This window comes from Alligator mississippiensis, chromosome 3 (genome assembly GCF_030867095.1).
Source record: "Alligator mississippiensis isolate rAllMis1 chromosome 3, rAllMis1, whole genome shotgun sequence".
Classification (NCBI taxonomy): domain Eukaryota; kingdom Metazoa; phylum Chordata; order Crocodylia; family Alligatoridae; genus Alligator; species Alligator mississippiensis.
The window spans coordinates 195934301-196209029 of NC_081826.1; the positions used below are offsets into that span (position 1 = coordinate 195934301).

At 42.8% G+C, this 274729-nt stretch overlaps 1 protein-coding gene across 1 annotated transcript; it reads left to right on the forward strand.

The window, feature by feature from the left end:
• The first annotated feature begins 57821 nt into the window (after window positions 1–57821).
• TMC1 (transmembrane channel like 1) lies at window positions 57822–217070 on the forward strand. The gene is made up of 21 exons (XM_059723545.1): window positions 57822–58002; window positions 92100–92275; window positions 111949–111999; window positions 112160–112460; window positions 134802–134942; window positions 153386–153476; window positions 154623–154704; window positions 171342–171448; window positions 172814–172912; window positions 180160–180302; window positions 184376–184520; window positions 187569–187763; window positions 197888–198067; window positions 199491–199643; window positions 201068–201196; window positions 205000–205067; window positions 208648–208887; window positions 211229–211354; window positions 213978–214056; window positions 214158–214287; window positions 215652–217070. The coding sequence occupies exons 2-21, from the start codon at window positions 92242–92244 to the stop codon at window positions 215864–215866; spliced, it is 2709 nt and encodes a 902-aa protein (XP_059579528.1). The 5' UTR covers window positions 57822–58002; window positions 92100–92241; the 3' UTR covers window positions 215867–217070.
• The last annotated feature ends 57659 nt before the right edge of the window (window positions 217071–274729 follow it).

Here is a 274729-nt window from a genome sequence, read left to right on the forward strand (position 1 = left end):
GGGGAGTCCCCCTGCAGATGATCCTGTGGACCGGGGCGTCCCCCCCACAGGTGATCCTGTGATGGCTGATCTGCAACCATCGATTGCTGTGATCACAGCAGCCACTCCTAGAAGCGGCTGCAGTGATTGCAGAGATCGGCGGGCACTTGTGGGGGGGGGGAGGGGGGCACTGGTGCTCCCACATGCCCCCCTGCCCATCACCTAAGTGGTGAGGGCAGTCAGTCAGGGGGTGCACCAGTGCTCTCAGGGGGCACATGTGCACCCCCATGCACCCCCTATGCGTCACCACTGATTTCACCCACAATTTCTTTTTGTCTTCTTTTTCTTCTTTTTCATTCTTTAAGCCCTCTACTTCTATAGTTTCTGAGTTTGATTTTTTAATTGGAAGACTCATAGCCTGACTTATATTTGAGAACAAATAGATTCATTTTAGAGTTGTTGTTTTTTACACTCTTGCTATAATTAAAAAAAAATTAACATACTAAGACTGTATTAGTTCAATATTTTGGAGGATCAAGTTAGCTGTCAGCAGAAGAGAGTTCAGGTTTTTTTTGTGGTTGAAAGACTTATTTTTATCTTGTTTTAAGCTATTCATATTGTAAAAAATCAGCCACATGAGATTAAAAGGTTATCTTTGAAGAAGTCTGATTGTGCGCCTGAAATCAACCAGCTGTTACAACAGGCACTCCCAATGCTGTGACAAATGATATAACACTGTAGTGACATTCATATACTTGGACCTTTTGACCTTTTCTGTTGAACTTGGTTCAAAAGCTTTCAAAATCTTTTAGAGGAAGAGCTTTATATTTTAGCCCCAGCAACAATGACAATGTCCCATTTGTGTATCTAAATTCTGTCAGTGGTTCTGTCTTGCCCTTGATCAGCATGAATAATCTGCTCAGGGCCTGCTTTTGATTTAGTAATGAGGAGGGCCTATAGCTGACAGTTAATTTTAATGAAATAGGCTACACTGGCAAACACATGATTTTGCTGATCTAAATGTCTTTGACAGCGTTTTTTTATATAAAAATGTCGTAAACAATCTGACCTTTAATGAGGAATATTAGCTGGGTGACTTAGCAAATGGTAAAGTAGCAAAGTTCTAATGGAGATGGTTTATAAAATAGAAAACTTAGAGCAGAAGTTATATTACATGAGACCTTGGCCTTAGGTAACCAACAATGTGATGATGTTTACTGTGTAAAAGTTGTGAAGAAGAATGGGTAGGGGGTTCTGAAATTATTTTAACAAATTAGAAAATGAATAATCAATTTGGCATATGCAATCGCCGTTATGTTAACATTTTGTCTCACTTTAGAAGTAGGTGATCCTTATGAGATTTTATAAACTGTTGTTACTATGGTGCATATCCATTTTTTGGAGGTGTGACTGATCACTTTTTTAAAATACATATTTTCACACTTGTGCTGCAGGTATGTTTTTCAAGGAGATGCCTGTCCTTTCCACTGTAATTCTGATATTTCGTAAGTGTTTTGTGCTTTACTTTGCAACATTTTAATTCTTTTAACATAGGGGTTTTTCTTTCTTGAGAAATTGGGTTAGGAAGATATAAGTTCCCAAGTGTTTAAAACAAGTGAACTAAACAAGCATTTCATCATGCTGATCCCTTCATAGTCTACAGACCATCAGATGGGTTAAGATTTTGAGAATAGTAGCTATAAGCTTTAGATGTGGTCAGTGACTGAAACACCACAATGACAAGGGCAGACTCTGGACCTAGTCTAAGCCTAAATTATGACAGTATGTACTTACACTAGCATTTTAGCCTTAAGCAGTAGCTTGGGAAATTAGAATAAAATCTGCTGGTCAAGCCCATTTGTATTAGGTCAGGTTGGGAAAACAGTTTTTGAAAAACATTAATAGCAGCTAGAGGTAGCAGCTGTAATACCTTGATGGTTTATGTTTTGATGAGAAAAACTGAATGATGTGGAGCTAGTTAGAAATAGTATACTTTTGTGAATATGCTAAGGTATAATCACTTCTTGACAGCGCTGGTCATTTTCAAGGGGACTGTGTCAAGCTACGAAGTACGGCAAGCTACAAAGTGTGGCTATGCAGAAGATCCAAAGTTTTTTTTCCAAGCTGATGGAGAAGCGCTACTGAAAGATCTCACAAAGCTAAGAGGGCAGAAAAGTGAGAGATCAACTTCAATGTTGACAAGTGCAAGTTAATGCACATGAGGGAAAATTCCCTCAATACACCATTTTGGGTTGTGAATTAGCTATTATGACTCAGGAAAGAGACCTTGGAGTCATGTAGATAATTCTCTAAAAACAGCAGCTGAGCGTATGGGGGTGACCAAAAACGCTAAAAAATACTGGGCATTATTAAGTAGGGAATTGGAAACAAAACAGAAAATATCATCATGCCACTATACAAATCCATGATGTGGCTACATCTTGAATACTGTGTGCAGTTCTGGTCTCTGCTTCTCAAAAAGTATGTAGTACAATTAGAAGAGGTACAGAGAAGGGCAACCAAGATGATCAAGAGTATGGAGGACTGCCATACCAAGAGAGATTAAAAAGGCCAGGGCTCTTCAGTTTGGGAAGGAAAAGGCTGAGGGAAAATATGATAGAGGGCTAAAAAAGAATGAATCATGTGGACAAAGTGAATACAGAACTGTTATTCACTAAGTCCAAGAATACTAAAACAAGAGGGGAACCCACTGAAATGAACAGGAGACGGATTCAAAACTAACAAGAGAAAGTGTAGGTAACTTGTGGAACTCACTATCACAGGAGTTTATAAAACAGATATATCCATGTTCAAAAAGGAACTAGACAAATTAATGGATGAGAGATCCATTAATAGGTATTAAACAGAACAATCAGGAATATATCTCTAAAGTAATGATGGTGGATGCCAAGGAAGGCACAACAGGGGATAGATTGCCCTGGATGGACTCTGTTCATATGTTTTCCCTCTAAAGCATCTCACTTTGGTGACACGATGCTGGGTTAGATGGACCACAGGTCTGACACAGTATGCAAAGACATGGCAAGCTTACTGAGCACTCAGGGCAGGGTTGGGGGGGCTGTGAGGGGATGACAACTACTGTACATGAGGGAGGGGGCATGGGTGGAGGGAAGGGAAGTCTTACCTGCCTGGGCTATTGCTGCTGCTGCTGTAGCAGCATCTGCTCCAATGGCAGTAGCTCCATGGCTGGACTCCCTGGGAGCCAATCCTGGCACTCTGTTCACTTCTCACCCCCCATCCCCTGACAGATGCATACATATTAGGTGCAGGGCTGTGCATCATTCTGTTTGCCCCACATGCTCCCACCACCTTCAGAGGCACTGCAGTGCTTCCCTAGCCATGACCAAGAGTCCTGGCAGTAGGGATTCTGGTACCCCATCATAGTTGGTCCCTGTAGTTGGTGCCTCATTTGCCCCACGCTAGTTACCCTATGGCCAATATGGCACTTCCTGTGTTTTATTCTTGTGTTCTGAATGGACCTGCGGACAAGCAGCTAAATTGGTCAGCAAAGGAAGGAAAGCAGTTAACATGTCCGGCTGAACCAGATCAGATTAAACAGAGCACAGGGTCTGAAAGAAGACCTTGTAAAAGAATACCTTAAATTAGGCAATCCAAACAGACTATATCATAGCTTTAGCTTTTAGTATTGATTAGTATTAACTAAATGCATTGAGTATCATTTTATGATAGATTTATGTTAAGTATCTTAGGTAAATTGTAAAAATAAAGCAGCCTTGTTAATGAAGACCATTTCACATAGGCAGACAAGGTTCTTTGTGTAAATCTGATATCTTTTATTAGACCAACTCAAATAGTTGGAAAAATTCTTCTTAGCAAATGTTCAGGTACACATACCCTTCATCAGGCTGAGGAAGCATCTGCAGATGGTCTGTGCTCTTCCTGGATGGAGAGGTAGAGCAAACCTTAGGCTTATGTGGAAGGTGGGGCCCCATCTGGAAGGGCTGGGGGAGCAGGAGCAGTGGGTGAGGGGCGAGGGGCACTGGCAAGCCTGTGCAGGCTGGGGGGGCAGGGAGTGAGAGGCACAAGCAGGGACAGGAAGGGTTGTGGGGGGGGCTTTAATTTTAATCATGGATTTTGGGGGGTTTTATTAGAGAATTTGTGATTTTTTAGCAGAGAATATGCAATTTTTTTTTTTTATCAGGGAAAACCAGGATCCCTGGACACGACTAACCACTTCTGTGTTTATAGAAAGCTTATACAGTGATTTTATTAAAAAGCTATGGGAGTTTTTAAAATGGAAATTATTTTTCACTGGTGATGGACTATTGTGAAAGAAAAAGAAAATCTTCTGTGTTAGAAGCTGCTGCATATAGGGAACTCCTCTTCCCACTTTGCTCTTAGTAATTAACAAAATAGGGTGCTAAGGGCATGAAGGTATGAAGCCCAAAAGACCCTAGGAAAATGGGGCTTAGCCTTAGTCTACACTTCAAAGTTTTGTCAACCTAGTTTTGTCTGCTAGGGATGTGATTTTTCTGTTGACTTAGGTATGAGATAGTTACACAGATATTACAGTACTATGGACTATAAACATGCCATCTTTATCTAGATAGGCTAGTGCTGCCATGAGCTGAGCCAGGCTTCAGGGCCCTGGCCAGCTCAGTAACCACACAGCATCAGCATGAGAATTTTGATCTCTGTACTTAATTCATTTCAAACAACAAAATCTATCCAACAAAAGTGCTATGTTGTTTTTTACATGTAGTGTATAAAGACCACTAGGTCTGCTTAACATCAGCTGTGAGCCCAATAAAGGTGCCTGGGGAACATTTGAATGACATGGTACTTGTAGCATAATCTTCATCTCCTTAGACCTTGATCCTGCTTGGACTTCTGTGTTCACTAAGTCCTGTACCCAGATGGAGCATCACTGATGCCAGTGAGGTTTGGGGTGGGTGCATCCGTTTACCCCTAGACAGGCAGCTGTAGCACTGTGATCTAATATTCTATAATAGTTCATGTTTTATCCTTAATATGTTCAAAAGGGTCAGAGACCCTTAGTAAATTGGTTTAGCTCCCTAGAGCCTGGTTAACAGCTGCCTAAGAACTAACCTTCTGAACGTCAGAATCTGATATACATTTTACATACCTGACATTTGCTGAGAAATACCTGACCTCTGACCACTATCATTTTCAAATTGTTTTTTATTTTTTCTCCTTTTCTTTTTAAAGTGTGCTGCTAGCCAACTCTCATTTTTGTAGGGAAAGAGACCCAGAAAAAAAGGCTTCCAGTGAAAGGGGTTTTATTTTCGCCTTGTTTTTTCTATGAAAGAGTGCATTGTTCCACCTCCACAGTTTATTGCTGGCTGTGGAGAAAGGAGCAAATGACTGAGTAGAAGCAAAGAGAGAATGGGTACTGAACGGGGGTTTTCATCAAAACAAGAACTGGCCAGATAAGAAATTAATTGATTTGTGTCAAAAAACTGAAGTTATATTTTAATATTCTAGTGGTTCCCACTTTATCTCTGGTGCCTTTCAGTACTGTTTGTTCTTGGATTTAATCTAGAGTTAGACCTTTCAAATGGACTTTGTAAATCCCACAGGGCAACACTTAGTTGTCAGCTGTGATTAGGTTTAATTGGTATAAATGAGAAATTAGCCAACATTTTTTTTCTTTATCTCAGCTCATCAAGTTCTTTTGATTTTTTGTGGGGAGTAAAGAGTAAAAATACAGCATCATCATTTGCATCTCTAGTTTCTGCATCACCATTATACTCTCATATTGCTTTTTATCACATTGTTAAACTTTCCCAATATAAAAGAAGATAATTGATAAAATATCAGGCAATAACACCCCCCACCAAATAACAAAAAAACAACCCCTCCTATCACATCCAGGATGTTACACAGTATTATTTCCTTAACATATAAACAATAAACTAATTTTCTTTCTTCATAAATCTAAATACAAATGCAGAAATAAAGATATGTGCCTAGACAAATCAAGGTGAATCTGTAGTATGTAGTAGTTTCAGTTTACTAAGGGCTATTGTGCTGGAATAAATTTACCAGCTGAACTACATGGGTATAATTATTTTTTCCAAGTATAATTTACACCAATATAAATCTAGTATGTGTATCAGTATAAATTCCAGAGCAAGAGTGTTCAGCTGGGAATTTATATTGGCATAATTATAGAGGTATAATTATACCAATATATGGGTACTAGTAAATTTCTCTGGGTAGACAAATACTTAATGAAAATATATCCAATTGATAGCTCAAAGGTCTGATGCAAAGCACACTGAAGTCTCATTGACTTCAAAGGGTTATGGAATGGGATCCAAGCATCAAGGCCTCTATTTAATTTCTGTGTCAGTTTTTGGTTCAGCTTTAACCATTAAACTTTTCAGAATAATTCCTCTTGATAGGTGGAAATCACTTAAACACCCTCTTGTTTTGCTGTCAAATGGATGGACCATACAGGCATACAGGTTTAATGAAGATAATATTGCTGTTTTCTTGCTGTCTAATTAAATTTAGTATTCTAGAAATGGTTCTGGAACTACTAACTGGAGCTGATACAATAGCTATAATTGTCAATCATTCAGAATCATATCACTTACTACAAGGAAAAGCAGCAATGTGCCAGACGAGCCTTTATGAAAGAAAGGACTAACAGCTTTCCTCAATAAATTTGTCTTGAATCTGCTCTCAGATTGGTGTAAATCAAGAGTAAACTCTTTTGGAATCAATAGAGTTACTGTGAGCGCCGGGTCTGACCCCAGGTCGCTTTCGTCGCTCTGCACGTGGGCTGTGGCCAGCAGCCCGGGCAGGCCGGATCGGAGAGGGCGGGTGCCGAGCTAGAATTAGGCACAGACACGTAACGGTTGATTTTAAGATTATTTTACTTACACCGAGATGGTCGTGTAGGCTGAGAACTTGCTTGAGTTGCGGTTACAACAGAAAACACGAACACACGTGGAGGTTGCAAGGCTCCACGTAGACAGAACACGAACAATCACATGGAGCTTGCTAGGCTCCACGCAGACAAACTCCAGATGTCCAGGACAAGCGCGCATAAAACTCGTCGTTACGTCTTATAGTAGGCTCCGTTCGAAGACGGGAAGAGGTGGGAGGTGGATCAGGCCACCAAACCCCTCTGAGCGACACACAGGGTTTCTATTACCCTGCCGCGCACACCCAGAGTCCCCACGAGATGGATGCGGAGTCCTCTTGGGCTTGGGCGGAAACTGCTCAAGCCTCTTATACGGCTAGCAGGCCAATCGCTAGCCACCACGTGTGAATAAGTTAGAACTAGCCAATTGCGGGGCACGAATTTGCATACGACGAGCGGGAAACCTTTGCACCGTGCATTTCTGTGTTGCAAAGGAAATGCACCCTGCAAAGATCGCTGCAAAGTGGCGGGAACACTCCTTTGCACGTGGGTTCTCTGCGCAGCAGAACTCCTCCGTGCAATGAAGCTGTATACCCACAGGGATAATTCTTAGTGCCGAAGCACACACAAAAAAATCAGACCTTTCGGTCATGACAGTTACCATGTGGTAAAAGAGGTGTAAGTGAGAGCAAATAAATCCTAGGTGATTTCATTTACAACTTTTTAATAAATAAACTTGAAAAAAATGCATTCCCCTCCATATTACTGTTAGATATCAAAGTTGCACACATGGAAAGTGCATGACACCAATTAAGGTTGAACAAAGAGGCTTGAATTTGGGTTTAGGATATGGCAAACCCACTCGTTTTCTATTTCCTTCCCATTTGTACACATCCCTTCTATCTCATTTGGCAGCTGTCATTACAATATCTTATTTCTGGCTCAGAGGTCAGAGGAGTGTCTCCATCTGGAAGGACAACTCTCATGGCTCCTTCATTCAAGGAACTGAATACGCTGCATGTCCATATGGAAAAAGGTAATTTCCACATACTTGGTATAACAGTTCATAAAATGAACCTCACAGCTGTAAAATATACAAGACAGAGTGCTGAATTCTCATCTCCCCTGGACTAGTGTTATCCTGGTGTAACTCCACTATTTTCAGAAAGGCCACAGTAGTTTAAAATTTATGCCACAGAATGGAGAAACAGGCCCAAAATCTAACATATGGTCTTGGTTCTCCATCACTCATCTTTACTGAAGTCAGGGCAGTTATTCCTGATCTACAACACTGTGGGTGCGTCTACATATTGCCTGGGTGATGTAGTGATGCACTATGTTGTGGTATGGCACAACATAGTGACGTAGTGGTCACGTGTGTCTACATGTAATTGCCAGCTATGAGGTTGTAGTGGCGTGCTCCCTGGGTGTAGCACGTCACTACAGTGACATAGCAGTGAAGTTTACCTGTGCACTGCATGCACAGTGCATTAACCACCTGTACTGCACCGTGCTTTAGTATTTCCAAAAGGAAATACTAACGTGTAGCAATGTCGCTGTACGGCAACATGTAGATGTGCCCTGTGAATAAGGTTCTTTATTTCTACAGGGGCAAATAGATAACTCGGCAGTATTTGTAATGAGCAAAGTAATAAAACATTAGAGACAGTTGTGGGAAAACATATATAATTTAATCATTTGAAAACAGCTAATTTTGTAATTTGAGATATAGTCGATGTATTCCAAGACCAAACATATTCATTAGTGTGGAGTTAAAGTCCTATATCTATACCAATGCCCTGAAAGGAAAAAGCCTTACTCCCTCCTTTAAAGAAAAAAAAACAAACTGAACACACACACACACACACACACACACACACACACAGAAAATCTCTGTGAGATGCTATGCTTTTCTGTTTTTTTCCTGCCCTAAGTGAGCCCCCCCCCTCCATCCCCCACAACATATTTTTATAAATCTTTTAAAACATATTGGACCAGAATCTGATCTCAGTTACCTCAAAATAAATCCATTGTTAAACTCACTGATTTAGCGGATTCACTCCAAATTTACACTCGGAAGAAGATGATCATGGTCTTCTGACTTCACAGAGTCAGTTGTTATACCCATTCAAAGAGCTTTACCTAATTTCAATGATACCACCTATAATAGACTAGAATTTGGCACCTATTATTTTTTCATTTCAGTAACTGGAGTCATTGTGGTTTCTGAGACATCACTATATTTCTCCATTCTTACCAGTAGGAAGGATTGTAGTAATTTATTTACTCCTGTGCTGACTGGGCCTAAGAGCTCATCTAAACAGGAGGTCTACTTCCTAATTAACCAGGGTGCATCAGTAGATGAAGATCTGTATCTGTATGGCACAGTTCCTGGTTATGATGCCACTGGTGAATTTTACTCATGTTGGAGCCAGCAGTATTTTCACTTTGCAGTAGCTTACACTACAGTCATGCTCATGTAACTGCGCTTGTGCTGTGATCTATGTTGACAGTCCTTGGGTTGCCTTTCGCTACTGTTTTACATTTTGTTCTGCCTGCCAGTCTGTTTATCTGTGTGCTCTCTACTGCTCTGAGGTCACAGTGACCAGATGTTAAATGCTGGTACAAGCCAGGTTTGGTCTGTTGTGCCTGCATGGTTCAGGCATTAGTGTAGCTTGCAGGCACTATTAGTACTTTTTCCCCTAACCTTGAGCCAGGAATCCATGTTATATTTTCAACTGGACCCAGACTGATGTCCTGGATCTTCTTGCCCTCAGAGAAAGGCAGTAGAAAAGGAAGCCCCAGTGCTCAGAAATCGCAACATATACTTCTGAGGGAATCACTAAAGGAATACCTAAGCAGGATTATGACTGGTATGGAATGAAATGCTGTACTAAAAAGCTTATGAGATGGCTTACAGGGAAGCAAATGGACAGAATCTGGACCTTTAGCAGAACTTGACCCACCTATCTATGTACATGATGAACAGGCTTCAGAGACCAATAGTGACCCACATTTCATCTTGGACCTTGAGAACTGGTCTTGATGGAACTGATGAAGAAATGACTTGTTGGAAAAGGGGCTTGCTTTGGTAGAGCAGAGTGTTGCTGTGACCTGGAAGACTATGGAAAAGGTAGGGGGATTCTGAGGTAGCTGGTGACTGTCATGATCTATTAACGTTGTCACTTGCTGTGCACTTTCAGGCTCCTTTTTCTTGGCACCCTACTGCCACATCAGCTTTATGCTGGTTCTATAAGCTCTGTAGTACTCCTTCTATTGGGAGCAGCAGTTCACCCCAAGAATCCCCAATTACAGTGATCCTTCTGCACAAGTAGCATCCTGTGACCAGTGTGCTAGCACTGATGTTTCTCTCGCCATGAATCCACATCTACCATTCTGTTTGAGATTAACAGAGGTATACAGAGCAAGCTAAACAAACATTGCACAGCAAAATACACCTGCATAACACTACCATACCATGATAAGCAACTCAAGATGTTAGACAGAGCTTATATCCAAAACCTCAAATGCACTTTCCTCCAAGTAAGTAACTCAGGCATCCCTTATAAAATAAGCCCTCTCCCTGAAGGACAGTAGCCATATTCCTTTGGCTACAGTCCTTCAAGAGAGGGCTTCTTAGGGGCTATTCAACATGTCCAGAAAGTCCCTGAATTTCTGTGTTCCAGCTGGAAGCTGTCTCCCTTACTTTCACAGAAGTTGTGCGGAGCACAGTACACAGTTTCAATCTGAGACAAATGTTTCGTGGTAGCCTCTAACCTTCTAGTTGGCCACTGCCATTTACTCTTCCATCTTTTAAGAGCAGCTCCATTTTTATTCTGCAGCAATTTAGGTGGTCATTAAACAGTTCCTTCCTATCAGTGCAACATTTCAAAGCAAAGAGTTGCTGAAAATTTTAGCATTATAAACTTTTTCTGACCATCCCCAATTAATGTAGTTAAATCTGTTAGCATTACTGAAAAATGGACTGTGGAGCACAATGGAAAATTACTCCTTTTAATTAGTGAACTCCAAAGTTTGATGTTGGGGACAAATAATAGGAATACATGCTCTAAAGTTGTTTTTACAACACCTCATGCATTTGAAATCATAATAATCTCTTGAGATTGGCAAGATTTATATGGTGCCAATACCTTTCCAATAGTGTTGCATACCTCCAACACCAGAGCCTCAACAGTTGATCTGCCCACACTAAATCAGTTAGCACCTGACAAATTGCAGTTGGGCATACCAAATCAGCAATGGCCACATGCTTTTGAATGGAAAAGGGGCGTCTCATGTGGATGTGTTGTTGCTAGTCACTATGGGGGAACTCCAGGAAGGTCTCCATTCTGCAGCCTCAAGACTGCAGTACAATCTTCTCTGATTGGTTAATACTAATTTTAGGAGATGGCAAACAGTATTGCAGAGTGAAGCCAAACAAAGGACAGTCCCTTCTGAAGCAGCTGCTCAGTTTTTTTTCTCCTTTTCTTCCTATTACCCTTAGCTTCCTTCTCATTCTTCTCTTGAAGCAGCTGTAGGTGAGAAGAGAGAAACTGTAGCTATAGCTGCTGATGCTAAAACTGCAGCGACAGGTTAAATGCATATGCACAAACTACAGTTGTCAACCACCAACACTACCTCAGACCATTGTTTTGACCATAATGGCCTATGTGGTGTTTGATGGGCTCTGCCCCTGGATACAGTCTGGATGCACCCTTTAGACACATTCCCAGGATGCTTCTACACCTTGAGGTGCCCTTCTGCCCTAAACTCCTCTCTGCTGTCTCCTGCTTGACCAGTGAGACCCAGCTAAGTTGTGCCAGAGGGCCTGAGGTGCCTCAGCCCTACCAACAGGGTTTGAATTAAAGGGGAGCTTGGGCGGGGGGGGCTGAGCCCCCCATAAGAGATTCATAGATTCATAGACTGTAAGGCTGGAAGGAACCTCAGAAGATCATCAGGTCTAGCCCCCTGCACCAGGCAGGAAAGACAACTGAGTTCAGGTGACCCCAGCAAGGTGACCATCCAGTCTCCTCTTGAAGATTTCCAGGGTAGGCCATTGCACCACCTCTGGAGGGAGCTTATTCCACAGTCTAAATACCCTAACTGTGAAGAAGTTTTTCTTAATGTTGAGTCTGAAATGGTCTTCCAGGAATTTGTGGCCATTATTCCTTGTTTTCCCAAAAAATGCTCTGGGGAACAGTTGTTCACTAAGTTCTAGATGTACTTCCCTAATGTAGCGGGAAGACTAAAGACAAAACCATGCCCTTGAGGCAGACTTAAGTACAGTTGCTTCTCTGGCCATTAACTTGCATCACTCTTTCATTTCTAGGGAAGCTCATGCTACAGCAGCAACTTCTTGCCCTCCAAAGATGAATGTTTATTAGAAATCTTTCATGATTCAGTTAAGACCAGGAGCATCTGTATATATTTTCAGACATGGAGATTTGCTAATCAAATATTTCTTTCTCTTCTACCATATCCTGCATGAGTTGACCAAGAAGTTGGCTTCCAGTGCAACTCAGCTGGTCCTCAGTGGTCAAGCAGTAGACAGCAGAGAGGGTTCAGGGCAGAAAGGCACCTCAGGGTGTGGGACCAAATCATCCTCAACTATACCCAAATCCCCAGTGCTTACAAACTGCAGCAGCAGTATAAAGGATTGGGATACCCACCAACAGTGCTGTGTGCATAGGCAAAAGGAAATCTCCCCAAATGGAAACAATTATTCATGATGAAGTAAAGAGCCAGTTGTTCATTTGATTGAGGCTACTGTGTGCTGGTCAGTAGGAAGCAGTTACAATTAAGGACCTCACTTCAAAGGAGGTAAACTGTACCCAACTCTCCTCTTACACTGAAGTAACTGGAATTACACAGATGAGAAAAGGAATTCAGATATTTTAATATCAGCTACTCTAGACTGCTTTTCTACAGAGCTATTGAATTGTCTGCTGTAGTCCTGAGGTCATAAACCAGAATAATTTGGATGAAAGCATTAAAACTTAATTTCTATCCAGTAGATAAGTAAAAATGTATTTGACAGGCTGGATTGCTCTTGTCTGTTAACAAATAAACTCTAACTGTAACCTGCTAGGTAAATCTGACAGCCTTATTTCATTTACCTTATTACACATGGAAAAAGCTGGCTTTTTGCTGATAATGTGACAATTAGAATTTGCCACTAATGACAAAATTAGTACTTTGGATTAAATTGTATTCCCCTCCCACACCATCTCCATTTCAATGACAGTCTAATTACAAATGGTCACAGTTTGTATTTTCCACAAAATGCTATAAGCCTGACCATATCCTGCTTCAAGGCCATGGTGTTGATCCTACCGAAAACCTTGGCAATACTTAGACATTGACATCAGTCAAGGAACTCCCAACTCTCTTGGCACTAATTTAGAAACACTGGGCATGTCTACGTGAGATGCTTTACTGCACAGTAGGGCACATTACTGTGCAGTAAGCATCATTGTCTACATATGCAGACCCTTACTGTGCAGCAATTTGCTTTCCTTGGCAGTTAATTTGCTATCTGCAAATGCAAATGGTAGGTACTGCATGATAAGGCACATGTAGATGGCTTACCGGGAGCAAATTTGCTCCTGGTCAGCCGGGCAGCAGGGTTGGGAGATAACTCCCTGCCCTTGGGAGATGCCTGCTGCTGGGGTGGGCTCTGGTGCTGGAGCCTGGGCAGGGACAATGTCCCCATGCCCTGGCAGCAGGGAGCTCCCAGCCTTGGCTCCACGATCAGGGGCATGTGGCCTGGAAAGAGCTATGGGGGAGGGGCAGGTTCCAGCCTCCTGCCCCCATCCACCAGTGGGGCAGCTGGCAGTGAGCCCCCCAGAGCTCACTGCTAGCTGGTGGCTGCAAGGGGACAGAGCATGGAGGGAGCAGACCTCTCTGGGCTGCTCCCAAATGCCTGCTTGTGTAGACAACTGCCCAGGGTGGGTTTACTCCACAGTAAGTTACTGTGGAGTAAACCCATCTGGCAACATTTGCACATGTAGATGCAACCACTGCCAACAAATGAACATTCATCTCACTGCTTCACTGTTGTGCAAAGATCAGAATTCTTTTCTCACAGCAGCTCTCTGAGGCAATTAAAATTTAGGTGCATGGAAATGAATTTAGACTTCAGTGAATCTTTCAATGGATACTTCAGCTTCAAATGAATCCTCTCTGTAGTGGGGGGCCCAAAACTGGACGCAGTACTCCGGATGTAGCTTCACCTACTAATGCAGTCCAGTATGCTGCTAGACTTCTTTGCAACAAGGGCACGCTGTTGGCTCATATTCAGCTTACTGTCCACTGTAACCCCCAGGTCCTATTCTGCAGAGATGCTGCCTAGCCAGTCAGCTCCCAGCCTGTAGCAGTGCATGGGATTCTTCTGTGTTAAGTGCAGGACTTTGCACTTGTCCTTATTGAACCTTATGAGATTTCTTTTGGTACATTCTCCAATTTGTCTAGGTCTTTCTGAATCCTAGTGCTACCCTCCAGCATATCTACTACTCCCCACAGCTTGGTGTCATCTGCAAACTTGCTGAGGGTGCACTTTTTGCCATCTTCCAGGTTATTGAGGAAGATATTGAATGAAACTGGCCCCAGGACCAACCGCTGGGGTACTCCACTTGATACTGACTGTGAACAAGATATTAAGCCATTGATTCCTACTCTCTGAGCCCAATACTCCAGTCAGGTTTCTATCCACTTTACAGTCCATTCATCCAGCCCATACTTCCTTAGAGGTGCAGGCAGAGGATGGGCTGGTAGTAGCAGTGGCTCTGGCATTACAGCATCCTCCAGACATTTCTTCTATCCAGAAGTCCCATGATTTAAGACATTTAAAATCTAGATGTAAGAAGCAGTAGATAGTCTGTAGGAAACAATTCTGCACAAGACTAGATAAGTTAATATGACCCCACAATCTCTTACTTTTCTGATTCTACGACACTACATTGCACGCTGATAAAGCCACCGAAATGCTGTTTTGATTAGAGTCAGTAACGATAAAATGAGGTTTATTATGCTTAGATGCTTGACTGGTCCTGCTGGGTGGAGTATGAACTGAGACTTAGGGAATAAAATGCTATTATATGAGCCTTTCTTTGAGGCCACTGTGTAATTTAGAAACTAACTACTACAGTAGGAAGGATTATTTTTATTGCCTTACTGGGTGCATCTATATGAGACTCTTACTGCCCCATAGCTTGTTACTACTGCGCAGTAGTTTTGCTGGGCATGAACTGTGATGTGACACCCTAATGAGCTACTGCACAGTAGTAGCGAGCTACTGAGCAGTAAACCTCACTAGGCAACTGTGCCAGGATGCTACTGTGCAGTAACGCTGGTTACTGTGCAGTCATTAGTACTTGGTTATGCAAGTACCAAATGACTGCACAGTAACAAGTGTGCAGTGGGTGGCTCGTGTAGACATGGCCATTGTGTGCCAGGTAAGATGATATCTTTCATTAAGAAGAGACTAATGGCATTTGAAGATTTAATTTTAATTTAATGTTAAAATCACTACAGGGCAAATAACACGTGCACAAACAGCTTCATATTTCATTTCTGTACCACCATCACCTCTGTAGCGGGAGAAGGGGAAGAGAAGAAAAAGGTGAAGGCGGGTGAGTGATGAAAAGGAGAAAGTACTGTACATTATACTACTCTCTCTATGAGACCTGCTCTTTTATGTTATTTGGCATATATAGTGATCAGCATGCTATAAAAACTGGATACAACTTCCATCTGTAAGACTAGAATTTCAGCCTGTAGTTTTGTGTTTATATGTACATTAGTTTAACACTTCAAGAACAAACCTTAGCAGGAGGAATACATTCTGGAATACATCCAGTGTTGTGTCTTACTAAAAGTTCAGTTGTACTCATAGCTGTCTGAATAGCTGGTGGCACTGTGCAAACTAAAAAAATGGGGAAAAATTGGTTTGGTCTGTCTGTCAAAGATTTTTTTTTCCCTGTGAAACCAAAAGAGAGGAAGAGTGAGAGAGAGAAAGAGAGAGAGAATGTGTCTTGAGTACACCAGTAATATTTTGTTCAATTTCAAATACAACATTTCATTTTTTGATTAATAGGTTTTTACCCTCCCCTCCTCTTAAAAAAAAACACCAAAAAGATGAATTATTGTTATTTCTGCACAAATGTATGAACTCAATATAAATAATAACTGTGGAGCTATATATATGTATATTTTTGCCATATTAGAACAAAAATGTCCATTTTTTTTCTTATTTAGAGGCCTGTCATATTGTGAGGCCCTAAACTGTAGTTTAAGTAGCTTAACCCTAAATCCAGCACTGGTGGTATAATATTAGCTTGACTAGGGGCCTTGTTACATGTTACACTTAGCACATAAGCTAACTGCACTTAACAACATTAAGTGTCAAGAGGTAAAGTATGTGCTAAGTACCATCAAGTTAGGCCTTTTCTAAAAAGGAGTATTTCCAGAACATATTACCTAATGTGTTGAAATAATGTTAGACTGCTCCAAGGAGGTAATACAATCAGGAGACTTGGGTGCAGCTGGGGGTGGAGGAAGGAGCCCCACAAAAGGTGTCTGTCAAGCTCCTAACCTCCTTATCACACCGGAGCCTTGAACCAGTTGCTGTGCTGTGCAGGTGCTGGGACCAGTTTCTGTGCCATTCTGGTGTCTCTCCCAGTCCCATTACTGCACTGGAGCCTGTTCAAGGCTCTAGTGTGATCCCAGGGCCAAGACTGAAAATCAAGTGATATGGACTCAGCCCTGAGATTACACCAGAGCCAGTTCAAGACTCTAGTGTGGTACCATGATCTATATTCAGATTGTAGTAAGCATTAACATGCAACTGCTCAGAAAACTTTCATTGTCATATTAAATTTTACTACAATCTAAATATTACACTTGTTAACCATGATGTAACAAGGCTCTAAGGTGATGTCATATGTTCAAAATTAATACTTACTAAGTGCAGTTAAAACACAGGTGAACACATGTTCAAGCAGTTTCACAAGTGTTAAGTGCCTTTGTGGTGTTACAAAGTTATTCTCTTTCAAGTGAGGATTATCTCTAGAGATCTTCCTAAATCACACTGGAAGTGTGCTGTGCAGCGACTCCTTTAATTTTGCTTTTTTTGCTGGGTGCTGCTTCCTGCTGCTGATTGGCTGAGGGGCCTCAGTGACCCGGCTGCTTGCTGCTGAACAGCCAGAAGGCAAAAACTGCAGCATATTTAAAAATGGTGTTTTTGCCTCCTGGCCCATCAGGAGCAAGGTAAACAGTGGGGCCACCAATCAGCGGTGGGTGGAGAGGTGGGGAGCACAGCAAAAAGACCAAGATTAAAGGAGTCACTGTGCAGTGCACTTCCAGTGAGATTTAGGTGGGACCCGGCCCTGGGGCACCTGGGGGGTAGGGGGCTGTGGCTTGGCAGTGAAGGGCACTGGCAGGGCCAAGGGGCTGTGGGTGGGGAGTGAGGGGTATCTGAAGGGGTGAGGGTCTGCAGGTTGGGAGTGAGGGGCCATTCTGGAGAAATGGGTTAAAAAATGGGTTCATGCTAAGAAAAAGTTTGGGAAGCACTGTCCTAAGTGGGGTTCTGTTGGTTGTTGTGGAGATAGGATTTAAGACATAGTCCTACTTCCTCCTGGCCATCCTCATCCTTTTACAGATGTTTAACAACATTAACCATAAGAAGCAATTTTCTCATGTGAGCAGTGCAGATCATGGGGAAGGAAAAGGCAAGAATCTGTTTAGTCTCCTTATGTATCTTTGGTCTAAATCTTAGCAGTTAACAGTATCTTGCTACTGTCCCAGAGAAGTGAGCTTGAGCTTTCACCAGGCTTATGCCAAAGGCAATCCCAAATCAATCCAGATTTAAATGGGTACCTGGTAATTCAGGTAGGGGAGTCAAAGGTGTCTGGATGTGATATTGGCCACATCATTTGCTGTTGGCTATGAAATGGTCATGTTTAACCATGCTATCCTATTGGGCTGCAAGGTTTAACTTTCACCTTGTACCAATGGGAGCCAACCTTTTTGACAGGTGTGCCTCAAGGGAAGCCCCACACTCTCCTTGCCCAATCTCCTGCTCTGTTTTTTGGCTCTCTTCTGTTCTCCCTACTTGATTAGGCGCTTTCTGCTTCTTGCCCTATCTGCCACTGTGTTCCCTACTTCCTTCCCAGTATCCTGTCTGTCACATGCAGGTTTCCCATGCCACTTGTGACATGCATGCTACAGGTTGGCCACCATTGGCTAACACCATGGTATTGATGTGCCATGCCAAATTACAAGATTGAACAAAAGACAAGACCACCCCCCTTACACCTACTGCCTCTGTTAGCCTCTTGGGCCCTATTGGTACAATCTCTTGCTTTTTTCTCTCTTACCTCCTTTCTCCATCCATTACCCTCTCTATCATAGACACTCTTCATTTAAAAGCCATTTGGAAACTTGTAAAAATGGCATTGATGTCACCACCTTTCTCTTTTGTGTATATGGTTCTTTGCTGACTCATTGGACAATGGAAGATGTAGCAAGAGTGAAGGATTAGCTTTTAGGCTGAGTGGAAATTGACCTAAAACTACACAGTTTATAAACCTTTTAATACAGAGTGCATCTTGGGTATACAACATGAGTAAGGAAATTAAGTAAAACCTTTGCATTAGGAAAGGCTTCCTAATTGTGAGCTCTATTTGACTGTGGAATGGATTGCCAAGGACATAGTGGAAGCTCCACTATTTGAGTTTCCAAAAAAGGACTTGACAAGCACTAGAGACTCTATTGCAGAGAACAATCCTGCTCTGGCAGGGGATGAACGGATGAGCTAATAGATCTTTTTCTATCTTTAATTTCTGTGATTCATATTCCATCAGTCAGCACATGGTACCAGGAGAGGAAGTTTGGTGCCAGCCAAATTGGTGCAGTTTTACAGATGGGATTGTTTTCAGCAATTACTTCATGTCTGCCAAGGAGCACTTGCATAAAGTTCTTAACCCATGGGACACTGGAAATTTCCAGACTGCAAAACTAAATTGATACTGGGGAAAAAAATGTCTCATATTTTAGCATTTTATGGTGCTTTTTTTTAGACGGTAAACTTGAGGTCATTTTCAGAAGACAGGGGCTCAGGTTTGTAGGCAGTAATAGGTATACTAATCTGATATTGTCAGTTACATGTATTTAAATATAATGAGGGTGAAAGGTTCAACTGCTAGATCTAAAATAATTCATATTCAATATATTAAGCCTTTAGAATTCACATTTAATTTTATTTTCTAAAATCATGAAGGTTAAAAAAAATTTTAAAATAGTGAAGCTGTTTAAGTTGGACCTGTGGTTTTCTGAAGAATCATTAAGTATCTTGAGACAACCTGGCAAGGACGTCCATGATTATGGGCCTGCAACTCAGGTACTTAAGAGACCAAATACACGCGCATATATGTACAATATTTTCATATGTGGTGGATTGCTTGCGTCCATTGTGCTTCCTGCTTCTTAAGCTATGATGTTGAAAACAAAAAGCCAGAGTCATGCTGGGAGTTAGAAGCAGAGCTGTGGAGGCTGAGGGGACCTGGAATTAACTGGTAACTCATATAAGTGGCATTATTATTTTGAGGTACAACAAAGGAGGAAGATCTGAAAGCCCTAGCCTAGCCTTACATGATAGAAATGTATGATGACTTAGAATCTCTCTCTCTCTGTATGCGTGTATGCACATGTATGTGTGTGTTTTATTTTGGCAGACTGATACTTTGAGGACTGGATTTGGATTCAAATTCTGATCCAAATTTTGCAAGTTGAATCATCTCTAATTTCTTTTTCCCTTTCTCAATGTTTGTTAACCCTCTGTATGATACTTCCTGGACTGAAAATCTGACAACAATAATATTACTTAACAGACAATTATGAATAGAGTCCCATTTATAGTAGGTCCTGTACCAATACTAAGTATAGATGATCCCTGTCCTGCAACTGTCGAGGGTTTTTATCCAGGTGACAACCTATTGAGCCAACATCAACAATATGGTGTCCATTTGCTGACATGAAATGCCAGGCTGACAGGTAGTATTACATAGTATACAAGAACTTAGGTATGATTATAAGTTGTAATCTCCAACATGAAGCTCCTTATTTTTTTCTGGAAATTATGCACTGTCAAATATTCAAAGAATAAGCATATTAAACAGCATTTACTTTACTTAGAAAGAATATACTTTCTAGCCCAGCATTTCTCTGATAGAAATATAATTCTGCAGTGAAACATGCTAAAGCAGACAAAATAGCCTTGAAAGAAAGCCAAGAGTTCTCCTTTGGTAAGGTGGAGATAACTCCTGTCCTGGCCTTCTGTAAAACTGCATTTCTGTGCAGCTTTTCTGGCTTGAAAGAGATTTATTTTATACATCTTGTGTAAACTACCTTTCCCAAGCACTTATTATTTTATTAATCTCAAAGCAACATGCCGCACATTTGCCAGTCTAACCTGTTTACCTTTTTCAGATTGACTCCATTTTCCTGAACTGGCTTGGACAAGAAGATAATCTTTACACTTAGCTTTTCTGATGGAACATGGGACCCTTACTGAGTGTAACTGCACCATTTTTGATTTAGCTACTTTGAATCTTGAAAAATGCTTACATAACTTTAAGTAGGAGATTCCCATTGACTTCATTTTGGGATAACTAATTTCAGTTTGTTACAGTTAAAAGTGCTAAGCATGTCATTTAGATCTGGATCTGAATTGCTCCAAAGCAGCACATAACTTTGTGGGTGTTTAGATGTGCGGTACTGATGTAGCTCATTATTCAGGTAAGGTAGTGGTCACTGAAGTCTGGAACTACAATCAAGGGTGTCTAAAATTTGGAGGCTTGATTAGGCCCATATTTCCTTGTTACTGTCACAACCCAAGGGTGTGATTTTTGTTTGTGTGCGCTTCGGCACTGCTAAATTGTTTCCCGCCACTCGTAGCTTTCTTTGCAGGGTGCATTTCTTAGTTGCAAAAAGAGAAATGCACGGTGCAAGGAGTTCTCACCATTCATATGCGGATTTGTGTCCCACTATTGGCCAGTTCTAAATTATTCCCAAGTGGCGGCTAGCGATTGGCTTGCTAGCTGTATAAGAGGCTTGAGCGGTTTCCACCCAAGTTGGAGGACTCCACGACTATCAGGAGGAAGAGAACTTCACATCTCGTGAAGATCTCTAAGCGCTGCGGAGCCTATCGGACCCAGCATGTATCTCAAGAAGGCTATAGGGGTCTGATCAGTCTCTCGCCTCTCCCCGTCGCTGAACGATCCCTCGACGAACCCCTTCCCTGCGCGCAAGTTCCACAGAGCCTAGCAAACTTTGTGTGAGTGTATTCAGAGCTTTTTGCTTCGAGTTACTTTCTTCAGTTGACACGACGGGCTCGCGGTTTAGAGCCTTCAACCGGATGGGCTAGAAGGTTCACGGGAAGGAACTCTAGTCCGCCTCTCTTCTTTTCTGTCTGTAACTGCAACTCAAGCAAGTTTTCCTGCCTGCACTGCGAACATCTTCGGTGTAAGTAAAATAATCTTAAATCAACCACTAAGCGTCCGTGCCTAATTCTAGCGTGCCACCTGCCTTCCCCAACCTGGCGTGTCCGGGCTGCTGGCCACAGCCCGCCGCGCAAAAAAAGGGCCTCGGACCGCTCCCGGCCCGCACAGTTACCTGTTACTAGAACTGGTAAAATGCTTGCATATCGAATTATGTTTTATGAACCTGGTACAAATAAGCAATTTGGCATTTTGGTTTCCTGTCACTTTGGGAGATCTGATTACTTCTGGAAAGCCCAGTTAATTGTGCAAGCAATTTGCTAGGATCACACTTTAATTTCCTGGGGTGATGAAGCTAACAGTGAGATACATGCTACCTTATTTTCTCATTAGTGACAATTTTATTTTTCTGTTAAACTGCTTGAAGATTAATTTTCTTCTTAAAAATCATAATTAATGCCTTGGAGTTGTGTATTTAAAAAAAACCAACACTGCCCAATATAACAATATCCCCTGATTCATCCATTAGGTGGTGTTGGCTAAGTTAGCACGTGCATTTGACAGCACCAAGGCAAGTGCTTTCTGGCTATCTGCCAGTAGAGATGAATAATAAGCATTTCAGTATGACACATCTTTGTAATACTGGCACTCCATGAACTGACACCTTCATCCTGTATACAATAACTCCCATGTCATGCTGGCCTAGTTCATAATTGTCAAAACTTGTTTACTCCTTATGTTCTTCCCAGGTCAGCTCATCAGATTACCTTGTATCATACAAGTTAACCTTATTTATTTGCTACTCATACCGTCCTTTGAAACAGCTGTCAAAAACAAGCTCCAGTCCTGTGACAAACATTATTTTGTAATGTTTTTAATGTTGTTCAATTTCTAATGTTGATGAGTCAAGTTCACTCCTTAAGGACAGCTTCATTCTTCATGGCTGACTTAAGTTTTGTTTGCTGCACTGACAGTACTGTCGAATACAGAGATGGACACTCTGATTACCTCACCTCTTAGCAGGCTCCTACTAGGAGGTTATTTCTTAGCCACCATTAAATTATTTAAACCGAAACTTCTAGCTAAGCCAAACTAAATACAGCTCTTTCAGACTCAGACAGTATAAGATTCCTTTGCTCATTTATATTGCTACAGGATCACACACATGTAACAGTCACAGCATAATAGCTTCTGTGTGCCTGGGCAGCAACTCCCCCTCCCCTATTGAAGCCACTCCAAAAGTATGCCCATGTCCCTACACCTAGTGTCTGGCTAGTAACACCTTCAGCAATGTTATTTTGTCAATCAAGCTTTTGCTGATGCTTCTCTCATTCATTCCATAAATGAGGCATAATCCAATTGAAATCAGTGGAGGTCTGTAGAGCAGAATTAAGGCCACAGACTACAGTTTGGGCCTGCTTAATCTAAACATGTAATTACATCTGAGGTGTGAGAGCTACAAGTTCATCTAGTAAACCAGGATCTCCCAGAAACCTCCAAGATTTCTCCAATAATGCTTCATCATTACATACAGTTGTAATACGAACCCTTGCTCAAATCACTTGAAATAGATACTGAACACTCTGATCTGACCATGCCTCTTCATATCAGACTGGGATAAATGTTGAAATCTCTAAATTTTTTGTGGAATTAAATACAGCTCCCACCCCATTTCAATTCAGAAACATCTAAATGAGACATTTCATTTGAAAATGTTAGTCCAAGAATAAACTTTGTATTTTGAATGTTCCTTTTGAAAAAATCCAAATACTTCTTTGAAATTGACATTTTCCACCACAAACGTCAGCTTTAATAAAAGCTACCTATTTTGTCTGGAAAAAAAATCAGTAGAAAATTTGGCCTACTCTAAAATAACAAACATTTTAGCTTTCTGTCCTTCCTTGAAGGCAACAAGAAATGGAGCTTAGGGGTTGGGTTGTTTTTCTCTGTGACATAAACATAGATGTGTATGAAATGCAGGACAGAGGGCTTTAATGCAGGAAAACCCATCTGAGAAGGTGTGCTTTGCATTTAGTATGCAGTGCAATGAACTTGATCGTTAATCTTATTTCATCTGGCAATTATTTAGTCTTAGTCTAGATCACAGTAAAATTGAATTGTCTGGGGTCATGACCTTTCCCTTATGAATCAACATTTCCATTGTTCCAGTGGAACAACACTCCAACCCTACTCCAATGGAATAGGATAGTCCTAGTTGCAAAGAGGGGGTAGGGAGCTCTCAGGTAGTTAAAACCAACTTGATGTGGTGTTTTTATGAATCAGGATGGTGACCTTAGATCAGGGGCGGGCAAAATGTGGCCCATGGGCCAGATGTGACCTGCCAGGCCATTCTATCTGGCCCACAGGATCCCTAAATTTTAGAAAATGAATAGTTATCTGCCCCTGTCTGCCTGTCATGCAGCCCTTGATGACTTGCCAAAACTCAGTAAGTGGCCCTCCACCCAAAATAATTGCCCACCCCTGCCTTAGATGGGACTCTCAGTTCCATGGTTAGGCAGGGCAAAGAGCAGCAAATTGATTCTGGGTAAACTGCATTGACAAACAAGTGGATTCCTTTGGATCAATAAGGGAGTTCTGAATATTTCCCATCATCGGGATAGTTTCACCCTTTGGGTCCAGGATATGAAAATTTTACTTATTTACTGAATTAATTCTCTGTCTGTGCCTACGTCTAGGATTTTGCCCCTTTAAGTTTACAATGGAAACAAGTTAAATATGATATTGATAGAGAAATAGGCCTGATAAATGGAAAGACATGAGAATTCCCGTATTCTTACAGCTAAACTGTAATAATGATCAAATGCCATAAACCAATTAATCCTACTACATCTAGAACTATTCAAACTATTAACATTCTGAAGATAGGATTTAATCAATGATTCCCATGGGTCAATTTCTTACAGCATGGCGCCGTTCTAAAGCATTTTCTTGCAGTCTTTTTTGCTCACTTAGTTATTTCCAGTCATGAAATGTGTGTGTCAGTGAACAGAAATGAGGAAGTGATGGGGAAAAAAAGGAAAGGAGGGAGGAAGAAAAGAGTTTCTCCCTCTGGAACTGTTTCTTTCCTTTTTAGTCACTGTATAATAAATAAGTAAATAAATAAGAGGCCCTAGAGCAATTTGTTCCACCCACCTCTCTTTCACTCAGGTGGACATGTGAAGTCTCACCAAATGTCTGCCACATAAGTATGACCCTGAGCAGGAAGTGCCTGGGTGTTCTCCAGGCCTCATGTATGAAGGGAGGTGGGTGTTGCTCCACATACAAATACCAAGCTGACCCGCCCTTTGTATTTACCATGGTTTCAGAGATGGGTCACCTCATGTCATTTCATTCATCTCTCTTTGTTTTCCCGTTGATGTGGAAAAAAGCAAGAGGCTGCATTGTTTTCCATTCTTGCTGAAATAGCTCAAGGGCAGCCTTTGCCACCAACTTTTGCTTACAGCTCAAAACCACTTGACTAGTAGGAACCTGTACTGGTTCACAGGGTTCACACAAACAAAGAGGTTTCAGTCCTTGACCTATGTATCAGTCAGCTGCAAAGGAGGAAGTTATTTAAAGCAAGTTCTCCCGCCTTTCCCCATCCCTTTCTATCTCCAACACACTTGTTTGATTTCCAGGGTATGACTAATGCCTTTCTATAAATGCTGCACACACCCTGATTCTTTCACTTTGACCAGTTGTTTCATCATATTCCTGTTTACTAATGTTTTTCAGTAAATTAGACTTGTTTGGTGCCTGAGGGTAGTGCTGGAATAACAAGTGGTTAAAGGTATTCATAACCAAGATGCAGTTCCTTCCTTCAGTGAAAGATGAGAGACTTATTATTGCTGTCATTTAAACTGGTGCAAGGCATCAGAGGCTCTGGCAATGGTCATCAATATGAGATCTGAAATACATAAACATAGAGAATGGAGGAGAGGTCTCAGTTCCTTAGCTTTTTTCAGTAGAGGTTAATACAAAGTCCCAACAGTTACTAACATTTTGTGTCATTTTGTGTCTACATGTTTACACCAGAAATGATTGGGAATTTCCCTGTTGTTACAAGGCCATTGAAAGCACACGTGAGTGAAGATAAAAGGATAGCATTTTTTATCATCTACCTACAGAACAAATCTAGCTTATGCAACAGTAAAAAGGCTCTGATTCCCTCTCTGCATTAGTTTCCCCCATCTTGGCACCATAAAACAGTGGAAAACTACCTTTAAGGGACACAAAAGGGAATCTTCCCACTTGTCTTTTATGTAGATGAAATGTTGAGGACTGAGACGAGCAAGTAAAGAATACGCCAAGTGGTGAGAGTGTGAAAGGAGTACTACACGTACGTCTTCTTCACTGGAGCAGTATTTATAAGACTAAAGTACACGGCATAACTTAGAGCAGCCTTTACTTTGCTCTAGTCATGTTGGGCAACAACTTTGGCTCCCAGCTAGTACAGGATTAGGGGCTGAATAGGCAACTTATTAGAGCCAGTTCCTCCACCTCCCTTGCTCTCACACAAGTGAGAATCTGTTTTTCTCTATCCAGCACTTGTCTCTTTTAATCTTTGGGGGATATTTTGTCCAAGAAGAGCACAGCTGAGTAGCTGAGTCTTCAATGGCAATGCAATGACATACATAGCTAGTAGGGCTGTGCGAAATTTTGATGGGTGTTTCATTTTGGAGCTGTTTCAACATGTTTCGAGCTTGAAACTGTGAAATAAAAATGAAACAAAAGGCTTCAGAACACCTTTGAAATGAAATAAGGGCACTTGAAATGTTTTGAAAGTTTCGAGTTTTGAAACAGCCCAGTGGCAGAAGGCAAGGGAGAGTCAGGGCTGCGCTCCGAGTGGCTCCACCAGCCCCACGGAGTTGAGCCTGGCAGTGGGAGACAGCGGAGAGCCAGTGGCAGAGCCACTCTGAGTGCAGCCCTGGCCAGTGGCTCACTGCCATCTCTGGATGCCAGGCTCAGCTCTGTAGAGCTGTGGAGCCTCCCATTGCTGGGCTGAGCTCACCAGGGCTGTGCTCTGAGCAGCTCTGCCACTGGCTCTCCGGCCACCTCTTGTCACCAGGTTGAGTTCCATGGTACTCGCAGAGCCACTTGGAGTGCAGCCCTGGCTCCGAGTGCAGCCCTGGCCAATGGCTCTCCCCACCTCCTGCTGCCAGGTTCAGCTCCAGGGGCCTGCAGAACCTCCTGCTGCTGGACTGTGCTCACTAGGGCTGCGCTCTGACCAGCTCTGCCACTGGCTTTCCCACCACCTCGTGTTGCCAGGCTGAGCTCCATGGGGCTGGTGGAGCTGCTTGAAGTACAGCCCGGTGCTGGGAGGTGAGGAGAGCCAGGGCTGTCCTCTGAGCAGCTCTGCCAGCCCCACAGAGCTCAACCTGACCTCCTAGCACTGCCACCGAGTGCACCTGCTGCAGCCCCAGGAGCATTGGACGCTGCCTGCCTGCAGCCACTGGGCTGCATTGTGCCTCGAACCCCCTGGCGCGTTGCAGCCCAGACGCTGCAGGCAGGTGGCATCCACTGCTCTCAGGGCTGCAGCAGGGGTGGCACCAAGCTCTCCCCCGCACTTGGGGCAGGGTGCAGCGATGGAAGGGGTCTGATGCCACCCCAAAATTCACTGTAGCCCCCCCACCTGCCTTCCCAGCACTGCCACTGAGTTGTGGGCCTCCCAGGGGGTGCGGGCCCCCAGATCTGTGTGCGGAATGACAGGAGGCTGCTGCTGCTGCCTGGGGCTTAAATTCACCATTTTTAAAGCTTATTAAGGGAACACGTGTAGACATGCACCCTAATGCACCTTAAACTTCTACTAATATGCCCTAAAGTGTCTCATGTAGCTGTGCCCACTACTGAATACTGATAATAGCTAAAGAAGCATTTATTTCTTTTAAAAACAAGTTGGAAGACAAGAATTGTTTGAGTGGGGTGGGACTATTCAAACTGTATTAAAGTTAATTTAATTTTAAAGAACTTTCTCTCATAACTTATTGTCCTTGTACTTGAGCTGCAACTAGGATCTACACACAGACATGTTTTATGATATTAGGAGTTTTATACCAAATGTGATACTTTGCTTAATATTAATGGGGTATATCCTTTTGGTCTGGCAAGATCTAACAATTGATAGCCATTTCCAAGGCATTTTCCCTAAGCATCTTTTGATACCCCATTGCTTTAGATTTATTGGAAGTAGTTGTTATAGCAGTTCCCCTGTACGATTAAAGATTTTGCTCTGTGTGTGTTTCAAAAAAGACATTTAAAATCTCATCCATATTTTTAAAAAAATCTTCTTTATTTAAATTGTTCCTGTTTTAGCAGCAGTGGGATTATTCAAGCCATTCATCACAAAGGCAAATTTGCTCCCTTGAGCTGTACTGAAACCAGTATGTGGCACTCATGAGAGGCTTCATGATTTTCAGACACAGAACAAACTGTTCAGAGGGCTTTTCTTCCTTATTCTAAGGCATCATTAAAAAAAGAACTTTAGACTTGTGACAAGGAGAGGACCTAATTACAGCTTGGTCACTTGAATGTACTTGTTTGTGAGAGCCTGGATCTCTGGCCAGTATGTTACTCCTCCAGCTGGCACATGCTTGCTTAGAGAAAGATGAAGTTTTCTTCCTCTAGACAGATACCAAATTATATCATTATATTTGATTAGAAAAACGAATCAGCTGCATCTTTTCACAAGTGACCCTCTGATGAACTCTTTATTCCATCTTCTTCAACAGTCAGTGTTAAAGTGAAGAGAAGGATCTAGGAGGGAACAAGCATTGATGTCTCACTGAGTCTGTGTGGACACACATGCTGGGATCCTGATAAAAAAGAGAACATTTCACAAAGGCAGCAGCTGGTACGTTCTAATTGTTATGTGTGAACACATGTTAATGAGCTGAGAACGATTCAAATGTACTGCTCTAACTTTAACTCTGGTGGACGAAGAAGAGTTAGCTTTGTAGGATGTTGCTACACTTGGACATTTGAATCGTTCCCAGCTAGTTCATACACAACAATTAGAATTTACCAGCCACTACCTTTTGAAAGGCCTTCAAGCCTTGACCCTCTCTGAGAAGCTCATGAATTTCTCAATACTCCTCAGCCAATCTGGGGGTGGTATCACATGTTCAACTTAACAGTTGCAAAGCAAGCAAAAACACATTTAAGCAGTTTAAGCCATGTTATGTAATTAAAAAGTTGCTCCCTTTTAGTTGAGGATTATCTCCCAACACTACTAACTTTAAATCATAGCATTCCAATGATTTGCAACTGTTGCAAGTGAATGTGAGACAAGGATGAGCTGTTCAGGTAGGATCATCACAGATGACAAATAACAAGCATTGGCTGGATATTCTACCCCACGGGTTGGTAATGCTTTTGGGCAGAGTCTCAAAAACATTTGCAATCTCTACTGGGAAGATATTGTTGTGCCAAGGGCTGATGATGGGGGAGTTGCAAGGGGCCTGATCCTTTTTCTGGCAGCACAGCCTAGGCCCATTCCCTGCCATCCACCCTGATGCATGCATGCACCCTCTACCAGCAACAAGCAGGGCTGGGGCCCTGCTAGACCCTGGTGCATCTACTTGCAGCCTCCCCACCACCTCCTGTGAGCAGCTTGGGCTCTGTGGTAGGTGGCAGGAGACTGTCAGAGCCTAGGCCAGCTGTGGCAGGTGGTTGGGAGGTGCAAGTGGCTGCACCAGGGTCTGCAGAGCCCTGGCCTGACTCATTGCTGGCAGTGGGTACATGTGTGCCTTGGGGAAGATGACAGGAAAGGGGCCTAGTCTGTGCTACCACAACAAGGATTGGGCCCCTTGCCGCTTTCCCACTGTCCGCCCCAGATACAGGTGCACCTACTGCTAGCTAAAAGGTGGGCAGGGCTCCTCAGACCCCAGTGCAGCTGCTTGCAGCTTCCCAGCTGCCTACCACAGGTGACCTGGGCTCTGGGCAGGCCCCGCTGCCTGCCACAGATAGCAGGCTGCTCACAGCAGGCAGCAGAGAGGCTGCAAGCAGCTGCACCAGGGCTTGCAGAGTCCCAGCCTCTCTCGCTGCTGGTGGCTGGTACGTGCACACCTTGGGACATATGGTGGGGAAGCTGTGAGGGGCCCAATCCTTGTTGTGGTTGCACAGCCCCCTCCCCTTCCCCACTGTGCACCACAAGATACACGTGCCAAGTTTGTATGCAACATTCTGGCATGCATGACAGGGATTGCCAACCTCTCTTCTACCCCAACACTAACTCCAGGAGAGTTTGAGAACACTTAGTGCAAACAACCTAACCAGAAGAGCAGATAGAAATTACACCCGAACTGTTCCAAGAATGTCAGACTGATTGAGAATCAGTTCACAATTGTCCCTCTACAGAAGTGTCTGCACACATGCATTGCTACAGGTTCTAAATAGAAGCCTCACCTTTTAGGGATTATGTTGCTACTAAAACACCACTAGGGCATGGTAGAATACCCAGACCATCATGCCTTTCAGGGAGGAATGGAAGGATTGCCAGGGATTGCCTGCTCCCCAGAGATCTCTGAGGCTTTTCAACCCCTGCCTTGAAAACTGTGCTGTCAATTTAACTTTCCTGTGCTGCCATTGTCCTCGCTGATGAGGGTGGGGGAGGGCTCCAGAGGCACTGCAGCTGAGCTCAGCCAGGGACAGTAGCAGTAGCAGCAGGCAAGTTTCCCTTCCTTGTGCTTGTTCCTGGACTGGCAGGGAACACCTTGCGATAAAGGGCAGAGAAGAAGAACCTGCTTGCTGCTGCCACTGTTTCTTACTGGAGCGGGGAAGGAGCAGTTCTAGAGACCCTCTGCTCCAAGGTCAGCCAGGGATAGTGTGGTCAGCTGCAGCAGCTGGTGGAAGAGAGGTGGCATGGGAGGAGGGGATATGTTGTTGAATATGGAGAGGAAGGAGTGCTGAGACCCAGGGGGTGGGGGGAGTGGGTGGGATTCTTACCTGATTTGGGCACTTAAAAGAGTCCCTGCTTCTGTAGCACAGTCTGTCTTCCCTAGTACGGGGTGTGGGAAAGGGGGCTGGCAAACTGGGAGCAGGGTTTAGAGTGTAGAGTTTTGGCTGCATACCAGAGTAGCCCCCTATCCCTTATGTGCTCAGTTGGGGGGTGGGGGGGAAGAGGGAGGAGCAGTGTAGTTAGGTATGCCTGGAGTACTGACCAAAAACTAAGCATAGACTGCTCTGTGTCCCCATGTAACATTAAGCCAGTTCATGGAAGACCCATCCAAAATAATATGCCTAGACTTTTAGAATTTAAATTGTATTCAAAATGTTCTAAGTGTTACATCTGTCCACACCTTAGTAGTTTCCAAAGAACACCAATTTGCAACTCGTTGGCCTGTGGTAGTACGGGAACTGCTTTGTATTAATTTATGATGATTGCTTGTTGCCTTGGTTATTGGAATGATTACACTGTGTTGTGTTAAATCAACAGGGCTATTGGTAAAACTAGCAGGAAGGGGAAACAATATGTTGAGCTAAGCCCTAATAAACACTTGTGGGTAGTTAAGGGATAATGGCAGAGCCACTGGTTGTGAGGAGTCTGGAATGACCTCTTGAGCTTACTGTAATAGTTTGCTCTAGATGGACACATCTACGTGAGACAATTACTGTGCAGTTGACTAATTAGCAAGTACTACCCTGCTTCAGAGTACAAAATTCTGCAGCAGGACGTGTGTAGGCACTGGAGGGGCTGGCAGAGGCATGAAGGTGCTTCAGTGAAGAGGATGCTTGCCAGGTAGCCCCATGATGAAGCTCGCTCATGCCCCAGGCGGCCCCTCTACAGCATGTTGACCCAGGGGAAGCAGCCCTTGTCCTGGCAAACTTACCCCCGAGCCTCCTGCCAGCTGGGGCTGCTCTGCCCTGGCTCCATATGCTGTGCATGAATAAACTGTGGAGCTTATTGCTCCAGAGTTAATTGCTCCCAGGCATATGTTCAAATAGTGTGCCCAGAAGCCATGAACTCCACGGTTTATTCATGAGCCATAACTGCATGTGTAGACACTTCCATGGAAAACAACTTGGGAACTGATAAGAATGAAGAGACTCTGACTGGGATGAAAGGACTTTATGTCTCTGAAGGGAAGGTAGAGGAGAGAAGGTAGTTTGGGGAGACATTTACACCGAGACTTACACTTTTTAGGATATCTGAAGATGTTTGGGCTACCTAGGCCAGCTATGTAAAACAGAAAGGCCTTAGGTAAGAAAGAAATGAACGTAGACTGCTTATCATTTTAAAATCCTTTGAATTGATTGGTTAAATAAACTGATAAAATTGTCGTAAATATTTAGTAAATAAACTGGTCAATGTTTTAAGGCTGAGCTCACCACTGGACACAGACTCCCACAGGAAAGAAGAACTAGTTCTGAAATCCACTGGATTTTTGTATGAGCATGGTTTATTCACAAGACACTGTAACCCAGGCCTGGTTAAATGTGAAAAACGTGTATGAGTTCACCTCAGGTGGGTGAAGGCATGGATCTAGACACCTCTGTTGGTGCCCTAAGAGAGCCCAGAAAGGGGACAGCAGTGATGCTAGTTCCACAACCATAATTGGAATAGTAGGATAGGGGAGTAGCAGGTTCATTATTGACAGGGCTGTATAAGGAAGCTTATGCATAGTGTCTGGCAAGCTTTCCACACAAATTAAAAACAAGCAAACACATAAATAAAAGAAAGCGTAACAGTTACTATGAGTGGCTCCTAAAGCAATGGAACGTACCTTATCTTCAACCTTAACAAAGCCATATCAATATTCCAATGTCCTGGCAGGCCAAATTTTCAGCTGCTAGACTGAAGAAAATAGGATATCTCATTCATAGAAGGAAGGAAAGAAGGAATCCAGATATTTTTGGTGTATGAGAACCTTGCCCCAAGCAAATTAGTACTGTGATGCCATTGTTATCTAGTGACTGGCCTACAGAAGAAATATGGACTTGCTACTATAACAGCTAAAGAGATTTCCTTTGACTTAAATAGTAGTTAAAGGATTGTGTTCTTGGAACTGAAGGTCCAAGAGTGGAGTCCCAACTCCTCAGGTGTGCAACTTATTTAATCATTTATCATTTTCTAAGTGCCATCCCTAACTCTGTTACCTTATAACATTCCTTATAAAAATGATGATATTTCTCAGTGGCCTAAATGTTTGAGCCTCACAAGTATAAGGAAGAAAATACTCCTTGCTTTCAGGTACACAAGGAGAAGATGAATAAGATTTTATTTGATTATAGAGGTTGGACTAGATAGTATGCTACTGTATATCACCCTTGCATCCTAAGATGTTATAGAGTTAAACAGGACAAATCCAATGACAGTATATTCTATGAATTACAGGAAATAATTTTTAGAAGAATGCTGTGTGGTGAATCAATTATTAGTTTTTTCAGCAGTGCCCATGATGTGCCATCTTCATGTATGTTCCAAACATACGAGAAAGGATAGTTTTCATTCTGAGGAGATCATAGTGTAAGGCTGGACAGACATATTTTCAAACAGAAGAAAAAGAAGGAAAACAAGAGGGATATTGGATTCAAGTGAACAAGGTTCTTTATAGCAAAAGTAGGTTTCTAACAGGGAGTTAAAAATGGAGACAATGTCCTGATGGATGAGTTCAGAGAGATCACAGCGTGTAGGGTCTTTATGGAAGGAAGCACAAAGTTGGTTGTTCTGCAGACTGACAATCATGCAAACAAGGGTGGCATCACTGGAGTGGCAGTAGGATGTGATGTGAAGGAGAATGAATGGGGGAGAGAAAGATTCATACAGAGTTTTTAGAAGTAGGACAGTCATTTAATTTCTGCCAATAGACAGCAGAGAGAGAGAAATTAAAAAATAAAAGCAAGGAGAAAAAACCCAGGATTTCAAAATGAATTTTAATATGGAGAGTTGATGAAGTGGAGAGGAACAAGAAGGCTTTGCCAGATGTTTGAAGCAGTAGAGGAGAGGACTCTTATACTGGCACTGGAAGAATGATTGGAAATGATGGAAAGTCCTGTCAACACTGATTTTTTTGTAATATCTTCAACACTTCTTATCAATAGTAGAGCTCCAACCATGGTAGAAGCCGTGTGTCAGCAGCCACCAGAGTTTTTTACTTTCATGGTATTTGGAACAGGGCAAGGTGGCATGAGGATAAAAATACCAGCAGCCAGCCTATGCTAGAAATCCCACCATTTGTAAGAGGCATGTATCAGTGGGAGCAACAGTGGGAAATTTTAGACACAAAGCTTAATGTAGAGGTGGACAAACAGAAATGCTAGGAGAGCAGAGGGAGTATGGAGCACAGTTCCATGAGAAGAGACCTGTGGGGAAAATGGAGTAAATACCATGGGTTTTAAGAAGATGGAACACAATTTTGAACTGCTCTAACCCATGAGCAGCGGATTTCAGACAGCTGTACTGAGGGAATAGGGAGAGGGAATCACTCACTGGAGAGGACAAGATGTGAAAACACTTTTCCCCTGTGGCTCTGCTGAGGAAAGGCAGTTTTAGGCCTTACTGAACATGAGAGAATTGTATCAGTTTAACACATAACATTGCAGTAAATACTTGTGATTTTGCACAAACCAGGTTCTCCCTGTCTTTAAGCTAGGTGTATCTCACTTTGCTTGAACTCCAAAACAAGAATGTCTGTACAACACTGTATACAAGTTTAAAGCAGTTTTAAATCATGACATCTCTACATAGGAAGTTTGCCTCAAGAATCAGAAGATGAACATTTGAAACAATATAGTTGAGGCAGTGAAATATAGTTAAGGCATGCAGGGACATTTATCTTAATTTAAAAGTGACCCCTTTCAATTTAGCTTAATTGATTAAGAAAAAAGTTAAAATTAAACTGAAAAGGCTGCTTGTAAACTAAAATATAGCTGTCCACAAAGAGGTTTACCCTGTTACATTATTTGTTTATAAACTGTTTGTTTGCCACATAAAGCCAAGTTTTATATATTGGCTTTTTGGCATGTAAAGCAAAGTTTTACATTAACTTAAAGGCATTTTGCCTTCTCTCTGCCAGTCAGTGAGGCTGCCTATAGATATGCTTGTTTGCCTTCTAATTCGAACACTCCAGTGTCACTACAGCATCATGCATATTAAGTCCCCGTGCATTTAAAAATGGCTACAGGTGCATTTTAATTAAAGCTTATTGAATGAGCTTTAGTTAAAATGTCTTGCGGCCCTTTTTTAAAAGCTTGGGGCTTAATATATGTGATGGTGAGATGTTTTAATTAGAATGGCTCTCCAGGAATAGCTCTAATTAAAATGCCCCTCCACTTCCCCACAAGCGTGTGTATAGGCAGCCTGAGACATCGCTTTTGAATCCTGTGCCTGATCAATACCAGGGAAGATTTTAGGTGCCCTATAGAACAAGCAGAATTCTACATTGCTTATGGAAATGGGGTTGGGGACAATGAGACACCTTGACCTCCAGGCATATGGTGGAGGAATACCTCCAATATCTGATGTGTGTGTGTGTGCATGCGTGTATGTTGGGGGGGAGGGGGAGAGAGAATGAGGGAACGTGATATAAGGAGAAAGGAGAAGTTTAGATACTGGCCTCTTGCCACAAAGAGAGGGAATAAGAAATGGGGTGCCCATCATGAACAAAAGGAATAGGGGTTGCAGAGAACCCTTGAAATAGAGATGGAAAGGTGGCAAGCAGGGAACTTGTGTTGGGATAAGAAGGAATACACACAGCATAGGCAGTGAACTTGGCCTTTAGAGGCAATGGTGAGAGCAGGCCCTCTGGTGCAATTTCCTGTGAAGACAACCTCCATTGGGCTAGTGTGATTCTCTCATGCACACAAGCCCCAAGTAATAAAGAATAAATTTGCGCATCCCCAGTTACCTTGGCTAGACTCTCCCTGGGTAGTTTCACATTCTTATAGGGTGCACGACTTGTCTGTGTGTGTACCTGATCAAATCTTATTTATTTATTTTGCAGGCTATTCTGTCACTTGCAGTCATGTTACCTCACTCCAAACATAGTTGCATTGGCTCCACTAGGAGTGGGAAAAGACACTATTCAGTATAAGCAGTGGTTACAGAATTTGTCCTGTAGCTTTCTATGGCTGTCTGAGTCCTTTAATAAATGGAGTGCTTGTGACCTTGTCCTGTTATTTTTTTTCCAGTGGTACTGTTACTTACCCTTTATACTAAATAAACTTGGATTGCTAAAGTGATGCAAGAACAAGCCAACACACAGAAGCAAAGAAGTTCAGGCTGGACTGCCTTTTTTATATAATTGTGAAGGAAGCCCTCAGAAGAATGCCTAAACAAAAGGACAGAGGGAGACCAATTACTCAGCACACATATTGCAGTCTGGTTGAGTTTAATTAACAGTGAACTCCTCAACACCCAGACATTTGTTTTTAAACACTGTTGTCATTTATGGTTTGAAAGGGCAGAGAAGGCAGAGGCAACAGTTTTGAGACTATTGCTACTCTGTCACTAGCAGCACAGCAGAAACCCCATAATGAAGCCTCAGCAGCCATTAAACTTTTTAAGTGGCATGGGATGGAGGGAGACCCCAAGTGTCTTATCTCCTTAATGTGGGGTTGGCCTTTTCCTAAGAAGGGGTTGGCCTTTTCCTTCCTTCCTCCCTCTCTCTTCTCTATCTTTATCATTTATCAATAAGGCTATTTTGCTGTGCATTAAAGTGCCACATAAAAAAACTATGCTATTATGCTACTGTGCAGTAAAATAGGCTACTGCACATTAAACACCACTAAAAAAGTGTGCGCTTGTGCTACTGTGTGTTAGGGCAGTTGAATGTGCGTTAATTTAGTACCTCACATTAGAGGGTACTTTTACACATGGTCTGGGGGTAGAAGGGTTTTTTTAACTAGAGCGGCTCTGAGAGCCACTCATATCAAAGCACTGCTGCATCTCTTGTTTCAGTTTCCTCGTGTTAAATATGGTGGCAGGGGTGCTTGAACTAAAGCTTGTTTAATGAGCTTTAGTTCAAGTGCCCCTGCCATCATTTTTAAGCGCGGGGACACTGATACATGAGATGCAGGAGGCTTCTGGAGTGTGGCAATTGCCATGTTCCAAGAGACTCAATTAATTGAGTCTGCACTGACATGCTGGAATTTAAGCAACCTCCATGCTCATTTATAAGCATCTGGAGGGTGTTTTTACACATGTAAGTGCCGTAGCTCTGGGTACTTTGAAAAGTGCCTGGTGCTGTGATGCTTGCATTTGTATAAGCGGCAAAATGCATGTCAGCTCTGAGAAAATGGCGGTGGTGTGCTTTTTTGAATTGAAATATATTGGAGGTGCTTTAGTTCAAAAGTGCACAGCCACCATTTTCTGTGCGCTGATGCACATTTCACTGCTTATGTAACTGCATGTGGTGCAGTGCAGTTTGCCTCAGTGTACGCGTGGAGCAGACTCGATTAATTGAATCTGGTCCGAAGCGGTGGATCTCTGGCACAGCACGGGACAAAAAAGTATGTGTATAAATACCCAGAGGTACTAAATTTAATGCTCACTAGGAAAAGAGCATTAATGCACATGTAGATGCACCCTGTGGGTATTAGAGATGCTGGAACAAGGTGGTAAGAGATAATGGGGGCCTACATGAGAGTTTTCACTCCTGGCACAAAAAGAATATGGATATTATAGAGTAGTGTGTACTAACCTTTTTGGCAGACATACCACAAATTAGCCTCATACCCTCCCAGAGGGCCACTTTAATCCCCTTCCCCTGCCCCATTGGTTGCTCAGCTTTCTTTTTCCTGCACTGTGCTCCCAGCCCAATCCCCTGCTCTGTTTTCTGCCCCTGTGCTGCCTGTCCCATCCCTGGATTGCTGTGTGCCACTTGTGGCATGCGTGCCATAGGTTGACCGCCCCTTTTATAAAGATAGCAGAAGCAAGATTTGCTCACTGGATAATGAGCAGTACAAAGAAAAGACTAGGTAAAGCTGAAGAAGTCCCCAGTTTATGAGCCTTAAATGGCAATAAGAACAGCGAGGAACAGAAAACTGGTGAGATGCAAGAAGGAAGCTTGGCATTCACAACTGGTCATGTTAGATTCAATGAGGTGGTGAGAGATACAAAAGATGATGTCAGACAAATCAAAATGTGGAGAGCCTGATTAGGAATGAAAAAGTGTATTTCTGAGACATCACTAAACATATGGCAAGGGAAATTATGTGAGTGGGTGAGATGACACTGAGCAAAGAATAAGGGGAGCCTATGGAGGGCCTTGTGGTAGGTCACAGAGACTAGGAGAGGGGAGGAAGACCCACTGAAAATTATAGAACTGATTTTATCACATCTCATTGTGGTGGAATTAGCTTCAGTTATTCCACAGGTTTTGCAGGGAAAGGTACCTAAATTAATTGCTTACATTATGACTCACCTGTTGTTTTTAAATTTTTATCCAAGCTCCTGTTGGAAACTTTATTTTTTTTAAATATCTCTGAACTGACTCATTCTTCTTGGGGAAATAATCATCAAGTTTTTACTGTGTCAGAAAAGGGAGAGAAAAACTATCACTTGCTAATTAAAACCCTAACAAATGTCTTGCATTGAAAATATTTAGTGTCATTATTAAGCTGCACATTATATTACTAAGTTATCTGCTGTAATGACCAAATGTATTGTTTTCTGGATCAGAAACAATTGTTAAATGAGCCCTTTATTGGTTATGGTTAGTAGGATACAGAACTTTTAAAGATTCATAAAATATGTTCAGTGTGCCACAACTATTCAATTAATATAAACTGTAGGCTCCTCAGGGCAGCTTTTTGATTGTTTACATTATATTTTTCTAAATAACTGTTGTAAAGTCACATGATCTTTTATGACACCATAGAAATATTTACAAATAATTCCACTGAGGCTTTAGCAAAGCAAATATCTCTGGTTGTTAAAAGATCAGACAGTCTTGATAAATAAGGCCTACTCTAGAGATAATTTAATATGAATACACTCCTTTTTGTAAATCTAGTGCTTATGAAATGCTGGATTCATAGCTCTGAAGAAAGAAATGCTCTAAGTTTCCAGTGAGCAACTTGTTATAACAAAAAGGTAACTTTTCCCCCTTGTTGGGCCTTACTTGGATAGAAGGTATACAGTATCCAGGGCCTATTTCCTTCTTGGATTTTGTAATAGGAATTCCAGCTAGAATATGGAAGCACAGCCACAACTTGAACAGAGACCTCAAATTAAATTAATATAAACTACTGTACAGTAAAAATGTTACTCTCTACTAAGTATAACATTTTATGCTAAAGGTCCAACATTCATTAGCTGCATGACATGAAGCTACGTACGTGAATTATTCAGAAGCAAATAACAGCCATAATAAGATTCCAGTTATGGGACTACAGAGATCAAGAATGAAAGAAAAATAAACGGTATATTAAAAAGGTAGGCCTGGAACGGACCTCTTAGATGATCAAATCCAGTACTCTTCTACCAAAGGCAACCATGTTATATAATCTCATTTATGAAGTTGCCAAATTCCACTTTAAAGCCAGTCAGGCTTGCTATAAAGATTCAATAGCATTTTACTGAAATGTCACAAGAAAGGCATTACTGTTATGAATAACATCTTAAGGCTCCTACATGCATGTGGGGAGCCTGCTTTGATGCACTGGAAATCCAGTGCATTGGATCAGACTCAATTAATTGAGTCTACTGGAGCACGGATATTGACATGCTACAGCAGCCTCGTGCATCAGTGTTGCTGCACATCTCTGTCCTGACAAAATGGTGGTGGGGCACATTGAAATAAAACACATCAAATGAGCTTTATTTCAAAGTGCCCCGCTGCCATTTTTCAGTGCGGGGATGTGTTGCAATACTGATACATGTCATGCGTGGGTGCTTTTAATTAGCACAACCAGCTAATTAAAGTGCCCAGTGCCGTGTCTGGCTACATGTGTAAAAAGGCCCTTAATTTCTGATAAGAAATGGAACAAAGAACTGACAACAAGTGATAAAAATGTTAAATTAACATAATCCAGGCGATGATGCATTTAACAATTGGGTTAATGGAAATGGGTCACTGGAAATGATCTAGAAATTTAGGTTAGTGTGAAAATCTTGGCATTATGAGCTTCAGGAAATATAATGTGAGCCAGACCCTAATCCTTGATAGATTCATTATATACTGCTAGATCATATGTGTTGGGGCCAGATCAGAGGGCTAGATCATATGTGTTGGGGCAAGTGTGTGCAAAGCACTGCATTACCCACTTTCCAACTTGCAGCCTCTGGTATATTAACATGCTGGAGGTGGGAAGGAGAGCGATAGGATCAAGATGGGGAGATGCCATTTTTGTTCAGACTTTGGTTATTCTGGGCTAGTTAACCTGTCAGCCATTATAATACTGCTGTTCAACTCATACCAAGTGCTGCCTCAGCCCCAGAGGCAGAACAAAATCCAGGAGATTCAGAGGTAGTTTAGGAGTAAAACTGCTTGATACTGCCATTTTGTGATGGCTTTAGAGGTTTCAAAAGCTGTTTTTATTCCACTTTGCAATGAAACTGAAACTTTTGGACATTTTCATGAAATGGACTTGCATCAAAACACTTGTTTTCAGATAAGAAAAGCTCAGGTTTTCTGTTCAGTCATCAGCCTCTCTCTTCTGGCAGATATTCACTATGAGCCATGGACATCAAAGGCATTCCTGACAAAATGTCGTCAAAACTGATACCTCCTAACAAAATGGCATATTGTGACAATGTTTTATTTCATCCAATTGTTGTGATGAGCTCTACTAGAAAACAGGGAGATATACCACTGGATCTAACTGCAGGGCTCTGAATTACTACACTAATTTTCTTTATTATTCAAAATGCAGTTCAAGTTATGTGTTGACCTATAAAGGCCTAAGTGGATTGTATTTTCATTAGCTAAGACACTGTCTCCTTCCCACATGTAACCATAGCAGCTGTGGTCAACTTTGGCTGATAGTCTCTGGGTTTGATCATCCAGTGAAAGGACTTCAGTTCATTTGGACACAAAATGGATCAAAACCAGAAATGTTTGCTGCTTGAAAAATTGTTCCCAAGGCCCACTTCCTTCCTTTGGCTTTTCTTTGAGGTAGCTGTGTGCTTGTGAAGCAGCATCTTCCTTGGCTGACAATGATTATAATGTTATATGTTATCAATATAATATATCTCACCTCTGCAATCAAATACTTTGATCCCAAAACTGCTTCTGAAACAAATTGCCACAACATCAATACAAAAGGAATTTGCATCTGTATGATGGACATTTTTAAAGAATATATGTTTAAAAGGTACTGATACATTTTTAATATGAATAGTCTATTCATCCTTAATAATTATAGTAGATTACTATGAACTCCTGCTTTGTTAATATGCATATAAAATTATTAATCCAGCCAGAATTTGATTACATTTTAACAGAAATTGTTTGGTAAAGTCTCCAAAAAGTTATTCTTACATGATATACATTTCTTTCAATTTTCAAGGAAGGACATCACGTTTACCATTCCCAGGCAAGCTGAAAATAGAACCTGAGGTAAAATCTCCTAATAAATTTTAATGAATTTGTTTGCCAGCACTATAACTGCATAAATTAGATGTTGTCACTTAGTAATTTTACTCTTGAAACTCTCAGAAAAATGATAGGAGTGATATGATGGTTTGAATTCTCATGGACAGAGATAAAATGTTTTAACCTGATCCTGAAATGCTTTGTTATCAGACTTTAACTGCAAGACCAGCAAATACCTTAGATCCTGATCCTGACATGAGCTTCAAACAGATCAAGCCTAACTAAGCTGACCTAAAATTCTAACACAATGAGCAACAGATGCACCCAAGCTAGTCATGCTGAGCCTGCCCTGAGGGTTTCTTCCATTACTATCACTTCTCTGATCCGTGTCTATTAGAGGTAATGTTGCCAGACTGGCCTGGTAACTTGGGACTGCAAACCATAAACAGGATCAGCCTCAGGTAGGAAAGGTATATGTAAATAAGTTGATGATAGTGAGGAGATGACTCATTCATTTAATAGATGGAATCAGGATATATCTCATGACTGTTACGATCACTCCATCCTTACATAGCGCTTCTTGTAGTGAATACCCTTATATTATTCTTGGGTTTTTTTCTGCTCGATTTATTTCTTTGCCTCACTACATATTTTTGTTATGACTTACAAGTATTTCTTCATACAACAACATCAAGGGCACCAACAATCATAACTGGCACTAGGGCTACTTGGTCAGGCAATGTTGAGACTATTGGGTATTAAACACCTTGGTGCAGAATAGGAGGAATGGAAGAAGAGAAACTTATTGTTACATTTTCCTTTTTATAGTAATGGACCTGCCATTTGTTCTATTCAAGCCCCATCTGGAGATTTAATCTCTCAAATAAATATTGCCACTTACTCAAATTGGGGGGTGGTTTGTGGAAAAATTGAACCTCTGTCTCTGTTTGACTGCACCTTGTATACTTATTCATATATGGGAAAAATAAGTATAAAACACTATGAAGTTAGGAGGGTGGTATTTTACACATTACACTTTATGCAGGTCAGGGGAGATAGGGAATAAATCCTTTGCTTTGAGTTGTAAATATTCTGGGTCATCGGATATGACAAAGGACTCCCCCTCCCCACAGAGGGAGATGATCCCGATGCGGGGAAAAAGGGGGAAAGGGGCCAAGAGGCTTCCTTGGCTGACCAGAGAAATCCAGAGTAGCCTACAGGCAAAAAGGGGGGGCATATAAAAAGTGGAAACGAGGAGAGATTACTAAAGAGGAGAATACCTCCTCTGCTCGTGCTTGTAAGGAGGCAGTTAGACTGTCCAAAGCTACCATGGAGCTGAGGATGACATCCCAAGTTAGGGATAACAAAAACTTGTCTTTTAGATATATAGGGAGTAAAAGGAAGGCCCAGGGTAGAATAGGACCTCTACTAAATGGGCATAAGCAATTGGTGACGGACAGGGGGGTCAAGGCTGAACTCCTCAATGAGTTCTTTGCCTCAGTGTTCCTAAGCGAGGGGCAAGACAAGGCTCTCACTGGGACTGTAGAGAGGCAGCAGCAGGGCTCCAGACTACCAAGGGTAGACCCTGAGATGGTGCAGAGGCACTTGGAGGAACTGGATGCATTTAAGTCGGCAGGCCCGGATGAGCTCCATCCGAGGGTACTGAAGGCACTGGCTGACGTCATTGCACAGCCACTGGTGGGAATATTTGAATGCTCATGGCGCACGGGCCAGGTCCCGGAGGACTGGAAAAGGGCCAACGTGGTCCCCATTTTCAAGAAGGGGAGGAAGGAGGACCCAGGCAACTGTAGGCCAGTCAGTCTCACCTCCATCCTTGGCAAAATCTTTGAAAAAATTATCAAGGCTCACATTTGCGAGAGCCCGGCAAGAATAATTATGCTGAGGGGAAACCAGCATGGGTTCATAGCAGGTAGATCATGCCTGACTAATCTAGTCTCTTTTTATGACCAGGTTACAAATCACCTGGACGCAGGAGTAGGGGTTGACGTCGTTTACTTAGACTTCACAAAGGCCTTCAATATGGTATCCCACACCATACTGGTGAACGAGTTAAGAGGCTGTGACTTGGATGACTACACAGTCCGGTGGGTGGCGAATTGGCTAGAGGGTCGCATCCAGAGAGTCGTAGTGGATGGGTCGGTATCGACCTGGAAGGGTGTGGGCAGTGGGGTCCCGCAGGGCTCGGTCCTAGGACTGATACTCTTCAATGTCTTCATCAATGACTTGGACGAGGGAGTGAAGTGTACTCTGTCCAAGTTTGCGGATGACACGAAACTGTGGGGAGAAGTGGACACACTGGAGAGCAGGGAACAGCTACAAGCAGACCTGGACAGGTTGGACATATGGGCAGAAAACAACAGAATGCAGTTCAACAAGGAGAAATGCAAAGTGCTGAACCTAGGGAGGAAAAATGTCCAGCATACCTACTGCCTAGGAAATGACCTGCTTGGAGGCACAGAAGTGGAAAGGGATCTTGGAGTCCTAGTGGACTCCAAGATGAACATGCAGGGGGTCAGACTCGATCTATTGAGGTCCCTTCTGACCCTAATATCTATGAATCTATGAATCTATGAATAATCAAATTATATTTCAAGGATTATTATTCCTAATAATCATAGGTGACGCATAAGGGGTGCACAGGGGTTCACATGCACCCCCTGAGTGTGCTGGTGTCCCCCCTGAGAGTGAGCGCTCTCAGCTTAGGCAACGGGCAGCAGGGGGGTGGGGTGGGCAGGCAGAGTGCTGGTGCCCCCCCAAGATGTGCCACCGGCACTTCTGGGCTTGGCATCCGGCTGTGGGGGACCCCTGGAAGGTCCTCCCACCCCGCTGCCAACACCACCATGGCTGCCTGCGATGGTACCTGCTTGGCCTGTCATCACCGCCGATGTCAGTGCAGCTGCTTGAAAGCGGTCCCTGCTTGCTGCCGCCACAACCCCACTACTGCCACTGCTGCCTTTGGGCAGTCGCCGTGCCCCATCAGCCTTGGGAGGCACACGTTGCCTATGCTAATAATTGATTCTACACATTGTATATATAGCATCTCTTAGAAGTTCCAAAAGATTTCTTAGAATTTCAAAGAATAGAATAAAGTATGTAGTTCTTAATCTAACAAAAGCAAAACACCCTGAGTTTTGCCCAGCATTGGAATTCAGACACTTTAACATTACTTCAATTATATAAATACTGCTAACAACATCACACAACAGTTCTGGGACAGGAATTGAAGATAGATATCTTTTCTAATTAGATGAACAAGGCCATTTAGATGGAGACTGTTATTATTTCACTTGGAATGCATTAACACCCTCACTACTATGAGAAATCCCATGGGATTGGTCAGAACCTTTACTTTATGTTCCATCACCAAAGGGGGTTTCTTCAGTGACAGTGCTCCCCCTATAACTCTGGTGAGGCAACAGGCAGGTACTGATTCAGAATTGTGCCTTCAAATAACCAAGATGATGGTACGCTGTATGAAGGGTTTTACTTCCAAATAACAGACAAGCCCAGCTCTATTCACCTTTTAAGATCTGAGATGAGAGAATAGCCTTAGGGTAGAATGGATCTGAGCCAGCTGATGACAGTTAACCATTTACAATCCTGGGTAGTAACTCGATTACAGTGTACTCTGGAAAAAAATGTGGCATTCTCTGCTTCTTTGGACAACCTGGTCATTCTAAGACAGGGTGGAAGTGTCATGTCACGTGTCATGGACTTTACCTTACAGGACCAATACATATGATACAAAAGAAATTATCAACATGCAATTGATCCAGTTGAGGATCTGTATTCTGTTACATTTTACTGAATTATCCTATGAAATATAGTTAAGGCACAATATGGATATTTAGGGGATTGGGGCTCTTTGAATGGGAGGTGATGTTTTTAATATGTCTGTACACTGCCCAGTGCAACAGGCCCTCATAAAAATTAGGGTCCTTCAATAGTATTATAATAATAAGACTATGATATAGTTGCTGAGAAATCAGTTATTTTCCTTTGGACATTATTTGGCTGCCTGCCTTCTTACATATGGTAGATGATCAGCAGCTCATGGGGCCATGTCAAGTTTGGGGAGATATTACACAGCTTGGTGGATGTCAGAGATACTGTCACTGAATGATCCAAGTGGCATATGACATGGTCCATAGCTTGTGATTCGTGATCATGGATGTATTTGGGGCTATTTTTAATACTTAGTAGATGAAGGAGATGGTTGTATCTGATCTGCAATGTTCTGATGTGATGGAGATTTTGCAGGATAGAGCAAAACCAGGGTTTTCTGAAGGATTGGTGATGAAGTGCTTGTTAGGGACCTCCTGTAAATTGGGGTAATAAATAACACCTGTTTTACAGGGAACTAGGCTGTTACAGAGCTCCAAGGTAATGCAGGGATGAATAGTACATGAGAAACCTTCTTCAGACCTTATCTCTCAGTGCTGTAAAACCCAAGAGCAATTGGTATGTATGGGGGAACGCCAAAACTCTTCCTTTGGGGAACACATAGGAAAGAAAGAAGCAGGGAGAAGGCAGAACTTCTTTACAGACCGTATGCACTTACCTGCCTCTCCTCAAACACTGGCTATCATATATGATGCAGCTTTGGTAGAAACCTGATTCTAAGGCAAGTTTCCTTCAAAACTCCCTTCCCTTGGTGGTATTGTAATAGCCATGGGCAAAAGCAGGAGCTGTGCCTAACTGGCATAGTAGAGCTCCAGGCTGTTATGCTAACTGATTGAAGTTTGCCAAGTGCTTTGTAATCTTTGGATGAAAAAATGTTCTAGAAGTGCAAAGGATACATAATTATTCTAGGTCAATTATTAAAAATGCAAACTATCATTACAGGGAGACTTTCACTATCCCTAATGCTTCCCCATAACTCATTTTTCTTTGTGGTAGCTATCTGGAGAATTACTTTGCAATCATGACATTAAATGTATATGCTCAGGAAGCTACAAAGCAGAGTCAGTTTTTTAGAGGTCATGTAACACATTCAATTTAGTAGCTCCCTCTTTTCCAGTTTGATCAGCACTATATGTTACCAAATGAATGATAACAATATCTGAATAGTGCTTTTGTTGTCTATGATTTAATTTTTTTTTACTACTTCTTAATGCCTAGTTGCAATAACCTTTGAAACAGCTTTGAAACTCTGCCAGGAATTCTTCCATTACACAATTAATAATTATATTCTGGCAGACCTGTAATATCACATAGCATTTCACCTACAGTAGGTTTATTCAAATTTGATTGTATGATCATTACACATCAGAGAACTTTTGGAGAGGCTTCTTCAGTCTTTTGAGTTATTTTGTCACCTGTTTGTTCCATGTTGAGGGAAAGACAGCACTTTTTATCGGTATTTTTCATAACCTGCTGTATTACTAACAGGATCAAGATGAGGGCTGTTAAACAGTCTCAGGCTCAGATAACCTACTGCCATAGGTAAATATATTGGACACTCCTAAAAATATATTAGGAAAACTGTGTCAGGTGAACTTCTTCAAAGTTACCATCAGAGCATTCCTTCCTGGGAGTGGGCATTTGGTACAGATGGTATTTGTAGATGGAAGCCACCCAACACTGCAGAAGCTAGGGATTTACAGTGAAGGAACCCATACATCAACAGAGAAAAGAGCCACCCACAAGAAATGCTTCCATCTCAATGATGTTTATCTGCCTGTATTCTTTCCTGTGGCATCCTGTTCTGGCATCAGCTGGTTTTTACAGGTGTTCAGCAGCAGATATACATGTAATTAATAAAGCTTTGATCTATAGTCACGCTTAGATTTCCCTATGAAAATCCAGTGTGGTGGCTGCTGAGGACCATGTGATGTAATGTTGCCAATTCACTGCTATATGTTTGATGTTCAAAGCATTTGTTGGGTTCATGAAGTTTGGGGGACATTAGTACAGAGAGAGCATTCCTTCCCTCCTAAGTAGAACTTACCTATTGACCCCACTTCTCTGAGGATATAAGCACTGAAGAGCATGAAGTTGTGTATTCCACATAAGGGATAGGTGATAATGTGTATTGTAGAAGAGCAAGAATCTTCCTTTATGTCCTTGATCTGACAATCCAGATGTTGGGCAAATAAACACCTGGACACCTATTAATTAGTGTGTGGGAAATGGATGCATTGTTGGTCCTGGCTGCACTGTCCTGGCCAGAAAGCATAGCCAACAGAGGAAGGGAAGACATTCATCTGCTCCTGATATGACTCCCAATTCCTTAAATGCTCTGGGGGTAGCATAGGAATATCCGATTCTTTACTCTGGGCTATGCCCTCGTGGTACAACATAGTACTAGTACCAAATAAGAAAACTAGTAAGACAATGATAAAATATATTTCCAAATGTTTCCTTTTCTGTTAAAATGATGAAATATTTGGGAGTTCAAAATAACAAGCAAAATTATTAAAACATCTACTACCATAGCTTCCACTCCCTGTTGGTTTTCTATTCACTTATTAGTTAGTTCTAGTATTACAATGTAATCAGAATCACTCCTCAAAATGGAAATTCCTGAGTACAGCATAATAAAATATGAAATGAAAACAATTTCAGACACATGAATCTTTCTTTCCATTTGTGACTTGTTTGTCAATCATGATTTTACAATTTAATTTGTTATTAAACATTAGGGCTGTGTGAAATGGCACTGTTGTGTTCCAACTTCAGTTTCGAGGTCTGGATGGAACAGTGTTTTGTATCGAATATAATTTCAAGTTGAAACAGCCTCGTTGTTTCGCTTCGTCGAAACAGTGAGGCTGTTTTGACCCTGTTTTGACTGTTTCATCAGACCATGGGGCTGGGAATAGGAACTCAGCTCAGCCGGGCTGAGTTCCCAACCCCAGCCAGGGGCAGGAAGGCAGCCCAGCTGGGCTGACTTCCCAGATCATGCCGGGGGGCGGGTAGGCAGCCTAGCTGGGCTGCCTCTCCATCCCCTGTGCTAGATTGTGCTGGGGGTGGGGAAGCAGCTCAGCTGGGCTGCCTCCCCACCCTCTGCTGGATCTTGTGCTGGGGATGGGAAGTCAGCCCAGCTGGACTGACTTCCCATCCTCAGCACCATGGTCGAAACGTTTTGACTTGTGAAACAGTTCAACTAGCCTCCTTTTTTTCGAGGCTATTTCGATGGCCTTTGTTTCATTTTAATTTTGCTGTTTTGACTTCGAAATGAGTCAAAACAGCATCGAAACAAAACAGCCATCAAAACTTTGCACAGTCCTATTAAACATTACCTATTGACACACGCATAAAACATTTGAGCTTGTAGCATTTTCCACAATTTTTTGCAACAACTATCTAATCATTGAATTACTATGCAAAGCTATTTACACCCTGAAACAGGTCTATTTAGTCACATGGTATTGTTTCTGTGCCCTGGTTGGATGACATAACCTTTTGTCAACTATTTTTCTCTCTATCTAATGTCGATTCCTCTTATTTTCTTTTAGCCAACAGGGCCCCAAATCTGAATTCTTCCAATCAATTTTTAAAACAAATCTTTTGTTACAGTCATAGGCCATGTCCACACATGCAGGGGGCATGTGCTTCTAGTGGCACAAATAGTAGGGGCACAAATTTGTGCCAGTAATTTGTGCCTCAGTGCATGCACCTGAACTTTGTCACAGGACAAATTGTGCTGCTTTGGACAAACTGCCCTTGCCCAGCTGCTGTGTTGGCCCCAGCAGTATAAACTGGTAGCCTGGTGAGCAGCTCAGGGCTTCTTGCCTTCAGGAGCTTCTCAGGCCTGGCCAATTCGTGTCTGGGGATACTAGCTTCCTGCACCAGCTGGATTGCTGCAACAGCCCTGACCTAGAGTGGCTCCTGCACCCTGGGGATTGCTGCCTTGCAGAGACCTGCTGCTACCTGCTACAGCATCTGCACCCATGGACCTGCAGCCCCATGGCTGCATCTAGCCATGTGTGTATCACAGCATGTCCAGTGAGAGCAGCAGCAGAGCCAGCCAGCCAGGAACATTGTCTCAGGTGAGGACCAGCCCCTCTGATGGTGGCAGGTGGGAGCCAGAGAGTGTGAGGCCATCACTGCCCATCTACAGGCTCACCTTCCTGAGTAGGACCCCGATATTCTCACCATCTGCACCAAGTCACCTGCTCAGGGGCCTCCATCCCTGCCCACTGCCAGAACTGCGACAACATAGGCAGCATGGCTGTTGTGAAAACAAAAACAATTTTATCCCCTCTCCCTCTCCCTAAAATTTCCCCAAAACCAACAGTTCAGCATTCCTACAGTATCCCACACAGTCCCCTCCACAACTCCACCACCATTCACCCAGCCCTCCCTGTGTACAAACCCATTCAAAACCAGAAATAAATGGCAACTATTTACCCAAGCACCAGGGGAAAGAGAGAGGGTCCTTAGTGTCAGGGGAAACACAAGAGGAGGAGCAAATCAGGGGCTGGTGGCCCCTTGGCCCTTAGCCTGGCCTCAGTCCTGCATACCACCACTCAGCGTGCGGGGACACCGTATGCTTCTCCAGGTTGGCAGGGTCAATGGAGGCCCACAGTTGCTTTAGCTCCTTGTAGCTGTCCGGGGCCAGCTGCTGCTGCTCTGCCCTCATTTCCACCACCAGCTGCTGACCCACACCTCCTCCAGGACAAGGGCTTGGTCACAGTGGGAGCAGTGGAACTTGGCCAGAACTTGCTGACAGTATTCCCAGGCCTCCTGGAGGTACAGCTGATGTGTCCAGAGCAGCTCCTCCCAGGCACTGTCCCACTGTGGTCCTGGCACAGGTGGTGCATCTGGATGGCCCCTGCTATGCCTGACAGTGGGCATGCCTACTCCCAGGCACTGGACATGGCCTTTCCTCTGGCGAATAAATTGTCTGAAGAGAGAGCGAATGAGAGCCATCTTCAGGTACAGCAACATGGCATGGGGTGAGAACAGGCCTTGGTGAGGATCCCCAGGGAGTAGACAACCTCTTGGGCAAGGGGCCAGGCAGATGGCCCCCAAGCCAGAGCTATGTGGAACTGGCACCCTGGCAAGGACCGCAGCCATCCTGGGGTTTGCCTATTCTTTGCCACTGTGTGTCCAGGAGGCCTGCTGCCCAAAGAGAGTGGCCAGGCTGGGTCTCTGGAGCAGTGGCATGGCTGCCTCACATGCCTAGCTCTAAGGCAGCACAGGTGGCCCTGGGTGCCTCTGTGGGGCTAGGACAGGCTTTGGATGCCCAGCAGGCTCAGCAGCAGGCAGCTGTGAGCCCTGCCACACTTCTGGTTGTTCCCAGAATGCCACGCTATGTGTTGCAGCAGCAGGGGCACAAACACAGCACTAGAGGTGCCTGGCTAGCAGACAGAGTATCACACTGGATGGTCAGGCCTCCATTTGTCCCAGCACATGCTTTTTCCACATGCTCTACATTGCCTTTTCCTGGCACTTTCATTTTGCAAGGGGGGTCCTGGTAGCAAATTTTGATACGACACTGCAAATTAGCAGTGTTGCACATGTTTTAATGTTCAATGTGTGTGGTTTGTGGAGCCACAAACCACATGTGCCTTCATGTGTGGATGTGGCCATAGTGTCATAGACAAGTAGTGATGAAAGGGACCTCCAGAGGTCATATAGTCCAACCACCCTTCCTGAGGCAGGATCATTCCTATCCAAACCATCCCATATAAACTATAATCTAAACTCTACATAAGACTACCACCAAACCACACACAACAAAGACCAACACCCTAACCTGCCACAGAATAGCATGGGAACCCTGGCGGCCAACGTCCTACTTCTTTCGTATGTTGTACATATATGCTCAAGAGGCCCCAGGTGAGGGCCACTCTCCCCCCCAACCTTGAGAGAGGAAGAGAAACCCCTCTATAGCTCATACCAATCTGACCGTAGGGTAAAATGCCTTCCTGACCCTGGCTATGCTGATCAATTGTATGAATGTTTGCAAACAGCATATAATTGAAAGGCTATGGACAGGCTGAATTACAGCCTGGTTTCTAATTCAGCAACTGTTATCAGTATTTATATACTGGAAATTATGTTGCAATGCCTAATGCCTAGATGTTATTGGAAAACTGGCTGGTTTATAGCTTTGACCTCACTCTTGACAGTTCTGTTGTCTAGAGGTGTTAGTTTTGACAGTCATATTTACAGGGTGGAATTTAATATTTCTCATGGCATAGGAAGCTGGGAATTTTTACTGTAATTTCTAATGCATAAAAAGTAATTTTGATTCTAGCTTTTCTCTACTGATGACCACAACTACTACTTTGTACAGAACTCCATCCAGTGTTTCTCTTTGATAAATAATGATTACCTCTTAATTTGTATTAGTGACACTGCCAGAAGGCTGATATTTTAATTTAATCTTTTATATGCAGTTAATGAAGCATATGGCTTTGTGGAGCCATTTGATTTTACTACTGTTTTGTGCTTGAACAATGAGAGTGCAATAGCAAACAGACTGGATATTTTCTTATTACATAAGCAGCACTTACTTAAGGTGCTAAAGCCCTGCTCTTTTATGTTCTGTACTTGTGATAGCACTATGTATATGTGTGCTGTTAGAACTCATAGGTCAGTAATAGCTCCAGTATAAGCCTTATGTTTGAAGTCATAGTGATGTAGGGCCTGGTGGGACCTCAAGAGGTCATCTACTCCAACCCCCTACCCAAAGTAGGAAAGGTCTTGTATCTGGTAGTGACATCAAACCTGGAACATTGGTGTTATTAGTAGGACCTACCAAATTCCTTATTTTGTGATTTTCACAGAAATCCTGAATTTGGAAGGTTCCCTCTGAAAAAGCCCAGTCCCCATGAAAAAGCACAGGGACCATGAAAAAGCACTAAATTGGTAGCGAGAGGGAGGGGAAAAAAGCTTCAAAAACAAAAAGGCAGAAAGCCCTGGCATCCTGAGACATGGGGAGGGAGAAGCAGGTGGAAGAGGAGGGAGATTTTCATGGAAAAGTGCAGCAGGTTCCTTCATACCTCTGATTTGCCAAGTGGCCCTGGATGTCTCGCCCATCCCTGGAGATTGTCAGATAGTCATTCAGGGAGGCCTGGAGATTGACAGTCACCTGCCAATCTCCAGGGAGGGGCAGGGCTGCCAGGGCCCCTTGGCCAATCACAGGTGTGAGGGAGCCCAACACACTCTGCTGCAAAAATGGCAACTGACTGTGCTCAGACCACAAAAATAGAGGACATCCACTGTGTATTAGGTAGGTCCCTAGTTTTTAGCAATGTATTCTAACCAACTGAGCTAATCAAGCTTCTCAAAGTATTTACACCATGTAAATACTGAAATACCACATTTACTTGCATGCAGCTTGCTCCCCAAAAATTAGCTTCTGGAAATTGGGGTGCATATCTTAAATGAATACTGTCTGTACTTAGTAATTAAAAGTGCCTTGACACAGCAGAATTCTTAGCACGATGCGAGTACTCGGTGCAAGGGATTCCTCGCTACGGTGGGAAAAAGCTTTGGTGCAATGATCAGCTCCCGCCAGAACTAGCAGTTGCAAAGTTTGGATGCATGCTACCGATTGGCTCATTGTAAATTATTCATACCCGGCGGCTAGCAATTGGCTCACTAGCCGTATAAAAACTTGGGTAGTTTCCGCCCAAGCCGGAGAACTCCGCGTGTACATTGGGAACGAGTTCCTCGTGTACCTTGGAGCAAAACTGGAGGCCTGATCAACCACCAACCACTCCCCATCGACGACCGTCCCGACGTACCCCACACCCTGCATGCTTGGAAACATTGGTGTGCCACCCAGTTTCTTTTCTGTTGTTTTGTAACCTGTATGGAGAGTGCCTACACTGTGTGCATCGACGCAAGTCCCTGTACGTCAGTTTGTAAGTAAAGTTCTTTTCAATTCAACCAGTACGCGTTTGTGCCTAATTCCACTCCATCGGCGTAGCCCCATTCCGGCCATACTCGGCACCCACAAATACATGTGGAGAACAGAGGACCCTCTTTGAGCTTGGTAGACAGCCAATGGCACCTGCCAATCAGCTGAGTGCATACCCAGTTTGAAAAGCAGGGCCGGGCAGTTCAGCTCAGGTAGCAGTGTCAGCTGAGGGGCCAATCCTGTTGGAACCAAATAGCTTGGGCCTACTTCTTGTGCTGGGTAGATGGTTAATGTGATTTCCTTGCAGCTGAAGATGGAGCTGGAGAACTGAGATTTTGGTGAGAAATGCAAGTGGATTTGCAACTATGTAGGCCTGCTGGACACATTCTTTCCCTCATTGCCCCTCTGTCCACACACGTGATGCTTTCTTTCTTCCCACACCTACCTATTCTTACCTTGCTTATCAAAGTAGCATTTCTGCACTTTGCAGCTGCAGTAATAGCAACTGCCTTCTGTCAGCCTGCATAGTGGGCTGTGGAACAATTTAGTGCACAGCCCGGGCATTCAGCCGTCACCTAGGGGTGAGGAATTGGCTCTACCTGGAATTCAGAGAATTATAAATACCACATGAAGCAGTCAATTCCTATGGGATTTTTCAGCTGGAGCTTTTGTATCACAATTATCTGGATATTTTCCACAACATTGGCACATCCTTATCTGAAGTGCACATGGCCTTTAGAGATAATAATGTTTCAATAACACCTGTTGATCTTAGCATACAGCATACTTTATGTTTTTAGAAATCTACTGCTTAAAACAAAAGAAAGCTGCTTCTTTATCTATAGTACATATATGTACACTCCCAGCTCTCCAAAATCAGAATGACACAGGCCCTTAGCGTAAAATGTTATACAAGACAAGCAAATCAAAGCATATATAAATCATATATGTTCCTTCTTAGCATCTGATGAAGTAAGCTGCTGCTTGTGAAAGCTTATGCACCTCTGATATAGTTAGTCTGATGTAGTAAGGTACATATCTACCTTGCCTTCTTCAGACTAGCACAGCTAACTCCCTCTCTCTACATAAAGGATAATCACTGTGAATTCTTAAAACATGAATAATCTGAAAATGAGTATAGTCCAAGTCTTCAGTTTTTTCTTGCCCAGATCTTCCACTGAAATCAGTATAAGTTTTGCGTACCGAAGGTCCACCTATAGCTTCAGGCTTATTGTAATGTGTTACATTAAATTGCATGGAACAAGTCCTCAGCTGTTTTAAAAGGACATAATTCCATTAAGCTAGTCTATTGAGCCAGATTCTCAGCTGATATAAATCAGCATAACTTTGTTAACCACAATAGAGCAATGCCTATATCCATCAGCTCCACTGTACAGTGTCCCAGCCTCTCTAACAGCTTAAACTGCTTTTTAGAAAGATTTTACATTTTGTAGGGGCGCGTCTACATGGGACACAATGCACAGTAGATTAATTCTACTGTGCATTAGTGTGCCATGGCAAAACCCATGCTTATGTGCTTATGTGCTAATGCACAGTTATAATAGCCTACTGTTAATTAAGCATCACAAAAAGGACTGTGCACCTTTGCTACTGCACAGTGGTGTTGTCTCAGGAGCCATGCAATGCCATGTTCTTCCTGCCACTGGGTGGGGAGGGGAAGTGGCACAGCCAGCACATGGTTCCCGGGGCAAAGGCAGCAAGGCGATGAGCCCCAGCCTGCAGCAGCAGCCTGCCTCCACCCCGTGCACAAATTCAGGGGTAACATGCCCCCTATTCCTTCCTTGGGGTGTGTGCAGTAGCAGTAGCCCCCCTGTGCCTCTGGACAAAGTGATCACAGCTCCAATCATCCCAGGACCCACCCTGGGGCCCCATTCACCCCAGCCTCTGCCCCTCTCCCTCCCTCACTGTGGGGGTCTCATTTGCTGCCCTCCTCCTATGGCCCTTCCCCCCCCAACACTTACCTGCTGGGCAGTGTGTGTGTGTGTGTCTGCCCCTCGCTCCCAAGCCACAGCCCCCCTGGCCCTTCTGCTGCCTCTCACTCCTGAACCACAGTACCCCACATCCTGCCAAGGTATGCGCGAACCCCCCCTCGGGGTCCAACCCCCCCACAGCCCCTTATATCTTCACAACTCCCCCACACAACTCCCCCACACATACCCCCATGCCCCCACAACCATGCAAAGTACCTGCATAATTTTACATAACTTTGAGTTTTTTGTGTATAATTTTGAGATTTTTAGCTGTGCGATTAAAATCAAAATTAATTGTGACTACTTTTTTAATCACTCAATTAACCATGATCAATTTTTTTCATTGTTTGATGGCCCTAATTTATAACATTGCAAATTAAGAATCGGTCCTTTCAATGAAATGAACTACGTGGCCATACAACTAGTGAAATGGATAAGTTACTTCTATGATAACTGGCAGAGAACTTCTGCAAATCATTCATGAATGTAGATGCTTTGAATCTCATCTAATGATAAAATGCAAATGTCTTGGGTGAGGAATGTATTTTTTCTTTAAATGCATTATCCTTTGTAAGTCAATAAGCTATATTTTATGCAATACACATGCACAGGTGCATGTGTCTGAATGCATACCCAAGCGCACACTCTCCCTTCAGGCTACTTAGCCATATTTGGGTACCTTTGGCCTAGTTAGTTATATATGTACATAATAGTTCTCTGAGCCTATCTGCCAGCACATAGTCAGGCTTTTTCATGGCTCTGGAGTACATGTTGGTAAGGAATAAACATTGGTAGGCTGGGAGAAGACACAGGGAGGATAAACCTTGTCCCCCTCAACCAAGTCCAGCCCCATAGACTTTAGCCCAAAGGAACAGCCTTGGCTTTGCAAACGGAGAGGTGCCTGCTTATCTCCAGGGATCAACAGAGAGCTGCTGTGAGGACAGGATCTCCATGTCAATGGATCTAGCCTCTAAAGATCCCATGAAATCTATTGAGATACTTGGTGATCTGTTTTTCATAATTTGGGAAAGGAATGATGCACATAGAGTATGGATAGGGTTTTAGGTAAGGATTCTGTACAGAGATTTCTTTCTTCTCCTTACTCCTGTGGGCTTATACATGAAGGGGAACCAATATTAATTGTTGAAGCATAAGAAAACTTCTGAAAACAGGTATAACGAGTAGATTTTGAAGTTAGTGTGCAGTAATTGCAAACATATTCTAAGTGCCCTTACCTTTTCTTCATTACCTTCATGTTATCTGGGATTATTATCTGAGGGGTGTTCTAAAGAAGGACATTTATTTTGTCTTACCGTTCAGTGAATTGTTTGTAAAGCTATTTTCACATATTAGAGGTTTCTCTGCTGTGTGGCTTCAGCCAGGAGGAGGAGACCTAGGATTCCCGACTATCCAATTACCATGTTTGCTTCTCCTCGTAGCCTTACTTAATTCATTCTTTGGAAGGAGAAATAAAAACTAAGGTAAACCTGCTCTGAGTACTGACTCCACTAATGCCATTGATTGGATCTAATTTTTCATGAAAAAAAATGTTTAGTTTTGTAACCCTCATGTTGTAAATATCTGACTACTTTTCCCATTGTCTGTAGTACTTTTTACCAGAAGGAGGAAGTGGTTTCAAATGTGCTGTTCTCTACTGACTGTTAAGATATGGTAGGTGTGTCAAACATGATGAAACTCTTAGGATGATTCAGCAGGAAGATACACTTATCATAGATTTAAAAAAAAATCATTGAAGAACTGTTCATCTCTTTCTCTGCTTTCTTTTTGTTCAGATTTAGGGTAGTAGCAGGAAACACAGATCTTTTCTGTAAATGAGTCACTGCCATGCTACTTGCTGCCAGTTCTGAGCTTCCAAGTCATGTTTAAATGACCAATCCCCTCCTTTTAAGTCATCTATTGGGGTTTCTCTCAGTCTATATCCATTCTACAATAACATAGAACTGTTGAACACTTGGCCCATATATTTATACCAATTCAGCCACATGACTTTATAGGAAATGTGTACGTGTGTGACTAGAATGAAGCTCAATTTCAGTTTAATGAATTTTTTGTAACGTATTACCTGACAGAGCGGGTTCAGACACTTGAATTCTAAGATCTGCATGCATTTGTGCACACAGAAGGAAATCTAACATTTTAGTATGTAAGCCAGCTCTGTTTTGTAATGAAGATATATTACTTTGCCTGTGCAGTACCTGCAAGTTTGCTCACCAAACATGCGTGCACCCTCGGTTCTCAACACTCTGAAAATCACCTTTCTATGATTTTCCTCTCTACTTTTTCAACTGAAGCAGATTGGTGCAAATGAGGTAATAAAAAATACACCATTATGTCATCTTAAGAGGTATTTTTAGAGTCTATTAAATCTGGGTTCACTTTATTTCTCCTCTTCCCAAGTTTCGCAGTGCCCATTAATTCATCACAACACTAACTTTTTTCACTGTCCCTCACATTGGAATTTTAAGCAAAGGGTTGGATGTGTGTTTCAAAGTTGGTTTTGTAAATCATGCAAGAGCCAGCAGCTGACTGTTCTAGCTCAAGACATCCCAACAGTTGTTCTGCTTCTGGGCTGTTTTCTGGAAGTGTCTCAATCACTGTGCAGTTCAGAGAAGAGAGGAAAGGACCCAGCTGCCTCTTTTTTTTTGTTTTTGTTTAAGCACTTTGTTAAATGCCCCAGCAGTCAAAGGGAGGGGGACTGAAAAAAAGGCAGGTGTTTGAGCTCACGAAAAAGAAAGCTAACTTTGCCCCACTGTAGATTTGCTGGTCTCCCATTTCTTCCTGTTTTAGAAGCCAGGGCTATTCTGGCCAGTGATTTGGTTTCCAAAGGTTACACCCTCACCCAGAGAAGTTAAATCTTCTGTGGTCACACATTATATACTATACCTGATCCTGCAAGGCAATAAATTGTTAATTACTAGCCCTGTTTCACTTACATTTGTCCTCTGGTGAACTGATATTTCCTAATTTTTCCCATCATTAGGCAAACCCAGCTGATTCATGTTTCTGTTAGATTGGAGAGCTAGTCTGGGGTATACTGCAATGTCATGAATCATGTGCTTTCTGCTTCCAACTGTATTTATCATGCACGGGTGAATGTGTTTAAAGGGAATTGTGAACCAGTCTGTTTAAACTTCATGGCTTTGATTCTGCTTGCTGGATTGCTTCTTGAAGGGTTTCATGTTCTGCAAATGCAGAGCCAGTGAATTTTCTGATACTGCTGTGACTCAGCTCTCTCAATATTGCTGGCTAAAACAAATGAACACGGACATTTGCTGAGCGCATATTGAAGTCCCTGTTTCATCCACTTCTTCCCTTAACATGCCCTGTAAGTACTGTTTAACAATATAGCTCACACAAGCATAAAGTAATTAGTAAAGTGAAAGGATAAGGGAATTGTCTGTGTGGGAGGTGGGGGCGGGGCAAGTTTCTTGACTGGGGAATCATCTATTGTGATGTAGTAACAGAAAAAATGGAACAAGAGGAAAAAGAATGTATATAAGCTTTAAGTATATACATAATATATTAAGTCTTGGTGGAATGAGGAAGGATACCTGGAAAATGGGGAGAGGGACCCACTGGGGAGATAGGGAATAAAAAAAAGGAAGCATTTAAACATCTGCTCAAGCTGATCCATTTCAATGAATCTTAACTTGAGGCATGTGTATAAGTCCCATTAAAAGCAATGAGGCTGAAGAACATGCTTAATTTTGATTATAAGCACATATTTAAGTCTGTCCCTGAATCACAGCCAGAGAAAGCACCTGGGGTCTGGAAGGAAGGACAAGAGAATGAGAGCATGTGGGCTTCAGAACAAAGGCCCAGGAAACAGGCAGCCTTTCCATGACAAATCCCTACTGCCAGCACTCTAGAAATGAGTTTTTAAAAATCATTTGGCCAGCACACACATGCATCACAGTTTGAAGCAGATTGGTTTAGTCATTTTTTTGGCACTAGAAAGAGCAGCACTCCCCCTCGCCCCTTACAAAAGAAAAGAACATTGTTAATGATTTCAGTTGAAGCATTCCCCCCCTTCTTTTAGCAAAGAGCCAAAGAGGGCAGGAGGGGAGGTTGGTTGTAAATTTAAAAAGACAGGCTTTTAATTCCTAATATTGCCTAGTGGCTTTTTCTTTTGAAATTGGGCTTATTTCTTTATAGAATTATTTATAGAATTTGAATTTGTAAGGGCCTGCTTCTACAAAGATCAACTCTCCAGCAAACAGGATTGATTTTATTGAGATGACTACATTAGTATATGTCCACAGAATCAGGCTCCCAGCATGTAGAAGCTGCCAGTGTTATGTGGCATAACTACTGTTCCTGATACTATATCATGTTGTCATGGGTGTTTGGCTCTTTGAAGACTGAGGGGTCAAACATCCATTGATTTGAAATAACTGCATTAACTCCAGGAGCCATTATAGTGTTATCTTCCAGAAACCATGCTGGGTGCATCTACACATGTGTTTTACTGTGGAACAGACTAATTAACTCCACAGTAAAGCATCACCATCTACTTGTGCAGCAGTATTAGGTGCAATAAGTTAATTAACTCCACTGTAAGGTAGTACTATCAGGGACAGTACTATCTTACAGGGGAGTGTGGTAATTAACTGAGATGAAACATACATGAAGATGGTGATCATGGGTGTAAAGTATGTCTGGTCAGCCCGGGCAGCAGTGGGTCAAACTTCTCCTTGCTGCCTAGCCACACACCTCCACACTTTCAATACCCTTGTGCCCTGGTCAGACCCTCCTCCACCCAAAACCACCACCTGGTGCCGGGGGCTGACCCCCTGCTGCTAGCCAGGCAATGCTCCACCCTGGCTCAAAGTACTGCTGTCCTGGATGCATGCTCCTGGGCATTGCACCCAGGAGAAGTATACTCCAGCTTAAAGTGCTCCAGAGTTTATTGTGTTGCATTAATTGCATATATAGATGCACCCAGTTTTTTTAAAAATCTCACTTTTTCCCTGATAGCTTTTGACCTCTACATGTATATTAAATGGTTAAAAGAGAAAGCAATCATTTTAGATCCCCAACATATGAACTGTGGCAAGAAAATTGGTGTTTTTTGCTTTCATGTCTACTTGGCAGATTTTGACTCCATATTTCACTGTCCAGGCAATGTGGCACTGCTATCAGTGCCAACAAAACAACAGATGATCAGAACTGGCTGAATGAGTTGAGAGCAGAATTATAACCTATGGTTGAATCAAAATGCTATGATCAGCCTTTCTGGATCAATGTAGGCCTTATAAGCTTATAGGCTGGATTCAGCACATCCAATTGTCTAATATTCTTTTGGTCAAAATTGTTTTTCTTTTCTTTTTTATTATTATTATTTATTACTTGTGCCTCTAGATCCCAACCCACCTTAAGGCTCCATTGTGTTAGGAACACATAGTGGGAGCTAGGCTTGAAATGGACTTGAAGATCAAACAGAGGCAGGAAAGTTACCAAAAGTCATTCAGCAGCATTTTAAGGAACATAAAATGATATAGAATCCAAGTCACCTGGCTCCCAATTTAATACTTTTCCTATGAGACTATCCCTCCTCCTATCTTTCTACTTTTGAGTGAATGTGAAATGGAACAAAGTATTGTCTGAAAAACTGGCACTCAGCTTGAAGAGCTGCAGGGCTCTCAAGCACGGCCTATTTTAGGGAGTTATATTTCAGGCAATGATGAGTGAACATTTCAGTGTTTCACCTCTGTAACTCACTCAACAAAGTTCTCTAGAAAAAGACTGTGATACTTCGAGAAATGCCTTAGAATTAATCAAAAAAAAAAAATGAGTCTTGTCAAGTTTAGAACTGAGGAGGAAAAAATCCTAGAAATGAGAAAAGTGCAGGGGATTTTGAATTTCCACTGATATACCAACTTTCCTGGGCAAATGGGTTTTATTTTTTCATTAACTTATTCTGTTCACTTGCCATTTGCCTTTCTGAATATTTGCAGATTGAAAACTAATCACAGCACATAGCTCTGTTTGACATGGCTAAGAATTAGAAATATACTTTTATCATTCTTATTTTAGACTTACTTTTTGTTGATTTGTAACCACTTGGACAAATTCAGATTGCCATAAAATGAATGAGTAACAATGGAGTAACAGCTGTGCCTATTGTCTGGCATATTCATATCTACACAATGAGTAAGACTAGTGCTGGCCTGGTCCAGCAAGGATGAGAATCAACCTTAGTCATAATCCAGATTTGTAACCCACAGTGTTAATATATGGCCTTAGGCAAAAGTCCCTAGAGAATCATGAGTTCTGTGGCTCCCATAGAAAGAAATCACAAGGAACAACTCTTCCAACTACTAAATATAATTACCCCCTCTCTCCCAAAGAGCAACTATATTTAGTTCCTTCCTAGTCCAACACATTTTTCTAAACCCCAAGGTAACAAATATTGTTGGTAGAACATTTTCAACAAAACAAACTGTTGAAAATGTTTTGCGAAGATATATACATTTCAACAAAACTGTTAATAGGAAAATTCCTGGTCTCCAGTAAATCTCCCTGTTCTGCATTAAAAGAAAATGGCTCTCCTCATGATTCTTTATGACCATGACACAACAGTGAGAATACCTGAAAATGTTCATGTATTCTAAAAAGAAAAGTTGATGTAATGACATTTCTCCAGTAATTAAACAGATTTTAAGGAAAGTTTGGTAGAACTTTTGAAGAGAAACATCTTTTTTATTTGCTTCTTGATTTGAGAGGGTTTCTTTAAAAAAAATCTGTATCCGTGGTTAGCTGAAGCCAAAGGAAGTACTGAATAACATGGAGTGTTACATTGCTTGCTTTCATGAAACAGTGCTGGCTGGTATGGCCTTGAGTAAGCTGCACACACTTACTCCCTCAGGCATGCCTCCAAATTGTAAATATGCTGATGAGGACATTTTCAGGTGCTCCTTTGAGGCATGCTTGAGAGTGGTCTCTGGGGATGATCCCAGAGAGCAGACTTACTGGCATTTTTGGGGTTTGGAGCATGTCATTGGGAACAGGTTGGTAGGGCATATTTGGAGGCATCATGACCGGAACCATATCATTCTTAAAAAAACTTACAGAGATGGAGGGAAATCACAATACAAAGAGCAGACTTTATGGTTTCGAGCAGCAGTCTTTGTTTATTCAGGCATGGTTTTGCATACAGGTTTGAATACTTACACTTGATTGTAGGGGCAGCTATTACTACCCAATTATAAGCTGTCCACACATTTTCAGATTCAATTTTAGGAAAAATGACTTATTTCATGAATAAAAGTTAATAGAGAAGATCATTGAAATGCTATTGTTTGCATCATATCCCATGGACAAATCTGTGAAGAGGAAGGGATTTGGGGGGGGTGGAGATCGAGGCCCCCCCACATTGAGGGATGGAGTGGGGCAGAAGCAGTGGTAGGGGCTGAGGTGAATGGGCCCCTGGCCAGGCCAGGTTGTGGGCTGCTCAGAGCCCAGGTGGCTTGTTCAGGGGCACAGGGGGCTCCCACCACTGTGAACATCCAGGGGCAGGCCTGGGGGCATGTGCCCTCTACTGATTTGTGCACAGGGTGGAGGCAGGCTACCACTGTATGCTGGGATCTGCATCCTGCTGCCAATGCCTCTGGAGCCATACAAAGCAATATGACTGCTGCCACTGGGCTGCACTGTGCCCCCTGCCCGCCCAGCTGCAGGACACATATGGTGTTGCACAGCTCCAGAGGCAGCAGCAGAGGAGCACAGAGCTCAGCATGCAGTGGCAGCCCACCTCCGCTCCAAACACAGATCGGGGTGGGGGAAGGCAAGTACCCCCTGGGCCTCCCCCCGAGGTACATCCAGCAGCGGGAGCCTCCCGCACTCCTGGACGAGCCATCCAGGGTCCAACCCTCCCATGACCCTCATGGCCCTGGTGCCCCATTCACCCCAGCCCCTGCCTCTGCCCCACTTCCTCTCTCACCATGGGGGCCTCGATCTTCCCCCCCACAGCCCTTCCCCTACAGACTTACCTGCTGGGGGGGAGGGGTGCGCAAGCATACATGTGCGCTCAGCCCCCCAAAATAATTTTTCTCCCTTCATCTATGGTTAAAGGGCTGATGGTCAATGATCATCTATTGACCCTTAATTCAAATTGAAATTTGATTTGAACTGTGTTATGTGAATCAGTCAACACAGTTTAGAAAATGGTGAACACTTCTACAAATGGCCTAAGTAACTGAAACCCATCAGAAACTCTTCTGCCTCATAAAGTATTAAACAGAGGCTTAAATATAGCTGTTTTGTATAGTTGGCCTAGAATCAGGAGCCCATAGCATCAGGTTCTGTTCCAGCTATTGGGTGTCTAAGTGGGCCCAGTTGCCTAAGTGTGAATCTATTCTACCCCCATTCAGGTCCCTGAAAATCCATATTACATTTACTTTTGTAACATACCATTATCTGAACCTTCAGACTGAGTCAAAAAAGCAGTGAGGAACAGGAGAGGCCACCCACGTTTTTGATTAACCCTTTTTTCTTGAGCATTATGAAATAAAATTGAAGATAGTACCCCAAGTTCACTTACGCATCTAATAGGTGGAATAGAATCTGGCCTTTAGAGGTGATTTAAAGCAACTTTGATAAGAAACCTACCCCCCACAACTACACTGTGTGCTTTTCAGTTGTGAAAGACCTGGAAACTTTGCCCACCAAAAAATCCTTTAGCTTGGGTTTCATGCGCAATTCAGTGTATTCTTATTAACCCCTGAAACAATCAAGATGCCAGTATACTAGTCATGGTCTGGAACAATAGCATATCTCACATGCGGGGAATATGTGTAGTTAAAAACAGGAAAAGCAATTTCCATTTTAAATCACTGGCTTTTGTTGCAGTATAGGCAATTGCACACGTGAACTTTTATAGGTAATACTTAAATGGAACATTTAATTAATGTAATGGACACCATGTCACAGGATGGTTGTTGGCCTGAGGTATGTTGTAAACTGGTTGTGCTATTAAAGCAGCACATGGTACATTGGCATAAAGATTGGGAGAGCCACCCTAGTGCATGCCTAATGTTGCTTTGAATAACAATCCACCTATGCACTTATCTTTTTTTCCTTGAATCATGGCGGATTTGAGGCAGATCACTGCAAAATACTGACCAAAAAAAAAGTCACAGAATGGGAGGGATCTCAGTCACTATACCCTTCTCTAAAAGGCTTGGGTGTGGAGAACTGGAAGGGTTAGGGGATACAGGCTCTAGTGTAGAATCTCTTCATTGGGTTCAAGTTCATTCTAAGCCAGTAAGGACTATAATTTTTCAGTCCATTGTAGATATTCAGTACCCTACATGAACTGATATTTTGATTCCTAGATAAAATCCTATGAATAAACAGTATCTCATTATTAAAGTGGCAGATTTCTTAGTAATCTTTCAGGAAGGGTGTTAGGGGAGCTCAATTTAAATTTCTAGCTATGAAGATCATGATATACTTCACTGTTTATTTGGCTGTTCATGTCCATTGCCCTGCCTGAGCAAATACACAAAGCCTAATACATAAAACATAGTACTAGAAATGTGCCAAATCCCTCTGTCTGCTCTTCCAGTGGTGCTATTCAGATATTTTAGATGCTACACCTGCTCCTATTTCCTATAAGTGGAAATCAATCCAAGTTTGGGGCTGAAAATGGGGATAATTTTTTTTCCCCTAGAGCAGATCCTTTTTCTTGGAGGAAGATGGAAGGAGAATCTCAGACAAATCCATAAGGAATTTTACAGGGCAGAAAAGTAAAGTCCAAAATTGATGTAGGGTCTGTTATGCTGCTGTATTACCTGCAAACAATTTATGTTCAGTGAAGTTATGTGGGCATACATATGAATGATGCAGTGATGAATCTGGCTGTCAGGCATGCTGTATAGATCCAAAGTCCACTGGAGCCAGTGGAAGGACTTCCATCAACTTCAGATGGGTTTGGATCAGACCCTGACTCAGCAAACCACTTATGCATATGCTTAGATCCCTCTCTGCTTGTAGTCACTGAAGTGAGCAGGAATTTTGTCATTGGCTCCTTAGAGAGCAGACAAGACACATACAGTGTTTATAGATGTGCTCCAGGAGTGGGGGAGGAGGGGGATACTTTAATTAGATTGGCTCCAAGAGCTGCTCTAATTAAAGCTCCTAGAGCATTACATGTATCAGCATACCCGCACTCAAAAATGGTGGTGGGGACACTTTAACTAAAGCTCGTCAAACAAGCTTTAGTTAAAGCGTCCCCACTGCCATTTTTCAGTGTGGGTATGCTAATACATGTGATGCTGGAGTCTGCGGTAATTACCACGCTCTAGCAGACTTGATTAATTGAGTTTACTCTGATGCACTGTAATTAGTGTGTCAGAGCAGCCTCTCTGCATGTGTATAGGAGCCCATAAGGCTCAGACAGAAGTGAAAATTTTCTTCTGATCTGGCCGCTGAAAGTGCTCTACAGCTGTGACCAAACACAAGTGCATGGATTCAGAGCACTTTAAAAGTGATTATGTGAGGGTTCAGGTGAAGATGCTCCAAAGCACAGTGCCTACATTAACTGGGATGGAAGAAGTGATATGAGTAAAAGAAAGAGATGAGCTGATTCACTTACCTCATAGTGAATCTTTTTTTTTTCTTCGAGTTTTGCAGAATTACTGTTTTGAAATTAAGTTTTATTTGCATATACTTCTAAACTTCCTGGTTCTGGTTGGGATAGGAAGCGGAAATGCTGAAATTCTACGAGAAAGACTGATGTATTTCTGACTTGGCATGAAGAACTGAACATCTTATGAATGAGTCTGTTCGTAAGAGATTTCTAAATCAGTTTGCTAACTAACACAAGGGTCAGGTACAGACATTGTACTTTTACCGGTATAAGTGATTGGATACTGGTTTATATATACCTGTAACAAAATAGAATTTGACACATAAAACTGGTCTATATCTGTAACAGAACGGAAGTTTGGTGCACACAAAGGGCAAATATGTGTTCTGTTCACTATAGATCCAAACTACACCACTTACAGAAAACTGCGTGACCCAGATTGATTCCATCTTGGGCTTTTTGAACATCTGTTCCTAGCAAAGAAGTTTAGATAATTCAATCAAACAAGTAAACTTTCCTGTGCTATTCACAACAACAATAAAATGTTTGCCTACTATTATTGTTAAGGTGGAAAAGTGAACCAATGTGAAATAAAAATATCTGTCCTGTGTATGAGAACTCAGTATATATAATATGAAAGTATAGTGTAGACATTCCCTACAGCTGTAAGTATACATAAGAAAATGTCACCTTTTCAAATAGTATAGTCTAGATACATGCAATACAAATAGTATATTATGTCTGTATAAGAAATGCATACAGTTGTAAATCTTTGTGTTCTTATTTTAGAATATGATATATCCTCAGGTTTATATTTAGACCAGGATCTAAACATATAGATGCAGGCTTTACTTCATTAGAACATTTTGAGAGGCATACTTAAAGCATAGTTTAAACAAGATATAACTGAGGACAAGACATGGCTATTTTAAAATTTATTCTAGTATAGGACAACCGTGGTTATACCAACCATGGGAGAAATGCTTTCCCAGGGCTTGTTCTTGAAAGTGTTTCTACCAGCATAGTGTAATTTCTAGTTACAGATGAAACTATTTTAGTTTAGTTTGCACTTACATCCTAGAAAAAGATCAAGTGTAACCTGGAGTACCATATTTGAAATCTTCAAGAAGCCTTGTTTTGGAAATTTTATTAAGATCTGTTATAAGTATAGGCCCTGATTTTAAATCATTTGTAATTTATGAGAAGCACATTTCTAAAGTATAATGACAAGTGCTTTTAAGGAGTTTTTAGCAAGTACTTACCTAATGAACACTATACCTCTGGGATTACTGACAGTGATTGCTGACTCAGCTCTTGACAAGGTTGATAGATTGAATCCAAACTTTTGTTCTTTTATGTTTATGGCTACCACCTGAAGACTATGCATAATGACTACCACATGAAGACTATGCACAAATGAAAGGAACTGGGAGTGTGTATTATGGGCCAAATCTATTTTCAGATACATTATTATCTGAAATAGTATATCTACTCAGATAACAGGTCCAATCTCTCCATTGACTATTGTGGATTTCAGTGGTATGCCTGAAAGCAGAATTTGGCTATCTGTGATTAGTATGAACTTAAATAAAAATCTTGAGTCTGAACATCATCAAATTTGGGGGAGAGATGGCTCAGCTTCTGAACTTCGTCTCTCCTTCATCCTTCTGATGGGATCCTGGTCTAATTTACACCCAGTTTTATCAGGGTTTAGCTCCACTGAGCACATGCAACCTACATTGGTGAAATGAAAAATGTTTAAGTTCTCTGTATCTAAAAATCCTAAATCTCTGAGATTGGTTCAGATCTGGATCTAAAGTTTATATTTCTAATGTATCTGTATTTTGTATATACATTTATGTAAGTGTATCATAGGAAAGGGTCAACTTTAGGCATTAGCTGAGCTGGCAGGGAGCCACGCTCCTAAGCCACGTGCGAGCAGAGCACACAAACAGGCACTCTCTGTAACATCATGCCGGCATTTGCACTAGGCAGGCACGGAGGAGTAAGCCAGGAGGGAGTTTCCAGAAGGGAAGAGAGGAAGACTCGGAGCTCCACAGACATGGCAAAGGTGTGGCGAGCTGCTGCTAGGGACCCTGACCTGGTGGCGTCACCTGCCCTGGGCTCCTCTGAGGCCTCCACCCAGACGGAGCCCATGGCAGGGTCGGCAGCACCCAGCCCCCCCTGTCTGTGGGGGCTGCCTGGCAGGGGCCCTGTGGTTGGGGGTGGAACAGAGGTCTGGGGGCACCCTTGCCTGTCCCTCTTGTGCCTGACTTCAGGCCCTGCAGGAGCAGGTGAGGTAGCTCCAGGCTGAGGTGAGCAGGCTGCAGGGGATCAGGGCTGTAGAGGATGAGATTGACACGTATTTCCATTCTCTGAAGGATCAGTTTTCCAGCAAAAAGACCTCCTGGGAGAGACACACAGCAGAGGAATGGCAGAAGGTGCCCACCAGAACCAGGGCTGCTCGGGTTAGTGTAGTGGTGGCTCCCCAGGTACAACTGGGGAACAGATATGAGGCCTTGGCAACCTTAGAGGAGAAGGTCAAAGCAGATGCCTCCAGGGGGGGACAGTGCCACTCTTCGCACAGCACGGTGTGAGCAAGGACGGAACACCAAGAGGAAGAAACACCGAGTCCTCATCATCTGACATTCCACCCTGAGGGGAATGGAGGGTCCCATCTGCCGACTCAACCCCATGGCACATGAGGTCTGCTGCCTGCCTGGGGCTCGGATTCAGAATGTTACAGAGATGATCCTGGACCTCATTCAACCCTCAGACTCCATGGTCCTAATCAACGTGGGAACGAATGACGCGGTCGGGAGCAGTCCAGACTGCATCATGAAGGACTGTGCCTCTACACTAATGCTCGTAGTATGGGGAACAAGCAGGAGGAACTTGCCCTCCTGCTAGCTAGCACATACCTGGACATAGCAGGGCTCACTGAAACCTGGTGAAATTCAACCCATGATTGACCAGTAAACACTAAGGGCTACAGTCTGTACAGGTGGGATAGAATGGGATAGAAAGGGGAGGAAAGGTGGGGGTGTGGCACTCTATGTCAAGGAGCAATACACATCCTCAACAAACAGGACAGGGTCAGAGGAGGGGCAGACTGAATGGCTCTGGGTAAGAATGCAAAGGGGTCATGGGGAAAGGGACTTAATGGTGGGGGTCTACTACAGACCACCCAACCAGGGGGAAGAGCTGGACTGGGAATTCTCGGGTCAGCTCTCAGAGGCAGCTAAGTCAAGAGATGTGGTCATCATGGGTGACTTAAACTACCCAGACATCTGCTGGGAGGAGCAGTCAGCCAGGTCTGACCACTCATGTAGGTTCCTAGCCAAGATACAGGATCTCCACCTAACCCAGGAGGTGCACAGTGCCACCAGGGGAAATGCTTTGTTGGACCTGATCCTGGCCACAGGCGATGACCTGGTGAGGGGACTGCGGGTTCTTGACCACCTGGGCAATAGCGATCAGCACCTACTGGAATTCACTCTCCAGCACAGGGTGTCAAAGGCCTGCAGCAAGGCAGCAGCCTTTGACTTCAGGAGGGCTGATTTCAATGAGCTAAGGAGATTAGTAGGAGAGGCACTGAGGTCCCGGAGAGTAGGGGAGTTGGGAATCCAAGATGAGTGGTCGTTCCTTAAGGAGACGATCCTCTGAGCCCAAAAGGTGACAGTCCCAACACGAATCAAAGGGGGCAAGAGTGCTCCAAAGCCCCCATGGCTCACCAAAGGCATTCAGGAACATCTGAAAGCTAAACAGGAGGCGTAAATCCGGTGGAAGGGAGGGGCTATCATCAAGGAGGATTATACCTCCGTTGCTCAAGACTGTAGGGGGGCTGTTAGGAAGGGTAAGGAGGAGATGGAACTAGGGCTAGTGACCAGGATCAAAGATAACAAGAAGTCCTTTTTTAAATAGCTAGGGAGTAAAAAGAAGGCACCAGGTAATGTGGGGCCTCTGCAGGACACACTTGGCAATATGGTGGTTGAACCAGATGAAAAAGCCAACCTCTTTAACACATTCTTTGCCTCCATTTTTGCGAGCAGGGTCAGGAACATCTTCCCCACTGGGATTCTGGATGGACTCAGGAGAGGCACCACCAGGCCTAGGGTCAGGGAGGACCTAGTTAGGGAACTTCTGGTGAGGCTGGATGTGTTTAAATCAGCAGATCCAGATGATCTCCATCCCAAGGTGCTGAGGGAATTGGCAGGGGTCATTGTGGGTCCCCTGGCATGGCTTTATGAGCACTCATGGTGCTCTGGCCAGGTGTTAGAGGACTGGAAAAAGGCCAATGTGGTTTGCATTTTCAAAAAAGGGAGGAAGGAGGACCCAGGTAACTATAGGCCCATTAGTCTTACCTCGGTCCTGGGGAAGCTTTTTGAGAAAATTATCTAGGAGCACGTCTGTGAGGGACCAGCAGGGGAGATTATGCTCAGGGGCAACCAACACGGGTTCATTAGGGGCAGGTCCTGTCAAACCAACCTGGTTGCCTTTTAAGATCAGGTCACAAAATCCTTGGATGCAGGTGTCGCAGTGGATGCCTTGTTCAAATTCATGGACGACACTTAGATGTGGGGAGAGGTGGGCACGCTAGAAGAGGGGGATAGGCTACAACTAGATATGGACAGGGTACAGAGGTGGGCGGATGAGAGTAAGATGGGATTCAATACTGACAAGTGCAGAGTACTGCACCTAGGGAGAAAGAACCAGCAGCATACCTATAGGCTGGGGAATTCCTTTCTTGTCAACACAGAGGCAGAAAGGAATCTTGGAGTCATTATTGATTCCAAGATGAACATGGGCCGCCAATGTGAGGATGTGGTCAGGAAGGCTAACCGCACCTTGTCATGTATCCACAGATGCATCATGAGCAGGTCCAAGGAGGTGATCCTCCCTCTCTATGTGACACTGGTCAGGCTGCAGTTGGATTACTGCGTCCAGTTCTGGGAGCTGCACTTCAGGAGGGATGTGGACAGCATCAAGAGGGTCCAGAGGAGGGCCACTCGCATGGTCAGGGGGCAGCAGGGCAGGCCCTATGAGGAGAGGCTACGGGACCTGAACCTGTTCAGCCTCCACAAGAGAAGGCTGAGAGGGGAATCTGGTGGCCATTTATAAACTGGCCAAGGGAGACCAGCAGGCAATGGGAGAGGCCCTGTTCGCCTGAGCACTACCAGGAGTAACTAGGAATAACGGCCACAAGTTTATCAAGAGTAGGTTTAGGCTAGATATCAGGAAGCGCTACTTCACAGTCAGGGCGGCTAGGATCTGGAACCAACTTCCAAGGGAAGTGGTGCTCACTCCTACCTTGGGGTTCTTCAAAAGAAGGCTAGACAATCATTTAGCTGGGGTCATTTGATCCCAGCATTCATTCCTGTCCATGGTAAGGGTCAGACTTGATGATCTGCTCAGGTCTCTTCTGACCCTATCAACTATGAAACTATGAAACGGTGCAGTAATAACTGTGCAGTCCACCACTTGTGCAGACACAACCACAGAAACATAGAAAAGCTTTTTGAGAACACTGTTCAGATTCTTCCACTTAAATTCAGTTACTATTTATATGTATATGTAGAAAACACCACAATATTCTTCAAAACGAGAACAAGATGAAAAGTCTAATGATATTTTAAACCAACCATCAAATATGATTTCAAGAAATAACTGGGGAAGACAAAGTATCAAACAGACTTACAAGAGACTTATAGCAGAAGCCTGTTACTTGATAGGAAAATTAATTCCTCCTCTGGTTTCATTTATAGCTACTACATGCAGCACAAGAGGAAGAAAGCCTCTGGATTCCAGCTGCACATTAGAGTTTGTTTCTTTGGCAAAGGAAACAGAGTGGCAGGCTGTCATGAAGCCCAAGGCTGTCCAAAGCCGTACAAGTCTGTCTCTCTCCAGTTCTGTATGCTTACTGGGAGCAGCAGAATTCTGAGGACCTGTACTTCCCATGTTTCACAGCTCCTTTGCCAATAGATCATTTACTAGCCATGCAGTTTACTTGGCTTTTTCCTGTGGAACTGGATCAACAGAGTGAAAGGAGCAAATGCAACATGAGGCAACATGAGGCAACCTTGAATACATGTTGTCATGACTGATCCACTAAAATGTTTAAAAACATTTTTATAAAAAGCTTCATTCATACTGAAACCAAGCTGAACTGTGCCTTTAAGGCATGACTGAATGCTTTAGTGTTATGTTTTCAGTGGCTTGCAGCTGCTACGTCAGCCCTTACACCACTGCTCTACTTTGCATCAGTGTAAATTGACTTTCCAGGCTTGCCTAATAGAGCAATGAAAAAACAGAGTGACTACTAGGATGAATCAGCAGAGAGGCTGAGGCAGGAAGACTCACTGAAACTACAGGATAATTATGCAAACATTAGGTGGATGTCTAAAGGTTTAGAACCAGACGTTTGGCTAACAGACATTCAAATTTGTGGATGCTGATGTGAAGGCACCAGTTTCTATACATGCTAAGTGTTTTCTCATTTACAACCCATCTGGGAGAGTCAGATTCTTCTTTTCTGTTAAGAACTGCCTATGAACAGCTGCATAGAAGTAGCCATTAGCTATGCATGACAACAAGTTTTATTGGTCCTAGAAAACGCAGGAACAATGCTGCATGTTCTTAAGCGCCATCTACTGGCACTTTAGCTATTAACTATTTACATACTGGTTTTATAGGCATTTTTCCTTTCACAGATCACATGCATTAACAACTACTTCACCAGCCTCACAATTGCTTCGCTGGCTGCAGCCCCATTATTATACTGCACCTCATTGATCTCTAAGCTCCTCAGGTGACCTCTTACCTGCCCAGGGCTTCTGTGCTTCCTTCACCACAACCTTCTTAGCTCTGTTTAATTCTTCTGCACACTCCACAGCTTTGTCTCCCACACGTTACCTTATATGCCCACCTCTAGTCCATATGGTCCTTGCTCATTTGGGCTCCCAGAGCTTCCCTTTTACATTTCTCAGCCCTGTGAGGAGTCTAGTGGGCCAGCTGTGATAGGATCAAATTTATATTTTTTTGCGCCTCCCCCTATGAGACACAAAGAGCCTGCATTTCCATGTCACTCACAATGAAAATTCAAAAGGCATACCAGCAACTGAAGCATGGGCTAGAGAAGATTTATGATCTTGTTAGTCAGGCTAGCACATCATTGAGACATAGGAAGTATGGATTCCAGTACCATACTCCATGTGTGACCTTGGGTAAACTACTCAGTGCATCCACGTGTGCCATTAAGGCTATGTGATAAACTCTGGTGCAGTTTGTGTCAGAGTCAGCTACTTCCAGGTACAGTGTCTACACATGTGCCTGGGACCACAGCAATTTGAGCCAGAGCAGATCAGCCCCAGGCTGTCAGGGAGTCCAGGGGTCAGCCTCAGGTTCTGCGTAGTGGTGTTGGAGGGGCTGGCTGAGGTACAAGGGTACTAACGTGTGGGGCTAGGTGGCAGGAGGCCCATTACTTTAGCACCATCATGCCCTAGCTAGCCCCTGTCTACATGTGCATTTCATTGCATGTAATTACTCTGCCGTAGAATAGTACTGTCCTTGACGGTACTATCCTAAGGCAGAGTTAATTAATTTACTGTGCCCTAATACCAGTGCATGTATAGACAGTGATGCCTTACTGCAGAGCTAATTAGTCTACTACACATTAGGGCTGTGCAAAGCTTCAGTCCCCAATTTGATTCAGCCTGATTCAGAGGCTGAATCTCCAAATCTGAATCAAATCTTGAGACCCTTTAATCTCTCCGAATTGAATTGGAACCCTCCAAATCTATTCAGAGAGATTCAGAAAGATTTGATGATTCAGACATAGACAAAGTTTTAAATGTTTTTTCTGCATACCTCTTGGTAGCAGGTGGCTTGTGAACACTGCGATGCCAGGGCACATGGAGTGTCCCACGCGAGTGCTGGGGGCTCCCCAGCATGCTTGGCAACAGATCTGGAAGTGGACCAGAAGCACTTCCAATCCACTTCTGGGTCCACTGGGGAGCGCACATGGGGGCCTCCCTCATGCACTGCACCCTCTGGCTCAGTAACTGGTGCTTCCTGGGTCTGAGGGGGCACCCAGGGTCCCCCTGGGGCCACTCACTGAGCTGGTGGGGTGCAGGGGGGCCCCTGCGCACTCAGCAGCAGACCCGGATATGGACCGGAAGTGCTTCTGGTCCACTTCCGGGTCTGCCACTGAGCATGGGGGGGGGGGGGGAGGTGTCTGCACTTCTGTGGGACGCTCCATCTGCCCCACCATTGCGGTGTTCACAAGCTGCGCCTGGTACCTCGAGGTATGTAGAATTAACATTTAAAGCTGTGTCTATGGCTGAATCTCTGGTTCTCTCAATCAGCATTGAATCTTCAGATTTGGATTCAGCCAAATCGAATTGAGGACAGTGATCTGAATGAATGAATCAAATCACTGCTCCCAATTCAGGCTGAATCCAAATCGAATACGTTCCATTTTGCTCACCCCTACTGCACATGTAGATGCACGCACTGGGTGTGTCTACATGTTCATTAATGTGGTTTAGGTAATGCACATTAAATTTAGTACCTTTAGGCATCTATACATGTTCTCCGGGAGGGGGGAGAAGGGAGCACTTTAATTAGAGAGGCTGTCAGAGCCTTTCTAAGAAAGGCACCTGCAGCGTCACGTGTTCAGTGTCCCACACTTCAAAATGACAGCGGGGGCACTTGACCTAAAGCTTGTTCCCCATTGCTATTATGAAGTGTGAGGACGCTGAATAGATGTGACACAGAGGCTGCTGGAACATGTTAATTAAGCTGCTGGAGCTGCTAGAGCAGACGTCTGGCACATGTATAAGTATTCTCGATTGTGAGTTACTAGAAAAAAAGCGCATTAGCCTATTTTAACATGCATTAGCTAAAAAGCATGTTTTTTAATGATGCTTTAATGCACATTAAAATAGGTTAATGCACATTAAAATGCACATGTAGACAAACCCACTGTGTTTCAATTCCTCTATTTTAACATGTAGATAATGATCCCTCCTTTCTTCCTATTCTTTGTGCTGTCTTTCAGATTGTAAGCTCATTAGGGCAGGAGCTCCCTCATATTATGTGCTCAAAAGTGCCTGACAGAATGGGGTTCCTATCACCATTGGAGTTCTAAGGCACTACCACAATACAAGTAATTAACAATGAAAATGAACAGGGACTGGAGGAAAAGCTGGTGTCTTGGCTTCCCTCTTTTCCCTCTTCAAAGGTGACAGTGTGAATCATAGACACAGAGGGATTTTCAGAGTTATGGTTTGCCCACTGTAATTTAGGGCCCAGGAAAAAAAAGTTACCCAGATGAATATTAGGGAAAAAATTGGGATTGGTTTAAAAATATAGAATGTATGAATGTTTCAGTCAGTTTGATTTAAACAGGTTTATTGATCCCTGCATAAATAGGTCTGTACATAGTTATCTGTTCATATGTATTTAAGTATATATATGACCCCAACCACCATAGTATGCAAGTACCAGAGCAATAAAGGGTATGAACAAACATTCAGGATCTTTCTCAGGTTAGGCAACTTATTTTGAGCTGACTAAAACTGAGTCGAGCTCTGCTGTGTGTAGGTATTTGTGAGGACAGCTGGAGGTAAATCGGTGGAAGGGGGCAGGGTCTGACAAAAATGAGTGGGGGCTGATGGGATGGATGGTGCTGCAGGATGGTGTGGTGGTTGTCCAGTCTGGAGGGATTGGTCAAGGGGGTTAAAACAGCACAAGCATGGGGCTGTGGCAAGTGACTCGGCTTTTTTGCATGAAGGCTGTGCTGTGAAGACACGCAGGCCTTCATCACATCAGGTGGACCCCATTTTGGATTGGGTCAACCCAGGCCATCTAAAGTTAGTTCACTTTGATGTGAACTAATTTTAGATTGGGAACACCATTTTTAGGGCAATTTAAGCCCTGTGAATGCTTTGCATGCTCAGCCATTTAAGCTGCCTTAAGCTTGGTTAGGAAGACTTAAATGTAATTTTTATACATCTGCAAAAGGTACTTAGGTGCCCACATCCTAATTTGGTCCCAAAGTCTGATCAGTACTTTTTAGGATCTGAGCCCAAGTGCCTTCCAAGTATTTAGAGAACAGAAATAAAAAAACTCTGTTTTTTCATCCAAATTGCAGGAGAAATAGGTTGATTATGTTTTGTGTGCTTTTGGCTTGCCTTTTTAGTTTGTGTTATCTGAGTAACCACTGTATTTTATATGGATTTTGAGGAAGTTATTGATGAAAAGGTAAATTAGAGAAATGAATTTGCACTTAGTTCTGAACATGGTGTGACCTCAGATTGTTTTTCTCTCTTGTGGGAATTAATTAAGTAGTCAGGTCCCACGATAGTTCTTTTGCTTAAGGCAGAGGAAGACAGTGAAAGAAAAGTGTATTTTCCATGCCAAACTGACCAAAAGCTACATTTAATCTATGTCTGTCTGCTATTAGCAGAAGATCTAAGTAATTGTGATAAATCATGGAAAGCAGGCAATATTCCTGTCCACATAAGAGATGGTTAACATGAGACTAAATGATTAAACTTCCTGCTGTTTCCTTTGCTGCTTCTAAGAAAAGTCAGCTCTCTTTGTTGGATTTTTTTCCTCTTCTTGTCTTTTGATTAAGAAATGAGACATTTATATTTCATTGCCTGCAGGGTTTTTTTTTTCTCCTGAGTTGAAACATTGCATTCATGAGAGACTTTTCTTGATACATTGCCATCTGTTGGTAGTAGCTATAAACTGCTATTCTTCAAACAATGCATCTTGTGCTGGAGTTTAACAAAATCTGCATTTATTCAAAGTATAACAAAGTTAAAGGATGAAATGGTATGCTATAATAACCAGTGCAGCACATCCCATTTTAAATGTGTGTGTGTGTGTGTGTGTGTGTGTGTGTGTGGCCTTGATTGCTGTCTTTTTCAGTTACCATCCTTTATAACAGCTTAATAAATAAGTGCAAATATTATGTATGTGCATCTGTGGATGAGTTACTATAATAACCTAAATTCTACTGCATAACTCTGAAGATGCCTCTGGAGTTGAGAGGTTGTTTGCATCAAGGCCTAAATAGAGGTATGTGAGCAAAGAGAAAGGCAAAACGGTACTCTAAGCTCTCAAATTTACCTCTCCCAATTGTTCCTTCCCTCCCTCCCCCATAATTTACAACCCTTGGTACTGTGGATGCAGTCTGTAGTAGACCTTAGCCATTTTAAAGCTTTGGATGTCTCCCTGGATTATTGCAGGTGGAACCTTATCACCTACAAGGTTTGTCACATCTGTTTATGATGGTGGGATGTTTCTCATTACAAACACTTGGTATCTGAAAAGGGGACAATGCCAGCTTTGGTATTACTGACTGTTTATAAAATCACGGAATGAGAAAATTTTTTGTAGGTTTCTGTACTTTATTGAATACTTGACAACCTAGGTTTTTCCCAGATCATAGTAATTTTAAGAAAAGGCTTTACTACAGCCTATGCTACGTATATTGGTTTTACCCAAAGATCTTTGATGTTGTTAATCATTTTATCGGCACTAAACTTCACAGTTTCTGTATTAATAAGGAAGACATGTTAAATTTTTAAGCATCAGAACAGCTGTCTTCCAGGCCTGTAATGGCATATCTGGGACTGAAGTGGAATAATTGCAGGTGTCCACAGGTCTGTATTATTCTTCAGGCATTATTGGGTCTGTTGCTTGGTTTTCAAAGTAGTTTAATAGTTTCATAGTAGTTAGGGGTTAGAAGGGACCTGAATAGATCATCTAGTCTAACCCCCCACCACTGGCTGGAGCACACGCTGGGATCACATGACCCCAGACAGGTGTTCATCCAACCTCTTTTTGAATTTACCCAACTTAGGAGCGAGGGCCACTTCCCTAGGAAGTTGGTTCCAGATCCTAGCCACCCTGACAGTGAAATAGTGCCTCCTAATCTCTAACCTGAACCTATTCTCTAGCAGCTTCTGGCCATTGTTCCTCATCACCCCAGGTGCTGCTGGGGAGAATAGGGCTCTTCCTATTTGCTACTGATCTCCCCTAACGAGTTTGTAGGCAGCCACCAAATCCCCCCTCAGCCTCCGCTTGCTGAGGCTGAACAGGTTCAGGTCCCTCAGCCTCTCTTCATAGGTCCTGCCCTGTTGCCCTCCAACCAAGCAGGTGGCCCTCCTCTGAACCCTCTCAAGGCAGGCCACATCCTTCTTAAAGTGCAGTGCCCAGAACTGGATGCAGTACTCCAATTGAGGCCGGACCAATGTCGTGTAGAGGGGGAGTATCACCTCTCTGGACCAGCTTGAGACGCATCTTTGGATGCACGACAAGGTGTGGTTGGCTTTGCTGGCTGCGGTCTGGCACTGGCGGCTCATGTTCATCTTGGAGTCAATAATGACTCCAAGATCCCTTTCTGCCTCTGTGCTCACAAGGGGGGAGCTCCCCAGCTTGTATGTATGCTGTGGATTCCTTCTCCCCAGGTGCAGCACCCTGAATTTATCTATATTCAATCCCATCCTATTACCATCTGCCCACCTCTGTAGTCTGTCTAAGTCTAACTGCAGCTTCTCTCTCCCTTTGAGCATGCCTACCTCTCCCCACATCTTAGTGTCATCGGCAAACTTGGACAACGTGTTTTCCACCCCCTCGTCCAAGTCGCTGATGAAGATGTTGAACAGTGTAGGCCCCAGGACCGAGCCCTGGGGGACCCCACTGTTCACATCCCGCCAGGTTGAGTACAACCCATCCACCACCACTTTCTGGGTGTGCCCCATCAGCCAATTTTTGACCCATCCAACTGTATAGGCACCAATGCCACAGTCGCTCAGTTTGTTAATGAGAATGGGGTGAGAGACAGTGTCAAAGGCCTTCTTAAGGTCCAGAAAGACTACATCCACGGTGACACCATCATCCAGGGATTTAGTTACCTGGTCATAAAAGGCCATCAGGTTGGTCTGGCAGGACCTGCCTTTGATGAACCCATGTTGATTTCCCCTGGGCATGATCTCCCCTGCTGGCCCCTCACAGATGTGCTCCTTAATGATTTTTTCAAGGATTTTCCCCAAGACCAATGTGAGGCTTACAGGCCTATAATTTCCCGGGTCCTCTTTCCTCCCTTTCTTATAGATGGGGACCACATTATCTCATTTCCAATCTCCAGGCACCTGGTCCGTGGACCACGATCACTTGTACAGCCAGGCCAGGGGCACAGCAATGACCCCCGCCAGCTCCCTCAACATCTGTGGGTGGAAGGCATCAGGGCCTGCAGATTTGAAAACATCCAGCCCTTCCAGAAGATCCCTAACTACTTCTGCGCAGACCCGAGGCCTGGCAGGGCTATCCTTAAGATTGCCCCTACCTGTGGTGGGAGAGCTGTTCTGTTCCCTGTCCAAGAAAACAGAGGCAAAGAGCTTGTTAAAGATTTGGCTTTCTCATCTGGAGTAGCCACAAGATTATCATTTGAGTCTAACAGGGACCCTACATTACCCGGTGCCCGGTTCTTACTCCCAATGTATTTGAAGAAAGACTTTTTGTTGTCCTTAATCCTGGTCACTAGCCTGAACTCCACCCCGCCTTGGCCTTCCTAATGGGTATCCTACACTCACAGGCCAAGGAGGAATATTCCTCCTTGGTGATAGCCCCTCTCTTCCGCCGGGTGAAAGCCTCCCTTTTTTAATTTTTTTATTTTTCACTGAGTGCATCTACACATGCAATTCATGTGCTTGAATTTCTTCATAGAACGTGCAGGCTCATTGAAGTGCTTCCTGGCATACATCTACATGTGCACCTCTGTTGGGAACAAATTGCTGCTGTTTGGAGCAGGCAAATCCAAGGCTGTTCCCGCCCTGCTCTGCCCCTTTGCAGCAGCCAGGGGATCTCCCAGGGATTGGGACCAGCCCAGGGGTACAGGGGCTGGTCCCAGTCCCTGCATGGCCAGGAGAGCCATTCCTGCTCAGCAGGGATGCTGCCTGCCAGCCAAGTGTCTGGGAGAACTGTCCCGGCAGCTGGGACTGCTGTGGCCCAGCCATGTGGAGATCGGGTCAGGACCTGATTCCCATGTAATTGGAAGATCCATCCCCACTCAGCAGGGATGCTGCCTGCCAACCACGTGGGGATTGGGACCCTCCTGATCCTCATGTGGCTGGCAGGCAGCATCACTGCTAAGCTGGGATGGCTCTCCTGGCCATATGGAAATCAGGTTGGGACCTGATCCCCATGTGGCTGAGACACAGCAGTCCTGGCTGCTGGGGCAGCTCTACCAGCCATGTGGAGATCAGGTCCTGACCCAATCTCCACAGTGCTGGGATGGGTCCTGATCCCCATGTGGTAGGAAGATAGCTGCCTCTGCAGTCAGCACAGCACCACCCTGCATCAGGGCTTAGCCAGGTAACAACATTGCCTGGGCTGACTGGGAACAAATTAGCACAGTAGCTAATGCATCATTAGTCTAGTACCTATATTTCCTGGTACTAGTAAATGGCGTATTAGCTTAATTTACTATGCAGTAAGTTCCATGCCCATGTAGACAGTGACGCTTTACTGTGCATTAGTCTAATGTGCAGTAAAGCGTCTCATGTAGATGTGCCCACTTCTGTCTTCTGTCTGCAGCTATAATGCAGGGATCTCTCTTGATAGAGGCTCATTTCATTCTCTAATCAATTGAATGTTGAACTTGTGTCTCAAGAGATCATGAATAATATAGAAACCTTTAACCTGTAGTTAACCTGTTAACCATTTGTAGCATGAGTTTGCTCCAGTTCATGGAACAACAAAAGTCATTACTGCCTAACAGTTGTTCAGAGGTCTGTGTGAAATGAATTAATGGTTTCAGTGCCTTACCTAATGGAGACATGCCTACATCTCAAAGACTAACATTATTGTTGGCACTAATTGGCACCCATTCTAGAATCTCAGTTGAGAGAACAAACAACGAATGGGTATGGAGATTAAAATAGTTTCTCTCTCATATATATCTTATCTTCACAGCAGAATTCAGAAAAATGGGCAATGTGATGAAATCTGCCATATCACTGCCTAAGTAGTACTTATGCAGTAGCTAGTAATATTTTAATTAACTTCCTTTTTGCCACTGAAGTTTTGAAGCTTGAATGATGAGCTAATTTAAAGTCATGGAGATCTGGTCTACACTATAATGTTCTATTAGTATGACTGTCAGAGACGGGCGTGAGAAGACCATACTCCTTTGCTGGCATAGTTGTGTGGGCAAAATTCCTCATCTGGATGCAGTTATGCTTACTGAAGAAGCTTCTGCCATCTTGGCTTCTGCCAAATGAGGAGGTGGTATATTTATATAAGTGGAACCCCCGTTATGCCAGAATATGCTATATAAGCACTAGGGTGCTCTGCCCTTAGAGGTAAACTGACATAGTCATAGAGGCAGAAACTCCATAATCCAGACAAGTGCTTACTACTGAGAAAAAAAAAAATCAAGATTTGAAATTTCTGGTAACTTGTTATATTTGCTTCCTAGCCAGTTGTGCTTCTTTCTACTAATGTTATCTAAACTAGTGTCACTCTATGGGCTATAGGTATTCTTAGCTCATTTGGCCTTAATTCATTTCTACTAATGTGAACAGAATGCAAACTGATGCAGTGATTCTCACAGGACTGTGCAGACAGCCTAAAATAATGTTCAGAGAGCTGTCCTATGAGAGGCCCATCCAGTTTGCTTAGGGTGTTGTTAGATGTTAACTTAAATATGTGTTAATGACCCTTAAAACAGGTGGGCTCACACATTAGGGCAGGCAACCCCAGGCTAAGGACCTTCTGAGTGGCTTAAAGATAATTCTCTTCTATTGCCTCTCTCTGGTTTTGGGCAGCTTGTGTTGCACTCAGGTGTGACTGCTGCACAGCCCAGAACTAGTTGGGAGTGGCCCTCCAGCATCCTAGGAAGCACTGCTCCCAGCTGCTTTATCTTCCCCCACAGTGACAGCACTTAAAGGTTACAATCTCCCCTCCCCTCCCATTCTGGGCTCTTTCTGGCCTGTGGGGCTCCTCCTGTCCTCCTCCCACCCCAGGGGCTACCTTTCTTGCCCATTGGGGGAGAAGAGTAATGAGCTCTATCTGGGCAGTGGGTGGGGGGTGGGGTGGGGCAGGAGTCAATGGGAACCCAGACTGCAGGCAGGCACAATCTGGCAGGCCTGATGGGACCCTGCCAGCCCCCAGCTGACCACAGTCTGGGCTATCTACTCTGCCCCTGAGAGCAGGCAAGCTGGGCAGGCACAGAGCCAGCTTGGCTCCTAGCCATGCCCCTGCTCTCCAGCCCTCAAAGGCAGGTCAGAACAGTGCACATTACAGGGGGTATTAACCCTTAACGTCCAACTACTCAAAGCATGATCTAATTTTAACACCAGTTAAAATTAGCACATGTTAAGTGAAATGTGTAGGTTACACTCTTAGGTTACAATACTCCCACAGCCAGCAGAATTGGCATTTTTCCAATGTGCCATGAAATTTAATGATGTTATTTCAACATTCACTATTTTGCTGCAGCTGCACGCTCCATATTTTGTTTTGTGTCTATCCTCCGCTGGGCCATGTTTGTAGTTGCTTTTTGCTGTGCTTGCCCTTTGAGGGGAGTTTATAGGTGATGATAGGTATTTGCTACTTACCCTCTTCTATGGTTAAGGAACCAAACTGGAGCACATATTTAAGCCAGGAAGTTGGGAAAGCAAGAAATATAGATTACCCAGATGAGCTGCTTAAGAAACACACAGCTGCAAAGGTCCAGATGAGCCCCTACAGCTGACAAAACCTGATTCTTTGTCTACCATACACACAGAGAAGAGGATTCTGAGCTGAGTAGACTGAACAAAACTGTCTAGACTATGGACATAGGCTGCGTGGAGAAAGCAATGAAAACCAATACATAAATATAATTATTGATTGATTTTATGCTTTATGATCTGTAAAGTCCACGTGCTTTCTGTAGGATCAATAGACAAGGGGTATTTCCTGGAGACAGAATAAATTAAGGTTGCAGTGGCAGCTAGGTGTCTTGAATACATAGGAACCTGACCAGAGTTGAGCTCTGAGGATCTCATTAATTGCAGCTCTCCTTTGAGGCAACCTGCTTGTATTTGCCCATGCTTCCACTTACCTTTATTCAGTTGCTAGAGCCACCTGATATCTTAGTATTTTTTTTCAAGTTTACCATTCATCCTAGAAGGGATTAGCAAGGAGGGGTCCCAAAGAAACAACAATATGTTTCATCTGTTGACTTAGTTAATTGGCAAATCCTGTTATCAGAATAGTGCTGTCATTGTCGGTGTTGTAGGTGCCATCAACAGCCAGCTGTAGCATGACAATGTTTATTATAAGATGACAGTATTAAATAACAATAGCCATATTCATTTTAGTTTTATTTGCCTACAGAAAAAGACATCAGTAGAGGGCACGTTTTTCAAATAATCCTTCTTCCCCAAAACATTTTGCACTAAATTTTGACTGGCTGTAAAGCTTGTCTGAAAATGGGGGAGGGTGTGCATCATGTGAAAAGTCTCTGCAGAATATTTTGTTCATCAAAATAATTGTTTCAAAAGAATTTTTCCCCTGGCATTGCCTGTTGTCAGGTTTCTAAAAGAGTATGTCAAGCAATGATGGAGAAGCCCAAAAGTTTCAGAGGTTAAGATCAACATGGATATATTTACCCAAACTATGCACACTCATCCAAACATCTGAAATAGTCATAATTTGACTGGAAGAGTTACTAAAACTGGCTCCCTCATGAGACTTCTGATACTTCCTGCTTTAGCTTCAACCAGAAGTATTGCACATGCATATTATATGCTATTTAAGTGCTTCAAATTGTGGTTCTAATCCGAACACCACAAAGTTCAAAGGGAGGCAACAATGAAAAAAAAATATTGAAAAGACAGTATTTTATGAATATCAAGAAGGCTTAGTTCTAGCTAGGACTGCTCAAATAACTGAAGGAACAGTGCCTCCAAACATTTGTTTGAATTTCAAATAGCTGTTTGGTTCAGCTGTATTAATTCCCCTTTTCATTCATGATCCAGAAACATTTACACAAATGGGGTATTGTTTGCCTGTAGGTTCAGGGCATAGACATTTTCTGTACGAATAGTGAAAGTGGCATTTGAACATGGCTAGTTACACATAAACAAGAGTCTTTATTACTTGTCATTCAATAATCATCATTCATGATTTTCCCCTTTTAAGAGTTTCACTCATCAAATTGAGTTCAATTCAATTTAGTCATACATCCAACTGTGAAGGAGAACTGATACCATGTGATTCCATTCACCAATTTCACACCAAAAATAGCTAATAGCAAAGAGCCAAAATGAACAATGCTGAAGCTGGCAGTAAACTGAAAAGCATCCAAACTATTTGTCAAACATTTATCAATAAAAATGCATGAGCATAAATTAGGATTGCCTTGCAAATGATTCACAAACAGGAAACAAAGCACAAGTAATTCACTCATCCCTAATTCGGATATTGCAACCATAGGTCCAAATATAGATTTCCTTGCCTGTTTAAGGATTTGGGGGTTGTGATTTTAGAATTTAATAGAATAGCCAAAAGGGCAAGCTACACCCTGAATCACATCCAATATAAATGAGGTTGCATACATATGAGTCACAGAGAATCTCTTTTATGTTTAAATGCTTGTTTATGTCTGTTGGGCCCTAGCGCCAAGCTGAGTCAAACAGTTGAACCATTTACAGGGCTGATGCCTTAAACTGGAGAAGCTCACATAAGAATTCAAGTGGGATATTTAGAATCCGTTGTCACAGGCACATGCGAGAGAAGATCTTGCTTCTTTTTTACTTCAGTTTGTATTTTTGCAGATATTTGCTAATGATCAAGACAGGAATTCCTTACCCTCTACCAAGAATGTGAATGGGATGGGCTGAGGCTGCAAGTTGCTGAATTTGTACTAATTTACTGAAGTGCTGAATTTGCTACTGCAGGTCCACAAGATCTGTTTATCCTGCTTGTGATTAAGCTGCCCCACATATACCATTCACGTGAATCTGCATTTAGCAAATTATTTTTATATCAACATGACCAACAACAAATGCTCAAAATCATTAGTCCAGTTTATAAAGTCATGAGATTAATTGAAAGATAATTAAAAAAACAGGTCTTTCAACATTTGCCTTCTGATTTTTGATCCATCAGTACAGGCAACTCCTGCTTAATGCTGTTTTGCTTAGTGCTATTTTGCTATAACACTCATTTTAAATTAATACCTGATTTCACTTAGCGCTCAGCGAGTTTCATTATAACACTCGCAGTCAGTATCTTGGGTCTTTAAAAATATTTGCAGTCACCATCTTGGGTTGTGAAATACTTTTGCTTTCGCTTAACCGACGTTTCGCTTAACGCTTGGTTTTCTAGGAACCAAATAAGAGTGCTAAGTGGGGGTTGCCTGTATACACTTGGATCGCTTTTTCAAACTTTTCTCAACAACCACAAGTGCTAGAAGCATAGGTTTTAAAAAAACCAAAACAAAACCAAACCAAACCCAGATGCTCACTTGGTTTTAGAAGCTGGGTTTTTGCAAATGAGACAGAAAAATGACAGAACTCACGATAAAATTATGGCAACTGGCAACATGTCTGATTGACTATTTGTATTGTTTACCCAAGGCTAGGCTCTGGTATCTCTTACTTGTAAGAGAGAGCAAACAGTTGGCTGTATTAGTTGTTTGCTTAGCCCTGCTTAGATTGCAATTCTGGCTATGAGGATAGGAGAATATGGGTTGTCTGCCCAGTAATTCCTTCAGTGAACAGATGACCAGGGAGAAGGTGGAGCTGGGGAAGAACCTGGCTCCATCCCTGTAACTCCTCAACTAGCGCAGCTTGCTGGGCATGCAGTGTAAAATAAGGTTCCTCACAAAATGTATAAAGTAATTGGCTCAGCTTGTTCTCTGGGACTGTGCAGCGGGTGCAGTCCTTTGCTATAAAAGTTGCAATCTAGCCAATTCTGTGGATTGAAAATGAAAATGTTATTTTAACAATCTGTCCCAGAGGATTCAATAGTGTTGTTAACAAGAAGTTTGGTGTGCAAATGTTAAGGTGTCAATTGTTCCTATGCTATGTACTGTGCTTAGAGCCTGTTGGATAAACACATCTTATATTATATTTATTATTTATATAGTTATTATTTATACAATTAATGTAATTAAGTCCATTCTATATTTTTTATTTATCTATTCATTATTTATTTGACACTGGATTTCCCCCTGTCTCCCTAGTGTGGTGACCACAATAACAATGTGCATAACCACAATGCACCCCTCTAACGTCCCTAAGCGCCTCACTGTGGTTAACTGCAATGCCACCCTCTGGGCTCTCTGGCTGTTTGTCCCCTAAGTTTTGGGCCCCCTACTACAGAAATGATGTGGAAAAATTGGAGAGGGTCCAGCAGAGGGCAACAAAAATGGTTCGGGGGCACTTGGCTTCTGAGGAAATGCTGAGGGAACTAGGCTTCTTTAGTCTGCAGAAGAGAAGACTGAGGGGAGATTTTGATAGCACCCTTCAACTACCTGAAGGGTGGTTACAAAGAAGATGGAGCTAGACTGTTCTCAGTGGTGGCAGATGACAGAAGAAGGAGCAGTGGTCTCAAAGTGCAGCAAGAGAAATTTAGGTTAGATATTAGGAAGAATTTTCTCACTAGGAGAATAGTAAAACACTGGAACAGGTTACCCAGAGAGGTGGTGGAATCTCCATCTTCATAGGTTTTTAAGACCTGGCTAGACAAAGCTTTGGCTGAGATGATCTAGTTGAGGATGGATCTGCTTGAGCAGAGGGTTGGATTAGATGACCTCCTGAGATCCCTTGCAACCCTCCTTTTCTACGATTCCCAAGCAAGTTTCGCTTTAAGCTGTGTGTGTGTGCAACCCTGCAGAATAAAAAATCTTGCTGCGCAGTAACTTTTTAATGCCATGCACTGCGGCCAGTGTGGGACACTTACCACTCGGCTGCACAGGGGCCACTCCGCTCCACTCCTTACCATGCTGGCATCCCCACAGGGAGGGAGAGTGCAGCCCCAGCCGGAGCAGCCCATGAGGGGCTGGGCTGCTGATCAGGGGCAATCATCGCCGCTGCTCCATCCTCCTCCATGCTCACGGTGTGGGGCAAGCGGTGGCTTCTCTCCAAGGTGAGGCAGGGGCAGGGCTGGGGGCTGGGGCTGGGGCAGAGCTGGGCACCGCATGGGTTCCACTGGCCCCAGGGAACTGCTCCGTTCCCCAGCCCCTTCAGGCAAGCTTTGCCCGAAGCCCTGCCAGCTTCACCCTAATTTTAGCTTTTATCCCCATGCTGCAACCCACACAGCTCCCATGTTAAAGCCCATTGGCCCCATGGGTCTTCTGTGCTCTGCCTGTTCCCTGCCTCCACACCTCACTGCAGCCTTTGCAAGTGACACCATACACCTCGCTGCCTGGTCTACCCAGCGGTGGGATGCACATGGTGCCACACTGCTTTCAAAGGCTGCAGTGAGGCATAGAGGTGGGGAGCAGGCAGAGTGCAGCCTGCACGTGGGTCCAAGAGACATGACAGGGAGGTACACACATTTCATGTAACAAAGATACTGGAGACAAAGTCAGCTCTTTGTTAACTGAAGACAGAGAACTCAAATACTTGCCCAATTTTAAATATTAATTAAGCCTTAATCCTGACATCAGAGACATGATTAAAAGGCAGCATGTGGGTATTACAGCTAGTTTCTTCTGTTATTTACAACAATGCAAATTAAAAGCAGAATTGGGGCTTTAAAAAAAAATCTAACAAGATAATAAATAGACTGAGACTAATATTAAAGAATGCATCTGGTACACAGTGCGATATTAAATATTAAAGGGGGTAGTGGGACTAATTTGGGAACGGACTGAAGCAAAGCTCTCACAGACCAAAGCGGGGTGCTCACAGATTGCTACACCTTAGAGGGAACATTGTTCCCAAGGCTCCCTGCCAGGTGGCTATCAGTAGCAGCCAACTTACAGCAAGGTTTCCTCCCCTTACTGCTTCCCAGGTCTCACCCTCTGCTCTGGCTTATATACTCCTAAAGCCCTGCCTCCTTTTGGTCATGTGACTCCCCTTGGCTTGACCACAGGGCTGTTCCTTATCCCATTCTGCTGGTTGCCTGTCCCTGTGTTGCAAAAGCCCTGCCTTTAAAGGGGCTATACCACCTTCTAGTAACAGGGCAAGGGTTCCCTCTTCCATAGAACCATATTGATCTTTGCATAGGTCAGGAGCAAGGTAGGTCACAGAGGGGTCTTTCCCATCTCTGATGCTTGATTGATTTCACTTTGGATAATTAAAGAACTTGGAAGTTAATTTGGATTAAGGCAGTGAAATTAGGGCATTTATAGACATTGGGGGGGGGAGGGTGTGCTTTAATTAGCACAGCTGCAAGAGTGGTACTAATTAAAGGCACCCGGAGCACCACGTGTATCAGTGTCCCTGCGCTGAAAAATGGTGGTGGAGTCATGGGGAATCGAATGAGCTTTAATTTAAAGTGCCCTGCCAACACTTTTTAGTGTGGTGTTGCTGATAAATGTGATGTTGGAGTCTGCTGGAGCACAAGAATTACTATAATTAATTGAGTCTGCTCTGATGCGCTGTAATTACAGTGCATCAGAGCAGCCTCCCTGCCTGTGTATAGAAGTCCTTAAAGACCACCTGAGTCCAGCTGCCAGAAGTGAGAATGGGGGGATGGCCTGAAAAAGGTTCCCTCCCATATTATACACTCTTTCAATGACTATTGAATATTCTCCACCCCAGCAATTGTACACTGCGTGTTAAAGTTATCGACTAACTTAGATAACTTAGAATCTTACAACTCCACTGATGTGGTTACCCCTTGCAGGGCCCTGCCTCTTATTACTATAGCATCACATGGTTATTTTCAAATTATTTTACCCTAGGTTAACTCAGATTGCATTTCTAATTGTATGTTTTAGATTGTTTTAATATACAACTATGTACCAACGAAGCCACTGTTCACAGGGTATTGTCTTTCAGCTCTACCAAGCCATGTAACAACTCTGACTTTAATATTTTCTCAGTAAAACTAACCCAGAAAAAGGCTTTTTTATTTCAAAATAAGAGTGTGCACACATGGAGTTATTCAGGAATGGTATTCTCAAGTAACACCATGTATCAGTCAGTCCATATTCTACTCATGTTTGTACGTGCATCTGGGGTAACTAGCAATTTTTGAACCCTAGGTAGAGTTGCTAGAGAGCAGGGAATGGGGAGTAGAGCTTGATGTAAAGCACTGAAGGTGGGGGTGTGGGGTTACCCTAAATTGGCACCCAGATCTGATGTGCTCACCCACACCTAGTTATGATACTGAGCTGTGTCACAACCCAAAGTTGTGATTTGTTGTTTGTGTGTGCTTCGGCAACGCTAAATTATGTTCCCGCTAAAATTACAGCTTCCTTGCACGATCGAGTTCTCTGCCACAGGAGAGAACTCTGGTGCAACGGGGAATTTCCCGCTGATTTGCAGCTTCTTTGCATGGTGCATTTCTTTTGCATCTTGGAGATGCCCGGTGCAAAGGAGTTCCCGCCATTTGTATTTAGATTCATGCCACATTATTGGCCAGTTCTGAATAAAGGCATACGTGGCAGCTAGCTATTGACTTGCTAGCCGTACAAAAGGCTTGGGTAGTTTCCGCCCAAGTCGGAGAGAGAGGAAAACTGGAGAGAAACAGAACTCGCCAGGAGGAGGAGACTTCGCGCTGTGTGAAGTTCTCTAAGCGATGTGGACCCTTGCGGACCCAACGCGCCTCTCTTAAGCAGGCAACAGAGGTCTAAACAGCCTCTGGCCTCTCCCCGTCGCCGAGCGCAATCCTAGACTTATCCCTATCCTATATACCCAATTTTCTAACCCACGGAGTCTTAACAGCTCCGGGGGCCTGGGAACCGAACAAAACCCACGGAGCTTTGACAACTCCGTGAGGGAAGAATTGCTGAACCCGTGTAGCCTAAACAACTCCAGGGCCAAAGAACCGAATTTGTCAGAGTCCTCCAACGAGGATTTAAGCGGAGCTGCACCTGGAAAACTGTCCAGCCTACACCGCGACCATCTTGGGTGTAAGTAAATAATCTTTTCAATCAACCACTACGCCTCTGTGACTAATTCTAGCCCGCACGTGCCTTGCCGCCGCGTGGTTTTCTCCGGCCCCGCGTGCCCGGGCTGCTGGCCACAGTCCGTGTGTGCAAAGACAGGCCCGGCTCGCCCCCGGCCCGCACAAGCTGGTGTAATTCTGTGCTTATTATCCTAAATCTAACAATTCTAAATCTAATCTAGTGTTATTTTTTATTTATTCAGTTTGTATATTAGTGTGTATGTTGTTCAGAAATTGTTCGGAGCCAGAGACTCTGACTGAAGTTTGCAACATTCACTTTCTGACTGAGCTGCATTGTATATTAGGAACCTTTGTGCAACATAGCTCTTGTGAAAGCCCCTTAAAGGTACAGCTCCCCACATCATTTACCGCTAAACATTAGTAGCAACAATTCAGAGATGCTGTCTATTCCCTTGTGTGCATGAAGGATGGTACTGTCTTCATTAATTTGATCACTATGATTTTCCACAGGACCTCTGCCTCATTCATGATATAGGCTGGACTGTGCTCAGGGGAAGAATCAGTACTGGGTAGTTAAGGAGATGTATTCATAGGGTTTCTCTGTCATTTGTTGCAGAAGCTGAAAAGTGCCGAGTGAGTGCAGCAAGGGACTGCAGGAGAAAAAAATAGCTTTGAGATACAGACCATCAAAAAACCATTATCCTTGTCTCTGCTATTCTATTTCCTATACGATGCTTGTCAAATCAATTAAACCCATTTTTTTCACAAGAGGTTCCTTATTTTCTGAAAGCTTTATCTTAGATCCTGGGGTCTGATCTGCAGAAATTCTGAGCGTTCACAGCTTCAAGGAAAGTTAATGGGAATTGCTGAAGAGAGTGGTCAAATACTCTCAACTGTTCAGTACTCTAAAAAACCCAAAATTCTTTGTGTCTTAGAGAATGGGCAATTAAAAGTATTGGTGAAATGGAGATAATATCACTGCCTTACTTCATAAGGCTGCTGCAAAGATGAATGACTTCTTTTGGATACTATAATGATGAATACTATAGCAATGACCACAAGGAAATTAATAATTCTGTCTTCAGGGGCAGGCTTTGAATAGTCTGCAGTCAAACACATGGGGTGACATGCTGAACAATAAGGATTGAACAAAAATGTAACTGCTTCTCAGTCAAGTGAGTGCCCACCATCCTGTGTAGTGAAGGAAGCAAGATATGTACAAAAATATATGTGGTCATATAATTAAGGGCTGTATGATAATGCATACACACAAAAGGGCCAAAATAAGATTGCATGGGCAACTCTAATTGTGGTATTTCCTAGCTTTTGAATGTTTAATTTTGCAAACTTATCATTTTCAAATGTGCTTTTTTCATTAAATTAACAGTAAATTAGACAGGTCTGACAGACATTAAATTAGACAGATTCCTTTCCTTCTTCGTCATATATATGTATACGCACATATATAAAAGGCAGTGCCAGAGCAACAAAGTTGGGTGCCCAGGGCAAAGCCCACTCATCCTGTGCACAGATCTGGTGCACACCCTCCCCACCCCCACCAAAAGGTTTGCTGGAGAGTGGCGGGAGCCACCCTTCTCCTGTCCTATGCCCCCCCAAACAAATTGCTCGCGGCTCCATGCTGCGCCCTGCCCTAGCTGGACAGTGCCTGGTGGCAGGTGCCCCTTCGCTTCGGTGCCTGGGGAGGTTGCCCTGCTCATCCCCCACACTTGCTATGGTACTGATAAAATGAGTGGCTTATTTCACTCAAATGTTTTTAGTACACCCAGATATTTTTTACTTTAAGTACTCTAGGATGACCCATAAAACATTACAAAAGATGTTTCCCTTGGATAGCCAATAGACACTTTGTTTTTCACTGTAAATAACAAACATGCATGATTATAAAGCTTTTATATTGGCTTTTGGCAAGACCCTGCAATGCCATGAATTTGAATGTCATGCTCATGATCACCCTCAAGTATTTCTTGATGCAGTTATTTAAGAAAATAGTGTTTCTTAAAACATGCAGGATAACTTGTAATGAAGCAATTCCCTTTCCAAGATTTTTCAGTTTTGGCTGTTGCATATGAAGTGAATCTGGATTTTTATTGGTGTAAAAGAGATCAGAATCAACCCCTGTATTTCTTTCTGAATAACAAATCTGTCTCAGTCAGATGAACATCACAGGGACATATTTTGACATCACATTTGAACAATAGATTACTTGGTTAGATCTTATTTATTTGGGTGAGGTTTCTTTAGTAGAACCTGAGGTGTGGATTTACATGTAGTTAGTAACACACTTGTGTCTTTTTCCCGTCAGTGCCCTCAGGCAGAGATCCTTTGACTTTGGTATAAGAATTCTTTTTGGGGTTGAGGTTATGTCATTTGATCAGGAAATGGAAAAGCCACACTTACATGGGAATAAAAATTTCCCCAATGGGGACCCCTACTGAAAGAAATAACATAACTATGCTGATATGGACAACAAGACTTCCCAGTGTGGTGTGGTATGGTCTGGTGCCCTGATTCAGAAAAGCATTTAAGCATTTAAACAACTGTATTTTTTTTTCTGTGGGAGTATCTATTTAAAAAAAAAGTCTTTCTTTCTCCAGTTTTTAAAAAAGGAATGCAAACAAAGTTTACCATCCTTTTGACCCTAGAATGCCAACCCTAAATGCTAAACTAAACATTCATGAAAAATTAATCACTTAGGAAATTAGTATCTTCTTATATTTCAGACAGTGAAACTGCACCAGCGCCACCCTTTCACTGGCAGGTAAAACTATGTTGATATACTACGCTTCATCTAGAACCACTCCACCTTCAAGCAATCGCCTATACAGGGCAGCAACTGGAACAGCTTTGTGAAACACAGTCACTATGCCTAGAAATGAAAAGACAGCCGCCACTGAGGGTATGGTACTAACAAATATAGTTATACATGTATTCGTTTATTGCTTATAGCTCAGGTTTGCTTGAAACTATTTTCCTTCATATTCTTCCTGGTAAAAACATACATTTTTTCAGACTGTAAATCACTATCTATTATATAAATGTATTTGACTCTGTTTTGGAAAGACTCTGCTTTTAGCTTGCTTGTTACAGGATGCCAATTTAGTTTTCGCTGGCTAGTAAATCAAAACAGTGCAACCACAGTTCTAGTGTTTGACCAATATTTCTATCAGTTGATGGGTTAGATGAAGAAAAAAGAGGTTTTTTTGAAAAGATACTTTGCACTCAGGCAAAAATTCTATTTCCTTGAGTATTTGATATCAAATGTAAACCATATTATTAATACTAAGAAAAACCATTATCAGTATTTGCTTAGTGATTCTTTACTATTATGGTTTGCATACTAGAAATTCAGCAAACTGCCTTTAGCTCATGGGTAATGCAGAACTTTCCTAAATATTGAACTTGTGTTAAATATAGTGAGCATGACATTTCTAATTCTGCTCATGGAAAGAGATGGGATAAAGGCCTTTTACCAAATTGCTTTTTCACAGAAAATTATTAGGTCTCATATGCCACCATTTTTTTAAACTAAACTCACATTGACCAGCAATAATGCAATAGGTTTTAGTTTTATAAAAAAAACATCAGGAACTACATCAGTACTTTGCAAGCTGTGGGTCTAAAAAGACTAAGATGGAATTGTAGTCTGACATTCTTCTTCTTAATCCCCTGAATTCAAAATGAATGCCCTTCCATTTTTTTTCATTTTTCGTGAAATGCTTTTATTTACTGACCTTCAAAAGGAAAGATTCTATGGGACCTCCCTTAGTAGTATTGTATCAAGGCAGTTTAGTTGTGCTAGGACCGATTCAGAAGTTAGGTTTTACTAAAGCAGAACTCTCGTCAACATCAATAGGGCTTTTGTCTGAGTTAGAAACGATCAAAACGAACAAAAGTCTATTGAATTTATGCATATTTGTTAAAAAATGGGTCTTGTACTAATTTTTTATGCATTTAACTTATTGACTGAAAGCGCCTGCCTTTAAGTCCTAGATATATAGCTATACCAACTCAATTTTTTATTAGCCATCAAACAGAATGATTTTTACAGGCATTAGTATTCCTGAGATGAACAAGAATGGTATTATATTTCTAACCAAGTAAAGGCTCTTATCAGTTTTGGATAGATCTACACAATATTTTAATAGTACTTTATAATGCCTATAATTTACATGAAATTCTACTTGCCTTAGTGACATTACTTTGACTGCATTTAGAAATGGCCCATGCTACTGCATTCAGGTCTTTATTTAAAGTACGTAAGGCTTGGGTGGGTTCAGTTCAGCTCATTTATAAATGTATCATTTGTGAAATATGGACTGATCTTCAAGGTTTGGCAGTGTTTGGTTCAGACTCTTCTCTAATTACGTTGTTATGAAATTAGATTGCATTATATTATTGTTGGCAAGCCCACTAAGTTTCCTAGGAAGGCACGGGCACCAGAAGAAAAGAAAAGCAGTCTTGGGCTATACAGTCTTTCTTCCAGAGTGCTTTAAGAGAGGTGAACCCTGATGTCTCCACTCTTCTCTTTTTTCCACTGAGTGAGCTCTATAGGATCTGAAGGAGCATTGTCAATGGGAAAGCTCGAAGGATAATTTCTATACAGAAAAAAAAAATGAGGAAATGGCAAAGCTGATCAGTTCAGGCATGTTATGAACACCAGACCCTACCTGTATATACCTTATTTTATGACTTATAACCTGCTCCAGAATACAACACGCCCTGTTTCTGAAAAGGTAGCATGAAGTAAAAAGATTTTACCATGGGTAAGTAACTGAGCTGTGGCTCATAAACTGATGCCATGTGCCAGCCTGATCAGGAGGCTTATGTTGAGTCTAAATTTGTGCATTGCATCTGAGGCCATGCACTGGTTCCAGCTGTGGATCAACCCCACACATTGGTTAGATCTGGTTTACCAGGTCTAGAGCCATGTACTAGGTCCAACCGGGTGCTCTGGGTCTGGAACCATGTACCAACCCCATGTTCTGGCCTGATGCAGTGCACATGGCCATATTATCTAGCCAGGGGACTCCCCACAGGTCAAGCAATTTGGCAGCAGGGGAGCAGTGGCAGCATTAATTGCTGTGGCTCCAAGAGCCGTAGAAATTAACACTACCACATTCCACCACAGCCAAATATCCTATCCAGACCCATAGGGAGCCCTATTTCTCACATATAATGCATACCACAATTTCCACCAGCTGGTTTGTGGTGGAGAGAGGGTGCAGGTTAAATTGAAGAAAATATGATAATCTCTCTTTTAAGTAGCTGGCCATAACACTTGTTCTTTATATGCTTCCAGTGCTGTAAATGGGGGCAACGGGAATAAGCTGAGCAAATCACATTTCAGAAAGTGAAAAGGTCAGAGTAATACGATTTACTATGGGGCCAATCTTCACAGAATATATCAGGCATTAATATTCTGTTCCTGCATTCTTAGGACAAAAATTGCATGAGAATGGGAAATGGCCCAACATCAATCCATTCACATGACAGAGATTTAATAGAAATGGGAAACAATACAAATACCACTTGTTCTTGTTGCTGTCTTATGATTATAGATAAAGGGGTTTGCCAAGTCTTGAGGGGCCACTGCCAGTGTAAGTCAGTACAGCTCTCAGGAGCCATGCCAATTCATGCTTGATGAAGATTAGCTCTCTATTTTTATTTTACTTATTTCTACTTTTTCTGATTCATAAGTCTTGCACTTTGCACTTTCCATTTGAAATAAATTATATCACAGTAAAATCTCAACTTCCTGGGTAAGAGGCCTAATAACTAACCATGCCTCAGTAAGAAGTTATTTTGGGCTTATGCAAGCACTGTGTAAGGAGGCCTATTATATTATCCGTCTGCTCTGTACTGTCAGTATAGATAGAGCTGAACATCAAAACTCAGATTTGGACCTGATTCTGTTTAAAATTCAGTGAAAAGCAGATATTGGGGTTAGGAGGGTTCTGGTGGAGGGTTTGGGAAAGGTAAACTTTCCTGTTCTATGACGAGAATAAACTTTTTACACCCATTTCTCTTGATGGAACAATATAGGGGAAACACTGAAAGGTTCCAGCTGTACGTTCCTTTCATTTAGCCTTCTTCTATAGGTTTTGCAGTATTCATTAAGGCAGTGGGTCTCAACCTTTTCAGACCAAAGGCACCCCTTGATTGACTCAATGCACCTTTCAGAAAATGTCAGCTCTTTGTTTTCATTCATTTTTTGACTAGAGAAAAATAATAGAGCAGTTCTACTATTGCAAAGAACTCAGAAAGACCAGAACAGGCCAGGATGTTTTTGACACTGGATTTCTGCCACCCTGCCTTCAGTCATGGCTCAGGAGGAGCTGGGCCAGGCAGTGCGGGTGACTCCTTTTTTCCACCAGACTTTGCCCTGTACCCCTGCCCACCTACATCTGCCTGTAGTAGTGCCACTGACTTGGAGTGCGGGGGGGGAGGAGGTGCCAAAATACAAGTTCACCCAGGGTGCTATATTCCCCTAGGTCAGCTCTGCTGAAGAGGATTTGGTTCCATTGCTCCCTCTGCCTTTGGATAGAGTCAAAAGGCATCGTCCTTCTCATTCATTCCCTGCATGACCCTATTTGTAATTTTCTAGTGTTGACTGCATGATAACTAACTGGGCAAATCCTTTTCAGTGACAGCCTGTAGGCAGGAGGAGGAGACAACTTCCTGTCTCTCAGACAGCTTCACACAACTTCTTGGGTATCACAACCTAAATCCCAGGTGTCAAAGTCACTTTGCCCTCTGGGCTAGATCTGGACCATAGGATTTCTCATGGGCTAGGTCTGGGTGTGGTGGCAGAGGTAAGGTGATCTGTGGTAACAGGAGCGGTGCTGGCAGTGGGGTGAGCAGCAGCAGAGGTCACCACAACCATCACTTATTCCATGTGGCTGCTGACACACATGTGGCTGCTGACACACATTCCCAAAGGAGCTTCATGTCCCGGATTTTGGTGGTGAGCCCAGGGTGGTGAGCCCTGCCCACACCCCAACCCTGAATTCTTAGCCCCTCTATAAGCCATATGGACCAGATGATGCAGCTCCTCAGGTCACACCAAGCCCTCAGGTCACATGTTTGACACCCATGGTCTAAAGGATAGGATGCTATTTCAGGTAGAAATTATGTATGCAATAAAACTACTAAATCTTCTCAGACTCTGAAGTCTTCGTGGCATGCTGGCAAGAAACCTGTCTTTAGTAGGGCTGAAACTTTGAAACAAGCATCATATATCATATCATATCATATCATATCATATCATATCAGCAAGAGCAAACACAGTCAAATGTTATCTTTCAGATAGCTTTGTGAATTTTGTAAGTAGAACTGGTTAGGAATTTTTGAGACTATGTTGTGTTTGAAAAATTGCACTCCTTGGAGAAAAAAAAAGAGGCTCATCCCAGATCACAAGCATTAAACATTGTGATTGTCATAACATTGGTAATTGTTTCACTTTTATTTGTATATTTGTATATGTTCCAGTAGTTGTATATGTATCCAGTATGATAAAAAGCAATCTTTCCAATATACTATTTTCATTAATGTGACTATGGGAATGATACTATCATTTTCCTTTTTATATAATTATTGGGAAGCAAACAGTATTCTTTTGTCTTGATTCTGCACCATGGAAGTACAAGTGGGTTGCCTAGCCTGCTGGCTTCTGCAGGCAAGTTTTGCTCCAAAGGATCTTCTCAGCCAGTCTTCCCAAATAAAAAACAATCTTTAAAACAACAAAATAAGAAAAACATTATCCCACTGTCCTCTCCCATAGTGGGAGGGGAAACTCTTTTTGCTCTGGGCCCTGTACAATAGCTTGACCTCTGCATACAACAAGCCATGCAGCTCACAGCCTGCGTCCTTCCTCCTTCCAAACTGTTCCTTCATAGTTTTGCTGCCTATCTGCTCTCTCTTCTGGGGATGTGATGCCTCTTTATTATTCAAATGCCTCACAGTTCAGCTTCATCAACATGGCTGACTGTTCTCTTTTAGAAGGATAGACTTCCCTATTACAGAAAGACAATAGAAATGTTATTAGTACAGGTACTGAGTGGGAGGGAACTTCAGCTGGTGTAAAATATCAGTGCTCCACTGAAGTCAATGAGAGGTATAATATATTATCCCAGGTAAGGACTGGCCTCTAGACACTTTTGCTGTCAGGTGAGAATACTCCTTGTGTATTTAAAGGTGTTTTCTGAACTACCTCAACTAGAATCTCAGTACTTCTGTACTTAATTCTGGCATGCAGTAATGCATAGTGAAGCTTGGGGTGTGTCCTCTGCCTCCTGTCCCCAAGGGAATGAGAATATAAATGGGAAGCTGTGCAATCCCACTAACTGCTATAAAAAATGTACATCATTATGAATAGAAGGACATACATTTGTGATGGATCTACTGAAGGATGACAGAAAACGGAACAGGATGACACGGACAAATGTTATACTTGTAGTGCTATACAAGTTCCTATGGCACTACATAAGTCAAGGGGACACAGGTGCATACTCCCTGTGCACTACATGAATGGCACAAACACAACAGAAATGTTCCTGGATGAAGCAGAAACTCCTCTGTAGTTCTGTTTTGTAGCATTTGTATAACACCTGTCCTGTTCTACAGGCAGTCTCTTTAGCTCCCAGTATCTCACAGTTCTTTGCCTTCCCCCTACCCATCTCCAAGGGAGGTTATGGGGAGAGTGCACTAGAGTCATTGAACACAGCTTGACACCCACTGCAGCAGTGCGCTGAGCAGAGAGGCAGTCCTTTAGGACTAGGGCCTCAATGAGCATGGGCCCGGAACCAGGCTCACTTGTGGCAACAACAGATGGGATTGGGGTTGCTGCTCTGCTCCTCATGCCCTTTGGGGGCAGCAGGTTGTCAGTGAGTGGGCTCACTAACAGCATTCCCTCCCCTGACAGAAAAGGGGAAGCAAAGTTGCAGGGCTGAGTAACTCTCTGTTTTTCCCTGGCTGGAGAGTATGCTGCTGAAAGCTTTCATGGCAACTTTGTAGTGCTCCAGCCAGGGAACTCTAGATATCTGTTCACATCTGGTACTTAGTCCAGAAGGGTCTACAAAAATATTCACTCTGGTCTCCCCTGCACACTACAGCCAGGAAGTACCTCCTCGATTTTACAGGAGGTCACTGAAAGCATCATTGTTACAACTGTAACATAGAAATAAAGTACTTTTACTAGCATAATTAATTTTAACTGGTGTGCTTTGAAGATCAGTACACTAAAGATACTCAGTGAAGTGCTCAGATATTCATGTAAAGTCTCAAATTAAACAGTATTTTCTCTCTATTCTTTTTTTATTGGCACTCTAATCATGTCCATTGCCTCTTACTTTGATTTATGATACTCCCTGTTGCTGTTTCTAACTGAACCTTACTCTAAACTTAGGTGTTCAGTTTTGTACTCATCTAGGATGACTGCCTTTCTTTGGTGAGAGAACTGGACGCCTTGATAAATCCAGATAATGCTTTACAAATCTATTCTTGCTTCAGCCTGTTCTGAGGGCTATTTCTGACATATAAGCCTCACCCATTTTCTTCCAGTCCACCTCTTCCAAGCCCAAAAATGATGCAGCAAGGATTCTCTAGGGAAGTATTTCTCAACCTGTCAGTCATGGTCCAAAAGTGGGTTGCAAGAATATAGGAAAGGTTCACGAACAAACTTAAAAAAAAAAATGGATCAATAAACTTTAAGAATGGATTCTCCTTTAAAGGAGAAAAATGTGAGAACCCACAGATTTCCCCCTGCAGGCTGAAGGAGTTCCAGTCTGCAAGGGGCTGCTTCGGGCTGGGGTGTGTGGGAGGTGGGTGATCAAGTAGTGGGTGCCATGTTCATGTGTGTGTACATATGCATGCAGCAGCCAGGAAGCATGGAGAGCAGCTGCCACAGCTCCTTGCAGGTAAGCCTATGGGGTGGGGGGGAGCATAGACTATATGTTAGGGAGGCAGGGGGCACAGGCAAAACTGCTTGCCACCCCACCACCTCACTGGGGTAGAGCTGTGGCCTGAGGGGAGTGGTGATGGTGGCTAGGCCATAGTGGCGGGGTAGAGCCGTGGCCTGGTGCATGAGTGGCTGGCAACAGGAGAAGGTTATCATAGACATTAGGGCTGGAAGGGACCTTGGAAAATCACTGAGTCCAGCCCCCTGCCCCAGGAGCAGGAAGTCAGCCGGGATCAAAGGATCACAGCAAGAAAAATGTCCAGATGTCTCTTAAAGGAGTCCATAGAAGGTGCTTGCACCACCTCTGGTGTCAGTCTGTTCCAGGCCTTGGGGGATCAGACAGTAAAGAAGTATTTCCTTATGTCCAGCCTGCAGTGGTCTTGGAGGAGTTTGTGGGCGTTTGAACTCGTCATCACTTGGGGCGCTATGGTGAACAGGCATTCCCCCAGATCCTGATGTACGCCCCTTATATACTTATAGGCAGCCACCAGGTCCCTCCTGAGCCTGCACTTTTCTAGGCTGAAGAGTCCCATAGCTCTCAGCCTCTCATCATAAGGTCTGTTTTCCTGTCTTCTGATCATGCATGTGGCTCTCCTCTGGACTCACTCCAGTTTCTTCACATCCTTTTTAAATTGTGGAGCCCAGAATTGAATGCAGTACTCCAGTTGAGGCCTCACCAAGGCTGAGTACAGTGGGAGGATGACATCCTGGGATTTGCTTGAGAAGCACCTGTGGATGCAAGCCAGAGTTTTGCTTGCTTTACCAGCTGCAACATCACATTGGTGGCTCATATTCATCTTGTGGCCAATCATGACCCCCAAGTCCCTTTTGGCCATGATGCTAGCAAGTGTAGCATTGCCGAGTCTATAAGCATGCTGCGGGTTTTTCTTCCCAAGGTGGAGTACCTTGCATTTTTTGGTGTTGAACGCCATCAGGTTTTTGTCTGCCCCATTTTCTGAGCCTATCAAGATCAGCCTGGATCACCATTCTGTCCTCGGGTGTGGACGCTTACCCCAAAGTTTGGTGTCATCGGCGAACTTGGCCAGTCTGCTTCTGATACCAATGTCCACATCATTAATAAAGATGTTAAAGAGGATAGGCCCAAGGATGGAACCTCGGGAGACCCCACTGGTCACAGCACACCACAATGATTGACTTCTGTCAACTACCACTCTCTGGGTCCGACTTCGGAGCTAATTCTCCAGCCTGTGGACTGTGATGCAGCCGAGACCACAGTTGGCCAGTTTTTCTATGAGATGATCATGGGATACCAGATTGAAAGCTTTTTTAAAATCAAGGTATATGACATCAGGTGAGGGCAGTGTGGCTCCCCCCTTTCTGTCCATTACTCCTTGTGCCACTGGTGGTATGGCTGGTGTCAGGGTTCTGGTGGCGGTGTCAGTAATGAGTCTCACCACCTTGCTCTACCCTCCTGTGCTGAGGCCTGCCCACTGGGCTGTGGAAGTTGCTCCTGCCCATGTTGGTCAAACTAGACTGCAGCCCTGTGCTCGCTGTGGGTGAACAAATATGAAGGGGCATGTGACCCCCCTGCTCCACCCTCCTCTCCACCCCACACACTCACCCCCTGCCCCACATACTGTGGGGCTGGGGCCTTGGGGTGGGGACCAGCAACTTGGAAGGAGCAGCAGTGGGGTGGAGGGGTAGAAGTGGTGGGGGTGGGGCATGGACTGTGTGTTAGGGGTGAGGGCCACCAGCAGGGTCAGAGGGCTGTTTTCTACTTAATCTATTTACTGGATCAGGACTGGTCTTCACTGTTTACAAATGGGTCCTGTTATAGAGAAAAGCTGAGAACCACTGCTCTAGGGGACCCTGTGCTGCTGCTCTTGAGAGATAAGTTTTGGGTGTAGAGCCTGCCATGCCTGTCCATTTCCCAGTGTATTGGGATACAATTAAACAATAAAAAGTCATATTACTGATTTTATTGCTTTTTATTCTGAAGAATCTTACACGATATCTGAAATATATTCAAAATACTTTGCTCATTAATGACATGCAGCCTTCTTAAAGGTGGTATGTGGGCAGCTATTTTACAGTTCATAACAACATTACACAAGCGAACCATTATTTCTGGCTTGGCTTTGAGGAACATCACTATTCTGTCAGAACAAGAACTTGGGAAAAATTGTGAATAAGAAATAGGAATGCATTAGGAAACAACATTACATATGAATAGTTCTACCCCTGGGATTTCAGCGGTGGGGCATACCATCAAATGTAAAGGTCAGGATGAGGTTAGAATATATTAATACTCAGAGTTCTAATTTCAGATTTATGAGGGCTGAGTGACCAAGGTGAATAGGATTACTGAATGGCCACCCCACACTCTCTCAATCTTGTTCTAACAATCTCAAAGTGCGTTCCACTTGTGACAACTGGAAGCATAATTGAAAACTGTATGCTTTCTGTACTAATTTTGTACCAGTAATTAGATTTCCTTTCTGTGAATGTGAGACAATGCCATAGATTTCCTAGATTTAATACATTTCTAGGGTCAGAAGGGACCTATTAGATCATCAAGTCTGACCCCCTGCTTTGGGCAGGAAAGAGCTCTGGGGTCAAGTAACCCCAGCAAGGTGCTTGTCTAATCTTCTTTTGAACACCTCCAAGGTAAGGGAAAGCACCACCTCCCTTGGAAGACCATTCCATATTTTGGCAATGCTCACTGTAAAGAATTTCTTCCTGATGTCTGATCTAAATCTACTCTCCTTCAGTTTATGGCTGTTATTTCTAGTAATCCCAAGGGGCGCCCTGGTAAACAGAGTATTCCCTAAGCAGATTATTCCCTATTCCCTGGTGACCCCCCGGATGAGTTTGTAGACAGCCATAAGATCATCTCTCAGCCTTCTCTTGCAGAGGCTCAAGAGATTCAAGTCCCCCAGTCTGTCTTATTAGGATCTTACCTGCAGGGCCTCAACCATATAAGTAGGCCTCCTCTGAGCCCTTTCTAGGTTATCCACATCCCTCTTGAAGTGTGACACCCAAAACTGGACACAGTACTCCAGTTGTGGCCTCACCAGTGCCACATAAAGGGGAAGTATCACCTCCCTAGACCTGCTTGTGATGCACCTACTAATGCAAGACAAGAGTGTGGTTAGACTTACTTATTACCTTGTCACACTAGCGACTCATTCACTTTTGCATCAACTATGACTATGATTGTTTCTCCCCAGGTGAAGCACTTTGCACTTAGCTTTGTTAAATTGCATCCTATTCTGATCCACCCACTTCCCCAGTCTATCCAAATCCATCTGGATTTGCTTGCAGTCTGCCATCCAGTAAAAAGATTAAATATAGTTTTGCTGATAGTCTAGTTGATAGTTCTTGAGTCTAGTGTTTTTTCCCGTTGGGTGCCCACAAAGTCAGGAGTGTTTCCCATAATTCACTGCAAAATAATCATAGAGTGGCTTACCTTACTGTGATACAAAGAACTATGGACTATACTCCAAGGATCCTGGTGACAAATGTCTTGCAATACAGATGCTCTTGTCTGGGCTGGGCTAATCTAGGTGCCTAGGCCTTAGTGTTGATCATCCAATTCAGAAATGAAGACATATCCCAAAAGGCATGGGGTCCTCTTCAAACCTGTTCAGTAACACTGAGTAATTCCTGATGTTACTTCATTGTTTTGTCCTTTACTGAGGTTTTTGCTAGCTTGATCACATGTGAGCCAAGTAAAAAAAAACAGACAGCTGTAGATCACACATATTGATGTTTTTGGTTTCACATCACAGATTATTTATACTTACTGTAACAAAACAGCAAATCACAGAGGTCTTCAAATTTGCTGCAGGATAATAACATAGTGCCTGAGGAATACGTTTCTGCATTGTGTCATATAGAAGTGCATTACATATGGTGGTAAACTGCATTTAGATTTACTATCACCATGAAATGTAATTTGTGAGGAGATGAAATGCTTCTGTAATAATTCAGTAAGACAGGGTTTGCTACAAGCAAGGGTAAACATTGAATTACGGAATGCTTAGACCCTTATTTTCCCCTTTGAAATATATTACAGAACTAATGATCTGAAGTAGCTTTCTAGTAATAATGTTAAGTACCTTTATGACAATCTATTGCTCCTGCCTCTCAGATGCCCAGGCAAATAAAGGCATTGCTTTCTACAGCTTGCCCAATGCCATTGGGCACATCTACTTGAGATGCTTTACTACACAGTAGTAGTAGACTAATCTACTGTGCAGTAAACATCACTATGTAACTGTGCACAATAGCTACTGTGCAGTAAAATAGGGTAATGCATAGTTTTCTACTACCTGTAAATACAGGTAGCAGATTTACAGTGCAGCAGCTACTGTGCAGTAGCCTTCGGGTAGACATCTGACTGGGAGAATATTGCTCCCTGTGAGCCCAGAAAGCAGGGGGCAGGAGAACCGTCACCTCCCTGGGCAGCTGCCTGCTTCCCAGCCCCCCTCTATGATTGGCCAATCGAAGCTGGGACATTGTCCTCTGCCCTGGAAGCTGCCTGCTGCCAAGCCCCCACTCCAATCTGGGAGTGGGGATTGAGGCATTGTCCCCTGCCTCGGCAGCTATTCTGAGATTGGAATGGAGGCCCGGCAGCAGGCAGCTGCTGGGGCAGGGGATGATGCCGCAGTCCCCACTCCAAGATCAGAGTGGGGGCCTGGCACCAGGCAGCTGTTGGGGCTGGGGGCTATGTCCCAGCTTTTGCTCCAAACTCGGCATGTGGATTAGGCATGGGCAGCTGCCTGGGGCAGGGGTGGGGTATAGGGTGGGAGGCAACTGCCTCAGAGGCAGGACAGCTCCCTCTGCTCCCCAGATCCCAGACCTGACCCCAGTGTCTCCTGCCATCTTGTGGCTGGCACCTGGGGAGGCCTAGGTTTCCCCCGACCAGACGTATGGGAGCAGAGCAGGGAAGGAGTTGCCCTGCACTGAACTTTTTCCATTGGGAGCTCCCAATGGCCGTGTCCAGACATGTGTGGATATTTGGCTCCCCAGGGACTACTAGCAGTGGCACATCTTGTGCCGCTGCTAGCTGTCCCCAGGGAACTCCTGTGCCACACACATTCTAGCACAAGGCAGGTTAGCCTGCGTGGGGTAGGGAGGCTGGGGCCAGCACTGGGCTGGCCCCAGCAGCTTTATCTGGGGTCCTGGGGATATCCTTGGGCTGCAACAATGGCAATCCTGCTGCATGGCACCTGACTGACAGCAGAGTGTGGCTCTGCTTTGGCCAGGCTTTGGCTTTGGGTGGCATGCACTGATGCTGCATGTGCTACTTTGCTTTTTTTTCTTCAGGTTTTTTGACCCCTGGATAACCAGGGATCAAAAAAACCCTACGCACTGCTCCCTTGCAGCATGGAGAACAACTGAACGTGTGGTATGTGGCACTCTAGAGGTGTTTGCAGTGCCACATACCACATGGTTGTGCTTGTCTGAATGTGGCCAATGGGTACACATGTAGATGCGCTCCCAGGGGAAGCTTCCTGGCCATGTCTACATGAGATTCTGACTGCACAGTCATTACTGCACAGTCATTTAGTACTTGTTTATACAAGTACTAAATGTTACCTTGCAGTAACGTTGCCAAACAGCATTTTCATGACACTGACCGCACAGTAGCCTGAGATATACTAAGCAGTACCACCACATCATACTTCCTTCCATGTAATACTACTGTACAGTAGTCATGGGCTACTGTGCAGTCAGCATCTTGTGTACACATGGCCCCTGTGCAATATTTTACTGCACAGTAGGGCTGTGTGAAACGGCACCATTCCATTTTGCCTTGAGTTTTGAGGTTTTGACAGAACAGCATTTCATATTGAATTTCATTTCGATTCAAAACAGCTGTTCCGTTTTGCTTTGTCAAAACAGTGAGGCTGTTTCGACTCTGTTTTGGTGTTTCACTAGATCTGCTGGGAAGGGAAGTCAGCCCAGCTGGGTTGACTTCCCCATCCCCGGTGCTAGATCAGGCAGGGGACAGGGAGTTAGCCCAGCTGGACTGACTTCTATCCCCAGCGCAATGGTTGAAACGTTTCAACTTTCTAAATGTTTCAACTAGCCTCATTTTGTTTCGAGGCTGTTTTAAGGCCCTTTGTTTATTACTGATTTTGCTGTTTTAACCTTGAAATGAGTTGTAACAGTATCAAAATGAAATGGCCAGTGAAATTTCACACAGCCCTACTGCACAGTAAGCTTTCAGTGCATTAATAGCATGTGTAGATGCACCTAGTGATAGTGTAAAGTAAACGATAAGTACGGCATGCTTGTGAGGAAACTTGGAGCTCCCCCCTCAACTCTCACCCCGATTAGAGACTTGTCTGGTTTCTGGTTTTCTTATTAATTCCAAGGTGCAGTTTGTCAAACATGTTACTGGTCTCTCAAATGTGTCTGAAGAGAATGTGTGTGGACTCTTGTGGAGCAAATAAAGTTCTGGCACTCTCCTAATAAGTGTCACTCTGGCAAGGCTCATATTTCCTACTTAGTGTTTCCCATATATCATACCCATATTTTTTATGTCTGATTTAAAATGTGTCATAAAATCATAGAAATGTAAAGATGGAAGAGGCCTCAAAATATATTCTTATCCAACCCTCTGCAGTGAGACAGGATTAAATATATAAAAGCCAGCCTGATAGATCTTTGCCTAACTTGTTCTTAAAAAACTCCAAATAAGGATATTTTTATATTTTGCTAACTTAAGCATTAGAAAGTATGCATATGTTGAAAGACTGTTATCATGTGATTCTCTTTTCTCAGCCAGACAAACTTAATTTTTTTAGTCTTTTTTCATAGGTACAGGTTTTTAAAATCTCTTACCAGTCTTGGTAGTGTTGAGAAGATGTTGTTGCCATGATGGATCAGGGTATGTATGAGAAATAATAATCCTTGGGGGTGGATCAATTATATGGGGACATGCAGTAAGAGTCCATACAGTTGGTACAATAAAATGTATCACCCACAAGAAGTCTTGCCTTCCTTACCAGCTTTCTTGTTCTGGGCATTATCTCTAATTTGTCTATATCTTTCATAAAGACTATTGCCCAGAATTGGACATAGCTGAGTAGAGAGAAATAATTTTCCCCTATGTAATACATAGACTCTTGTTAATACATCCAAGAATGTATGTTGCCTTTTTGTAAAAGCAAAACAATGTTGGCTTATCAGTAACTTGCAATGCACTCTGAGGATACCTCAGACCCTTTTCTTCAGTATTGTTACCTAGTCTGTTACTCCATGTTTTGATTTGTATATCTGATTGCTCCTTTCTAAATGTCATGCTTATATATAAGATTATTTATAGAATCTTTTTATGTTGTCTTTTATATTTCTTGATAATGATATCTAATTTTATTCCTTCATCTTTCTGATTTTACCCCTAAATGATTGCACTATTTTTTTACCTTCATCCTTAATTAGCCATACCCACTGGAAAGGAGTAGAGGGCAATAGGAGGGAGATAGTAATAAAGGTTGAACAGATGCCGCAGGGGGCCAGATTACAACCCACAATATGCCTGTATCTCTCTCTCCTTTTTTCTCTGTCTCTGACTACAATGAAGTCTTGTTTACATTTTTATATGATTCCTTTTTGATTTTCAGACTCTTAAAGAAATCAAGATATAACTATAATGGCCTCTTACTAAGCTCCTTATCTATCCACATCGGGATAGTTTGTTATTGTGCCCTGAAAATTGCCTGGCAGCTCCTCTGCAGTCTTTTATACCTAAGCTTATCTTTGCAAGAGTCTGTACCTACCAATTCCCTTAATTTGTTTAATCCTTTTTTTAAAATCCATTATATATTTTTATATCCATTTTTTATTTAGTTGCTCCCCCGCTTCCTTTTCCAAGAGCACGGAACTCTATTGCATCTTCCTTGCTTTTACCCAATTTACCATAATATTGTCAACTAGTTCCTATTAGAATCAAATCTAAAAAAGGTGCTCCTTTCTTTTCTGAGAAAGCATTATCCCCAACATTTCAAGAACTTGATGGATGCCAGCTTAAGAACTCTTCAGTTGAATACTCAAAAACGGACAGAGAAAAGAATCACGGGTCCTTTCTGCAAATCATAGCAGCAGTTTGCTGACATTTTACCACTTAAAAAAATGCTACCACAAGTCATTCTATTACAGAAACATTTCTTTTTTAAAGGGGAACATAAGGACATGGGGGTTTAACTGGTTAGTGCGTTCCACGTTTGCAAGAAAACGTGGCCAGGGAGACAGCAGTGACCTTTTAGTTTAATGTTGTAATCTGTCAGCTCTTGCAAAAAAAACGAGGACTTGGCTGGTACTAATAGGGTCTATACTGTATATTCACCACTCTTGTAGTTGTGTGATCCTTTCTAATCCTCTCTTTGCAGTTCTGGGCTAATCCAGTCCTCTTTAGGTTCCTTTCCACAGTAATATCCATTTCCATTTGACTTTAAGCTTTTGTCTTTATTTATTTAAAATCCCCGCTGTTTAACACTTGAGCTGCTGGTAACATAGATAACCAAGTATTCTGTCTATTAAGACATGGAGCTATCTCCCTTCCCCCTTCACCCTGACCTTCCTTCTGATCAGGAATGTGAATAAACACTATGATTTAGCTTTACATAATATCTCACTTGATATGTTGTACTTAGTTTAGCACATTTGTTACTTTATGGCACTATATTTAATTAAATTCAAACTATTGCATTCTACTGTGTTTAAGCCTCTGAACTGCACACTGTATTGTTTTTAGTTGTGCTAGATATAATGTCAATTTCTGCATGATATACTTTCAGCACCAATGCACATTTCAGTATCCATGTTATAAACCTCCAGCTGTTTGCTTGTTGTGTGCACTCATCAGAATCTGCAGTAAGACAAACTTTATATAATTAAAATGCTTCCTCAGGAATTTCTCTTTGGCTGAAGGAGCTCAGCAAAGGCATTAGTTGCAAATAAAAGACCATGCCCTATTGTTGCGTGCAAAGTATCTCTTTAGAAGCGTCTGTCTCCGTCATTTCAAGCTCTCAATAGCAATGTAATGATCTTTGTCAAATGTAGATCCAGTTACTGCTAGCAACAGAAGGCATATGTTCAGGCTGAACAAAAGAGCACTTATTTTCACATTTCACTGATGATATTGAATGATAACATTTTTGCATAATCCTAAAAAATTATTATGCAGATGTTGTGGAAATGACAGAAAATGCTATTACAATGAGATGCTTTGTGAAGGGAATTTAAACTGTGCATATGTCCCCGTTTTAATGAGCCTGTCAAATTCTGAATAATAACTCTTTGCACATTAATGCATGACTTGAAACAAGACTCTCGGTTGTTTCTTGTCTATAGTGTTACATATTTTACCATTTAATGTCTTATACTTTTCTATCTCAGGGAAAAGCTAGGCAGCAATGCCTGAATATTTGGCTACTGTTTCATTGGATAAATTAACCTGTACATCAGTATTACATGGGCTACTTAATATGGAGTTTATGACCCCCCAAAAAAGGAAAAATAAAAGAGGGGAAGTCACTACAAGAATGAAAAAAATCAAAAGGTCCACAAGATAATTTTAATGTTCTGTTGACTGAAAAGTTGTTCTGAGAAATACTGCTGAATAGTTCATTACAAGCTTATTTTCTGGACTGTACGTGGAATAAGTTAGATAGGCCGTACTTGAAAATATGTTGTACATCGGAATAGCAATAGAAGCTATGTAGCCTGTTTAGATACAAAATGTCCTAATTTACTAAGTGTAAGAGGCAAGGACTTCTTAGGCTAATATATTTTATTGGACCAGCTATGTAGTTGGGATACAGTTAGACAAGCTTTCAGCTACATCAGATATTCCTGAAAAAGAATACCTTGCATTTGAAATCTTGTCTAACTGTATCCTAACTACATAGTTGGGCCAATAAAATATATCAGCCTAAGAAATCCTTGCCTCTTGCATAATTTCTGGAAGATCACAGCAACAACACACAGTGACAACATCACTCATAAATTGCTTTCTCATTCTGCTCATTCTGCCACTATATATTTTGCCTCTTCTTAAGCCCCCTTCCCTGGGACTTCCAGGCCCAAGCAGACATCTTGACATTGTATCAGAGCAGGGGTGCTCAACCCCCAGCCTGTAGTTCAGATCCAGCCTTCAGTATCATGTCATCAAGCGTGTGGAGCTCTCCATGGGTCTGGATATTTTGTGGCAGGAGAATGATGGCACTGCTACCTTGCTGCCAAATCTCTGGACCCATGGGGAGTCCCAAATTTACTGGATTGGATGCCCATTTCTAGTGCTCAGGGTGGGGTGGGGAAGGTGCTAGGTCCTAATCCAGGTTTATAGGACAGTATCAACGTCCAGTGCTTGAGGCAGGGAGGGAGTGGTGCCAGGACCCAGAACCTGATCCTGTCATATGGACTTGATTTGGCCCATGGAGCCAAAAGCTTGAGCACCACTGTTTTAGAGAGTGGGTTAAGTGGCCTGCTCCTGTTATGTCAGTAGAAATCCTTCCAAGAAAGTACCATTGGTCAATACCAGTAGCACCTCCTATAGTTAAATGTCTTTGAAATTAAATATAAAGATTTTCCCCCCACTGGTTCAAGGTGCTTTAGATAGATTGTTTGAGATATACTCTTGGGCTGCTTGCAGATGTTAACCCCCCCCCCCCAAAAAAAAACCCAAAACAAACAAACCAAAAACCAAAAACCAAACAAAACCAAAACCAAACCCCCCCCCCCACACACTTTACTGGAAGCAGCAGTGTATTACTTCAATCCAGCTCTGCAGTGTCTGTAAAGATGGGGCACATCAGTGGGGCTTTTTGGTGCTTTTAGCTAAAGCTAAGTCAATCAGCTGTTACATTTAAACACCAAAAAAAATCCTACTAAGGCACCCAATCTTTACAGCCAAGTGAGCGGGTTGAAGTAATGTGCTGCCTCTTCTGGTCATGTGAGGGGCTTGGGAACACACCAAGTTTAAAGTAAAGTGCCATTTTTTTAATGTCTGCAAGCATCCATAGTTACTTATGTCTAGGGACCCACCGACATTGTGATTTCTTGATTTTTGTAGGAACCATTAAATCAGCAGATTGCCCGCATAAAAACCCAGTCCCCATGAAAAAGCATGAAAATGGCCAGTAAGTGGGGGGTGGCGGGAAGGGAGCTGCAAACAGAAAAGGGTGAGAACTGAGAAGCTCTGCTGTCCTGAAGCATGGGGAGGGTGTGGGGGAGAGTGGAGAGTTTCACTGCCGAGTGAAGTGCTCCCCCCATGCCTCTGATTGGCCAAGGGGCCCTGGAAGTCCCATCCCTCCCCAGAGATTGACAGATGGCCATGGGGGTGGGTTGCTGTGCTCTGCCATGAAAATGGTGACTGGCACAGTTCTCAAACCATGAAATTGGGGGGTAGCTGCCCCAAATTTGGTAGGTCCTTATTTATGTCTAACAGAAACAATATCTTCTGCTGGGTAAGCAATTTGGTGAGAACAAAACCTCAAAAGATGAAATCGGGTGTGGCTTCTAATTCTAAGCAGGAATAATACCTGTGGTTCCATAAACACCTCGGTACCAGGTACCACACCATCTGATAACATGTTAATACACAAAGCCAGTCGCTCAATCTCTACTCACTACAGCCCTTACACATGAGTGCTCTTCCCTCCCTAAACCAATCTCCAGCTTGTTCCCTTAGTGCATTACTGGATCTCCTCAGATGTTACCAACTCTATCATGTCTGTAAGACTTTTCCTTGCCCACCCATGGCTGCAGTTGGCTCCTGCTGGCTGGGAAGTAAGGAAAGACACAGCTCTGCCTCTTTAGAGAAACCACAGCATGCCAAGCTATGTTACCCTCTCCCCTCCTCTCCCACCCCAGAGGAAGGGAGAGTCCTGGCTCATGTTCATACCCCTGCTTGCCAAGCCCTCTAGGCTAGGGACATAAACCAGTTTAAATGATCAAAAACTGGTTTAAACCTGTAATAGAACAGACATTCAGTGCACATAAACCAGTTTCAAAATGGCTGAAACCAGTCTGAGATAAGCCTGGTTGAATGTAGTATTAGACATAACTGATTGAGCTCAAACCGGTTTATGCAATGTCTGTCCCAGACCCTATTAGCAAGTCACAGTTGTGTAGGTCTGAGACAGCATTAAATGTTAACCTTTAACCGCTCTGAACCTGTTCTAACTTTTTGATGGCATGACAGTTCACAGATTTAAATGTTTCAAAGGTAACCTGTAACAGCATCCTTAGACAAGCTTTCAAATGCAAGACATTCTCCATCAAGTTGCTGTATCCCAGCTATACAGTTGGTCCAATTAAAGAAATCACCCTAGGAAATCCTTGCCTTCTAAAAAAGAACGGGATCATCTCTTGCTACTTTGAAATTTGGATTCTGGAACTGAATCTCCCAGAGAAACTGCCCTTTTGGTATCCTTTACCCTTCCTCTGTGATCCTAAACCTTATGGGTTTTCCAAAATCCAGTCAGCTCTAGTCACAGTTAGGCATGAAAATTTGAGAGTTACCCAGGGAGGCAATATTATTCCATATTAAGTCATTCGTAAGCATATCTTTAACATCCTGCTTTAATGGCTATTTGCTTTTCAGTATGCATCATGATTTGCCTTTTTTTCCCTCATAGTGGAAGTTGAAGAAGGCAGTGCAGCTGAAAGTGAAGAAAATGACAAAACAGGTAACTGGGGATGAACAATTTGTAGTTTACATTCAGGTGTTTTCCTGTTTACAATATGTGAAACTAAAGGGTTGTCTTAGTAACAGGGAGGTCTCCATACAACTAAATGACTGGTTCTCCTTTGTGTGTTTCCTTCCTAAAAATGATCATGAATCTATAGGAGAGAATAAAACATATGGTGATGATGAGGGAGACCAAAAACCAGATCCTGTGCACCGTGTACCACGCAAGAGACCACAGAGAATACGTGTGGGGCTTGAGAGTGATTCTGATGAAGAAGTCAGCAAAAGCAGGAAAAACAGAGCAAATCAGAAATCCAAAGAGGAGGGTGGTGAAGATGGTGAAGATGAAGAGAAAGGAGGCAAAAAAGGGAGAGGCAAAAATGACAAGAAAAATGATAAGAAAGGGAAAAAAGAGAAGGCCAACAAGAAAAAGAAGGATAAAAAGAAGTCAGGTTCAGGGTAATTCATTATTTTATTTATGCAATTTGGAATCTATCAGTGCTTACGAATAGATATTTATAGTATTATACATGTGAGCCAACATAACTCCAGAATGAAAGCAAATGACAAAACCTTACTGTTTCCCCCCAAAACAAAATGGCGTTTTTCAGCTGGCTGTAAGCCAGATTTACACAAGACTTATCAAGACCTTGGTTTCATAATATTTCAGCAGCTCCTACTGTGATAGTTACAGTCATATTTTCAAGGGATCATCACCCAACATGCTGAATTATTTAGCAAACCTACAATTATTACTTAGTCATTATTTAGCAAATTTAGTGCCAATTTATTTAGGAGCTGAACTTATCAGAAAATCCAACACAAACTGCATGCTGAACAAAGTTATGGTCCTTTTTCTATAAGACTTGCTTTCTTTTTTCTCTCTGTCTCTTCCTATCCTCTCTTTCTTCACCCCACTTCATTTTTAATGTCATATTCTTTGAAAGGAATTAGTCCCTGGGAATAGTGTATCATGGAGCTTGTTTCAGTCAGAAACGAGAGGTTTCTACTTCAGTCACTAGAAGTGTTGGTGCTCTCAGATACACACTTGAAAACCACAGCAGGGATCATAGGAAGATAGGAAAGGGCCACATGAGCCATCAACTACAACTTCGATTATCAAAAAACACTGCAAAAATGTTGTCATACTTGTTACACTGATTGATCCCCAATCCTATTTCAGTGTATTGTGAGCTAAGTCATATTTCCCTTTACGTTCCTGAGTGGCACGAGCTGAACTCTGTAAATGCAGTTTTTTGGCACTCCCATGCAGTTTTTGACTCAGCCTTGGATGAGCAAGCTCACACACTCAGGTTGAGCATGACTACTAGGACTGCCCTCTGACTGAGTGGCTGCAGAGCAGAATAGGTTGCCAGGGTACACACACCTTTTATCTCAATAGCTAAGTGAATATAGAAATATAAGTGGCATACTGGGTCAGACCAATGGGCCATATAACCCAGAATCCTGTCTCTGACAGTGGCAAGTAACAGATGCCTTCATGGGAGAGTACAACCAGGGCATGTGGTCCATTTCCTGTCATACCCTCCCAGGCATCAACTGTAATTGATTTAGTAATTTCAGAGGACAGCTCCCACTAAACCTGTCTTCCATGAATTTGTCTAATCCCTTGCTTTAGGTTTTAGAGTTAATATTGTTTAGTGGTTAGGGCAATTGCCCACTCCACCTTTCATGTAATATTCATTGGATAAAATGGGTAAACGGCACTGGGAAAGTTCATGTCCAGTTTGAACCAGGGGACCCAGACTGGAATGAAGGGCCTCCTTTTATAGGGAACATTGATTTCACTAGGCTATGCATCCTCTGCTTTGTTCTTTTTCTTCTGGCCCTAATTTCTTTGTTGCGCCAGAAGAAGAGAGCAGGAGAGAGGCCTAGGCAATGCACAGCCTATGGCCTGGTAGTTATAGTACTGTATTTTGTTAGAAAGCAAGACATACAGGTTTGCATCCTCTCAGGGAGCATCTTTTATTCCCCTGTCAAGTATATTAACCATTAGGCTACTGGGCTAAACAGCGGGAGGGCTTTCTTCTGTTTTCACTTCCAGCACAAGGCAATTCCATTTCATGAGAATGAGGAACAGAATTGAAAACTGTATGTACGTGCTACACCCTGCAATTATGTGGCTGTGTACACGCCATTTAGGCACACAAAGGGAATTAACCTTATGATTTCATTTCCCTTTCCATTTTAGAATTCCTACAATGTATCTTTGTTCCAGCTCTTCACTATAGTGTCAGTTATATCATCATCTTTCTTCTGTGTGATTTTGTGCACTCATATACGTACTACTCAATTAACGTTCCTAACTGTGCCAATCAAAGTTCTTTTTGCTTATTGTCATCATGGTCTATTGTGAGCATTCAAAACATATGCGAATTAAAAAGATTCAGGGAAATGTAAAATTAAATGAAGACGGAGTACTTTACTTTGGATTAGAAAGTTCAGGACAAGGGGATATATTCATTTGGCCAAATAATGAGGAATCATTGTATAAGCTGGGATCATATATGAGGAATCACGAAAGACAGCTAATTGTTCCTGAAGCATGCAAGAACATTGCCTCCGTAGACAGTGGGCCAACTAACAAGATCATAGATTTTCTGACCTAATTTTAAGTGTACAAGCTATTATAAATAAGGTAAATAAGGGACACCCATGATAAAAGGGGCTTTCTTTTCATCTGATATCAGAAGCTTATGAACTATGTTACTAAAAACATCTTTAAGATTTAAAAAAAGCAAAGGTTGAAATAACTTGAGGAAAGTTTTTAAATGGCCTGTTTTTCAAACGGAACAGATAAGGGTGTTGAAAGAGATTTTTTAATAGAAGGAAACAGACATTGGATCGACAAAGAAAAACGTGCTGTTGGTCATTTAGGGTTTAATTCAGATAAAACATTTGCAAGCCTTGCGGAGGAAGGTTAGAAATATAAGTTCTTTAGTAAGGCCATGTGGACTTATCACAACAAAAGTTTCAAGTGATAAGCATGTAGAGGCAATTGAAATAACACCCTTGGGGATCTTGTTTACATTGATGCAACTTATTTGCACAATAAGTCTGTCAAGACTGGAACATTAAGCATGTAAATAGGTCAAATGCTCTTAGTGGGACATATGTAAAGTCAAGCATGTACTAAAGAGCTTTGTTAAACAAGGGGCTAGCAAAAATATAGGCAGTACCTTTATTTGTGATTAAAGCAATGATCCAAGAAGAACAGCAACTCCTTAGAAATACAAAGCTTGGAGATTTTATGGCAGTTCTAAATTGGTAAGGGAATTTACAAATGAAAATCAGGAATATAGTCAAACCTATTCATTTATAGCTTCCGTTGAGTTATAGCTTCCCTGAGTCTGAAAGCTCCATCTGTCCTACAGGAACTTTCCATTCAATATACTTAGTGAAAAATACAGTGTCTTTCTTAGTCTCAGTCTTTACAACAGGTCCAAATGTCAATATTATTAGTTTTAAAAGCATAAAGAGCTCAGAAATTAAATCAATTAAAAACCGCTAAAAATGGAATGAAATAAAAAATGAATAGGTAAGTGAAAAGTTCTTAGCTGGTATATAAATCCATAAAGCTATACTGACTTCAAAAGTTCCATTGATTTAAAGGCATGTATTGTGGATTTGAACCAAGGATACTATGAGCTTGATGTAAAATTACTGAGTTAAGATCTGTACTAGCTTTTATTAGGCATGATGTCAGAGCAAAAGTTGCCAATAAACCCTTATAGCCTTAATATCTATGAATCACTGCTACTCATGAAAACCCAGGACTTGATAGTTGTAAATGAAGGTAGACTGCTCCCAGTAGCACAGCTTTCCACTATTTGAATTAAGGAAAATGTTGTGTAACTGCATCAAATTTGATTATAGATGGTTGAAATTTATTATTGAAAATTAATTGAGAAATACAATTTCATTGAAATCAATCCTTCCTACAAACCTTCCAATATTGATATATTTTCTTTATTTCTGATGAATAAAATAAAACATGAAAGGTGTTTTAGTTCTGTTCCACTTGAACACTTTTATTGAAAATCATTTTTTTCCCCAGAAATAATATGATCTGCTCAAGGACTGACTTTGTATACAGCAAAAATCAGTGCTTCAAATACAAGTTCCAATGTTTATCTTATCCTTTCTAGTTCACAAGATCTCTCCTGTTTTGTACAGGCCTCTTTTCTTATGGGTCTCACTGCACTAAGACTTATTTCTCTTATTCATTGTACTATTCCTATTCCCCCTTCTCTACTCCCTCCTACATTCTCTTTTTAGAGTATATCTTTCAGGGTTTTTGTGCCGCGTTTGGGAACAATCCCAAGCTTCTTTTACCTGCTCCTGTTATGCACATGCCAAACCTGGAATTGGGGGTATTCCTTGCTGTCACTCTTGATAGTTCTGTCTCTGTCAAGATTGTGGGCAACAATGGGGAACCATCGGGGAGATTTTGCCACCTAATTTCTGGGTTTGGTATTTTAGGAATGGAAGCAAGTGGGCAGGGTCTTGTCAGGAGCACTGCAGACTGGTGTATTTATAACAGGAGAAATGGCTCACCAGTTTTGCACTAGCTGGAGGGAATCCTCAGCTGCCATATCAGAACATAGCAGCTGGTACAGGAAGGAGCCCACTCTCTTATAAATACTAAACTCTTCCTCTTCAAGGCCTTCTGTTCTTTTTTAAAGATACTGTTCCTTCCATTACCATTAAAAAGCCTCATGTTAATATGCACAGGAAGTCTTCCTTTTGCGTTTAGGACTGGTCTAAATGTCTTTGTAAAGTTCATGCACTTGTCCATCTCAATACCATGATGACAACCAATAATGATTTTCCTCAAAGACCTTCGTTTTTGGAGATTTATATTGTCCATGCTTCATTTTTATCACATCTGTTTGCCAATATTTTATGGATGAGTTCACCTTCTTTAGCATTTAGGTCACTTTAATATGTATGGTAATTGCAAGATACTGTTTTTCCTGTTCTCCTAGTTCAGTCTCATGTGTCTTATACGGTCACTTGAAATGCCATTTTTATTTTCTTGCCACATCACGTTTGTTGGCAATTATATTTCTTTGTTACCAAAGTTGAACCTGGGAGAACAGCAAGAATAGCATATTTAAAGGTCTTCTAAAACCAATTTTACTATGATTGTGTGACTTTTCTTAGCTTCCATGAACATTATGTCCCACAAACCTTTTGTTACAAATATAAATAGAAAACACATTTTAGACCCATGGCTGAGGTTCATTGAATTTTAAAATTCATCAACTACAAAAAGTAAGTTGTTTTGCAAAGAACAGATATTTATAAAGCCTTGGTCATCCAGTTCAGGAACAGAAACCATACTGTGTGATGTAAGTAACTGTAATCATACAGCTCAAACATCAGTTTATGGATCCCAACATGTGAAAGTTAACTTGTAGGAAACAATTTGCAAACTGTCGCATGGTAATTTTTTTTTTTTCTGTATAAACCATTCATAGAGCTATTTCCAGTAGCAAGATATTTTTAAAATTTGCATTTGCAGAATATTCTAAGAGAGTGAAAAGGCAAAATTCAAAGGCTATATATATTTTTAGGTATTGTTTGCTAGTTGCCCACCCTTACCATTTTGTGGCAATAAAGTCAAATCCAGAGATTTGAACCACTTCTTCCCATATTGCTGCTATGTTTTAGCTGTTGTTTGTTTTGCTGCTGTTTTTCTACTGTTTGAAGTCCTATAGAATATTTTGTTTTGGTGTACATTGCTTGCAAAAATGAGAGTCCAGTTTGGGATAGAGCAAGCTACAATGGATTTTTATTAAGAGAGCTTTTCAAACCCCCATCCTGCTCTTAGCAGCTAAGTCAGCATGAAGACAAAAGAGACCAAGAGGCGTTTTAGTGTCACATTTTGTGTCCCTCATAATGAGACACTAAATCTGCTGTTTAATTGTGGATTAATATAACACATCCACTATGCAACCAAAAGAAGCTTAGAGCTGTCATTGCTAATATTGCTGGTGAGTAACACCATTGAGAGACATCATACTTTTCCAATCTTTGGGTTTAACTCCTGTCTCTCAGTTGGAAAATGTATTGTTCCTTATGCTTATAGATACAAGGATAGTATCATCTGGTGATTGTCTTTTTATTGTAATAATCTCTTCTCTGGGTGGATCTAAACGTTTGCCAGGATTACAGTCAGTGTTCCCCTTGCTTCTTCTGAATTACAGATTATATTTCCATCATCAGGTGTCAGCCTGTTGCCTAAATAACTGTCCATTCTCTATCTGGTTCTGTGTGCCCAGGCTATTCAACTAGTTTGATTACTGAGCCATTGTGAGAATGACCACTTAAAGCTTTGCATCACCATATTGGGGATCTTGTGAAAGATTTCAGCGTTCTAGCTTTTTTATTGGAATAGAGGTAACTTCTTACTCTATCCATCCCAACAGCTCTTTTCTATTTTCTTGAGAGCTTATCTCTGAGAACTAGAACAACAGTTTTCAACTTTTTTTTTCACTTGCAGACCTCTAAAAAATTTTGAATGGAGGTGTAGATCCCTCTGGAAATGTTGAATGGAGGTGTAGGCCCCTTTGAATTGTAAGTGTGGGTATTCACATGATTTTGCTTCATCATAGTCATCTTGTGTGGACCCCTTAGACAGTCTGCATACCCCCAGGGGTCTTTGGGCCACAGTTTTAAAACCACTGAACTGGAAGAAACATTTTCACAGGTATTATGGGTCTGTCCCTGCTGTTCATTAGCATTTGTGGGGGTGAAGCTCCAAATTTTATCTCTGTTTTTAAGTAAGTGTCCTAACTAGCCTTGGTGGTCATCTGCTTGCTGTCTGTACATTTTTTTCAGCTAGCCATTGGACTGTGATCAACATAGGCTGCTTAGTTGTGTGTGAGAGAAACAATAATTCTTTGCCATTCTTCAGAATGCTTCATTGTGTACTATGGGCCATTTTTTCAAAATTAGCTCATTGCAAATACCATGTGTGGTGAATACTAACTTAGTGCAATTCTCTACAGTGTTGGCTGATGATTCACTTACCTGAGTCACTTTGAAACAACAAACTGTAATAATCAACTATCAGCAGGTAGTGGATTTCTCTGCATTCAGATAAATCTGTTGCTGATTGCTGTCAGGCTGTGCTAGTCATATCATGAATTATAATAAGTTTGTTGCAGTTCCATCTCAGGTATTTTGCACAAAGCAATAGCCTTTGGCCATTTCTTCTATTCACACATTCACTATGTAAGAAACTGTGTCTCCTGCATAGTAGCATTCAGAGGTATTCTGCTTGGGTCTTTTGCAGAATATCTCAATGCATTTTATTTGGAATCACTGTTTTGTTTCCTTTCTGCTTTCTCCAGTCAAGTCTGATGTTTTTCCTTTCCTGATGATCTGGTAGACAAGGAAATCCATTGGTTTTGTGCAAGAATCTTGACCTTATTTTTCCCCCTTAAGCATAAGATCATAGGAAAATAAGTCTAGAAAAGAATTCAAGTGTCTGTTTAGCATGTTCTTGAAAATTTCCAGAAATGGAGATTCCACAACTTTTCTAGGTGGCCTGTTTCATTACTTCCCCACTCTCATGGTCAGAAAGTTCTTCCTCATCTACAACCTAAATTTTCTCTTCTACAGTTTGAGACTATTGCTTTTAATCCTGTGCCATATGTAGTGATCATTGGGTTTAGTAAATACATGCGTACAATAAATGAGAAGAGCTGAACAGCAAACTTTAATTGCAGAGCAGTAGGCAATCACTGTAGACCTTTTATAGCTCTCCAACTAACCAGCTAGCTGCTTCCTAACTGAGGTACCATTTATTAACCAACTCCCTCAATGTCCTGTTAAGGAGCATCTCTAAATTATAACTTCTATCGCTACACTCTACAGGCACAGAGAAAAGTCTATCACTTTTCAGACATTTGAAAACTGTTATCAAAACCCATCCACAGTCTTCCCTCTTTATGTTCTGGACTAAATAGTCCTAGTTCTTTCAGACTTTCCTCATAAGTGATATTTTCCAGGCCTTCAATAACTTTTGTCATTCTCTGTTGGACTCTTTCCAATATGTCAATATTTTTCTCGAAGTATGGGGGCTGAAACTGAGCACAATAGCCCATGTGAGGCCACACCGGTGCTGAATAAAGCAGAAGAATCACTTCCCTTGGTTTGCAAAAGACAGTTCCGTTAATACAACCCACTGTGCTGTTGGCTTTTATTTTCCGACACTGTTGGCTTATATTCAGTTTATAGTCCACCATAACTCACAGGTCTTTCTCTGTCGTAGCAGAGCCTAGCCAGTCATTCCCCAGTTTGTATTTGTGCAAGCAATTACTCAATCCGAAGAGAAGGACTTTGCACTTGTCCTTGTTGAATTTCATATGATTAATTTCAGACTATTTCTCCAGTTTATCCAGGTAATTCTGGAACCTAGCCCTACTCTCTTATAGTGTCTGCAATTCCAGCCTACTTGGTGTCATCTGCAAATTTGCTAAGCATATATTGAATTCCACCATCCAAATCATTAATGAAGATATTAAATAATACTGGACCCAGGACAGACCTTTGTGGAACTCTATTCAATACCTCCTCTCAACTAGACATTGAGCCATTGATGACTACTTGTTGAGCAAAATGATTCAACCAGTTGAATATCCATCGTACAGTACTTTCATCTAGTCTGTATTTCCTTAGCTGATTAATAATCTCATGGGAGACCATGTCAAAAGCATCACTAAAGACAAGGTATATCACATCTACTACTTCCCTAACATCCAAAGAGCCTGTCCTAGAAGGAAATTATATTGGTCCAGCATGACTTAGTCTTGATGAATCCATGCGGTCAGTTTTTGATCGCTTTGTTTTCCTCTAGATGCTTCATAGTAGATTCCTTGATGATCTACTCCATGAGCTTTTCAAATATTGAGGTAAGACTAGCTGGTCTGAAATTCCCGATATTCTTCTCTGATGAGAAGAGACTGCTGTTTAGCTAGCTTGTCTCCTCTTACAATTGCTATTCTTCCATTGCATCAGGATTATTTCTGTTGACCTATTTAAAATACAGCTAGATATCCTGACTCCTTTTCCCCCTCAGACCTGCCTCCCAGAGGATTGCATCCAGCATTTCTGTGAGTTTATTAAAGTGTTCACACTCTGTTACTCTCACTATATATGACATTTTATTTATAGACAATGGTAGGAGTAATAGTATTATGTGTACCTATTCTTCCAAGGTTGTTTGATTGTTTGGTTGGTTGGTACATTTTTTCTCCACAAAATTGTGAGAGATGATTTACCACAAGGATGATGATTTACCACAAAGATTTCTTTTCTCCTTGTATTTTTACTTTCAAGTCCTGAAATCTTGGAAGCACAGAATCTAAAGGATTGTCAGGACTGTTCTCTAGTGGTTTGTGGTCTCTTTCAACAGTTCCTGTGTAATTCTCTGTGTATTCAGACAAAATTTTTACATCCAATAACAGTGGCAAATCATTCCTTCTCCATTTCAGGATAATTTATCATGCTGGCATAAGTTCTATTGATCTGTGTGCCTTCATGCAACAATCCTATTCCCACTACTACTTGTGAAGTTTCATCACTTAATGTTATTTCTTCCTTTTCCTAACAGCATTTTATTTTTGTTTCAAGGGTGAAAGACAACCTTCATGTTTTGGAAAAGCTTGTCTAGATTCCTATCTCAATATCACTTGTTCCTTGTTTCTCACCCCCAGTCCTTTTAAAACAAGAGTTTTGCTAAACTCAGTAAAAATCTTGTTAGTAGGTCACCATTTGAAAAAAAAAATGGGGAGGGGAGGCATTGTAGCTTCTAGCTGCTTTATTCATTCTACTTGGAATGAGAATAGGATGGGTTTCAACACTGACAAGTGCAAGGTACTGCATGTGGGAAGGAAGAACCAGCAGCATACCTGCAGGCTGGGGAACTCCCTTCTTGTCAGTGCAGAGGCAGAAAAGGATCTTGTAGTCATTATTGATGCCAAAATGAACATGGGCTGACAGTGTGGGGACGTGGTCAGGAAGGCCAACCGTACCTTGTCATGCATCCACAGATGCATCTCAAGCAGGTCCAAGGAGGTGATCCTCCCCCTCTATGCGACACTGGTCAGGCTGCAGTTGGAGTACTGCATCCAGTTCTGGGTGCCGCATTTCAGGAGGGATGTGGACAACATGGAGAGGGTCCAGAGGAGGGCCACTCACATGATTGGGGCAGCAGGGCAGGCCCTACGAAGAGAGGCTATGAGACCTGAACCTGTTCAGCCTCAATGAGAGAAGGCTAAGGGGGGATCCAATGGCCATTTACAAACTAGTCAAGGGGGACCAGCAGGCATTGGGGGAGTCCCTGTTCCCCTGAGCACTCCAAGGAGTGACAAGAAATAATGGCCACAAGCTGGCAGAGGGTAGATTCAGGCTGGACATCAGGAGGCGCTACTTCACTGTCAGGGCAGCTAGGAACTGGAACCAACTTCCAAGAGAAGTGGTGCTGGCTCCTACCCTGGGGGTCTTTAAAAGGAGGCTGGAAGAACACCTTGCCGAGGTCGTTTGACCCCAGTACTCTTTCCTGCTGTGGCAGGGGGTTGGACTTGATGATCTGCTTAGGTCCCTTCCGACCCTACCAACTGTGAAACTATGAAACTATTTTGTTGGATCACATCTGGCATCTCCCTTTTTAAGGTTGTAACTAAAGGAACTAACATTTTTTATACTCATTGTCACGGCGGGTTCCTCACGGAGGGCCGTGATCTCCTTGAGGCCCTCTCACCGCGCTACTCCGGCCCGAGGGCACCCTCCATTCTCGCCCGCCACGTCTTGATGGAATATATGTAATAGGGAGGCTGCCTTGTGTTACCTCGGGCCTGTCAGCTCCTGGACCCCTCGTGGGTCTCCCCGTACAATGGGCGCTACCCAAGCGCCCTAGCCTTATGGGCTATGCGTGGCTCCTACCTCCCCTGATACCACGCCCCAAGCCTCGCAGATGTAATGGACGTTGTTTGGTCTATACGCCCGCTTGGCGGGCCTCCTCTCTCATGTGGCCCACTCTGGGCTCTCTCTCTCGTGCCCAGCCTCTTGCTGGGACTCCCATCTAGCCCACTCTGGGCCTCCCCTGCCGGTGTGGTTCCGCTCCGGGACTCTCCAGCGGGCCACCGGTCCTATGGGCCAACCGCACGGATACCCTCCCTGACTCTGGCTCCCCGTGCTGCTACTCCCTGTCTTCTCAGGGGCAACCGCCGCGCCCTGCCTTGGTCTGAGGGGGATTGCCGCACTAGCCTGCGGCCGGGCTTGCTATGCCCGTGCGCCCACACTAGTCTACTCAATAGTACACAAGGGCGTTCCCCCTCTCTGGGGCTCGCCGTGCCCACACTGGGCTACTCAATAACATGCAAGGGCGTTCCCCCTCTCTGGGGGCTCACCACGCCCACACTGGGCTCCTCAGTAATACCGCCCCTTTCCTGGGGCCGGGGGGCTATGTTCCCCCACACGCAATCCGGGGTCTCGGTCCCCGTCCGCAACCTATGGGTTGCGCCCGCGACCCGCTGGCCGCGCTCCTCGCCGCCAGCTGCTCGCGCAGTGGCGTGCAAGCTGCGACTTCGGGGTCTATGCTCCCCCACACGCAATCCGGGGTCTAGGTCCCCGTCTGCAACCTACGGGTTGTGCCCGCGACCTACTGGCCGCGCTCCTCGCCGCCAGTTGCTCACGCACTGGCGTGCGAGTAATTGAGGCCTCCTCCAACCCCTACAGCCTCGCCCAAGCCTCCGGGTGTAATAACACAAACACAAAGCAAAACCACAAGCCCCTAGGCTGTAACACAAATGCAAGCCGCCTGGCCATAACTCCTCATCATAGCTCAAGCCTCCAGGGCTATCCTGAGCTGTACTTGCAACTTAGGCTCCTTCCCATATCTCGGCCGAGGGAGCTCCTGCCTCTCCGGCTGCTGGCAGAGAACTGCCAGCCTGGCCTCAGCCCTGAGCTTTATAAGGGCCAGGCCCTGCCCCCTACCGGCAGCTGGCTCCCCTTAGTTGCTCCGGCAACCCACAGCTGTACTCACTTGGTTCTGCCAGGGCTCTCTCCCTGGCAGTTTCTCCTCTCTTAGGAGCAGGCACTAAGGTGCCCTGCGACACTCATTTATTTAGCTGCAATTCAGTTTGAGGTGGCATTTCCTGTGTCTGATGAGTTTTTTCTTTTTTTGTCATACTATTATTTTTTGTCATGTTCTTTTCTATTGCTGCCATGTACCAGAATATCACTGACAAACACTTTAGTTCCTGTCAGTTCTTCTAGGAGTTCATAAAGCTTTGTCTGAAATATCTCTTGTGAAGACAGTATGCCAAAAAGCATTCTCTGGACACTCCAGTAGAGTGCAGAGAGGGCTTAACTTGCTGCTTGAGCTGTTTGTTCAGTCTGGTCTTTCAGGGTGCTTGTACACATGATGAAGGAGTCATGTACATGTGATGAAAATTGCGCTTTTGTGTGGCTTAATGGCATCACACTTTACATGTACACAAGTTTTTGGCAATTTAAATGAGTTTGCAACAACATAAACTAATCCCCATCCTGATGTAGTTAGCTTGCAATGATGCAACTTGGAATGGTGCAGCCATTAATCGGTCATGTGTACACGGTAATTCACTGAATGACATGTGGGGGAGCCCCTTTGTAGCTCATTATGTGTTACTTCAATTTTTGTGTAGTGAGCATCCTTGTCCACCAAGTGTCACTACAATTTGTAGGTATTTGTGTGTAATGAATGTTTTAGGACATCCTTAGCAGGCCAGGGGGGGAACCCTGGTGAACACTGCTGACTGGCGCCAAAACTTGCAACAGTCGCATAGCTCTTGCTTGGCCAGCAAAAATCCACAGACTGCCCAGCAACAGCCATGAGGAACCCCTGCTTCCCTCCATGCTGCACCTCTAAAACATCCCTTTGCAGCTGGCTGGGGCATAATTTTCCCCTAATGCCATTAATTTGCTTGTTGGTTTTACATAAACCTGACAAACGCAGTTCTATGAGCCCGCATGAACAGTAAGCATGCCTGCTTTATGAATAGCAGATGAGTTCTGTCAGCATTCATTCCCTCACCAGCTATGTTTGAAGTGCTCAGCAGTTCAGACCATGTCCTGCTGGGAGTGGTGTCTTGACACATGGGTTGCTGGGTAGTCTGATGTTGTGTCATGCCCCAACAGGGAGCCTATGGGCACCCATTGGGGGCCTAACTCTCAGTAAATGGCTCATTGGGTAGCCTGCTACTGTGCCATGGCATACAGAGGACTAAAAAACCTAGCAGGTCTAAAAGATGTCCAAAATAAGTATGCCTATAAGATACAAAGTTGTCACTGGTGCAGAACCCCCCCTTTCTGCCTTGACCCTGCCTGGTGCCAGCATGTCCAATGTCCAAACTTTTCCAAGAAACAACGGGGGGGGGGGGAGAGGGGAGTGAACTTCCCTTGGCCTAGGGTACCCCCTTATTGATATGAGATGTCTAACATTTGGGGGAGAACAGAGTGGACTGGGGCGTGTAGGTCTAGGTCCAATTGGACCTCCACCAAAACAAAGAGCCTGGTGCGGATGCTGGGGGAGCCTGAAGTTGTGTGCCAGTTCATCTACCTTGATGCTGCCAGGAGAATAGGTGAGAGGGGCACAACAGGACAGTGGTCCAGTGCTGTGTCAGGGCAGAGCTGCTGCAGGCAGCTTTCCACAGGGATGTCGCAAGAGCACAGCAAGTCAACCCACTGAATGACATGGCCCATTACAGATACCTCCAGCTGCTAATGAAGGTACTGGATTGGCATTGACTCATAGGGACAGAGGCCTCTGGGGCATCCTCACCTGCTGAGACATCACCAACCACTGCTGCAACTAGTGGAGCTCTAGTGGAGAAGATGGGAGCTCTAGTGGGTACTAGGCATGTCACCTGCTGCTTCCTCCAAGGAGGATAGACCACGGAGCTTGACCGCCACTCCTGGTATGTGAAGCCCCGGGGACCCTTTAAGTTACCTGTCACCTGAACTGACAGCTGCAATTAGGCTGGGCTGTGAGGTGAAGGGGAAACGAGGATGGCATAGGCTTTAAAGACCCTGGGAATTTGTGGGCAATGCATGGAGGTACAGGGCAACGCACAGCAGGGAGGCATGCCAGTGGCCAAAGCAGCTGAGCACTTGTTTGCAGCCATTCAGGGCCTGCTGCCAGGCACCCCTTCTCAGTAATTTTGGGCCCACCACTCTTTATCCACTTGCAAGATTCACTGAGTGCATCTTTTTAGAGCATTGAGCATCCTTAATTAACTCTATTTTCTGCATTTCTTGATTTTCAGCTCTGCTTGCAATGCTACTGCTGAGGACATGCAGGTTACCAAGGCAGGTTGCCACTGATGCTTGCATGGACAGGATCGTGAAGTCCCTCAGCGACTGTAAGCATTGGATGTGTGAGATGGTGAGACAGATCCATCTGGCTATGGACAGATTCATGGCCATCCAGCATGACAGGAATCACTCTGAGTCCAGGAGGCATTTCCAGACCCAGGAGGACTGGCAAATAATGGCTGGGCTCATTGCTATGATTCTATGGCTGCTGGTCATTGTCCCTGCTCCTGCCTGGGAGTGGGACAGGCCAGTATGGATCTGTGCTCTGCCATCTACCAGGTTGCAGTCAAGCTTAGAAAGTCCACCTTAGAGCCAAGGTCTTTCAGTTAGAAATGATTATTGCTTAGATTGTTTTTTCATTCGTGAACCATGCATCATTATGGTAGTAAAAAATAAATTCCTCTGTTGTAGTAATTATGCATTGTTATCTTATAAAAGCTGTTCTGTGGTTTGTTTAATTATGGTTAATATTTGGTTTGTAAATAAAGGTTTCTATTTGCTTTGTTCGATTCTTCATTTCTTGTTCCCTGTGTGTAAGAGGGAAAGTGTAAAAGGGTTGGAGGAGGGGGATTGCTGGCTTGTAGGGTGAAGGGCTTGCATGAGCTGCTGATAGGCATGCCTGTCTTTCAACAGTGGCAATTAGCAGTTAGTCAAACCTGCCTGCCCGGTTTTGAATTTGCTTTGTTCTCCTTCACTGCGACTCACCAGCTGAACTCCTGATCCCTGAAAAGCTGCATTGGCTCAGGAAATATGTGCGCTGTGCAGAACTCAACCAATTATTGTTCCCCTTATTAACAAAATTCTGGGCCAGCCCACCACCACCAAGCCTGGTTTTGGCCACTATGTATTTCTCTGGTCACAATAATAAGAGCCTGGGTCTTGAAAGCCCTCGGCCACTCCCCAAACCTCCCCCCAACCTTGGGTGTGGTTACTGGGGAGCACTGAGAAGCACTGGGTTTGCTCTCCACATTCTGGGCAAACCACCCCCCGCATCAGTCCAGAGGTGGGTGTGTCCTCTTTCATTAGTGCAATGTATCTGAAACAAGCCTGGGTTTTCTTTGTTTTGGCTTACCTTCCCTCCAAAACCCACACCTCTACAACCCTTCCCATTACAGCAGACAGACATGGATGAAAATTCATTTTAATTTCACTAAAGCATTTATTGTATTGTCAGTAACCAAAGCAGAACTGAAATAATGCAGGAACACAATGCCCACTCCCTGTTTTCCTACAGAAGCAACAGGACTAACAGCTAAAAACCCATCACCTGGCTTTTCTTTCCCCACAGTACCCCCTCTGTCTCACCCTCCCCTTCATCTGTAAAGCATAGTGGAGCTCTCCTTGGCCTACTAGAGTAGGGGTGCCTATTGCTTGCAGGCACAGTGGCTGTCACTGAGGTTGTCGCTATGGAGGAGTTGATCATGGATAGGGGCCTCCATGAGGGTCAGCTAATGGATAGGGGCATGCACAGTGGATGTCACATGGGTGGTCCTGGGTGGGGGAAGGGGCAGCTCATGAATGGGGGCCAGGGTCATATATCTAAGGAGCTCCTCTCTAAACATAGCCTCCACTTGCTGGCTCTCTGAAATATCCTGACAGGACTGTCTGGCCAGGTCAAGAAGTTCTCATGTGTTGGGCATGATATCCCAGTGAGCTGCTGCCTCTTGTTCTTCAACCTTTCTATACACCTCCTGGAGTTTGTCCTGCCATTCATCTTCAGACTGTATTCATGATTCTGAGGCTGCCACCAAAGCCTCCATCATGCTTTCTCTTGACCATTGCTGCCTGCAGCAGTGTTCACGCATTCACTCAGCTCCAGTCTGTGCTGGTTTCCACACTTCAGGCACACATCTCCACCTTCTAGCAGATGCAGTAGCTGGTAACAGGAATGGGGCAAAAATGGTATTCATGGTCAAAGATCTCACCCCTACTCTCTGAGCAGACAGATCTGAATGAGCTTATCCATTTAGTCTTCTGCCTTTTTTCTGCTGAACATTTGACAGATTTCAGGGTTAATTCCCAAAAAACCTAAAATCCCAAGGTTACAGGAACTTGGGGTGTGTAGGAATTGAAATGCAAAGAGCAGGCCTGTTAATGCTGTTAATGTGAATGTCCCTATTCAACAACCTTTAATTCAGGGTTCGGCCATTTCAGTGTTCTGCTCAGCGCCTGCCTTTTTTCTGCTGAACATGTCGTTGAAACCTGGGTGCAAGGAGATTTTGGATATTTGTGACTTCGATATTACTTGGTGGTTCTGGTACCTCGATGCCTGGCACAGCTTTTGATGTGCTAATGGGAACTATTCAGAAAGAGCACCAGACCTTACACCCACATTTATTCCCCGGCTTCTGCCAGGTTAGGGGTGTTTGCTGGGGTGATCCTTCATGGTGGGTCTATTCATTGTTTCGCTAAGCACTATTATCCACAGCCCTGGGTGGATCATGGGTTTCTGGGGTCATTGGGCATCCCAAGTTTTTAGGGGAGGAATAGTTACAGGAGCCTGACGTGTGTAGGAATTGAAATGTAAAGAGCAGGGCTGTTATAATGCTATGACCCTATTCAATAGCCCTCCCTATTCAACCCCTTTAGTACAAGCAGGTGGTGGTTGGAGCGAAACAGTAGCTTTTGTGTCCTGTATAACAACATGGTTTTGATGAATCCTGATGGAATCTGCAAGGAGAACCAGATGCTGCTGGATGCCCTGGAGGTGTCTAACTGAAGAATGGAGGCACTTAATAATGTACATACTGCTACTGAACACAACACAGGTTATGATGGACCTTCTACAATGTGCTAAGTCTGGGCAGCAGCTTCTGAGGCCTTGCTATACCAGTCAATGGGCCATGAGTTAGAGTTGGAGAACTGAGAGGAAGCCATGGATCTCAAGGATGACAGGGTTCTGTGGATCAACCAATAGAGCAATGATCTCAAGGCCTGGGTCCATGCAAGCAGCTCTGACAGATGGGAGTGCATCGTACTATTGACATGGGATGATCAACAGTAGCTTGAGAGCTTCTGCATGAACAGGGACACCTTTGTGCACATAGTCTTTCTACTGTTGCTGCACTTTATGCACCAGGACACTGTCATGCATCACTCTATAACACCAGAAAAGAGGGTGACCATGGCTATCATGAAAGTGGCCACCCTCACCAACCTCTGCTTCATTGGAAACCAGTTCAGTGTGGATCCCTGCACAGCTGGAATGGTGATATGTGAGGTATGCCAGGTGCTGCAGGACATCATAGCAAACAGCTTAATCTGCCTCCATAACCCCAGGCAAGTTATTGAAGGCTGCAAGGCCATGGATTCCCTAAGTGGGTGGGTACATTAGGCAGCACACGCATCCCAATCTGATCTCCATCCCAGGGGAGCTGGTCATTCACCAAGAAGAAGGGATTTGCTTTGGTGATCCTTCAGGCCATAAATGATGATCACTGAGGATTATTCACTAACATTTATACAGGTTCGGCAGGGAGTATGCATGATGTGCATATCTTTTGAAACTTGTTGCTTGGCATGATGGAGAAAGGACAATATGTTCCTGGAGTTCCCAATGCAGTGATCCAGGGTGTTGCTGTGCCCCCACTTATTATAGCAGATGCAGCTTACCTGTCCCTGCCCTGGCTCATGAAACCATATGGAGGACAAGTTACTGGCTGGCAAAAGATGGTATTCAACTACTACCACAGCAAATGCTGGATTCATAGATTCATAGACATTAGGGCTGGAAGGGACCTCGGAAGATCATTGAGTCCAGCCCCCCGCCCGAAGGCAGGAAGTCAGCTGGGGTCATAGGATCCCAGCAAGATAAGCATCCAATTTTTTCTTGAAGGTGTTCAATGTAGGTGCTTGAACCACCTCCGATGGCAGGCTATTCCAGACCTTGGGGGCTTGGACAGTAAAGAAATTCTTCCTTATGTCCAGCCTGAAATGGTCTTGCAGTAGTTTATAACTGTTTGACCTCATCATCCCTTGGGGTGCTATGGTGAACAAACATTCCCCCAAATACTGGTGGTCACCCCTGATAAACTTATAGGTGGCCATTAGAGCACCCCTGAGCCTGCACTTTTCCACACTAAAGAGCCCCATGGCTCTCAGCCTGTTGTAAGGTATGTTTTCTTGACCTCTGATCATGCACATGGCTCTTCTCTGGACTCTCTCAAGCTTCTCCACATCCTTTTTGAATTGTAGGGCCCAAAACTGGATGCAGTACTCCAGCTGTGGCCTCACCAAGGCTGAGTGCAAGGGGAGAATGACGTCCTAGGATTTGCTTGAGAAGCATCTATGGATGCAAGCCAGCGTTTTGGTCACTTTACCAGCAGCAGGATCGCATTGAAGGCTCGTTTCCATCTTGTGGTCAATGATGACCCCCAAGTCTCTTTCTTCCTTAGTGCTAACAGCATAGCACTGCCGAGCCTATAAGGATGCTGTAGGTTTTTCCTCCCAAGGTGGAGAACCTTGCATTTTTCAGTGTTAAACACCATCAGGTTCTCATCTGCCCATTTGCTGAGTCTGTCTAGGTCAGCCTGGATCACCCTCCTGCCTTCAGGTGTGGATGCTTTGCCCCAAATTTTGGTGTCATCAGTGAACTTGGCCAGTCCACTTCTGACTCCAATGTCCACATCATTAATGAAAATGTTGAACAATATGGGTCCAAGGACAGAGCCTTGGGGGACCCCACTGGTCACAGGGCACCATGACAATTGACTTCCATCAATTACCACCTTCTGGGTCCAACCACGGAGCCAATTTCCCAGCCAGCGGATCGTGGTGGACCCAAGGCCACAATTGGCCTGTTTTGCCAAGAGATGATCATGGGATACCAGAGCAAAGGCTTTTTTGAAGTCAAGATATATGACATTAATCTCTTCTCCCTTGTCCAGGTGATAGGTCACCTGGTCATAGAGGGAAGTGAGATTGGTCGAGCAAGACCTACCTGCAACAAACCCATGCTGGCTATCCCTAAGGATGCTGGTGTCGGCCAGTCCATTAAGGATGGCCTCTTTAATAAACTTTTCTAAGACCTTCCCCAAGATAGAGGTCAGACTGATGGGCCTATAGTTAGCCGGATCCACTTTCCTCCCTTTCTTGAAGATAGGCACCACATTGGCCTTCTTTCAGTCTTCGGGCACTACACCAGAGCACCAGGAGTTCTCAAAGATCTGTGCCAGAGGCTGGGCTATGATGCTCGCCAGCTCCTTGAGTACCCTGGGGTGTAAACTGTCAGGGCCAGCTGACTTGAAGGTATCCAGCCTCTCAAGGTGTTCCTTCATGACATCAGCATTGATGGAGGGCAGGGAATCTCCCTCACCCGGACCTCCCTGTCCCATAGTAGGCATGGGAGTCCCATGGGACTGATGAAAGACCAACACAAAGTACCCATTTAATAGGTTGGCTTTTTCCTGGATGTCTGGATGACTGTGGAATGTCCTTTTGGCCATCTGAAAGCATGGTGGAGGTCACTGAACTACAGGCTCAAGATGGAGCCAGAAAATATTATGGCTTTGATTATGGCAGCCTGCATGCTTCATGGTATTTGTGAGACTAGAGGGGAGGTGTTCAGTGAGTCCTGATCTAAGGAAGTGCAGGAGGCAGTGGCCAGACAGATGTGGGCAGGCAGGGCATTGTGCCCCCTATGATTAGCATGCAAATGCTGGTCAGGAACCCATTGTATGGAATTGCCTAGCTGCACACATTCTGGCTGCTGTAGATGGAGAGGGTGCTCTGTAGGCCACTGAACAATCAGTGCTAAATGCTAAACCACTCTGCAGTTACCTTTGAGTGTTTCTATAAATAAATAATAAAAAAAATTAATTGCAACACTTCTGTCTGTCTCAAAGTACATTGTCTCTAGTTTGGGGGGGGGGGGCAGGCTGTGGGCATGGGGGAGCTAGAGAGGGCTGAAGTCTACAGGTTTTCCTTTGCTTTGCATGTATGAAGGGGGTGTGTGGAATGTGGCAAGGACATTAAAATTGATCACATTGGTCACATTAACTTGATGCCTAATATACATGTGAAAAAATAAGAAATTCATGGGGTGCTGATTTGTGCACATATTATAAGCACTTGGAGAATTTCAGTGCCCTGTTCAGAGAGAGGGGAGGTGATAATGAAGCAGCTCTCTGCTCCTGTCTCCTGGAAGGGGGCAGGGTATGTCCAGTCAGAAGGCCAGGGTCTCTAGTTAGCCTGTGGGGAGGGCGGGGTGAGCTTGGATGGTTGTTATGTGGATTTGAATTTGGCAGGCAGAGCATGGGGGACAGCCTGAGGAAACTGGGATTCGGAGGGCTATGGGAACCAAAACCCTAACAGAGACATGGGGAGCAGTGTCTGGGAATGGAAGGGAAACATTGAATGAAACAGTGACCCCCAACAGTGAAGAAATGTGAATGCAGGAATGTGGGTGAAGAAGTGGGGGGGAGGGCCTGGCTTTTTCCAGGATTGAGACCCCCTATAAAATAATGCAGGGAGTGCATTATCACAGTTCTAATTAGCATACCACAATACTCCAATATGCATATGAAAAGATAAAGAAGAAATTCGTGGGTTGCAGATTTGTGCACATATTATAAGTGCTCGGTCAATTATAGTGCCCTATTCGTAGGGGTAGTTGTTTGAGTGAAATAAAAACAAAAAGGTGGATTTGCACACAAAATAAAGTTTACTTGATGACATAGAAACAGGAAAATAAAAAATAAGATAAAAATAAAAATAAAGATAGACTGAAAAGAATAAGAATAAAATAAGAAAAATTAAAAAAATATTGGTGCAAACAGCATTTCAATTTAGGGGGCATAGAATGCAACCCTGAAGGATTAAACCCCTGTCATGTGTACAATGGCACCCAGTTTCCAGACTGAGCATAACCTACAGCAAATATACTTGCTGCAAAATACTTGCAAATGACAACACCTGCAGTGGGTAACCTGTACTGTTATTTTGTTTAAATCAGTGATGTCCAACTTGCTGCCCGTGAGGGATTAATTTGCAGACTGTGGGCTTCCACTGGGGTGCCGCTTCCCCATGGTCTGGCTGCTGCTGTTGGGGTCTCTGGGGCTCCCCTCCCTCTTCCAGTTTCTGCTTCCTGTCCCTGGATGTGGTGTAGCCTGCAGGGCCCAGGAAGCTGTGTCTCTGGGGGAAAGGGGGATGGAGATAGTTTATGACCTGCATTGTGGTGTGGCTGGGAGTCAGCTCCTGGCTGCTCCCAAGTTAAACAGCACAAGTGTAAAGCTAAGGGTTCCTGTATATCCAGATTGTAGTAGTATTGTTCTGTTTAGGTAGTTGTTATGTTCAGGTAGTTTGAAAAAAGGAGGATGTGTTTGATAATATATTTTTTGGACCAACACCTATAGTTGGAGGAAATGATAGACAAGCTTTGGGGCACAAAGTGGCCATTCCTGATTGTCTAATAGTGTGAGGATTCTGAACCTGTACATCTTGAAAAATCAGTTTTTCACGCAAAATGTCCAAAATGTCACATGAAAAGGTGGTTTCAGAATAGTCTGACCACATTTAATAAGGAATTAGAAATCAAGTGCCTTCCAGTTTGGGGTTTTGTTAGGAACTATAGTCATAGAGAAGACTCAAATCAAGAAATTAGAGTACAATAACTTCTTTCCCCAAAATCAGAGATGTTCAGATTGAGGCAGATTTGAGGTCCTGTATTTTATTCCCTCTATATAAAATAGCTAAAAAGTAAAATGTCATATACTTTGGTTTCTGTATTTATAATAATTTGTATGATGGTTATTATTAAATGTAGCGTCTGATAAAGTCAAAGAGCTGTCCATCCAGAATGCTGTAATCCAAAAATCCCAGGTGGAGCTCTGGATGACCAATAAACTGAAGAATACTGGGAAACAAGGGATCTCTCAAAACTGTGGTTTGAAAACAAAAATAGAAACACTGATTGTGTCTTATACACTGTTTTTAATAGAACCCACTGCTTATGAATTATTTCAAGTTAGGTATCCTCAGAGGAAACTTTACATGTAACAGATTGAATTACCTTTGAGGAACAGATATATTGTTCTCTCAGACCTGATCCAAAGTCTACTGAATTCAAAAGAAAAGTTCCTACTGGCTTCAATGAGCTTTGGGTCAGTTTGTGTATCTCAGTTTTTGTTAAAGTGCTGTTCAGTTTCAGTACCGGAGGTTTGAACGCTTAATTTCTGTCTGTGGGTTGTAGAAATTCAAATTCAGAGTTACAGTTAAAAGACACCAGAACCAGAAGTGTGACAGCAGCTCAGGTACGCAAAGCCTAGATAGCTTTAAGTACTGTTGATCAGTTTATTTAGTGTTTTAATTTGAAACACTAACAAACAGTTATAGGAAATTCTCACTTCACTGAAAACTCCTATCAATCCTGGTTTTACATTACAATATTTTTCTTTTCTCTTTTGTTTGAAGCTCTGACTCTGACTCTGAAGAAGAGCCAATTACAGAGGAAGAACTGGCCAAACTGAAGGAAGAAGTAGAAGAGAAAAAGAAACTAATTGCTACATTACGAAACAAGCCATGGAAGATGAAAAAGAAATTAGCTGTCTTGAAGTATGGTCTCATTTCCTTATGAAATAATTGTTGGTCTGTTACCTGCATGGCATAGTCCTTTCTTGAGCTTTTTTCTCTCAACTTTTGACTTCTTTTTTTTTCTATATCTATGGACTTATTCAATTTTAAGCAGATTCAAGTCCACCTCATTTTCACTCTGAAAGCTCATTCCTTTCAGAATGAAAGGATGTGCTGTTGTGGATCAGTATTAATTTATCTATAGAGACTTGGGGTCAAAACATGGAGGGTCTTTCTGACCATGGTTTCCCCCCACATCAACTGGTAAAATTACTTTTGCCTTAGTACTGCCCAGGATGCTCTCTTGCCTGTATTCTTAGCAAATATTTCAAGATTAATGGGGAAAACACTTTTTCTCTTAGGGTTTTGGGAAAATGAATAATATAATAATTGAATTTGTGAAAAAAAAAAACTTTAGGAAGGTTGGCTCGGCATTTTATATATTTGCTGGTATGTCACAGGCAAATCCTGCCTTTTGCTTTAGTGAATGCTTCACTTCCATTTTAACTAAAGTAAAAAGAGATTTTTTTTTTTATGTCTATGGTGCCTATTAACATTATTTGCCTGTTATGTCCCTGCTTAGATTTTAGAGTTTTCAGTTTAGCTAATGCTTTTCAAAAGTCCGTTCTGCCTGACCTTCTACTATGTAGGTTTGAACTCTTCTGTCTGATTTGCATTTAGTGATGATGTCAATTTTCTGCAAAGTGATTCATTTAGTATGGTACACAATTTTATTTAAAAGTTAATTAGTTTAATCACAATTCTAGATTTAAATGAAGTTTAAAGTTAATAACTACATTTCTAAAATCCATGCTGAGAAACTGGCCACGGGCGGGCAATTATTTTGGGCGGAATGCCACTTACTGAGTTTTGGCAAGCCACAGCATGACAGGCATCCAGGGGCAGATAAATATTAATTTTTTTAATTTTTTAGGGCCTGGTGGGCCACATCCAGCCCGTGGGCCGCATTTTGCCCACCCCTGGACTAGGCATACATTACATTTGAGGTATTAAAATAACTGTGAGTATATACATATATTCTCTGGGTATTTTGCATAATCACAACAATAGTTTTTTATATGGTTTAGACATTAATGCAGCTCCCTGCTATAACTCATAGCACTTCACAGGATGCATTATGAGTTACAGCAATCCCCAGACCCAACAGACATTTTCTGTTGGGTCCTGGGGGTTGTGGGATTCAGCTGCAATTTGGAGCAGCTGTGAGTCTGCCCCTAGCCCCACCCCTCCCCCCTCCAAGCCCCTTCCACCATTCCCTTCTCCCCTTTCCATTTAGACACAAGTTAATGAAAGCACTTTACTTTGGAGTGTTTTCATCTGAACCCTCATGTATCAAGTGTTCAGATTGTTATGTGACTGGGCCTCTTTAAAGCATTCTGCAGCCATGCACCTATGTTTGGTCACAGCTGTAGAGTGCTTTCAGGGCCAGATCAGGGAAAAAATGTCACTTCTGACTGGGCCTATAGGCTTCCACAGCTTTTTTTGAAGTAGGCCTTAAAGTATTTTAATAACTTACTTTCTCCAGAAAAAATCTCTGTAGGAAGTAGAAATGACAGTTCTTCAGAACAGTTTCTTTATAGTGAAATCTATTTTTTATAAACTGAAGAATTATATATGTTACCATGTCTCTATCAATTATGATTCCCAAAATAGTTACCATTTGTATCAGAAAATCCTATTTGAGCTTGCCACTGTTATATATAGAAACTCATGCATAGCACAGCTCAGAAGACCAAAATAAGATAATCAAATAAACAGCCAAAATAAAAAAAAAAAAACAGAAAAAAAGATTAACTAAGAGCCAGTAAACTGGGTCAGATTTTCAGACATAGGCATAATAAGGCATCTCAATCCACATTTAGCTGACTAGATAGATGTGTAGGAGTTGTTAACCCAGTTATTAAGTACCAAAATACTGATATTTTCTAGAGCTTATTTTCATAAGTGACTTAAAAACTCTGAAATTCATGTCCCATTTACTCCAATAAAAGTGTGGAGCACTACAGATTTTGAATTCGTTTAACTCTGTACATTTAGGAATCAATCAGTATTGTTTACTGAACAATGTAGCATGGAGACATTTTTATACCAACTTAAAAAGTGCTCATATCAATATAGACCAATTTACTGATTCCTAACGAATAGTTTACAGACAGCATGTTATCTGGAAGCATTTCTAACATCAGTTGTAGACATAGGAAACTAAAAAGCTAAAGCTGACAGAGGAGCATAGGACGTTAAAGGAGAATGAAGCACAATGTTACCTGAAGCACGTTACTTTCCCTGTATTGTTGTTCCCAAGTCCACAATATCTGGGAACCATTGGTTTAAGACTTATTGGCACTCTATCCAAAACAACTTCAGTTAACATTAGGTGTTAAAATCAATTAAAATATAAATCCTAAATCTTGATTATCCATTCCTTAGTAGCTATTCCAGAATAATTTTATATGCAAACAAGCCACATGCCTGTATGAATAAAAACTGAGTACCTAAATCCAAACACCCCATTTAAAAAATGGCTGCTTTGGCTGCTTTTGGTAAGGCTATACCTATGTAAATTTCTTCAGGAATCCAAATTTGAGAATGTTCATCTCAAGATTTTAGTTTCTAGTAATGATTTGCTCCCTCCATTTCTTTACTCTTCTTTGACCAGTCATTTGACAATTTGAGTTATGATTGGACATGTGCAATTTATAGAAAATAATTGTTACACAAGGGAAGATGTTAGGGACTCCAGTGTTCTTCAGTTAGGAAAAGCAGATTTTTCCATTCGTGCTCCTCCAATCAATATAGTGTGAGAATATTCCACCATAGCTTTCAAAGCTGTTTCCTTAGTCCATGGCTCAGGGGAGAATTTCCATTCCAGTCTATCCATTCTAAAGATCAGAAAAAGTTTTGACATTTTGACTTTTTGTCCCAATTTGGCCTGGGAAAATGTTTTGAAATCATGAAAAGTTTTGTAGAATGGGAATATCAATTCCTGCCTTGCTCTAATATTATATTGCAAAGAACTTTATTCTATTTTGTAGTGAAGTATGTTTTAAGCTACTCTTTAGCTTTCTTTTGAAAATGTGTGAACTGTAATTTTTTTTTAAATGTTGACAGTGCAGATGCAGAACTAGAATCTGCATGGAAAAATTAGGTTACACTTACATTAATGCCTAGCTTAAGTCCACAAGGGACAAACTTCATAGGCTGAAATGCCATTTCTAATAGCATTGCTTGGGTAACTGACTGTTTTGTGGAAAATTCCATACCAGCTTTCATTTCTAATTTACTTCCCAGTACCCTGAATTGTGGATTTCACATCACCTCATCTGGCCTCTCAGTATTGTGTGAAGACCAGTATATAGACAAGAGCCATCCATAGATGCTCTCTTTTATAATATGGAGTTTCAAGTTATTAATGTCCAGTCTTCAGACCTTTGAAATTCTGGAAAGAGGCTGGGGAAGGATACAAATGAAGGATAGGATTGTGTGTATAAACCAGATTAAGTATGTGCATCTCAACCAGCCATATAACAAATAGATGTTCTGGGTTGTGAGCAAGGGCCATTTTGCAATTTGGGAACCTCATTATATCTGAGGGCAAAATTTCTCCCTCTGAAGAAATGATCTGTCCCTTGCCAATTTACCTCCATTGATTCCCTACTCACACAGGCTTTTCTTCTTTAAGGAATAATCTAACCTCTGGCATGTCTAATCACTGATCTCAATTACCTCGCAAAAGGCAATATTCTCTGCACTAAGTGTAACCGAATTAAGGAAGGATGGTGTTTCATGTGATACCATGCTGTTATTCCAAGATGTTTACGATAGACTTCAGATGAGTTTAGTGCCTTAGAAAGATGTCAGATTAGCCAGCAAGGAGAATCCAGTGCTTTGTTAATCATGTGAGAGTTAAACCAAATGCTGTAAGTCTGTAAGATTCTCCACATTGTCAGACTAGTGCATATTCACTGTGAACTGGAAAGAGTGCCACTAAGTACTGGAAGGTGATCCTAAAGGGAAAAATTACAAGCTAAACCATCACCTGCTGCATGTCAGTGTAGCTCCAATGAAAAGCATGCCCATTTACCACAGCTGATGATCTGATGCATATATGTTAATCTACCCAGTCCCCTAATTTCCCTAGTTTGTTTCTTGTGTCCTGTGGAGAAAGGAGAGAATGGGATTGGGTAAAAGGGGGCATTTAATAATAGGGTTACTCTATTTGGTTTTGAAATACAGGTCTAATTCTTGTTGCAGGTTATCAATTATATTTTAGTTACATGAAGTGTGCAGTGTAAATCCGTAGGGGCCATAAACATCTGTGTAGTATCTCTCTATTATCGAAACCTCTTAAGTTACCATATATTGGGCAGCTCTATAGGGGCACATGGTAGCTTGCCCTGTAATGATAATTCTGTCTTGTTTAATCTTTCCACAAACTTAAAACTGCATAAGGCCAGAATGTCACAGGGCAGCCGGGCACTGTGAGTGTATCAATTTAGTTACAGGCTGACTGAGTACTGCAACTGTATCAGCCACTGGGCTGTTTGATTTGGGATTGAGGAGGTGAAGTTGGGAGGGAAACAATGGCAAGTTTCACTTATAACAGTAAAAATGAATTTTACTAATAACAGCAAAAGATATAGTTTACATGTATAGCAGTTAATAAAAAGGTTAAGTTAATAAACAGACAACATAATAATAAAAGTTAAAAATTGGCAGTGATAATAAAAACAGATAGACAAATCAACAGAGAGTTCCCACTTGGTTAGCAACTTATCAATAGTCCCTCAGTGTCAGGTACACGTCAAGTTGATTCAGCGAAGTCAGGTGTCCCTGATCCACGCTGTTGAAGGAAATACCAGGGAAAATCCCTCAGTCAGGATCTGGTCCTCTCTCACACTGGGAGTAAGAGATCCGGGGGCATGGGATAGCAATGACCATTCTGTTCTGTCCTTCCTGCTGGTCACTTAACGTGCATGTTCTTTTATATCCTGTTTTATGCTAATCTATTGGTTTTAGAGTCACTCACAATCTTACCCTATAGCTGTTACCATATGGGGTTAAAAGGTGTTAGTAATCATTATAATAGGTTACTGCCCAAGCTTGTGTTTACTCAATAAGCAAATCACACCACATCACTTTGGGGTCTGAGATTAGCATATTCCCTCCCAACTTCACCTCCTCAATCCCTAACCAAACAGCCCAGTGGCTGATACAGTTGCAGTACTCAGTCAGCCTGCAACTAAATTGATACACTCACAGTGCTCAGCTGGCCTGTGACACCAGTAAGATTACAGTTTAACAACAAACACATGAAGAAGATGGTAGACCTACATCAAGCATTTATTCTTCACGAAGTAGCTTCAAATAAAAAAAAAGAGAGAATCATGAGAGAATCATGAGATAACTTCTGAAAGGATGTAGGAGGGAGGAATCTTGAAACAAATGTGACTCCTATAAAATAGGAAAAAGTGAGAAAGTGTTCAAGCTGTTATCAGCATCATGCCACATAAATGAATCCCAGCTACTAGTGTTGGGATTGACAGGCCTTCTACTTGCCTCTGTTGAAATTAATGGCAACACTCATTCTGACTAGTAAGAACAGGACCAGATGTTTCACTACAAACACCTGAGCATTTTTTTAGTGGATGATTTACTAAATCAGATTGGGGTAGAATTAACCAAGGGTGTATACTCTGATTAGACAAGGATGTATAGTCTTGTGTATTTAAATGATTTTCTGTGTGCTTTTCTCCAGTTGCATTATTAAAGAATCCAGAATAGCCAGAAAAAAACAGGTCTGTTATAAATGAATATTCTATAGATGTAGCATGACAAAAATGAAGCAAATCACATATCACATGCTTTTCTTCTCTGTGAGACAAAGGAAGGATTTCCTTTTCTGGTATTATCCTCATACCTTAGTGTGTTTGCACATTGTTACGATGAACTTAGCTGGGTATTAAATCACACTCTGATTTACTCATTATTGGTGCTAAGTCACTTTTTTAAGTGAACTGCCACTTGGCAACAATTGTGTTGCTGCCAATGTTTAGCCAATCTTTTTAAGACTTGGAGAAGTCCAAGGTATTCAATATTAATAGGATATTTCTTTTAATGAGTTTTTAGATCTTGGTGACTGAAACCTTCCTGAACTGTTACTGAAAAATGTGAACAATCCACTTGAATCCTATTCATTAGCAGTAACCTCTTAAAGCTGTAATTCATCCCTTGCCTTGCAATGCTGAAGTGCCCTAAGTACCATATATCTAGCACTTTGGAAGCTGCAACCCCATACCAAGGATTAATATTTAACTTGGGTTACTTCAGGACAATAATGCCTGGCCCTATGAAACATGCATTAGTTTCTTGTGTTGGTAATTAGATTAATAAGGTTTCTCTGAATTTAAAGAAGCTTTCACAGTTAGCTAAAGGGTTACCTTGGCCTATCTTGTGATATAGATAATTTACCTATAAACACATGATACCAGTGATTACAAAGCTTGGTTTTGTCTTTCTGTGTTGTCTTTGACACTTCCTCCTCTTAGTGAGGTTGCAGCAATGAGATTGCTGCATATAGAATTCCCCTCCTCCCTTTTCTTAAAGATTTTTCCTAAATGTGCAAGAAGGTGCAATTGAAATTGGTGGAGTAATAGGACCTCTTTTCCTTCTAACTTTCTTTAACACAAAGAGGGTGGGTGTGGGCAGAGTCTTCAGTGATATATAAATAAAGGTCTTAGAGTGACCTCTCAAGGTTGAAGACTAAGGTGAGTAGGATTTCATAATATATTTTGCACATGATAATGTGATTCATACACAAATATGTACAAGACAGGGCTGGATTTCCTGGATGGATTTCCCTAGTTTTCATGAATTTTTCAGAGCCATGGCACAGAAATTTTAGGACGCAACAGAGAAAAAAAAATCCCCCTGACCTGAACATCACCGAGAGCCATATTCTGTATCACAGGAGGCTAAATTAGAAGTAACCCACTTTAACTCCATGAATATGTCCTGATACAAAACTACTATAGAGTGAGTCTCTGAGGGAGTCTCTGAGGGATAAGGCATAAGCAAGAGGAAGAAGAAAGCACTTTGTAGTAGCTGTCTGATGACTGCAGCATCATCTGGGATTTAGGCTTTCCTTATTAGTTCCTTGCATATAACTGCACACACATTAGTTTCTTGCATATAACTGCCTCATTACCCACAGGCCCACTTTCATGCTGTGCTCCAGCACTAGATTTGCTTTTCATATATTTTGTTCAAATCTCCAGTGAGAATTTTTCATGGAACCAAATTATTATTGAAATTTGCACTTAACTATCAATTAAATAAGGTCTTTAAATTAATCATGCAAATATTCAGGGATGGTACTAATGTCTGGGCTGCCACATAGCACATAATAGCTTCTCTCTAGGTTTGCATGTGTCAGTGTCCCTTTTATGAGGGTGCTATTCATTTGGTTTTCTAAGGCTGCAGTAAGTATAAAAAAAACTCTTTAAAAATCAGCTATAACCAAAAATTTGCTGTACACCAAAGGGGAAGGCATCAAATATGACTTTTTGACACACAAAATAGATTTTCACTTTAATCCAGGTAGTGAATAGTAATACATTTCTTTCATCACATAGTAGGGCTGCATTTCATGACTTTCCTTTTATTTGCTGTGCAAGAAGTGTGGAGCTTCTGAGTACTCCTTTAATAGGAATGGTGAGTTATAAATATTATATTTAGGTTCCTCAGTAGTTGCAGTAGTAGATAGATGATGACAACCAGATACTTCAGTACTAAACATGCTGTGGAGCCTTAGTAAAGTGCAGGCCACACTGTTAGTAGTTTGTAACTAGAGTGGAAATGTTCAATAGAAAGCTGCAATGTATCTAAAAAGAACAGCAATCAGCTGTAGTAAATGAAGTTTAGTGTGCTCTGAGTTCACTAGGGACCAATTTTTATAAATCACATGCCCATCTATAAGTAAATAGGTATGAAATCATTAGGGCTGTGAGAAACAGCTATGTGTCAATTTGGTTTTAGATTCGGCCATTTTGGAGGGACATTTTCATTTTGGTGTTTTGGATCACTGTTCCATTTCGATTTGGCCAAATCTGTTTTGGAGTTTTGTCACTGTTTTGGTGACTGGCCATAGGCTATAATGGGGAATCATTAAAATGCTCATGACTTTGTCATTTCTGGCCTGGCTCAGATGAAAATTGCAGAGATGGTAGACCCTTCTAAGGTCTTGAAGCCTGCCATGTTTCAAGGAGATAGATGTGGGGGGTTCTGTGAAACTGCATCTGAACCTCCTGAAAGCAAAATCCATGTCACTTGTGTATGTGTGTAGGTGGAGGGGGATGAAACTAGCAGGGATGGTAGCCTGTAACAGGGGCCCCTCCTGGTGTCAGTTAGATCTCCATCTACCCACCTGTTTCTGGGCCAACCACCTGCCCCTTTTTCTCCTGCCATGCCTTGATGGAAAATCAATTCAGATGTTACACATGTTCAGATGTCAAATGGGAAGCTCTCCATTTAGGCCCCTGATGTCTAGGGGTGACATCCATTCCACAGCTTCATACCTTCCCTACACTGCGGCTCATGCCTTGCAGATGGCATCCGAGGCAAGCTAAGCTCAGCTCCACTGCAACCAGCAAGCCTCAGGCCTCTCAAAGATCTTAAAGGTCTGGGCTTTCCCTAGCCAGGACTGTGTATGCATGTGGTGGCTAGAGGTTATAAGATGCCTCCTACCCACCTTTCACCAGGCAGGTTTGCGGTCCTGGCATTTCTTGGGGGCTGCCATGGTCCCAGCAGTCCCACCAGGCCTCCTGACCCTAGCAGGGTGCAGTTTTAGGTCATGCCCAGGACCTGGGACCTCCTCTTTCCCCATAGCCCCAGCTCATACCTCCAAGTTTGTCTTGGCATGGGAGCTCAGCAGGGAGATATTCTTTCCCTGCTGGATAGTGATACAATGAGTGCTGCCTCCAGCTCTGAGAGTGAGGCATTAAATGGTTTTAGAAAAGAATAAAAAAAGGAAATTGGTGCAGATGGAGTGAAGATGGTAACACTCACTGCATTTGCACGTGGAGCTTGGGGAACCTCAGCAGAGGGAGGTTCACCTTGAGAAACACTAGCTGCTCCACCAAACTGGGATCCAAGGAAGTGTGGTTGGGTGTCTCAACAAGGCTGAATGCCTTCTCACTCAGAACAGTGGTTGGTGGACAGGACAGGTATTCCCAGGCAACCGTGGCCAGATCCTGCCACAAGTGGCTGTGGCTTGCTCAATAGGCAAAGGGGTAAAAGAGCAGTGGCTCCATGTCCTTGGTGAGATAGGTAGCCACCCTTTGGGGCAGGTAGCATAGGCCTTGATGCTACCTGCCCAATGCTGGGGTCTGGTGCCTTTGGGCCCCAACATAGAAGCCATGCCCTTGGCCCACATTGGCAGCACCTGTGGTGGAGGAGGCTGGCTGGTGGATGGAGTGCTGGAACAGGACAGTGGCCCCCCCTCTTCCCCATCTCCTCACACCTGCCCTTTGGCCTCCCTGACTCTGTTTACCAGCACCTCTGTCCAGTGATCCAGGGTTTTGCTAGTGTACATGCTCCTCTTCACCCTTGGATCACGCATGGGCAATGGCACATGGACCATACTGAACCGCAATGGAGTCAGCCCTCCTTGCTGCCCTCCTTCAGCCACTTCACCAGTGCCTGAACTTCTGTTGGCAGTGGCTTGCCCCAGCCAGGAACATTGATCCCCTGGAACTTCTCCATTTGGTACTTAAGTTCCCTCACTATGGAGATCACCTGGCTAAGGAGGGCATCACCAGTGCTGAGGCTCTCAGGGGCCTTGAGAAATGGCCTGCGGACTACCAGGATCTGGGAGCTGGTACCCACTCTCTTTTGTTAAGGGGGGCCACTGATCTCAACCTTCCTGAGCAAGACCATATCATGGATGTCCTTTTGTTGCTCAACCAGCCTTTTGAGCATCAGGTATGTGGAGTTCCACTGAATCACCACATCCTGCATGATTTTCTGCTGTGGGATGCTCAGCTCTGCCTGTTTGTCCTGCAGCATCTTGCCCGCCTTGATGCTCTGGTGGAAGTAGCCAGCTACCTTCCTGCATTTTGAAATGAACTGGCAGGTTGTGATGGCATCCTTGCTGGCAGTCCTGTCCCCCTCCAAGGCATCCCTGACTATAAGGCAGAACTTGTGTGCCACGCAGTGGATGCCAACAAATTTGACATCGTGCACCACCTTGACCATATTGGGCCTGTTGTCGATGACCACGAACCCATGGGTGAGTTTGCCCTGTTCAACCAACCACCCCTGCACCATGCGGTTCATGGCCCCCATGATCTTGTTGCCATGTAGGACTCATCAATCACCTCCGCTTGAAGAAGAGCCCACCAATGGCCTGACTGATCACATCAGTGCCCTGTGAAGGAGAGGTAGGCATTATCTCCACCCTGATTGCTCCAAATGTATGAGGTGAAGTGTAAGACCACCTGCATACCTGCTTTGCACAGCTCCACCCTCAAGTACTCCCTGCATGCCTCATACAGGGAGGGTGCTACCATCCTGCTGAAGGTGGTGTGTGCAGGCACATGGTATGATGGGGCCATGATTGCCATGAGCTGCCTGAACCCTGGCCACTCAACAAAGGAGAAGGGCATTCATCCAGAGCAAGCATCTCCCCAATGCTCTGGGTGACCTTGCTCACCTTTGGAATGTGCCCCCCTTTCCCTCCACCTTTCCCTCACTGGTCCAGGGTGGCCTGCCTCTGATTCTGGGGGATGGGGGCTTTGGAGTGAGAGGGGGAATTCCCTTTGGGCATGTTCCCACTGGTGTCATGCTGAGGAGGAGCAAGGGCAAGGGGGTGGTGCCTCCTGAAGTGCATCACCATCCCTGTGGTGCTGAAGTGTTTCTCATCCTTGCCCCAGCTGGTCTTGCATCAGCAGTGCAGGCAGACAGCATATGTGGGATCATTTGCCACCTCAAAATTATACCACACTACACTACCCCTTACTTCTGGGGTGCGGGTGGGAATCCTGCCTTATCCCCCTCCTCAGCAGGCAAAGGCACAACAGGAGGAGCTAACTCAGCTGAGCAACTTGCCTCCACAACCTCAACCACCTCCAAGGTACTTTCTGGAGAAGGAGATCTGACTCTAGGGGAACTCTGAGGGGTGTGGAGCACAAACTCAGATTCTCCCTCCTTCCCCAGAACTTCTCTGGCTGTGGCACTGAGCATCCCTGGTTCCAGATCCAGATCCTCCTCTGGCAATGTTAGACTCAGGCTGGGAACTGAAATTGGGATGGAGGAGACTGTCATGCTGGTGCTTGTCATGCTGGTGGTGCTGGGGGTTATTATTATTGCTGGTGTTAGTGGAGGTGGGGCAGGTGCAGACACTGCTCTCACCCCCTTGTTGACACTAGCAGCAGAAGCCTCATGCCTGGTAGAAAAAAGGGTGCATCTCAGCGTGGGGGGAGACTTACAGCTTTCCCTCTGCCCCCTCTCACTCTCCTGCCAGAAGACCTGGCACCTGTCTTTCCAGCATATTTCATGTTTGGTGTGCTGGAAAATGTGTTTCTGTGTAGTGCTTTCCTGCACAGTGATGCAACACTGCCAGGCAAAGCACAGCTTTCTTTTTGTTTGGGGGGAAAAAAATAACAAGAATAAATAACAGGATTTTTTGGGAAGAAAAATTTGAAAGGGATTAACAATAGGGATGGTAGGCAAGGGTAAGTAGGAAAGGATTGGCTAGTGCCTGGCTACAACTTGGTAGCAACAGACTACCTTCTGCTACCAGCCTAGACCCATCAGATGCTGTGCTTTGCTGTTCGTACTGCAAGAGACAGATCTCACAAAAGGCAGAGAGCAGTTCACACACAGCCTTATATGTTCTTTCTCCATCCCTCCACCAGAGCACTGGGATTGGAAGGGACCTCAGGGACAGATCGAGACACTGGCCAGCTACAGATGTCACTATCAGAGCAGTCCTTCAGCCCCTCTTCCCTCTCTCTCTTCTGAATTTCTGTTTCTCCGCTAGCCTGCCTCCAAACCATTGCAAAACATCTAAAACATTTTGGTTGGTTCTGTTTCTTTTTGGAGGTGTTTTGGAGCCTTCTGTTTCATTTTGGATTTAGTGTTTTGGGTGCCGAAATGGGCTGAAACACCTCTGAAATGAAACAGCTGCCGAAGTTTCGTCCGGCCCTAGAAATCATATCCCTACATTTGTATACAGACTTTTAATGATACTACATTCTAATTATAGAAGGTGTGTATAAATCAGTTGATTGCATAGATAAATGCCTAGGCTTAATTCATAGATTCATAGATGTTAGGGTCGGAAGGGACCTCAATAGATCATCGAGTCCGACCCCCTGCATAAGCAGGAAAGAGTGCTGGGTCTAGATGACCCCAGCTAGATACTCATCTAACCTCCTCTTGAAGACCCCCAGGGTAGGGGAGAGCACCACCTCCCTTGGGAGCCCGTTCCAGACCTTGGCCACTCGAACTGTGAAGAAGTTCTTCCTAATGTCCAATCTAAATCTGCTCTCTGCTAGCTTGTGGCCATTGTTTTTTGTAACCCCCGGGGGTGCCTTGGTGAATAAATACTCACCAATTCCCTTCTGTGCCCCCGTGATGAACTTATAGGCAGCCACAAGGTCGCCTCTCAACCTTCTCTTGCGGAGGCTGAAAAGATCCAGTTTCTCTAGTCTCTCCTCGTAAGGCTTGGTCCGCAGGCCCTTAACCATACGAGTGGCCCTTCTCTGGACTCTCTCCAGGTTATCCGCATCCCTCTTGAATTGCGGCGCCCAGAATTGCACGCAGTACTCCAACTGCGGTCTGACCAGCACCCGATAGAGGGGAAGTATCACCTCCTTGGACCTATTCGTCATGCATCTGCTGATGCACGATAAAGTGTCATTGGCTTTTTTGATAGCTTCATCACACTGCCGACTCATGTTCATCTTGGAGTCCACTAGGACTCCAAGATCCCTTTCCACTTCCGTGCTACCCAGCAGGTCATTCCCTAGGCTGTAGGTGTGCTGGACATTCTTCCTCCCTAGGTTCAACACTTTGCATTTCTCCTTGTTGAACTGCATTCTGGCACTTTGCATTTCTCCTCGTTGAACTGCATTCTGCATTCTGCATTTCATCAAATTTGATCAGCTAGGTGAAAGTTTAGTTGAACTGAAAAACAGATAAAATTATTAGTATACAGGTAAGGCATTATGATACCATGTACTAGCTATCATCAGACACCAGAGCAATATGGGGAGGAAGAAGAGCCTATAAACAAGTTGTGCATAGTGTAAAAACCAAATAAGAGAGGGAAACGGCACTGATGCTACCTTCAGAACACTTTAATAGTAGCATTGCAGCCAGAAGACAAAGACTTACAGGGTGCTACGCAACTGTCAGTGATACTCACAGAAAAGCTTGCAGGCTACCAAACTAACTGAATAGCTTTAAAAACTGTTTTTCAGTGTATCCTGGCCAGAGAATCCAGGACCCAAAAAGGAAGGAGAAAATAATATTATTGTGTTAATGCAAAAGAGATGTTATGAGACTGCTATGGCATTATGAATAAACATGCATAGTTTATATCCTTGTAGTTGAGTGAGAATTTGCATGCATAGCCTATAATAAATAACTATAATTTTGCTCATGGAAAATAATTTATTTTTCTTAGCCTAGCTGGGACCCATTTTAATTTTATAATAGAAATAGAAATTTGTGGAGAAATTATGTACTCAGTTATTAGTGTATTATGTATTAATATACATCAGATTTTTTTTCACAGTTTAATAGCACTACATACAACTTTTACTTGCATTTTATCCATTTAACTTTGTAATCTTCTTTTGTTTTTCTTTTTAAAAACTCCAGTTTTAAAAACTTGACAGTTAAAAACAGTAAATTAAACTAAAAAGAAAGCTGAAAGCATAGGTTTTGACAATGCCACTGTAGGCTGTGATTTCTATAGATCTTTCATAAGTTAGGCCCTGTTGAGGATGTAACACCTTCAGGAGTCATCTCGTGCTACAGGAAGTGGTGTTGATAGCAATTCAGTAAGTGGCAGTCTTTCATCTGAAGTGAAGAAACAGTGTGTGATGATTTGAGGAAAGTGTACATGTACAGTTATGAATTCTGATTGATTTTATGAAACGGATGTATTACTGGATCCCTCTTCATAGGTGGAATCCACCATGTGGTGGTCAGGGCTGTCCTGTATCTCCCAGACTACAGACTTTAAACCTTGATAGTCTCCAGAACTTTTTGGTCAAGCCATTCGCATGGAGGGACCTTAGTACAATGCATTGACTGAAGCTTGGAAAACCAGTTTTCTTTAATCGAAAGAAGTGAGAAAAAGCATAACAAAATGATTGGGTCTTAGAATTAGGCCTTAAAACCTAAAGAGCCTGGCAGACTCAGGTGGTAGACTTTAGTAGGAAACCTGAAAAGATGCTGACCTAGTTGCTGGAGAACATGCCCAAGTGATGAATAGGGAATTGGGTATTTTTTCCCCTTTTTTTCCCTGGACTTGTACATTTCCTGTTCTGTCCAAAGCGCACAGATGTTGAATTTGGAACCATCTGCATGGTTTATGTCTTTGAAGAAATGAACTGTAAACCAGAATGCCAACAAGATGGAACTCTGGAAAAGGGAATGCTAAACTGAAAAGTCAGCATTAATTTCATGTTCTTGCCAGTCAGATCATAGTGTCTTGATAGGTGGCATGAGAAAGAAGATTTGTACTTTCAAAATGTATCAAGAGATTCAAACCCAGGGGTAGTAGTTGAGCCCTGCTTACTCTCAGAAAATGATGTAATTGGAAAAATTTTCACTAGGTTGCAACATAGTGGTAGGAACTAAACTGTTCCTGAGCAATCATTAAAAATGCACACTATTTTTCAACAGAGTTTGAAAGTTAATTTTAGGTTATGCCACAACTGGTTAACTGTATTCTCTTTAAATAAAATAAATTTTAGCTTTGACACCATGTAATATTTTTGTTTGCTTGTCAAATATATAGGCAGCAGATTTGTTCATAAAGAGTAACTCCAATGAGGGACTTAGTAAACCTATCTGCACAACTTCTTGAAAAGAATTTTACCACCTAACAAACTGAATTTTTTCACCCAGCTGCTTACTATTATCCAAATAGGAAGACCAAGAAAAGGGCTGGTTCCTTATTGAACACAAAGGCAATCTAGTAACAGAGAACACAGAGAAGACTGAAGTATTTAATGCCTCTTTTGCTTCAGTCTTCTTAAATAAGGTCAGCTGTCAGCTGAGGAGGGAATTTAGCAGCAAGGAGAGGCGAAGAGATTAGCTACCTAGAATGACAGAATATGTTACGGATTACTTAAAGGAAGATGTAGATGCTCTCAAGTCATCAGGGCCAGACAGAATGCATCCTAGACTACTCATGGAAGTCAGGTGAGGTCCCAAATGATGGGAACAGAGCAAACACAGCACCCATCTTTAGGAAAGGGAAGAAGAAGGATCTAGAGAATTACAGGATAGTCAGTTTGATTTTGATACCTGGAAAGACCATGGAGCAGGTTATTAAGCAATCTATTCCTAAGCACCTGGAGAAGAACATGATGATCAGGAACAGGCAGCATAGCTTCATCAAGAGCAAGTCATGCCTGACCAATTTAATTTCTTTCTATGACAAGGTGACAGGCTCTGTTGATGGAGGGGGGCAAGATTTTTTTACTGTCTCCCATAACATTCTCATTAGAAAAATACAGAAATACAGTTAGAGGAAAGTATACATAACTGGTTGGAACATTGTGCTTAGCATCAAAAAGGAGAGTTGTATCATGTGGGGTTCTCAAGACCCTGGTATGGTTTAATATAGAAGTGGGCAAAATATGGCCCACAGGCTGTATCTGACCCACTGAGGGATTTTCTGGCCTGCAGCAGGTCCTTCGGTCCCACCTGGCCCAAGTGCAAGGGGCAGCCTGGGCCATGGCATGCATGGCTGGTCCTGCCACCCCTGGGTGCACAGCTGGGCTGTGGCAGTGTGATGGCAAGAATATTTTCTGGGAACAGTGGCTCCTTCTGGCTGCTGCTGCTGGACCCACTGCGGGGGCAGGACTCATGTGGGCAGGGTGCTAAGCTGGGTGGCTGGGATGAGGCTGCAGGCTGGCAGAGAGCAATGTCCAGGAGTGAGATGGGAATCCAGGGCTGGGGAGACCCCGGGATCTTGGGGCGGTGACAGTGCAGGACAGTGCAGTGTAAGACCTGCTGCTTGCAAGCCCTATGATGGGCACAGGTTCTGTGGCCAGGAGCGTGCAGGGAGCAGATCACGATTCTGTTGTGGATCCAGCCCTGGCACCGGCCCCAGCCCTACACTGTCACTGCTCCAAGATCCTGGCCTGGCTCCGGATACTCCACCCACCTGGCCAAGCACCCTACCCTTGTGGCTCCTGCCTGGTCTCCATGGAGACCCTGGGATTGTGTGGTGGGGACAGAGCCCCTGTTCTGCTGGCAGGGACATGGGGGCAGCACATTGCAGCTCTTCCCCAGCCCTGTGCTCTCACTACCCTGTGATCATGGGATCTCCATGGAGATCAGCTGGGAGCTGCGCAGGCAGGGCATGTAATGCATCCAGGTGGATGGGATGAGGCTGCCTGAGGCCAGGGCTGGGGTCTTGGGTTGGTGACAGTGTGGGTCTGGGGCCAGGTCAGAGCCACAATCTGCTCCCTACACACCTCTGCCTGTGGAACTGACACCTGTTGCAGGGACGTGCTGGGTCTGCTCCAGCCCTAGCCCCACGCTGTCACTGCTCCGCCACCCTATCCAGTGATCCTGGCCTCATCTGCCCATCCCACTCCTAAACACTGATCCCTGCCCACCCATGGCCCCATCCCACATAGGGAGTTTTGGTGAATTGTTGCACAGGGAGCAGGGTGCTGAGCTAGCCCATGACAGCTCAGCAAAACTCCCTATGTGGCCTGTGGGTCCACATACTTGCCCATGCCTGGTTTAATATCTTTGCTAATGATTTAGGGAATGGAACTGAGACCACACTTAGACAAGTTGTAGATGACTCCAATCTGGGTGGATTTTCAGACACCCTGGAAGTTTAAGACTCTCTGGATTAGCATTCAAAATGACCTTGATAACCTGGATAAATGTTCTGAAATTAATAAAATAAAATTAAACAAGGACAAGTGCACGGGCTGGGATTGGGGCTGTGTGTGCGGGTCCCTGCCAATCTCCATGAGCTGGGGCTGGGGGCAGCAACTGAAAGAAGCAGCCTCAGCCCCACTGCATACCCTGGGGTAGCTGGATGTGTGCCATGGCCTGGATAGCACCTGGGCCAGGCAGGACCAAGGAACTTGCCACAGGCCGGTCACAGTCCCTCTGTGGGCTGGATCTGGCCCTCAGGCTGTATCTTGCCCACCCCAGGATTAAGTGATCTCTGAGGTCATTTTCAGCCTTACATTTCTATGAGTCTATATAGGCAATTAAACTTAATGTGCAAGTTGCTCTGTAGTATTATATTCTTTAATACCAATGTGAAAATTTTGGACCTCAATAAGTACTTCTATTATCTGGGCCAGTCACTTGGTAGCTAGGCCAAGTATCAGTTTTCAGTACAATGTCTCTTTTCAAACACTGATATCTTGGAGTCCATGTTCACAAATGAGAATAAATGACATGTAGGAAACTCTAGTAAATGATTAAAATGATCAGATGAGATCAAGGTGCTGACATTATACAAACTTTTAAAACAATTTAAGGATTATTTTTACTCTCTTCATCTCATGAGGAATTGTTTAATATCTTTATCAGGCAGATTCTAATCTTATGGGGCTGCAATGATGAGAAAATTATTCAGGAGCTGTACAGTAAGATAAGATACATGTGGAGGTTCTGAGGGTGTACAATGTATGTAGTCTAGAAAAGAACAGACATGGGGAACCATGATTACAGTTTATCCATATCTTAAAGGTAGCAACTAAAATGGGAGATAAAAAAATATCCAGAGTTCCAATGATTAGATTGATAAGGAGAAATGGCCTGAATGAAAATAAATAATTCTTAAGAGTAAGGAAAACTGGGGAACAGGTTAGATTACAAGATAACTCACCATGACTATAAATTTTCAAAAACATGATGGACAACATTAGCAGGAATTAAGTACAGATACATTCTGCAAAATACAGCTAAGTTAGACTAGTTTTAAGTTGCTTTCTCTGTTTGCACTTTACACAACAAAGACCTGGGGGATACAAACTCAGAGAGCATTTTCTAAGCATAATATTAAGGAAGAAGGGATATATAAGAATCCATTGTTGAGTAACAAGGCAGGCTTCAAAACATGAAGTAGTGAAGACGCTTTCTATTCTACCATAACATCACCTGTCTTTGTTACCTTTATTTCTTAGGGAAGCCCAACTTTTTGTTGAAAAATTTGAGGGTGCTCTTGGAAAAGGAAAAGGAAAAAAATTTTATGCATACAAAGTAATGATGATGAAGGTAAGGATTTTATTTAATTCATTTTGTATAATGTACAACAGTAGATTAGTACAACAGATTATGACTGTAGCTACATTCTTATAGTTACTGTCCAGTTTTTCACGTGCATTTTTGGTTCTTTTGTGCCAAACTATCCCTGGATGGAATTTTTTACTCAAAACCATACCTTCTGATTGGGATTTATCATCTGTGAATATTTCCAAAAGAGTTAGATTCTCATGTTATGAAAATTGGCTTCACCCATCTTGGGCCTGTTCCAAAACTACTGACTTCAATGGGCTTTGGATCCATCTCATTGAAAAGACTTAGAACAGGCCTTTTTCCCTGTCAACTGGAGTTGCACGTATCGGACAGGTAGTGATTCTTACCCCCTTATACATAGATTCTCTCTGGGCTCTTCAGGAGAAAGACTATTTAAAAATACGTATTCCCTCCTACTTAGACTTCATATTCCTTAGATGTGTACATTCATGTTTTATTAGGATTATTTTTTCTAGAGTATGCACATTAAAATATGCATGTAAATCATGTCTATAAGAGTTATAGTTATTCAATCCAGTAAAAGAGATTAAGACCAGTCAAACCAATTTGCAGTGAAGCTACAGAGCTTGAATTCCACTTCTGGAATTTTGAACAACACAGCCACATCTACACAAGCAGTGGACTGCACAGTTGTTACTGCGCAGTCATTTGGTACTTGCTTATGCATATCCATGAGCAAGTAGCAAATGATTGTTCAGGAACCAACGTTACTGTGCAGTACCATCACTGCACAGTTTTTTTCCTATGCTACTGCGCAGTAGCAACAAGCTACTGCACAGTATCATCACCACATGGTTAGCGCCTGGCAATGCTACTGTGTAGTAGTAATGAGCAACTGCGTAGTAGCTCATTGCTGCTATGAAGTAGCATCTTGTGTAGATACGCCCAACATGTAGCAAACTGAATTGTCAGAACCAATTCCAAAATAATGTTTAAGAAAAATACCAGTTTGTGGACACATTCTACAAATAAAAACAATGGTAAATTTTACAAGATGATTTAAGAAAATGAGTTTTTCAATGTTGTGCTGGCTGTCAGAAGAGTGGTGGAGGATGTACATGAGATCACCAAAAACACTGCAACTTATGTTATTGTTCTTTTCAGAAATGGCTGAAATTTCAACGAGATTTTGAGAATTTTAAAACTGCCTGCATACCGTGGGAATTTAAAATCAAGGAGATTGAAAGTAAGTTATCATGGAAAATAGTAAAATTAGCTATTCACAGTTGTACCAAGAAGATCTCACAGATTTCTAAGATGGCTTTCCATTATTCCTTGAAGGAAAAATGGACTCTTTTTTGCAACTGTTAATGAATAAAAAAGATTTCTATTGTGGTTATAGAACACTGATACTAGCTTTGTGAATCATTGCGAAGGCCACAGCAACTTTCTAAAAATGTTCCTTCCTTTAAGAGAATTCAGGAGCATCTACTTGTTCCATTAATGTGCAGCAGTAAATTGTGGAAATTATTGCTCTGCAGTTTACTGCTTTCAGGAAGCTCCTGGGCATGTGATTTACATGTGCACCTGGACTGCGGCACATTAAGCTGGGTCGAAGCAGCTCTGGCTGGCAAGGGTCCCTGGGGGTCAGCCTACCAGCCTGGGGCTGCTCTGACCAGGCTTAATGTGCTGTGGAGGTGCTGGCTAGGGCAAAGGTACTTTAGCATAGGGCTAGTCAGCAGGCAGCCCCCCACATTGAAGCACCCGAATGCCCCAGCCAGCTGGTCAGCATCTACACATGTGCTGTTGCACACAAAAAACTGCTATGGAACTTATTAGTTTAGAGTGCCCCAATAGGGGCATATGTGTAAATGCTGCACAGTTAATTAGTTAACTGCACAGTAAATGTCTCATTTAGATGTGCCTGTCATGTCTTTTGCAACAGAGAAAAAGGTACACAGAAAAAGTAAAAAGGCAATGAACATAATGGAAATGAAAACTGTTACCAGATTTGCTCATCACTTTGGGGTGTGTTCATTTATTAGGGGTATGTTTCTGGGGGTCTCTGTAATTCTATCAATGTGCTGCTTGTGTTACTTGTGTTTCTATATGGAGCTGTATCTCCCCCTTCTGCAAGTCTTCACCCGCAATGGAGCTATCTTGCAGGACTCAGTTTCAATGGGGCTGGGTTCTTCCAACCACCAAATCAGTCAAACACATGTACGCACATACACAGACAGATCAACAGGACATGCCTGAGCCAGGTCGGGTTATTTAGCATTGACAGGCTAACACACTCATATGCCTTGAACTCAGTTCATCAGGGCAGCAATAAATGCAGTCAGACACAAGCAGATGGGTTAACAGAGCACATCTGAGTCAGGCCAGACTATTCAGCAGCCCTCCCTCCCTCCTCTCCCATACCTCCCATGGCTGCCCCCTCTGCCTCAGCTCCCAGCGTTTAAAGAAAAGCCACAGTGCTCATTGGGTGCTGCTGGCTTGGGGGCAATCCCCACTGCATATCACTGCTCCACACTGCATGGGGGTCTCTGCATGAATCCGTTGACCTCCCCGCTACCCCAGCTCCCCCCACAGCTGCCCCGCACAGGCCAGCTATGGCCCTTTAAGCAGAGAAAAGCCCTGGGCCTCACTGCTCCTGCAGCTGCCTCAGGGCTTCAGGGGGCTTGTGCAGAGCCCCCCATTTGGAGCTTCAGAGATTTGGCAGCAGCCAAATCTCCAAATCAGATTTGCCCAAATCGATTTGGGACAGTGATTTAAATCACTGAATTGAATCACTGTCCCCCGAATCAGCCGAATCTGAATCCGAAGCAAATACTAGCCACTTCGCACAGGCCTAATTGCAACTGCTCCCCCAATGTCAAATTTCCTGACCCAGGGGAGGCCAGATGCGATGGGTCCATGGGCTGTATTTGCCCTGTAGGATGGAGGTTGTATACCCCTGATATACACAAGTGCACCTGTTTCTCTGGCAGCCTATATCCAAACTGTGATTTCTTTTACTTTGGCTCTTATTTTAAAGGAAAACTCAAAAGTATCGTAACTAGTATTGTGGTCAGTATATCTTAATTAAAAGCATTTGATAAAGTGAACTCTTGCTTACAGAAGCTTATGCATCTCTGATTCAGTTAGTCTATAAGGTTAATTTCTACCTTGCCTTCTGTGAAGTGTTAGTCACATTACAAGAAAATAATAGAGGCCTATAATGAGTTAAAACTTTTTAATAACATGATGTTAAAAGCGGCTCTGGAATAGTGATGTTGGGACTTACTTATAGGCTGGCTTTATCTATTTATTTCAGTTTTAATTTATGAAACAAGATTCTGTGATTGATATTCAGTGCTACGAGCACTGTTGCAGATGGGTGCTTTATACATAGAATGCTTATTATTCATTATTTGCATGTAACAATAAAGACAAAAAAGTCTTATTATAGTGCCATCATTATAGTGCTACCTGTCTTCAGTGAATATGGCTTTGGAATACACAGTGAATAGTGTCTAGGGTAACAACAAGAAAGATTCTGAGTTTTTGCTAAGTTGCATCTTGTGTTGCAGAGTAACCCTAGACAAGAAGGAACCAGGCCAGAAAGAAAGCATATCTCACCTACATAATACCTTGAAACACCTGGCCAGCAGAGAACAAAGCAGTTTATACAATCTTTGGGGGTATTTATTAGCATGCAGATGAGGCTGTTGAATAAATGTAGTCAAATCAAATGATGAAACAGAGGGTACTTTTGCTGGGCTATCATATCAATGATACTTCGGTTACATCTTGTAAATAAATGGTCCTGGCCAATATTGTTATGGCTTACAGACTAACTAAATCAGAGATGTATAGCATTTTGTTAGTCTATAAATTCCAAATTTACCCTGCCTTCTACCGGACTACAGACAAACATGGCTAATTACTTCTCTATGTTATTGCGCCATTAATAATCACATCTATTTCATACTATATTAGTGGCATACAAATGTAAAGTTAGATTGGGATAATTTACTAATTCTGTTTCTGTATCCGTTTATTTTTCTGCTCCAGCACTTTTGTCTTCTTCTAACACCTGACTACCTGAAGATCTCAGTATAAATGTCATCTTTTAGTGACCCTCTAGAAGCAGGATTTTGAAATTTAGGTTTATTCTGCTATAGTACAGTCTATGTACTTTGACGACTGCTGAGAACGTTGACAATGGTGTGTGGATGCTGAAATAATTTTGTTTTACTGTGGTCAGACATGTATGTCTGTGAATATAAATAGTAGTTGGACTGGTTGGTGGTCCCAACTTACTCCATCAGGATACAGTAACCCACAGGTTAAAATAAATCAATACTAACTTTCAGGTTTTTGAAGGAGTGGTCAAAATTTAAACTCTGGAACAAATATCAGGACTTTATTTCAAGGAAGGGAACTGTACTGAAGAATAGTAAAATGTAGAGAAGGCCATTACATGCCTCAGATCCTGCCATCCCATGTCCAGAGAACCACAATAATGTCTGTGAGCTGCATGTTAACTGTTCGTGGGTTGTCAGTTGGAGCTCCCTGACATAGAAGGCTGCAAGACAATGTTACAGGTGCTTCAATTTTTCTAGCAGTTTAGTTTCTCATCTAGATTCTGTGTGTATTTCACTACTTATTCAGGCTTGAGTTCTGTACTGTCAGAAACATACTAGATATATTTTCATTTAGCAAGGTTTTTAATAAGTCAAAAATGCCAACATCTTCCACAAATTTAAGATCAGAATAACTTGAAGAATCAAGTCTGAAGCCCCCTGTAAATGAGTTACTTGTGAGCTACAAGTTCAGCCATCCGGCCATATAATCTAGGCATGCCTTCTTCCACATACTCACACCTGATCCAAGCTAATTTGCATGAATTGAATGCACTGATCTGAACCTAATATGTTTTCTTTATGCTGGGAGGTCTGGGACTGGCACAACAGAGGCATCTATTCAGTGGAAAGGAGTGTTGCCTAGAGGGTTAGAGCACTGGACTGGGTCTCTGTTGGCAGCATCATCATTAGCCATCTGGGTGACCCTGAATAAGTCATTTTACCTCATTGGGTGTGTCTACATATGACGCTATGTTGCAGTAGCAATGCACTTTGGCAATGTAGCATATGTGGGCAAAAACCATGATGCCACAGCTATGTCACTGTAGCAATGCATTCCCTCATTATAGCATGTTGCTATGCTGACGTAGCAGCTAAAAATAATCATGTGCTGTGCGTACAGCGCAGTATGGGCTGTAACTGTGCTGTTATTTCAAAAGGAAGTGCTAAATGACGATGCAGTAACAACATTGCCGTAGGGTCATGTGTAGACACACCCACTGTTCTTCAGTTTGCCTGACTGAGCAATAGAGATAATGATATGGCTTTTTTATTGAAGCACTTGCTGAAAAGTGATGCATACATATATTAGGCTGGTGGAAATTCCTCCTGCACAGGGAAGAAGACCTGTTGACCTGCAGACAAGGACTGTTGTGTTTAGTATTGTGTGAGAACAAGATGACTGATTCTGGAGGAGACCCTAAAAGTTAAAAAAGGGTAGAAAAGAAGGAGTGGGATCCAGGCTCAGTTGTAATTAGATTACATAATGTTAAAACAAAGATAATATTCTTATTTATGGTTAGTTCAAAGCCACATCTGTCACTGCTAGTTAGCCGTCTACCAGCTGAAGTCATGTGATATACTAATGCACGGGGATGAATTATGCTGGTGTCCTGGTGACTAAAATTATCAGTGAATTCTGTTTGTATGACAGCTTGTTCTCCAGGCCAAGTAACATTGAAGACTAAGCAGTAAATATCACTAGAATTAGTGAGTTTGGCAGCATGCTTTTAACCACTTCTGCAGATGAGCCTTTTGCTGTTGATATTAGTGTGTTGGGCCATCTGTATAATTGGCATTTGGTCCATTTGGAATATGGCAATGGCTCCTTCCTTTCCCCCCTGCCCGCTCTGAGGTAAGAGAGAATTATGAATTCAGTTGAATTAAAATGGAAATACTGTAGTACTGTTCCTCTATTATCCAGCACTTTTTACTTCTAGGTCAATCAAATTTCATAATTTATAATTTTTCTTAGAATATTATTATACATAGGCTGCAAAGTATGAAAAGATGATACAATATCACAGGCATGCTCAACCTCTGGCCCATGGGGCAAATGCAGCCTGCGGAGCCCTTGCATCTGGCCCACAGGGCTCCCCAGGGGTCAGACATTTCTTTCATGTAGGGATCACTCTGCCTATCCAATGTAGATAGCAAAGGGATACTGTAAGCAGGTGATGGCATGTAAGACATGGATAGAAGAACAGTTGAATGAACCCTAAATGTTATAATTATGATGTCTGGTCTAGTGGTAATGTTGTCTGTGTTGATGAGGGGCACAGTTGGCATCTGGGTGCATAGCAAGGCCTGGTGTCTTGGTGAGTACAAGAGTTAGATAGCCTGTTGCTGAAGAAATTTCATTTAAGGTTGGAAGGCTTCCTGTAAGCTAGGGCAGGCTTGCTCCCCCAAGGTTACCTTGACATGACTATTATTTTCCAGGAGATGCTGCAGGTCATTAATGAGATGTCCAAAGTATTCAAGCTGGGGCCTGCGGATTACAATAAGAGGGATTCTGTTGTCCTTGTCCCAGGGTTAGATTTTGTCATTTCAGTTGAAAATATATTCTAAGCATAGATGCTCAGCATTGTGAGTGTTATTTGAAAAACAGAGAAACATTATGTCAAGGGAAAAAATAATAGTTATAGAAATGAATGACTCAACTACCTTGCTTGTAAATTTCAAATGGTTGATTGAAAGATCTATTCAGACTGGTTACCTTTCTTGCAAGCTTGGGAACATTATTAACATCACATGGATAGCAGATATTTGGTCAAGAAAAATTATATAAAATGTCAACTTTATTTTAAGGAATGGCTTATCAATCTAGTGCTACACGTGACTAGCTTCGTTTATCACATAACACTGCCATGGATTCATAAGAGGAAAAAAGAATTCAAGGACTTGTGTTTTGCCTCTTAATTAATCAATCATGGAAAATATTTTGGTATGATTTCTTGTGTTCAGGAAATATAACCAACTGTTTTTATTATTACAAATGTTCTTGTTATGATGGAAAATAGATTTGATTGCTCAGAGGAGAATGCAAGTCTGATTTTAAGAATGCCTTGTGCATGAATAGATTTCCAATATCAGTCAGTCAGAAGCACAGACTTGTGGTCTAGCTGTTAAAAAATAAGTTTACTTTTCAGACCATTCATAGCGGAACAGGTAACACTATAAAATAGAGTAATGTTCATCTGCTATTTTGATTGGTTGCCAGCACATAAAAGTAATGAAGTCCACTTGGATCCCATGGAATCAGTTTTATACAACTTCATTTTGTATTTTATTTAGATGGCACAGGAGATGTTTGAAAGAATGTTCATTTCCATTTTACTAGTGCTACCCATTAATTTGATATTTTCTCTATACGTGCATTCAAATAGAGGAACAGATAAAAGTGTATGTTAGCGTACCTTCTTTGACAATCAGGTTTTTATAAACAGATTTAAAGAGAGCATTCATAAATGGAATTTGACCTGAACCTCTTTTTCCCCCCAGTGTTGGGATTAGAGACTTGAGGATTAGAGACTTGAGTTAAAGCCCCAAATCTTGTCTTGTCTTAGCCCAAAATGTCAGAGACAATCTCTGATAATCATTCTCAGCTGATTTCTTTCTGTGTAAATACAGCCATTGAACGGTGAAGTATAAGTTGTATCAGAGTGAAGGTGGTCATAATGGTGACACCTAAAAAGATCAGGGATTTAAGATCATTTAAATTCTGTTCATGTCTGTGGCAGAACACCTTTGGGGTGTTCGTCATGTGGCAGGGGCTGCAGTAGGCTGGGGCAGAGCCCAGCAGGGAAGGCAGCCAAGTGAAACCCCCCCACCCTGATCTCATTTTAAGGGAGGTGTGTGGTGGAGCACCTTTGGGGGTACTTGCCACTTGAGGGCTCTCACTGGCTCTGAGGGGAACCTGCTTCGGAGGAGCAGCTGGGGAAACCTCCCCCAGGTCCCATTTTAAGGGGGGAGGAGTGTGGCAGGGCACTGTTGGTGCCTGCCACTTTAAGACCTGAGCCAAGCAGCCAGCAGGTGCTTGATTGAGGCAGCCATTTTAGATCCCTGGCTGCCTATATAAATAGATCAGTTTCCTGCTTGCAGGCCAGGCAGCAACCTTGCCTGGCTGCTTGGAACATCCTGGAGGGAAGGGCAGGAGCTGTAGGGGATGGATTGGAGGCTCCTGGTCCTGGTCCTGGTCCTGGTCCTGGTCCTGGTCCTGGTCCTGGTCCTGGTCCTGGTCCTGGTCCTGGTCCTGGTCCTGGGCATGACCTAAAACTGCACCCTGACAGGAGTGGGTGTCCTGGTGGGGCTCTCAGTGGTGCAGGAGACCCTAGGAAATGCCTAGCCAGTTATCACCCCAATGAAAGGTGGGTAGGGGTGCCTTAACCCTAGCCCTCACCTTTGGGTGGGTTTGTGTAACACCAAAGGCAGTTGGGGCCAGGCACAGCTATGGCCACCTGAGCCCTGTGGGGTGCAAGACCCTGAGGAATGGTAGTTGGGGCCAGGCATGGCTACAGCCACCTGAGCCCACTGGGGAGGGAGGCTGAAGCTGGGCCAGAGGCCAAGTAAAGGCCAAGTAAAGGGGGCTCAGCCCAAGAGAGAGGGGCAAGTCCTGACCCCAGTAAGTCCTCCACTGCTGGGAGGCTGAGTGTGGGTCAAAGACAAGACCTATAATTAGAGCACAATGACTTGCTGCTCCGGGGGGGAGTGAGAGTCCCCGTGAGACCCTGGAACACCAGTCGTGGTGTGAGTTACCCCAGCTCTTACCACTGGGCAGGTAACCCCTAGTAGGGGCCAGAAGGCAGACCCCAAGGAAAGAGTGGGGCTAGAGTGGCAGAGGCCTGATGTAAAGTACCCTTGACTAGTGAATGCTGGGGCCAGGACCAGAATGGTCAAAAGGGCCAGGCGCCCACCATGAGGGATGCCCAGAGCTAGGAGAGCCTGGGGTTTCTGAGTGGCCTTGGAGGTGAGGCCAGGGTTTGTATGGCCAAAGGTCCTGTGGGGACCACACACGAGAGGGGAAATAGTTTTAGAGAGCTAGATAGCCTGAATGAAGGTGGGGTAGGCTGCCTGAGTGGAGGGATCTTAGAGGGGTCCTGATTAGAGAAGTCTGGGGCCCAGTGTGTGGCTGGTGACTGTGAGAACTATGGATGCCATCTGTGAGGCATGGGCTGCTCTGAGGGGAGGTACAGAGCCACAGATAGTGCCCCCTGGTATCGGGGAATGAATGGCCAGCCTCTTGCTTTAATTAACATCATAAATAATTAAGAACAAGGCATGACAGGTGAGTCAGATGGGTGGTGTGCCCAAAGGCAAGTGGGGAACCTAGCACTGTGGCTAGGCAGGGAGGCCCACTTTGCCACAACGTCCATTAAATCATAGTAATATAATTGTACAACTTATGTTATTGGGTGAACATTTCCCACCTCCACACACACATGTGCAAACCTCTTAAGATAGAGGACCCGTCAGTCAGACTGAACTCACTGTGTCCTGCTTATACCCATTACACTGAAAACATTCACAGCTCTGTTAACTTTTGACCAATTGTTTTCCAAGTTAAATCATGGATGTACTCCTAAATGATAATTATGTGTCAAGTTTGGGGTTTCAAATGTCATCTGTTTTATGTTAGCTGTTTACAAAAAGTATGGCTGTAACTATTTACACTGAAAAATAATAAGGTGTACTTTGTTCAGCCAGCCATAACACAGACAGCTGAATGATTATTTCTCAGCTATCCATTGAAAAAACATATTTGGACAGAGTCCAAGCTCAACATACTTTGGCCTTAGAGGGAATGATATTTTATCATTGACTAATATGATGATTAAACTTCTAATTATTTTGTCTGTTTACTGTATCTAATATAAATACATGGATAGTGCATGTGACTTTCTAATTTGTACACAGAATCTTCCCAAGGATGTGTCAGAAATCTTGTTGTTCCAAACAATGGAGACTAAATTTGAAACCTGGAAGATCAGCAAAACAAGTCAGGGAATGCATAATAAAAGGACTGACTCAAATCCTCAGACCTTTCCATCCTCTCCTAGTATAGGTTCAGACCCCTTCATGCTGTTCCACCCATTCTAAAGTCACCAGTTGCTGCACTAGTGACAATGTGTAACACAGGTTCATTAAGGCAACTAGAGATCAGATGGGTTGTAATTAAATGTCTTTTGTATCAGCCAGAGATCAGCCATACATTCTGGGTGCATCTACACAAGATGCTTTATTGCATATTAGATTAATCCAATGCACATTAAAGCATCATTATTTACATGTGCATATCAATTAGCATGCATTAAATTAGTCTAATGGTCTGTTTTCTAGTACCAATACATACATGTACTAGAAAAACGGCACATTAATAGGCATAAGTGCACATGTGGACCCTGACTGGGAGCAGCCCAGGCAGCAGGGGACCACTGCTGCCTGGCTAAATAAACCCTTATCTCCACAGACTGGGGAGAGCTGCTCCAGCTCTGGCAGAAGCTGCTTTCCAGCCACATGGAGATTGGGACTGGCCCTGATCTCCATGTGGCTAGGAGGGAGCTGTCTCCACCCTGTGGAAATTGGGACCAGTCCTGATCTCCATGTGGCTGAGAGGGAGCTGCCCTGAAGCTCTCCTTGCCCCATGGAGATTGGAACTGGTCCCAATCTCCATGTGGCAGGAAGGCAGCCAGAGCCAGGACAGCTCTCCTAACCCTGTGGAGATCAGGACCATCACCTATGTTCCCTGCCATCCCAGGGCTGGCAGCTGGGGGAGCCTGGAGCTCTTTTTGGCTGCTGCATGGGTGGGGGGGGGAGGGGGAGGAGTAGGGCAGGAGCAACCTTGGACTGAACTGTGGAAGATGTTAGGGAAATTCAGTCACCAGATCCACTCCTCTCCATGAATAGGTCAGTGGAGTTGATCCAAACTGAGGTTTCAGTAGATGAGGTCATAGAGGAAATTGATGAACCAAATAGTAGCAATTCACCAGGACTTGATAGCATTCACTTTAGGGCCCTAAAGGAACTCGGGTCAGAAATCGCCAAGCTCTTAACTGTAGTATCCCACCTATCACTAAAAACATCCTTGGTACCAGAGGACTGGAAAATTGCCAGTGTGACTCCCATGTTTAAAAAAAGCTGTAGAGGGGATGCAGGGAACTACAGACTGGTTAGCTTAACTTCTATTCCTGGAAAATTGGTGGAAAACAACAATAATAAAAATAATTGTTCAGCACATGGATGAACATGATTTGCTAGGGAAGAATCAACATGGCTTTGTCACAGTGAAATCATGCCCCACCAACCTACTATGGTAATAAGCTGATGGAGAATAGGCTTAGGTTAGAGATCAGAAGGCAATATTTTACAGTTAGGGTGGCCAAAATCTGGAACCAATTTCCCAGGGAAGTGGTCCTCGCCCCTACCTTGGGCAAATTCAAGAGGAGGTTGGACGATCACCTGTCTGGGGTCTTGTGAACCCAGCATTCATTCCTGCCTGTGGCAGGGGGTCAGGCTAGATGATCTGTTCAGGTCCCTCCTGACCCTAGCTACTATGAAACTATCAGACTACAAGAGTTGCATTAGAATTCTCTGAGGGTGTCAGTAAGCAGGTAGATTGGAGTAATCCAGTTGACATAGTATATTTAGACTTCCAAAAAGTCTTAACAGGTCCTTCATCAGAAGCTCTTAATTAAGTTAGATAATCATGGGATTACAGGGAACAACCACTTGTGAGTTAGAAATTGGCTTTTAGAAAGTGAAGAGTGAGTATAAATAGTCAATGTTAAGGATGGAAAGAAGTAAATAGCAAGGTTTCCCTGGGATTTGTTTTGGGATTGGTGCTATTGAATTTATTAATAAATGGTTTGGAAAGGGGTGATTTGAATAGCGAGGTGGCCAAATTTGCAGATGACAAAATTATTCAAAGTTTACATAGTACCTAAGACAATGGACCCCTGATCTACTTTAAGGATTCTTATTATTCCAAAATAAATGATAATGGTAGCAGCTTAGGGCCTGGGCCTAAGCCAGGATCGAAATGACAGCAAGATTGCCTCTGAAATCAAGGATGAAACTCTTTATGATTTAGCTTCAATAAGATTTTTATTACTCAACAAGATTTCAACAAGATTTTCATTACTACATGGCTGTGTTGTGCTAATTGCTGTAGCTGTGCACATTGTACACCTGGCCTTTTTATTTTATGTTATGGTGGTTTCTGTTGATTTTTGGACTGTGAGGAACTACAGAAGTATCTGGCATGACTGAGCAAATGGGAAATTAAATGGCAGATGACATTCAATGTAGATAAGTGTAAAGTGATGCACACGGACAAAAATAACCCAAATTATACCTACATCGTGATGGAGTCTACATTATCCATTAATACACAGGAAGAAGATTTGGGAGTCATTGTGGACAGTTCGCTAAAAACATCAGCTCAGTGCTCAGCAGCCGTCAAAAAGGCAAACAAAATGTTAGGGATTATTAAGGGATTTGTAAACAAAACTGTAACTATCCTTATGCTCCTTTATAAATCTATGCTGCAACCACACCTTGAATAACTGTGCCCAGTTCTGGTCCCCACACCTCAAGAAGAACTAAAGAAGGTACAGAGAAGGGCCACAAGGATGCTTAGTGGTATTGAGGGGCTTCTATATGAGGAGAGATTAAAAACACTAGGATAATTCAGATTAGAAAAGAGACATTTGGTGGGAGATATGATAAAGATTTAAAAAAATACTACACAGTGAAGAGAAATTATATAAGGATTTATTGTTTGCTTTCTCTTACAATACAAGAACTAGGGGAGTCACAACATGAAGTTAGCATGTAGTAAATTTAAAACTAACAAAGGGAAGTTCTTTTCCACACAGTGTGCAATTAAACTGTGGAACTCATGGCCACCACATGTTGTGGAAGCTAACAATTTAGCTAGATTCAAAAAGGGATTGGGCAAATTCTTGGCGGAAAAGGGCATCAGTAGCTATTGAGCATGGAAGTTAGTGATACAACCTATGAATCAAAAATTCCTAGATCTTAAATGCTAGAGGCTGCAAATGAGAGAAGAACAGCAGAAAACGCCCTGGTAATATCCAGTTCACTTTCCCTTTTAGCATCCACTCTCTGCCACTTTGTGATATAGGATACTGGGCAAGATGGATCTATGACAGTTCTTGGCTAGGGACAGACATTACATATAAACCAGTTTAAGTGATCAGAAACTGGTTTAAACCTGTAACAGAACAGACATTTAGTGCACATAAACCAGTCTGAAAATGTCTGACACGTGTTTGAGATAAACCTGGTTAAATGTAGTATCAGACTTAACTGATTTGGCTCAAACTGGTTTATGCAATGTCTGTCCCAGACTGCTTCCTGGTTTAAGTTAAATCAGAGTCGCCCAGCCCAGCCCAGCTCTCTGGGCTGGGCTGGGCTGGGCAGGCCCCTCCCCTCTGCTCCCTGGCTGAAGCTCCAGCAGAGACTTGCAGGCATAGCAGGGTCTGCCTGGCTTCCTCCTGCCACCCCGATTCCTTCCTTCCACCACCACTTATTGCTTAAGCAGGAATCCCTTCCTCCTCTCTCCCACAGCATGGACCATAGCCAGCATGCGGTATGCTAGCTAATGCTGAGAGGTGTTTTTGTAAGGCAGACAGGACAGTGTCAGCTTAGGGCTTTTTGTAGCTAATCTACAAGTCAGCTGGTAATGTCCCTCCATTTCTTCCTTTGGAAAAAGCTGTTTAAGAAGAGCATGAACTAATGAGTGAGGCTTTGTTTTCTGATGGGGTGCTAAATGCTGATAAAAGATCAGAAAAATGCTCTGTTATCAAAGAGGGAGTGGAAACCTTCCCTAATCAGAGCATACTGCCATGGCCTGGCCATGCCCCCCACAGCTCAGCACTGTAGAAGGGGAGGGAGGGGTGCTTTAGCACCGCCACCCCTCTCCCCATCCCGGCTTCCTGCTTGAGCCACTGCAGGCACGTGCCTGCATTTTTGGGATGTCTATGCAGTTACAAACTGATTCAGCGTAGGCAGGTTAGACTAACCTGCAAAGACTGAATCAATTCAGGCACAGGCTTTTTGAATCCCCGGCCCTTATGTTCTTATGTAAATGCTGTAGAGTGTTTTCCTCTCTCTAATTCAGTCTCAGATAGTGATATCTTTAATTAGTAACTATAGCTCCATTCCATTCTATAAACATTACCAGGATATCCGGGCTATGAAGCTAATCTTCACTAATAAAGCATCAAGCATCAAGCCCTTATCAGAGAAAATAAGTAATATAGTAACAGAACAGTTTATGAAAATCAACAGAAACCGCCATAGCATACAATAAAAAGGCCAGGTGATCAATATGTACAGCTACAGTGATTAGTAGAGCAGAGCCATGTAGTAATGAAAAAATCATTGAATTCTCACCTAAATCATAAAGAGCTTCATCCTTGATTTCAGAGGCAATCTTACTTTCATTAGGATCTAGGCTGAGGCTCAGGCCCTAAGCTGGTATCTTTATAATTTATTTTGGAATAATAAGATTCCTTAGAGTAGGTAAGGGCTCCATTGTCTTAGGCACTGTGTAAACACCTAGTGCGAGACCCACAAACCATTACAATCAAAATAGAGAAGAAAACCCAGGATAGGAAAGGAAATAGAAGCGAAAGGCCAGGTACAGACATTATATTTTTATCAGTACAAGTGACTGCAAACTGGTCTAGACCCATAACAGAACAGAAGTTTGATACACATAGACTGGTTTAAAATGGTGGAACCTGGTCTAAGATTTCCCTCCCCACCAACAGGTGAATGTGTGTTCTGTTTGCTATTGATCTAGAGTATACCGCTTATAGAAAGCAGTGTAACTTAGATCAATTCCTCCTCAGGCTTTTTGATTGTCTGTACCTAGCCAAAGAGACTTTTTGACTTCATGCCATCAGCAGTAGAGCTCTTTTTTTCTTTTCAAAGAAGAAGATGAAGCTCTAACCTTTAGGTCAAGCTGCCTCCCGGTGTCTGTCCTATCTAAAACTTTCCTGCATATGCTAGCAATCTTTCAAGCTGTACATAATTAAATAAAGCCTGACTCATAAATCATTTTTCACTGTCATTGCTAAAACTTGTGTATCAGTGATGCACTGAAGACAGTTTGATGTGAAGAATATTTTATACTGAGCAACTTCATGCGCATGGCATTCAGTGCATTAGCTTCTGCATCTCGTGTTGTGATAGAGACAAAGTTGGCTGGAAGAGCACACATAGAAAGTTGGTTCTCAAGATGTTAAGCTGCAGATATGGAGCTCTTACTCAGCTGCTTTGTCATTGTTATCTGAATTTCAAAGAGTTTTAAGATGTATCAGAATGCAGAATAATCTCAGTAACCAGAAAGGCCTCTGGGAAATATGTCAGAATAGTCTAGGATGGAGTTTAACAGATAGTGACTGTTTTTTTTTTCTTTTTTGTACTTGAGAATATAAAGGATAGTACCATGATGACTTTTATTTCAAAAAGCATTGTTATGTGGGGCTCTCATCTCTTCTGAGGGGTTTAGCCCCCACCCAAGCACCTCCCCATATTTCAAACCCTGACTCAGGAATCTGAGTGAAACAGAGATGAAAATAACTAAGCGCAAAACAAAAATCAGCTCAGCTCAGCCTCAAATTAAATCTATTCCTTTCCTAATATAATGTTCTTCTGTCTCTGTCTGGCAGAGGTAGCCAGTTTTATAGGGTTTTGTGGTGTGACTATTTAACACCTGGTTACTCCCAATCAGGGCTCTTGATTCATTATTTTAGTGCTTTCCACCTGTGTAGGCCGCAAAGCAGTAAACAAACTAGAGTTAACTCTTGGTATGCTGGATCTTGGTTAGACATATCCCTGAAAGAGGATCTTACCAAAAGGACTGTGATTACAAAGAAAGGCAAAGACCTGGAATGAAATGCGTTTGGGATTAAAACAACTTCAAAATAGTATTCTAGTATAATTCATAAATTAGATTCTATGACACACTCCCTGCCCTACGTTGGGACAGCGTGAACAACATTACCTTGAAAGAGCTGTAGGATGGCTCCTGGCTCCTACACTAATGTTAGACTGTCCCATTGTGCAGATACTTAGGAATGCTATTTCTGTCACTTGGGAGGAAGGCAAAATTTTACCCCAAAATGTTGGGTGGTTGATCTGCTCCTGTAATATGCTGCACTTGAGAGTAGATTAACCCCAGAAGAGATTGCTGATTGACATTGGACCCACTACCTTATTTCCTGTCAGTTTGCCAGCCAGATGGGTAGACTGCCTTGTAATCAGGTTTTGGGAGAGTAGGCAGTTCTGGGACACCCTTAGAGTATCTCAGAGTAAGAAACCACAAAGATCCCAGTGTTTACAGTTCTAGGGCAGCTCTGCCATTTGGGTTTTCTCAGGTCTCCCAGGGTTCAGGACTGCCTATCAGGTGCGCTGCCTAGAAAGAAGAAGCCGTATTACACTTTCTGTAAAATTTGAAGGTTGGATTTTTTGACATTTGAAATAGTGAAGCCATCTACAAAACTGAATTACTTTTCTTAGAACAGCTCCAGTAAGCACTTTCCTACTGGCAGAATGCATCTACGCTTGGGGTTTGTAACTGATTTCAATATGTCAAGTTTGTTAGCAATTTTGTTAAATTGTAAAAAATCTGATATACACAAGATCAGACTGCTCTTTAATCTTCTTCCATATCCAAAATGGTTGTAGTCCTCTTCTTTACAACATCCCTAGGCAGTCTATTCTGTTGCTTGTCTGTTTTAACCGGTTAAGAAGATCTTTTTGATATCCAGTCTAAACCTACTTTTCTTCATTACAGCTGTAGGGATAGAAGTTATAATATATACACTTCCTTACTTAGCAGACCACAGAAGTTGCAAAATGGGAATGGTCCCTTGGTAGAGTACAAATCTAAGATAAAGGTCATGGTTTAGTTCTTCTTATTCATGTATGCCTGTATTTATTGAACCCAATGATCCAGCAGTGAGCTATACTGGCCTCAGTAGAACATAAATAGCTGCCATGTGGCCTTGGGAGAGGATTCCCACTTCTGCTTTGTCCATCTGTACTGACTAGTACACATGGGCTCAGACACTGAAAAAAGGAATTACCTTAGAGTGCCAAAACTGTACATAATATTCACCAGATAAAAAGAAAACAAAAATAACTTTCATTTTGTGCCACTGTTGTAAAATACTCATTTTGGTTTGGTTTTAATTCTTGAAGTTCCTTTGCCAATTACATTTTATTTTCTCCATTGTGAACAGTCTAGAAACTAAGCAGACTTTAAAATACTTACAAGCTTGAGGGCCTAGATTTTCAAGGAATTTAAGTAATTTTCAAAGGGAGTTAGCTGCATAACACTGGGAAATCCTCACTAAGCATCTTTTGGCATCTAAATACTTTAAAAATTAAGCCCTAAGAATTTGTCTGGAGGTTTCATTGCATCATGTGGGTGTAGTAGTACTAATATTCTTTTATGTAACTGAATAATCATTTGTAAATGATATCTTGGGGGGGTTTTTTGTTTTCTTATTGAAAGTTCTTATTGAAGTAACAAATCTTACTTTGCAATCACAAAAAATTGTTAACATTATAAAACCTTAGGAACCTATATAGAATTAAATAAAAATTTATAATTTTCTGTTTCTCAAGCAAGTGTTAGAACTGTTCAGGCAACTTTGTGTTAACGTGACTACACAAGAGGACTGGCTTGTCTGTTCTGTGTCCTCTTATGTTTCAATAGGTCATTTTGGCTCTTCAGTGGCGTCGTATTTCATATTCTTGCGTTGGATGTATGGAGTAAATATGATTCTCTTTGGCCTGTCCTTTGGACTTGTAATGATACCTGAGGTGAGAACAAGTCATTTGAAATGTTTCTTTCTTTTATTTTTTTAATTGCATTTCCTATATTTATTGGAGGGTAAATGTCACCAGGAAACATTGCTTGAATTTCCTTTCTGGTTAAACAATATGTGGCAGGACCTCTACAAATATCTGGCCTCTTTATGCCACATAAAAGAGCTAGAGTGGTATAAAAAGTTTCTATCTGGGGAATAATTCTAGGCACAGGCAATGCAGAAAATAACTCTAAGACCTTTCTCTCAAGGACTCCTTCACAAGCCCTAATAGGTGAGGGATGACAAGGGTGAGACTGAGTGGGATGGATATATTGGTCCCATACTTCAGCACATAAGGCACAAGATTATTCTGTATATCTCTTGGCTCACAGGGCAGCCTGAGGAGGCTACTGTGACAGAAGCCTATGACAGAAGCCTTTATAGCACCTTGAGCAGCCCAGCTTTGGGAGGGCACAGATATACTTTTAAGCTTCCATAGGCCTAGATGGCCAGTTGTGAGCTATATTTCTAAGAAATGAATCAAATAATCTCATCCATAATATGGAATTCAGTTCAGCCTGAAATAACTTCTGTGCAAGGGTCAGCATGGTACTTAAGCAGCCTACAAAAAAGACGTGAATAGAATTTAGGGGATATAAAAGTCCTGTGCTGACCACCCTAATTTCAGCCATATAGAATATCCTCTTGATTAACTCACCTTCCAGTGAGTGTATATAAACAAGTAAAGCACAGAACATTAAATCCACTGGATTTTTATAGGACATGATATGTTCCAACATTTCTCCACTGGATGGGCCAAATTCTGCTTCAGGTACACTTTGGTGGAGTACTTGAAGCCAACAGAGTTACTTTGGATTTACAGCGGTGTAAAAAATGCCCCACTGCTTTCAGTAGAGTAAGATCAAGGCCCATATGAAACAATTCTGGTCACTTGTATTTTCAGTGTAATGCAGACATCTTATAAGAGACTTTCAGAATGTTGGTTGAAAGATAAATACCCACAATCTCCAGATCTGTTTCTAAGAACATAAGCAATAAAATAAGTAGCATAAGTATTTTCAGAATTCAAATAAATTGCTGGGGGTGGGGGATGTTAAAACTTTTACTGTAATTAAATGAATGCTTGACATTCTATTGATTTCAGTAAAATATCATTTAATAAAAAAATATATTCCAACATATTTCAGGAACAGTACTAACAACTAATATAAGGATTTGGAAAGGTAGATTAAAATCAGGAAGAGGTTAAGTAGCACAAGCAAGTTTTCATTGATTTTGTTCAGATCTACGCTACTTTTGCTGGTTTGTGTTATGTTTTAAAATATTAAATATACTCTTGGTTTTTTTTTTACTTTAGGCATTGATGGGAAAACCATATGGCACTTTACCTAGAAAAACTGTCCCAAGAGCTGAAGAGGCAAATGCTATGAACTTTGCTACGTTGTGGGACTTCAGTGTAAGTGTGCCTGTGAATATGGCATGTTAATCTATTCCTTTTGTTTCTGAAGGGCTTTGGCTTCAATATATAGAATGTCCCTGTTCAACTTCAGTGATTTTAATATGGAATATCTTCTGAAAAAGAAATGGAAATAGATAAAAGTCTGCTCAAATTTTATCCCATTACTTCTGACACTGATATTAAGCCAACACCAAGCATACTAGGATTCTATGACCAGATACACACTTCTTTGCTTTTAGCAATAAGAAGGAGGGAAGTTTGGGAAGAAATCTTTTTAGGTTAAATGCATGCCTACTGTACTGTCCATTTGCTATGGCTAAATTTGACACTTTGTGTTTCTATGAGTTGAAATTTCAGACTGATAAAGCAGTGTGAGTTGAAAGAAAGGAGCACTAGCTCACCACTGACAGCTTCTCTTAAAGAAAAAAATATTGCTTTTACTCTTTGTAACGTTCTTAAAAATTACAAATATTTTAGCTCTAGTAAGAAGGATTACCAAATCCTTTATTACAGTTTTGTAAGAGATGGATCTTTTGTACAAACAGAATGAAAATGGTTAAAGATATTATTCTTAAGGAAAATAGGAAGTCATCCAGTTATAGTTTTTCTGCATATTCATAGGAAGAACATCCCTTTAGATGTATTTTTCCCTGTAGCTTCCATATGCTCCTCCTCCTGCATTTAGCATGCAGTCTTTTAATGATTTATTCACATGCTCATAATTTAGCACTCGAGTTTTCTTATTAATTTCAACAAGGTTAAGTATGACAGAAGAGGTTGGATGTGAAAGCGAGTATCCTTTGCTTTGAACAAGTAATTTAGCTGTGCCAACGCACAGCTCAGAAGTGACAAACTCAGGTCAGGAACAGTTCAGTCTCTTATTAGTCAGTGAGCAATAGGATCAGTGTTAAAAATCATGAGATGCCAGAGATAAAATCTCCTGGGCCTGGGTTCATGACTGCTGGAAGTGCTCTGAAGGCTTAAGAGTTCAATGATATTCAGTCTCAAAAGGGTGCAGGTAATTTTCCTTTAGGAGTTCTACTATCTGGAGGGCAACTCTAAACTCTCCTGGAGCACGCCAGGACACACCAAATCAATTTGTCCTGTGGCCGTTCTACCATGACTATACAGCACTGCCCGTTCTTTAACATATCCATGTCTTGTGCTCAGATGGACTTTCTTGCCATTGACTCATGGCTCATTCCTCTTGTGTAGAGTGTGGAATGACTGGTTCTGGCTTTTTATTTAAGTCTTTGGGGTCTGTTTTCAGCCTGGTAGTAGACTTCCTGTGAATAAGGTGTCTGTTTTTAATATCTCAACGTATAGGCAGAATATATAAGTAGACACACTGATTTTCTTTTACAGCAATTCTTTCAGGTTGACTCCCTTTTAGGTTGACTCCCTGAAACCAAATTAAATTAAAAAATGTTAATTTATTAAAGTGTTCAAAATAGTACATTCACCTCTTTCCACAACACTTGATGAAAAATTGGACAGATGAATTCTGCACTCTGTTAGGCACCTAAAGTGATGGCCCATCTCTAGACCCTAAAAAAAAGTTGTCAGCATTCTCTAGTGGGTGATGTCCCTCTGTATGAAAAAAAACTACTGTAGGTCACTAATTACAGAGCTAAACTCTGTTGCATCTGGATAATCAGGAGCTATATGCTGGATATGAATCATAGAAATGACAAGGATCTGGGGATATAGCCCTTTTAGAAAGAGAAAGCTATGTATCAGAGAGAGGTCTTAGAAGAGAAACTATCTCTGTAGCAACTTTCAGGCTCTGTAAAGAGACTGGGGCCTAGAGAAGGGAGTGAGAGGTTCATGTGATCATACAGAGAATGTGAAAAGGCCTTTGAAAGACACACCAAATCCACTTTCCACTTTGAAAGAGAGTGGACTTGAAAGAAGCATTGTGATAGATGATAGTATGAGAGAGGAAGATCCTAGAAACAGAGAAAAAGAGGCTCTGGTAGCTCTGAAGAAGTCTATCAAATGACAGAGTACCAGATAGCACAGGGAACACAAACAGAGAGAGAGAAAAGCATGGATGCAAAAGCAAAGAAAGAGATAGTGACAGGGATAGACCCAGTTAAATATTAGGAAAGAAAGGACCTTACTTTAAAAAGTGATCGGGTCAACAAACATTCCATAGGGAAAATTAAACTCTTATCTATTCAGGACTGGGAATAGGACCAACCATCTCAGATACTTGAGGCCAAAAATAATTCGTCAGTTAAAAAATAAACGATGAACTAGTGTAGATACTTAAACAAAAAATTCTTCTGTACATCCTGAGTTATTTGCCCATAGATTTTTTAAATTAAAAAAACACTTTTTGTCATTGTTATCTGAAATTAAATTTTTAACGTGTATATTATACAGCCCAAACAATTACCAACTAACAGAAGCAATAAAAGTCTCAAGGCTCATTAAATAGACTCCATTCTTCTATCTTTATGTTAGGCAGTGGAGAGGATGAGAAATACCCTTTACTTATGGTTACTTCTTCACTGTTAAAAACATGTTGAATGCCTCAGTAGACAAAGCCCAGGAAAAAACATCTTTAATTCCACACAGTGCAGGGATTATCTAAAAGGTTTAAACACCTACAAGGATAGAACATGGTGACCTGAAAGACATTTTAATTCTGTGAGTGACTTAAACAGCTATTCAGGATAGCATGAGACTCTACAGAACTCAACAATCCAATCACACTATACAATTTTTACACAGAATTACCCCAATTCTTAAGTACAGAAACAAAAGATAAATAATTTAGTATGACTGTGTCCTTCAGATTGTTGGTGTCATTCATATAATAAAATAATAATATTATAATTGTATTTCCTTTCTTGCAGAAGGAAATGCCTATCATATCTTAACCACACAATAGTGTTTACTAGCAATGTAGTTCACAGTGGGCATGTCTACACAAGATGCTTAACTTTGCATTAGCATCGTTTACTGCGAAGTAATCATGTGAGTCTACACATGCACATGCTTACTTCACAGTAAACCTTCCCAATACCGAGTAAATTTGCTACCTGCAAATATAAGTAGCAAATTTACTTGGCATTAGTAATGGCGCTGTAGTGCTCGTGTAGATGCCTGACTGGGAGCAAAATCTGCTCCCGTTCAGCCGTCCACCAGGGGGTGAGAGAGAGCTCCCTGCCCCCAGGACCTGCCTACTTCCAGGGCAGGCTCTGCCACAGGAGCCTGGGCAGGGACTGTGTGCTCCTGCCCCAGCAGCAGGGAGCTCCAAGCCCCCTGCTCTGAGATTAAAATCTTTATCTCCCAGCCCTTACTCGACCATCGTGATCAAAGAGCAGGGCGCTGGGAGACCCTTATTTCCCAGCCTGAGCCTCACAGTCATGGGGTTTGGGCTGGGAGATGAAGGTCTCCTAGCCTGATCCCCATGATTGTGGAGCTCAGGTTAAAAGATGAGCATCTCCCAGAAGAGGCACTGTGGTTGTGGAACTGGTGCTGGAAGCTCCCTGCTGGCAGGGGCTGGGGACCATGTTCCACCCAGCTCCGCAAGTGGCAGGGGAACAAGCTCTCCAGCCTGTCCACCTTCCCTGCCACTCTCCCACAACTCTGTGCTTGCAGAACTGGGCAGGGAACAAGCTCCCCATCCCCTGCCCTATGTGCCTGGTTCGGGACAATGTCCCCCTGCTCTGACAGTAGGCAGCTTCTAGCCCCCACTCTTCAATCTCACAGTGGGGGCTGGGAGCTTGTTCCCAGCCCCTGCTCTGCAATCATGGAGCAGGAGCTGGGAACAAGCTCCCTAGCTCCCACTCCATGCTCACAATTGCGATTGTGGAGCAGGGGCTAGGAGCTCCTTGTATGGGGACAGTTTCCCACCCAGTCTGGAGCTGGCTGGGACCTGCCCCTGACCAGGACAATTCCCTGCCAGCCCCCAGGCTGTGGTGGGAAGCACATGTAGCCTGGAGGTGGCTGGAGATTGTCCTGTTTTGGGCAGTCCCCGGCCAGCTCCAGCCTGTACATGCCGACTTCCCCATGCAGCCTGGGACTGGCCAGGATCTGTCCTGGTCACGGGCAGGCCCCAGCCCCATGCCCCAATCCAGTGATTGAGGCACAGGGCTTGGGAAGAGCTCCAGGAGTGGGGTCAGTTCCAGCCCCCTGCCCTGATCCACTGGTGGGGCAGCTAGCAGTGAGCTAACATTGTCCCTGCCCCAGCAGCAGGCAGATCCCCGGGGCCAGGAGACAACTGTCTGTTGGCCTGGTGCTCCCTGACAGCTGTTGGGCTAGCACCCAATGGCAGCAGGGGCCAATTGCAGGGCTGCAGGGGCCTGGGAGCAAATCTTCTCCCTAATCCCCATATGTGCAAACACCTACCCAAAAATGCTTACTGGGCTTGTCTACATGTGCACATTTAATGTGCATTAGCTCAATTTAAGTTGCCATTAATGTCACAACCCAAGGGTGTGATTTTTGTTTGTGTGCGCTTCGGCACTGCTAAATTATTTCCCGCCACTCGTAGCTTTCTTTGCAGGGTGCATTTCTAGGTTGCAAAAGAGAAATGCATGGTGCAAGGAGTTCCCGCCATCCGTATACAAATTTATGTCCCACTATTGGCCAGTTCTAAATTATTCCCACGTGGCGGCTAGCGATTGGCTTGCTAGCCATATAAGAGGCTTGAGCGGTTTCTGCCCAAGTTGGAGATCTCCGGAGGAGAACCCTGCAAGGGGGGACTCCGTAAACATCTTGAGGAGAACTCTAGGTGCGCTGAGGAGCCTAACGGACCCAGCGCGTGTACCTTAGAGCTGGCTATAGGGGTCTGATCAGCCTCTCGCCTCTCCCCGTCGCCGCCTGATCCCTCAACGTACCCTTCGCTGTGCGCAAGTTCCATGGAGCCTAGCAAACTTCGTGTGAGTCCATTCAGAGCTCTTTGCTTCAAGTTACTTTCTTCAGTTGACACGACAGGCTCGCGGTTTAGAGCTTTCAACCGGATTGGGCTAGAAGGTTCATGGGAAGGAACTGTAGTCCGCCTCTCTTCTTTTCTGTCTGTAACTGCAACTCAAGCAAGTTTTCCTGCCTGCACCGCAACCATCTTTGGTGTAAGTAAAATAATCTTAAATCAACCACTAAGCATCCGTGCCTAATTCTAGCGTGCCGCCTGCCTTCCCCGACCCGGTGTGTCCGGGCTGCTGGCCACAGCCCGCCGCACGGAAAAACCCCCCTGAGGGCCTCGGACTGCTCCCGGCCTGCACAATTAAGTGTGCAAATGTACATGTGCATGCCCTTAACGCACATTAACAATGGTGATTTTTGGCTATTTGAGCTTAAATTTGATACCTGCATAAAACAGATATCAAATTTATGCACGAATAGCTAAGTCACATTAGCAAACATGTGGATGCGCTAATGCACATTAACGCAGTGTGTGTCCATTGACTTGGGACTAACTTGACTCCCAAATCTGTCTGCACACCCAGATTAATGCACCTCAGCACGCGTATGTGTAGACTCACGTAAATTGCCTTAATGTGCGTTAGGCTAATGTGCATTTATAGGTATGTGTAAAAGCACGTGTGGATATGCCCACTGTGCAGTAGTTTACTGTACAGTAAATCTAGGCTGGAATAAATGCAGGTTTAGATGCACCCAGTGAGTCCCACTACAACTCCAGAAGTGCAAGTTTGACCCTACCTCCAGACTGCCAAAAAACCCCATAGTAAACCATGGGTACCTGGTTATTCAGGTGGAGGGGACAAGGGCACTTGGATGTAATGCTGGTAACATCCCTCTCTTGTGGGTCATAGGCTACAAAAACTGGAGAGCCTTTACCATGTTAGCTAAATGGGATACTAGACTCAGTCAGAACTTTGATTTTTACCAGCAGAGTAGGGATATGGCAACTTGCTGTTGCTGCTGTAATTGTGAATGAGCAGCTGACAGCAGCAGCTTCTCTTATTTGCCTCTCTCCTCAGTCGGTGCCCAGGGCAGTTGCCTTTATCACTCCCCCAGTTACATCACTGTGATTTTACCTGCAGGTATATCTTTATAACAGCTAGTCTGATATCAGTGTAAATGAGATGCACCAATTATCAACTCAAGCATTTTTTTATCGTATATTAATATTTCATTTTCACCCTTACAAGAATTGTAAATGAATTTTCACAGATGATGTTGTGACTCATTTTAGATATATTAAGAACTACCATAAATCAAATGTATGATTTGTGATTAAACAAAAGAGAAGGATGTTAGCCTATTGACATTATATTCTACTAATAAATTAATTAAAAAATACCAGCAGTTAAAACAACAACATGAAAGCAAATAGACCTTTTTAACTTAGGAGAACTGGAGCTTGCTGCATCAGCATCAAAACATCTCATGATTCATCAACAGTACATCAACAAATTACACGTCCACATACTGAACTCTAGTATTTGATTTGAATTAATTAAGCCTGTTTGGAGTTTTGCTGCTGCTGTGCATGTATTGTGCTGTTCATCAAAGGGTTCTGAATACAGTGTTCTCCTATAATGATACATTTTTATTCTGAAAGGGCCCTCTACCAGCCTGTGATAACTATATGAATTATTTTCAGACACTACTAATTAATGCAGCCAAATGCACTGACTATTGTACAGCAGACAGAAACACTATACACTCATTTAGGACAGGAATATAGGCGCATTAGACTGGAAGGGGCCTCCTGAGCCCCTCAGTTTAGTCCCCTGCATTCACAGCAATTATTAACCCAAATCTTCACTCACAATTATAAGAACTACCTTCTATCCCAGCCTAGGGACAGCAAACAGGAAGTGAAATAAGAATTTCATACCAAACTGGGGTTGCAGGGAAATTCGAGGAACATGGAATACAAGTACCAAACTATCCATTTAGTTGAAAAGTCATTTTCCATGTAGGTGGGGAAAACGCTTGGACAAAAAAAAACTTGCTAAACTATAGTTGAAATGCCTAACCTATAGGTGTGCAAAATCTTTAGTTGTTCTTTCTATATATAAAATCTCTAGTTGTTCCTTAAAGTATGTGGATGTGCAAACGTGGACAGGATTTTTTAAGTTTCTCTAAAGACTCCAAAACCAGTTTCTTCTGGCCAGATTATTCTGTAATATTCACCAGAGTGATGTTTGGAGAAGTTATGAGTGCATGAAGATGAATGTTTCTTTGATAGATATTGTTTTTGGTAGAATTCATGGAAATGCATAGGTAGTCGGCTAAACTGCTGCTTGTTGACTTTTCAGGGCTTTGCACAGTATTCTGTGCTCTTTTATGGCTATTATGACAACAAAAGAACAATTGGATGGCTGAAGTTCAGGATGCCGCTTTCATACTTTCTTGTGGGAGTTGGAACCATTGGCTATAGCTTCATGGTTGTCATTCGAACGTAAGTGCCTTCTGACTTTAGGGGAGTAAAGAATTTTTTAAAAAATAATTTTAGCATTGCCTGCTGCAATTCTCATGTCAAAAGATGCAATCAGAGGTGTAATAAAGCAGCTGAGCAACTGGAGGAGTAGAGACATATGGGGACAGCGCAGATTTCATGTGGCTGTGGTGGCAGCATTTCTTTTCCGCCCTCTGCCTAAGTCGGTGCCTTACTTGGTGGCTACATCCAATCAACATTACTGGATGCACTATAGGAGATGAAAATACAGCAATTTTAACATCAAGACTAATGTAGAACTGACACAAATTTCATTGGATACCATTTCAAAGCAATGCCAGAGTATGTTAAAGTGACATATCATTTCTTAGGCTAGTGTTTAATCACTCTGTACCAGAAAATGTATTACAGTCTAGAAAAGGTAGTCACTGAAATAAAATAATACTTTCCCTTTGCATCTTAAAGGGGTAAAATAAATGTATAATATGGAGAACAGAACCATCAATCCTTATGCACCTAACACAATGTCAAATCACATCTAGGAAATGCATTTATTCTTTTAATCATACTTTGAGTGAATTAAATAAAAAAAGGAAAAAGGAGAAGAGGAAAACATATGGTAAAGAATTCAGCTGCATCACTCACAGCAAGCAGTAAATGATTCTCAGCAAGACTGTCATGGTTAGCTCACATTTGCTCAGTAGTGTAGAAGAATTAATGCCATTGGTCATGGCAAAGAATTACTGTTTCGTGGCAAAATCTCTAGTTGTGCTTTTCATACTTAGACTATGCTAAAAATTTCCTACATTAAGAACAGGAAGAAGCACATGCAACTCTACTGGCTTCAAAGAAGGTATAGCTAGGCTCATCTACAATAGACGCTTACTGTAGAGTTGCCTAACTGGCTCTGCAGTAAAGTGTCACCGTCTACACAAGTAGTACTACTAGGCTGGAGTAAACTAATTCACTCTACCATAGGTTAGTACTGCCCAACACAAGTATCATTTTTATGGCAGAGTTATTTACTCTGCCACAGTGCACATATAGATGGTGATCAGGGCTGGTTGGGGCACGAGGGCGCTACAGTGTGCCTGCTGGCTATCTCCACAGTGTAGCACCCTTGTCCCCTCCTCAGCCCCTCCTCAGCACGTTGAGCCCAGCAGGAGCAGCCCCAGGCTGGCAGGTTGACCCTTTGGGCCTCCTGCCAGCTGGGGCTGCACTGCCCTGGCTCAATGTGCTGCAGTCCTGGGCACACGTGTAAACAGTGTGCCTAGGAGCAATTAACTCTGACACAAACTGCACTGGAGTTCTTTGCGCCGAATTAATTTAATGTGTAGATGCACCCCCTATGGTCCCTAATTTATGCCTATGGTCCCTAATGCCTCTTGGCTTGAACCAGAAGAACACCTAACATAATGAATGCAACTTCTAGTAGGGTAGAAGCAGCCCAGTATTAGAAATCCCAGGATTAGCACACAGGTCAGGACTGAAGATCAGTAGTGTAGCTAGGTAGCAGAAGCTGAAAGGTCTTCATTCTCAGAAGCACAAGTTTTGTTTTCAAGTAATACATGGTTTCTTGGATAGGGTAAGTGTTATTCGTGGAGAAAAATGTAAGACACACAGAGGCAAGCACAGCCACTTGAGTCTCACTTACAAAATGTGTGTGTTTGCAGAAAGAATAATGTATTTCTACATTTATGATGTAGCAGGCATAGTTTTTGACTTGGCTGTAGAACAGTTTTTAAAATATTTCTTTTATAGTGTAGCTCACTATAGATTAGAAAATTCTTCTCAGTGCATCTTCTCAGGGATTTACATTTGAGTGGGTGGTGGTCATCCAAACCCTAACCACTCCTCCTCCTCCCCACAAAAAAACCCTCCTTACAACACAGAATCTCTGAAGCGAAAACAAAAAACAATACTTTCAAGGAAACATGTATTCCCTGTGCTTAATTTCAAAGATACCAGTGCTAATCTGTATTTAGGTCACCTTAAGAACAATTCTTCTTGGTTAAACCCTGTATAATAAAGATTGTTTTGCTGGTGGTTGTGGACAGAGAAGAGAAACGTTTGTATAGGTGGAGAAAATCAACTATTAGGTTTAGGGCTCAACTCAACACCTCTTTTATCCAATCACACATTAGTAAATAGAAAAATCTGTAGTCTTTGGGTTGCATATGTAATCTGACTGCATTCTGAATTTCTCAAGAATTTCTATTGCATCCTGTAATAGGGTATTGATTTGCCTATCCAAGCAGGGGGCAGGAGATATGACCAACCTTATTTAAAAGCACGCTAAAGTTCAAGAGGTTCTCTGTAGTTCCTGTGGTATCCTGAAGCGTTTGGGTGTTTGCATACGTGCTTGTTCTCCATAGAAACATAGCTCCAGGCATTATTAAGAATCTTTAGATTGGATCTGTAGCAATGAGATTGTAGAACAATTGATCTGAGGGACTGATATAGTCAAGGTTTCAAGAGACAATTTGGAATTTCTACCCCCATTATTCTGTAACCGTACACATAAATAGCTACCCTCAAGTTACTTCTTGCTTTATTAATGCTTATACATTATTCCCATTATGTTGAAATGCTTGTGAAATGTAGTATTTGAAGGTATGTTCCCCCAAAGAATACCAAATGAGACAAGGGATTGTGAAGACAAAAGATGACAGAAGAAATATTCACAATAGGCTTTTCTCATGTAATTTTCAAACCATTGACTACATCAGTACATTGAAAAATCTAACATCTCAGACTCATATTAGGTCACATTCTTAAAAATAGCTGCCTAACATCACATCCAATTTTTTTGCATACAGATGCAAAATAGGTCATTTAAAATATGCAGTTAGACATCTGAATTCTCATTGTTTGCTTGGCATCTCTAAATTATCCCAAATCCTTCTGTCCAATACCTACCTCAAGCATCGAGTTGCTCACTGACTATCTCTTTGAGAACTATGGAGAAGGAATCCTCCTGCTCAGGATATAAGGCTGAAGTTTCCAAAGCCTGCATCACAAACCTAGAGTACTTTTGTATCTTCCAACAACAGTAAAACCAGATGCATTAGCTTTACATCAGCTCCACTGCCAAACAAAAGTTCTGTACACACAGAGAAGTTAGAATGGCTTTCTGTATTCATAATTACCTACTTGGGTTAATGTAAATACACTTTCATGTGATGCTTAAGTGCCTTTTTCAGGGAATATAGTTCACATTTAATAGGGACGTTATTTTTCCCTAAGCATGAACTCAATGGAATATCTGGTACTAAACTTTTCATCTCATCCTGTGTGTGTGTCTATATGTATGCTCTGGGTGGAGGGGTGTGCATTTTCATTAGAGGAGGTCCTGAACAGCTGTTTTACTTAAAATGCTGCAGCATCATGTATATTCAGTGTCCCATGTTTCAAAATGACCATGGGGCACTTTAACTGAAGCTCATTCAATGAATTTTAATTAAAGCAACCCACCGCCATTTTGAAATGTGGGATACTGAATACATGTGTCTCTGCAGCATGCTGGAGCATTCTAATTAGAGGGCTCCAGCGGACTCAATTAATCGAGTCTAATTAGAATGCCTCAAAGCACATGTATAGGCACTGTACAGTGATGTATTTACTCTCTGTGTTTAACAAGCAGACCGAAGTAATATAATACGAAAAAATCTGGCCATTGGTCACTTTAGGGTGGATAATGCGCTGAAATAAAGAAGTTGAGGGAAGGCAAGCTACCTATGATACTAGAAGTTCCAGATATAAGCATATAAAAGGCAAGTGGCAGAAAAGAAGATAATGTTAGCTCTTCTTGATATTTCATTTCTTACTGAGTTTCTCGTCCAGCTGAATTTCCTTAATGCAGTATTACAGAAGCAAATTAAAAAAAATCTGTGGTGAGAAAGTGAGTTTGAGTTCATAAATTAGGCATTCCTTATCTATCCTTACCTCATTGTGGTATCAGACTAAATTTTTTGAATTTATATTCGGATGCTAGGAACATTTGAAGAACTATATTGCTGAAATAGGTGGCCATTTATCTTTCTCTCATTGGTTCTTTAAATGTTTGTTTTTTACAGAATGGCAAAGAATGCACATGATGATGGTGGTGGGGATGATACAAGTTTTAATTTCAGCTGGAAAATGTTCACCAGCTGGGATTATCTGATCGGCAATCCTGAAACGGCAGATAATAAATTTGCCTCAATTACAACAAGCTTTAAGGTAAGGCATAGCTTGCTAAAGAGAAGGACTACATTCTCCCTTCATAAAGTTGTCAAATAGGAGTAACTGTTCTCTAGGTCAACATTATACCAGTCTAAAATAAGTCTCAAAGAGGTGCTAGTTCCATTGGTATTCCAGTTCGTAATTTTTAGTAGTACAGGTAATGAGCATCAGAAGCAACTCCTGTGTCCTCTGGGATTGCAGTACATATTCTAGCAAAATGAGATTTTCCTTTTCGCATTTCAATGCTTCCAGTTTCTATGGTGTTTTTATTTGAAAAATACTTTGTTTGACAAATGCTGGTAACATTTTGCAGTACTGATAGTATCATATTCTTCTGCTACTCTGAAAAGTATGTCACAAGAAAGGACATTTGCCATATTAAAATAATTTGACTCAAAATGTTCATACCTGTATTGAAATAGGGGGAAATGGTTTGTCTATTTTAAAATAGAAATCATTTTTATTGTCAAATGGATCGTAACACACAGGTAGGGGTGAATCTGGGGAAAGGGTGTGTGTGCAGTGACCTGGTCAGAGACTCCTTCTGCAGTGAAGATCAATGCTGGTGTCTCCATTTCGCTGAGGTCAAATATGTCTGGGTCCCCTATTGGGTTCAAGGCATGGCTGGAGCCTGGGCTAAGGTGGGCTGTGGGGAGCAGCTGCATCCCTTCTCCCTCCCCTTCCACTGCATTTCCTTCACTGGCTTGAGGGCTTCAGCTGCTGAGAACAGCTGTGTGGAAAGCCAGGCAGGAGATGGCAACTTCGGTGTCTGCTCCCAGACTGCAGGGGAATCCTGGGGTGTGGACAGACCAGGAGTGCCTGGAAGAGGGGAGATCAACCACTAACACTGCTGCCCCATCCCTATTGGGGGAATGCAGTGGAGGGGGAGGGAGCAGGGACTCAGCACCCTGTGCAGGCACTCCCTACAGCACCCTGTGCAGGCACTCCCTACAGCCCCCAGTTAGAGCCCCAGTTAGGCAGAAGCAACCTGGTGCATCCCCCTTCCCTGGGTCAGCTGAAGATAGCAGCAACAGCAGCAGCAGGCTTCCAGGCACTTCTGTTTCCTGCCAATTGCCTGGGTATCTTCTGTGGTTATGAAGTAGGTGCTGGAAGGGGGGACCTAGCTGCCACTGCCATGGTCCTTGGCCATGCCTGGCACCCCATGCTGCCACTTACCAAGGCCCCCAGCTGGAGTGGGGTAGGAACAGCCCTGGGGCTCCCCCACTCCCAGGTCAGCCAGGGACAGCAAGCAGACCTGGCTGGAGGGCATTCTGCTATGGATTGCTTGCTTCCAGTGTTATTGTGGGAACACATTCAGGAGCAGCTCCTACAATAAACCATTACAGAAGCACAGCACACATTCTCCTCCAGTGCTGGTGTGGAGTCACCAAAGACTAGGTAAGAGACAAGGCCTGCATGTGCTTTGGGAACTGGAAGATCTCTTTGAATTTACCTTATTTTTCCCAGCCACCCAGATCCCTTTTCTAGCCTCACACATCTTTATCTCCAGAATGGTTGACAGCATGAACATTCCCCACTTGCCTTGCCTATAAAGGATTGCACATCTACACTGGGAGTTACTGCTGTCTGAAGGGAGGAAAATATGGCTCAGGGAACATAGCACCAGCTGCTCCTTGTGCAAACACATGAAGGAGAGGAGAGCTGTGAAGGGCAGGCCGTGTCCTCTTTCCACGTTGTTGCACACCTAAGAGGGACAACTAGAGTGAAAACTACTTATAGGAAATTCCTTGACAAATAAGCCTAGATTGGTACCGCTCCACCTCCATTTTGTGAAGAGTTAAGCAACTGAATAGTCAAGGGGTGAAAGCTTGGCCTCAGTGGAGTAATAGGAATTTTGCCATTGGTTTTAGTGGAGCCAGGATTTCACCCAAGGACTCCTATTCTCTCATTTCACTTATGTAACAAACTGAACTGGTAAGGAAAGGAGAGTTGCCTAGAATAATTATAGAAGGTAGTATGTCAGCTTCCCTATTGGTCAAATGATACACTTACCTATGCTAACGTGAGAAGCTGTAACCAAACCTTATTCACAAGAACATCAGGGTGAGGGCGAGAGCTCTTTCTGCTGATAAAGGAAGGAGCAGGAGTTTAGAGTTACACTAGAGCCCTACAGTTTTATCGAGGCCAATACTGTGTAAATATTTAATTTCAAAGTCTGAAAATGTGCAGTTTTCCTCCAGTCTATAATTTCCAAATAGAATCAAACCTTTTTCAGTCTTTTTGAATTGCTGACCTTCCAAATGAAACTCTGGTATACATGCAAATATTGCGGGGGGAGGCTTAAATGTCACAGTCTTTCAAAGAAACTTCAGTGAGAACTGGTTATACATGTATCCTTCACAGGCTATGAACGGACATTGCATTTATCCCAGGAGAAAACATTTTCTCCCAGAACATAGTATGATCATTCAGATGTCATGTCTGTTGTTCAGAGAAAAATCCATAAAAAGTTCACAAGATAAGAAGTGGTAAAATTTGTCCCAGGGCATTGTGAAATGCATCTGAACAGTTGACCTGGGATAGCATCGTTGGAACAATGGAAGAAAAGCAGTAGTGTATTCAGTCACTTACTAAATGCATATTGAAAAGGCAATATGCAAAACACCAATTTCATAACTTTTCTGTTTTGGGACAAAGACAGTCATGACATGTCCCTGGACAAATGCAGTGTCTGTTCCTAGATTCAGTCTCCCAAACTCACAGTACTTCCCAAACTCATTGTCAACGCTGGTTTTGTTTTGAGCAGAGTTTTGACATTAAAGTTCAGGTGTTCAAGAAACTCAAAATAAAAGTGTGGATTTTTGTGTGGATAAATACCTTTGGTAAGGGATATAACAAGGCCCACCAAGTTCTCAAAGAGCTTAAGTGACAATGTCAACTTCCAAGAAACCTGGAGTAAATTCCAGTTATCATAATTTAGATAAAAGGTTTTCCTCTATCTAATATTTGCACAGACAATATAGAACCTTGTATATATAATGCTGCTCATTTACAGTTATGACTTTTTGTTTCCAATAAGTGCAGGAAGCCATTGTGGAGGAGCAAGAGAGCCGAAAAGAAGAAAATATTCACTTAACTCGATTCCTGAGGGTTCTCGCTAACTTCTTTGCCTTCTGCACACTTGCTGGCAGCGGTTACCTCATCTATTTTGTTGTGAGAAGATCCCAGCAGTTTGCCCTGGAAGGCATGGATAACCTTGGGTGGTGGGAGAGAAATGAAGTTCGTCTCAACAAACTTAATGAAATGCTTGTGGTTTGAAGTCACTAGTCTCTGTCTCTCTCCCCACATGATACTTTTTTAGTATTTTTATAATATTGACTTAGATCTTTCTGGGTGCATCTACATGAGATGTTATTGCACAGTCATTACTGCACATTTATTTAGTACTTATATTAGCAAGTACTAAATAAATGCACAGTAACAAGTCTTTTAAGTGATGCTACTGGTCAATAGCTTAATAATACTATGCAGTAGTGAATTAGCACTGTCAATACTGTGACATGGTACTGTACAATCAGCATCTCATGTAGACAAGCCCTCTGTCTCTCTCTGCTCCCCTTATTCATTGAAATGTTAATGTTTTTGGTTAAAAAAAAATAACTTTTCACATTTAGCTTTCCCACCACCATTTCAGGTATGGTTATAACTTGTTCCCTATTCTTTTCCCTGCTTTATGTCTAGAACTGATTTTCAGCTCCAATGGAAACTCCTAAAGTCCCTTCAGAGAGGTTGCCCATGTGTTAAAGGGATACAAGAAGGGCAGGGGATTAGCTTTTAAGGATATATGAGCAGGGAAATTATTTTGAATTTCTGGAATTCAAAATAAGGAAGCTTCTGGTTAAAGATGTTAGGGGAAAGGCTGAGGCTTCAGAAAAGCTTGAAAACCATTTTGATACTCTTTCACTATATGGAGTTGCCTACAACTAAAATGTGTAACAACATTGGGCATGTCTACAAATGCATTAATTGCATTAATTCACTTTTGCTGATGCACATTAAATTTAGTACCTCCAATGTGCATTAGGCTACCCTAACATGCAGTACTGAAAGCACATGTTTTTTGTGACTCTCAATATGCAGTAGCCTATTTTACTGTGCATTAGTGTACTTGCATGGTTTTTTATGTGATACTTTAATGTACAGTAAAATAGGCTACCGAACATTAAAGTGCATGTGTAGATGTGCCCACTGAAAAACATGATCAGCTGGTTTAAATCACCGTAGCATTATTGATTTCAACAAAGATATGCTGATTTTACAATAGCTTCTGACCTGTTGCTTTTATCTAGTGGTTGGTAGGGGCATGGTGACTTGTTCTCCATAACATATCCACAGCCACAGCCAAAGTTGATTGTAACTTTGCATAATGCCATTGTGCCAGTGGGGACAAAACTCATTACCTCCAACTTCAAAAGCACAGGCCCCTAACATTTAAATCCTATCTCTTTCAGTAAGTATGGTCTCTGACTTACTGACCAGGTGAAGTTCTAGAGGAGAACAGTGGTAACAGTGATCATGTCCATCACATCAGCTTTACCTACAAATTATATATCAGTATTTATACACATGTACAAGTTTAACTTTTAATCAAATAGCCATTTTATATGTTGTAAAAACAGTGGTTAACTATTTAAAGCCTCTGAGATATAACTAAGATACATATCACGTTGAAGTATAGTGTACACATTGAGACAAAATGTTTTCCAGGCTCACAGAATGCGAGTCAGCATTCCAAAGATGAGAATCCTAGAAATCAAGGATATTGAAATAAGTCTAAATGGTATGAGAAAAAACCATGTGATTTGTGGGGAACTGCTTTTTCTAGGCAGTGTTGGTTTATGTGAAGGGCAGGAAAACAGCTAAACATATTTGTGTTTACATGGTTTAAAAAGCGAAGTTTCCTGTTAAAGACCCTTTCAAACTAAGTTGCTTTCAAGATAATATCTGAAGCTGCCATCTCTCCAGGAGATGTTTGCAGAAGAAGCGGAAGGGTAAGGATGGATTAGAGGTCCTGCCTACGGCCTTATTCCTACTGGTTTAATATCATATTTTGAGCATTTTTGTTAGGGGAGAAGTCCCCTCAATTTCCATTAAAATCAATGGAAATGAACTTGTTCACACCTTCTGAGGCCAAGGCTACACTACTGAAATGTACTGCCTAACAATCTGCATAATGGTAATACAAGGTTTCTCTACAACCCTTATCTATGTCCTGCTGTAGAATTTATGGAGTATCTCAACTCCTGCTATGTATAGCTGTGGGTTTTCAGCCCCTGCACTTGGGTAACTGTCTAAGTCAGCGGCTTTCAACCTTTTTATATTCAAGGGACCCCATGTTAGACTCAAGGCACCCCCCCCCCCTAACTTTTGTGAATTGAGCTGCATCCCATTAAAAAATAATGTATTTATTAAAGTGCTTACCTTCTTGCAGAGGGGCTAGGCCATAGGGATTGGGTAAAGCAGGAAAAAACCTGAGAAGGAGCTTATCTCCTCATGTCTGACTTACCTACCTGTTATGTGAGGAGATAAGGTTCGTTGGGTAGATGTGATATCTTTTATTAGACCAACTAAAAAGTTGGAAAAAAGTTCTTTGAAAACTTTTGGGCACAAACACTCTTTCTCAGGCATAGGGAAACTTTGCTGGTGTTACATGTTCTCCAAGTTAGAAAAGAAGCAAATTTACAACAAGGATGTCTGAGAAAATGCACATAATAGAGGCCCCCTTCAAGGGATCTTTTGGCACCAGGGGGCCCTAATGGAGAGTCACTGGTCTATGCGATTTGTGCTGTGTATGTCAGAATAACATTAATTGAATCTATTACAGATGTCTGAGGCAAAATTTTAACAATTTAAAAGAAAGAAACCTTACTACAGTCACAACATGTCTGTACTAATGAGCTGTAAATAACAATTAATTAACAAGATTCTATACCCTATACTAGAAAATCTCTTATTGACTCCTGTGGGAGAATTTCCAGTGCAAAAGCTGTTAAAGGAGTGATGAATGTGATTCTATGGGCTCATCAACATGTGAAATCAATGCAAATGAATAAACTCCGGTGCATATTGTGCCAGAGTTTATTGCTCCCAGGCACAGCGTCTTTATGTGCACCCAGGATGCCTCATGTGGAGCCAGTTTGGAGCACCTGCATCTGGCAGGGGATTCAAGGGGTCAACCTGCCAGCCTGGGGCTGCTCTGAACTGGCTCAACTTGCTGCAGAAGGGCTAGCTGAGGCACAAGGGTGCTCCAGTTTAGGGGTAGCTAACGGGCAGCCCGCACACTGAAGCACCCTCATGCCTCTGCCAGCCCTGTCCATGTCTATATGTCCACTGCTGAGCCCTAAAGAATGCCACTTCAGGATAGTACCTGTATTTATAAGTACTAACCTACAGCTAAATTAATTAGTTTCCAGTGGCTTAATAGTGCTGCACATATAGACCCTGAGATTTTACTGTGGAGCTAATTAGGCAGCTCAACAGTACATGTCTCATGTAAACACGCCTTGTGAGAAGCAAAATAAGCATTGGTTGAAACTCAGAATGTTCATGTTATAAAAAATATCAAATATGTTTTCATTCTAGGTTAGTAGTGCCAATATCCTTTGCTATCTTGGAATCATTTTCTAATACAGTAAAAGCTCCGTTATCCAGCACCTTACAAGCTGGCATGTTCTATTAACCAGCATGTCAGCTTGTAACCTAAAGTGAAACCAGAAGTGCCCACCGTGGCACTTCCAGTTTCTCCAAGCCCCATGGTCCACAGGGGAAAGCAGCCTGTGCTGCTGAGTCCCCATGGCCCAGGGCATAGCAGGCTGCGTGGGGCCCACCTCCCTGTACTGTGGGCTCTGCGGGAGGGTCAGTGATGCTGCAGGAGGGTTGGTGATGCTGCAGGAGGGGTGGCACTGCTGCGGGAGGGGTGATGATGCCCCGGGCGGGGTGGGAGAAGCTGCAGCCCAAACAGGCAAGGACGCTTGTTTGGGTCGGTCAATTAACCAGCATATTTTGTTATCCGGCATCCTCCATTCCTGGGGGATGCCAGATAACAGAGCTTTACTGTATATTGAAAACAGCTGCTCCTTAATTAATATACCAAGGGTTTATCCTATTTTCTTTTTCAAAGTGTCAAGGTAACAACTTACATCCTTACAAAACAGTAGGTCACTTTGAAATTAAAAAAAAAAAGTTTACATTATTACTATGGGTCAACTATTTTTAATGATTGCTGTAATATTTCATTCATTCTGTTATAATATGGCTTCTGACATGGTGTGCCATTTTAAATGTTACAACTTCTGATATGTCATGAAATAATGCAAAAATAATAAGAGGAATACAAACATGTAAAAATACATTTTGAAATGAACATTTTTATTCTCAAATGACATTTATTAATTTTTGCAAAATCAAAATTTTTCAAACTGTTATGCAGATCAAATTTTCTAAAATGAAATGTACTGGGAGGAGTGTTCTTCTCATTAATTTCACTGAAATCAAAATAGTTTTCTGAAAATAATAACATCAAAACATTTTCCAGCAGCAAAATATTTCAAGAGAAAAGTATCCTAATCAGTTCTAACAATAATATATATTAATCTTCTTTAAAAAAAAAATCAGATTTTCTCTTCTTACATCACATGAGTGGTATGAAGGGCTTGAAAAGTTGACAGATTTCTACTTTTCAAGAGTCCCTTTGGCTGCGTCTAGATGAGCATGGACATTGGGTTCCCTGGGGACAAGTAGCTGCAGTGCACCTTGCGCTGCAGCTACTTGTCCCCAGGGAATGCCCATGCCATGCGTGCTTTGGTGTGCAGCAAGTTACTCCAGGGACGGTAGTGGAGCACAGCTCAAGGCAGCCTGGCTCCACTTCTTAGCGGTGTGTGCTGCCCATGCATGTGCTGCTCCATTGTTTTTTTCCATTGTGCACACACAGGCAGCGTGCACTTGCAGTGTGGAGAACACCATACTGTGCAGTATATGGTGCTTCAGACATGTTTGTAGTGCCACATACTGCATGGCTGTGCTCGTCTGGATGCACTCTACCTGTTTTTTTACAGAACTATTTCTGTATGGGGAAGAGGGCATAGCCAATAGGGCTGTGTGAAGCTTTGGTTGCTGATTCAATTGGGAGGAGATTTGACCCAATTCAGTGGCTGAATCTCTGAATCTGAACTGAATCGGGAGACTAATAAAAAGGTCTGAATCAATTCAAATCTCTCCAAATCAATTCAGAAAAGATTCGGAGAGCTTTAGAGATTTGGAGATTTGGGCAGTCCCTGCTTGCTGCTGCAGGGAGCTGGATCTGGATTCCGTGCTGGTAAGTAGGGGGCTGGAGGAGAGGGGAGGGGACCATGCAAGGACCCCCACCAGCCCCATCACCTGTCTGTTCCCTCTGCTTCCCCTGAGCACTCCCTAACCCCTGCCCACTCTCCCAGCCCCATCAATGGCTGCCCTGCCCGGCCCCAGCGTCCTGGTGCAATGGCTGTAGGGGCCTCTGGAGGCTTGTAACAGAGCACCCCCCCACATAGCATGGGTCAGTTGGGGGTAGCAGGGCTCACCTCCCCCTTTCCCACCTGGCAGAAGCCAGTGAGTGTGGAGCTTTTTTTTTTTTTTTTTTTTAAGTGCCAGGAGGCTGGGGCTGGGCAGGGCAGCCATTGATGGAGCTGGGAGAGTGGGCAGGGGATGAGGCCTGTTCAATTTGGAGATTCAATCAATTCGGTGGCGGCCAAGTCTCTGAATCAAATTTGGCTGAATCAATTCAGGACGGTGATTCAAATCACCAAATCAAATCACTGTCCTCCGAATCGACTGAATCTGAATCTGAAGCAAATACTAGCTTCTTTGCACAGGCCTAATAACCAAGTTATTATTTACTATTGCCATAACCCAGGGCCAGTGCAGAACTGGCCTAAGAATCAGCGGTCATGTCTACACAAGATGCTGACTGTGCAGTCATTTAGTACTTCTTTATACAAGTGCTACAGTGCAGTAATTCTGGTTACAGCGCAATTATTTAGTACTTGTATAAATGTCATCTTACATCATTGTGCCTCAGTTTTCTCATCTGTAAAATGGAGGTAATGTAATATCCTCCATTATGAAATGCTTGAAATCTAATAGTGAAAGATGCTAACTATGAACCAGGTATTATCACTTTATAGAAAATATGTTGCTGGAAGAGAATTACACTCATGAATTTATTTTCCTTCTCTATCTCTCCAGTATCTACAAGGTGCTCAACATACTATCTAAGCAATAATGCTATTTAGCAGAAGCCAAGTAGTAAAAGTATAAGTAACTGGTAGGAAAATAGACTTATTTAGCCAAATTAAAGTAATTAATAACATTTGTAAACAGGAGGACATCTTGTCTGTTAAAAATCTTTCCAGCAGCAAAAATATTATAGATTTTACATTTTAGACCTTGCAAGCTCAAACGGCGAAGATAGATTTTTTGCCAAAAATACCCTGTCACTTATTAACAGGTCCTAGCAGTAGAGATGGAATAGACTGCTGACTTTATATGTAAGGTATTGAGCTATACAGTCATTTTTCAGTTTTAATTTTAGAAATCTTGAGATAGATTTTATTACTATGAAATAAACATTCTTACTCTAATGACCTGAAAAAATGGAACTGTGTTTACATGAAAAATAGACCTTTATTATGCCTCTAGACAAGCGCATTACTTGTGTACTCTGAATGGACTGAAGGATTGATTTTTATTTACGGAACAGTTTATTCTTAATGAACTTATCATTTAAACAGCAAGTAATCAACATTTAATATTCATTGTTGGTGTTGACATGGCCTAGCATGCTAGGGTCTAATGTTTAGACTCATCTGCATGTCAGAGCACCACTTACCAGATTCATGACCTCACTTAGCAGCTGGAAAAATGAAGGCTGCTTGTGAAGGCTGTAATTTTCCAGCCTTCAGAGTGCCATGAAAAAATTTGCTATCCAGAGTAGTTAATCTCTCAGAAAGAGGAAAGGTTGTGTTTTCAGCTTTAGCATGCACACTAATTAGATGGATGGCTTTGGAATAAGTCATTCTTGCACATCCCCATCTAGAAATAGAACACCTGATTTGGCACTCTGTAGGTGTGCCTACATGAGACTTTACTTCAGTTGCCTAATTAGCTCAGCAATACATGTCTCAGCGTCTACATGTGTGGTACTGTTAGGATGGAGTAAGCTAATTAACTTCACCATAGGACAGTACTGCCAGACACAAGTGCTATCTTATGGCAGAGTTATTTACTCCACCACAATGCACATGTACACCTGCCGACTAACCCCACACTGAACCACCGTCATGCACCAGCCAGCTCTACTGCAGCATAAGGAGCTTGGTCAGAGAAGCTTTGAGCTGGCAGGCTGACTCCTAAGACTCCCTGCTGGCTAGGGCTGTGCCATCCTGGTTCAACATGCTGTGGTCCCAGGTGTGCCTCGGAACAATAAACTCTGGTGCAACTTTGGAATTTATTCAGGAATACTAATTGCAAATGTAGTTGTGCCCTGTTACCCCATTTTTAGGTCATGGAAATGCTACTTAAATCACTGGAGCAACTCCTGTTGTAAAGAGCAGGGAAGAATCCAATCCAGATCTGACTGGGAAGCACAGTAAATGTTCTGGAACTTGGTTTCTTCCCTGTACATAGACTAGATCTCTGAAAACTTCCCAAATGTAGGTTTCTGAAGGTAATATTTTGATGAAATTATTCATTTCAATGAACACATTGTAATTCATTTTTTTGAATATCTCAAATAGTTAACCTCTTCAAACTTTTTTGAATCTTGTAATGTTGACCTTCTCTCTACCTATAAATCTCCTTGCATTTTCACTTGTTCATCATATTCTTCACTTCCATTCTTGAACAGTCATAATGTTGTCCCCTGCTGCTTTAGTATGCACCTTTCCATTCTAAAGCAATGTATTTGCTTTAGGATGAAATTGCATTGCTGGCTGTATATCACTGGTGAGTGATATCAGACTTAACTGATTTGGGTCAAACCAGTTTATATAACTTCTGTCCCAGACCCAGGAGATGATCCCTGGTTTGATTCTCCTGAGAAACTGCTTAAAGCATGCTGAATACAAGCTAATGAGCTTTAACTGGCAGATGCGCATGTTTTAAGTGCCCTTAGTAAGGTCTAAGTGTAATGTGTAACTCCACCCTGTTAGAACTCTTTTGCCACGGGGATCCTGAACTATCTTGTATTTCTCCACTGGGACTAGGGTGGTGATTCTTGCATCTTTCAATAGGTCAAAGTCTATGCAAACATTTGTATGCATTATATATTACATATGTTATGTATGCACACACATACATGCTTACATGCACCCACTGCTCGGTTCAATTCTGACTCTGAGTTGTTAAGCATTTGGAAGATATTTGGATGAAAGACATATTAAAGATAATGTATTGTGATGTAAAATAACAAGCATATTAAACAGCAATATTTTACCAATAAAATGGAGGGATATCTTATAGTAAGTAAAAAAAAAAAAAAAAAAGGAACAAATGTTCAGGATGTCTTTAAAAATTAGGCATTGCCAGAAGATGACTGTATAAAAACCATCAGCTGTTAAAATAATAAGGTCAAGGGCATAGGGAGACATAAATAGATACTGCCTCCTTCAGTTATTAAAGCCAGATGCTGCAAGGGATGGTAGCTACATGTTGTTTTATTCCTTGAATTTTAACAAACACATGTAATTTATTGTTGTTATTCTAACAACTAATTCTAGCAATAATTTACACCTCTCTATACTCATAGGAAACAATATTGAATTTCTATAATGATAAAATATCCAGCTGTTCTTAGAGCTTACACAGTGCTACTACCCATGTACAAAATGTGCTACTGGTTGTCTATAAAAATAAAAACCCAGTAATTAGCACTAGAACTCATTAAAATCTAAAAATAGGATAGCAGAAAATAGGAAAGCCATGTATTTCTTACAGTTCTGAACACCGATCCTGCTGATTAAGTTCTATGACAGACTACAGACCAGACTTTTCAAACTCACAAGTAGGCAACTTTATTTACCCGCATAGTCCCTTTTTGGTGTAATGATACAGGTACAGACATCTAAACTCAGCTTGCTAAAACTTACACAAATTTTTGTGTGTTTATCATATCCTTCTATCAAAAGGCACAGGCCTTTTGATAGAAGGATATGATAAACACACAAAAATCTATGTACATTTTAGCAAGATTGGGCTCTTTGCATTAATCTCAGAGAAATCTCAGATGAGATCTGCACAGATAACTGATCTTTCACTCCTCTTTTTTTTCAATTTATTTATTTGTTACCAACAACCAAAAAAGAAAGACAATACTGGTAGATTGTTTTTCTTTGTGGCATCCTAAAATTAATTTTGTTTGGTTTTCAATTAAAATGTTTAATTCACTCCAAAACCAAGCACTTGATTGTACTTTCAAAGTTATTTATGTCTTAAAAAAATATTTAGGTAATTTTAAAAAAGAAAGTTTGTTTTAAAATAAAAAAAAACATTTAGAATTTTCAAAGTTTGGCAAAAACAAGTCACTGAATTTGGCACAAAATCACTAATAGTCTCAGTTGACCCAAAGCTGCATCTTTCAATGAATAAAATTATCATTCCAAATTTCCGAGTTCTTTGCAAGATATATATATCTATATATATATCTATATATATATAAGAAAGAAGTCAAACAAACATAACAAAACAAAACAAAACAAAACTGGTTTTGCCTATACTTCAGCAACAAATTATGAGCGGTTCCATTTATTCTGTGGAATACATAATCCTTATTGAAGTTCAAGATAGTTAATAGAGCTGGGTATCTTTCTATTCTTGGACAAAATGAGTTAATACAAACACAGGATCCAATAACAAGAGATATAAAAGAAATATCAGATTTGTTTGCACATGCAGTGTTGACAATCATTTAAAGATATTCCAGGATTCATGTAAGGCCCCAGATCCTCAACTACATTTTATTTAGTGGTGCACTGTTCTAACAGTACCTCTCTTTGTTTCACTCAGGGCTCTTTGGGAGCTCATTATCAAAAACATGCAAAAGGCATTACAGTTTAGATGTGAAATAATATCTGAAATACATGAAAATCCCTCTGAGTTGGTAGTAGATTTTATAACTGGAATAAAGGTACCAATGTTTGATTATTCTTTCCAGTGCTAGTGATTAAGAAAAAAGGAATCCCTTATTATTTTTTCACAGTAGATCACCACTTATTTTTCACCTTCATGCTTTTTTAGTGTACTATGTGAAATACTAGCTAAAATGTCAGGGGAAAGCCAAAGTGTCTGATGTTCTTGTGTGTGAATCTTTGCAGGTGAACATGGTCATGTCCCTCTTGGGCATGTTCTGTCCAACTTTATTTGATGTCATCAGTTCTCTGGAAAACTACCACCCACGAATAGCTCTCAGATGGCAGCTGGGACGCATCTTTGCTCTCTTCTTAGGCAATCTGTATACGTTCATTATTGCCCTCATGGATGATATTAACCTCAAGGCAAGCTACTTAGTGGGAATCTCTCATTAGTATTGAATATCTATTTTAAAATTGTTAATGACTTAAGACAAGGGTTGCCAAACTGGGTTTGTGCTCTCCAGTGAGGTTTTGAATTGGAGTGGAGGACAGGGATAGGAACAGGGGACTGGGGTGGAGGCAGGGAGCAGGAGACTGCACTGTGGGCCTTGTTACACATTAATTTTAGGCAGCTCCTGGAGCTATTAACTCCTGGATTGTCTACACATTAACACCTGAAGCACGTTTTAAGCGCACTTTAGGCAGCTTAAAGTTACGGCACTCCAGGGAAAATTTATTTTTGATCCATGTTATGCAGCTTGTGTTCCATTAATGTGTGGCCACTCCCCACGGATGAATGGCGTGAATTGCAGTCCTCTAGTATCCCAGGCTGCAGTGTTCCCTCTCCTCACCCTCCTGTTCTTTGTGGATAAATTGTTCATCCCCTGAACTCTACTGCCCAGAGGGTGCTTCTGGCACCAAGCCAACTCCCCTTCATGCCCCCCCCCATCCCAGGGTGTGACCTTCCTACCCCAGGGGTGCAACCCCATGCAAACAGTCTGCAGAGCACATGTCAGCTAGCCAGACTGCAGGGCACACATGGGTCCAGGAATGGGTTCTAGGGAGCGAGAGTGGTGAGAGGGGAAAAAAGGCAGGAGGCTGCTTCGTGTCCCCATGAGCTGGGTTTTTTTTTCCCAGGGAAGGGGCCATAGCTCCTCTAAAAGCACATTCCCTCACAGCTTCCATATCTCAGCCACCCTAGGAAGCATGACCAGCAGTCCCCACAGCCCAATCCCAAATCACAATTTAGTAAAACATGAGACCTCCTTTAATCTACTCCCTCTTTATTTCTTTTTACATACTTTTTAAAACTTCTTTTTGTTTTATCTTTCAGTGGCTATCTTCCTACTTTTCACCACCCTTACTTCCATTCCACTTCCCATTTCATTACCCACCCCCATCCCAGTAACTCTCTGCCTCCCAGCTTCATGTTCCTGCCCCTCAACCCATCACTCACATCCCCTACCTCGAGCATGGAAAGAAGCCTGTCCTGGATCACCAGCCCTGTACTGGCAACTCATATCTGTAGCTCTTAGTCAGACCCTGTTTGGCAGGACTGTAGTGGCAAGTCACAGCTGTGCAGTTGGGAGACAGTCAAGAAAGCTCTTAGCCTTAAGTTGTGACTGTTTCAAACTTGAGCTAGCCCTAACACCAATCAACATTTGAGCAGATCAGAGTACAACATGTAACAAGTCCCTGTTTTTTCCATATTGCTAAACAGGATGGGGTTCTGGCTAGGGAGGGAGGTTCTTCAGGGTCAAGAAGGTGTTAGTGGTTCTCAGCTGTTCCCATACAAAAATAACCCCATACCAATTGTATCTGTTGTTTATTAAAAATATACTTCTAGCTCGAAGAAGAGAAAATAGTGAGATATAATATGACAATATGGGAAGCCAGCCTCTACAATGGTACAATCCCAGAGAATGCCACAGCTCCTCCGATACAGGTGGATCCTGCAGATGTTCCTCGAGGACCATGTTGGGAAACAATGGTAGGGCAGGTAAGGAGATACATATTTAGACTAACTTTGGGAAAATGACTAAATGCGACTAAACTAATGGACAGAGAAATACTTACTTTTTCTCTGAGACCTACACTAGGTCCTCAAATTTCTTGCCCTGTAGTCTGCCATGATTGGAATAATTTCCTTTCTATGTCCTTTATCCTGTACATTTAACATTTATGAAAGGTGGTGGATTGAGCAAGTGATAGATGAGTGAAGTAATTTTGCATGGAGTTTTGATAGGCAAGATTAATTTATGACTGCAAAGCGATAATACCAAAGGTAAATTAAAAAAAAGTAGCTCAAGAAGGCAAGACTCACAAAATCATCGGTAGTCATTGCTGTGCACTTGAGTACTCATTTCCACTGCATTTTCAACTATAAGGCCTACTGGTGTTAAGTTTCAAGCAAAGCCTTGTAGTGATGAATATACTTCATATTTTTGCTTCATTTACTTGAATATTCCTCTTTATCTAAATGACCCTGGTCCTATGTGGCTCTCTTTGATGTCCTCAACTGTTCCTTTGCCTCCTTTATACCAGTTTTGCTTGTCTTTCTGAACTTCCAGCCTTTTTCCTTCCCAAGACCAAATTGTCTATGGCTTCCTCAGCTCTGATGCTCCAGTTACACTGTGATTTTTTCTTGCTGGTTATCAGGATCTTTATTGGATAGCCTTTTCCAAAACCTTTTAAAGAGGTCACCAGCAGGAGGCAGACTGGGAAAAAACAACAACACAGCAGTCCCTCTGCTGTACCCATGGGTGCTTCTTGACAAGATATGAACACCAGAATCCATTATGTATTCCTCAAATATTTTAATTCAGCTTGAGACAAGAGGGATAGAATAACGGACTTTCTGATCACCATAATAATATGACCAAAACTGAAGGTAGAGTGGGTCAGTGCATGGCAGGGTGTTTAGAAGGATCTGCAGAGGGGCATATTCATGTTAGAAATTCTCTTTCCCTGATTTCTATCTTTCAATGGCTCCTATAATAACAGGGGGAGGGAAATTGGTGATGGTGAAAACTACACATTTTTGAAACATTATAATGTCCAGATGAAAGGAATCATAAAGAACCAGTAAATAATTGCTTTGTTGCAACACCCCTCCACCCCAGCCTCTAGCATAGTTGGCATCCCAGAGTGGATGTGGGATTACAGCCTGGCAATCCTGGCTGGTAACATGGTCACTTAGGAGACTGTTATCATCAGCAGAATTAGAGCAGTCTGAGGACTGCTCTAACATGCCACTTGCATAACAAGCAAATTTGGGCCAAGCCCCAGGGTCAGTTAGGAGTTGAAAGGGGACAGAAAGCTCTTCTCCTTGCTATCATGTGCTGAGCTCATCAGGGAATCTAGCCCAATGTTTGTTACTGTTATTAGCCTAAACATCTTATTCAGAGAAAGTTGTGTCAACAGGAATTTGTGCGACTGACAGTCTCTGACACGGTGACGACGTACATCACGATTTTAATTGGCGATTTCCTGAGAGCTGTCTTTGTCAGGTTCTTCAATTACTGCTGGTGCTGGGACTTAGAATATGGATTTGTAAGTACTTCATTTGCTTTTTAAAAAGTTATTGTCAGGTTATTACTTGACATGTTTATGTAATTTATTTCCTTCTCAAGACACTCAAATTCATGGAAGGCAATATTTGACAGCTTCACAATCCCTCAACAGCTTTAAACATTATCTTTACTCAGATTTCTTTTTGTCTCTGTTTACTCTATTTATCTTGCTCCTTTGCACCCTGTATTTCAGCCTCACTGGAAAATAAACCTCTGTTCACTGCAGTAGCAGCTGTTCCTTAGCTTGTCTTGCGAGCTAATCACGTTCCCACAATATGCATCTCTGGATGTGCCAACACAGTATTCCAGAGCAGTGAGTGCTCCCATACAGCTGCCTAATGCAAACAGCAAGTTTGTAAAGCTACACTCTCCCCTTTTTCCTCAAATTTAGGGTAGGAAAGTGTGCATGAAGGAGGTATCTTTTCAGCTAAGCCTTTGTTTGGATTTATCATTCAGAAAAAGTTGCAGAGCAGGAAAGATGTATTGCTATTCTAATTTCCTGCAGAAGAATTCTGTCTGTTGACCATTTCTTGAAAAGACCTTATCTTCTCCTGGAATAGTTCAGCTTTGCCACAGTCAACACCAGTATCCACGCCAAATGAGGCTGTTACAAGAGAATTGTAACCAGATAAACTTAGATAACTAAGATGCAATCTCTTTAGCTACTAATGTTAATAAAAGGCATATCTGAGCACTGTCCTCTTAAGGGGATCCAGAGCATCAGAGGGAATTCCATATGACTCCAAGATGATGTGCAGTCTGATGACTGGTCGGCAGACCTCTTCCATTGGTAATACTATAGTCTTGATCCATTTGCTTTTCTATATAAATGTCTGTCTTGCCGAGTTTTCATTTCAGCCACTGTTCCTCATGAAGGTGCTTATTTTTCACTGGGCTTGGGATAGATGTTGCCAATAGTGTTTGTTTTTGATATGAAGAAGATGCAGAGCTGGATCTCATCTACATATGCTGGCAGCAGACATCATGGGAGTTGATATTCTGTAAATCTTACTGCTTTGATGAGAAGCAGTGTGTCAAGACCCCCTTTATCAATCTCTGCAGGAAATGCAAATGACATTGTGGAATTTAGGGGGAAAAAAGCTTTTAAAAATGCCCATTTCTTTCCTGACAGTTTCTGTAGCCAGCCAAAGGCAACCAGCACAAAGATTAATATCACTAAGGAGCTCATCATCATTACCAAAAAATGTAACACCATTCCAGATTTCTGGATGATATGACTAGGATACTTATCCAGAATAAATGGTCAGGGAATTTTGAAGGTTTAGGGCCAAACCCTTGTTTGTTCTGCGCGTAAGTATGGGAGGTAGAGAGTGAGCAAGAGAGAGAGAAATAAGGGGTGCATCTACACAAGCCACTTACTGTGGAGTTGCCTAATTAGCTCAGCAGTAAAGCGCCGCTGTCTACCTGAGCAATGCTATTAGGCTGGAGTAAACTAATTAACTCTGCCATAGGATAGTACTGACCAACACAAGTACTATTCTATGGCAGAGTTATTTCCTCCACTGCACTGAATGTGCAGATGGTGACTGGGGCTGGCTGGGGCATGTTGACCACAAAGGGCTACATTGGCCACATCTATATATGAGCTTTACTGCCAAGTAGACTAATTGCCTGTGAAGTAAAGTGTCAGCATCTACATGCATGACAGTATTACGCCTCAGTAAATTAATTTAGGCCAACATAAGGTAGTACTGTCGGGCACAGTACTATCTTATGCTGGGGTAATTGACTACAATTAAATGCATGTGTAGGCATGGACTGTGGACACAAATTGTGCCTGGTCAGCCCTGCTAGACTGGGGCCAGACTTAAGCCTGCTTCCTAGCCATACAGCTCTACACTTTAAGCATCCTTGTGCCTCAGCCAGCCCCTCCACCGCCAGATGCTGCCACCCAGAGCCTGGGGCTGATCTGTGTCCCTTGCTAGTCTGGGCCTGCTCCATCCCAGCTCAAATTCCTGCTGTCCCAGGTGCACATGTAGATGCTGCACCCAGGAGTAGTTTACTCTCACTCAAACTGCTCTGGCGTTTATTGCTTCACATTAATTGCACATGTAGACCCAAACACTATGTAAAAAACTTTTTTCCCCTCATTTAAGAAGGCTAGGCATGCCCGGAGTTATACTTTTGACAAGGACTTAGAAATAGACACTTGATAGGCTTCCCTTAGAAATGTGTTATCAATGGCAAAATATCAAAATTGTGGAATGTTTACATAAAAGCGAGTAGAAGCCCTTTTTCCATTATTAATTATTATTTATTTAACATCATCAATTTGTTTTTTGGCTGATGATGCCAAATTAATGATCAGTTGATAATTATCACACAAAAGGTCCTATTTCAAAAGAATCATTCTGTTTGCAAGTTCATGGTTAAAGAGCCAGATTCAGTAGTGTAATCTAGATACTTGGTGCTGCTCAGTCCAAACTTTCTCTTATAAAGCCAAGATAACCTAAGCTTCCATATTCTTTACATAGTTAGGAAATGCAAGCAGATGGTTTTTCCTGGTTATTTTTCATGCTGCCAGACCTATTGACAATCTTTAAATTGAAAATCAAGCTGAGCTCTTTCTGCCTTTTGATTCATCATCAGTCATAATGAAAAAGAAAGCAAAACTTAATGGAAAATCTCTTTGATAGTGTATAATTAGGGAATCTCTGTAAATCAGGGAGGAAGTACCCTCTGCAGTGACTCCTTTAATTTTTTTCATTATGCTGCTTGCTCCCCCACCCCTGATTGGTGGTGGGGCCGGGTCATTTGCCACTGATCACTGGGGAAGTGAAAACCTTGGATTTACATATGCTGCAGTTTTTGCCTCCCCACTGCTGATTGGGAGAGAGGCCCTGGTGGTCCTGCCATTTGCCGCTGACTAGTAGGGAGGCAAAAACCATGGAATATTTAAAACCAAGGTTTTTGCTTCCCTGGTGATCAGTGGCAAATGGCCCAGCCAGTGGGACCCCTCTGCCAAACAAGGGCATGGGTGCAAGCAGTGAAATGGAAAAAAAAGGAGTCACTGGCGGGGGGGGGGAACTTCCTCCATGATTTATGGAGATCCCTAAGTATACTATCAAGGGATAATATAAAGTAATGTTCTACTTCTGTTGAATCCTACTCATGAAGTAATGAGAAATTGAATGGTCAGATATTATTCTTTTGCATCAGAAGAAAGACATACATACATACATACACACATACACAGAGAGAGAGGGAGAAGTATGTCTAACAGTATTGTATATGTACTTTTTATACAAAAATAGTTTAAAAGAACATTCTACTTGCAACAATCCAAACTTTAGAATTCCAAACACTAATATACAACTTAAATTTGAGTCCCTTGTTAAAAATATGTTCAGGAATACTGTTGTGATGCCTTTGGGGAATTATAGGTTGGTTGCCTTACAACCCTATTTTCCTCTATGGGCTGCTGGATGCCCTGCTGGAAAGTGTCACCCATAGTTTGTCTTGCTCTACGCTCTTCTTCAGTCATCAGAGCAAACTGAGTATTCATGCCTTTTATATTTTCCATCAGTGCCTTCCCTTCCACAAATTCAATAAGACTTATAATTGCAGGTTTTATTTAAAGCTGAACAATGGTCTTCAATCATATTCATTTGTTTCATGTACCATTGTTAACATGCAACAAGAGCCTTGACAAGACATTGCCAATATGCTGTATTGTAGATGCCAGTTTCAGTCTATTCCCAAGTCAGTTAAAGACCTTTCTGAAAAGCCTAATTAAAGCATTTGTGTCTTTTCCCCCCTCAGCCTTCTTATTCAGAGTTTGATATAAGTGGAAATGTGCTGGGACTGATCTTCAACCAAGGCATGATCTGGTAGGCGTAGCAGATGACGTTTTTAACAGATCTTTTAAGATGTACTGCAGGCCATCTTGGTCACCTGGGCCATATCATTTCAAAGGCAATGTGAAAAAATCCACATTGCCTTTGAAATTATGTCTCTATTGCTTATCTGAAACATTGAACTTGCTTCACTTCTGCATTGCTCCAGCCTTTGGCAAGTGTAACTCAACAGATATCAAATCTGGGTATGCTGCAATCAATTAAGTTTAAGCAGCATAAAATTAGAGTAACAGAGTGATGAATCAGCCCCAGGCTAAGCTTATAGTGCCAGATTCACCAGTGTACTCTGTTTTGTTTTTCTGTGGTAAAACACAGCAGTTATAAAGCCAGGTTTATGGCTGCTATGTTTTTCTGGAGCAATGCAAACCGGCTGAAGCATATTGTTGACTCTGATCTATAGCCGTATATGAAACTTGTATTAGCATAGCATAAAAACACAGAGTTTCTCCATCAGAATGATTTTTCTTGGCCCCTGCACTCTATGCAAAAAATCCCCAAATAAATAAATATAAAAAACAAAACTGCTACGGGAAACTATGGGAAGACCTAGTGGCAGTGTTCATCTTTGTTATGTACGAGAGACCTAATTAGCTGTACTTCTACCATCTGCTGGTTATGCAGGATACAAAATAAGATGCAAGTATCAGACACCATAACCAAATGGTGTTCTCTCTGTCTCTCCTTCGCCCATGTGCAGTGACTCAACCACTTGTTACATTATCAAATATTTCTATGTAGTAAAAATAAGCAGGTTACATAAATATAATTAACATAGCAAAAAGTAGGAGAGATCTTCATTAATTGAGCTAGTAAGTGTTGGAACTGCTGGGAAAACAGGGGAGGAGTCTCAGGGTGGTGTGCTTTAATCAGGAACAATCTCTCTTCTCATTAATGAGACAGAACTGATAAGCCCTGTTGTGTATCCTTCTCAGCCCTCAGTTGTAAAAGCAAAGCCTGATTATGTTTGAATCTGCATTGGTGTTACTCTGATGTAACTTGGTTGACTTCAGTTTCTGCCAGCTCATGGCTAGTCCACAGGCTAGCTAAGTGGTGCGGAGCCAGCACATGGGTGCAGTTCTGCACACTGGCCTGATCTATTCACATACATTCATGGAGCGACCCCTTATGCCAGCTCCTTTGTGGACCAGTAATATAGCATTCAGGGCTATGTTATCCAGCCTTCAGGGCTTCCCACAGAGCTAGAAGTTTGGTAGAAGTGGGGTAGCAATTAAAGTTGCTGCTACTGCCCTGCCACCAAACTTCCATGGGCAGTTCTGGGGGCCAGATGACATGGCTCTGTGGGCTGGATCTGGTTTGTGGGTTGAAGGCTGAGCACCACTGCTCTATTGCACTATGGCGACCCAATTATATCTGCTTTTCTAGCCACTCAAACACCTAGAACAGACCTTTATCTCCTAGCACTCACAGCTGACAAATCTGGGATAAGCAAGACATTTGTATATTGAATGTGGTTCTTGTGATACAACCTGTCTATTTCATACTGCATTTCATGGCGTTAGGATGATATCATATGATACATCATGGAGTCACAGAGATGTGAACCTCTTCTGCCCATCAGTTAATTTGTCCATGAATTAAAAATCCAAAGGGCCAGAGATCTGAATTGACATAACATGTTATGTTATTGGCTTGGATCTCAGTGACCGCCTCTACATGAGCAAGTCATTTAGTACTTGCTTAAGCACATAACTGGTGTTACTGCACTGTATGGTTATTTTTAGCTGCTACTGTGCGGTAGCATTGGCGTCACGGTTCATGTCCAGCAACACTACGTCGTCGTAGCAATGAGCGTCTCGACGTAGTATCTTGTGTAGACGTGCCCAGTATGTTGTTTCCTGTATAAATTCCGACATTCCCAATCAATAAACATGTAACATTTCTGTCACGTTCACTCCACTGTTCATCAGAATGATACAGGTGCAGCATAACATGTGCTCACAAGTTTATGCACCATTGATAGCAGTCATAAATTCTATCACCCTAATTAACACTTGGGAGGTGGTTGAAAATCAGGGATGAGATTGGGTTGATTCTTGATTATTCTCTAACAATACTCTCGCAAATGTAATGTACTGTATCATTTTTAATACCTAATTATGTCTACAGACATGACAAACTTCTATGCTGTATGGTAACAATATACACTTTCTAGCATAGGCACTAATCCTATAAAGTGGAGGTTCCATATTGACCTGGCCACTACATACTGCAGGGACCCGAGAGCATACCTACTAAAGAAATATAGTGCTGAGAGCTTTTGGTGTAGCTCATGGGTTGGGTCTGTCCTATGTCTGCAGAGGATTGAGACACCTGAATGTGGGCACATTTGTAAATATGCATGTGTAGGGAGATTCCTCTTCCTTTTTTTCTTTAAAGGTTTTTGTTCTGCAAAGTGCGTGGGCTGCAAGCCTCCTCATGTGAATTTCCATATTAATAAGCCATCTGCATGACTTCCTTTGCATTGCTATAAATATCATGCCTAAAAATTATGTTAATGGGCACAAATTAGTTTAAGCCTCAACTTACTGGCGTCAGTGAAAGTTTTGGCAATTGATTGTAGTGAGCATAGGTGCATAAGGGTTTTCCTCCAGTAAGTATAGATTGCAAGGGTGGGGGGGGAATGGAGGCATAATATCATCATACAAATACCTTGCTCTTACATAGAGCCCAAAGTGCCTCCTACCAAGATAAGGGTACTTACTTCCATTATAAAGATAGGGAAACTGAGGCATGCAAAGGAGAAGTGACTTGCCTAAATCATCTAATGGCCCAGTGACACAGGAGTAGAACTCAGGTTTCCTGAGTCTCAACCTGTACTGCTTGATTTGACCATACTAATGAAAGGAGATATTCCTTCTGCTGCTCTGAGGTCCTAAGTTCAAATAAAATTAAATAAGTCCATAGCATTTTAAAGTCATAATCATGTGGCAGTATGTAAAAACCAACCTTTATCAGAAACTTTAGGTTTTTCATTAGAATCAGGTATTGAATAACTGTGGCATAGTTTAAGTGAAATATGCATCAGGACAGAAGATAGTTAAAAAAAATCATTGATAAGACCCAACAATAACAGAATAATTAAGAATAAGCTGGATGATGGTCATCCAAACAGGGTGCTCATAGATGCTTTAAAAAAATTGGCATTTCTTGTTTCCTACAAAAAATAACAGTCTACCTGAGGTACTTTGAGAATGAAAGAATCATTTAAAGGGGAGAGAGAAAAGGAAAGTTGCTTACATTTCACTAAGGAATTGGTTAAAATTCATTTGCAGGAAAAGGGGTGCCTTAAGGTATGGAAAGGAACATATTACAAGGGTGTTTTGTCCATGTGTCGTAAGTTTGTTCTAATGGGAAGAACAAAGAGTCAAGACCAATAAAAGGGGTTTAAATGATGTTTTATGAGCTAGAGTTTGTTGTGTACTGTGTGTGGGTGTAAAACAATGAGATATGAAAGCACAATGGGGGTGAAAGGCTGTGGTATACGTTGAGCTATTAACATTTTACTACAGAATGTTTTGTTGCGTGTTCCTAGGATGGGTTCTTTTTATGCTCCGTGCCTTCCAGCTATCAACATATTTCGTCTCCACACCTCCATGTACCTGCAGTGCTGGGCTGTGATGTGCTGTAATGTTCCTCAGGAGAGGGTCTTCAAAGCCTCCAGATCCAATAACTTCTACATGGCCATGCTGCTGTTTATTCTCTTCCTCTCCACGCTGCCTGTTGTGTACACTGTTGTTTCTATCCCACCATCTTTTGACTGTGGCCCATTCAGGTCTTTTGCATTTTATAGGCATCATTTTATTAACTGATAAGTTATCTCAGCATATAAATGCTTACAATGAATGACATGACAGCTAAAATTAGGTTTTGGACTAGGTGTTGACATTTCATAAATAATGATGTGGCTTTATCTGTGCATAGAACTATACTTTTTAAGGATTAATGAAGACCTAGAGAAATTATTAGTTATTTTCAAAGAAGTACATGGCTGGTAGGATAGAAATGCTTTTCTAAATGAAAATCTTGTTATTTTTGTAATCAAATCTGAATTTATATGTGAAGAGTAGGGTACCGATCCATTATAGATGCATGCTTTACCTGTTTGAGATCAGGTGGATTTCAGGAAGTTCTAGAAACACACTGTAAGGAGGTGCTGTGTGCTGGCAAGAGGTGAATTAGTTGATCTTATTAGGGCTTTTCTATAGGTAAGATCAGACATTCTTTGTAGAGTGGTTCAGCACTTTTGGGAACTGTAATTTTAAGCGTGGCATTGAATTTGTTTCTGGTGCTGAGAGTCTCATTGTTGAGAACAAGGGAAATAAATTATTTTAGGTGTGGATGGGAATGATATGGGTAAATCCAAGCATACTGACATAAGAATAAATAGAAAATGTAGATCATTTTGACTATGATACTAAAGTGACTTGTGGGTGTATCACATTTTTGAGTGCCCAGTTTGAGTACTTTACAGGGGATTTTCAGAAAGTGCCGACCACTTTGAAAATATGGACCCTTTCAGGTATCTCAAACTGGCACCCAAAACCTGAAGCAGCCACACACTTTTTTTGAAGAAGTATATAGGATAGAATAGCTATGTTTATCCAGAAGCTAATACTGCACTGCTGATCCACACTGTACATATTTGCAATATCTGTGAAGAGAATGTCAGCATTTCTGTTTGGCTTTAAGTGTGACATATTAGACTAATGAGTCTAATTAGTAAGCAATAATTAGACACATGAAATACAGATTTTAAAATGTTTACGTCTTTGATATCTGCTTGAAAAATGTGTTAGTAGTGTTAGAAGAGAGCAGTAAAAAAGACATCCTGTTTCCAGTGAAGAGCTTGAATAATACATTAATGTCACAAGTAAAGTGATCTCTGCGTAATCCCCAGTGCCTTTTTGTAAATGCACAGAAGTCTTAACATCATAGCTCTAAAAAGTTGCTCTGGCTACGGGCAAAATGTTCAGGAGGTGTTCTCCTGCAGAGAACAGTCACAAAGTGAGGGAAATTCATGACACACCAGAAAATATGCTGAGGCAAGATTTCAAGGAACTGATGACAACAAAGCTGGTGATGCTGACTAATGATTTTCATTAATGAAGTCATATTATAGGAAACATAAAGGGCGACATCTGGAGACCAGTTTGCAAAATTGCAGTTTCAGACATTGTGCAGATATAAGATTGGAGATACTAGAAGAGCTGCAGCAAGTTTTTTTTTTCTTCAAAAAGCCGAGAGAACAAAAGTTATTGCTTTAGCTTCTTATCTGCTATGTGTTCTTGACCGAGATATTTAATCCTTTAAGAGCCTGAAATTTATTGTTTTTTCATTGTTTCCTGTGTCATACCTTCCTATCACTGAAAGTTCCACTTCGTTTTTCATATAACCAATAGACACCCATTACATAACTGGAAATGTGCTTCTCTAATCTGCTTTGCTGTAGTCACCAGAGTGCACCATGCCAAAACATTGTGTAGTGTGTATAATATTTAAAGGCAATATTTAATGCAAGTTCAGCAGTGCTTTCTAGATCTGAGCATTGTAGCCTTGTGATAGGTTTAAGATATTAGTAAAGTTGAAAGGGAACAGGTCTTACATGACCTTGGAGAACAGGATAAGGGTGCAGAGAAAGGCCACCCACATGATCAAAGTCCTGGGGGATAGGCCCTATGAGGAGAGACTTTGGGATCTGGGTTTGTTCAGTCTGGGTAAAAGAAGGCTGAAGGGTGACTTAATAGCTGCCTACAAATATGTCAAGGAAGAACACCAGGATCAGGGAGAGCAACTTTTCAGAAAAGCACCCCATGGGAGGATGAGGACAAACTAGTTGAAGAAAAGTTTAGGCTACACATATGGAAAAACTTCTTTTCCATATGGGTAACTAAAGGAGGATACATTTATAGTAATGCTACAAGTCAAACTTAGCTTTAATGGGGTAGGAAGAAAACATGTATTAGATAAATGTGGTATGGGACACTTACTAAGGCCTTAACTATAAAGACTTTAGATGTACTATGATAAAGCTACATGTTAATACTGCTAGACTGGAATTGCTGGGGCATGGTTAGCTTTTGCATTTAACAGTGGTAACCTTTTGCTTTTGATAGTGGGAAAACCAGAATGTACGAGGTCATTGGAGAAACCTTGGAGCATGACTTCCCTTCCTGGTTTGCAAAAGTGTTTGGTTATGCCTCTAACCCTGGATTGATTCTTCCCTTCATATTGCTCATGGTGTATGTACAGTATCCTAAATCAAAGCTTTTCTATGCAACTCTTTATTCAGTTTCTTTTATTGTGAGCCTCCACAGCCCTATGTGGCTACTTGAAAAGTAATCAAGCACAGTCCTGATTGCCCTGTGGTGAAGGACTTGAAGAATTCATGAACCTTCTGCTTGATCATAATTAATGTGCATATGCACAAAGGGCAGGCTTCCTACTCTCTTTCTTTTTGTTACCATAGTGCCAAGAATCATTAAGATGCAAAAAAAACTATGAGGGACTTAAAATGCAGTAAGTTTGATCAGCCTGTCTATTAGTAGAATTGCATATCACAAAAAAACTTGCATCTTTAAAGAGAAGTCTTATAACCAGGAGTCCTGGTTTTTTCCGATTAAAAAAAAATCACAAATTCTCTGACAAAAATAGCAAATTCTCTGATAAAACCCCCCAAATCCATTAGTAAAATTAAAAGCACCCTGCAGCCCTCCACCCCAGCCCTGCTGATGCCCCTCACCCCCCCAATGCTTCCCCCAGCCCTGTGGTGCCCCTCACTGCCTCCTAAAGCCCCTCAAGCCCTGATGGTGCTCCTCGCTTCCCCCCCAATGCCACCCCCAGCCCTGCTGGTGCCCCTCACTGCCCCCACAACAGCCCCCCAACCCTACTCATGCATCTTGCCCCCCCCACAGCCCCTGCCCCCTAGCCTTCCTGTAGGGGGCCCCAGCTGCCAGGGCTATTGGGCCAGGGACCCAAGTCTGCAGCTCCCTGCCCCTAACAGCAGGCAGCTGCAGCAGAAGCAGCATGGAGCTGACTCCCCGCACTGCAGCTGCCTGCTTGGATGGAGCTGGGGCCAACTCCTGGATCTCTCCCAGCCCTGCCAGTGCCCTCAGCTATGACCCATAACCCTCCAGCCCTGCCAGAGGGACCCCCACCCCCCTGCAAGCTCCACTTACCTAAGGCTCCAGGAAAAGAGTGAAGCTGAGCTGAGTGGAGCCATGGCTGACTGAGAGCCTCAGGCCCTGCTCTTCCCCTCCCCATCCTCCTCCCCCTCCAGACAGGGCTGGGAGTCCCCCCCCCCCTCCATTTGCAAACAGCTCTTGCAGGCTGGAGCTCAACCAGTCTGCAGAGCTGTTTGCAAAAGCAGGGAAACTATGGGTATCCCTGTTAAAAGGAGAAATCCACATTTATCTGATAAAAAAGGAAAATCTGTGGTTTTCTCTGTTTTTTCCATGGGAAACGGAAAACCTGAATCCCTGCTTATGACTGTTCTACCAAGATGTAGAACTCTGCCCCAGCAAATGAGGATATAGAAAGTTACATAATAATGAAGAGGGTTGAAAAGCAGGAAAATTACCATGCTGGGTGAGAGGTAGAAGGCAGATAGATGGTAGTGGCTGCACAGAGGACTTCATAGCTTCATACTTTAATAGTGATCAGGGTCAGAAGGGACCTTAATAGATCATCAGCTCTGACCCCCAAGACTTCCATTCTTGACTTTTTGGTTATAAAGCCAGTCTGAGAAGCATGTTGTACAACATAACTGCCATGATTGTTGACTATACCGTTGTTCTGTAAAATTTCCATTTAAAATCACTTTGCTGAAGTTTAGACTGGAAAATGGAATTTATTCACAACTGTTCCAAATGATTACTACCTGTGTTCCCAAAAAAGGACTACACAAAGTTCAACTAATAAACACACATATAGGATCATTAAGCACAACATTAAAGTGCTGTGAAATATTGCTTTGTAAAACTGAAAATGTTTTTAAATAGATAATAGAATGTAATAGAAACTGCAGAGAGATCTTATCTAGACAGAATGAAATGATGACGTTAACTCTGACCATTTGAAATCATGCTATGGAGCAACCTTATAAGAAGACAAAGAGCTTCAGTTGCCCCACTGAAATATATGGTTAGTTCCCTCTGATCTAGTGAGAACTACTTATATCCCGAAACAAGGCAATATGGCCCAAAACAATGACACAAAAAGATAATATAAGACAAGGAAAAACAGAGAAGACAAGACAAAATATGATCTTATTTCACTTAAAAGCATTATAAACTGCTACCATCATTGAAAGACATACAGCTATATATTTGAAAACTGCATCAGGCAGTCTTTTTCTCTTGCTAGGAAAAAATTACAGTTTAGAGAAAAGAGCATACTTTTCCCTTCATGGCTATGTTGGCTTCCTTGGTAGTTCTTGAGTTTGCATATTGTTATGTATGTTTAAAGGACTTTATATATAAACATTTACCAATTTTTAAACTATACTGTAAATCTTTTACAGTGCTATTCTGTAGAACGCCCATATTAATGAAGCACAGATTTGTGGAGCTGTGTATTTAACTAATATAACAACCAAATGAAGCATTTTAATAAAGATAGTAATTTTTTCAGTTGGTCTATAATGGGATCTAAACTAGAGAAGCACTTTCTTTCTCTGTGAAGAAGCACATAATTGAACTGTCAAAATGCTAATATTAATAAGATAATGAAGTAGAATAAAAGCTGTGCTACTCACATTAATGCGTTTTAGAACAGAGACATCTAGTTATTGTTATATGAACTTGTTATGAATGCTAGAGTGGTGAAATCATTACCAAACGACATATTCATTTTCTTTTTATTTAGCTTGGGTATCTATTATCTCAATGCTACATCCAAAAGCTACAAGGAGGCTAACTTGGAGCTCAAAAAGAAGCTACAGATGGTAAATATACTACAAGGAGAGCAATAATATTGCTTCTGGTTCTTAAACAGTAAGGTCACAATTCAGTAATTAAAGGATTTATCTCTCCCCCTTTTTATCAGCAAGCTGAAGAAAACAAAAAGAGAAATAAGCAAAAAGCAAAAAAAACAAATGAGATGGAAGAAAACCCACTCGACCCAGATCCACCACAACCCAAGCCAAAAAAAGAAGAGACTTCTTCAGCAAATCAAGGTGGGGAACGTTCTGAAGATATTTGTTTCTTATGAAAGGTAGCGTTCTTCAATAATAGTCCAGCACTCCATAGAAAATAACATTTGCAAGCTTTAGTAAGTTGAAAAGTAAGGGCCCAGTCCAACAAAGCAAATACTGTATTTAAATACATACTCAGTGCATTTACATGATTTAGTACTTGTATAACCAAATACCAAATAAATGCGCGGTAACTGGAATTACTGCACAGTAGCACCGGCTAAAGTCTTTAGGTGTTGCTACTGTGCAGTAGCTTAATAATACTGTGCAGTAGTGTATTAGTGCTGTAAGTTCTGTGTTGCTACTGCACAGTATTATTTGGCTACTGTGCGGTCAGCGCCCTATATAGATGCACTCACTGTATATCAACTATACCAATTTTATACCTAAAAGTAAGCTTGCACTTAAATCTTTTTCCATGTTTGAAGGCTAACTATGGGATATTATAGTAATTTTAATACCAGAATGCTGAGGGACAGATTAAGACTTTTAAGTCGAGGTTTTAGCAGGAGAGATGCAGTATGGCCATGTCATCACAGCCATCCTCAGGAGAAAATCTGGCTTATTCAGTTACAATTACTTCCAGTTAACTCCTATATTGTCCATTCAGCAGTTTCATGACACTTCATGAATGCAGTATTCTTGTTCCTCTGTACTCAGCGGGCATGCCAGAATACAACTTGTCTGAAATGACTAGTACTGGGAGAGGTCAATTATGCAATACTAGGATGAGAGAGGTAGGTGGCCATGTTAGTTAGAAGTTGGGCAGAAGGCAGGGAAGGGTGGTTCCTTATAAATTAACTCATTCAGAGAGGTATGAGCTTTCATAGGCTACAGCCTACTTCAACAGATGCCGACAAAGTAGACTAAGGCTTATGACTCCCTGAACAAGTTAGACTATAAGGTGCCACTCTGTCCCATCTGCTATCAATAATAGGAAGGTTCCTGCTGAGTAATTAGCCCTTTAAGCAGAATTATGCTGACTCTTGGATTTCAGGTGAACCCCCTGAAATATGGTAATTAAAAAATTAAATTGCTGAATTTTATCACTTCTCAATAAATGGGGAACTCCCTCATGCCTCCTTATTTGGTGCTTCTATCTTCTGGAGGGGAAGGGATTCTGTTTTTGCAGCCTGATTTGTTGGAGGAGAGAAGTGACTGGAAAAATGAAACAGAGGAGTGCTCTGGTCCATACAACCTTACTTCAGCCTTGGAGGTGGGGTTGGCACAATAAGCCTGGGCCTGCTTTTGATGCATTTAATACCTTCTGGAGTTGGTGAGCCTCTAATAGAGAGGAATCTGTTCTATGATTCAGTATTTAGTTTTGTTTTCTGAATACCTTTCAGCTAATGGTGAAGCACAGAAGACAACAAATCCCCCCCAGCAGCAAAGCCCTGCTCCTAATGGCCGCTATCCTTCACAGGGAAGAGGGGAAAACCTTGCTCCACCTCCTCGTGTAGCAGTAACTCGGCCTCCAGCACCAAGAGGGCCTGACATGCCTGGACATGCCTCAGGTGTTCCTAGAGGACAACCAAGAATGCCAATGGGTCCTCCTAGATAATAAGGATGTTCTAGACTTTCCTGAAGTAAAGGTGATCTAGAGCAGTAGATTCTAGGAGTCTTGATAATGGACTTGGACTCCATTGTAGTAGGTTCTATACACATGCAGAACAAAAAGGTGCTTCCAGACCAAACACTTGTATACATCTGTTTATAGATGCTTATACACCGTCAGTGAATTAGCTATGGTATCTGTTGAAAAAAATGTTTGCCCATAAGTCCTCATCTAAACTATCAATACAGCAACATTAGAAACTTGATTATAAGGTAGTTCCATTTTGCAGGGTACAAGGAACATTAATTATGTTTTAGAACAAAGCAAGCCTGAGGAAAACCTTTGACATACCACCAAATAATTTCTAAACCCCCTTAATATACTGTCCATATAGAATAATGATATAATGTTATGAAAGGTGTATCTCTAATTTGGGAGCCTGTTGTTTTCAAGTCAAAGAACAGTCCTCAGACATGGGCCACATACAGACATTCTGTTTTGTCTTAGAAAGTTGTTACTCTCCCACAAGAAACTATGTACAGATGTTCAGGATTTTTCTCCCAGAGCAAAAATGGCTGTTTCAGGAGAAAATAACTTGGGAACAACCTGGATTAAATCATTCTTGGGAGAGTTTCTGCTGGAAGAGGAAGTGTCTGTATATTTTCTCTTCTCAGAAAAGCCTGTAGTACCCCAGGGTAATCCTGTCCCCCCCCAGGGAGACAGCATGTCACTTGCTGGACTCTACTGCTCTAGTTGCAAAGGGAGAAGAACATTCCCCCTTCACAATCCCCATATTGTGCTGCAAGGAGACACAGTCAGTTTGGGTCATCCAATCAGGACTACCCTGTGCAGTGCTGTCACCTATTTCCAGGCACCTGTTTTCAGGAAGCCGGCAGAGCACACTGAGATATGTGCACAGCTTCCCCCCCACCACCCACCCAGATATAGAATCAGCACTAGACGCTTTGTCCTTTTCTGAGGCCAAGCATTTGAATGTCTGTTCAGTGTTCTCTGGGTGAGTTCTTCCACTAGGAAAAAGACCCCAAGAGAATTCTCCTAGATTATTTGAACATGTGTATGCAGCCATGATCTGTGCAAACAGCCCACAATCATCAAGTTAGACACGATACAGTGAGGAGCAGTGTATATTTTATCTTCTCCTGGATGAAAGTCCCAATGTATGTGCTTTTGACATAGAAGATACCCATAAAAGTTCATACTGTTTCCTGTTTCAGTGGGCCATTGAAATCAAACTGTTCTGTAGACTGAGCATGATTTTAGCTGTTATAGGTGAAGTTCAGCATTTATTTGACTTATTAGCAAATGAGCAGTCACAATGGTTTCAAAGTTAAGCATGTGCTTCAGTGTTTTGTTCCTTTTGGGCTTGTGTTGTTAAACATTTTTTTTCTTTTGGGTCATGCAACATGATTGTAATCACATGAAGATCCTAACTTTTTTTTTGGTGAACATACATAGCTGGGTATAACAACTATGAGAAGGCAATTGGATATGCAAATGAGAGACAGATAGAAATGCGGGGAAAATGTTGGTCTGAAACCATGGCAGTAGATTGCAGCCTAAACAACAGATGTTTGCTTTATAGAACATAGGAATAAACTAATTGAAGGGATGCTTCATAGACTGATAAAAAATAAAAATAGAACAGCACAGATTAAACTGCTTCAGGGACACTGGACTATTGCAAGTCACTTACCTAATATTTTGAAAGAGGTTTATGCCACACGTACTGAACTAGATAATGGTAAAGGTTCGTAGTCATTTTTATTAGGAAAGAACAATTCCTGTGGGCATTGAAGACTTTTTCATTATTAATAAGCTTTATATTCAGTGCTGCATGTTTGATTTATGGCAGCATAGAGGGAGAGAGCCCAGCAAGAAAGCCATCATTTCTGATTCAACTGAAATTGTGAAGTTTTTATTATATCTGTACTACTGTACTCTGTATTGCTTCTCAACAATAAATGGATTTGTAGTACACATCTGCTTTGTCAGTCTTCATCCTGTTACCAGCATTGGTCACTATGAAGGATGGGGAAAGAGTTTTCCTGGAGACAATTCATTCAGAAACCTTTAAACTAGGATATTTTATCATTCAGTTTGATAAATTTTCATTTCAATGTTTCCTACGCCCAATTTCAAGTCTGTTATTTAATCATTGCTGAACTCATGATAAAATAGCAGGAATTAAGTAGACTTAGGGCATGTCTACACATGTGCTTTAATGCTCAGTAGGCTATTATACTACTTATTAAAGCATGGCATAAAAAACAGGCTAATACGCTAATGTGAAGTAAAAATAAGCTAGTGCACAAAACCACATTAATGAACATGTAGATATGCCCATAGTCTACTATTATAATGCATAGTGATTGATACTGAATGTCTTTGATAATCCTGTTCTTCACTCCGTACAGTTAGCTCAATGATATTTCCATCTTTTTGCACAGCTCTACATCAAATTTCAGTAGAAATTTCCTTTCAATAGGTTTTTCCCATGTCTTTCCTGTTTTATGACTTTTAGTTCACCACTTTTATTCGCTATACTCTTTGGGAAAAAAGTTCGTAATGCCCACCTCTCCCCCAGCTGCCTTTATTATTTTATTGGCATTTCTTCAGGTAGTACAATTGCACCCTTATTATACTCTTAGGAGCTCTTGTATACTGTGATTCATCTTAGTATACTGGTATCATTATATTTTTGTATATAAAAAAGAGCCTTTCCAAGGCTAGAATCACAGTAGCATTATTCAGACTCAGAGGGAGAAAACCAGTGCAGTTGCATTGACTCCAATGGAGCTGTATCCTGAACTATTGAAACCCCAGGAGTAGATCCTCAACTGATGTAAAACAGCACAACACAACTGGAGTTTTGCCAACAGATCAAGGGAAGTGATTATTCCCCTCTATTTGGCACTGGTGAGGCCATATCTGGAGTACTGTGTTGAGTATTGCCCCCCCACTACAGAAAGCATGTGGACAAATTGGAGCAAGTCCAGTGGAGAACAATGAAAATGTTGAGGGAGCTGGGGCACATGACTTATGAGGAAAGGCTGAGAGAACTGGGCTTATTTAGTTTAGAGAAGAGAAGACTGAGGGGGGATATAATAGCAGTCTTCAAATTCTTGAAGCAGGATTCAAATGAAGATGGAGCTAGACTGTGCTCAGTGATGGTAGATGACAGAATAAAGAGCAATGGGTCTCAAGTTGCAGCAAGGGAAGTTTAGGTTACATATTAGGAAGAATTTTCTCACTAGGAGGGTAATAAAACATTGAAACATGTTACCCAAAGAGGTTGTCTGCATCTGTGGAGGTTTTAAGACCTGGCTAGACAAAACCTGGGCTGGGATGATCTAGCTGGGGATGGTCCTGCTTTGAGCAGGGGGTTGGACTAGATGAGCTCCTGAGGTCCCTGCCAACCCTAATTTTCTATGATTCTATGATTCTATTAACTTCACTGATTTCAACAGCTATCAAGCAGTCTCATGCTGTATCTTAATTAATAACCTTGGGTGTTAAAGGTTCTGTATGGTAATTACAATCCTTACTCCACCATGCAAATCCTTTTTTATGTTTTTTTTTTCCTCTCCCCTATCCTTTCTCTCATGCTGTAGACTGGCTTTTATTTCGTATTTAAAGACTCAGGATCTTTTACAAATTGTGCATATTAGGGTATTTGTTCCAGGGCTCTCACATAATTCTTTATTAACATTTCCTGCATAATTTAAGAAGAAACTCAAATACTTGGGTCATTGATAATGCTCAGATTTCCATAATGCAGCAAAGACTTTGAGAGGCCACATGGATGTGTTATGTTTTGCTGCTCTCCCAGTAGAAACTACTAGTATATTTGTGGTCATTTAATTTCTCCTGGGGTAAACATGCCACTAGGTTCCCTGGTCTGAGGCATAGGCAGGGGCCAGAACAGAGGAGCAATTTATCTTTGCTTCCCACCCACTCCTCAGACTAGGGTTCTTTGCCTTGCTGCACCAGTCCCCTCCCCACAAACCTGGATGTCCTTGGTCTTTCGAAGGTGTGGAGTGTCTTCCCTTCCTAGTCCACTCCTCCCTCTGGGAATGGGAGGACTGGAGCAAACACTGGTTCCCCACACCTTCCCCAGACTTGGATTACCCAGTCTAAGAAAGGCATGAGGAGCAAGGGGGAAGGGGCCATTGTAGGCTGAATGCCTGTACTGCTTTCTTTCCCCAAAACATTTCAAGCAGTCAACGTTTCTGAGACATTCCCACTTCTAGAAAGGAATGCCTGTTCATGGCCGGAGTCCAAACTTGCAGCAGTAGGATGCTCATGGAAGCTTTGTGCTTCCCCATTCAGTTTGATAGGGAACTGGTCATATCATTGGAAAGGGGAGCAATTAGAGGGCTTGGGCATTAAAATTAGCCTGTTTATGCATATTTAATACCAAAATATTGCACAAAGGGTCTCTGATAATCTGCATGGCCTTTTCCTGCCTCAGAAAGGATACGGGGGAACAAGTGCTATTACCCTGTCATAATCTCTTTTGGACTAGAATTACCTTCATTTTGGATCTCTCACAGCTCTGAAATGAATAGTCCTAACAACAACAGTTATCATTATTATTGTTCAGATCTTGCCAACCAATCACATTTACTGTTATAAAACATGCTTATTCTCAACTTTGAAACACATTATGCTTTTCATTAATGCTTAGAAGCTTATCTGGAGCTTTTTAACTGCCTTGCTGATTTTCTAAAGGACACTGCTTTTAAATTGCAATGTAACCACAAAATTTATGATCAGCATGTATTACACATACGCACCTTCCTCTGCACTGTTTATATATATATATATATATATATAAACAAATATATATATTTATAGAACTTGACTGAGGAAATCCATGCATGGTATAATGCTGTGACATGTAGAGGTACCTGAGCATGCTTGTTCAGAAAAAATCAGGTAAATGACAGCAGTTGGACAACTCTGCTATAGTCCATAGTCATTTGTTTTCTTATATATATGTTTTGCCACAAGAGGGCAATGAAATTATTAGATTCTAAGATTATTTTTAATAGATTCAAAATTATAAAATAGATTCTAAAATAAGGGTCTAGTTGATCAAATGCATATCAGCAGCCCTAGAATTGATGCACATTTCCCTTTTGTTGTTCACCTTTTATCTGATGTTGGGTTCTGTATATTTCCTATGCAGCAACTCATTTGTGGAAGGTTCAGTGAAACCTAGGAATTGTGCAGTGCTTGCTATTAGAGAGGGAAGGAAAAGAGTGAAAATAGTAGCAGAAATGGGAGATGGATCGTATATGGCACATTTCCTCAAAACCTGACACCCAATGTAAGCTGCCAGTGGGAATAATGTTCATGAAGTGGAAAGTTAAGAGAAAGCCATCAGGTTGTAAAAGCCTAACTTCAGAGAATCATTTTCATTATATAACATGTTCTCTCAGCAAACCAGAGATCATCCACTGGGGGAAAAAACCACTAAACAAAACTTCCTTCTATTCTATGCTTTCTTCCTTTTGCATGGGGTTGGAAAGGTATATCTCTGGTGAAGAAACCTAGTATTTTTTTAAATACTATGTTTCCTGTCAGAAGACAGTTAAAAGAAACTGGAAGGAAAGAGAAATAGTTTCTGTGAATAGATGTGTTGTATTTATCAATTTGAAACCCAGATTCCATGAAATCATCTGGATTTTAAATTTGGTCCATAGGTGTAACCCGGTGGATCATCCTTTTAGCCCTCTCAGGTAAAATGCTTCAACATAGTGAAATGGATCTTTGTGAGTACTTCTCAGTTCATGGGGTTTCCTATGTAAGGGATTAATACTGTGCCTGGAAGCATGACCAGTGATCAGAGAATGAACCTGAGATTCATTAAACACAGGCTGAATTTCCTCTTCCATCATAGACTTTCTGTATTGATTTAGGGTATTTACATACATACGTGGAACCCAATCTACAGTCATGCAACTTGAACCCAATCTAAATCAGTCAGGTTGGGTGAGGGGTGGGAGGGATGGGAGGAGGGGTGGGGACTAGTGGATCTGTGGAAGAGTTTGGCAGGTCTAGGGGTAAAGTTTGCATATGGGGGGCTGGCAGGTCTGCCGGGGCGGGAGATGGGGATAGAGGTTGGTGGGTCTGTGGTGAGTTTTTCATCTGGAAGAAGCAGTATTGGGAGACTAAAAATAGCCTGGTCAAGGTAGGGGTGGGTAGGAAAAGTACAGTCCCTGGTTTGGGGCAAGTAGCTAGGATCTGAGTTGCATTTACAAGGCATTCATGTGTTTCATAGATTTCATAGATTTCATAGACATTAGGGCTAGAAGGGACCTTGAAAGATCATTGAGTCCAGCCTCCTGCCCCAGGGGCAGGAAGTCAGCTAGGGTCAAAGGATTCCAGCAAGGTAATCGTCCAAACGTTTCTTGAAAGAGTCCAGAGTAGGTGCTTTCTCCCTCCGGAGGGAGTCTATTCCAGGCCTTGGGGGCTCGGACAGTGAAGAAGTTTTTCCTTATCTCCGGTCTAAAGCAGTCTTGCAGGAGTTTGTGACCATTGGACCCTGTCATCCCTTGGGGCTCTCTGGTGGACAGGCATTCCCCCAGATCCTGATGCACACCCCTTATGTACTTATAGGCTGCCACCAGGTCACTCCTGAGCCTGTGCTTTTCCAGGCTGAAGAGTCCCATGGATCTCAGTCTCTCTTCATAAGGCCTTTTCTCCTGCCCTCTGATCATGTACATGGCTCTCCTCTGGACTCTCTCAAGCTTCTTGACATCCTTCTTGAATTGTAGAGCCCAGAATTGGATGCAGTACTCCAGCTGTGGCCTGCCTCTTTCTCTTTCTCTCTCTATCTCTTACTTTCCCCCTCTGTCTCACAAGCTGAATTTTTATTTGTCCTAATGTTCTTTGTTTTAGTCTCCCACCTAGATCTTCCAGTCCCCCTGCACTATGGCAGGTTGTTAGACTCAGCTTAGTCCAGAAACATCTACTTTTTAGAAACCACAAATCATATACTATACTATACTATACTATACTATACTATACTATACTATACTATATAGTTAATATATACTATTAACCACTATACAAAAAAAATAAACATTGTAACAGCAATCTGAGCCTTTAAGTGGGGCAGCCTGTCCTGGGGTAATAGCCCAAGTTTAAAAGCCCAAGCAGGGAAAGAGCAAGCAGCTTGAGCTAGGGAAGAAGTATTCCCCCTACACTATTACAGGTTGTTGGACTCAACATAGTCATGTAATTAGTAGTGTGGCTAGTAGTATAAAGGACACACCTCTTGTCAAACTAAACCCCACTCCTTGACAGATGCCTGTGGTGGGGCAACTTTAGTGCCTGCTACTTTATGGGGTATAAGCAGGATGTAGAGCAGCTGGCTGGTGCAGTTAGGCCCAATTAGGTGATCACATGATCGCAAGGGGGCCACTGCATTGGATGAGACTGGGAAGCCAGGGTATAAACCCAGGCCCTACATCTACGGAGCCAGAGAAGCAACATCACTCAGCCTGCAGACTGCAGCTCGCAGAACATCTGGAGGTTAGGGTAGGAATTATGGGGATGGAGGAGGTTCTTGTTCCTGGGTAAGACCTAAAACTGCACCCTGCTGGTATTGGATGGTGTAGTGGGGCTGCCCGTAGTGGGGCAGTCTCCAGGAAATGCCACACCTGTGCTTCCCCAGTGAAAGGCAAGGATGGGGCACCATAAAGCCACATCCCCTGCTGCCTTGTACCTCTTGGAGGGGAATGGCTAGGAAGCACACCCTGACAGAAAAGCACAGGGCTCAGGTCCACTGAGTGGGGCCTGAGGCAGGGCTAAGGTCCACTAAGAGTGACCTAAGGCCCAAGACCCAGGAGCCTGGGGAGGGGCAGAGCAATGGTCCCAGTGAGGAGCAGAGTAGTGGCCCAGAGAGAGGCTAGAGGCTGAGTTTGGCTCGGTGTGGGGAAGAGAGGTGGAGGCCATGTAGAGTAGGGCCTATGGGTGACCTGAAGGATTTCATGTAGGCCAGATGGAGTTGTGACCCCAGTGAGGGGGTGGAGTTGTAGCCAAGACAGGGGGCAGAGAGGCCAAGGCATGTCTGAGGACATCTGAAGTCAAGATTGTGCCAGAGGCTGTGTGTGGCCCAGCTAAGGGGCTGGGGGAGTTGGAAGTGATTTTTTGGTTGCCATCTGTGAGGCATGGGACATAGTATAAGGGGAGGTTTGGAGCCATGTATTTTACCCTTGGTATCAGGGCAACCAAATGGGCAGCCTCCTGCATATACACACCTATTTTTGGAAACAACAAAGATGTGGTCAATGAGGCAAGAAGGATTGCCCTAGATTGGTTGGTGGCCTGATATCATGAACGGCCTCAAGCCATCCCCCTGTCGTAAAACCCCACCCCATGGCTGCCATATTGGCTGCCGTCTTGGAACTGAGAGCCCTGCCCCTAACCCCTGACTGTTGCTACAGGAAGTTTCATCACTTGCCCTGAAAGCACTCACTTTGGAGAGGTTTGCCATCTTGGATCTGAAAGTCCCACCCTGTCACATTGTCCCTGACCATGATAACCCCACTCACATGACTCCAAAACCATGGTCCTTGACCACAATAGTTCCACCCACATGACCCCCCAAAACCTGCCCCCCTCACTGCCATGCTGGCCACCATATTGGTGGTCATTTTGTCCCAGAAGCCCCACCCTGTTACATGTTTGTAGTGATGGGGTGGGTTGCGGGACATGTGGGTAAAACTGGGGTCATGGACCATGTGACAGGGAAGGGGCTTTTGGGACCAACATGGTGGCAAGGGGAGCAAGTTTTGGAGTCATGTGGAATGGAGTTCTGGTTCCAATATGGCAATCAAGATGGCAAACCCTCCCCATCCAAAGGGAGGTGGAGGGATATGGGGTAGAATTTCTGCTGGCAAAGGTCAGGAATTAGGGGCAGGATTTCTGGTTCCAAGGTGGGAGTCAAGATAGCAGCCAAGATGGCAGGGCACCTTTCAGGGGGAAGGGCTTGAAGTTTGACAAGAGAAGTACTTCTTAAGCTCTTGTGGCTGAGAGGCAGAGTGAAATGCAGAATAGTTCACTTGTAGGGAAGGCCAGAGCTGACGGGCTCTCGTGCTATCTGGAGAAAGGCTAAAGCAGCAGCGTACTATGGGTCTTCAGTGCCTGGGGGCCAATGCCTGCATTTGCACCTCCCCAGGGAGAATGCGAGCAGGGTGTGGAGCCTCGTCTCCTTCCCGTGGCACTTCCATGGGGAAACTGACATCGTGGCACACCAGAGGAGGGGCAGCAGCTGGAATTCCTCGTCGTAACAGGTAAAGAACCATATAACCCACCAGGTAGGAAGGTGGGCCACACACTAAACGTGGGAGGTACTGTGGCCTCTCAGCCCAGTCGATGCCTCCCTCTGGGCCAGTGCCTGGGGGCCATGGCCCCCTCCCGCCCCCCACTGTCGGTATGCCACTGGGCTAAAAAAGGTTTTTGCTTTTGCTCATTTGTTTTTTGTTTGGGTCAAAAGTTATTGTTTGTGTTATAGAATATTGTTTAGCCTCATTGAGAAGTTTCTAAGGGACAAAATCTGTCTCTGTGGGGCCCAGAACCCCAACCTGCATATACACATGGATCTCCACGCTTACATCCACAAAACTGGAAGTTGTCCCAAATATACCAAGAAATCCATAATCAGGCCTTACTTTGCTCTGAGGAGCACACTTGCAATATTCATTTTGCCAACCTGAAAACTGCTTCACTCACAAGGATTCTCCAGCAGAGAGGGAGACTGTTTTTGAAAGAGTCACACAAATTCATACCAGGAAATTACTACATTACAAAAAGAAAATTCCCACTAACCACACACCCCTGGTTGTTGCATACAATCCCACACTGGAAGCTATAAGGATTATCAAACAATTACAGCCAATACTCAAAAAGGATCTAACCTTGAAAGAAATACTTCCCTGCACCTTCACTTCCTGATCCTGGTTTTCAGGCAGTTCTCTAACCTCATCCAACTCATCATCAGAAGCAAAGCCCCCACTCAACACACACAACCCTGCTTTAACAAGAAGTACAAAATCAGAAAACTCAAGTCAACTGCTACCATAATAAACACCCCCTCCCATAAAGAAATCATCAGGATTTACAGATCCTACACATGTCCATCCTACTGCACCACGTGGAAATTACATGAGTGAACCTAGACAGAAACTATGTTCCACAAACACAGGAAAAAGAGAAGGGATGGAGCCACACTAATACAGGTAGGACAACACTTTTTTTCAGGATAACCTCTCACTTTCTAACATCATACCTTGTTACACCTTACACTGAAAGCCACACAAATGTTAATCATCTTAGTGTTGATTGACTTGGTGGAGCAGTCACATGTTAAGGTGAAAAGCCATCTCTGACTGTCCTTCACCTACACAGCTGTGACTTGCCACTAGAGCTGGGCCAGAATTGGCTCACTGCTCCCACCAGACAGCATGACCGCTGCAGCCAGTCCCAGGGTACCTGGTGGTTGTAGTGTCTCCCAACATCACTCAGACTTGCTCTGCTCCCATGGGACAGAGTGAACCAGGGCTTGGACTGACTTGCTGTTCCTACCAGGCAGAGCAACTTGGTACTAGCAGTGGCAGGAGACACTTCCCTGCTGCTGCTGCTCGGATTGGCTTGCTCTGTCTGGTGCAAGCAGTTCTGGTCTGAGTGGCGGCAGGAGGCACTGCAGCCCGTGGGCAGTCCAGGGCTGTGGGGTCACTGTACCTGATGTGCCTAGGGGGCAAAGCACAAAGTGCTCTTACTTGCCCTGACTCAGGAGAGGCCACTTCATTCTGAGATGCTGAAGGACTTCAGCTTGGATGGAACAGCTGTGGAGAGTGGCCACATCTTAACAAAACAGGAGCAAAGTTATGCTGATTAGAGATAATCATGCCTGGAGTGGTGTAACTTTAAGGCGTTAATGTGCAGCCAATCCAGGGGTTAAGAGCTCCAGAAGCTGCCTAAAATTACCCTGTAACAAGGCCCCTTCCTATTCCATTGCTTTTGTCTTTCAGCTCACCCTCTTTGCTTGTTTTTATAATCCTGCTCTATTCCTTTAGGCAGGCTGTATTTATTTACATATGGAATTTTTCATATGCTATCTTCTACTTAGTACTTAGCTCAAGCTTCATCTGCTTCTCTATCACATCTGAAGAAGAGTATTTTGTACTTGAAAGCTTATCTAAGGGTAGGTTTTAAGATAGGGTTGATTTGACTTGCATTAAATCAGGTGAGGGGCAGTTATTTACAAACCTAGCTCAAATGGCAATTAACTTGATTAGTCCTAGCTGTCCCCAGAGAAATGTTAATTTGGATGCTTCACAGGTACTTAACATGGGACAAAAGGGTTATCCTTCCTTGGATCTCCGGGTAACAGGTGCTGTCCCTGGAGAAACCCAATGTCTGATTTAGTCTAAAATCTATTCCAACAATGGAGTAAGTACAACAAAAAATATCACTCTCTAAAATATCCTTGCCTCTCACATATGACAAATAAAAAAGAGATTCATGACCTAATGGTGCCCAAATATACATGGCTAAGGATACCACTATACATGGTTAAGGATACCATATGCTCCTACTATCTGGGTGTGTGTATGTCATCCTATGGTAATGTAGCAATACACTACATTGCTGTACGGTGTGCTGCAGCGATGTAGTGATCACATACATCTACATGTGATTGCCAGCTATGTCACCGTAGTGGCATGCTTCTCAGGTATAACATGCTTCTACAGCAATGTAGTGGGGAAATCTACATGTGTGCCATGCGCACAGTCTAGTAACTGCATGTACTGCACCATGCTTTAGTACTTCCAAAAGGAAGTATGAAATCACAGCACTGTAGCAATGTAATTGTACAGTGACATGTAGACGCATCCTCTGCTACCTGTATTGTGTTCAACAGTGAGGAGATCAGAGTAACTGATCTGGCTGGGGAACCTCTGCTACCTGCATGGGCTATGGTGAGTGGGGCATGATAGGCCATAGACAGTGTTTCTCCCCTTCCATTATTTAAGCTAGCCTATCTGTGTAATGATGCACATTCAGCAGGAAAAAATCCATGACGCAGATCTTAATGCTCTGTGCCATTGCTTCCTTGGATGATTCTAAGGCAGTGCAGATCAAAATTTATGTCAAAGTCATAACCTAGGCTTATAAAGAAAAAGGAAAGATTTTCAGTGTCTGGCTTCTAAAAGATGGGTAAAGCAAAACAACAACCAAAATGAAGATGTTTGCTAGTGGTTAAAAAACCTTGGAAGTTTCCTTTTAAGCCCAACACCCTGCACTCCATCAATGTACAACTTAGGGATGGGAAGTCAGGTTCAGTGACACAGGATTGATCTTCAGTTGATGTGAAACTGCTCTGTAATACACAGTGAAATGATACAATTTATATGAATTGCTTGCATAATGTAAGGAAGACCAAGATGTGACTTGGGTAGTGTCACTGCTTTGCTTCTACAAGAAAAACCTATGACAGCAGTGCCCAAACATTTGTCCCTGCAGGGCAGATGAATGGCACACAGCTATTCTGCAAGCCATTGCTGTACTGTGCACTATGGCACCATATTGGAAGCAGCCATTTAGCTCAGGTGGCTAGAGCATAGTGCTAATAACACCAAGGCTGCAGGTTTGATCCCATACTGAACTAGATGATCTCTTGAGGTCCCTTCTAGCCTTACTTATCTATATCAATCATGTGAGTCTGCACATGATTGGCAGCTACTTCACCGTAGTGTCATGCTCTACTACAGTGAAGTAGTGGCTAAAACTAACCATGTAGGATGCAGTACATCTGCAAAAGGTGAAAAAGGAAGTACTAAAGCGTAGCACAGTAAAAAGTTGCTGTAGGGCGACGTGTAGACGTCATAGAATCATAGACAGTTAGGGTTTGACAGGATCTCAGGAGGTCATCTACTCCAACTGCCTGCTCAAAGCCAACTATATCATGCCAGATGAGTAGAACAGGCCTGGTCTATAAACCAGATCTACAGATAAGTTTGGTCTGTAGGCCTGATCTAGAGTGGGGTTAGCAGTAATTAAATACTCATGCTAGAATTCATTGTTACCAAGCAATGGATAGTCCTTAAAATGTTATGTTGTGTAAATGTACAAAATAGAACTGAGAAAAAGGTGGAGGCCCAGACTGTGGCATTTAAGCCACTTGCTGCAGGGGGCTGCACCTCCTGAGAGCCCCATTGTCACTCAGGCTGCCTCAAGCACCATTTCACTTTGGAATCAAGAGCTGCCTGTGAGGGAAGAGCAGTATCACCCTGCTTTGAACAGGTATAGTTTATGCTTTCAACTATGGCAGCTCAGCTCTGTTAAGGCAGTGTTCAGACATACTATCTCCAACCTTTGCATACCTGAATGGGTAAGGTTACTTATAGAAACTAGCTAAGATGGATGCCAACCAAAGCCATGCAAGTGAGGAGATCAATGAGTTTACACCTCCTTTCTTCAATCACTGTGGCCCCCACTGCACATGGAGGTAAAGGTGTGATGGTATCTAATGTGATCCACACTATCATGCCTAATTGCATGGTAGGAGGTGTGATTGTAGGATTGCACATTAGAACCAATAGCAACTAGTTGCCATGATGGGGCTTCCAGCCATGAGGGCCATGAACAGCTGGGACTGAGAGACCCTGTAGCTTATGGAGCTCTGGGTTCCAGCTGTGCACAAGGCATAACCAGAAGCAGCCCCATGAGTAGCAGGGTCTCTGTGTTCTGGTTGAGCATGAGATGGGTGAGGCACAAGAGACCCTTGCTGGGACCAAGAGTCCCTTGTGGGCATAGGGGTTTCACACACCTTTGAGCCTTGGGAATTATGATAGCCATGATCCCCAGGACTCAGTTGTTTCACCCCTGTGAATGGAATTCCAATCAGCTGATGGGCTCCCAGCCACATGGGGGAGACCCTGTTATACATACAAATTAAAGCTCAGTAGCAACCAGATATAAAGCTAGTATGTATTTTCAAGGTCTAACTTTGTAGCAGGTTGGAGCTTTTCATCGTGTGATAGCTACTTTGCACATGTAACTGGTCTGCACAAAAAATGCCTTTAATGTGTATAGGGGTGCCTATGCAAAGTGCTTAAGTTCCAGATCCTATTGAAAAATGGTGAGTGGACAGCTCTGCTAATGGCTATGGCTCAGTCCACCTTGCAGAATGTTTCTGTCCAGAACCCATTTGCTTAGAAATGCTTGACTGTATTTATATCAGCAGAGGATTTGTAGATGTTTGTAAGCAATCAAGACATATTTGACATTTACTAGTAAAGACACAGTCTATTAATAAAGGTCAGTCAGTGCTTAGTATGAAGAATATCTGAACAAATTGAACTATGTGCAAACACTCTGACTCTGTGGGAATCTGAACAACAACGGTCATAAACTGCCTTTACAGTTTTCTTCCTGTTAGCTGAAGCCAAGATCAACATATTATTTGGAAATGCAACATGAATTTAAGTTTGGCAACAAAAATATGACACATTGATTTTGGTCCCTGGTTCTTTTAACTTTTTTTTGTTCTGAGGTATTTGTCAGTGTGAGTAGCTATGGCAGTTAATTCCATAGATATTTATTATTTTATAAGTGTTGTCATTTTAGTATTGCAAATAAAACCCATCAAAAAGTAACTGGCTTTGATGCAGCTTCTCCTAATGTTATCAGTTTTTGACTTCCCAGCCTAAATCAGTTTGTATCATACATAGGGTGATAGGCATGTAATAAATGAATGACCATTGTGAAAATCTATTTGTTGGACAACTTGGTTTCCTTCCCCTGTACTCTGTTCACTCATTCATCTTTGCTGTAATAACTTTTACTATTTCAAAACTGTAAGCAAACAATATTGTAAAAACAAGGACAGAAAAATGTTTCTTTCTTTTTCCCCAAATTGTACTGGATAGAGGTTCAGGGAAGGAAATGTTCTTCCCCAGTTCAGTGATCGTTTTAACACAAATATCTCAGAGTCCATCAGGTTGAGTCTATCTAGAATATACTACAGCTAGTCAACTTTATATAAAAAATAGAAGGGTTAGATCTAGTGGTTATGCAGTGGTGTAGTGGTACCCCTATTTAATTCTTGCTCCACCCAAACTTTTAAACCAACTGCCTGGGAGGGGCAGCTGCATTTCTATTCAGGCAGTGCTGAGAGATTCAATTGACTTTATGTCTCATTATCAAATCCTTGACTCTTGCTTACCTGTCTCTACTCCACAAGTGTTAGCAACCTTTAATGATCTTTTTTAATGTTCCTTAATGGTAATGGTCTTGATGCTCCTTTCTTCTGTAGTTTAGCCATTCCTGGTAATGTCTCATTTTATTTCACAATCTTTTTAGGTCTACTAAAAATCTTAGTTCAGGTAGAATCATAGAAAATGAGGGTTGGAAGGGACCTCAGGGGCTCATCTAGTCCAACCACCTCTTCAAAGCAGGGCTATCCCCAACTAAATTATCTCAGCCAAGGCCTTGTCTACCTGGGTCTTAAAAACCTCCAGGGATAGGAATTCAACAACCTCTCTAGGTAACCTGTTCTAGTGCTTTACTACCCTCCTAGTGAGACTGTTCTTTGTAATATTGGAGGAGCCAGGCCAGCTGTAGGAAATTGGGAAGGGGTTTTTCTCCTCTTCTGTTCCTATTTAGTGCACCGGGTCAGAGCTGCGCTCCCAAGCTGTGCAAACAGGCTCCACAAACAGGTGCACTCTTCAGGGATGCACTGGCATTTGCACGGGAGTGGGCCAGGGGTGAGGGGCAGCTGAGGGGGCACTGACCCCCAGGGAGAGAGTGGGGTCCTTACCAGGAGATCCCTGGTGAGGAGAGGCTCCAGGACAGCTCCGGGCCAGAAAGGGTTTCCTCAGGGGGGAGGGGCTGCTGGCTGACTCATCTGTGCAGGTGCAGAGCAGCCTGAGCCTCTGTTGATTGGTGCAGGAAATTCAAACAGCATCAGTCAGGACTAGGACACCAAGGAGAGCACACACGTACCCTGTGCATGTGTGCCCTCAGCTCCCCCCTGACCTACCAAGTGGAGCAGCAACACCAGCGAGAAAGAAGCCAGCAGTACCACTCAGGTAAGCTGGTCCGAGGGAATAAGTCAGTCAGGTAGGGGGAAGGTTGAGGGTGAGGAGAACCTGGCCAGTTGTTGGGAATCAGAGAAGGGGTGTTTCTCCCTCCCACCCCTATTTAGCCGCACTGGGTGGGAGCTGCACTCCTGAGCCATGTGAACAGGCCCTGCAAACAGGTGCGCTCTTCAGGGGTGCGTCAGAGTTTGCGCGGGAGTTTACACAGGGGAGAGAGCAGGAGGGGCCTGAGACTCCATGCGTCAGAGTCAGCATCTTTGGACAGTCTTCAGAGTCTTCAGGTGAGTGCGCATGAGGGAGTCTTTAATGGTGGTGGTGACTTGGAACACAGCCAGGGACCCTGCCCTGATGATGCCATCCAGATGGAGCCATTGGGTGGGTTGCCTGCAGGGGCTGCCTGGTGGGTCCTCAAGGGCTCAGAGGTAGCGGGAAGGCCAGGAGTCCCCTCACTTGCCCCACATGTGCAAGGATTGAGGCCCTGGAGGGGCAGGTGAGGGAACTCCAGGCAGAGGTTAGCAGGCCATGGGGGATCAGGGCTGAAGAGGATGAGATTGATGGTTACTTTAATTCTCTGCAGGACAAGACGCCTGGTGGGGAAGCAGTGAAGGAATGCCCTGAAGCAAATGCAGGAGAGTGGAGGACAGTCACCTCCTGGTTCAGACCTCTCACCATATAGATGGTTTCGGTGCAGTTCAGGAACAAATATGAGGTCCTGGCTGCACTGGAGGAGTGTGCAGTGGAGGGAAATGCACTGGAGGTGCCTACAACCATCACTGAGCAAGCTGAGGTCCAGCCAGGTAACCAGAAGAAGAGACATTGCATCATCATAGTGGGTGACTCCCTACTGAGCGGAACGGAGGGAGCCATCTGTCACCTGGATCCCATGGTGCGAGAGGTTTGCTGCTTGCCCAGAGCCAGGATCAGCGACATCACAGCAGGATTCCTGAACTCATCCCTCCAACAACTATCCCATGGTTCCCATCCATGTGGGAACAAATGATGCGGCCAGGAGTAGTCCAGACCATATCATGAGTGACTACAGGGCTCTGGCAGCCAGGCTTAAGAAGACTGTGGTGCAGGTGGTCTTCTCGTTGATCCTCCTGGTCAGTGGTTGCAGTAGGCATCACATCACCTGTCAGAGAAGTCAACCTGTGGCTCTGGAGTTGGTGCTATCGTGCAGGTTTTGGCTTCCTGTACCACAATCTGCACTTCTGTGCAAGGGACTCCCTGGGATACAATGGGCTTCATCTCTCCACAAAAGGTAAGAGTCTCTTTTCTTACAGGTTGGCTGATCTCCTACATTGGGTTTTAAACTAGGTTCAATGGGGGACAGGGAGGCAGGAGATGGAGGGAATCTAGGACCTACAATCTACAAGACATGCAACAGAACATCCCAGGTAAGTACTAAGGGATCCATTGGGCATCAGAGCCAGGGCGGGGGGCACCAAAGGCATCATTTAGAGGGCTCAAGTATCTTTATACTCGTGCTAGGAGCATGGGGAACATGCAGGAAGAACTCACACTCCTGCTTGCAGACAATAACTTTAATTTAGTGGGGTAACAGAAACCTGGTGGGACCCTACCCATGACTGGGTTGTATGCATTGAGTGCTATAGGTTGTACAGATGGGACAGAGTAGGGAGGAAAAGGTGGGGGGATGCTATCTAAGTTAAGGAGCATTATACATCTACCCTAATCAAAATGGGATCAGGGGAGGAGAAAGTTGAGGCATTATGGGTTAGGATACATGGAGGTTGAGGGGAAAGGGACCTGGTGGTGGGGGTCTGCTACAGACCACCAAATCAAGAGGAAGAGCTAGACTTGGAATTCTTGAGGCAGCTGTCATATGGTCTAGGAACGTGGGTATCATTGGGGGACCTAAACTACCCTGATCATCTGCTGGGAGGAGCAGACAGCCTAATCCAACCTTTCACGTAGGTTCATAAAACTGCATACAAGACCTTCACCTAATGCTGGAGGTATACAGTCCCACTATGAGGAATGCCCTACTGGATTTAATGTTGGCTATGGGGGATGACCTGGTAGGGAAGCTGCAGATTTGTGGTCACATTGGGGACAGTGAACACCAATCAATCGAATTCATCATATGACGTAGAGTGGGTAAGATAACTAGTAGGGTGGAAGTGCTTGACTTTAGGAAGGCTAACTTCAGTGTTTAGTCAATGATGAACTGCAGGATAGGAGTACTGGTGGGATGTGAGTCCAGGAATGGTAGTAATTCCTGAAGGAAGTGATCCTTTGGGCAGAAAGGGAGGCAATCCCAGTGTGAGAGAAAGTGGGGAAAGTGGCCCAAAATCCTCCTTGGCTAATCAGAGAAATCCCGGGGAGCCTAAGGGCAAAAAAAGAGGTATATAGGCGGTGGAAGCAGGGGGAAGCTACCAAGCAGGAGTATATCTACTTGGCCTGCACTTGCAGGGAGGCAGTTAGAAAGGCCAAAGCAACTACAGACCTGAGGCTGGCAACACAAATTAAAGACAACAGAAAGTCTTTTTTTTAGGTATGTAGGGAGTAAAAGGAAGTTGCAGAGCAGAACAGGACCCCTACTGAACAAGCAGGAGCAGTTAGTAACTGACAGGGGAACAAGGGTGAGCTCTTCAATTAGTTTTTTGTGTCTGTGTTCCGGAACAAGGGTCTAGATAAGTCTCCTAACAGGTTCTTAGATGGGCATCAGAGGGACACCAGCCTATTAACTGTTGATGATGACTTGGTGCTAAGTCACTTGGATGGACTGGATATGCATCAAGTCAGCAGGCCCAGATAAGCTTCATCTGAGGGTACTGAAGGAATTGGCTGGTGTCATAGCAAAACCACTGGCACAGCTGTTTGAGTGCTTGTGATGCTCAGGTCAGGTTCCAGAGGACTGGAAAAGGGCCAGTGTGGTCTCTATTTTCAAGAAGGGAAGGAAGGAAGATCCAAGTAATTATAGGCCAGTCAGTCTCACCTCGATCCTTGGAAAGGTCTTTGAAAAGACTAGTAAGGATAATATTTGTGCGAGTCCAGTGGGAAAAAAAATGCAGCAGGGCACCCAGCATGGATTCATAGCAGGCAGATTATACCTGACCAATCTGGTTTCATTTTATGACCAGGTCACAAAACACTTAGCTGCAAGAGTAGAGGTAGATGTCATTTTCTTGGATTTTAGGAAGGCCTTTGATACGGTATCTCATCCCATTCTCCAAAATAAATTAAGAGGCTGTGATTTAGATGTTTACATGGTCCAGAGGGTGACAAATTGGCTTAGAGGTTGTACCCAGAGAATGGTAGTAGATGGGTTGGTATCGACCTGGAAGGATGTGGGTAGTGGGGTCCTGCAGGGCTTGGTCCTTGGACTTGTACTCTTAAATGTCTTCAGCAGTGACTTGGATATGGGCATGAAGTGTACTCTGTCCAAGTTTGCAGATGATACTAAATTGTGGGGTGAAGAGAACACACCAGAGGTTAGGGAACAATTGCAGGCAGACCTGGACAGGTTGGAAAAGTGGGCAGAACACAATAGGATTCAGTACAACAAGGACAAATGAAGAGTGCTGCATGTAGGGCAAAAAAATATCCAGCACACCTACTGGTTGGGAAATTACTGTCTCAGCATCACAGAAGTAGAAAGGGATCTTGGAGTCATAGTGGACTCAAAGATGAACATGAGTTGTCAGTGTGACAAAATCAACAGCAAAGCTAACTGCACTTTATCATGCATCAGCAGGTGCATGACAAATAGATCCAAGGAGGTGATACTTCCCCTGTATGAAGCATGGGTTAGACCGCAGCTGGAGTACTGCATCCAGTTTTGGGTGCCGTACTTTAAGAAGGATGTGGATAACCTTGAGAGGGTCCACAGGAAGGCCACTCATATGGTTAAGGGTTTACAGGCCAAGCCCTCTGAGGAGACACTGAGGGACCTGACCTCTTCAGCCGTTGCATGAGAAGGCCGGGAGGTGATCTTGTGGCTGCCTACGAATTCATTAGTGGGGCGCAGCAAGGAATCAGAGATGTGCTGTTCACCAGGGCACCTCTTGGGGTAACAAGGAACAGTGGTCACAAACTGACAGAGAGCAGATTCAGACTAGATATCAGGAAAAACTTCATGGTTAGGGTGCCCAAAATTTGAAATGGGCTTCCAAGGGAGGTGGTGCACTCCCTTATCTTGGGGGTCTTCAAAAGAAGGCTAGATAAGCATCTGGCTGGGGTCATCTGACCCCAGCACTTTTTTCTGCCCAGGCAGGGGTCGGACTGGATGATCTGTTGAGGTCCCTTCCAACCCTGTCATCTATGAATATGTAACCTAAACTTCCCTTGCTGCAACTTCAGATCATTTCTCCTTGTTCTGTCATCTACCATCACTAAGAACAGTCTAGCTCAGGGGCGGGCAATTATTTTGGGTGGAGGGCCTCTTACTGCGTTCTGGCAAGCTGTTGGGGATTGCATTGGTAGCACTGCCCCTTGTCAGGTACCCTGCCATCTGGTTGCCATCTTGGGACCAGAAGTCCTGCCCTCCAACCCCCGGTCTTTGCCACCAGAAGTTCCTCCCCTTGCCCCCAGAAATACTCCTTTCAAAGAGGGGTTTTTCCACCTCAGAACCAGAAAAATACCAAACTATATTCTAAAAGTCTGCAACATTCATTAACTTGATTTTTTTTTAAATGTCCTGATTTACATGAGTATGTATAGTGTACACATGATTGCACAATAGCTTAAAATGAAGTTTTGCTTTTGTATATTGTGGGGCAGGGGCATGGGTATAGGTTTGTGGAGGGCTGTTAGTGTATGGGTATGTGGGGTGTGGGGGTGTGTGAGTGTGCAGTGAGGGAGCATGTGGGGGTGAGTGTGTATAAGTGGGGTATGTGTTTGTGGGGTATGGTGGGGTGTGCATGTGGGATTCACCCTGTGCGCGTGCGTGCACACACACACACACGCACACACACACACACACACACACACACACAGAGTGTCTCCCTCCCTCATTGTTCTCTCTGTCTCTCTCTCCCCCTCCCTCATTTCTAAGGACACATACACACACACTCCCTCCTGCTCCTGGCCCCGGGTACCAGCGCAGGCCCCGTGCTCCTGTGATCCAGTGATCCTGTGATGCAGCTGGGGGCCACGTGGTGCTGGAGCAGCCTGAAACCTGCAGTAGGCAGAGACATCCAATTGTGGGGGAGGGCCTGGGGGTGGCATGGGGCCAGGCTAGCCTTGTTCCTGGTTTCTGCAGGCTCCTACTAGGTCCTACAGCCCCTGGCTCCTGTCATCTTTGACAGGCAGCCAGGAGCAGATAAATATTACTTTTCTAAACTTTTTAGGCACCCTGTGTGCTACGTAGAATGGCCTGGCAGGCTGGATCCAGCCCATGGACCATATTTTGCTTACCCCTGATCTAGCTCCATCCTCTTTGGAACTCCCCTTCAGGTAGTTGAAGGATGCTCTTAAATCCCCTCTCAGTAATCTTTTCTCTAGACTAGATAAACTCAGTTCCCTCATAAGTCATGTGCCCCAGCCCCCTAATCATTTGTGTTGATTCTTTCCAATTTTCTGTAGTGGGGGGCCAAAAACTGGACACAGTACTCCAGATGTGGCCTCATCGGTGCTGAATAGAGGGAAATAGTCACTTCCTCTAATTGCCTAGCAATGCTCTTACTAATACAGCCTACTATGCTGTTAGCCTTCTTCTTCACAACAAGGGCACAGTTGATGCCTATAGGCATGCCAGAAGGCTGCTCTGACATGCTGTAATTACAGTGCATCAGAACAGACTCAGTTAATCAAGTCTGCTCAAGCATACTAATTAGCATGCTCCAGCCAGCCTCTGCATCTCATGCATCAAAATCTCAATGGAGGCACTTTAACTAAAGCTTTTTCAATGAGCTTTAGATAAAGCGACCTCATCACCATTCTGAAATGCAGGGACACTGATTCATGAGATGCTTTTGTTGCTTTAATTAGAGTGGCTCTTGAAGCTGTTCTAATTAAAGTACTCTAACCCAATCCTTAGCCTGAAGAAGGGTTTTTGAACCCAAAAGCTTGCTTAAAAATTGTTTTCCAACTATTTAAGTTGGTCTAATAAAAGATATCAGATTCACCCAAAGAACCTTGCCAAACCAAAGAGCATATTTAAAAATGCCCAATGTTGGCTCATATTGTGCTTATTGCCTACTGTAAGCCCCAGGTCCTTTTTTGCAAAGCAGCTGCCCAGCCAGTCAGCCCCCAGCCTGTACTGGTACATGGGATTGTTCTATCCTAAGTACAGGACTTTGTACTTCTCCTTGTTAAACTTCATGAGATTTCCTTTGGTCCAATCATCCAATTTGTTGAAGTCTCTCTGAATCCTAGCCCTACTCTCCAGTGCATCTGCTACTTCCTCCAGTCTGCAGTCACAAGCAAAACTTGCTGAGGGTGCACTGCATCCCATCTTCCAGGCTGTTGAAGATATTGAACAACAATGGTCCCAGGGCTGACCCCTGGGGCACTCTACTTGATACTGGCTGCCAACTAGACATGAAGCCATTGATTACTACTTGTGGTGGTGAGAAGCCCCCACAGGCATCAAGGGGGCTGGGGGAAACCCTGAGAGGCCCCGTAGGGAACAAACAGACCCCCCCCACACTCCAGGACACTCACCTTTTGGTGTGCGGCCAGAGCTGGAACCGGAGCTGTGGCTGCATGAGCTAGCATTATGCCGGCTCTTTAAATAGCTGATGCCGAGGCGGGGAAGACCCAGGTTAATTGCGGCAGCTGGGGAAGCTGCCATGGGAAGTTTAAAAACACCACTGGAAGCCAGTAGGGGAGGAGGAGTGAGGGAGAAAGCCAGCAGGGAACACGCCAGGCAGGTGGTGATTCTGGTGGCTGGCAGGAGTGTTGCTGCAGGCACTGCACCTGCACCTGGAGCAGAGGGAGCAGCATTCCTGCACTAGGCTGGGGAGGATCAGTCCCTGGCTGCCAGAGTTGCAGAAATCATAGGAGCATCTCTCTCTCAGGGAGAGAGAGAGAGAGTTTTAGGATAACATGAGCCTAGCCCTCTGGCACCAGGGTCTGGGGCTCCAGACACCTTAACATCCAGGCAACTGACCAGTGCCGAATCTGATGCTGAACCCATTAGTAAAGGGGCTTACAGTGAACGGTGGACCAGCAAGACCAGTGCTCAAGTGGTTGGCGAGTGGACAGAGTGTAGGGGAGGTGGAGCCCTGAGGAACATTGCAGCTCAAACATGAGTACCTCCATCACCGGGTCACCTGAAAAGATGAAAACTACTGAACCCCTCCTTTCACCCAATAACAGCGAGTCATGGCAGGCGAGTCGAGAGGGCGCTCCGGTAAAGGGAGATGGTACGGTACTCACCATGCCCACTAGGGATGCCATGCTACCCTTTGAGTGCAATGATACAGGCAATTTTCTACCCACCTTACAGTCCATTCATCCAACCCATATTTCCTTAGCTCGCTTGCAAGAATATTGTGGCAGACTATCAAAAGCCTTGCTAAAGTGAAGGTATATCATGTCCACTGCTCTCCCCACATCCATAGAGTCAGTCACCTCATCATAGAAGGCAATCTGGTAGTTAGGCATGATTTGCCCTTGATGAATCAAGTCTAACTGCTCGTAATAACCTTCTTCTTCTCCAAGTACTTAGAAATTGATTCCTTGAGGACCTGCTCCATGATGTTTTCAATGGACTAAGGTGAGAATGACTAGTCTGTAGTTCCCCATATCCTCGTATTTCCCTTTCTTATAGGTGGACCCTTTATTTTCCCTTTTCCAGTCATCCAGGGACTCTCCCAATCACTTCAATTTTTCAAGGATAATGTCCAACTCTGTAATCACATCAGACAACTCTGTCAGCACCTTCAGGAACATTGCATCCAGCCCCATGGACTTGTACACATCCAACTTTTCTAAATCATCTCAAAATTATTTTTTCACCACCGTTGGCTTCTCACGTCCTCTCCAAACTGTGTTGCCAGGTGCAGTAGACTAGCAGCTAACTTTGCCTTTGAACACAGAGAAAAGATTGTCATTGGGTACTTCAGCCTTTTCCACATCATCTGTCAATAGGTTTCCTATCCCATTTCGTAAGAGACCCACAAGTTCCCTGATCTTCCTCTTGTTGCTGACAAACTTGTAGAAACCCTTCTTGGTACTCTTCATGTTTATTGCAAATTGTGCTTTGGCCTTTCTGATTTTATTGCTGCATTTCCAAGCAATATTCTTATACTCCTACCTAGTCTTTTGTCCAAGTTGCCACTTCTTGTAAGCTTCCTTTTTTCTGTTTGAACTCATTGAAGAATTCCCTGTTAAGCCAAGCTGGTCTTCTGCCACACTTTCTAATCTTCCTGCACATTGGGATGGCTTGTTTCTGCACCCTCAGTAAGTTTTCTTTAACGTACAGCCAGTTCTTCTTGACTCCTTTCCCCCTCAGACTGGCCTCCCTGTCCATCAAATCCTGGAGCGAGTCCAAGCTTGCTTTTCTGAAGTCCATGGTCCTTACTCTGATGCTCTCCTTCCTTCCTTTCCACAGGAGCCTGAAAATCATCTTGTGGTCACTGCTGCCCAAATTGCCATCCATTCTACATTCCCCACCAATTCTTCCATGTTTGTGAGCAGCAGGTCAAAAAGCGTATGGTCCCTAGTTGGCCTTTCCAACACTTGCACCAGTAAGTTGTCCCCAGCACTCCCCAAAAGCTGCCTCAATTTCCTGCACACTGCTGTATTGCCATCTCAACAAATGGCAGAGTGATTAATGTCCCCCACTGAGAACCAGGGACTGGGATCAGGAAACTTTCACTAGATGTTTGAAGAAAGCCTCATTTACCTCATCCTCCTGGTCTGGTGGTCTATGGCACACACCAACCACAACACCCCACTCCACCCTTGTTGCTCTTGCCTCTGATCCTAACCCAGTGATTTTCAACAGGCCATCTCTAGTTTCATACTGGAGCTCTGAACAATTATACAACTCTTTTACATTAAGCACAGATCATCTTTTCCCCTAACTGTCCTTCCTGAACAGTTTATATCCATCTATGACAGTGCTGCAGTCATGCAGGCTATCCCACCAAGTCTCTCTTATTCCAGTCATGTCATAATCCCTTGACTGTGTGAGGACTTCCAATTCTTCCTGCTTTCCCCCCACCCCCCCAGGCTCCATGCATTCATATATGGACACCTAAGATAACTAGCTGATTCTCCTATTTTTAAGGAAGAATGAGAAGGCCTCCCCCAATACCCCTCCTTCTTGTGATTCCTCCAGGTCACCCACATCCCCATTTACCTCAGGGTTTAAATCCTTCCTCACTCAGTTAGCAAGCTTGTCTGCAAAGGTGCTCTTCCCTCTCTTCATCAGGTGAATCCCATCTCTTCCTAGCAATCCTTCTTCTTGGAACATGATCCCATGGACAAAGAAGCCAAAGCCCTTTTGGTGACACCATCTGCGCAGCTGTGCATTGATCTGCATCTGCTCCTGCCTGGGCCCTTCCCTTAGACTGGAAGAATCAGAGGGAACACCACCTGCACCCCTGTCCCCTTCACCCTTGCACCCAGAGACTTTTGATCTGCTCAAAGTCCCCCCTGATGTTAGTCATTCTGATCATTAGTGCTCACATGGATGAGCAGCATGAGGTAGCAGTCAGAGGGTGGTGAGTAATCCTTCCATGACATCTCAGATATGGGCTCTGGGCAACCAGCAGACTTCCTAAGACAATAGGTCAGGCTGGCAGATGGATGCCTCAGTCTCCCACAGCAACAAGTCTCTAAGTACCACCACCCATTGCTTTCTCTTGGTGGCAGTGGTGTCTATCCTCCCAACCTTGGGGATGCCTGGCCTAGTTTCTTCCACCAATGGTATATGATACTCCTCCTTTGTTGCTAGGGCTCCATATCTGTTCTCCAGACAAACTGCTGCAGGTGGAGAGGAAGACTTCTGCTTGTTGCCAGAGGTCACAAGCCTTCAGCTTCCGCTTTTCTGGGAGTCCATGTCTTCTTCCTTCTCTAGCACTGTCTCTGGAAGTCCTTCCTCCACAGTCCTAGAGGTGTCCTCCAGCTTTGAACTGATCAACTCTTCATGTCAAAGGATGCTTCAGAGACTTGCCAGCTCCTTCTGTAGCTCTTTTGCCTGATCCTTAAGGGACACCACCAGAAGGCACCACGCACATGGCAGGCACTCCCTTTCCTGGCTGTCACTGAAAGGAACCTGCAAGCTGCAGTCTCAATAGCACCAAACCAGGACCTGAGTGGAAGCTTCAACAGTGAGCAGTCCTGCCTGGACAGACACCACACAGGTGCACGCAGAGGAAGAACTGGCAGTGGCAGTGGCTCTGGCATTGTGATGTCTTCCAGCCATTTCTCTGGGTCTCTTAATCCACCACTTCTATCTTCTGGCCCTTCTTTCCAAGCAACCTTTCCTAGCAAACTACCCTGGAATCTGACCTGTTCAGTGCTCCTTGGTCCCTAAAGGCAGTGCCAGATTTAGGCTTAAGCTACATTTTAGGGCCTCCCAATATGAGGGGACCCTAAATAAGAAAAAAAAAAACCCTGATTCAATATCATGTTTTATAATAATCAGTTGGTAAATAAAGGAGATAAAGGAAATATGGGGAAATGACTCTCTAAATATGGACATCTTTGTTCTAATATGACTATTATTTTTATTGTATGGGGCCTCTTAAACTGGACATAGTTTAGGGCCTCAGCATGTCATAATCTGACACTGCCTAAAGGTTCCTTTTCCCTTGCTTCCTCTCATCAATCTTACAGCGAAGGAAGAAGAGAGAGATTTTCCAGACAAACTCCCTAATGAATTCTCCCTTGCTCAGGACTCTAGGGGTAATGTCAACTCACGTGTAGAAATAACTGACAGTGAAGTATTAGAGGCACTGTCAAGATGCTCAAGAAGGTGGGATTTTGTTTTATGAATTTGAATAAGAGACATATGTTTAACTATAATGACAAAGGGACTAACAGCACAATATCTTTTGACTATTTTTACCTAGTTTGTTGTGATTTTTTAAATTTTATATATAATCTGTAGAATTAGTGCACATTCCAATAGTTATATTTGTTTTTGCTTTGATCTTAAACTGAATACTATATTTCTTGCCACTTAACATATTAGTTAAGCTTCTAGTTTCTTTTTAATGAGAGAAAACGTGTTATGTGATAAGATCCACCCATGAAAATAGATCACAGATATTCTCAAAATAAAAATAGGGTCATATTAATCTTTATCCAAAGGAATGTTTTGTGCGAGATGACAATATAGAGTAGCACAAAAAAACTCATAACAGAAGCATGCATTCACTGTTGTGTTCTAACTTTCCATTATCCAATCAAAGCAGAAACATTATCATGCAAATCACAAAAATCATTAACAGAACACAAATACCAAAACCAGAATATTCAATCTGCAAATAGGCCATAGACTGTATATTATTTTGCACTAATATTCACCTACAACTAATAAAATATCTGACTATCTAAGTCAGTGGTTATCAGCTGGGGGTATATGTACCTCTAGGGGTACTTAAAGGTTGCAGGGAGTACACAGCCCACTTCATGCTGCCAGGACCTGGGGCTAGGGCTGGGGCCATGTGGGCGGGTAGGTGGGCAGGGAAGGAGTGCACCCAGGGGCACAGTGGTGGTGTCTCCTCCAGTGCGTTCCCATGCTCTGCCTCTTACCTGGGGGAGAGGCGCACCGGGTGCCACCGACCCCACACAGCACAATGCAGTGCCAACCCACCCCCAACCCCAGCTCACTCTCTTGATTGGCCACCAGGCCACTGCCCTTAGCCAATAGCTGCTGGCGAGGAGGCACTGCAGCAAATCCCTTCCTACAGAGCTGTGAGGGTCTGAATGGTGAGGGATGGGGATGGGGAAGGGATGGGGGTGTTCTGTGCCCACCCCCAGCGGTGCATGATTAACCAGGTGCAGGACCTGTCAGCAGTCCGTGGAGCTGCACATGTGGCTGGCTGTGGGAAAGTGGAGCGGGGCACAGGGTGTGGCCAAAGGAGGTGGTGGAGACAGAGGTGGTGGTAGCGGTGCAGGGCAGTGGGTGGTGGTGGCCATGGCTGCTACATGCATAGCCCCGCCCCCAGCTCACTGGGTGATGCCTGTGCAGCCCACAGAGAGGCGGCATCACTGCCCTTGCCCCCCGCTGGGCCTGCACCTGGGAGCACTGTGGCAGATGGGTTGGCAGCTGTGCAGCTCCTGACAGACATGACACAGGGTGTGATTCAGCCGCATCTGATGCATGCAGCCAGGTGCGCCTGGGGGCAGCCAGGGGCACTGCAGTATTATTACCACAGCAAGCAATGGCTGTTCCTCTCATGCTGTGAAGGGCCACTCTAGCCACCTGGTACTGAGGGGGCTCCATGTGCTTCTGCTGCGCAGGTGGGACACAGGTGGCACATTAAAAACAAGAAAAACATTAAAAAAAAAAAAGGAAGAAAATATGAAGGGGTACCTGAGCTGAACCTTTGAGACAGAAGGGGTACACTTGTTAAAAAAGGTTGAAAACCTCTAAGTATATCCATGGCCTAAATCCCTTGTATATCTGATTTTCAGAAACCAGAATAAATTCCTTACTTATCTGCCAACCAGGAAAGCAGCTCATTGGGCAATAAATGACAAAACATATCTGCTGAAGGGGTTATACCTTCTGAGAGCCCCAAAGTCATTTAGGCTGCCTTAACCAGAGATTCTCTTAGGAGTCCAAAGCTGCCTGCAAGGGAGCAGCAGTTCCACCAGGCTTTGAACAGGTGTAGAAAAAAAATTTCTAAGCTTTCCAATTTGATAATCAGACAAGAAGATCCTTGAAAAAAAATGAAGCTTAAGCTCACCACAGAAATGGTTTTCCATATCTTTTACAGAAGTTTCCAAAACATGAAGGCCAGATCCTCAGCAGGAATAGGTCAGTGTGGTTTGTAGGAATGGAGTACAATTTTAACATAGCCATTGTGAATGCAGATCTCCTTCTGCCAGTTGGGGATTTGGTTGCATGAATTTGATTAGTTTGAATCTTGATGAGTCTCTCTCTCAAAATTTCTCCTTCCCTCCTTTCTGCTTTTCATGGCAGAATTCAATGAAAGCCTTTTCAAATGCTATGCATAAAGAAGAGAAACTATTTTCTTTTAAAATATCTCCAGATTCTGTTTTTGAACACATTGCAATTTGCTCAGCACCCACAGAGGTGACAGTTGGAGACTGCTTTCTAGATGAAATGCTGATAGAAAGTTTGCAGCAGCACTGGGGTACTGCAGCAGACTGTATGCTTCATGTACTACAGTCTATTCAAAAGTGTCATATTTAAAAGATAGAATAATTTTGAAAATACCAACCTAATCTGCATCTCTCTCAAAAATCCCTGTAGGGGAAAAAAAGTGTCAAACCTTTGCTTATAGAATTAGGGAAATAACAGAAACAGAGGCATCACCCAGCGAGCTGGGGGAGGGGCTATGCATGTAGCAGCCCTGGCCACCACCACCCCCACCACCCACTGCCCTGCACCGCTACCACCACCTTTGTTATTAGATCAAGCACTATGGCCACGCATTGGAAAAAGATAAAAAGATTAATTTTTAGTTCTACTGATAGGCTGAAAGATTTAAAACAAATGTTTTTTTAACTAAGCAGTTGCTCTTTACTGAGCATCTTACATCTTTACTGTGCATCTTTAAATCTTTATTATGAAAATAAGGTTTGGATATTTTTAATTTCCCAGGATGTATATTTCTTTTGGGCTCAGACACCCTGTCTGCCTTCAAGGTAATGAAACTGTGACAAACAAGCTTTTAGAAATCAGTTAACCCTTGTCATTCCCTTGGACCTTTGTTCTAATGCAATATCTACAAGCCAGTGTCCTAAAAGCAAACCTCTAAATATAATTTTCTAGCCATCATAAAGGACACATTAACCAGTTTCTGGTTGCAGTGAATGGTGTATCTCAGAATACAGGAGTATTAAAGCCAGGCAACTGCAGGGAACACACAGTTTATGACAGCCCTTGACATAGCTTAGGGACACAGTTTATGACAGCGAGGTTCTCTGGTGGATTGTTTGCTAGGCCATCATCCTCAGTATCTGTGTGTAAGAAGGCCTTGCCATTTCTCTGTTCTTCTTTCCTCTTTCTCATACTTTAAAAAACCCTCCCTCAGCATTTATTTCATTTTACCCTTTTGTTGGGACATAGGCAGGAATCTTTTGAATATGTAAGATCTTTGAACACATCTTTCTCCTCCACTGTAGAGGAGGGCATTACCCTTGTCCCTGGGTGTTTAAGTGAAGCAGCTGCTGTGTACTCTTCATGCTGATAGTAATAAAATGCTACTTTTTCTCCTACTTTTTTAAATTGCATTCTCATAGGTTCCTACCCAGTCTTGCAGATGGTAAGATGTTTGCATACCTTTCCCCATTTCTGCTTCGGCCTGTCAAGGGTTGTTTGTATGGTTATTGTGTAGTTAATTGCATAAAGAGTTAATAAATGCCAGGGGTTCAGTGGGTGGTAGTGGGACTTTCTTACAAAATGGTGCAGCAGAGGCATGCTGGTAATTGCATGTACCAGCAGTTGGTCCTGATTTTGGGAGATGCTACCCTAAAATACATGCACAAAGGACAAAGGAAGATTTTGTTCAGTGGATAAATGGGAATGTATGTCACGTTGATCGTTGTTTGGCTGGTGCTCTAAGGGCACAAGAATGGAAGGGAACTCAGGCTGTACAGAAAGTACTGAGTCAATTGCATTACTGCCCAATATTATCTAATTGGAGCATTATATTGACTTCAGTTGTCTTTTAAACCTGTGAATCCAATCTAGCCTATACTGTCTGCATCTACATGAGATGATGACTGTGTAGTTGTTATTGCACAGTAAACTGAGTTACTGCACAGTAGTGCCTTTTTCGAGATGCTACTGCGCAGTAATACTAATACTATGGGACAGCAGTGTTATATCACTGTTGTTGCCATGCAACACTACTGCACAGTAGTATTGAGCTACTGTGCAGTTCACTGTCTTGTGTAGACTTGGCCATTGCCCTGTTAACATAGTTGGGCTTATTTCTCAGTTAAGTCCCTTTGCATTTATATTAAATGAGTCCATTCAAAAAAGAAAATGACTTTTGGATTGCTAAATAAAGGAGTTTTATGTTAATTTAAACTTTAAATTTAGAATTTGAAATTCATGTTTATTTTCATTTCGAGCATAATTTACATTAAAAGAGTTTTATGTCAATATCCTCCTGTAATATCCTCAAATCTCCCTGAAAAGGTAAGTTACACCATTGGCTTACTCTGGGTCTGAATTTGGCCCATTGCCTTATCAATATATTATTTCCTTGCATGCTGTTTCTCTGAATGTCATCCCAGAAAAAGGCCATGGAAAATATGGTAGGATCTTTGTACAGTGGAGACCAAATTGTACCCTCATTTACACCTGTGTAAGCCCAGTTTTGGAGAGATTTCTTTTATTGATCCAAAGCTGTCTGCAGCAGTAATTTAATGATCTCCTCAGGGCAGACTGTATCTTCCCCAATGTCATCTTTGGCCTCTATCTTTAGTATAAGATGCCTTAAAGCCAGATTAAATTAGGTTCCATGACCCCCTTCTGTACTGTTCTGTTCAAAAGAGTTTTAATTAGGAGAGAAATTCTCCCAGCAACTCATCTATTTTAAACTAATGAAGGATAAATATATATTGCACTTACATTGTCCTGCAGCTGTGCTATTCTTCCTAATCAAATCCTGCCCCTATATCTCCTATTGTATTTTCTTCATTCTCCTTAAATACTCTTCTGTTCTTCACTTCTCATTTCTATGGACCCAAAACCTTGCTGATTTCCTTCAGGAGAAAAGTGACCTAATCTAGCCTGCAGCCTTACTCCATCCACATCAAGTTAGGCATGGAGGCCTCAATGCAGCACTAAAGCACATGCTTAAGTACAAGGAATTGGTAATTATACTGAATTTAGTAGGAGTAGTTATGTGTTTAAAATTATATATATGCTTAAACACTTTGATGATTCAGGGATAACAAGGTTGAAGGTAATAGTTACAAAAACATAGGTTTTTATAGATGTTCTTCCTGTCTTCCTTGTTATTCTTTACAAAAATCTCTGCTGTATCTTTTCCTTAAGTAGATCATAAAGGACTTAACTTTCCAGGTGTTTGTATAGCTACTAACACAATAAGGGTGACTGTACAGGAGTAAAGAGGCTGCATCGGCACACTGTAATTACAGCGCATTGGAGCAGACTCAATTAAGTGAGTCTGGTGGAGTGTGGTGATTACTGCACTCCAGCCAGCCCCCGGGTCTCATGTATCAGTGTCCCTGTGCTTCAAAATGGCGGTGGGGTAGCTTTAGTTCAAGTGCTCCTATCACCATTTTGAAGTGCAGGGATGCTGATACACAAGATGCTGCAGTGTTTTAATTAGAGTGGTTCTTGGAGCCCTCACTCTAATTAAAGCACCACTCCTTACCAACCTCTAGAGCACATATAAAAGTGCCCTAAGATTCCAAAACTGATCGAGATGATTGAATACTATTGCAACAATAGCATTCATCAGCAGCAGCAATAACAATACACAGTATAAGTAAATGAACACTCCAACCAGTGAATACTTAGCCATCAAGGTTGTGTCTCCACAAGCATGCATGTGCAGTTTGTGGCACTGCAAACTGCATGGGGTGTATGTGTATGCATTCTCCATGCTGCTCATTTGCAGTACAGCAGGTTTTTTAGAAGCTGGGAGATCCCAGTGTAAAAAAAGAAAATGCTGCTAAAATTAGCAGCATGGCACACAGCAGCAGCATGTGCCACAAAAATGGGAGCCTGGTTAGCCAGAGCCAGGCTCTGGCTTCCTGTAAGGCTCTGAGCACCCAGATCACCATTGCTGCTGCCCCAGGAGGCCCCCAGGACCCTAGATAAGGCTGCTGGGGCCAGCCTAGGTGCTAGACCCAACCTCCCCTACACTATCCAGGGCAATTTGTCCTTCTCTGCAGTGCATGTGTCTGCCCAGGGACAAATAGCAGCAACACAAACATGTGCCACTTCTATTTGCCCCATGGGGAATGTACATACATGCTCTTGGAGATGTGCCCCAAGTGCTAGCAAATATTGCTGAAGAAATATAAGCCTAGCAGCTGAATATATGATAAGAAACAAAGAAAATGTGTGTTGTGGAGAAATAAAGTAGAAATCCTTACATTTCTTCTTATTACATTTGATGATTAAGGAACAGGATGCTTCATGCAAAAGAAGAAATACATCAGTTTTACCAGCAGAGGTCACAGCAACATAACACATTGCACAATGTTATATTAGAGAATGGCAGATCAGTATGATTTGCTCATTTAAAGGCAGGCACATTTCTGTTACCATATTTACTCAAATCTGAAATGACCCTGAATGTAAGATAATTCTCTAGTACATAATGGATTCTATATATGGAATATTTATAAACTTGTTATAATGTTTAAGGAATAGAATCTAATTATCAGAGGTTTGTCCTGATTTTTTCCCTCTACCACTGTTACAGCAGGGAAAATAAATCTGAGGGAGGAGGTCAGGTGGCTTCCTCAACCTCTGCACCTAGCTTCTTCCCCCTACAGTCCTTTCCTATCCATTACTGTCAAACCTTGATCAGGCTCTGTTCCCTCCCTGAGTATATGGAAATGAGAGTCAAATTTGAAACGCAAAGAATAAAAACCCCCCTAACTTTAAAATAAACATACCTGTAGTAACTTGCATATAGGCAAATTACTATGGGTACCTGTGAGTGCGTATGTATTCTAACCCTGCTGCTGCACTGTAATGCTAGAGATTTTCATCGTACTCTCCTGCTAACCTGCCATGCCTAAAAGAGTTGTTTCTCTTAGAGAGATTGGATGGATGGTTGGGAAAAGATCTGTCTGGTGAGGTCCTGGTTCTTCATCAGGGCCCTACCTCCCCTACACTCTGCTTCTTTCATCTCAGGCCTGAGGTGAAAAAGTCCTGGTGGCCTTGTGTGGGAAGGCGTCTCTGAATCAGATCTCTGGATTGCTCTGTGTCTCTTGTTCATCACTCTCTGGTTCTTTTCCTGGTTCCTGTGATTTCTCTATCTATGGTTAAGTTGTTTCTTCATCCACTTGTATGGCATTCACTATACTTTTTCTGCCTTGATTACCCCACATCTTTCTTCACACAGGGTGGGGATTCATTTAGCTAGTTCTTTAGATGAGATTATTCATTATCTTTTTCTTTTGGTTTATCTTTCAACCTTACTTCAGGCTGTACAACCATGTAATCCACTTGATGCCTCTTGGATCCCATCTGTGGGGTCCCTGTACTCACAAATCCATATCCCCTGGGCCTAACCTTCACAGCTGCACGTAGCCCATTAAAGTAAATGACAGCCTATTTCCTCAATCCAGCCCCAACTGCATACAAAATTCCTAAATTAATCATGTTTTCCTCTTTAATTTTCATTGTAATCCCAACCTGGGCATATATTAATACCTTTTATTTTTTATTTTTACTTTTGGGTGCTATCATGTAGCTCCTTGGATTTTTACCTGCTGGCACTTGTCTCTAAACCCCGGAGCTATCTTCATGATCTGGGTTTCCTTGCCTGCACTGGCCTCCACTGGGTCCCTGGGAAAGATCTCCCTCTGGACCCTGTCTCTAGTGTTGCTGGTATGACTTCCCTTTCCCAGGCATCTGCTTTACTTAGCTTTTCCTGTAGGGATCAGTGGCTCTTTACTTGGGGCTCACCTGAGTTTTGGTGACTTGGGAGGTTTCAGTGGTATGAGTCTTCTGCTGCCCCAGTCACACAGCTCCTGGCTCTGCTGTGTTTCTCCATTTCCAGGGGGATGCTGAATGCTGAAGGTCATTACAGCATCCCTTTAAATTCCCCTCTCTCTTCCTCTGGCCAATCAGAGCCGGCTCCCTGGGACATGTGATTCAGTGCCCCTGCAGGCCTGATGCCCTCCCAGGTTCTCCCTAGACACTTTTCCCTGGTGTACCAGGGATGCACTGCCCTTCCAGACCTGCCTTGGTGATTCTCTTGCTGACATAGCTGGTCCCATGGGTCTGTAGCAGGGGCTTGTCCCCAGCCCCTGCTACAGTACCTGTAGACTTAGTTCATCATCAGCTGATGCATTTTATCTGTTTTGCAATCTGCTGCAAGTTTCAGCACAGATACTCTATAAACACACTTTTGAGCAGCACTTTTGTACCTACTGGGTGCATCTACACATGCAATTAATGTGTAGATGTCAGAGAGTCAACATGTGGAGATGCCAGCAGAGTCAACAGTATTTCAAGCCATGGTGACCCCACAGCCTAGCACTGTTCAATATGTCTCTGTACTCCAGATATCCCCCACAAAGGATCCATATGCTAATTAGTCCCTGCACTCGTGACTGGAATTGGGAGTTCTTGTCATAAGTCCTGGGATCATCCAAATATGCATATGCAGATGAGGTGCAGCGCCACCCAGTCTGACTCCACTTCATGGAGTGCAGAGCCACACAAATCACATGCAGTGAGCCAAGAGACGGGGGAGAAAGCTATTAGATAAAAGTGCCAAAAAGCCCCACTGAAGCACTTGATTTATACAGATGCTGTGGAGCCGGGCCAAAGTAATGCTTCTACCTGTAAGACACATTTTTTTTTTTTTTTTATAAATGTCTGCAAGCAGCCTTAAGGCTGGTGAAGAAACAGGAATCATTGGAAATGGGAAAGAAAAGTGCTGCTCAGCTGTAGGAGTGAAATGTATTAGATGTAGTGGTTCACCATGAGTTGAAAGAGTCGGCGCTGAGGGGGACTGAGCACAATGGGCCCTATATCTTATTGAGGCAGACTGCACTAACATTCCATTTGCACTAGCAGTCCACCTCATGGTAGGTTTCCATCTATATATTTACCTAATATAGATTATGTGTTTTACAGGCATGTTCAGTGTGTGCTGTATTCGAACTGCTTCATAGTTAGTTTCCACTGCTGAGCACATGCTGCTTCTGGCAGCCATTTAATAACAGACAATGTATATAATGTGGAGGTTTTCCTGTATGTAAATATAAAATAAAGGGCTGTTTTTCCCCATGCTGATTGGGACTGGGGACGGGAAGGGGGGACCCGCATCTTATATTTGAGTAAATATATACATACATCTTATATTTGTTTAGCAAAAAATGCCAGATCCTACCTTACCTTTCCATCATATAACAGTGAGGTTAAAATATAAAGACTCCTCTTCCTATCCTAAAAGGTGAAGATCTCTGTACTCATTGTAATTCACCAAAAATGATCTCAGCAAATGCCAGGAACTATAGTGACAGCTGTGATATATTGCTATTTCAATTAACCAGCACTATACACATACAAAAAGATCTACAGATAAAAAAAAAAATCTACAGATTTTCTCCATAGCCAACCACCAGTGTGCTCAAAGAAAGAATAATATTCTAAATGCTATTTATCAACTCACAACATGAAAAAGGCCATTTTTGGTCTCCTAAAAGAATTCTGGTTGAAATCCTAAACTCAGTGGGAAGAGAAAATACGAAAAATGCAAAAGCATACCCCAGGGAAGGCTGAGGAAAAAAACAGGTACAAATAGCAGACCACACCCAGGAAAAAAATTTTGTTGCCTGATCATACAACACACATAAACTTTACCACTGAAATCTTTTTCTCATGTGTATACACAACATTTGACCATTTTGTTACGCATGCTTGTGCTCATTTATTGTACTTCATGAGATCTTTCATTGTACATGTGCCTTCAAGCAGTGGGCATTACAGCAGGTGTTGCATAGTCTGAGGCTCTGTGCTGCAGTCACAGGTGGTTGAACTAATGCTATGGCTCCACTTCTTCATTAGTTCCTTGGAGTGTCAAACTCTGGTAAATACAAGACATCTCCACCTTTGCCATGGTTCATCTGCCCCTGTGGCCAAGTACTTAGCCACTGGTATGTCTATTTTTTCGCTATCAGGTATTTTTTTCAGCCTATCTGAAATATTAATACAAACATATCATTACATATTTTTTGTCTGATTATTTTTTCTTTATAGTTTATTATATATGTGGTCCTGTGAATTTGACACTATTCAGGTATGCAAATTACCTAAGAGAATCCCAGCAACCTTTGCTCATATTCCGATATCTGAAATATAGCATATCCCAGTTCAAACCCCTCATGAATTTGTGGGAACTTTTACCATATCATCCACCTCCAAGGAAAAATCTCTGCCCATCAGGCAATAGATTTTTTTTTTTGAGGTGCAGTTCTCTTCTATTGATTTTTTTTTCAACTTTACATGGAAAAATTAAGTATCCATTGAGGGAGAAAGATAGTGAAAATGACTCTAGGCCATTGGTTAGGGCACTCACTGGAGAGTGGGCAGTCTGGCTTTCAGTGCTCCAGTGAATGTTTAGTCTCTACCCTCTTCTCAGCACATTCTGTTAACTAGTATTCACAGGTCACCTAAGAACTAAGTACTGTCAGAGCTTGCTGTTGCCACGAGGGAGCAAGGTGGGTGAAATGGAGCAGGTGCCACACCACCCTCACGTGCCTGCTCTGGCAGATTGGGGGCCCGCAACCCTGGAAGGGCTTTGGCGCAGCCCCCTCCTGGGGGTGCGGGCAGGCTCCCAATCTGCCTGCCAGATGACAGGAGACAGGTGCTGCCGACTGGAACCGGCACCAGGAAGATTGGTGCTGCTGCTGGTCCCAAGTGGTAGCACCCTCCTCCTGTGATCCCATGCACAGATCAGGAGCCCGCCCACACCCCCAGAAGGGTTGTGGAGGCTGTTTCTAAGTCCTCCCGGGGGCGTGGGCCCCCAATCTGCCTGCCGGATGGCAGGAGGCAGCCAGGTTGCTGCTGCCTGGGGCCAGTGGCAGCACCAATCTTCCCAGCACTGGGTGCGGGCTGTGCCTAGTGCTGGTTTATCATCTAGCAGGGACATCGGGGGCCTGCAGCCCTGGGAAGACTCCAGCACAGCCCCCGCAGCCCTCCTGGGAGTGCGGGTGAGCCCCCAATCTGCCTGCCAGCCGCATTTTATGATTCCTCACTATAACCTATGGGCAAAATGGCAAAACATCATTGAAACAGCCAAAGAGTTTTGACAAAATATAATGGAACATTGCTTTCAAAACGAAACTCGAAACAAAACATTGTTCCATCGAAATGTTGAAACAGAAGTCAACATGGAACGGTGCTGTTTTGCACAGCCCTACTGGACATTGTTCCTCCTGCCTGGGGTGGGACTTGGCCATGGCAGGGCAGATGGAGAGCACTACCATGAGCATGGGCTGCTCATACATGTGTGCAGGTGTGTGTGTTTGGTGCCCTCCTGACCTTGATTCCTTGGACAGTAGCCTATGTCACCCACTTCTAAGGCCAGTTCTGAGCACTGCTTTACTGATTATTGCAACACCAAAATCTTTTTTAGGTTGACCTACCCCAAGCTGGATTTGGGACAACAGTAAGTGAAAGTTTCCTATTAAAAAAGTATGGCATGGTTCTGTACTATGTCATATTTACCTCTGTGTTGCAAACATCATGGTCATGCCCAAGCAGATAATTACAGTTAATACACATGGGTTTTGAATAGAAGAAAAAAGCCCTTCCCTACTTCCAAAGTAGTCACTTACTGTTTTTAATACAGGGTGTTTCTTGACTATACTGACAAACCAGAGGAGGTGAAATAATGTCACCTAATCCCCTGCCTGGGAAGATTACAACATCTCCTTTTATATAAATCCTTCTACAAATATTCCTCTAGACTGCTGATTTGTCTGTAAGTATCGATGCATCTCTGTTAAAATAATGTGTTTTATTGAATTATGACAAAAGTCAGGATGCATAGAGGAAAGAGCAAACAAAAATCAGCCTGTAATACATGCCATGTGTTGGGTAAGAATCAAATTTCAGTTGGATAAGTCATTGTTCATTTCTCACTTGAAAATATTCAATGTTGTGTAATTCTGCATACCTTAGATGGTGTACTTTATGAAATCTTACCACAGCAATAACTTCATTTTAGTGGTAGATGGATTGAAGATTTATCTCCTGTACTGACACCATGAGGGGAAAAATATGAAAAAATTGAATGTGTCTTTTAAAAATCAGTTAACCTAACTTATCATCACAAATTGTTCAACATAATTGGATGGCTATTCCAGGCTATCATGTGAAAACAGAATTAAGGGTGTTTTATGCCTTATCTAGGAATTGCTTAGGAATTGCTTATTTAGAATTTTTTTTTTTTAGGTGCAACTTCAACTCAAGAATTCAGAGTTAACAATGATTGTTTTCAATATTTTTAATATAGCTGTAATTTCTTTTTAAATCCTAAATTACCAATATGCACTTGGAACTTCAGTTCTCACTTCTTGTAGGCTTTATCAGGGAACATAGAGAAAAACTTGTAAGAATTAGTTTGGTGTCTACAGGTTGATTTCCTGCCACCCGGCTGGATCTTCTAGCAGAGGGTATTGATAAATGTAAAGTAAAGGTTAGTGAAGATGAAACTTGCAGTTTAGTGTCACATGTAGGTGGTACCACAAATATATCTTGAGTAACCAGTGGAATATTTATATGCAAGTGTGTTTTCATCTGCAAGAAAAAAAAAAGCCACTATTACAAAATTTGTTTGTGGATAAGCTTTCTGCACTACAGCTTCTACCTTCTGGAAATGCTGGTTTGTTTCTCTCTGCATCATCAGCTCCCCACTAATTTTGAAGTCTTGTCTAAAAAAAGGTTATCATCTCCCTATTACATATTGCCTATGTGGATTCTTGATTTCTTTTTGACTCTGATCACACTTTTTTTTCACTTTTCAACTTTATTATATTATCTTATAAAATATCAGGCAGATACAGAGTTAAATCTTTTTCACCTTATTCAAGAGAAATCCCACCATTGACTTCAGCTAGTTATGGTCAACATGTTTTGATTCTGTATTTTATGATATATATTTTTAAGAACAGCACACACTTATGCAGGGGGCACAATGAGTAAGAATCAAACAGATATTATCCTGTTTAATCAAGTAATGTCTTATTTATACAATGAGAATTTTAGTTTTAAATATTTAACTTGTTTCTGGATTCTTTCAACGTGTGTACTTTTTTTTTCCTGCCCTCACATTACATATTTTTTTCTGGTTGGCTGTCTTTATTAAAAGACACCTTCAAAATAATTAATTTTATTCAACATTCAAAAGCAAGATTTGTTTTAAGGATGCCCAGTTGATTTGTTTAAAAATAAAAGAACCTTGTACTGGTTCATATTTTATTTGTAGCCTTTGAGATCTGAAAAGCTTCTAGGAGTGTAAAGCAGTAGGTTCCCACAGACTATCCTTTGTCAATGAAGCAACAGAATATAGCAGAGTTCTTTCTTCAGCCCAGAACTCAACCAAATTAAAAGAGGACAGGATAACATGGTTATCCAGAATTGTCATAGTTAATGTTAACAATAATTGGACAGAGATAAGAGTAGGAAAGTTGTTACATCAGGGTTGAAACTGATCACTAATCATAACGATTAAAATGAGACTGTCATAGAGGCTGAAGTATTCCATATTGACTTATTATAGGTTCCTTGCAGTTCCCCTAAAGTACGTAGAGGTAACCTCTGTTGGAAGCAGCTGGACAATAAGCCTGTTCCCTGACAACCTAACTCAATGGTTGGTAGTGTTTCTAGGAATATCCTCAGGAACTTCAATGGATCTTAGGTGCAGTCTTTTGCAGAGTGGACATATTAAATGTTGGAACTTCTATTCCTGTGTAGTACCCAGTGAGAGAGGATTCTTGTTTTCCTGTAATTATGTTTTTGCCATTGCAATGTTTACATAAAAACTAAGAATTCCTGGGTCAAAATCACTTATCTACTTCCTCTCCCATTCAGCTCATTGTGCACTAAGGAGTATAACAGAATGGAAGGAGACTTCAGGCTTGCAAGTTTCTCAATGGTCCTAAACAGGACTCCTTGAATGGGGATGAGGGGACAATCTTTGTTTGGCTAGCCTATGCCACCCTCACTTCTTGTCCTTTATATCATACTGCTTTCTTCTAAGAAAAGTTTTGAAACCTCCTTCATTTCTTGGAGGTTTTCAGGAAGAGGCAAGATAGGCATCCATCTCAGGTGTTTTAGGCACAGTAGAGCTGTGCAGGGGTTGGAATAGATAAGCCTTGACATCTTGTTCACCCTATTCTATGATCTTCCAAAACCTCCTTCTTGGGATAAATTCTGTATCATCTTATTTTGCTGAGATAAATAGATTCCACATACTACATTTTCAGATAAGTGTCACCATGGCACAGCAGTCTGCCTCACCCCACACTGTTCTAGATCAGCTGGAGGAGCTGGGAGTTGGGCTGTAGAAAGCTTCCCAGCCCCTTTGGCTTCCCTTTGCTCCCTTCCCCCACGCCATTCAGATTAGTGGTGGGGTTGATAATTTAAAAGTTGTAGGGTCTGGGAACTGGGCATGCAGAGACTTTTCTCCCACTCAGCTGAGTGGCAATTTAAAAGTCAGTGGCTGAAAACAACACCCCTGAGCCCTACTCCCTGATATGAGTTTCAAAATCACATCTCCACTGCTCAGTTGGGTGGCAGGACAAGCCAAGGGAAGAAGCTCCCATCTATGGGAGGTGGGGAGCAGCTACCCTTCACAACCAAGTTGACCCTGGTCTCAGAAAGGCAGGGAGGTTTTCCCTCAGCATTATTCCCCATAGTCCCCAGGCACAGTTAAGTGGCCGGGGTGGAGAGTGCGAGAAAGATTTTAAATATTCAGTCTTCTGGGAATAATTTAATCCTGATCATTGCTGGTTAATTTTTCTCTCAGAGCAGCCATTTTTGCTCCAGGAGAAAAAGCCTGAACCTCTGAACAATTTTAGTTTCTAATGAAAGAATAGTAATTCTCTGAACTGACCATCTGTACTTGGCCTCGGTCCTGCCCAAAGCATGGGGAAATGACATCTAAGAAAAATAAGTTTATTTAAAGAAGGTTTTCTTATTTGTCTGTGGTTAGTAGGCATGCACACAAAATACAGCAAATACTATGCAATTATTGAGACAGATCATATCTCATCATATGCTCCTATCTTGCATTAACGTATAGCTCATATGCAAACATTGTTTTTCTTATGGATAGGTAGGATACCAATGAAGAAGAGTATAATAACAAAGCACAAAATGAGAAAAGTCTCTGGGAGTAAACATGAACATAAACTTAAAGACACCCTGTTTTGTTGATTATAGGGCTTAGCTTCCTAGGACACTTTACCCATGGAAATTAATCTCTACTTAATGATAATGGTTCCAAATGATTTCAGGTGATTGTTTCCATTCATTTATTAAGTCCTAAAGGGAGAACTAATAAAGACCAATCTTTGGTAAACAAATCCTGAATTGACTTGATGAACAACTCCAATACATGCCATTTCTTAGACCTCTTGCAGATTCTTAAGCCCTTAGAGCAGATTGGTTGTCCTACCCAACATTAGTCAGACAGCAATCATGCATGTTGGCACTCCTATGGCTAAATTCTAAGTCAATATCTCTATTATTTCTTTTAATAACTCCCTATTCATATTCCAATGGAGTGATATAGAATTCAGTACAGCAGGTTAATTTCATAATAGGTTCTGTATAGGCTTCCAATAAAATGTAAGTCATGGAAGGGAAGTTGAGGTAGCAGAAAGTTACTTTAATTTCCCATGTGAAAAGAGGTCATAAAAGGGGATTAGAAAGGAGGCAGAAGCTGATTTTTTCAGGATAGCTATTAAATGCTGTTATTGAACATCACCTACTAGTAATTCGTGACCTTAACGATCTTATGGAGTTCTGGTAGGTGATAAAATTCTTCCTCTTATCTCTCACCCGCAACCATACACACAGCAGATGGTAGTATTTCTGTTCCTTCAGGCTAAATCTCCTTTTGGGAAACACTGATCTGTATTGATGCTGGAAAATGTATCCTACACTTCCCAACTTCAGCGGACCCATTCCTATCCCTATAGTTTGTTTAGTAGGGGTGTGTGAAGCAGGCCCTATTTGATTCACATTCAGCCTGAATCAGGTACAGTGATTTGATATGTTGATTCGGATCACTGTCCCTGATTCGATTCGGTCAAATCCGAGTCTGAAGATTTGATGCTGATTTGGAGAATCAGTGTTTCAGATACAGAGACAGCTTTAAAAGTTTTTTCTACATACCTTGAGGTAGCAGGCATGGCTCATGATCACTGCGATGCTGGGGTGCATGGAGCATCCCACAGGAGTGTGGAGGGGGGCTTCCATGTTCTTGGTGGTGAACCCAGAAGTAGACAAGAATTACTTCTGGTCCACTTCCGGGTCTGCCAGGGAGCACCCTGGACCACCTCCCCCCACCCCCCCCACACCTCCCCAGCTCAGTGTTTGGCCATAGGGGGACCCCAGGTGCCCCCCTCAGACCCAGGAGGCACCAGTCACCAAGCCAGGACAGCATGGAGGGGGAGGGGGGCCCGCACGCTCCCCGGTGGACCCAGAAGTGGACCAAAAGTGCTTCTGGTGCACTTCCGGGTCTGCTGATGAGAGCTCTGGGGAGCCCCCCTTGCTTCTGTGGGACACTCCATGTGCCTCAGCATCAGAGCACTCATGAACCCCTGCTACCTAGAGGTATGTAGAAAAAACATTTAAAGCTGTCTTTATGTCTGAATCTCTGAACCTTTCCGAATCTCTCCAAATGGATTCAGAGGGTTCTGCTTCAATTCAGAAAGATTAAAGGGTCCTCTGATTCAATTCAGATTCGGAGATTCAGCCACTGAATTGGGCCAAACCTCTGCTGATTTGAATCAGGGACCAAAGCTTCATACAGCCCTAGTGTTTAGCTGTGTACTTGAGGTAAAAAAGACCCTACTTCTGGACTTGTCTGTACAGCAGGCTAATTGGCAACAGTGGGTGCATCTACACATTCATTAATGTGCAGTAGTTACTGTGCATTTAGTTTAGTACTTGCTTAACAAAGTAATAACTAAATGCACAGTAACTGTAATAACTGTAGCACTGGTGCATGGGTTTTTTTGTGATGATTATTGCGCAGTAGCCTAGAAACACTGTGCAGTAGTGTATTAGCATATTTTGTGACCAACATGCTCCTGCACAGTGTTATTAGGCTACTGTGCAGTATGTATTTCATGTAAACATGCCTAGTATCTCTGGATCTGTGTATAGTTAATCACCAAGACCTTCCAAAATAGGAGCTTAAACTTGGGTTTTTACATGTATATTTGGTCACCTATAAAATGCTCTTGGGTGTTCAGTAAAACTGAATGCTAGGACTAGTCTTTAGTCTTTGGCATCCTAAATATGGATTTAGGGCCTTAGCTTTGGCTGTTGCTATTTAGAATCTTGGCTAAGTTTTTGGTACTCACAAAGAAGATATCAATAAAGTGTCTATCAGTGACACATGCACTGGGAGGGAAATCATGGAGTGAGGAGATTATAGAGGAATTAGTGTTTTAGAAATGTGAAAATATTTAGTGGGTGCATCTACATAAGGGGCATTTTTGCGGTGAAATGTATATCAGAGCTGAGAAAATGACGGCAGTATGCTTCTGAATGAAAACACATAGAAGATACTTTAGTTCACCGTCACCGTTTTCTGAATGTTGACATGCATTTCACCACTTATACAACTGCAAGTGGCTCAGCGCGGCTTGCATCAGCTCACATGTGGAGCATTCTCCAAAGCAGCGGGTCTCCGGCAAGTCGTGGGACAAAAAAGTATGTGTATAAATACCTAAGATTTTTACTGTGAAGTAGATTAATTAGCTCTGCAGTAAACATCTTGCATCTACATGTGTGGTCCTATTAGGCTGTAGAAAAATATATAACTTCATAGCAGTGTAGTACTTGTAAATACAAGTATTATTCTGTTGCAGGCCTTTTTGCACTCTGTGTATATGAGCTTTGACCCAGATCAACATGCTGAGTTCCAGCTCAACATGCTGCGGTCCCTGGCGCACATTGAAACAGCATACCTGAAAGCAATAAACTCTAGTAGGATATTCAACAGTTTATTGCTGCGTACTAATAGCATGTGTGGATGTGCCCATTAATAAGCAACCTACTCCTCCTGAGTTTGAGTAATGTCTTCAGTCAGAACATAATATCCTTGAATTGGTTATTCAAATGTATTCATTGACATTCTTCTATCCTGTGGACAATCTATTTAACATGTGCTAGGGATGTTTTTTGCCTCCTATTGAAAACTGGGCTCTCTTGATTTGTCATGATTGATTGTGTAAGACAACACACATTCTTTCTTTTCCTTGATTTGATGATCAGGATTTTTAAAAGAAGGGGTCTTGAATCTCTCATGCAAAGGTAGCCGTTTGAGTAAAGATAGTTGATAAACATGACTGAGGTTTCCTTTTTGATCCATCATTCTTAGCAAAATAACCTGTAATTTACTGTCTGGATGCAGTGTTTGTATCTACTTCTTTTACTTTGCATTCATACAAGATATTTTTATTTTTACATATAATCAAGGTGCAAAATAAGGCGCCAGACTACCATGCGTAGACCCTGAGATGGTGCAGAGTCACTTGGAAGAACTGGATGCCCTTAAGTCGGCAGGCCTGGATGAGCTCCATCTGAGGGTGCTGAAGGCACTGGCTGACATCATTGCACAGCCACTGGTAAGAATATTTGAAAGCTCGTGGCGCATGGGCCAAGTCCTGGAGGACTGGAAAAGGGCCAACGTGGTCCCCATTTTCAAGAAGGGGAGGAAGGAGGACCCAGGCAACTGTAGGCCAGTCAGTCGCACCTCCATCCTTGGCAAAGTCTTTGAAAAAATTATCAAGGCTCACATTTGCGAGAGCCCGGCAGGACAAATTATGCTGAGGGGAAACCAGCATGGGTTCGTAGCAGGCAGATCATGCCTGACTAATCTTGTCTCTTTTTATGACCAGGTTACAAAACGCCTGGACACAGGAGTAGGGGTGGATGTCGTATACTTAGACTTCAGGAAGGCTTTTGATACGGTATCCCACCCCATACTGGTGAACAAGTTAAGAGGCTGTGATTTGGATGACTACACAGTCCGGTGGGTAGCGAATTGGCTGGAGGGTCGCACTCAGAGAGTCATGGTGGATGGGTCGGTTTCGACCTGGAAGGGTGTGGGCAGTGGGGTCCCGCCGGGCTCGGTCCTTGGACTGATACTCTTTAATGTCTTCATCAGCGACTTGGACGAGGGAGTGAAATGTACTCTGTCCAAGTTTGCGGATGACACAAAGTTATGGGGAGAAGTGGACACGCCGGAGGGCAAGGAACAGCTGCAAGCAGACCTGGACAGGTTGGACATGTGGGCAGAAAACAACAGAATGCAGTTCAACAAGGAGAAATGCAAAGTGCTGCACCTAGGGAGGAAAAATGTCCAGCACACCTACCGCCTAGGAAATGACCTGCTGGGTGGCACGGAAGTGGAAAGGGATCTTGGAGTCCTAGTGGACTTCAAGATGAACATGAGTTGGCAGTGTGATGAGACCATCAGAAAAGCCAATGGCACTTTATCGTGCATCAGCAGATGCATGACGAATAGGTCCAAGGAGGTGATACTTCCCCTCTATTGGGCACTGGTCAGACCGCAGTTGGAGTACTGCGTGCAATTCTGGGCACCGCAATTCAAGAGGGATGTGGATAACCTGGAGAGCGTCCAGAGAAGGGCCACTCGTATGGTTAAGGGCTTGCAGGCCAAGCCCTACGAGGAGAGACTAGAGAACCTGGACCTTTTTAGCCTCTGCAAGAGAAGGTTGAGAGGCGACCTTGTGCCTGCCTATAAGTTCATCATGGGGGCACAGAAGGGAATTGGTGAGGTTTTATTCACCAAGGCACCCCCGGGAGTTACAAGAAATAATGGCCACAAGCTAGCAGAGAGCAGATTTAGATTGGACATTAGGAAGAACTTCTTCACAGTTACAGTGGCCAAGGTCTGGAATGGGCTCCCAAGGGAGGTGGTGCTCTCTGCTACCCTGGGGGTCTTCAAGAGGAGGTTGGATATGCATCTAGCTGGGGTCATCTAGACCCAGCACTCTTTCCTGCCTATGCAGGGTGTTGGACACGATGATCTATTGAGGTCCCTTCCGACCCTAACATCTATGAATCTATGAAAATAAATAGCCAGATTCTTGCCTTGCCAGCTAACTTCTTTGGGCGAGGATCCCAAGCCATCACCATTCCTTAATACAATTGATCCTATAAATTATGGCATAGCCAATATGACTAATTACATATTGCAAACAGTCAAGCACATGACCTTTCACTACTTTACTGTGAGTAAAACCTATGCATGCAAATATTTGCAAAAATGGGATGCAAATCTGACTACAGATTTATTTATTTTTTGGTCTGACGCTATACCTGTGGACTTTGCTAATGGCATTCTCTCAGCTTTAGAATTTATCTAGTTTCTCTCCATGTTAATTTATAAGAATTCATATTTTTCATTTGTCTTTTTTATATACAAAAGCTGAAATTATGTTGTAAACCTGCAGTAATTCCATTGATTCCAATTAAATAGTAAACCTTGCACTTAGAGTTGTAAACCAAATAATAACTAATAGATTGAATCTGCATTACATACAACTGCCCCCCCCCCCCCAGTTATTTGTAGCTGCCTGCACTGTCTGTCCTGGGGAAGCAGACAGGGAGGGATGCTTTGGCTAACCTCTGTGCCAGAAGAGGTTAGTAAGACAAATAAGGTTAGTAAGGGCAGGTTAGTAACACAAATAAGAAATGCCCTAGGGGCAGTGGGAGGCAGGAGACAGGGAGTAACCCCAATGGGTGGGGGAAGCCCTGGGGGCCAGGGAGAGGGGGAACTGGGAGAGCCCCAGAGGGCAGGGGGAAAGCCCAGAATGGGAGGGGCAGGGATTCATACCCTTCAGTCCTCCAGGTCATTGTTGGTCTGAAGTGTGACTTCTCCAAACTTGAGCTAGCACTAACACCCATCAACATTTGTGCACCTCACAATGTAAGGTCTAAGAAACTGGACTAAATGAGTGAAATATATCAATATTTTAAGTGTTAGTCTTGTTTAATACAAATGACACATTTCCTAATAAAAGAATTTCCTGCAAGATGGAAATTCTAATTTTTATCCCCTTCTGCTTTAGGTACATTAGCTGCTTTTGTACAGTTTGCTGATGCTTGTGTCCAGGATGATGTCCAAATAATGAACACAACTGTAGCACACATAAAGAGGTCAGAGTTATTTCTGAGGATATCTGTCATCAAAATATTTGGAGCAGACTTCAAGGATGACCAAAACATAGCAGAGTAAGAGCACTGAAAATTCTCTCTTACCATTTGCATAGCACTTCATACAGTGGAACCAGGATTTTCGCTGGGGTCTCAAGAAACACAATTGAGTAATAATAATATAGGAGTATTTGTTTATCCACTAGGACTAAATTCTGAATGAAGTACAAATGCAGGGACCTCTTCCCTTCTCTGGACCTCATTGACTTCAGGACTAGGGACAGAAATGATACCTCAACCAGTATATCAGAAACCAGTTCAAATCTGTAATACAACAGAAATTCAGTGCATATAAATGGCTTTCAAAGTAGCCAAAACTTGTTTAAGATAAACCTGGATGGATATAGTAGAATATCCCCTGGATATTCAAGTTCCTTCCAGCTTCCTGCTTGGGCCACCGTAGACATGTGGCTGCATTTCCAGAATCAAAAGTGAATGTCTGTTCACTTGCTTATTGGTTCGAGCTACACAGCTTAGACTAACCTGCAAAGATTGAACTGATTCAGCCTCTGGCTTTTTGACATAGCCCCGAAGGCTTCTCTGTAGGTGCAGGAACCTATTTGCATTAAGCTTAATACAAGACCAGACATCTAAGTTTGTGTTATGAATACCTGTTCTGTTGTTTTAGCTTCAGGGTCTTATTAAAGCTTGTGAAGAAGAGGAAAGAAGAGAGATACTTACTTACAGCTGCAAGGAACTGGTGACAGGGAGACGCATACCCCAGGAGCTGTGGCTTCAGAGGAGCTTCTCCCTGAAGCTAAAACACCTCAGGAAGCCAGAAGAGGAGTTTACTGGGAGCACAGAGAGTCGAGAAAGGGGGATAGATGTCCTGAGCCCCAAGAAGCAGGGCGGGACATCCCCAGCAGCTGGGAGTCAGCGGACAGCTAGCAGCAAACCTCGGAAGAGCTTAATTAGTCTGGGAGACACCAACCAGAGAGATACTGTGGAGCAGAGCGGCAGTTTGCAGTGAAGGAGTGACACTGTGAAAGGGCCAGCCAGAAGAGAAGTGGCTGAGGCCTGATTGTTAGGGTACTGACTTTTTATATTACTTTCATATTCCTTTTATTTGTGGCTATGCTGCCTTTTGTGTCCTTGTCTTGACGGGCCAGCAGAGTGCTGTACCCAAACCTGAACAATTTAAAGGGAAAAATCCCCCAGACAGACCAATAATCCCAAGAACAAGGATATCAGCCCAGATATTTTTTATTTGCTTAGATTATTTTGTTTTATTGTTGTTATTAGAAGGCTTAACCATCAGGGAGAGGGAATACACAAAAAGCTCTCCTCTGACCAACTGCAGGACTTACCTGAGACTGAAGAAGTCCAGTAGTCCACATTGATGTAATTCTGTTGAAACAGTTGTCTAGACACACACGAACCTGAGAAAGAAAAGAAGAGATGCCAGTTAAGACTGAGATAAACAAATGACGATGTAACATCTGGGTGGCACTAGGCCAGAGTGTAAGGGAGGTCAGAGCCCCAGAAAAAACCTACTTTGAGTGATTGTTGTCTGGAGGCAGTAAGAATTACCACCACCTGATTGTTATCCTCCTGAAACATCAAGATGTGGCAGGCGAGAGTCGGGACTATTGCTACTATAAACCAGGCAAGTGATTGCATGACCGAAGATCAGGGTTACAAAGGTACCCAGTGGCCATAACTGTAATTTTAACCAGACCAAGCCCTGGCAAAGCTAGTAATTAATTTATTATTGGTTGATTATCCAATTCCTAAAGCACATAAAAGCTGAGAGCATCTTTGCAGCAGAAAGCTTAAGAATTATAGATTTGTCCTTGCAAACATATCCAAATGGAGGGACCCCTACTCCCACACCATTACATAGACACCAGGGGAAATATGACCTAGAGCTGAGATTTCACATGCAGATTTGCTTGTAGAATTGAGCCAACACAGGAGAAAAACAGATAAATGAGGAAGAATGGATTCATCACATATTTTTTTAATCTTTTCTGGAAATTGAAACGTTTTCTTTTTTCCAGGTGAAAACAAGAATTCTAACAAGGAAGCTTACCTGAAAGGGAGCCTGAAGGGGAGCTGAATTTAAGCAGTCCACTTCCACAGGCAAGGCTGGAGGTGGGTAATGAGTCACTTCAATAAAGCAAACTTGTGATATCTTATGTAATCAGAGAATGATCAAGGCAAAATTTTAAACAGAGGAAGATACAACTATCATCACCCATTAACACTATGCCTGCCTTAGGAATGCAGTTATGTCCCTATGTTAGTTTTAAAAGGCCAGCCCCTGAAAGAAGCACTAGGAAAAAACATCAGTTTATGGTAGGATTCACCAGATGATATTCTTGCACTTAGTCCTACAGGTTCATTCTTAGTGCATAGTCACTGTTCAGCCTGTGGGGAAAAAAAGTTTTACTTATGTTGATTTGGTGATGTAATTTCTTTAGGGGCAATGTGGTAAGCAGAAATAGAATACAGGAAACTATTGCTATTCGTGGGACTATTATTCATGGTTTCAAATATTTGTGAATGCCGAACCCACATCTTACATACACTTACAGAAGCTCCTCAGGAACTCTGCACTTGCCATTGCCAGGCTCCCGCTGCCACTGCTAGGCTCCTGCTGCTGCTACCGGGCTACCACCACCGCGGCTGCACTCCCACCATCACCAGGGCAGCCGTGTCCCCTCCCCAACTGCTGGGGGCACTGTGTTCATGAACGCAGATGGTATTCATGAATGCAGTGCCTTATTTGCGGATTTTGCCATTTGCAGGGAATTGAGAACATATCCCCCGTGAATGGCGAGGGTAGCCTGTACTAGTATTGCTAACAAAGCTAGTTGGAAGGCCAGAACTGAGCTCTGGAACCTAGGAATTGGTATGTGGGCACCTAAAGAAGGTGTCAGTCCATGTACTGGTTATGACAAGTCTGGTCCAGGACTATTGTAATTAAACAAGCTTCGTTAAGAAAATAGCCAGAATCCATAAAACTGGTTTACTTTTAAATGGGAGGTCAACTGGCTAGACTCCAACACTACTGCACCTTGACAGAAAATGACAAAAGGAAGTTCTTCTGACTGGCCATCAGCAGGAAAGGTACAGTTCTAGTGTTGTGCAGATCATTATTAAATCATACTTTTATACTCCCTTAATTTTCCATAATTGAAAAGGTAGTTGTGACTGGGTGCTTTTTTGCATAGGAAACAAAAGGATGGTGCCCAGTTTCAGTGGACCATTTAAAAATATGTAACACCTGTCTGATGTTCATTGATAGGTCTTCATGGCTGGGATCCTCTTTTGATTGGGATATATCAAACATTTCATAGCTGTCAAGCAGTGTGCTAATATTTAGCCATTTGCTCTTACCCTCTATTGAGCAAAGCTGATGCAGTATGAGAAGCAAAAATTCAAATATTTACTTTCCTTTACTAATATCATCAAGATGGCTGTTTGCCTGTCATGTTCATGGATAATACTTGTTTCTGACATGAGAGCCCTTTGCCCCATCAACCCTATTCTGAGGGCTCTATCTCATTGAAATTATCTTTATACCAACTGGGCAGATAGGATTTATTAAGTCTGTCTAGCTAGCCAGCTTCTAAATGCTTTGCTAATGCTTCTGCTTTCTTTTAGGATAGTTTTGCTGCTTTTGAGTGTTTAATGCCATGTACTTAAAAACCTGGTTTTGTTTTATTTAACCTATCCCTTAAATCTCTGTGTAACATCTAGTAGTAATGTACAAAAGCATCTGTGGTCTCTTCTGCTTTCTTGGTGAGTTTATTACACTGCTAGTGAATCATTCTTGTCTTTTCCTTTGAGGACTGTTTCATTAGCTGGAATATCAACAACCAACCCACCCAGTTCTCAGTTCTGTTTATTGGACTTGTACGCCTGTCCACTTTTTCAAAAAACCTGACTATGCAACACTTTATTTGACCGAGTCAGTTTATGCTGTGCTTCCAGCTTTTTAACTTTTGTTTCCAGAGCTGTACATTCACCAAGCCACTGTTTCTTTTTCTGAAGAGCAAGGGCAATAATTTACCACCTAAGAAATTTCTTTAGGGCCTCCCACTAAGTTTGTAGGGGAGTATTATTCCTGATTTTGAGTGGGTCTGCTCTTTCTCCTTAACAGTGATTTTAACATGGACTTCTCACAAGCAGTTACTTAAATGTCAGGTTTCAGTAAATGGTTGAGAGACAGTCTTTAGTTCCAATAGAACTGGAGCATGACTTGAATAAAAATAGGAGAGAGTGCAATAATCATGCATGGCTGACATATTCACACCATGGACTGCTGAAAAGCAAATTTTGTGGCTTCGTCTATTCAAACTCTTCAGCTTTTCTTTCATATCCTGGTTGTGCCTCTTTGCATTCCTACCATTGCTTACTCCTTTTCTCTTTTCAGTCTCATACTTTTTTTCATGGAGCCCCATACATCTGGAATGATCCAACTCTTTTTGTCTGTTAGGTTTATGTATTTTAGTCCTCTTCATAAAGCTCGCTTTATCAGAAAATTTTTAACTTGTTATTCTGAAGACTTGAATATCAGACAGCTTGCACACTAGGGCTTTTTTTTCCCTTGGGATTGACTGGGGGTCTTACCAATTACACGTATTTAGTCCTAAATGACCTGGGATTGGCCAGTCTGAGAGACCCATATTTTTTCCTTTCCCCATCACCATACTTATGGTCAGCAGAGGCAGTTGGATTTCCCCCTCCAGAGAGGGGAAAGCTGGCAGGACACTCTTTGTACAGACTCTCACTAGTTCTGAAAAACCTTGATTTGGAATGGACACCTTTTCAAGTATGTTGCAATAAATACCATCTCCAAGAAAATACTGATGGTATATATTTCCTGTAATGAGGGGTAAAGGGCAAGGGAACTTGTAGATGACTAGCTGGCTGTCTTAGTTAAAGTTAAAATGGTTATTTTAATGCTGCTGAGATTTCTCTCGCACTTGTGGCATATGTAGAACTTTGGATAGGTATTCCTTTAATTTTTTTATTAATCTAATACATACTAAAAAATTAAGTGGCCACCTTATCTTCCCAAATGAAGCCAAATCCATGAACTTTACTTTCTGAAAAAAATATGAACACAACCTCATTAACCTTCTAAGCGGCTGTTGCTTCTTGCTTGCTCATATATTTTCCTCCTGATCCTTCTTGGCATAAAACCTGTGGAGCCCCACTTTCACTCACAAACATTTGGCCTGCGTAGCTCAATGCTTAGGTGAACCATGATCTGAGGTCAAGGCTCTTCCCCTCAACTTCATGTGGTAGAGAGATGACTCCTCAGCTCTCTGCTGGCTTTTAGAGCCTACTACATAGGGGGAGTAGTAGGCTATTTTACCCCCAGGCAAGCATACCTCAGACGTACTCTCTAGCCCACCTGACAAATGACATTCGTCCAGGATGCAAAGTGCAAAGTCTGAGTTGCCCTCTAAACTACTGGGGGTAATAGCAGTATTGGGTTGTGTATTGGCTGAAATGACTAGTACACAAAAGGAGGTCAGCTATTTCTCCTAGTACATACTATTAATTTTAGTCATGTTGTATTTACATAATATTTGATTAATCAATACTGAATCAATTCCAGAAATTAGGGAGCCCCTTGAAAGACTGAGATCTACCACACACACCCAAACAGCATTTCCTCTGCCATACGTGCCATTTTCAGCACTTACACTTGTTTGCAATCCTATTCTACATGCAGTAGATACTTGCACATATCCACACCATTAATGAGTGTATGAGGAAGGCTGTGGTCTGGGCAATCAGGTATGCAGCTCCATATATACATACTTGAGCATAAATCCCCAAACCGTAACTTGGCAAAAGAGGTGGGGAGGAGGAGGGGCCTCCCATGTTTTAACCCAAAACTCAAGTAGTCATGACACTTACCCAAGAGACAAGAGGCACAGTTTTAACTCCCTCCCCTAAAGGCAGTTTGTAGCTACATCTTTCCTACTTCTCCACAAAATGCTTAAAACATCAAGCCAGAGGTTAGGTATTATCCAAGCTAGGACTCAGAGCTTCGTTCCTTCTACAGGAGCAACTATCTCACTGAGCCACACATCTTCTAGCTTGTTGTTTTCCTCCTCACCATTCATCTTTCTCTCCTTTGGCCGTCCAGGTGCCTGCTTCAAAATGAAGGCTAGGGAAGGGCCTGGATAATGCCTAACCTGTGTCTTTGTGGTCACTAGGTGTGATCACTACATTGGGGAGTTAACATGAGGTAAGTTCAAACTACCTCCGGGTGAGGGAAGCCTAGAACATGGTGTGTACAGAAGTTGGTTTATTTTCCTCACCATTTAAAGTGCTTTATTGCCACGTCTTAACAGAATTACATGGCTTTGCAGCACTTTAAAAATCATAGTATCATAGATTCATAGATTCATAGATGTTAGGGTCAGAAGGGACCTCAATAGATCATCGAGTCCGACCCCCTGCATAAGCAGGAAAGAGTGCTGGGTCTAGATGACCCCAGCTAGATACTCATCTAACCTCCTCTTGAAGACCCCCAGGGTAGGGGAGAGCACCACCTCCCTTGGGAGCCCATTCCAGACCCTGGCCACTTTAACTGTGAAGAAGTTCCTCCTAATGTCCAATCTAAATCTGCTGTCTGCTAGCTTGTGGCCATTATTTCTTGTAACCCCTGGGAGCGCCTTGGTGAATAAATACTCACCAATTCCCTTCTGTGCCCCCGTGATGAACCTATAGGCAGCCACAAGGTCGCCTCTCAACCTTCTCTTGCGGAGGCTGAAAAGGTCCAGGTTCTGTAGTCTCTCCTCGTAGGGCTTGGTCTGCAGGCCCTTAACCATACGAGTGGCCCTTCTCTGGACCCTCTCCAGGTTATCCGCATCCCTCTTGAATTGCGGTGCCCAGAATTGCACGCAGTACTCCAACTGCGGTCTGACCAGCTCCCGATAGAGGGGAAGTATCACCTCCTTGGACCTATTCGTCATGCATATGCTGATGCACGATAAAGTGCCGTTGGCTTTTCTGATGGCTTTGTCACACTGCCGACTCATGTTCATCTTGGAGTCCACTAGGACTCCAAGATCCCTTTCCACTTCCGTGCCACCCAGCAGGTCATTCCCTAGGCAGTAGGTGTGCTGGACATTCTTCCACCCTAGGTGCAGCACTTTGCATTTCTCCTTGTTGAATTGCATTCTGTTGTTTTCTGCCCACTTGTCCAACCTGTCCAGATCTGCTTGCAGCTGTTCCCTGCCCTCCGGCGTGTCCACCTCTCCCCATAGCTTTGTGTCATCTGCAAACTTGGACAGAGTGCATTTCACTCCCTCGTCTAAGTCACTGATGAAGACATTAAAGAATATCGGTCCAAGGACCAAGCCCTGCGGGACCCCACTGCCCACACCCTTCCAGGTTGAAACCGACCCATCCACCACGAATGAAGAACCACCATCATAGAAGGTTAGGGTTGAAAGGGACCTCAGGAGGTCATCTAGTCCAGTGGTTCTCAGCAGTTTTTGTACCAGACCCATTTGTAAACATCAAAGGCCAGCCCTGATTCAGTAAATAGTTTAAGTAGAAAACAGACCCCTGGCCCTGCTGGTGCCTCTCACTCTCAACCCACAGCCCTCCCCCAGCCCTGAGACCCCAGCCTCCCAGTATGTAGGACAGGTAGTGTGTATGTATAGGGGCCTTGGGGGGGGGGAACATGCCTCTCCATATTTGTGCACCCACAGAGGGCATGGGGCTGCAGCCTGGCTGGACTGCCATGGGCAGGAACCACCTCCATGGCCCAGCAGGCAGGACCAGGCATGGGAGGGCAAAATGTGGCAGCAAAACTCATTGCTACTACCAATGCTGGGACCCTTGCACCAGCTGCACCACCAGCAGTGCAAGGAATAACAGATGGGGGAGGGGGCATGCTGCTCTCACACACAGGGCTGTGGCTCTACCCTGTCACCATAGCCTGGTCACCACTGCTGCTCCCCTCAGGCTGCCTGTGCTGCCTACCACCCCACTCAGCACACAGAGCTGAGGCCTGAGAGGAGTGGTGGCGGTGGTGGTGGCTGGACCATGATGGCAGGGTAGAACGTGAGTGGCTGGCAACAGGAGAAGGTGAGGGCAGTGAGGCCCATCCCACCCCACCCCATCTGTTACTTCTCACACTGCTGGTGGCGCGGCTGGCACAGAGGTCCCAGCAGTGGTGGCAGCAATGAGTTTTGCCACCCCACTCTGCCCTCCTGCACTGGGTCCTGCCTGACAGCAGAGGCATCTCCTGCCCATGCCAGTCCAGCCAGGTTGCAGCCCCATGCCCAATGTTGGTGTATAAATCTGAGGAAGCATATGCCCCTACATATCCCTCTCATGTGCTGCCTGTGCCCCCCCTCCCCGCCCCCGTCTCATAGGCTTACCTGCAGGGAGATGCAGGAGCTGCTCTCCATGCTATCTCACTGCTACATGCGGATGGTGCCCCCTGCCTGATACCCTTCCCCATCAAGCCCCAAGCAGCCCCTTCTAGGCTGGAACGCTGCCAGCCTGCAAGGAGAAACTTATGGTTTCCTGCATTTCTCACCTTTAAAGGAGAATCCATTTTTAAAGTTTGTTCATGACTCTTTCATATATTTTTGCAACCCATTTTTGGGTTGTGACCCATGTGTTGAGAAACACTGATCTAGTCCAATCCCCTGCTCAAAGCAGGACTATCCCCAACTAGATCATTCCATTCAGGGGTTTGTTGAACCAGGTCTTAAAAACGTCCAAGAATGGAGTTTCCACCACCGCTCTAGGTAACCTGCTCCAGTGCTTTACCATTTTCCTAGCGAGACAGTTTTTCCTAATATCCAACCTAAACTTCCCTTGCTGCAACTTGAGACCATTACTTCTTGTTTACAATGTAATGGGTACAGAACTTTAAATTAACCCTTGTTAAATGAGGTATAATTTCTGTATGCTAGTCAAATTTCTGACAAGTGGAGAAGTCAGAGGAGGCTCAAAGAGCCCCCTGCATTCTAGCCTGGAAAGTGCAGGTCGACTCAAAGGCTTCCTCCCCACCTGCACTTCTGTCATGTTTAAGAGCGCTGTAACTTTATAGTGCTATACAAAGTACTTTAAATTACAACACTGTAAAATGTTCACAGAGCACTTCTATACAGACCCTAGGTTTTTCTGCTTCCTGGTAAGTGCCCTAGCCACTAGGTTTTTTTTTCTATAGATTTCATAGATATTACGGCTGGAAGGGACCTCGAAGATCATCAAGTCCAGCCTCCTGTCCCAGGGGCAGAAAGTCAGCTAGGGTTAAAGGATCCCAGCAAGATAAGCATCCAAACATTTCTTGAAAGAGTCCAGAGTAAGTGCCTGCACCACTTCTGGAGGGAATCTATTCCAGGTCTTGGGGGCTCAGACAGTAAAGAAATTTTTTCTTATGTCCAGCCTAAAATGGTCTTGGAGGAGTTTATTCTGTTAAAACACTGGAGGGTTAGAACATGTTAGGAATGCATTGAATTTCCTCTTCAGTGCACACACAATAGGATCATAAACTTTGAGAAACAGCAGCAGTAACATGGATTGATAACTGTGATTTGGGTGCAAAAGAATAAAGTAGGATTATGCCTTTAGTGTTAAAATGCACAGCTTTATATTTACCATCACTCTTCTAGTCCTCTCCCCCACTCCTTCTTCTCTCCATGTGTTCCATAAATGATGACAGCCTCAGCCTCAGTATAACCATGGATGTTTCTTCTGAGCTTGTGTAGATAATTACAAGATATCAAGAAGTGGCTTCAGGGATATATCACACTGAGAAGCCTTTTTAAGGACAGTAGTGTAGCTGTAGTTAGGTCTCCATAGGTTGACCAAAGTTGCACATTAAGGCAGGATGTGGACTATTTTAATGAAACCTTCTGTATAGTTTACATTTTTTGCTGTCACCTGATCAGCCTTCTTATGTAATCTGGGTTATGGTAGCTATTGAGCACTTGGCGTAACTTCTTCAAACATATCTCAAATACTTTTGATAAGCACAAACATGTTTAGTCTTTTAGTCTTTTAGCTTTACTGCCTGCCAAAAGGTGTAACTCTTTACACTGGCAGTCTTTGAGAACTTCAACATGTCATCAGCTAACACAAAATTAGACTTATATGTACTGGAGAAAGCTGTGTGCTTGGTTAAAAGGCAGACACTGCACTCTCTCTCTTTCTCTCATGTACATGCATATGAACACACAAAATCAAGTTTGCAAACACAGGAGCCTACAGAAAATATCATATATCACATAAATATCACTGAGACACATGGCTAAGTAAGACAAGCAGTATCACCCTCCATCTACAAAGCTGGGAACATTTTCTAGTTTCATTCCTGATAGACAATGCCAAGCCATAATCAGACCAAATGCAAAATCAAAGATAACAAGAAGTCCTTTTTTAAATACACAGTGGGTAAAAAGAAAGTGCCAAATAACGTGGGGCCTCTACAGGACATGGTTGGTAATCTGGTGGTAGCAC

Bases quoted from the DNA above. Each gene is read 5' to 3' on its own strand.
- TMC1 (XM_059723545.1), top strand. From the start codon at position 92,242: ATGCCTAGAAATGAAAAGACAGCCGCCACTGAGG. The intron at 199,644-201,067 runs GTAAGGAGATAC...TTGTGTCAACAG, and splicing joins GGGAAACAATGGTAGGGCAG to GAATTTGTGCGACTGACAGT. The intron at 208,888-211,228 runs GTCTTTTGCATT...TGCTTTTGATAG, and splicing joins TTTGACTGTGGCCCATTCAG to TGGGAAAACCAGAATGTACG.